We start from the raw sequence: 288,358 nt of genomic DNA, 5'->3' as shown, positions 1-288,358 counted from the left end.
CATCTGGTGGTGTTCGTGAGTCGCGGCGCAGCCGTGTGTTGCGGCTTGTCCGCTACTATTTATTATTGTGTTTATTTTGAGTTCTGGTGCTTTGCGGAGGATTCCGCTTCCACAAGATCCACTCTGGTGTCCAGCGGTGCCGGATAGGAGTGTCGGATCCGTGGATCCTTGGTTGTCCTTTTCCCTGGCGGCTAGTCCGCACATACCTTTTGATTTAGTTAAGTTAGCTTGTAACCCCTGGCTTGGTTGCTTAGTCAGAGGGCCCCTTGTTATCTCCCTGTCTCGGACTTCCCCTTGTCTCCCATTAAGACCTGCGGGGGCATCGGGGTTGGGCAGACATAATCCGCCCTTCGAACGCGGCTGCCATGGGCTCAAGCAACCATAGTCTCGCAGGGGATTTCTGATAACACGGGCGAGACAACGGAGTTAGGGCGCCAGGGGTTACTAGGCTCTCCAGCTCCCACAACCTGTATTTCATTCCTGTACTCAGATCTCTGCCATAAGATCTTCTCCAGTCTGGAGTACAGGAATCGTAACATTATCACCGGCCAGACAAAAGAAAAAATTTCAACAGGAGTTAATTTTTTCACTTATCCAGTAGGGAGAATTTTGTCGGCCTCATGAATCCCACCGGTGTTGGGCCAAATCCTGGCCAGTTTTTGGTTAGTCAGATTCAGGAACTTACCCAGATGGTTCAGGATCTGTCCCTCCGGGTGAGCTCACAGGAAGATCTGTTACGGACTTCCCCGAGGGTCATCCCTGAACCAAAAATGCATCTGCCTGACCGTTTTTCTGGGGATAGAAAACAGTTTTTTAATTTTAAAGAGTCTTGTAAACTGTATTTTCGTTTAAGACCAGTTTCCTCAGGTACGGAGGCTCAGCGGGTTGGAATTATAATTTCTCTGCTTCAGGGGGATCCTCAGACCTGGGCTTTTGGTTTAAAGACAGACGATCCGGCCTTATCGTCTGTAGACGCTTTTTTGAAATCTTTAGGGCTATTGTATGACGACCCTGATAGAGAGGCATCCGCAGAAAGTCAGTTGCGTGCTCTAAGACAGGGTAGGAATCCTGCAGAGAATTATTGTACGGAGTTTCGCCGTTGGTCGAACGACTGTGGCTGGAATGATCCTGCCCTGCGCAGTCAGTTTCGCCTCGGCTTATCTGAATCTATAAAAGACAGCCTCCTTCAGTATCCCGCTCCTGAGAACCTTGATAAACTCATGGAGCTCTCTATTAAAATAGATCGTCGGCTCAGAGAGCGGAGGACTGAGAAAGGGGCATCTGTAGTTTCTTTTCCCTGTGTTTCTTCCGTTCCGATAGACATGGAGGAGCCTATGCAGATTGGTCTCTCCAAATTGTCTCCGGAAGAAAGAACCAGGAGGCAAAATTCTGGTCTGTGTTTGTACTGCGGAGGTAAGGGACATTTTGCCCGTAGTTGCCCAAACAAGTCGGGAAACTTCCTGACCAAGTGAATAGTGAGGGGGTTCACTTTGGTCTACAGCTCATCTCCTCAAATAATTCACTATTGGTTCCTGCTAAAGTTTCTTATGACAGCCTCTGTTCCTCGGTCTCTGCTTTTGTGGACAGTGGAGCTGCAGGAAACTATATGGACTTAACATGGGCCAAGGCCTTAGGTATTCCTCAGTTAACCTTAAGTAGGTGTATCACCATGCATGGTTTAGATGGGAGTCCCTTATCCAATGGGGTTATTTCTCTATGTACACCTCCTGTTTTGCTCTCGGTGGGAGCTCTACATTCTGAAAAGATTGAGTTTTTTCTTACCCATTGTCCAGCAGTTCCTGTGGTTCTGGGTCACCCTTGGCTGGCCTTTCATAATCCCATCATAGATTGGCAGTCTGGGGAGATTCTACAATGGAGTACCATCTGTGATAAAGAATGTATTACACTTCCTATCCGAGTAGCTGCTGCCAGGCCCGCACATATTCCTGGAGAGTACCAAGATTTTTTGGATGTGTTTTCCAAGGGCAATGCGGATATTTTGCCTCCCCATAGGCCTTATGATTGTACCATAGAGTTAATTCCTGGTGCCACGTTGCCTAAAGGAAGGTTATATGCATTGTCTGGTCCTGAAACTGTGGCCATGAATGAGTATGTGAAAGAAAGTCTTGAGAAAGGGTTTATCAGGCCATCTAAATCCCCTTTAAGTGCAGGTTTTTTCTTCGTAGAGAAGAAGGATGGTTCCCTCAGACCCTGCATTGACTTTCGAGCCCTGAATAAAATCTCAGTAAAGAATACTTACCCTCTGCCTCTGATCTCTGTCCTCTTTGATCAGCTACGTTCGGCTGTTATTTTTTCCAAGATTGACCTGAGAGGAGCATATAATCTCATTAGAATCAGATCGGGGGATGAGTGGAAAACGGCATTCAGTACTCAATCAGGTCACTATGAGTATCTGGTCATGCCTTTCGGCCTATCTAACGCTCCGGCAGTCTTTCAGGATCTCATTAATGATGTGCTCCGTGAGTTTCTGGGAAGATTCGTTGTGGTCTATTTAGACGACATTTTGATTTATTCTGACTCTATAGAACAACATGTTACCCAGGTGCGTCAGGTACTTAAGAAATTACGTGAAAATCACTTGTATGCCAAACCGGAGAAGTGTGAATTTCACGTCACGGAGGTATCCTTTTTAGGGTACATTATTTCCCCTCGGGGATTCCGAATGGAACCTAAGAAGCTCCAAGCCATCCTGAGTTGGGCGCAACCCACCAACTTAAAAGCAATTCAGCGCTTTTTAGGGTTTGCGAACTACTACAGAAGGTTTATTCACTCTTTCTCTGACATAGTTGCTCCCATTGTGGCACTCACTAAGAAGGGAGCAGATCCTACCAATTGGTCATGTGAAGCTAAAGTATCTTTTCAGGCCTTGAAACAAGCCTTTGTCTCAGCCCCTGTCCTTAGACATCCCAACCCAGAATTGCCTTTCATCGTTGAGGTAGATGCCTCGGAGGTTGGTGTAGGGGCTATCCTTTCTCAGAAGGATCCAGATTCCCTTGAGTTACATCCTTGTGCCTTTATGTCCAGGAAATTCTCATCTGCTGAATCCAACTACGATGTTGGTAATCGGGAGTTGCTGGCTATTAAATGGGCTTTTGAGGAGTGGAGACATTGGCTTGAAGGAGCGACCCATACCATTTCTGTTTTGACAGATCACAAAAATCTTCAATACATTGAATCAGCTAAGCGACTGAATGCCCGACAGGCTCGTTGGGCTTTATTTTTCACTCGTTTCAAATTCATTATCACCTTCAGACCTGGTTCCAAGAATACCAAGGCAGATGCCCTCTCACGCAGTTTTCTTCCCGCTCAAGACAACAGTCCTGTTACTCTCATACTTCCGCCTTCAGTCATTCAGGCAGGTCTCACACAGGATGTTTTTTCTCAATTGAAGCTGCTTCAACATCAAGCTCCGGGAAATACTCCTGCTGGTCGTCTTTTTGTTCCTGAGTTTTTGAGAGCAACTGTTTTGGAGGAATTTCATGATAGCAAAGTTGCAGGGCATCTGGGAGTCGCTAAAACTTTTGAATTGGTATCCCGCGCAGTGTGGTGGCCTGGTCTTTCTAAAGACATTAAAGAGTTTGTTTTTTCGTGTCAGGTCTGTGCACAGCATAAAGTTCCCCGTTCTTTGCCTATTGGTCAACTTATGCCATTGAATGTTCCTCTTAGACCATGGTCGCATATCTCCATGGATTTTGTGGTGGATCTCCCTCTGTCAGCTGGATGCACAGTCATATGGGTGGTAGTGGACCGTTTTAGTAAGATGGCTCATTTTATTGGTCTTCCCCGATTGCCATCTGCCCAGGGATTGGCAGTCTTGTTCCTCCGTCATGTTTTCAGACTCCATGGGTTACCCACTGATATTGTTTCTGACAGGGGTCCACAATTCATTGCACAGTTTTGGAAGTCTTTTTGTGCTTCGTTAAAAATGAAATTATCATTAACCTCCGGTTATCATCCACAATCAAATGGACAGACTGAGCGAGTGAACCGATCCTTAAAACAATATTTGCGTTTGTACTCGGCCAAACTCCAAAATGACTGGTCTGAGTTTCTTCCATTGGCAGAGTTTGCTTATAATAATGCCTGTCATTCCTCTACCAATGTGTCTCCATTTTTTGCAGTTTTTGGTTTCCACCCCAGAGCTAATTCATTTTTCCAACATTCCTCTGTCTCCTCTCTGGCCCTGACCTCTCATCTTAAACTTATTTGGAAAAAAGTGCACATAGCTCTCAGAAAAGCAGCTTTCAAGGAAAAAGATTTTTCGGACAGGTTCCGGCGGCCGTGCACTTTTAGAGTAGGAGACAGGGTGTGGCTGTCGACTCGCAATATCAAACTTCGACAAACCTCAGCCAGATTGGGTCCTAGATTTATTGGACCATTTCTCATTATCAAAAAAGTCAATCCAGTTGCTTTCCGGTTACAGCTACCAAAAACGTTACGAATCGGAAATACCTTCCATTGCTCTTTGCTCAAACCATATGTTTCATCTAGCAGATTTCCTCGTAAAAAACCTCAGGGGAGATCACCAGTTAATGTACAGGGTCAGCAGGAGTTCGTGGTTGAGAAGGTTCTCGATTCCAAGCTGTCCCGGGGTCGGCTTTATTTTTTGGTGCATTGGACAGGTTATGGTCCTGAGGAAAGGTCGTGGGTCCTAGATGAGGACCTTCATGCCCCAAGGCTCAAAAGGGCATTTTTTCAAGAATTTCCTCAGAAACCCGGATTTAGGGGTTCCTTGACCCCTCCTCAAGGGGGGGGTACTGTTAGGCGCCGAGGGTCCGCTCGTCAGTGCGGCCGGCGCCTAGCAACGGGGACGCCACTGTCGGATCGTGTTCCCCGTTGCTGGGTCTAAGTTTATATCATCACTGGTTTCCTGGCTGTGTAGCATGCAGCTGCACGGCATGTTGTAATTATCACTCATCTGTTTCCCTGGCCATGCAGCTTGTCAGCTGCATGGCATTTAATCCAATCAGCCTCCAAACAGCTGATTGGAAGACTCTCTGTTAAAAGCACTCCCAGGACTCCTCACAGACGCCGGTGATAGCTTCCTGTTTGCCTGATTCTGCTGCAGAGAGAGTTCCCAGTCCCGGTCTGTTCGTTTGTTCCTGTTCTCAGTGATCCAGTACTCGGAAGTTACCATCTGTTCCTGGAGTCTGACCGAGCACCTTTAACATCTGGTGGTGTTCGTGAGTCGCGGCGCAGCCGTGTGTTGCGGCTTGTCCGCTACTATTTATTATTGTGTTTATTTTGAGTTCTGGTGCTTTGCGGAGGATTCCGCTTCCACAAGATCCACTCTGGTGTCCAGCGGTGCCGGATAGGAGTGTCGGATCCGTGGATCCTTGGTTGTCCTTTTCCCTGGCGGCTAGTCCGCACATACCTTTTGATTTAGTTAAGTTAGCTTGTAACCCCTGGCTTGGTTGCTTAGTCAGAGGGCCCCTTGTTATCTCCCTGTCTCGGACTTCCCCTTGTCTCCCATTAAGACCTGCGGGGGCATCGGGGTTGGGCAGACATAATCCGCCCTTCGAACGCGGCTGCCATGGGCTCAAGCAACCATAGTCTCGCAGGGGATTTCTGATAACACGGGCGAGACAACGGAGTTAGGGCGCCAGGGGTTACTAGGCTCTCCAGCTCCCACAACCTGTATTTCATTCCTGTACTCAGATCTCTGCCATAAGATCTTCTCCAGTCTGGAGTACAGGAATCGTAACACCATGTTGCCTACGAATACAGGTTACTAAACATGATACTTGTTTATCCTATCTCCACCGCCGTAAGAAATATGATTTACGGCAGCCGGAACTTTCCCAAAATGGCGGTGCGTTCCACCGCGGCCATTTACGACGGTGCGTTCCAAATGCGTTCCACCGCCGTTTTTTCACGCGGTGAAGCTCTTGTAGCTTGCCCTACACATTTTACACATTTTCACATGATATTTAAGTATATCTTTACCCTGGATCTCGGTATAAAGTTCACTACTGGATGAATTACTTATTCTAAGTTTATCTTCTATCAACTCAGGAGTACAGGAAGTGAGGTCATAACTAATGGACATTAGGAATCACCCCTCTCTGGTATAAATAGGACCTCCAGACTCACTGTTGTTATCCCCATGATGAAGTCCAACTATTGACGGACGAAACGCGTCGGGACGCTTTGCAGATATCCAATTTATGGACAGATAAGCGTTATATGTTTTTATTTCTTGTACGTGTGTCATTCAGCCATTCTTATATTATTGTATTAAATTTATGTTTTTAAATTTTACACTGATGTGGCTAAGAAATATTTACTAATGGGAATTTGCTAAATCCCTAATGATGCCGCTCTGATCCAGACAGTGTATATGCGATATGTTTTATGAATGGTACACACTATGTTTTGCTTTGTTTTTATTTCCATGTACTGAATCCAAATGAAGGATGACAGATCATTGCATATCTAAATCAGATAAGTGATCAAGTCAAACCTACCACCTCACCTATCCGTGTTCACCTTTTATATATTTTAAAAAACACATGTTGGCGCTTGTGTTCTCCTCTTCTTATATTCACCTTTATGTGTCTAACAAACACAAATTTCTGTTTCATAAGCTGCCACTCAAAGAAATATTGAGACGTGTTATATGCTAGAATTAGGTGTTTCTATGTAATTTTGTAAAGCTAGTACCACAAACATTACCTAAGCGCCGGCTTCTCCACTTCTCTACATACACGTATATATATATATATATATATATATATATATATATACATATACATACTAGGGTCTCAATTTCTGCTGATAAGGTACCTGTCCACGCCGCCCCAGCGCTATAAACCCATGCCGACACAATCGCTGGTCTGAGTAGTGTACCAGAATGTGCACGCTATCTGCAGGATCCCTGAGAATAGCTAGGTCTACCTTCTGGGCAAACGTGACACCCTAGGGGAAGATTCCCATCACATCCTGGCCCTAGTGGGGAAAGGATACTGCCTGAGAATTCTTTGTGGGAAGCTGCAGTCTCTTGTCTGGAGATTCCCGCTCTTTTTCTTCATGAGAGGAGGGAAATTTACCTCAGCTTTCTTCCCCTTAAACATGTGTACCCTTGTGTCAGGGACATGAGTCATCAGTGATATGCAAATCATCTTTTATTACAATAATCATATATTGATTACTTTTCTGCCATTTTGACTGTAACTTTGCATTATCGTAGTCGACACTGGAGTCAAACTCCGTGTCGATATCAGTGTTTGTTATTTTGGATAGTGAGCATTGTGAGACTCTGAAGGTCTCTGCGCCATAGGGACAGACATGGGTAGATTCCCTGTCTGTTCTCTAATCTTTTGTGCAATAAATTCACCTTAGCACTTACACATATCCAAACAGGTGTCGGCGTTGTCGACGGAGACACCCTCTCACACACATATTTGCTCTATCTCCTCCTTAGGGGAGCCTTTTACCTCAGACATGTCGACACACGTACCGACACACCACACACACAGGGGATGCTCTATTTGAAGACAGTTCCGCCACAAGGCCCTTTGGAGAGACAGAGAGAGAGTATGCCAGCACACACCCCAGCGCTATATGACCCAGGAATCACACAGTAACTTAGTGTTAACCCAGTAGCTGCTGTATATATTATTTTTACGCCAAATTTATGTCCCCGTCCCCCCCCCCCCTCTCTTTTTCACCCTCTTCTATCATGCTTCTGCAGGGGAGAGCCTGGGGAGCTTCCTCTCAGCTGTGGAGAGAAAATGGCGCTGGTGAGTGCTGAGGAAGAAGCCCTGCCCCCTCAGCAGCGGGCTTCTGTCCCGCGATTTTGTGTAAAAATAATGGCGGGGGCTCATGCATATTACAGTGCCCAGCTGTATATATGCTGCTTTTTGCCAGGAGGTACTCAATTGCTGCCCAGGGCGCCCCCCCCTGCGCCCTGCACCCAGGGCCGGTCCCGGGGCTTCTGGCGCCCCGGGCGGCATTGGGGGGCGTGGCTTCATACAGGGGGCGTGGTCATTTACGCCCCCTGTACAGACTGGAATGATGCGCAGTGCGCGATGACGTCATCGCGCACCGCACATCAAAGGTCCTCTCCACGAAGGGAAACTAGACACGTAGCGTCTAGTTCCCTTCGTGGAGAGGATCTTGGCTGTGCGGTGCGCGATGACGTCATCGCGCACCGCACAGTAAAGGACCTCTCCACGAAGGGAAACTAGACGCGCACGCGTCTAGTTTCCCTTCCCGGCAGCAAGGCGGCAGCAGGGCGACAGCGGGGGCAGGGGGGCACACACTGCAGCAGCGGATCTTGCCCTGGTGCGGCGCCCTCCGGAAGGCGGTGCCCTGGGCAAAAGTCCTGCTTGCCTGTGGCAAGATCCGCTACTGCCTGCACCCTACAGTGACCGGAGTGTGTGGGAGCAATGGCACACAGCTGCAGTGCTGTGCGCTACCTCATATGAAGACAGGAGTCTTCTGCCGCCGATTTTGACGTCTTCTTGCTTCAACCCGCCGGCTTCTGTCTTCTGGCTCTGCGAGGGGGACGGCGGCGCGGCTCCGGGAACGGACGACTAAGGTTAAGTTCCTGTGTTCGATCCCTCTGGAGCTAATGGTGTCCAGTAGCCTAAGAAGCGCAACCTAGCCGCAGTTAGTAGGTTTGCTTCTCTCCCCTCTTTCCCACGTAGCAGAGAGTCTGTTGCCAGCAGAAGCTCCCTGAAAATAAAAAACCTAACTAAAATACTTTCTTAATAGCAAGCCCAGGAGAGCTCACTAAAATGCACCCAGCTCTTTCCGGGCACAGATTCTAACTGAGGTCTGGAGGAGGGGCATAGAGGGAGGAGCCAGTGCACACCAGTAGTACTAAATCTTTCTTAGAGTGCCCAGTCTCCTGCGGAGCCCGTCTATTCCCCATGGTCCTTACGGAGTCCCCAGCATCCACTAGGACGTTAGAGAAAATAAGAATTTACTCACCAGTAATTCTATTTCTCGTAGTCCGTAGTGGATGCTGGGAACTCCGTAAGGACCATGGGGAATAGCGGGCTCTGAAGGAGACTGGGCACTCTAAGAAAGAATTAGGACTACTGGTGTGCACTGGCTCCTCCCTCTATGACCCTCCTTCAGACCACAGTTAGGGAAACTGCCCGGAAGAGCTGACACAATAAGGAAAGGATTTGGAATCCCGGGTAAGACTCATACCAGCCACACCAATCACACCGTACAACTCGTGATACTATACCCAGTTAACAGTATGAATAACAACTGAGCCTCTCGAACCGATGGCTCAAAACAATAACCCTTTAGTTAGGCAATAACTATATACAAGTATTGCAGACAATCGGCACTTGGGATGGGCGCCCAGCATCCACTATGGACTACGAGAAATAGAATTACCGGTGAGTAAATTCTTATTTTCTCTGACGTCCTAGTGGATGCTGGGAACTCCGTAAGGACCATGGGGATTATACCAAAGCTCCCAAACGGGCGGGAGAGTGCGGATGACTCTGCAGCACCGAATGAGCAAACTCAAGGTCCTCCTCAGCCAGGGTATCAAACTTGTAGAATTTTGTAAACGTGTTTGAACCCGACCAAGTAGCAGCTCGGCAAAGTTGTAAAGCCGAGACCCCTCGGGCAGCCGCCCAAGAAGAGCCCACCTTCCTCGTGGAATGGGCTTTTACAGATTTAGGATGCGGCAGTCCAGCCGCCGAATGTGCAAGTTGAATCGTGCTACAGATCCAGCGAGCAATAGTCTGCTTTGAAGCAGGAGCACCCAGCTTGTTGGGTTCATACAGGATAAATAGCGAGGCAGTTTTCCTGACTTTAGCCGTCCTGGAAACATATATTTTCAGGGCCCTGACTACGTCCAGCAACTTAGAATCCTCCAAGTCCCGAGTAGCCGCAGGCACCACAATAGGTTGGTTCAAATGAAAAGCTGATACCACCTTAGGAAGGAATTGGGAACGAGTCCTCAATTCCGCCCTATCCATATGAAAAATCAGATAAGGGCTTTTACATGACAAAGCCGCCAATTCTGAAACACGCCTGGCCGATGCCAAGGCCAACAGCATGACCACCTTCCACGTGAGGTACTTTAGCTCCACGGTTTTAAGTGGCTCAAACCAATGCGACTTTTGGAAATCCAACACCACGTTGAGATCCCAAGGTGCCACTGGGGGCACAAAAGGGGGCTGAATATGCAGCACTCCCTTCACAAAAGTCTGAACTTCAGGCAGTGAAGCCAGTTCTTTTTGGAAGAAAATTGACAGAGCCGAAATCTGGACCTTAATGGAACCCAATTTTAGGCCCATAGTCACCCCTGACTGTGGGAAGTGCAGAAATCGACCCAGCTAAAATTCCTCCGTTGGGGCCTTCCTGGCCTCACACCAAGCAACATATTTCCGCCATATGCGGTGATAATGTTTTGGGGTCACATCTTTCCTAGCTTTAATCAGTGTAGGAATTACTTCCTCCGGAATGCCCTTTTCTCTCTTCTTGGCCAATCCGGAACCACGAGTATAGTTCTTACTCCTCTCCTTCTTATTATTCTCAGTACATTGGGTATGAGAGGCAGAGGAGGGAACACATAAACCGACTGGTACACCCACGGTGTCACTAGAGCGTTCACAGCTATCGCCTGAGGGTCCCTTGACCTGGCGCAATATCTTTTTAGTTTTTTGTTGAGGCGGGACGCCATCATGTCCACCTGTGGCCTTTCCCAACGGAGTCCCCACTCTCCCGGGTGGAGGTCGTGTCTGCTGAGGAAGTCTGCTTCCCAGTTGTCCACTCCCGGAATGAACACTGCTGACAGTGCTAGCACGTGATTTTCCGCCCATCGCAGAATCCTTGTGGCTTCTGCCATCGCCATCCTGCTTCTTGTGCCGCCCTGTCGGTTTACATGGGCGACCGCCGTGATGTTGTCTGACTGGATCAGCACCGGCTGGTGTTGAAGCAGGGGTCTTGCCTGACTTAGGGCATTGTAAATGGCCCTTAGTTCCAGAATATTTATGTGTAGGGAAGTCTCCTGGCTTGACCATAGTCCTTGGAAGTTTCTTCCCTGTGTGACTGCCCCCCAGCCTCGAAGGCTGGCATCCGTGGTCACCAGGACCCAGTCCTGTATGCCAAATCTGCGGCCCTCTAGAAGATGAGCACTCTGCAGCCACCACAGCAGAGACACCCTGGTCCTTGGAGACAGGGTTATCAGCCGATGCATCTGAAGATGCGATCCGGACCACTTGTCCAACAGATCCCACTGAAAGATCCTTGCATGGAACCTGCCAAATGGAATTACTTCGTAAGAAGCTACCATCTTTCCCAGGACTCGCGTGCAGTGATGCACCGACACCTGTTTTGGTTTCAGGAGGTCTCTGACTAGAGATGACAACTCCTTGGCTTTCTCCTCCGGGAGAAACACTTTTTTTCTGGTCTGTGTCCAGAACCATCCCCAGGAACAGTAGACGCGTTGTAGGAACCAGCTGCGACTTTCGAATATTCCGAATCCAGCCGTGCTGTTTTAGCACTTCCCGAAATAGTGCTACGCCGACCAACAACTGCTCCCTGGACCTCGCCTTTATAAGGAGATCGTCCAAGTACGGGATAATTTAAACTCCCTTTTTCCGAAGGAGTATCATCATTTCGGCCATTACCTTGGTAAATACCCTCGGTGCCGTGGACAGCCAAACGGCAACGTCTGGAATTGGTAATGACAGTCCTGTACCACAAATCTGAGGTACTCCTGGTGAGGAGGGTAAATGGGGATATGCAGGTAAGCATCCTTGATGTCCAGTGATACCATGTAATCCCCTTCGTCCAGGCTTGCAATAACTGACCTGAGCTATTCCATTTTGAACTTGAACCTTCGTATATAAGTGTTCAAGGATTTCAAATTTAAAATGGGTCTCACCGAACCGTCCGGTTTCGGTACCACAAACATTGTGGAATAGTAACCCCGTCCTTGTTGAAAGAGGGGTACCTTGATTATCACTTGCTGAGAATACAGCTTGTGAATCGCCTCCAGCACTGCCTCCCTGTCTGGGGGAGTTGTTGGCAAGGCTGATTTGAGGAAACGGCGAGGGGGAGACGTCTCGAATTCCAGCTTGTACCCCTGAGATACCACTTGTAGAATCCAGGGATCCACCCGTGAGCGAGCCCACTGGTCGCTGAAGTTCCGGAGACGGGCCCCCACCGCACCTGGCTCCGCCTTGTGGAGCCCCAGCGTCATGCGGTGGACTTAGAGGAAGCGGGAGAGGACTTTTGTTCCTGGGAACTGGCTGTATGGTGCAGTTTTTTCCCTCTACCTCTGCCTCTGGGCAGAAAGGACGTGCCTTTAACCCGCTTCCCTTTCTGAGGCCGAAAGGACTGTACCTGATAATACGGTGCTTTCTGTGGCTGTGAGGGAACAAGGGGTAAAAATGTCGACTTCCCAGCTGTTGCTGTGGAAACGAGGTCCGAGAGACCGTCCCCAAACAATTCCTCACCTTTGTAAGGCAAAACCTCCATGTGCCTTTTAGAATCAGCATCACCTGTCCACTGCCGAGTCCACAATACTCTCCTGGCAGAATGGACATTGCATTAATTCTAGATGCCAGCCGGCAAATATCCCTCTGTGCATCTCTCATGTATAAGACTGCGTCTTTAATATGCTCTATGGTTAGCAATATAGTGTCCCTGTCGAGGGTATCAATGTTATCAGACAGGGAATCTGACCACGCAGCTGCAGCACTGCACATCCATGCTGAAGCAATAGCTGGTCTCAGTATAATACCTGAGTGTGTATATACAGACTTCAGGATAGCCTCCTGCTTTCTATCAGCAGGCTCCTTTAGGGCGGCTGTATCCGGAGACGGTAGTGCCACCTTCTTTGACAAGCGTGTGAGCGCTTTATCCACCCCAGGGGATGTCTCCCAACGTATCCTGTCCTCTGGCGGGAAAGGGTACGCCATTAGCAACTTTTTAGAAATCACTAATTTCTTATCAGGGGAAGCCCACGCTTCTTCACACACTTCATTCAACTCATCAGATGGGGGCAAAAATAAGAATTTACTTACAGATAATTCTATTTCTCATAGTCCGTAGTGGATGCTGGGGACTCCGTAAGGACCATGGGGAAATAGCGGCTCCGCAGGAGACTTGGCACAAAAGTAAAAGCTTTAGGACTACCTGGTGTGCACTGGCTCCTCCCCCCATGACCCTCCTCCAAGCCTCAGTTAGGATACTGTGCCCGGACGAGCGTACACAATAAGAAAGGATATTGAATCCCGGGTAAGACTCATACCAGCCACACCAATCACACCGTACAACCTGTGATCTGAACCCAGTTAACAGCATGATAACAGAGGAGCCTCTGAAAAGATGGCTCACAACAATAATAACCCGATTTTTGTAACAATAACTATGTACAAGTATTGCAGACAATCCGCACTTGGGATGGGCGCCCAGCATCCACTACGGACTATGAGAAATAGAATTATCGGTAAGTAAATTCTTATTTTCTCTAACGTCCTAAGTGGATGCTGGGGACTCCGTAAGGACCATGGGGATTATACCAAAGCTCCCAAACGGGCGGGAGAGTGCGGATGACTCTGCAGCACCGAATGAGAGAACTCCAGGTCCTCCTCAGCCAGGGTATCAAATTTGTAGAATTTAGCAAACGTGTTTGCCCCTGACCAAGTAGCTGCTCGGCAAAGTTGTAAAGCCGAGACCCCTCGGGCAGCCGCCCAAGATGAGCCACCTTCCTTGTGGAATGGGCATTTACAGATTTTGGCTGTGGCAGGCCTGCCACAGAATGTGCAAGCTGAATTGTACTACAAATCCAGCGAGCAATACTCTGCTTAGAAGCAGGCGCACCCAGCTTGTTGGGTGCATACAGGATAACAGCGAGTCAGATTTTCTGACTCCAGCCGTCCTGGAAACATATATTTTCAGGGCCCTGACAACGTCTAGCAACTTGGAGTCCTCCAAGTCCCTAGTAGCCGCAGGCACCACCATAGGTTGGTTCAGGTGAAACGCTGAAACCACCTTAGGGAGAAACTGAGGACGAGTCCTCAATTCCGCCCTGTCCGAATGGAAAATCAGATAAGGGCTTTTACAGGATAAAGCCGCCAATTCTGACGCGCGCCTGGCACAGGCCAGGGCCAACAGCATGACCACTTTCCATGTGAGATATTTTAACTCCACAGATTTAAGTGGTTCAAACCAATGTGACTTTTGGAACCCAAAAAACTACATTGAGATCCCAAGGTGCCACTGGAGGCACAAAAGGAGGCTGTATATGCAGTACCCCTTTTACAAACGTCTGAACTTCAGGGACTGAAGCTAGTTCTTTTTGGAAGACATTTGACAGGGCCGAAATTTGAACCTTAATGGACCCCAATTTCAGGCCCATAGACACTCCTGTTTGCAGGAAATGTAGTAATCGACCCATTTGAATTTCCTCCGTCGGGCCTTACTGGCCTCGCACCACGCAACATATTTTCGCCAAATGCGGTGATAATGTTTTTCAGTTACATCCTTCCTGGCTTTGATCAGGATAGGGATGACTTCATCCGGAATGCCTTTTTCCTTCAGGATCCGGCGCTCAACCGCCATGCCGTCAAACGCAGTCGCGGTAAGTCTTGGAACAGACAGGGTCCTTGCTGGAGCAGGTCCCTTCTTAGAGGTAGAGGCCACGGATCCTCCGTGAGCATCTCTTGAAGTTCCGGTTACCAAGTCCTTCTTGGCCAATCCGGAGCCACTAATACAGTGCTTACTCCTCTCCATCTTATAATTCTCAGTACCTTGGGTATGAGATGGCAGAGGAGGGAACACATACACTGACTGGTACACCCATGGTGTTACCAGAGCGTCTACAGCTATTGCCTGAGGGTCCCTTGACCTGGCGCAATACCTGTCGAGTTTTTCCCAACGGTTTATAATCATGTGGAAGACTTCTGAGTGAAGTCCCCACTCTCCCGGGTGGAGGTCGTATCTGCTGAGGAAGTCTGCTTCCCAGTTGTCCACTCCCGGAATGAATACTGCTGACAGTGCTATCACATGATTTTCCGCCCAGCGAAGAATCCTTGCAGCTTCTGCCATTGCCCTCCTGCTTCTTGTGCCACCCTGTCTGTTTACGTGGGTGACTGCCGTGATGTTGTCCGACTGGATCAACCCCGGCTGACCTTGAAGCAGAGGTCTTGCTAAGCTTAGAGCATTGTAAATGGCCCTTAGCTTCAGGATATTTATGTGAAGTGATGTCTCCAGGCTTGACCATAAGCCCTGGAAATTCCTTCCCTGTGTGACTGCCCCCCCAGCCTCGCAGGCTGGCATCTGTGGTCACCAGGACCCAGTCCTGAATGCCGAATCTGCGGCCCTCTAGAAGATGAGCACACTGCAACCACCACAGGAGAGACACCCTTGTCCTTGGTGACAGGGTTATCCGCTGATGCATCTGAAGATGCGACCCGGACCATTTGTCCAGCAGGTCCCACTGGAAAGTTCTTGCGTGGAATCTGCCGAATGGGATTGCTTCGTAGGAAGCCACCATTTTTCCCAGAACCCTTTCATTGATGTACTGAGACTTGGCTCGGTTATAGGAGGTTCCCGACTAGCTCGGATAACTCCCTGACTTTCTCCTCCGGGAGAAACACCTTTTTCTGGACTGTGTCCAGGATCATCCCCTAGGAACAGAAGACGAGTCGTCGGAATCAGCTGCGATTTTGGAATATTGAGAATCCAATCGTGCTGCCGCAACACTACCTGAGATAGTGCTACACCGACCTCCAACTGTTCCCTGGATCTTACCCTTATCAGGGAATCGTCCAAGTAAGGGATAACTAAAATTCCCTTCCTTCGAAGGAGTATCATCATTTCGGCCATTACCTTGGTAAAGACCCGGGGTGCCGTGGACCATCCATACGGCAGCGTCTGAACTGATAGTGACAGTTCTGTACCACAAACCTGAGGTACCCTTGGTGAGAAAGGTAAATTGGGACATGAAGGTAAGCATCCTTGATGTCCCGAGACATCATGTAGTTCCCTTCTTCCAGGTTCGCAATCACTGCTCTGAGTGACTGAATCTTGAATTTGAACCTCCGTATGTAAGTGTTCAAGATTTTAGATTTAGAATCGGTCTCACCGAGCCGTCCGGCTTCGGTACCACCAGTGTGGAATAATACCCCGTTCCCTGTTGCAGGAGGGGTACCTTGATTATCACCTGCTGGGAATACAGCTTGTGAATGGCTTCCAAAACTGCCTCCCTGTCAGAAGGAGACATCGGTAAAGCCGACTTTAGGAAACGGCGAGGGGGAGACGTCTCGAATTCCAATTTGTACCCCTGAGATATCCCTTGAAGGATCCAGGGGTCTACTTGCGAGTGAGCCCATTGCGCGCTGAAATTCATTGAGACGGGCCCCCACCGTGCCTGATTCTGCTTGTAAAGCCCCAGCGTCATACTGAGGGCTTGGCAGAGGCGGGAGAGGGCTTCTGTTCCTGGGAACTGGCTGATTTCTGCAGCCTTTTTCCTCTCCCTCTGTCACGGGGCAGAAATGAGGAACCTTTTGCCCGCTTGCCCACGAAAAGACTGCGCCTGATAATACGGCGTCTTCTTATGTTGAGAGGCGACCTGGGGTACAAACGTGGATTTCCCAGCTGTTGCCGTGGCCACCAGGTCTGAAAGACCGACCCCAAATAACTCCTCCCTTTAATAAGGCAATACTTCCAAATGCCGTTTGGAATCCGCATCACCTGACCACTGTCGTGTCCATAACCCTCTACTGGCAGAAATGGACAACGCACTTAGACTTGTTGCCAGTCGGCAAATATTCCGCTGTGCATCACGCATATATAGAAATGCATCTTTTAAATGTTCTATAGGCAATAATATACTGTCCCTGTCTAGGGTATCAATATTTTCAGTCAGGGAATCCGACCACGCCAACCCAGCACTGCACATCCAGGCTGAGGCGATTGCTGGTCGCAGTATAACACCAGTATGTGTGTAAATACATTTTAGGATACCCTCCTGCTTTCTATCAGCAGGATCCTTAAGGGCGGCCATCTCAGGAGAGGGTAGAGCCCTTGTTCTTACAAGCGTGTGAGCGCTTTATCCACCCTAGGGGATGTTTCCCAACACACCCTAACCTCTGGCGGGAAAGGATATAATGCCAATAACATTTTAGAAATTATCAGTTGTTATCGGGGAAAACCCACGCATCATCACACACCTCATTTAATTTCTCAGATTCAGGAAAACTACAGGTAGTTTTTCCTCACCGAAAATAATACCCCTTTTTGATGGTACTCGTATTTTCTCTAACGTCCTAAGTGGATGCTGGGGACTCCGTCAGGACCATGGGGAATAGCGGCTCCGCAGGAGACAGGGCACAAAAATAAAGCTTTAGGATTAGGTGGTGTGTACTGGCTCCTCCCCCTATGACCCTCCTCCAAGCCTCAGTTAGGTTTTTGTGCCCGTCCGAGCAGGGTGCAATCTAGGTGGCTCTCCTAAAGAGCTGCTTAGAAAAAGTTTTTAGGTTTTTTATTTTCAGTGAGTCCTGCTGGCAACAGGCTCACTGCATCGAGGGACTTAGGGGAGAGAATTTCAACTCACTTGCGTGCAGGATGGATTGGATTCTTAGGCTACTGGACACCATTAGCTCCAGAGGGAGTCGGAACACAGGTCTCACCCTGGGGTTCGTCCCGGAGCCGCGCCGCCGACCCCCCTTACAGATGCTGAAGATTGAAGGTCCGAAAACAGGCGGCAGAAGGCTCTTCAGTCTTCATGAAGGTAGCGCACAGCACTGCAGCTGTGCGCCATTGTTGTCACACACTTCACACCAAGCGGTCACGGAGGGTGCAGGGCGCTGCTGGGGGCGCCCTGGGCAGCAATATTTAATACCTTTATGGCAAAAGAATACATCACATATAGCCATTGAGGCTATATGTATGTATTTAACCCATGCCAGATATCTAAAACTCCGGGAGAAAAGCCCGCCGAAATAGGGGGCGGGGCTTATTCTCCTCAGCACACAGCGCCATTTTCCTGCTCAGCTCCGCTGTGAGGAAGGCTCCCAGGACTCTCCCCTGCACTGCACTACAGAAACAGGGTAAAACGGAGAGGGGGGGCATTTTTTGGCGATATTTTGATATATTTAAGCTGCTATAAGGAACAACACTTATATAAGGTTGTTCCCATATATATTATAGCGCTTGGGTGTGTGCTGGCAAACTCTCCCTCTGTCTCCCCAAAGGGCTAGTGGGGTCCTGTCTTCGATAAGAGCATTCCCTGTGTGTCTGCTGTGTGTCGGTACGTGTGTGTCGACATGTATGAGGACGATGTTGGTGTGGAGGCAGAGCAATTGCCGATAATGGTGATGTCACCCCCCAGGGAGTCGACACCGGAATGGATGGCTTTGTTTATGGAATTACGTGATAATGTCAGCACATTACAAAAATCAGTTGACGACATGAGACGGCCGGCAAACCAGTTAGTACCTGCCCAGGCGTCTCAGACACCGTCAGGGGCTGTAAAGCGCCCTTTACCTCAGTCGGTCGACACAGACCCAGACACAGACACTGAATCTAGTGTCGACGGTGATGAAACAAACGTATTTTCAAGTAGGGCCACACGTTATATGATCACGGCAATGAAGGAGGCTTTGCATATCTCTGATACTGCAAGTACCACAAAAAGGGGTATTATGTGGGGGGTGAAAAAACTACCTGTAGTTTTTCCTGAATCAGAGGAATTAAATGATGTATGTGATGAAGCGTGGGTTAACCCAGATAGAAAAGTGCTAATTTCAAAAAAGTTATTAGCATTATACCCTTTCCCGCCAGAGGTTAGGGCGCGCTGGGAAACACCCCCTAGGGTGGATAAGGCGCTCACACGCTTATCAAAACAAGTGGCGTTACCGTCTCCTGATACGGCCGCCCTCAGGGATCCAGCTGATAGGAGACTGGAAACTACCCTAAAAAGTATATACACACATACTGGTGTTATACTGCGACCAGCCATCGCCTCAGCCTGGATGTGCAGTGCTGGGGTCGTCTGGTTGGATTCCCTGACTGAAAATATTGATACGCTGGATAGGGACAGTATTTTATTGACTATAGAGCAATTAAAGGATGCTTTCCTTTATATGCGAGATACTCAGAGAGATATTTGCACTCTGGCATCGAGAGTAAATGCGATGTCCATATCTGCCAGAAGGAGTTTATGGACGCGACAGTGGTCAGGTGATGCGGATTCCAAACGACATATGGAAGTATTGCCGTATAAAGGGGAGGAATTATTTGGCGTCGGTCTATCGGATCTGGTGGCCACGGCAACTGCCGGAAAATCCACCTTTTTACCTCAGACCCCCTCCCAACAGAAAAAGACACCGTCTTTTCAGCCGCAGTCCTTTCGGTCCTATAAGAACAAGCGGACAAAAGGACAGTCATATCTGCCTCGGGGCAGAGGAAGGGGTAAGAGAGGGCAGCAAGCAGCCCCTGCCCAGGAACAGAAGCCCTCTCAGGGTTCTGCAAAGCCCTCAGCATGACGCTGGGGCCTTACAAGCGGACTCAGGAGCGGTGGGGGGTCGACTCAAGAATTTCAGCGCACAGTGGGCTTGCTCACAGGTGGACCCCTGGATCCTGCAGGTAGTATCTCAGGGTTACAGGTTGGAATTCGAGAAGTCTCCCCCTCGCAGGTTCCTAAAGTCTGCTTTGCCAACGTCTCCCTCAGACAGGGCGACGGTATTGGAAGCCATTCACAAGCTGTTTTCTCAGCAGGTGATAGTCAAGGTACCCCTCCTACAACAGGGAAAGGGGTATTACTCCACGCTATTTGTGGTACCGAAGCCGGACGGCTCGGCAAGACCTACAGTATTCTAAATCTGAAATCTTTGAACCTGTACATACAAAAATTCAAGTTCAAGATGGAGTCACTCAGAGCAGTGATAGCGAATCTGGAAGAAGGGGACTTTATGGTGTCCCTGGACATAAAGGATGCTTACCTGCATGTCCCAATTTGCCCTTCACATCAAGGGTACCTCAGGTTCGTGGTGCAAAACTGTCATTATCAGTTTCAGACGCTGCCGTTTGGATTGTCCACGGCACCTCGGGTCTTTACCAAGGTAATGGCCGAAATGATGACTCTTCTGCGAAGAAGAGGCGTATTAATTATCCCTTACTTGGACGATCTCCTGATAAGGGCAAGGTCCAGAGAACAGCTGGAGGACGGAGTAGCACTAACCCGACTAGTGCTGCAACAACACGGGTGGATTCTGAATTTTCCAAAATCTCAGTTGACCCCGACGACACGTCTGCTGTTCCTGGGAATGATTCTGGACACGGTTCAGAAAAAGGTGTTTCTTCCGGAGGAGAAAGCCAGGGAGTTATCCGAACTTGTCAGGAACCTCCTAAAACCAGGGAAAGTGTCTGTGCATCAATGCACAAGAGTCCTGGGAAAGATGGTGGCTTCTTACGAAGCGATTCCATTCGGCAAATTCCACGCACGAACTTTTCAGTGGGATCTGCTGGACAAATGGTCCGGATCACATCTGCAGATGCATCAGCGGATAACCTTATCGCCACGGACAAGGGTGTCTCTTCTGTGGTGGTTGCAGAGTGCTCATCTGTTAGAGTGCCGCAGATTCGGCATACAGGACTGGGTCCTGGTGACCACCGATGCCAGTCTGAGAGGCTGGGGAGCGGTCACACAGGGAAGAAACTTCCAGGGAGTATGGTCAAGCCTGGAGATGTCTCTTCACATAAATATACTGGAGCTAAGAGCGATTTACAATGCTCTAAGTCTGGCAAAACCCCTGCTTCAGGGTCAGCCGGTATTGATCCAGTCGGACAACATCACGGCAGTCGCCCACGTAAACAGACAGGGCGGCACAAGAAGCAGGACAGCAATGGCAGAAGCTGCAAGGATTCTTCGCTGGGCGGAAGATCATGTGATAGCACTGTCAGCAGTATTCATTCCGGGAGTGGACAACTGGGAAGCAGACTTCCTCAGCAGACACGATCTACACCCGGGAGAGTGGGGACTTCATCCAGAAGTCTTCCACATGATTGTGAACCGTTGGGAAAAACCAATGGTGGATATGATGGCGTCCCGCCTCAACAAAAAACTGGACAGGTATTGCGCCAGGTCATGAGACCCTCAGGCAATAGCTGTGGACGCTCTGGTAACACCGTGGGTGTTCCAGTCAGTGTATGTGTTCCCTCCTCTGCCTCTCATACCAAAAGTACTGAGAATTATACGGCAAAAGGGAGTAAGAACGATACTAGTGGCTCCGGATTGGCCAAGAAGAACTTGGTACCCGGAACTTCAAGAGATGCTCACGGAGGATCCGTGGCCTCTACCTCTAAGACGGGACCTGCTTCAGCAGGGACCGTGTCTATTCCAAGACTTACCGCGGCTGCGTTTGACGGCATGGCGGTTGAACGCCGAATTCTAAGGGAAAAAGGCATTCCGGAAGAGGTCATTCCTACACTGGTAAAAGCCAGGAAGGAGGTGACTGCACAACATTATCACCGCATTTGGAGAAAATATGTTGCGTGGTGTGAGGCCAGGAAGGCCCCCACGGAGGAATTTCAACTGGGTCGATTCCTACATTTCCTGCAAACAGGATTGTCTATGGGCCTCAAATTGGGGTCCATTAAGGTTCAAATTTCGGCCCTGTCGATTTTCTTCCAGAAAGAATTGGCTTCAGTTCCTGAAGTCCAGACTTTTGTAAAAGGAGTACTACATATACAGCCCCCGGTTGTGCCCCCAGTGGCACCGTGGGATCTTAATGTAGTCTTGGATTTTCTCAAATCCCATTGGTTTGAGCCGCTCAAATCGGTGGAGTTGAAGTATCTTACATGGAAAGTAACCATGCTACTGGCCCTGGCTTCAGCCAGGAGAGTATCAGAATTGGCGGCTTTATCATATAAGAGCCCATATCTGATTTTCCATACGGACAGGGGAGAACTGCGGACGCGTCCTCATTTTCTGCCTAAGGTGGTGTCAGCGTTTCACCTGAACCAGCCTATTGTGGTGCCTGCGGCTACTAACGATTTGGAGGATTCCAAGTTGTTGGACGTGGTCTGGGCATTGAAAATATATATTTCAAGAACGGCGGGAGTCAGAAAGTCTGACTCACTGTTTATATTGTATGCACCCAACAAGATGGGTGCTCCTGCTTCTAAGCAGACGATTGCTCGTTGGATTTGTAGCACAATTCAACTTGCACATTCTGTGGCAGGCTTGCCACAACCTAAATCTGTCAAGGCCCATTCCACAAGGAAAGTGGGCTCATCCTGGGCGGCTGCCCGGGGGGTCTCGGCATTACAACTCTGCCGAGCTGCTACTTGGTCAGGGGCAAACACGTTTGCAAAATTCTACAAATTTGATACCCTGGCTGAGGAGGACCTTGAGTTCTCTCATTCGGTGCTGCAGAGTCATCCGCACTCTCCCGCCCGTTTGGGAGCTTTGGTATAATCCCCATGGTCCTGACGGAGTCCCCAGCATCCACTTAGGACGTTAGAGAAAATAAGAATTTACTTACCGATAATTCTATTTCTCGTAGTCCGTAGTGGATGCTGGGCGCCCATCCCAAGTGCGGATTGTCTGCAATACTTGTACATAGTTATTGTTTCAAACAAATTCGGGTTGTTATTGTTGTGAGCCGTCTGTTCAGAGGCTCCTACGTTTGTCATACTGTTGACTGGGTTCAGATCACAAGTTATACGGTGTGATTGGTGTGGCTGGTATGAGTCTTACCCGGGATTCAATATCCTTCCTTATTGTGTACGCTCGTCCGGGCACAGTATCCTAACTGAGGCTTGGAGGAGGGTCATAGGGGGAGGAGCCAGTACACACCACCTAATCCTAAAGCTTTATTTTTGTGCCCTGTCTCCTGCGGAGCCGCTATTCCCCATGGTCCTGACGGAGTCCCCAGCATCCACTACGGACTACGAGAAATAGAATTATCGGTAAGTAAATTCTTATTATCAGAAATGTGTAAAACATTTTTCATTGCCTCAATCATGTAACGTGTGGCCCTACTGGAAGTCACATTTGTCTCTTCACCGTCGACACTGGAGTCAGTATCCGTGTCGGCGTCTATATCTGCCATCTGAGGTAACGGGCGCTTTAGAGCCCCTGACGGCCTATGAGACGTCTGGACAGGCACAAGCTGAGTAGCTGGCTGTTTCATGTCAACCACTGTCTTTTATACAGAGCTGACACTGTCACGTAATTCCTTCCAACAGTTCATCCACTCAGGTGTCGACCCCCTAGGGGGTGACATCACTATTACAGGCAATCTGCTCCGTCTCCACATCATTTTTCTCCTCATACATGTCGACACAAACGTACCGACACACAGCACACACACAGGGAATGCTCTGATAGAGGACAGGACCCCACTAGCCCTTTGGGGAGACAGAGGGAGAGTTTGCCAGCACACACCAGAGCGCTATATATATACAGGGATAACCTTATATAAGTGTTTTTCCCCTTATAGCTGCTGTATCTTTAATACTGCGCCTAATTAGTGCCCCCCTCTCTTTTTTAACCCTTTCTGTAGTGTAGTGACTGCAGGGGAGAGCCAGGGAGCTTCCCTCCAACGGAGCTGTGAGGGAAAATGGCGCCAGTGTGCTGAGGAGATAGGCTCCGCCCCCTTCTCGGCGGCCTTATCTCCCGTTTTTCTGTGAATTCTGGCAGGGGTTAAATGCATCCATATAGCCCAGGAGCTATATGTGATGTATTTTTAGCCATCTAAGGTGTTTTTTATATTGCGTCTCAGGGCGCCCCCCCCCCCCAGCGCCCTGCACCCTCAGTGACCGGAGTGTGAAGTGTGCTGAGAGCAATGGCGCACAGCTGCGGTGCTGTGCGCTACCTTATTGAAGACAGGACGTCTTCTGCCGCCGATTTTCCGGACCTCTTCAGTCTTCTGGCTCTGTAAGGGGGCCGGCGGCGCGGCTCTGGGACCCATCCATGGCTGGGCCTGTGATCGTCCCTCTGGAGCTAATGTCCAGTAGCCTAAGAAGCCCAATCCACTCTGCACGCAGGTGAGTTCGCTTCTTCTCCCCTTAGTCCCTCGGTGCAGTGAGCCTGTTGCCAGCAGGTCTCACTGAAAATAAAAAACCTAAAACTAAACTTTTCACTAAGCAGCTCAGGAGAGCCACCTAGTGTGCACCCTTCTCGTTCGGGCACAAAAATCTAACTGGGGCTTGGAGGAGGGTCATGGGGGGAGGAGCCAGTGCACACCAGGTAGTCCTAAAGCTTTTACTTTTGTGCCCAGTCTCCTGCGGAGCCGCTATTCCCCCATGGTCCTTACGGAGTCCCCAGCATCCACTTAGGACGTTAGAGAAACCACTGGTTGCTTTTTCTCCCCAAACATAATACCCTTTTTTGTGGTACCTGGGTTAATGTCAGAAATGTGCAACACATTTTTCATTGCCGTAATCATGTAACGGGTGGCCCTATTGGAATGTAAACTAGTCTCATCGTCGTCGACACTGGAGTCAGTATCCGTGTCGACATCTGTGTCTGCCATCTGAGGTAGTGGGCATTTTTGAGCCGCCTGGGCAGGCACGGGCTGAGAAGCCGGCTGTCCCACATCTGCTATGTCGTCAAACCTTTTATGTAAGGAGTTGACACTGTCACGTAATTCCTTCCACATATCCATCCACTCAGGTGTCGACCCGCAGGGGGTGACATCACCTTTAACGGCATCTGCTCCGCCTCCACATAAGCCTCCTCATCAAACATGTCGACACAGCCATACCGACACACCGCACACACACAGGTAATGCTCTGACTGAGGACAGGACCCCACAAAGTCCTTTGGGGAGACAGAGAGAGAGTATGCCAGCACACACCACAGCGCTATATAATGCAGGGAGTTACACTACACAAGTGATTTACCCTATAGCCGCTATATATATAGTATTTGCGCCTAAATTTAGTGCCCCCCCTCTCTTTTTTACCCTATTGAGCCTGGGAACTCCAGGGGAGAGCCTGGGGAGCGTCCTTCCAGCGGAGCTGTGAGAGGAAATGGCGCCAGTGTGCTGAGGGAGATAGCCCCACCCCTTTTTCTGCTGACTTCTCCCGCTTAATGTGGCAGGGGTATTTTACACATATATAGCTTCTTAGGCTATATTATGTGTGATTAGCCACTTTAAGGTACTCTAATTGCTGCCCAGGGAGCCCCAGCGCACTGCACCCATCAGTGCCCGGAGTATGTGGTGTGCACAGGGAGCAATGGCGCACAGCTGCAGTGCTGTGCGCTACCTTAATGAAGACCGGAGTCTTCAGCCGCCGATTTCCATGAAGATCTTCTTGCTTCTGGCTCTGCAAGGGGGACGGCGGCGCGGCTCCGGGACCGGACGACTGAGGCTGGGCCTGTGTTCGATCCCTCTGGAGCTAATGGTGTCCAGTAGCCTAGAAGCCCAAGCTAGCTGCAAGCAGGTAGGTTCGCTTCTCTCCCCTAAGTCCCTCGTTGCAGTGAGTCTGTTGCCAGCAGATCTCACTGAAAATAAAAAACCTAATAAATACTTTCTTTACTAGAAGCTCAGGAGAGCCCCTAGTGTGCAACCAGCTCGAGCCGGGCACAGATTCTAACTGAGGTCTGGAGGAGGGGCATAGAGGGAGGAGCCAGTGCACATCAGGTAGTCCTAATTCTTTCTTAAGAGTGCCCAGTCTCCTTCGGAGCCCGCTATTCCCCATGGTCCTTACGGAGTTCCCAGCATCCACTAGGACGTCAGAGAAATATAGATTACCCTAGAGCAGGGATGCCATGGGCAAGATTGCAGGAGATATCCTCCATTCAGGTGCACACTGCCGCCGGGGCGCAGACATTACTGCTACGTTATTCCATAATTTTGATGGGCTGGTAACTAGCTAGCAATATTGTATATACTAGAGTGCCATAAAAACAAGAAACCGGTGTCTTCGGACTTATCCGAGACGCCTGCTGCGGCAGGAACATATTTTTGCACAGCCACTGCCTTTTGCACCCACCTCTGAATCAGGACCTTTGGCTCAGCTGGTAAGCCATAGGTTGTCTACTCCTTTCCTACAGGATGTAGCCATGTCGACACCCCAATGTCAACAGTTATGTCAACATATTTTAAATATTGACATTGATCATGTAGCCATGTGCAGAATGACGACATCTTCACAATGCTGACGTGTGAAATATCAACATTCTACATGGACCAGCAGCAGAGGATTAGCCTACAAGATTGGAGGGTTAGGCACTAGGTGGAAAGTGAAGCTGCGGCAGGGGAGGGTTAAACACTAGGGGGAGTGTTAGGCACTAGAGGGAGGGTTAGGCTACTAGGGGGAGGGTTAGGCACTAGAGGGAGGGTTAGGTTACTAGGGGGAGGGTTAGGCTACTAGAGGGAGGGTTAGAGTACTAGGGGGAGGGTTAGGCTACTAGGGGGAGGCTACTGGAGGGGAGGGTTAGGCAGTAGGTGGAGGGTGAGGCTACTGGAGGGGAGGGTTAGGCAGTAGGTGGAGGGTGAGGCTACTGGAGGGGAGGGTTAGGCAGTAGGTGGAGGGTGAGGCTACTGGAGGGGAGGGTTAGGCACTAGTTGGAAAGTGAGGCTACTGGAGGGGAGGGTTAGGCACTAGTTGGAAAGTGAGGCTACTGGACATGGGTTAGGCACTAGGTGGAGGCTACTGGAGACATGGGTTAGGCATTAGATGGAAGGTGAGGCCACTGGAAAGGAAGATTAGGCACTAGGTGGAGGGTTACGCGCTAAGGGGTGGGTTAGGGACTAGGTGGTGAGTCTACTAGGCCTTCTGGGGCAGAGGAGGCTACTGGAGGGGAGGATTAGGCACTGGATGGGAGGGGTGAAGCAATGGGGGTAGGGTTAGGGACTAGGTGGAGGGTGAGGCTACTGGAGGGGAGGGATAGGCCATAGAGGGAAGGTGAGGATAATGGAGGGGAGGGATAGGCCATAGAGGGAAGGTGAGGATAATGGAGGGGAGGGATAGGCCATAGAGGGAAGGTGAGGATAATGGAGGGGAGGGATAGGCCATAGAGGGAAGGTGAGGATACTGGAGGGGAGGGATAGGCCATAGAGGGAAGGTGAGGATACTGGAGTGGAGGGATAGGCCATAGAGGGAAGGTGAGGATACTGGAGTGGAGGGATAGGCCATAGAGGGAAGGTGAGGATAATGGAGGGGAGGGATAGGCCATAGAGGGAAGGTGAGGATACTGGAGTGGAGGGATAGGCCATAGAGGGAAGGTGAGGATACTGGAGTGGAGGGATAGGCCATAGAGGGAAGGTGAGGATACTGGAGTGGAGGGATAGGCCATAGAGGGAAGGTGAGGATACTGGAGTGGAGGGATAGGCCATAGCGGGAAGGTGAGGATACTGGAGTGGAGGGTTAGGCTACAAGAGATGAAGGTAAGGATTAGACACTATAGGAAGTGTTAGGTTGATCTTACGCTTCTGGATGTGGTGGTGGTGGTGGTTAGGGGTTAGCCATACTTATCTCCGGAAGTCATCCTGGACATCACCGCCGGGCCCTACCACCCACTTAATTAAGGTTAATTGGACAGGATCTGGGAATGTGCTCTACTGTAAGTTCTCTAAATTCAGGAGTGTCCTGGACTTTCCTTTAATAAAACTGCTCTTCATATTTGTCTTCAAGTGAGCCAGACCCAGGCACACACAGGATAGGCAGATAGACCACCTCAGTTATCCCACCACCTCCTAGTGAACAGATTGGCTGGCATTCCCATAACTTGAAGTTTTGGCCAAATGGCCGCTCCCACTGTATACAGGCATAAGATGCATTTTAAAAACGCAAATTTAAAAATATGCAGCTATGGAGCACTACAGACAGGTAAAATGTCATATTATTCAAAGCTACACTTGGGAGAAAAAGTTGCAATAGACTTCATTAGAAAAACATGCAATATTTACAGGTTGGCCATACAATGAATAATAGAGGATAATTTTCCAGAACACGATAGGAGGAGATTACCCTCATTAGTTCACATTGTCGCACAGAGAGATAATCTGAATTTACTCACCAGTAATTCTATTTCTCGTAGTCCGTAGTGGATGCTGGGGACTCCGTAAGGACCATGGGGAATAGACGGGCTCCGCAGGAGACTGGGCACTCTAAAGAAAGATTAGGTACTATATCTGGTGTGCACTGGCTCCTCCCTCTATGCCCCTCCTCCAGACCTCAGTTAAGGAAACTGTTCCCGGAAGAGCTGACATTACAAGGAAAGGATTTTGGAATCCAGGGTAAGACTCATACCAGCCACACCAATCACACCGTACAACTTGTGATCAACTTATCCAGTTAACAGTATGAACAACAACTGAGCATCACTCAACCAATGCCACATAACCATAACCCTTTGTTAAGCAATAACTATATACATGTATTGCAAAGAGTCCGCACTTGGGACGGGCGCCCAGCATCCACTACGGACTACGAGAAATAGAATTACCGGTGAGTAAATTCTTATTTTCTCTAACGTCCTAGTGGATGCTGGGGACTCCGTAAGGATCATGGGGATTATACCAAAGCTCCCAAACGGGCGGGAGAGTGCGGATGACTCTGCAGCACCGAATGGGCAAACACAAGGTCCTCCTCAGCCAGGGTATCAAACTTATAGAATTTTGCAAATGTGTTTGAACCCGACCAAGTAGCAGCTCGGCAAAGCTGTAATGCCGAGACCCCTCGGGCAGCCGCCCAAGAAGAGCCCTCCTTCCTTGTGGAATGGGCTTCCACTGATTTTGGATGCGGCAATCCAGCCGCAGAATGAGCCTACTGAATCGTGTTACAGATCCAGCGAGCAATAGTTTGCTTTGAAGCAGGAGCACCCAGCTTGTTTGATGCATACAGGATAAACAGCGAGTCAGTCTTTCGGACTCCAGCCGTTCTGGTTACATAAATCTTCAAAGCCCGGACTACGTCCAGCAACTTGGAGTCCTCCAAGTCACGAGTAGCCACAGGCACCACAATAGGTTGGTTCAAATGAAAAGATGACACCACCTTTGGCAGAAACTGCGGCTGAGTCCGCAATTCTGCCCTGTCCATATGGAAAACCAGATAGGGGCTTTAACATGACAAAGCCGCCAAGTCTGACACTCGCCTAGCTGAAGCCAAGGCCACCAGCATGACCACTTTCCATGTGAGATACTTTAGCTCAACGGTCTTAAGTGGCTCAAACCAGTGGGATTTCAGGAAACCCAACACCCCATTAAGATCCCAAGGTGCCACTGGTGGCACCAAAGGGGGCTGACTATGCAGCACTCCCTTAACAAATGTCTGAACCTCAGGTAGTGAAGCCAGTTCCTTTTGAAAGAAAATGGATAGGGCCGAAATCTGGACCTTTATGGATCCTAACTTTAGGCCCATAGTCACTCCTGACTGCAAGAAGTGCAGGAATCGACCCAGCTGGAATTCCTCTGTAGGGGTCTTCCTGGCCTCACACCAAGCAACATATTTTCGCCATATACAGTGAAAATGTTTTGCTGTGACGTCTTTCCTAGCCTTTATCAGCATAGAAATAACTTCATTCGGAATGCCCTTTTCCGCTAGGATCCGACGTTCAACCGCCATGCCGTCAAACGCAGCCGCGGTAAGTCTTGGAACAGACAGGGCCCCTGTTGTAACAGATCCTGTCTGAGAGGCAGAGGCCATGGGTCCTCTGAGAGCATTTCTTGCAGTTCCGGGTACCAAGTCCTTCTTGGCCAATCCGGAGCAATGAATATTGGCCCTCATTCCGAGTTGATCGGTCGCAAGGCGAATTTAGCAGAGTTACACACGCTAAGCCTACGCCTACTGGGAGTGTGTCTTAGCTTCTTAAATTTGCGACCGATGTATTCGCAATATTGCGATTACAAACTACTTTGCAGTTTCTGAGTAACTTCAACCTTACTCTGCCTGTGCGATCAGTTCAGTGCTTGTCGTTCCTGGTTTGACGTCACAAACACACCCAGCGTTCGCTCAGACACTCCCCCGTTTCTCCAGCCACTCCTGCGTTTTTTCCGGAAACTGTAGTGTTTTCATCCACACGCCCATAAAACGCCGTGTTTCCGCCCAGTAACACCCATTTCCTGTCAATCACATTACGATCGCCGGAGCGATGAAAAAGCCGTGAGTAAAAATACTATCTCCATTGTAAAATTACTTGGCGCAGTCGCAGTGCGATTATTGCGCATGCGTACTAAGCGGAATTTCACTGCGATGCGATGAAAAATACCGAGCGAACGACTCGGAATGAGGGCCATTGTTCTCACTCCTCTTTTTCTTACAATTCTCAGCACCTTTGGTATGAGAGGAAGAGGAGGAAACACATAGACCGACTGGAACACCCACGGTTTTACTAGTGCGTCCACAGCTATCGCCTGAGGGTCCCTTGACCTGGCGTAATACCTTTTTAGCTTTTTGTTGAGGCGGGACGCCATCATGTCCACCTGTGGCAGTTTCCATCAATTTGCAATCTGCGTGAAGACTTCCTGATGAAGTCCCCACTCTCCCGGGTGGAGGTCGTGCCTGCTGAGGAAGTCTTCTTCCCAGTTGTCCACTCCCGGAATGAACTCTGCTGACAGTGCGCTTACGTGATTCTCCGCCCAGCGAAGAATTCTGGTGGCTTCTACCATCGCCACCCTGCTCCTTGTGCCGCCTTGGCGGTTTACATGAGCCACTGCGGTCTGACTGGATCAGAACCGGTTGGTCGCGAAGCAGGATCTCCGCTTGACTTAGGGCGTTGTATATGTCCCTTAGTCCCAGGATATTGATGTGAAGGCAAGTCTCCTGACTTGACCACAGCCCTTGGAAATTTCTTCCCTGTGTGACTGCCCCCCACCCTCGGAGGCTTGCATCCGTGGTCACCAGGACCCAGTCCTGAATGCCGAATCTGCGACCTTCGAGAAGGTGAGCACACTGCAGTCACCACAGGAGAGACACCCTGGCTCTGGAGGATATGGGTGATTAACCGATGCATCCGAAGATGTGATCCGGACCACTTGTCCAGTAAGTCCCATTGGAAGGTCCTCCTATGGAACCTGCCGAAGGGAATGGCCTCGAATGATGCCACCCTCCTTCCCAGGACTCGAGTGCAGTGATGCACTGACACCTGTTTTGGTTTTAATAGATTCCTGACCAGTGTCACAAGCTTCTGAGCTCTCTCTATCGGGAGATAAACCCTTTTCTGGTCTGTGTCTAGGATCATGCCTAGGAGAGGCAGATGAGCTGTAAGAACCAACTGCGACTTTGGAATACATAGAATCCAGACGTGTTGACGTTTCACTTCCAGAGAAATTGATACGCTGTTCAGCAACTGCTCTCGTGATCTCGCTTTTATGAGATTGTCCAAGTACGTGATAATAGTGACACCTTGCTTCCGCAGGAGCACCATCATTTCCGCCATTACCTTGGTGAATATTCTCAAGGTCGTGGAGAGACCAAACGGCAACGTCTGAAATTGGTAATGACCATCCCGTACCGCAATTTTGAGGTACGCCTGATGAGGTGGATACATGGGTGTCACAACTGAGGGTTTAGGCTGACGGGAGGAAGCCTCAGTTGTAGGGGCTGGAATGAAGTTAAACTTAGATGGTTTAATCAGACCCCTGGACATGTAAGTGTGGAAGGAAACCCGAAGGTGTGACCATGACAAGCAAGTTAAAAGTCAAATGAAAGTTTATTAAACAGACTCCGTATAATCACAACAGCGTTCACAGTCAGTATTAGCAGTGGCAGATAATACAGTTCCTGGATCACTAAACCATAAAAGGTATAACAGGGCACTGGTAGGTTGCAGAACGGATGTTATAGTCCTTGGGTAGAATAACCTTACCAGGCCAGGCTGTAGTAGTGGAGACAACCGAGGAACATGCCAGTAGGTGTATAAGATGATGCTGGTAACTGGAATGCACTGTAGGAGTCACTGGACGGAACCAGCCAGATGGTGGAGACACGGAGTTAAAACTAAAAGATGCTAGGGTGCGTGGAAACAGATGAAATGAAGAGTGGTTACCGGTGGTAGTGGATACTGCTGGTAAGTAGAAATCCGCTGGGAGAACACCGGCTCTTTAAGGAGGCTGAATTCTGTTGGAAGCAGGTTGCTGGAAACAGATGAGTTAATAGCTGAAAGCTTGGAAGCTGGAAGCAAACGAAGTAATAGCTGAAAGCTGGATCAGTCACAGAGGATTGCAGAGTCAGGCTGCACCGCAGGATGGAAAGCAGGTGCGGGTCTCTTTGTGGATGCTGGAGACAGGAGCTGGAACCTGGAGAAACAAACCACAGGAGAGAGAGACTGGAACAAGGTATGACATTCAAAGCACTGACATCTATCTGGCCCAGACACAGGATACTTATACCTGCTGCTATGCAGGCATTGGCTGGGCAATTATACAGATTCCAGAGATGGTGGATTGGAGGAATTGGAGCATGTGATCAAATCCAACATGGCTGCGCCCATGCTGGAACCTGGAGGGAAAACCTGGTTTGGAATGAAATGTGCAAACATAGTGATAATGGCGGCGCCGGCCGCGGAGGGCAGGAGACGCTATATGACAGTTATATGCTGAGACACTTGGAGGGCAGCAGAGGCCGCGGCAGGCATGATACATGATTCTGAGAACCTGCAGCAATAACACAGTAACGGCGGCGGAGGCCACGGAGGACGGGAGACGCCATGTTGGATTCAAACATGGCGCCGCTGTGGTAGTGTCTCAGAATGACAGGAGGGATGTGCAGAGTGTTGACACAGATGAGATCCGGATTTGGAACGCTGGGCCAGTCTCAGAAGACACCTAAACGGCAGGTAATGGCGTCCAGATACCCGGATCGTGACAATGGGGACATGAAGGTATGCATCCTTTATGTCCCGAGTAACCATAAAATCTCCCCCTTTCAGGCTTGCAATAACCGCTCTTAGCGAGTCCATCTTGAACCCTTTCAGGTATATGTTCAGGGATTTTAAATTCAATATGGGTCCGACCGAACCGTCTGGTTTCTGGACTACAACCTGGTCGAATAATAACCCCCTCCTTGTCGAAGGAGGGGAACCTTGACCACCACCTGTTGAAGATACAATTTATGAATTGCAGTTAACACTGTTTCCCTCTCATGGGGGGAAGCCGGCAGGGCCGTCGGTGAGGGGGCATCTTCCCAAAGTCCAGCTTGTATCCCTGAGACACAATATCTATTGCCCAGGGATCTAACAGGGATTGAACCCGCTTGTGGCTGAACTTACGAAGGCGTGCCCCAGCGTCATGCGGTGGATTTTTGTAGAGGCCGGGGAGTACTTCTGTTCCTGGGAACTAGCTATTGCTTTCCTAGGCTGTGCAGGAATATAAGGCAAAATACCAGAATTACCAGCTATAGCTGTGTAGACCAGGTCTGAGAACCCTTCCCCACACAATCCTCAGCCTTCCACATGCCTCTTAAGTCGGCATCATCTGTCCATTGCATATTCTACAGGACACGTCAAGCAGAAATCGACATAGCTTTGACTCTAGGACCCAGTATACTCATGTCTCTTTGGGCATGTTTTATAATTATATATCTATCACTTAAGAAAGCATCTTTAATATATATATATATATATATATATATATATATATATATCTATATATAAACAACCATACGACCGGCACTCAGCTTGCAAGTCCAACCGCCCCGGTGCCTTCCGTGGCTGTATGCCGAAATATGTATGCAAATCGGTGGCACTCCTAGGGACCTTCTATATTCGAAATAATGACAGAGACTACGCCCTGAATTGAAGGTAACGTTTCAGCTGTATTTCAGCTTTCGTCATATCTATATGCATACTAGGGTCTCAATCTCTGCTGATAAGGTACCTGTCCACGCTGCCACAGCGCTATAAACCCATGCCGACACAGTCGCCGGTCTGAGTAGTATACTAGAATGTGCACGCTATCTGCAGGATCCCTGAGAATAGCTAGTGCTACCGTCTGTGCAAACAGGACACCCTAGGGGAAGATTCTCAACACATCCTGGCCCTAGTGAGGAAAGGATACTGCCTGAGAATTTTTTGTGGGAAGCTGCAGTCTCTTGTCTGGAGATTCCCGCTCTTTTTCCTTATGAGAGGAGGGAAATTTACCTCAGCTATCTTCCCCTTAACATGTGTACCCTTGTGTCAGGGATAAATGAGTCATCAGTGATATGCAAATCATCTTTTATTACAATAATCATATATTGAATACCTTTCAGCCATCTTGGCTGTAACTTTGCATTATCGTAGTCTACACTGGAGTCAAACTCCGTGTCGATATCCGTGTTTATTATTTTGGATAGTGAGCATTGTGAGACTCTGAAGGTCTCTGTGCCATAGGGACAGACATGGGTAGATTTCCTGTCTGTTCTCTAATCCTTTGTGCAATAAATTCACCTTAGCACTTACACATATCCAAACAGGTGTCGGCGTTGTCGACGGAGACACCCTCTCACACACATATTTGCTCTATCTCCTCCTTAGGGGAGCCTTTTACCTCAGACATGTCGACACACGTACCGACACACCACACACACAGGGGATGCTCTATTTGAAGACAGTTCCCCCACAAGGCCCTTTGGAGAGACAGAGAGAGTATGCCAGCACACACCCCATCGCTATATAACCCAGGGATTACACAGTACCTTAGTGTTTACCCAGTAGCTGCTGTTTTTATATATATATATATATATATATATATATATATATATATATATATATATATATCTGCGCCTAAATTTATGTGCCCCCCCCCTCTCTTTTTTACCCTCTATTGCACCTGATATACTGCAGGGGAGAGCCTGGGGAGCGTCCTTCCAGCGGAGCTGTGAAGAGAAAATGGCGCTGGTGTGCTGAGGAAGAAGGCCCCGCCCCCTCAGCAGCGGGCTTCTGTCCCGCTTCTTATGTGTAAAAATGGCGGGGGCTCGTACATATATACAGTGCCTGACTGTATATATGTATACTTTTGCCATCAGGTATCTTAATTGCTGCCCAGGGCGCCACCCCCTGCGCCCTGCACTCTACAGTGACCGGAGTGTGTGGGTGTGCTTCGGGAGCAATGGCGCACAGCTGCAGTGCTGTGCGCTACCTTTAGTGAAGACAGGAGTCTTCTGCCGCCGATTTCGATGTCTTCTTGCTTCTGCTGCTGCTGTACTTCTGGCTCTGCGAGGGGGACGGCGGCGCGGCTCCGGGAACGGACAATCAAGGTTAGGTTCCTGTGTTCGATCCCTCTGGAGCTAATGGTGTCCAGAAGCGCAACCTAGCCACAGTTAGTAGGTTTGCTTCTCTCCCCTCATTCCCTTGTAGCAGAGAGTCTGTTGCCAGCAGAAGCTCTCTGAAAATAAAAAACCTGACAAAATACTTTCTTTTCTAGCAAGCTCAGGAGAGCCCACTAGGAGCACCCAGCTCTGGCCGGGCACAGATTCTAACTGAGGTCTGGAGGAGGGGCATAGAGGGAGGAGACAGTGCACACCAGATAGTACTGAATCTTTCTTTAGAGTGCCCAGTCTCCTGCGGAGCCCGTCTATTCCCCATGGTCCTTACGGAGTCCCCAGCATCCACTAGGACGTTAGAGAAATATATGTGTAACAAAATGGCTGACACGTAGCAAGAAAATCTAAAACAGCAGCAGTAATGAAGTGAATACCAAAACTCTGTGTCAATAATACACTAGGTATAAAAGTATTTATTTCATGAGGTACATGTGGTGCTTATCGGTCGTAGAATAATCACACTTTCCAGTTTTAGATCATTCATTTATAATACACAAATAATTGATAACAAATAATATTTGTATAACAAGTGAGTTCTGATGTCATTCCTTATAACTGATGAGGTCTGATGTCAACAAGTCTTATTAGAAGGAATAATGCAACACCTACCCAGTACTAACAAATATGAAGTAATCTTTGATTTGTATTACCTGTATAAAAGCACTTGGAATGCAGCCACAGTGACTTGTAATACCCATATGATATACAGTAGGGTGTGCATTATCCCATACAGTATATCAGTGTAGGATGTCTCATGAACAAGGCTGCAGTTTGGAAATGTAATGCAAACGGTCCTAGACTTGGATTTTAAGGCACAATTTTTGGTTGTCAACTTTGTAATCTTTGTTTTGTGAGAGATCTGCACGAGAGTTAGCAGCAACAACATCCAGCCTCATCCAGCAGGTCTACTCCTCAAAAGCCTTCAGTTCTCCAACAGTCTATGGCCGTCCAGTATGAAGGGGGACGAGATGTCCTGATTATTCAGATGCACACGTAGACCCTGCAAGTTGTGAGGTAAAAGAGTGAGCATTTTTTCAGTCTCATTTATATGGGTGAAAGCTTCAGCCGAGCTCGTGCTTCCTCATTCTAGACTGAACACTAATTCTATCACTGCTGCCAATGCCAATCTCTAATCACCCGTCAAAGTCCATTCTTCCCACTGAAACTGTGATAAGTATTTTAATGATTGCGATATTTCATAGCCACACTGTGTAACGGACAGTTATGGCGGATATGTTCTAAGCACAGGCTACTTTAAATGATTGCTTCTACCTATAACAGCCAGGTTTGCAGAATGTCACTGATACAATAGAGCAGACCGACGCTTCCCAAATGCTGACTCCGTCTATACATTCATGCCTCATGGGAGGGGTTTATAGAGCAAATATGGGAGACGTCTCCATTCAAGGTCCATTAAGGCAGAAATTCTTTATTTGTAGGAGGAAATGATAAACCTATTTAATAATAGACTTGAAAAAGTTCCCTAATGCTGAAACCCGTTTTATTTATTCAAATTCTCCCAGTAACATGGGCCTGTGTGGAAGGACCTGTAGACCAGAGGGTGTGCACCAGAGGTCCTGGCTGGGACCCTGCTCTATTCCACAGATGGTGGCATTTCAGGGGGTGGTCTTCAGGTTGCCGACTGTCGGGATCCCGGCGCACAGTATACCGGCGCCAGCATACCGACAGTTTATCTCCCTCGTGGGGGTCCACGACCCCCCCTGGAGGGAGAATAAATAGCGTAGCGCGCCACCTTGCCCGCAGCATGGCAAGCCCGCAAGGGGCTCATTTGCGCTCGCCACACTGTCGGTATGCCGGCGGTCAGGCTTCCGGCCGCCGGCATACCATACCACACCCATCTCAGCGGAGGGGAGACACGCAAAGGGTAAAATAAAGAGAAGGGAGGGGGATTTTTAATAATACACTCACACACACACTTTAAGGACCAAGGGCCGAATTTAGAGATGTACGCAAATCTATTTGCAACTAATATACAAATGTTGCTGCCATCTGGTTTTGTAGGGAGACGCCTAGTGGCAGCTTTGCAGATCCCAACGGCAATGTACAAAGACGCAACAGCCGTTGCAGATTAGGCATCTCTGAATCACTCGCCCCAAATTTAGTTAGTTGTCAATTGCTTAATACGGCTCAGGAAGCTGCATTAACTTAATGCCGCAGTCAATTAAAGTTTTAAGGTCATTTTCTGTAAAAAGATTTTTTAAAAAAAAGGGTTTAATTATGCAAGATGCGTTTTGGGGTGGGACGGGAAAAATAAGAATTTACTTACCGATAATTCTATTTCTCGTAGTCCGTAGTGGATGCTGGGGACTCCGTCAGGACCATGGGGTTTAGCGGCTCCGCAGGAGACAGGGCACAATAATAAAAGCTTTAGGATCAGGTGGTGTGCACTGGCTCCTCCCCCTATGACCCTCCTCCAAGCCTCAGTTAGGATACTGTGCCCGGACGAGCGTGCATAATAAGGAAGGATATTGAATCCCGGGTAAGACTCATACCAGCCACACCAATCACACCGTACAACCTGTGATCTGAACCCAGTTAACAGTATGATAACAACGAAGGAGCCTCTGAAAAGATGGCTCACAACAAGAATAACCCGATTTTTGTAACAATAACTATGTACAAGTATTGCAGACAATCCGCACTTGGGATGGGCGCCCAGCATCCACTACGGACTACGAGAAATAGAATTATCGGTAAGTAAATTCTTATTTTCTCTAACGTCCTAAGTGGATGCTGGGGACTCCATCAGGACCATGGGGATTATACCAAAGCTCCCAAACGGGCGGGAGAGTGCGGATGACTCTGCAGCACCGAATGAGAGAACTCCAGGTCCTCCTCAGTCAGGGTGTGCCCCTGACCAAGTAGCAGCTCGGCAAAGTTGTAAAGCCGAGACCCCTCGGGCAGCCGCCCAAGATGAGCCCACTTCCTTGTGGAATGGGCTTTTACTGATTTTGGCTGTGGCAAGCCTGCCACAGAATGTGCAAGCTGAATTGTACTACAAATCCAGCGAGCAATCGTCTGCTTAGAAGCAGGAACACCCATCTTGTTGGGTGCATACAGGCTAAACAGCGAGTCAGATTTTCTGACTCCAGTCGTCCTGGAAACATATATTTTCAGGGCCCTGACAACGTCAAGTAACTTGGAGTCCTCCAAGTCCCTAGTAGCCGCAGGTACCACAATAGGTTGGTTCATGTGAAAAACAGAAAACACCTTAAAGAGAAATTGAGGACGAGTCCTCAATTCTGCCCTGTCAGAATGAAAAATTAAGTAAGGGCTTTTATATGATAAAGCCGCCCATTCTGACACACGCCTGGCTGAAGCCAGGGCTAATAGAATCTTCACCTTCCATGTGAAATATTTTAATTCCACAGTGGTGAGTGGATCAAACCAATGTGACTTTAGGAAACTCAAAACAACATTGAGATCCCAAGGTGCCACTGGGGGCACAAAAGGAGGCTGTATATGCAGTACCCCTTTTACAAACGTCTGAACTTCAGGCACTGAAGCCAGTTCTTTCTGGAAGAAATTCGACAGGGTCGAAATTTGAACCTTAATGGACCCTAATTTTAGGCCCATAAACAGTCCTGTTTTCAGGAAATGTAGGAAAACGACCCAGTTGGAATTCCTCTGTAGGGACCTTCTTGGCCTCACACCACGCAACATATTTTCGCCAAATGCGGTGAAAATGTTTTGCGGTTACATCCTTCCTGGCTTCGACCAGGGTAGGGATGACTTCATCTGGAATGCCCTTTCAGGATCCGGCGTTCAACTGCCATGCCGTCAACGCAGCCGCGGTAAGTCTTGGAACAGACAAGGCCCCTGCTGGAGCAGGTCCTCTCTTAAAGGTAGAGGCCACGGTTCTTCCGTGAGCATCTCTTGAAGTTCCGGGTACCAAGTCCTTCTTGACCCATCCGGAACCACGAGTATCGTTCTTACTCATCTCCTTCTTATGATTCTCAGTACTTTTGGTATGAGATGCATAGGAGGGAACACATACCCTGACTGGTACACCCACAGTGTTATCAGAGCGTCCACCGCTATTGCCTGAGGGTCCCTTGACCTAGCGCAATATCTGTCTAGTCTTTTGTTCAGGCGGGACGCCATCATGTCCACCTTTGGTTTTTCCCAACGGTTTACAATCATGTGGAAGACTTCCCGCTGAAGTCCCCACTCTCCCGGGTGGAGGTTATGCCTGCTGAGGAAGTCTGCTTCCCAGTTTTCCACTCCCGGAATTAACACTGCTGAGAGTGTTATCACATGATTTTTCGCCCAGCGAAGAATCCTTGCAGTTTCTGCCATTTCCCTCCTGCTTCATGTGCCGCCCTGTCTGTTTACGTGGGCGACTGCCGTGATGTTGTCCCACTGGATCAATACCGGCTGACCTTGAAGCAGAGGTCTTGCTAAGCTTAGAGCCTTGTAAATTGCCCTTAGCTCCAGTATATTTATGTGGAGAGAAGTCTCCAGACTTGATCACACTCCCTGGAAATTTTTTCCTTGTGTGACTGCTCCCCAGCCACTCAGGCTGGCATCCGTGGTCACCAGGACCCAGTCCTGAATGTCGAATCTGCGGCCCTTTCATAGATGAGCACTCTGCAGCCACCGCAGAAGAAAACACCCTTGTCCTTGGAGACAGGGTTATCCGCTGATGCATCTGAAGATGCGATCCGGACCATTTTCCCAGCAGATTCCACTGAAAGGTTCTTGCGTGAAATCTACCGAATGGGATCGCTTTGTAAGAAACCACCATTTTTCACAGGACCCTTGTGCAATGATGCACTGATACTTTTCCTGGTTTTAGGAGGTTCCTGACTAGCTCGGATAACTCCCTGGCCTTCTTCTCCGGGAGAAAACATCCTTTTCTGGACTGTGTCCAGAATCATTCCTAGGAACATTAGACGTGTCGTCGGAAAAAGCTGCGATTTTGGAATATTTAGAATCCACTCGTGCTGTCGTAGAACTACTTGAGATAGTGCTACTCCGACCGCCAACTGTTCTCTGGACCTCGCCCTTATCAGGAAAGCATCCATATTTCTTTTAGGAAGAATCATCATTTCGGCCATTACCATGGTAAAGACCCGGGGTGCCGTGGACAATCCAAACGGCAGCGTCTGAACTGATAGTGACAGTTCTGTACCACGAACCTGAGATACCCTTGGTGAGAAGGGCAAAATTTGGACATGTAGGTAAGCGTCCCTGATATCCAGTGACACCATATCGTCCTGGTTCGCTATCACTGCTCTGAGTGACTCCATCTTGATTTGAACCCTTGTATGTAATTGTTCAAATCTTTTAGATCTCACCGAGCCGTTTGGCTTCAGTACCACAATATAGTGTGGAATAATACCCCTTCCCTTGTTGTAGGAGGGGTACTTTGATTATCACCTGCTGGGAATACAGCCTGTGAATTTTTTCCCAATACTGCCTCCCTGTCGGAGGGAGACGTTGGTAAAGCAGACTTCAGGAACTTGTGAGGGGAAGACGTCTCGAATTTCCAATGTACACCTGGGATACTACGTGTAGGATCCAGGAGTCCACTTGCGAGTGAGCCCACTGCGTGCTGAAACTCTTGAGATGACCCCCCACCGCACCTGAGTCCGCTTGTATGGCCCCAGCGTCATGCTGCGGACTTGGCAGAAGCTGTGGAGGACTTCTGTTCCTGGGAATGGGCTGCCTGCTGCAGTCTTCTTCCCTTTCCTCTAACCCTGGGCAGATATGACTGGCCTTTTGCCCGCCTGCCTTTATGGGTACGAAAGGACTGAGACTGAAAAGACTGTGTCCTTTTCTGCTGAGATGTGACTTGGGGTAACAAAAGTGGATTTTCCAGCTGTTGCCATGGCCACCAGGTCCGATGGACCGCCCCTTTATACGGCAATACTTCCATGTGCCGTCTGGAATCTGCATCACCTGACCACTGTCGTGTCTATAAACATCGTCTGGCAGATATGGACATCACATCTACTCTTGATGCCAGAATGCAAATATCCCTCTGCGCATCTCGCATATATAGAAATGCATCCTTAAAATGCTCTATAGTCAATAAAATATTGTTCCTGTCAAGGGTATCAATATTTTCAGTCAGGAAATCCGACCAAGCCCCCCCAGCGCTGCACATCCAGGCTGAGGCGATTGCTGGTCGTAGTATAACACCAGTATGTGTGTATATACTTTTTAGGATATTTTTCAGCTTCCAATCAGCTGGCTCCTTGAGGGCGGCCGTATCTGGAGACGGTAACGCCACTTGTTTTTATAAGCGTGTGAGCGCCTTATCCACCCTAAGGTGTGTTTCCCAACTCGCCCTCACTTCTGGCGGGAAAGGGTATACCTCCAATAATTTTCTATCGGAGGAAACCCACGTATCATCACACACTTTAATTTATCTGATTCAGGAAAAACTACAAGTAGATTATTCCCACCCTACATAATACCCTTATTTGTGGTACTTGTAGTATCAGAAATATGTAACACCTCCTTCATTGCCCTTAACATGTAACGTGTGGCCCTAAAGGAAAATACGTTTGTTTTTTCACCGTCGACACTGAAGGCAGTGTTCGTGTCTGTGTCTGTGTCGACCAACTGAGGTAAATGGGCGTTTTTACAAGCCCCTGACGGTGTCTGAGACGCCTGGACAGGTACTAATTTGTTTGCCGGCCGTCTCATGTCGTCAACCGACCTTGCATCGTGTTGACATTATCACGTAATTCCTAAATAAGCCATCCATTCCGGTGTCGACTCCCTAGAGAGTGACATCACCAATACAGGCAATTTGCTCCGCCTCCTCACCAACATCGTCCTCCTACATGTCGACACACACGTACCGACACACAGGGAATGCTCTGATAGAGGACAGGACCCCACTAGCCCTTTGGGGAGACAGAGGGAGAGTTTGCCAGCACACACCAAAAACGCTATAATTATACAGGGACAACCCCTTATACAAGTGTTTTCCCTTATAGCATTTTCACATATGTAATCATATCGCCAAATAAGTGCCCCCCCTGTCTGTTTTAACCCTGTTTCTGTAGTGCAGTGCAGGGGAGAGCCTGGGAGCCTTCCTCACAGCAGAGCTGAGCAGGAAAATGGCGCCGTGTGCTGAGGAGAATAGGCCCCGCCCCCTAAAACGGCGGGCTCTTCTCCCGGAGTTTGTGAGATCTGGCAGGGGTTAAATACATCCATATAGCCTCAAGGGCTATATGTGATGTATTTTAGCCATAAAAAAGGTATAATACATTGCTGCCCAGGGCGCCCCCCCCAGCGCCCTGCACCCTCAGTGACCGCTGGTATGAAGTGTGCTGACAACAATGGCGCACAGCTGCAGTGCTGTGCGCTACCTTATGAAGACTGAAAGTCTTCTGCCGCCTGTTTCTGGACCTCTGGACCTCTTCAACTTCGGCATCTGCAAGGGGGGTCGGCGGCACGGCTCCGGGACGAACCCCAGGGTGAGACCTGTGTTCCGACTCCCTCTGGAGCTAATGGTGTCCAGTAGCCTAAGAAGCAAATCCATCCTGCACGCAGGTGAGTTTACTTCTCTCCCCTAAGTGCCTCGTAGCAGTGAGCCTGTTGCCAGCAGGACTCACTGAAAATAAAAAACCTAACTTAAACTTTTATTCTAAGCAGCTCAGGAGAGCCACCTAGATTGTACCCTTCTCGGCCGGGCACAAAAATCTAACTGAGGCTTGGAGGAGGGTCATAGGGGGAGGAGCCAGTGCACACCACCTGATCCTAAAGCTTTTATTATTGTGCCCTGTCTCCTGCGGAGCCGCTAAACCCCATGGTCCTGACGGAGTCCCCAGCATCCACTTAGGACGTTAGAGAAATAAGTTTAAACTTGCAGATGGGAGTTCTTTTCTTCCCCAAAAATGTCTAAACTTCCTTAAAAACAATTTATAGTTGTTTATCTATACCCCAAAATAATCTAGAGGCTTTAATTTGATGAAATACACTTACTATTATTTTTCCAGTGTTTAAAAAAAAAAACTAAGGAAAAAAAAAATCGGATTGGCGCTTTTTAAGAACCTCAAATACTTTGCTTATGGCTACCTACAGCCTTCTATACTGTTACCCTGTGTTATTTTACACTTTTTGGGGGTTTAGGCTGATTTCTCCACTTTGTCATGCACTTCCAGCCAGGTCGCACCACACAGAATTGGCGTGAATAGGCTTTTATAATAGAATTGCGCAATTTACGGGAATGCGTTTGATGAAAATAACCCGCGAAATGCGTGGTAATGTAACTCAACTTGCACAGATGGAAGAGGATGCTAATTAAATGCGGTCCTAAAACCCTTTAATCCCTCCTTTTCATGTTAAAGCCCACATCACACCACTCCTATGGGAGCCAATAGTTTTAGTGATCAATGGGAGGAGGCGGAAAGGTGAGTGATGGTCTGCATCAGAATTTCCGTCACTGCCCTATATAACACAAGATCCCCAATTATGTGAACTAACCAACTCTACTCTTATAATTTACAAACATGATAAAACCATGGAGTGTGCAAAATTGGGAAAAAAGATACTGGGGGTCCCCTTGTCCAGCAGGATAAAAGTAGCCAGTGCTGATAACGCATCAGTGATGGAATGATTATCTGTCACATAAAGCAATATACAACAGGAGACAATACTCACCTCTCCAAAATATGAGATTAATGGGGAAATCTCACACACAGCCGGCGGGTCTGTCGTCTCTGGAGCACTACAAATAGCAAGTAACAGAGACACAATGATCAGACGGGCATCTAACATGTGACACGCACTGTGGCATCTGCAGACAGGCTCCATTACCCTACGCGTTTCATTGCATACTAACCTAGAGTTGTCGGCTATCTCACGGCCGCTAGCATCTGTGAACTTGGCACCGGCTCTCAGCGCCCATCGATAGTGCTGCCACAGGAGTGCACGTCTCGCTGTAGTCGGAGTGTCTTTCTCGGCTGTCTCCGCGTTTTTCAAGGGGGAGAACTCTTCCTCCCGCGCAACTTCGAATGCCACAAAGTTTCTGAGACACAAGAGAGAAAGGTCTCGTTTTATTCACAATAAGAGCGGGACCGCTCAGTAATGAGAGAGCAGTTTATATATAGGGAAGCAAAATACAAATATTAAAAACCGTGCAAGTACATCAAATATTATATGGATGATTCAAAGTAAAAAACAACAACAACAACAAAAACAGTAATTTATTGTATTAAGAACCATGCATATATACCTGCATAGATACTGAAATCATAACACTCTTAAATACACTATTGCAATATAACAGTCTCAATGGATAGCACAGCAAGCTTAAATCATTTGCCTATCTAAGGCTCCCTGTTGGACTATTTTGCACAAGCGAAGTCTAAGGGAGACTCCGGACGAACTTATAGGTTTTTTTTTTAAGGCACCATACGTTTACAAGGCAAAACCAACCTCCATTACATCAGTCCCTTAGTGGTTAACTGAAAAATCAGCAGCAGAGATTAATAGGTGTTAGTGGTTGGCCTGCTAAAAAGTCTCCTTTAGTTTCATCCCGTTGTTAATAAGCCGGCAATTATCAGTGTTTAGCAGTGTCCAAATCGTGCAAAGCCAAGACAGATAACACAATAGGTTAAATAATTTCTCCTGGGGCCACAATTAGGTCATAGTGACTGGGAACTTTATGCCCAAAGTAATTATGTGCCGGATGAGAAAATTCTTTGTCCGGACTTGTTGTCCCATGATATATGTCACTAGAACATACTCACTAATCGCTGTATCCTTTAGGCAGCTGAATGCACTTTCAGTGTTATAAGGACAGCATAGCTATTCAGACTTAGGGGGACATGTACTAAGCAGTGATAAAAGTCGAGAAGTACCAGTAACTGCAAAATATCTACTGTATTGTAACATATGCCGTCTTGAATGGGGTATAACTGCCTTTGCAAGCTGTCCCGCTTAGTAAATATGTATACATAATTAAAAATAAAAATCAGAATTAGTGGCTTTTTTTATTATTATTGTAATAAATTGGCTATCATCAAATGAGGGTTTATACCCAAACACTACAAATAATAAAATTAAAGGGGGGGGGGGGGGGGGGTAGTTACTGTTGTGCCTAGGGGCGCCTTCATCCCTAAATCTGTCCCTGCCTGGGTCCCGCTAAGATGAGCGCTCTGTTCAGGCTGCATGTAGCGCGGATCGGCTGAAACAAAGTCCCAGTTTTAAGTATAGATATGGGAGGCGTCCTTAACGCGTTTCATCACGATCACGTGACTTTTTCAAAAGGTATGGGGAAAAAAGGTACCTTTTAATAAAGTCACGTGATCGTGATGAAATGCGTTGGTTCTGTTTCAATATACTATCTATTGAGTTATATTGCAATATTGTATTTAAGAGTGTTATGATATCAGTATCTAGGTATATATGCATGGTTTTTAATAAAATTAAAACATTTTTTTTACTTTAAACCATCGGTATAATATCTGATCCACTTGCGCGGTTTTTAACACCGGTCATTTCTGCTGACTCCCCAGCATGGACAAAGACCAGACTGTTTGATGCTCAGACTGAAGGGCTGGTGCTGTCCACGTGTGTCCAGCCTTACAGTCACGTGAAAGAGAGCGTCACTCACTTGGTGAACTGAAAGACGTCAAAGACAAACTTTTCTAATTTTATCCCATTTGGTCGCTCCGGTTTCACCAAGTTTCCTTGTTCGTCCACATATGGAACTTTCTTTATGGCTACATGGTATCGAAGGCGTGGCTCGAAAATCCTGGTGGGGGAGAAAGAAACATTCTTATTGGAGCATACCAGCTGGTGGTGTCCTGTGAAATATTTTATCTACCATAGCACACAATGGCTTGATTCTGAGTTGGGCAGATCTTGAGCGCATTTTTGCTTTGTGTCAGTCTCATTTAGACAGAACTTAGCCAGGATCTGTCTTTCCGTGAAACTGGGTGTTTAGTAGCAGGAAACGGGCGGCCGCAATACGAGCGTAAGGAACCGACCCTAACTTGTGAGCGTGTATCTGATGCTTCGTGCGAGTTGCGTGTATAGTAAAGGGAAGTTATTACTGACGGACCTGTCTTGGCATGGGACTGATGCAAGTGCCTATATTATGACGGTTGTGGCGACCGGAGTAAAATCCGTTGGTGGCTCGGCTTTCCGCTTCCACACTCACGAGCCCCCACATAACTGTACGGATCCTCACATTAGCATAAGATAGCAAATCAGGTTTCCACGGTTGCCTGCAATTACACCCGGCATGCCTGCGACGCACAGTCAGCACCAGTGACAGCATCCAAAGCCCTTTAGTTGTGGTGTCAGGGTACATATTCCAGTAACAATGCCACGTGACACGTATACAGCTACAGGGGAGCTTTGGCTGGTAGTCCAGTGGATCACTGACCTGGCCACGTTCTTCAGGAAGTCTAGGGTGAAGAAGTGATTGCAGATACTGCCGGCATTGTACATCAGGCTGCCATCAGGGTTACGTTTCTCTGCTGTGTCCGGGCTAATCTCACTATATTCCACCACCTGGTAGATACCATCTACTTGGCACACCACCCCAACAGGCTCGGCCGGGTATGCCTTCTCCACCACCTGGATAACCAGAAGAAATACAGCGTAAGTGGTATGCCAGAGAGACGCTGCCAACTACCGTACGGGTTGGCTATTGCAATGTGTATTAAAAGGAATCTAAAAAATGTAAATGGCTAAAGAGAGATTGTGTGGCTCAGGAACGTTGTCTTACCAAGCAGCCGCAAGGTCAGAAGTACGGGGTTGCCGTAAACCTAAGCTTACCATACTGTCCCTTTAAACCAGGATAATGATGAATTACACAGGTTCTGTGGCTGGCTGACTTCAAGCTGCATTTCATCTGGTTTTAATCAGCCACAGAACCTGTGTAATTCTTGAGCGTCCCAGTTTAAAGGGATGGTATGGTCAGCTCACATAAACCCACAGTAAAAGTACACACAATGGTGGTCATTCAGAGTTGATCGCTCGCTAGCAATTTTTAGCAGCCGTGCAAACGCTATGCCGCCTCCCACTGGGAGTGTATTTTAGCTTAGCAGAAGTGCGAACTAAAGGATGGCAGAGCGGCTACAAAATAATTTTGTGCAGTTTCAGAGTAGCTCAAAACCTACTCAGCGCTTGCGATCACTTCAGACCATTCAGTTCCTGATTTGACGTCACAAACCCGCCCAGCGTCCGCCCAGCCACGCCTGCGTTTTTCCTGGCACACCTGCGTTTTTTCGAACACTCCCTGAAAACGGTCAGTTGACACCCAGAAATGCCCTCTTCCTGTCAATCACTCTGCGGCTGCCTGTGCGACTGAAAAGCTTCGCTAGACCCTGTGTAAAACGACATCGTTCGTTGTAATAGTACGCCGCATGCGCAGAAGTGCCGTTTTTTTTGCCTTATCGCTGCACAGCGAACGAATGCAGCTAGCGACCAACTCGGAATGACCACCAATATGTCTTGGATAATCACCAAAGGGCACAATATAATAAGCCATCCTAGACTTCTGTCACGGCTTGACAAAGAGCCCAGGATGGCTCAAAACACACCAGAACGACCACTGCGGATGCAGTAACTTTCTATTCGGATTATGTATCCCTTCTGGTTTTGCCTTGGATCATCCTTAAAATAGGATTTTAATACCTACCGGTAAATCCTTCTCTCTTAGTCCGTAGAGGATGCTGGGGTCACATCAAGAACCATGGGGTATAGACGGGATCCACAGGAGACATGGGCACTTTAAGACTTTCAAAGGGGTGTGAACTGGCTCCTCCCTCTATGCCCCTCCTCCAGACTCCAGTTATAGGAACTGTGCCCAGGGAGATGGACATTTCGAGGAAAAGGATTTATTGTTAAACTAAGGTGAGATTCATACCAGCTGTACAACATGGCATTTAACACAAGTCAACGGCATGAATAATATCAGCAACAGGCTGACTATAAACGTAACACAACATGTGTGTAATCACAACTAATAACTGCAGATACAGCCCGCACTGGGACGGGCGCCCAGCATCCTCTACGGACTAAGAGAAAAGGATTTACCGGTAGGTATTAAAATCTTATTTTCTCATACGTCCTAGAGGATGCTGGGGTCACATCAAGAACCATGGGGTTTATATCAAAGCTCTAGAACGGGCGGGAGAGTGCGGATGACTCTGCAGCACCGATTGACCAAACATGAGGTCCTCATTAGCCAGGGTATCAAACTTGTAGAACTTCGCAAAGGTGTTTGAACCCGACCAAGTAGCTGCTCGGCAAAGTTGTAATGCCGAGACCCCCAGGGCAGCCGCCCAGGACGAGCCCACCTTCCTGGTAGAATGGGCCTTCACCGATTTCGGTAACGGCAATCCAGTCGTAGAATGAGCCTGCTGAATCGTATGACAGATCCAGCGCGCAATAGTCTGCTTGGAAGCAGGAGCCCCAATTTTATTGTGAGCATACAGGACAAACAGAGCCTCTGTTTTACTAAACTGAGCCGTTCTGGCGACATAAATTTTCTAAGCTCTTACTACATCGAGAAGCTTCGATTCCAGCAAGGCGTCAGTAGCCACTGGCACCACAATAGGTTGGTTCAAGTGGAACGATGAAACCAATTTCGGCAGAAATTGCTGACGAGTCCTCAACTCTGCTCTATCTTCATGGAAGATCAAATAAGGGATCTTGTGAGACAAGGCCGCCAATTCAGACACCTGCCTTGCGGATGCCAAGGCCAACAGCATGACCACTTTCCAAGTAAGGAATTTCAACTCTACCTCCTGCAAAGGTTCAAACCAATGAGATTGAAGGAACTGCAACACCACGTTAAGATCCCATGGTGCCACAGGGGGCACAAAGGGAGGTTGGATGTGCAATACGCCTTTCACGAAGGTCTGAACTTCTGGAAGGGAGGCCAATTGTTTCAATCTGGAACAATGAGGATCGCTTGAACCTTTGGTCTTCTTATGATCTTTATCACTTTTGGAATGAGTGGAAGCGGAGGAAACATGTACACCGACTGAAACACCCACGGTATCACAAGGGCGTCCGCTGCTATTGCTTGAGGGTCTCTCGACCTGGAACAATATCTCTTAAGTTTCTTGTTCAGGCGAGACGACATCATGTCTATTTTAGGAATTCCCCAAAGACTTGTTACTTCTGCAAAGACCTCTTGATGAAGACCCCACTCTCCTGGATGGAGATCGTGCCTGCTGAGGAAGTCTGCTTCCCAGTTGTCCACTCCTGGAATGAAGATCGCTGATAGAGCGCTTGTATGCCTTTCCCGCCCAACGGAGCACCTTTGTGGCCTCTGCCATTGCTGCTCTGCTCTTTGTTCCACCCTAGCGGTTTATGTACGCTACTGCTGTTATGTTGTCCGACTGAATCAAGACGGGCCAATTGCAAAGAAGATGTTCCGCTTGCAGAAGGCCGTTGTGAATGGCCCTTAACTCCAGAACGTTTATGTGTAGACACATTTCCTGGCTTGACCATTTTCCATGGAAGCTTTCCCCCTGCGTGACTGCTTCCCAGCCTCGGAGACTCGCATCTGTGGTCACTACCAGTCCTCGACCCCGAACCTGCGTCCCTCTAGGAGGTGAGAGCTGTGCAGCCACCACAGGAGTGAGATTCTGGTCTTGGAGGACAGGGTTATCCTTCGGTGCATGGGCAGATGGGACCCGGACCACTTGTCCAATAGGTCCCACTGAAACACTCTGGAATGGAATCTGCCAAACTGAATGGCCTCGTAGGCCGTCACCATCTTCCCCAGCAACCGAGTGCATTGATGGATCGATACTCTTGCTGGTTGCAGAATTTGTTTGACCAGGTTCTGAATTTCCAGAGCCTTTTCCACCGGAATAAAAACTCTGTAATTCTGTGTCCAGAATAATTCCCAAAAACGACAGCCGTCTCGTCGGAACCAACTGCGATTTTGGCAAGTTTCGGAGCCAACCATGTTGCTGCAGAATTGTCAGGGAGAGCGTAATGTTTTGCAGTAATTGGTCCCTGGATCTCGCCTTTTTCAGGAGATCGTCCAAGTACGGGATAATTGTGACTCCTTGTTTGCACAGGAGAACCATCATTTCGGCCATTACTTTGGTGAAAGCCCTCAGAGCCGTGGACAGACCAAACGGCAACGTCTGAAATTGGTAATGACAATCCTGAACTGCAAACCACAGGTAAGCCTGATGTGGAGGATAAATGGGAACACGTAAGTAGGCATCCTTTATGTCTACCGACACCATAAAATCCCCCTCCTCCAGACTGGAGATCACAGCCCGGAGAGATTCCATCTTGAATTTGAATTTTCTCAGGTAGAAATTGAGGGATTTGAGGTTCAGGATTGGTCTGACTGAGCCGTCTGGCTTCGGGACCACGAACAGGCTCGAATAAAAGCCTTTCTCCCTGTTGCGACGGGGGAACCATGACAATGACTTGATTGTGACACAATTTTTGTATTGCGGCGCATACCACTTCCCTGTCTGGAAGAGAAGCTGGTAAGGCTAATTTGAAAAATCGGTGAGGGGGGGGACGTCTTGAAACTCCAGTTTGTACCCTTCGGACACTATTTCTAAAACCCATGGGTCCAGGCCCGAACGAGCCCAGAACTGACTGAAGAGCCTGAGACGTGCCCACACCGGTGCGGACTCCCGCAGAGGAGCCCCAGCGTCATGCGGTGGACTTGGCAGAAGCCGGGAAGGACTTCTGCTCCTGGGAACCGGCCACGGCCAGTGATCGTTTACCTTTTCCCTTTCCTCTAGTAGCAAGGAAGGAAGAACCTCGGCCCATTCTGTATTCATTGGGCCGAAAGGACTGCATCTGATAGTGGTGTGCTTTCTTTTGTGGTGCAGGCACATAAGGTAAAAATGATGACTTGCCCGCGGTAGCCGTAGATACCAAATCAGCGAGGCCATCACCAAACAACACACCACCTTTATATGGTAGAGACTCCATAGCTTTCTTAGAGTCAGCATCAGCATTCCATTGATGAATCCACAATGCTCTCCTAGCTGAGACTGCCATGGCATTGGCCCGTGATCCCAAGAGGCCAATATCTCTCGCAGCTTCCTTTAGGTAGACTGCAGCGTCCCTGATATGACCTAGTGTCAAAAGAATGCTATCCCTATCCAGGGTATCTATTTCAGATGACATGTTATCTGCCCATTTTTCGATCGCACTGCTCACCCACGCAGATGCAATGGCTGGTCTGAGTAGTGTACACGTGGTGACATAAATGGATTTCAATGTATTTTGCCATCTACGATCCGCAGGATTCTTTAGGGCTGCCGTGTCAGGGGCCGGAAGAGCCACCTTTTTGGACAGCCGTGACAGAGCTTTGTCCACAATGGGGGGTGACTCCCATTTTTCCCTATCCCCAGAGGGAAACGGATACGCCACTGGAATCCTTTTGGGAATCTGAAACTTTTTGTCAGGGCTTTCCTAAACCTTTTCACAAAGCGCGTTCAGTTCATGAGAGGGAGGAAACGTTACCTCAGGTTTCTTCCCTTTATACATACAGACCCTAGTATCAGGAACAGTAGGGTCCTCAGTGATATGTAATACATCTTTTATAGCCACAATCATGTACTGAATGCTCTTTGCCAGTTTTGGATCTAATCTGGCATCACTATAGTCGACACTTGAGTCAGTGTCCGTGTCGGTATCCGTGTCTGCCAGCTGGGCAAATGAACGTTTTTGTGACCCCGAGGGGGTCTGGACTTGAAACAACACATCCTCTACGGATTTCTCCAAGCCTGGTTCTGAGACTCAGATTTATCCAATCTTTTATTAATCAGAGCCACATTTGCATTTAAAGCACTCAAAACATTCACCCAATCAGGTGTCGGCAGTGCCGACAGGGTCACTCCCACAGCCGTTTGTGTCCCTAACATAGTCTCCTCCTGGGAAGAGCACTCTGCCTCAGACATGCCGACACACGTGCACCCACCACACGCAGATACACTGGGCCTATAGAGGACAGACCCACAGTAAAGCCTGTCAGAGAGACACAGAGGGAGATATTGCCAGCTCACACCACAGCGCCTAATCCCGGTCTGAAAACACTACAGACAATGTCCCAGACCTGCATCGCTTTTGTAAGTTAATATAATGCACCAAAATCGCTGTGCACCCCCGTTTTGCACCCTGTTACTTGTACAGCAGTACGAGGAAGGACCAGCGTCTCTGCAGCCTTGTGTAGAGAAAATGGCGCTAGGCTGTGTGCTGTGAGGGCTAAGCCCCGCCCCCGTACTGGCACGCTTCAGACCCACTCTTTTTTAAAACTTTTTTATACTGGCAGGGGTCCGGACATTGCCCTGGCACTTAGTCTGCTCTTGCCAGTTAGTTATTTGAGGTTAGAATGCTGCCCAGGGCGCGCGCGCTCCACAACCTTCCCCCCCCCCCGCGCCCTGTAGTGCCGCTGAATGTGGGAGCATGGCGCGCAGCGCGGCCGCTGTGCTGTACCTCAAAGCCGTCACTGTAGTCTTCTGATCTTCTTCTACTCACCTGTCTTCTGGCTCTGCAAGGGGGGTGACGGCGGGCTCTGGGAACGAGCATCTAGGCATACCTAGTGTTCAGACCCTCAGGAGCTAATGGTGTCCTGTAGCCAAAGAAGCAGAGGCTTGAAACTCACAGAAGTAGGTCTTACTTCTCTCCCCTAAGTCCCACAAAGCAGGGAGACTGTTGCCAGCAGTTCTCCCTGAAAATAAAAAACCTAACAAAGTATTTTCAGAGAAACTCAGTAGAGCTCCTCAGAGTGCATCCAGTCTGCCTGGGCACAGATTCTAAACTGGAGTCCGGAGGAGGGGCATAGAGGGAGGAGCCAGTTCACACCCCTTTGAAAGTCTTAAAGTGCCCATGTCTCCTGTGGATCCCGTCTATACCCCATGGTTCTTGATGTGACCCCAGCATCCTCTAGGACGTATGAGAAATACTCTGCATGTTTTACCAGCAGTGGATCCAACCTCGTCAGCCAGGTAAGATCCTTCTCAACTTGTGGAACTTTTGATACTGTTTGTTACGACCCATCTGTTTCCCATTCACATGCACTAATTACACGGATGTCCACTTTTTCCACTGTTCATTGTTATATATTGCTGGTTACAGTGTAGAGATCCGTCTTCCCATATTTGCACTTTACTCATGCCCAGCTTGCCATCATTGCTGGGGAGGGTTCCTCTGCCTGCTAATTCTGCTAAGTGTAACCTAAAGACTTCATTCTGGGGCTTGGTAAATTCTGGCAGCATCGCATCCCTATAGAAACCTACAGGGGCTGCGGCTGCAGTCTGGATTGGAGAAAGATCTGCTGGGGTCCCTCTGTCATACAGTTAGTTAAAACTAAATATTTGCGGTCACCCCCTGAAAACTGGTGATTTTGTGGAATAAACCGCAAGTATTTAATGATAAATGGACCCCTATATCTGAGATAACGTAACACCCCTGAAAACCCTTAGTTCTTACTTAGTGACAGGTATCATGACGTTTTTGCAGCGGACAACTACAGAGGTGAACCGGATGTTAACATCTACTGACACATACGTAGCGTTCACGCTAGGCTGTTTTAGCAGGGCGCCTGCCCGATATTTTTTAAGGGCAAAATCCGCCCTGCCCTTTCTGCGGCGCCATGCTAAAACAGCCTGCTGCTTCCTGCTCTCCCAGCGTGTAAAGATGCCGTGCGCATGCACACGGCATCCATTCACGCTACGGGAGAGAGCTTGGGGGAAGCCCAGCGCCTCCGTAGGTGCTAGGCACGCCCCCAACAGTGACGCCGCCTACGGCCCCTGTAGTAACGTCTGTGGGACGCACCACCCACTTAAATGACGTTCGATGGCCACAATTTGCATGGCCGCGCCACCTTTTCCGCCGCGCGCCACACACATATGCCCCCCACAGTCCTCCTCCCTGCCCTCTACAATTTCTAAAGGGAACACTACATACGTATGATCATTGCGTGCTAAGGAAATGTAATAAGAAGTAGGGATGAAGCAAATTTGCCCTTTGGATTAAGCGGGGCCATACACCAAACCATAATCGCTCAGATTAGCCAATGAAACGATGATTGATCAGTGTACGGACATCAACGATACTATTCGTTCCCTGCCTGATAACAGTCTGGATAGTTTGGTTTGATGATCAAACCCGTCCAATCCTCCTGACCATCGTTCAGTCGTGAATGGAGATTCGCTGTAAGATGAACGATTGTGGGGCTGTTATTCCTGTCTGGGGTCATCTGCACTAAACGTCTATGGCCGGCATTAATCTGAATAAGTAATCCTGTAACCTAAATATTCTGCCAGGGTGAATCCATACCCAGATTTCCATATTACACTTACACAGAAGAGGATTCAATTCTTGTATATAGTTACAAAGATGTGTCCTGTCGGCTTAATTGAAATCGACAATCAAGTTGTATAGAAGACATTGGTAAGTGCTGTATTTCTCCGTCATCCACTAGGGAACACTGGAGCATATAGACAATGGGGTATAGATGAGTGGATAATTGGAGCCTGGTACTTTAATTTTTTTTTTTTTTCAGGAAGTGTAACTGGCTCTTCCCTCTCTATGGGGTATATTCAATTAGGGGCAGATCCATTCAGACATGCATTTGTCGGAGTGGATCCGACAACCCCTATTCAAATCTCATCTCAAAAAAAAGTCGAATTGAGATGAGGGACCCAGAGGAGTAGATGGGGGGGGGAGGGGGGCCGCGGGGAGACCAGTGGGGACAGCCGTGGGCAGACGGAGGAGATCAGCATTACAGTAGCGCTGCAGGAGGATGTCACACAGCCGCCCGACCTCACGGAAGTGTCCACCCAGCTCCAGCAAGCGTGACCTCACTTGCTGGAGCCGGGTGGACGCTGCCGGCTTTGTGACATCCTGTGCAGTAGCGCTGATTTCCCCCGTCTCCCTGCGGCTCTTCCCCGTCTCCTGCTCTGGGTCCCACATCTCAGCCCCGTCTTCCCTATCTCCTGTTCTGGGTCCCACATCTCAGCCCGACATTTTTTTATGTCGGACTGAGATGGTCGAAAAGGGGGCCAAAACCTGGCTTTCTCCAGCACTTTTTACATTTTACTTTATTTCTTTTGCTTGATCTTCACTGAAGACTTCAACAGGCAGGCTGTATGCTGCTGCAGCGCTGTCTGAAACAAACCCCCACAACACTAGTGTCCAAATATTCTTATTAGCAATCTGGGCACTGTGCAAAGTCAAAGTCCAGTGTCAGCACAGTACAATTATATGTTGTTTGTTTTCCTTCCAACAGGCATATGTGGCAACTACAACTCTGTAACACTGTCTGCCGTTGTACACAGGGCCTGATTCATGTTTATAAGTAAAGCAAAAAAACCAAACAAGTAACTGTGCCTGGAACAAACCACATTGGCATGCAACGGGAGCCAATACATTTCTCTGTTTTCTGTGCAGGGTAAATACTGGCTGCTTTTGCGTGTAGTCCACAAATGTTAGACAGCTTTATTTTACACTGCAATTTAGATTCAATTTTAAACACACCCCACCCAAATCTAACTCTCTCTGCACATGTTACATCTGCCCCACCTGCAGTGTAACATGGTTTTACACAGTTACTTGCTTTTTTGCTTTACTTACAAACATGAATGTGGCACAGAGTATGTATATTAGTAACCAAGGGTATACAGGAGCAGTTCTCGTAACAGTAACGTGTCTGGGTATTTTTGTTTGATGATAACACAATTATTTCATTACTTTATGCAGTGCTGAGAGAAGACCTGTTTAGATACACACAATGGGGGGGGGGGGGGGTCATTCCGAGCTGATCACTCGCTAGTAGTTTTTAGTAGCCGTGCAAACGCTATGCCGCCGCCCACTGGGAGTGTATTTTAGCTTAGCAGAAGTGCGAACGTTTTTGTCGCAGAGCGCCTGCAAAACTTTTTTGTGTAGTTTCAGAGTAGCTCAAAACCTGCTCAGCGCTTGCGATCACTTCAGCCTATTCAGTTCCTGTTTTGACGTCATGAACACACCCTGCGTTCGCCCAGCCACGCCTGTGTTTTTCCTGGCACGCCTGCGTTTTTCCGAACACTCCCTGAAAACGGTCAGTTGACACCCAGAAACGCCCACTTCATGCCAATCACTCTGCGGCAACCAGTGCGACTGAAATGCATCGCTAGACCCTGTGTGAAACTACATTGGCCGTTGTAATAGTACGACGAGCGTGCGCATTGCGCCGCATACGCAGAAGTGCCGTTTTTTAGCCCCATCGCTGCGCAGCGTACGAAAGCAGCTAGCGAACAACTCGGAATGACCACCAATAGTCTGTGCTACTGATGGCCATTACCCTCCCAGAAGATAGACCTTCTCTGTGCGTCTGTTTAGTCACCGCCCAGCACTTTTCCAAGACATCTCAGATGCTGAGCGTCCCATTCATAACCGCGCCTCTTTAGGGATTTTTACGCACTACATGTGGCAATGAATTAGGCTATTAGTGTCTAATTATAATTAATATATATTAATCTATATATATCTATCTATCTACATCTATATCTATAAATATTACAATACTCCACCAACCTTAGCCCCGCAGTCAGCTCCTTTGGACACACAGAACCCCACAAAGACAGGGTCAGCCATCTTCACCAGTATATTGTCCACACAGTACACGTGTATATAGGAGATGCCTCGTGCCTCCATGTCCTCCAATATATGGTTGTCAGCGAGAGCTCTATACAGTCCTCCATTGCCATCTGTAAAGAATACAAATCTTCAGCGCCAGCACATGGCTCATGGAGCTACAGAGCAATGACCATAGTTATACAGTCTGACCAATAGTCAGTTATTACAGGAACCTAGAACCGGAGTTACGCTCTTATTTCCCTGCAGGTGAGATCGGTCTACGTCATGTGCGCACATACCTGGAGCCATCGCCACTTTATTCTTGCGCTCCAAAATCGCTTTCCCGTCAAAACCAACCGCCGGCAGCATCCTCTGCTCAAACATGACTACGTCCGACCGGTCGACGCCAAAGAAGTTGTGTTCCTCGAAAAACTTCTGAGTGGGGCTCAGCGTGAACTCGCTGGTCATTATGTACCTGGAGAGAAACATAGGCAAGACAGGGCTCAGGTATGGACCGGCTATGGCGGTCATTAAGGTTCTACAAATCAGAGACCACTAGGACAACTCACCTGTTACACTGCAGCTGTCTCCCTGCACCCACTGACCTGCCAGTATCAGAGACCACTAGGACACCTTGCACCCACTGACCTGCCTGTATCAGAGACCACTAGGACACCTTGCACCCACTGACCTGCCTGTATCAGAACTCATTAGGACACCCTGCACCCACTGACCTGCCTGTATCAGAGACCACTAGGACACCCTGCTCCCACTGACCTGCCTGTATCAGAACCCACTAGGACACCCTGCACCCACTGACCTGCCTGTATCAGAGACCACTAGGACACCTTGCACCCACTGACCTGCCTATATCAGAGACCACTAGGACACCTTGCACCCACTGACCTGCCTGTATCAGAACTCACTAGGACACCCTGCACCCACTGACCTGCCTGTATCAGAGACCACTAGGACACCCTGCACCCACTGACCTGCCTGTATCAGAGACCACTAGGACCCCATGCACCCACTGACCTTCCTGTATCAGAGACCACTAGGACACCCTGCACCCACTGACCTGTCTGTATCAGAGACCACTAGGACCCCATGCACCCACTGACCTTCCTGTATCAGAGACCACTAGGACACCGTGCACCCTCTGACCTACCAGTATCAGAGACCACTAGAACACCCTGCACCCACTGACCTGCCTGTATCAGAGACCACTAGAACACTGTGCACCCACTAACCTGCCTATATCAGAGACCACTAGGACACCCTGCACCCACTGACCTGCCTGCATCAGATACCACCAGTATACCTTGCACTCACTGACCTGCCTGTATCAGATACCACTAGGACACCCTGCACCCACTGACCTGCCTATATCAGATACCACTATGACACCCTGCACCCACTGACCTGCCTATATCAGATACCACTATGACACCCTGCACCCACTAACCTGCCTACATCAGAGACCACTAGGACACCCTGCACCCACTGACCTGCCTATATCAGAGAACACTAAGACACCCTGCACCCACTGACCTGCCTATATCAGAGAACACTAAGACACCCTGCACCCACTGACCTGCCTATATCAGAGACCACTAAGACACCCTGCACCCACTGACCTGCCTGTATCAGATACCACTAGGACACCCTGCACCCACTGACCTGCCTATATCAGAGACCACTATGACACCCTGCACCCACTAACCTGCCTATATCAGAGACCACTAGGACACCCTGCACCCACTGACCTGCCTGTATTAGAGACCACTAGGACCTGTCACCTGTTACACTGCCGCTCACCATGGCACAGTGCACTTTGTACAATGCTTCTCGCCCGCCAGCTGCTGCAGCCGGAGGATCCGCTCCGCCTGGATCTGGTACAATGTTTTACCGCTGGAAAGGCCGACGCTATACATTCCCTTGGGGTACGTCACACCCAGGCGAGTACCTTGACCCCCCGCCAGCAGCAAGACAGCCACCTTGTTCTGCGAAATGACGCGGAGTCCTGGAACAGAAAATTATTGAAATTGTTGTCATTTTACTGATATTGATCATCTGTTTGCTAGATTTCGATTTAGTAAAACCTGAATAATCTATTTTCTTATCAGTGCTCATCTTGCTTATACAACCTCGCTCGTTAAGAAGTAATGGTGATTGTTTTCTTTCTTATATATTCATTGTAATAAAGTCAACGTATATACATCTTGAATAAACAGCATAGCATTTAGCCACACAATTCAGTTTCCTCTATAAAAAGCGGGATCAATGTCCGCTTGCAAACTTTATGGGGTTGATTCAATTACCTCCGCCCGGATGCCAAGTTGCCGTTGCAACCGACGGCATTGGAACTGGTCCCCCTCGCAGCCCAATCTCGCCCCAGATTAATGGATTTTTGTATAGAGCTCTATAGAGGGCAGCAAACAAACACCTGCGTATCCGGTGGCACTGTAAGCGCAGCATATAGCAGCTCATACTCGCAGGGGCGAAAACAAAACATATAATTGAATCGACCCCTAAAAATGAAGTACATTGTTGTCATCCATATTTAGTAGTTGTTCCCTTGTACTTCTATATATCCTATTCTACACTAACATGTTATTCAATGTAAAATCACAGAACACAATGACAGGAAGGAAGCATGCTGGGAGATTATAGCCGAACATCACAGATCAGCAAAGAGAACTGAACCCACATGTTTCATAGCTGTAATACGGAGTGAGGTCAGGGAAGAATAGTAACAGGAGCGCAGTTATTACACTGGATTATTACATGGACGTAATGTCGACATTGCAAATGTCGACAGACACGGTCGACAGTCAATGTCAGTATCAGGTTTGGGGCTCAAGCGCTGCAAAAAAGCATGGGCGACCTGCCAACACGCACAGTGTTGACACTGTATGACATGTCGGCATTTTGCATGTCACTATTCTGAATATGAGCCTCTCGTACCACTCCATCATATATATACAAAGATCATTGGAGTCTGGTACAATGTGTGCTTACAATATAAAGCCTGTTACAGCGTCTGTTATCTGGGGCAGAGATGGACATATCGCCGGAAGTATGGGGGGCACGCTACACGCAGGGCCATCTTCACGCACAGGCACACTGGGCAGCTGCCCAAGGCCACACAATTCTAGGGGTCTCCGAGCAGGGGCGGGTGGTGGTCACACAATCAGAAGGTGAGGCAGCATTCTCTACCTGCCTCCCACAGTGACTGGCTGTCAGCATGCTGATGAGCTATCCACCAATCAGAGTGCTGACAGCCAGTCACTGTATGGAAGCAGGTGGAGAGAGCGCTGGAGGAGAAGGTTAGGATTTTTTTTTGTTTTTTGTTACCCTGTGTGTGAGTGTGGGGTGCGCTCTGTGGATCAGGGGGTACACAATGTGGAGTATTCTGGGAGTGCTGGGTTTATCCTGTGGATCAAGGGGTACACAGTATGTGGGTTGCCCTGTGAGTGTGGAGTGCACTCTGTGGGTCAGGGGGTACAGTGAGTGGGGTGCACTCTGTCCTGGGGATCAGGGGGTACAGTGAGTGGGGTGCACTCTGTCCTGGGGATCAGGGGGTACAGTGAGTGGGGTGCACTCTGTCCTGGGGATCAGGGGGTACAGTACAGTGAGTGGGGTGTACTGTGTGCTGGGGATCACGGGTACAGTGAGTGTGGGGTACCCTGTGTGTGAGTGAGGGGTGCACTCTGTGCTGGGGATCAGGGAGTACAGTGACTCTGGGGTACCCTGTGTGTGAGTGGGGTGCACTCTGTGCTGGGGATCAGGGAGTACAGTGACTCTGGGGTACCCTGTGTGTGAGTGGGGTGCACTCTGTGCTGGGGATCAGGGAGTAGTGACTCTGGGGTACCCTGTGTGTGAGTGGGGTGCACTCTCTGCTGGGGATCAGGGAGTACAGTGACTCTGGGGTACCCTGTGTGTGAGTGGGGTGCACTCTGTGCTGGGGATCAGGGAGTACAGTGACTCTGGGGTACCCTGTGTGTGAGTGGGGGTGCACTCTGTGCTGGGGATCAGGGAGTACAGTGACTCTGGGGTACCCTGTGTGTGAGTGGGGGTGCACTCTGTGCTGGGGATCAGGGAGTACAGTGACTCTGGGGTACCCTGTGTGTGAGTGGGGGTGCAGTCTGTGCTGGGGATCAGGGGGTACAGCGAGTGAGGGGTGCACTCTGTGCTGGGGATCAGGCAGTACAGTGACTCTGGGGTACCCCGTGTGTGAGTGGGGGTGCACTCTGTGCTGGGGATCAGGGAGTAGTGACTCTGGGGTACCCTGTGTGTGAGTGGGGTGCACTCTGTGCTGGGGATCAGGGAGTAGTGACTCTGGGGTACCCTGTGTGTGAGTGGGGTGCACTCTGTGCTGGGGATCAGGGGGTACAGTGAGTGTGGGGTACCCTGTGTGTGAGTGGGGGTGCACTCTGTGCTGGGGATCAGGGAGTACAGTGACTCTGGGGTACCCTGTGTGTGAGTGGGGGTGCACTCTGTGCTGGGGATCAGGGAGTACAGTGACTCTGGGGTACCCTGTGTGTGAGTGGGGGTGCACTCTGTGCTGGGGATCAGGGAGTACAGTGACTCTGGGGTACCCCGTGTGTGAGTGGGGGTGCAGTCTGTGCTGGGGATCAGGGGGTACAGCGAGTGAGGTGTGCACTCTGTGCTGGGGATCAGGGAGTAGTGACTCTGGGGTACCCTGTGTGTGAGTGGGGTGCACTCTGTGCTGGGGATCAGGGGGTACAGTGAGTGTGGGGTACTCTGTGTGAGTGGGGTGCACTCTGTGCTGGGGATCAGGGGGTACAGTGACTGGGTGACAGTATATTATACTATAGCACAGCCTCCGGCATGACCCGTCCCGTACACAGGCACTGCTCCGGGGCTGCCGGCATGAGGCGGTGCAGGCTGAGTGTGAGGTATGTTATACAGTAACACGCAGAGCTCTCACCTTCCTCCTCCCAGGAGATCAGCTGTTCGGGGTGACTCTTCCTGGTGCTGCCCAGGAACTCTGCGGGCACCGGGCGCATCTGATCATCCAGGCGCTGCGGGGAGCTGCTCTCCCGGGCATATGCCTCCTCCGCCCGGCGGCAGTGCTCCCGGAGCTCGGCGGGATCCAGCAGCTGCAGCTCCTGCAGCAGACCGTCCCTCTCCCCGGGGCTCAGCTCCCCCAGGAACCGCAGCAGATGTCCCTGGCCGGCTTCCTGCATCCGCAGCTCCCGGCCGGGCTCCATCACCGGGACGTCACTGGCTGATTGTATCACACGGCCGGCGCTGGGACCAGGCGGGCACCTGGGCGTTACTATGGAGACCGGGGGGGAGATCGGCGCTACAAGGTTACCACGGGACCCTCCGCTCCCCGGTAACTATGGAGACGAGAAGTCCGGGTACCATATATTATAGAACAGCGGGGGCTGGTGGGCGGGGACAGGCGCGTGACTGGCCGGGGGCGGGTCCGGGGAGACAGTCACATGTTGCGCCGCGCGGTTTCTCCGTCTGCATAAACACAGAGCTCTTCAACACAGATGGTCATCGATCATCGATGCCGTTAACCATCGATTGCTAGCTACCTGTAATCGATTGTTTTACCGTTGAGGGTGTGATCCATCGATGGCTGAGTGGAACCACATAGGCCGGTTCCCCCCCTCCCCCCCCCATACCTACGCAGTTTTGCCCCGACCCTGGCGGCCCACTAAGCCCCGCGCCCCATTTTTTATTGGCACAGAGCCCGGCCCGCACCTGCAGTGCCAGTGGTGGTCATGGAATGGTGCAAACCATCGATGGTTCACCATGGATTGTTTATGTGCCATCGATGGTTATACAGGTGTAATGGTTAGCATTACTGCCTCACAGCACTGAGGTCATGGGCTAGATTCCCACCATGGTTGTAACCAGGGCCGGTTCCTGCCCTTTTAGCGCCCCGGGCGGGAAATAGGGGTGTGGCTTCATACAGGGGGCGTGGTCAGTTACGCCCCCTGTACAGTAGAGTAGCGCCGCTGAAATGCTGTGCGGTGCGCGATGAGGTCATCGCGCACCGCACAGTAAAGGTCCTCTCCACGAAGGGAAACTAGACGCGTAGAGTCTAGTTCCCTTCACAGCGGGCAGTGGGCAGCACAGCAGTAGCGGATCTTGCCATGGTGCGGCGCCCTCCGGAAGGCGGCGCCCCGGGCAAAAGTCCTGCTTGCCTGTGGCAAGATCCGCTACTGGTTGTAACTGTGTGGAGTTTGTATATTCTCCCTGTGCTTGCGTGGGTTTCCTCCGGGTACTCCGGTTTCCTCCCACAATCCAAAAATATACTGGTAGATTAATTGGCTCCCAATAAAAAAATTAACCCTAGTGTGAATGTGTCTGTGTACATGTGATAGGCAATATAGATTGTAAGCTCCACTTGTACAGGGACTGATGTGAATGGGCAAAATATTCTTTGTAAAGCGCTGCGGAATATGTGTGCGCTATATAAATAACTGGTAATAAATATCTCATGATACCGTACATAGACAGCTCGCCGATGGCATCTCTATTTAAGAATCTGTCGGATGCCCATCGTGGGTTAATCAATGATACCTTTGATTATTAACCTCAATGGTGAGAAACAATCTACAATGGAATGGTCTTACTTGCCGATGGTCACCCCTTCTTTACCATTCAGTGGGGCGGAGCTTCATGGGTGCTTCAGGGTGAGGAGCTATCCTTGATAATGATTAAAAATTTCAGTTCTTTATCGTTGATGGCGGGGAACCATCTGGTTCTCTCCCATCGATGGTAAACAGTATTAGGGATGGCCATGTAAAACCATCTGTAAGGGAACCACTGATGGTTTTACCCGTCGATGGTCACCCCCTGCATTACTGTAAAATGAACTGCGGGCCAATTAGAGCCCAGGGGCGTGGCTTTATGGATGTCAGGGGGCGGGCTAAGCTATGTGCCCTGACATTTTGAGGGGGACAAAAAAAATTCTGTAGCACTGAACTATCGATGGTGGGAAACCATCTGGTTCTCCCCCATCGATGATAAAAGTATTTGACATCGGTCATAGACCACTGGTGATTTCGAATCATTGATGGTTGATGGCCATCCCTAAACAGTATTCCACATCGGGCAACCCACTGTCTGGGAGGAGTGTTTACCCAGCGCCCAATCACTGCCCAGCACTTTTCCAAGACATCTCTGATACTGTGCACCCGTGTGTGTACACAGTATGTAATGCTTGCGCCATAGGCGTTATTAGGGATTTTCGTGCATATGCAGTAGCAAAGAATCGATCCGCTCTGTGAACGTCGGCATTGCACAAGGCACCGCACTATGGGGGTCATTCCGAGTTGATCGTAGCCCTGCAAGATTTTGACAATAGACATGCGGGGGGACGCCCAGCACAGGGCTATCCCGCCCCTCATGTCAATGTCGCCCCCCCCCTGCAGAAGTGCAAAAGCATCGCACAGCGGCCATGCTTTTGCACTTTAGGAGTAGCTCCCGGTCAGCGCAGCTTTAGCGTGCTGGCCGAGAGCTACTCATCGCTCCCCGGCCCGCAGCGGCTGCGTGTGATGTCACGCAGCCGCTGCGGCCTGCCCCCTGCACGGTCCGGCCACGCCTGCATTAGCCAAACGCCGCCGCTCCGCCCCCCCCCCCCCCCCCCCCCCGCCCAGCGACCGCCTCTGCCTGTCAATCAGGCAGAGGCGATCGTAGCTCAGCGACGGCCTTTGGCCGTCTGGCATGCGCCGGCACACTGCGCAGTTCTGACCCGATCGCTGCGCTGCGATAAACTGCGATTTCTGACCACCTATGCCCCATGTGTGGTGAGGGTGCAGGGTCCTGATTCTCAGACCCGAAAAAGTATAACTATGGAATGGTTCACCATCGACGGGCGGCACAAGTGCAGACGTGTGACTGCAACAGGCCAATCAGAGGAGGGCGGGGCTAAGCGACGTCAAGCAAATCATCGACCAATGGGAGCAAATCATCAACGTTTGCTATAAATCGGTGGTCGATATCCATCCCCAGTCCGAAAGCGAGGACGTCTCGTGATCTTTAGCTTACTGCACAAGCATGATGTGCGCTTGCCGTACATTTCCGCGGTGTGACGGTTTTCTTTTTTCAGAATATTAATCATGTCTTTGTGTAGCTGGAAAATAGGTGAAACTTTTTATTTTTATTTTCTTGAGCTTGTTTAAATGCAGGTGTGGTAGTTGTGAGTTATGTTTTGCCTCTTGGTGTATACTGAGTACAGGGATCTCTGTGTATCCGGCCCTGGGGTACAGAATGGGCTGAGTGAGTCCGCGCCAAAATCAACAAAGTCTGCCGAAAGCGTTTATATTTGGACGTTGGCTGCTGAGAGGACCAGTGTTTCTAGGTGGAGTGGGGGGAGGGGGGGTATTGACGGCATGTGCTGTGGGGTCAGATATTTTGAGGATCTGATGTTTACTGTGCACAGAGTAGAATTCAGCAATTCGTGTAAGTGGGGAGGGTCAGATTCAGTGAGAACACTTTAGGATAAGTGTAATACGGAACTAGATGTGTTAGAAAAGTTGATGGCTTTAAATACATAGGGGCTGATTCAATTCTTGCGTTCTGGGCGTCTATAGGAATGGGCGTCTATTGGAGCTATTCAATTGTTGCTCCGATTAGACACCCGTTAGTAGTTAGGCGCCTGACAGCTCCGGGTTTAGTAGCTCAAAGCGGCTAAACCCGTCTAAAGCGCTTGATTGGGCGCCCAAACTACAGACTTTGAACACATTTTCTCTGGAACGAGAAAAAGAGAGGAAGAGGAGAGGAGACGCCGGAGGAGGGGGGATGAGAGAAAGCAGAGGAAGGATCTCGCACGTCTCTGCAGAAAGAGAAGCTTTTCAGAAGTGATATTTCAGTAAAGGAGGCATGATGAACGCCTCTGATATTTGCCTTGAACTCGATGTGAGTTCAAAACATAATTATCACCATACAATTATTGTTCATGATAAATAGGCCCCTTAGAAATAATTAACTTTGCCACCAGTCTAGTGAAAAGATAGGAGCTATCGTGTCACTATGGGCAGGGCCGGTTCTAAGATTTGTGGTGCCCCGGGCAAAATATGGGGGGCGTGGCTTCAATTGGGGGCGTGGTCAACGCGCTGAAAGAAAAAATAAAAATAAATATAAAGTATACTTACCATCCCCGTTCCTGATCCAGACCCCCTCCGCCGGCGGCGCCGCTCTTCTCCTCTCCTCTCTTCTCTTCGATCTATGGGAGAGACGTTATTACGTCTCTCCCATAGAACAGCATAGACACTAGAGGTCAATTATGACCCCTAGTGTCTGTGCCACTATGCTGTGCGGTGCGCGATGACGTCATCGCGCATCGCACAGCAAAGGTCCTCTAGACGAAGGGAAACTAGACCGTAGCGTCTAGTTTCCCTTCATGGAGAGGACCTTTGCTGTGCGGTGCGCGATGACGTCATCGCGCGCCGCACAACTAAGGGCCTCTCAATGAAGGGAAACTAGACGCTACGCGAGTACGCGTCTAGTTCCCTTCAAAGCGGGGGGGGGGCACTGCGGGGGGCACAGTGGCGGATCTTGCCCTGGTGCGGCGCCCTCCGGATGGCGCCGGCGCCCTCCGGAAGGCGGCGCCCCGGGCAAAAGTACCGCTTGCCCGTGGCAAGAACCGCCACTGACTATGGGCCCTGATTCAGAGGTGCACGGATGGTGTAGTGGTTAGCATCCTGCCTCACAGCACTGAGGTCATAGGTTAGATTTCCACCATGGCCCTGTGTGGAGTTTGTATATTCTCCCCATGCTTGTGTGGGTTTCCTCCGGGTGCTCCGGCAGACTAGATGGGCCAAGTGGTCAGGGCCGTCTTTTCGTATGGGCTCAGTGGGCTCTTGCCCAAGGGCCCCAAGAGTATAAGGGCCCTAGGCTGATAGCTGAGGGTATCCTCTTTCCAGGGGTACCAGATTTTTGAAAATCGGCCCTGGGGAACCGGTGATATCCGACTTGAAAGCAGTGGTCCCCATCCAAGCCTGTTAATTGCTCTTCCCAGCCATATATCTCAGGTCCTGTCTAACTTAGAGTTTTTCTGAGGGTATAATCCTAAAGTTGTGACTCTCCCCTTTCACTGGACACTGGCAGCTTGTCTCTACTATGCCCAGAACCAGAGATATCAGCCTTTAAGCAGCTGGTCCCTGCACCAGCTCCACACGCGTAATATGCAGTTTTAGATTTTCGTTGGTGAATTGCTCTGGCTCCTGAACTCTGATCACCAAGTCCCCAGTACCTCCTGAAAGGTGTCCCCAGTACCTCCTGAAAGGTGGGACTCTCTAGTCTTTTAGCCCATTTTCAGGAACTTGAGATATCTGCAGTCAAGCAAGCTGCCCTCCCACCAGAAAATTATGAATATTAAGCCCACTCCCCTATCCACCCCTCCCCTACATATTAAACACCCCATACCACCCTGGCAGTCATGTACCAGGGCTTCTTCATTTAGCCTAATGCCCCCTTCTACAGTTTAGCCCCATCTGTGTAGTTAAGGAGTAATTAGCAGAAATTACTTCTCCAGGTCCTACATGCTGAGCGGAAGATAGAACACCCCTACCGTCCGTGGGACATAAAAAGCTGCCACTGATAGCACCCCCCTCCCCTACTGCTGGAGGATGGGTAGGGGGCCCAGTGTATTGCTGTGCCCAGGGGCCTACACTGCTGTTAAGACGGCCCTGCAAGTGGTTCTTAACTGCCGTCAAATTCTATGTTTTGCGCAGTTGCATACTAAGCTGCTATTTCATTTGCAGAACACTTGCGAAAATAATTAGGGACGGACATTGGTGTGTTCACCAATGATGGTTGCCATCGATGGTGGAATTACAACTGATCATCGATGGTTGCAAACTCTGCAATGGATAACCAGTGATGGTTTTACCAACCGATAGTCATCCCTGTTCTTTCACTGACTGGCCCGTGCGTCAATCAGAACCTGGGGGTGGGGCTTTGCAGGTGTCGGGGATGGAGCTATGCTCCATGTCCCAACACCTTGTAGAAAACAAAAAAGAGCCATCAAGTGGTTCTGCACCATCGATGGTTCTTCTTCTTCGATGGTAAAAGTATCCACCATCAGCCATAAACCTTCGATGATTTGGAATCATCGTTGGCCATCCCTAATGATAATGGATCAGTTGCCGTTTTGTGAGCAGAGAAGCCCACTGCCGGTGTTGCACATCCACCACTCATGTACACGCCCACGTAGTGGAAACATCGAGAACATCGGGTGCACACCATTGGACCTCTGAGCTACCGTATGCTGTCTCCGACTCTTTCAGATTACAAGGCTAGGTTTACAAAGTGCATTTCGTAATGACGTGTTCCCCATGTCCCTTAATTCTCTTGTGAAACCACTGCCAATGTACTTCTGTGATTACCGCTGAGACAGATCTCTCTGGCTGTACCGTCCGTGAGAGCACAAGCCTTCATCAGGTGGAAGTGATGGTGGAGAGCAGGTGGTACAGGGCAGTATGGTTGGTGTAATGGTTAGCATTACTGCCTCACAGCACTGAGGTCATGTGTTTGATTCCCACTGTGGCCCTAACTGTGTGGAGTTTGTATATTCTCCCCGTACTTCTGTGGGTTTCCTCCCGGTACTCCGGTTTCCTCCCACAACCCCAAAAATATACTGGTAGGTTAATTGGATCCCAACAAAAATTAACCCTAGCGTAAATGTGTGTGCGTGTACATGTGGTAGGGAATATAGATTGTAAGCTCCACTGGGGCAGGGACTGATGTGAATGGCCAGATATTATCTGGAAAGCGCTGCGGATTATGTGTGCGCTATAAAAATAACTGGTAATAAATAAGAGATGGTTTTGCTATACTGTATGTCTCTGTTGCGCTATAAAGCAGGTTGTTATGAAAAGTTACACCAAGACATCGCACACACAGGCGTTCATTTCTGTGGTTTAATGTGCATTTCCAGAAAGTATTATACATGCTGTGATAGACCAAATATATACTGTCCCCAAAATCCAGATATCTCCAGGACCTTCTAGAAGAGAAGAGAAGATCATACTCCGGGAGGCTTCTGGCTTTCCCCTGGATTCTTGGTAGAGTAGCCCAGCCGCCTCGGAACTGCAGGTGCCTTAATTATACATATTGCATCCCTCTAGGACCTCTCAGAGGGGTGTAGTAATAGGTAGGTAAGTATGGTATAACAAAACACTGAATAGGATGACCTCTAATTACCGAGCCACTTGACTACCCGTAAAATGTAATTTGAATAATCCTGTACTGACAAGTTGGAACATTTATGTGCATCATTCATAGCCAGGGCCATCGAGAGCTCAGACTGGCCCAAGTACTGGGAGGGGGCGTGGCCAATCAGGGAGGCATGTCCACGCCCCCTAAAACTGTTTTAGCAAAATATTATGTGGGCTTGGCACAGGAGCGGCTCCAGTGTAGGGATGGTGGGTTATCCATCAAGGGTACCATTGGTAGATAACCTCGATGGTGTGAAACCATCTGCAAGGGAACCATCAATGGTTTCATCCACGGATGGTCACCCCTGCTTTAGTGTGAGCTGCGAGCCAATCAGAGCCTGGGGGTAGGGCTTTGCAGGTGTCGGGAGGGCGGAGCTAGGCTCCGTTCCTCGACACCTTGGCGGAAATCAAATAAATCGACAGCCATGTACCATCCATGGCGGAAAATCATCTGGTTCTCTCCCATCGATGGTAAAATGAATCACCATTGGGCATAGACCATCGATGATTTCAAATCATTGATGGTCGATGGATATCCCTACCCCAGTGGGGAAGAAGCGGCTCCAGAGGCCCATCTGTGACACTTCTCTCTGCCCACTACCTGTGCGGTTGTGTCTGTATAGCAGCACAATGTCCAGTGAGAGAGTGGAGACCGCTTCTGCTGAGCGGCAGCAGTCTCCTTTCTTTCACTGTCCAATGTGCCGCTGCGCCTACACTGCTATACAGACAGTAGCGGATCTTGCTACGGGCATGCAGGATTTTTGCCCGGGGTGCCACCTTCCGGAGAGCGCTGCCGCCGTGGCAAGATCCTACTGATGCACCCCGGTGCTCGGTAGATGCGGTGCTGAGCGGTGCGCGATGAAGTCATCATGCACTGCACTGCATTGTGGGAGCGGCACATAGACATTAGGGGTCATAATTGACCTCTAGTGTCTATGCGGTGCTATGGGAGAGACGTCATGACATCTCTCCCATAGATTAGAGGAGCGGCGCCGGCGGCCGGAGACGGAAGTCAGCAGTGGTCGGGAAGCAGGAGCGGGGATTGTAAGTATTAATTTATTTTTATTTATTTTTTAAGTGCCGCAACTAGGGGGCACAACTCTACAGGGGGCACAGTACTGGGGGCACGGCGCAACTAGGAGGCACAACTCTACGGGGGCACAGTACTGGGGGCACGGCGCAACTAGGAGGCACAACTCTATGGGGGCACAGTACTGGGGGCACGGCGCAACTAGGGGGCTCCACTCTACAGGGGGCACAGCGCAACTAGGAGGCACAACTCTACGGGGGCACAGTACTGGGGTCACGGCGCAACTAGGGGGCACAGTACTGGGGGCACGGCGCAACTAGGGGGCACAGCTCTACTGGGGGCACAACTCTACAGGGAGCATAACTGACCACGCCCCTTCTCCGTGAAGCCACACCCCTATGTTTTCGCCCGGGGTGCCACAAAGTCTAGATCCGGCCCTGTATACAGACACGGCTGATCGCTGCCCTGGGCCCTTTCAGCTCCCCCACTCTCCGCGCCCTGTTCATAGCCAGGAAGGATTGATTTGGTCTGAAGAAATTGCATTTTTTTAACGAGGGGTGTGATATAGGATGCCAGGCAAATGCCCTGAAACAGGTGTGGCTAGTATAACAAGGCATACAACATGGGATAGAGAATGAGGCCATTGTAATACCACGTGCAGTACTGGGGCAGACTCTATATGGAGAAAGCCCGGGACATAGTCTTTATTTTAGTGCTGTCTTACTGATAGGGTGGCTATGAACTCACTATTTCCTCCGCAGATAACATGCATGCTGCTGCATCTTGCCATTGGATAGACAGAGCACAGAGTAATGTAGGAGTAACACTATAGCACTCATTGCAGTAATATCTAAGCCTTGCCGGTCACGTCTAATAGGGCTCCAATGCCGCAGACCCCCCTTCTCCCGCCAGTCACAGTTTGGTTGTCTTCTGGAGGTAGATGGGGCTCTGATTCTGCATGTAAGGGTTTGAGTAGCTCTCCTTGTTCACTGGCCGGAAGCACCTCTGGATAAACAGCAGAAGGACGTCCAGGAACAGCTCGAAGAACTCAGCCAAGGTGCAAACGGAGAAGCCGACCCAGAGGCCGACCAGGCCTCCCATGTTAGATATCAGGTTAATTTCCTATAGGGAGAGGGATGAGAAACACACAGCCCATAAATCTAATGAATTGTTTCAGCAGTAGTGCAATACAAGCCTGACAAGCGGAGGACCAAACTGCAGAGATACTGTATGGCGAAGTTGATTTTTATTTCCTTTACACTGTGTAATGGTCGGTTCATCTTATAAGTAGACAAAAAAATAAATAAACACACTTTGCACACACATGTAAATTCAGTCCGACAGCGAATTTAAATACACAGGGGTAAAGTTCTATTTAAGATGGGATGTTGCCTATAGCAACCAATCAGTTTCCAGGTATTATCTTCTAAAAGGTGCTAGATAAATGAGAAGTAGAAGCTGATTGGTTGCTATGGGCAACATCCCATCTTAAATAGAACTCCCATCTTAGTAAATTTACCCCACAGTGTCTAATAACAGCTTCACATGGGCCAATCCAGCCCTGGGCCAGACCGGCATAATCAGTCGACCTAGAGACTGGATACCGTATTATGGGCCTAATTCAGACCTGATCGTAGATATGCTACATTTAGCACATCTACGATCAGTCACACAGACATGCGGGGGGGGAACCCTGCCCCGTCGCAAAAGTACAAAAGCATCGCACAGCAGCGATGCTTTTGTACTTATTGAGTAGCTCCCTACCTGCGCAGTTCCTGCGCGCTAGCAGGGAGCTACTCGTCGCTGTGAGGGTCACAGCGGCTGCGTGTGACATCACGCAGCTGCTGCCCGCCCTCCCACATGGTCCAGGCACGCCTGCATTGCCCAGATCGCACCCCTAAAACGGCAGCCAAACGCCGCCGGCCCGCACCCTCCCGCCCAGCGACCACCTCTGCCTGTCAGTCAGGCAGAGGAGATGGCAGGGCTGTGACGGCCGCCGGTTGTCTGGCATGCGCAGTTCAGACCTGATCGGCTGCTGTGCGAAAACGCACAGTAGCGATCGGGTCTCAATAAGGCCCTATGTTTGGACCAAGTACTTTTAATAGGTGTGGTAAATGCATCGCTTTAACTCCCATATTCCTTAGAGAGAATATTTTGAACCATACAAATGGCCGGATATGTCCTCGTTTAGCTGTTTCCAACAATTCACAGGTTTATTTATTTTATAATTGGAGATGAATTACGCCAGTGGCCAATCTCAGAGTTTTGTGCTATCGGGAAATCGCCAGCGCAGTCCTCACCGTCATCGATGGCTCCTCCTCTATCAGCTCGAAATTTAGCTGCTTAAAATACACCACAACCTTCACAAAGTTATCCCTGCGGAGATACGGATTCAAGTCAGATTCATTAATGCCCCCCCCCAGCCAGACAGATTAAGTTAGTAATGCTGTTTTGTTGTATAGAAATTTGAAGTTAAATTGGATTGGCCTAAACATGCATACAGTGCTCCTACCCACTTAGGCCATCTGCTCTGTAACTTACTATCATACGTGCAGATCCGTCCTCCACAGTTGCACACACCTTGGCCCTGATTTAGAGGGTGATTCAGACCTGAACGCTGGGCTGCACACTTTCTGCGTTCGGATAGTCGCCGCCTCCAGGGGGAGTGTAAATTCGCCGTGTAAGTGTGCGATCCCATGTGTACGCCGAGCTGCAAAAATCCACTGTGTGCAGTCTGTGCGCAGCCCAGGACTTACTCCTACAGTGCAATCAGAACGGGCTGATCGGGGCCGCAGCTGACGTCAGACATCTTCCCTGAAAACACTTGGACACGCCTGCATTTTTCCGGACACTCCCAGTAAATGGTCAGTTACCACCCACAAAGGCTTCCTCCTGTCAATCACCTTGCGAACGCCCGTGCGATCGGATTTTTCGCACCATCCCGTCGCTGACCGGTGATGCCCTTTGTTGTTGGCCGACGTGCGCGCGCATTGCGGTGCTTACGCATGCGCAGTTAGGACCTGATCGCGAAAATGCACAGCATCTATCAGGTCTGAATCACCCCCTTAGAGCTGTGTGAAAAATCCATTTGCATCACACACAAATTCACCATGCGCAAAATTTGCGATCCACCCCCTTCTCTTCAGGGCCTAGTAGACTCTGGCAGGGGTGTAGAGAGAAGGGCATATGCAGTCCATGGGGGACATGTACTAAGCAGTGATAAATGTGGAGAAAAGAGCCAGTGGAGAAGTTGCCCATGCCAACCAATCAGCTGCTCTGTATATGTTTAAAGTATGCAAATTATAAATGTTACGTCAATGCTGATTGGTTGCCATGGGCAACTTCTCCACTGGCTCACTTCTCCACTTTTATCACTGCGTAGTACAGGTTGAGTATCCCATATCCATATATTACAAAATACGGAATATTCCGAAATACAGACTTTTTTGAGTGAGAGTGAGATAGTGAAACCTTTGTATTTTGATGGCTCAATGTACACAAACTTTGTTTAATACACAAAGTTATTAAAAATATTGTATTAAATGACCTTCAGGCTGTGTGTATAATGTGTATATGAAACACAAATGAATTGTGTGAATGTAGGCACACTTTGTTTAATGCACAAAGTTCTAAAAAATATTGGCTAAAATTACCTTCAGGCTGTGTGTATATGATGTATATGTAACATAAATGCATTCTGTGCTTAGATTTAGGTCCCATCACCATGATATCTCACTATGGTATGCAATTATTCCAAAATACGGAAAAATCCCATATCCAAAGTACCTCTGGTCCCAAGCATTTTGGATAAGGGAGACTCAACCTGTACATGTCCCCTCCTGTCTATGCTGTGCAAGTGCCATGTTCCTGGTGATTTTTCTATTACACATGCACAGGTCTCTTGGAAAATGGCCACCAACCCATTTTCTCTGTGATTTGGTCAGCTCTGCCGCTATGGGACTTGAAGAGGTAAGTAATGAACATGGGTGCAGGGTATGTGGTGTGAGCCACCCTGTTCACTGCACAACCTGCACTCATTGTGAATACGCCACTGGGCTCTGGCACCGTGCTAGAGTCTGCTGTGCATGCACAGGTCTCCGGGAAAATGGCACCAGCATCATTTTTTCCGTTGCATTGGTGAAGAGATAAGTAGGGTCTATGAGTGCAGGGTGGGCCCCAGTGGCCCTTCTGCACTGCACGCCCTGCATCCATTATACTTCCACGGTAGGGGAATGGAGACACATGTCAACTACACCCCAAACAGATTTTGACTAACACGAATCTGTAAGATGACTGTAGCTCAAAATATGGTGGTAGTAGAAAGATAAGTGAGTGGAACCATTATTGCTCCAAATTAGGCCCCTGGCCCAAATGGAACAGGCTCCGATTTACTGGCTCTGGCTCGATTCCGGTGATATAACAGCTACATTTAAAGTGGGAATTAGTTTTCCGGCAAAACCAACCTGATTTTGATTTGCTGGTTATTGTACCAGCCAATCAGAGCCTATTCTTTTTGCTCCCCTGTCTCACACATGTCACTTAGATGAGCAACGAGGGAGTCGGTTCCGGAGAAGGAAATTACCTGATAAGCGCTGGATTATCCGCAATGTCTCTCATCTGGCCCCCCCACTCTTTCAGCTCTTTGGAGAAGTTCTCCTAAAGGCAAACACAAGTTTTAGTGAGCGATCTGGGTCCATGGTAAGATCTTCACCGCAGAGTCCCATGTTCCATACCAATATATTAGAGATGGTAAGTCAGGGGGGCGATTAGAGGACCACTGAGTCCTGAAATGTATGAAGTACAAACGGCAAATACACAAAGTGCATTCAATTGGCAGCGGGTTAAGATATATTGTCTATATCTTCAGGTAAAGTGGCCTGAGCTATTCAATTACGGGCCCCCAAGCAGCCCCGATGCTGCAGTTAGCACTTGTGCTCACACCCTTCAGAGTAATGAAGAGGAAGTCTGCCCAAAACCTTCTTCATGCAACACACTTAGGGGTCTATTCATGAAGCAGTGAAAAGAGTGAAGGAGTGAGCCAGTGGAGAGGTTGCCTATGGCAACCAATCAGCTGCTGCTTATAATTTTATAGAATGCACTTGAATGCTGATTGGTTGCCATGGGCAACTTCTCCACTTGCTCACTTCTCCACTGTTTTCACTGCTTCATGAATAGACCCCTTAAAGATGTTGAAACAATATTACTCTACAGCAAAGGAAAAGTATTGTGCGGATATAGGGGGTCATTCCGAGTTGATTGCTAGCTGCCATTGTTCGCAGCGCAGCGATTAGGCTGAAAATCGGCATTTCTGCACCGCAATGCGCACGCGCGACGCACGGGTACAAAGTCCTTTGTGGTTTTGCACAGTTTCTAGCGACGTTTTCATTCGCGCTGGCGGCTGCAAGAAAATTGACAGGAAGGGGGCGTTTCTGGGTGTCAACTGACCGTTTTCAGGGAGTGCTTAGAAAAATGCAGGCGTGCCAGGGAAAACGCAGGCGTGGCTGGGCGAACGCTGGGCGGGTGTGTGACGTCAAAAGCCAACCCTCCAACGTTAGAATCAACGCACACGAAGACTAAGTCCAGGGCTGGTCTTGTTTTGCGCAAAATGTTTTTACAGGCGCTCTGCTGCACAGGCGTTCGCACTCCTGCAAAGTGAAAAAACACTCCCCGGTGGGCGGTGTCAATGCGTTTGCACGGCTGCTAAAAACTGCTAGCGAGCGATCAACTCGGAATGACCCCCATAAACCAATGTGAGTACTACTACTGTCTGACTTACAATAAAAGCTGTGGACGGCCACTGAGATCCGGACACTGTCAGTTCATATATCTCTTCTCTGCGGGAAGAAAGAACAGGTATTTGATCATTATATTATTATACTGCATATTATACATATATTATACATTTGTTAATGTGCTCCTACTGTAGATTATAAGGGTATTACTAAGTACAGCGCTATTCCATCACATATAAAAAGCACCAGGTTTACCTTTTTTGTGTTTTGAATGGCCTTATTATTCAAAAGTTTCAACCGCATACAGGGAAAGAGGGGGAGTAGGAGGTGGGGTAAAACGGGGACAACATATCCAGGAAGTAAAATATTCAGGCTGACAATTCAGTAGTACAGCGTTAAATTATTATCGTTTTGAACTGAAAGAACAATAAACTTTCTATGGGCCGATGTCGGACCGCATGACATCATTACACAATAACCTTACAAATAAATATGAACTAGCTTAACTTATCTAGAAATAATGACACAAATAAATAACGACACAGAGAAATAACGACACGGACCACTGAAATGCCATTAAAATCGGTCAACCGTTATTTATTATGATATATTTAAACTAAGTATGGTGGCAATAAGAAAGAACGGCCAGATCAGCAGTGGCATTACGACTTATTGCCGCTACACATGTCCACGACATGTCTTTATTTATCTCATTGGCTACGCCAATAAGTGCTGAGTTTCCAACTCTCTCCCCAATACACCATAATAGAGCCAGCCAGACAGCCAAGCCCCAATGACCCCCGGTAAGGAGGGCCAGAGTATATAATGTATTGGGCAAAGAGCGCACCTCCAAACAGCGCCGCAATAGCCACTGTAACTGCCGTTCTTTCCCGCCACAGATATTGGTTGACAAACCCCAACCGCCAAAGAAAAAGAAAAACGGGTGGGGAAAAACGTGACTCGGGGAGGGAGGGTGGGAAACTCCTGAGAGAAAGAGACAGGATGCAGATCCTGTCTCACACAAAATGGCTGCTAGCTCCTCCCTACACTCCCACTATTCTAATTAGGACCAACCCCCCCCCAAGCCTATTAACTGTTAGGTAACCTACAAAATTGTGTAAAGCCCATGCAATCCTAACAGCCTAGAAGTTTGCGCCCGCTTGCGCTATTCGCACTCGCACTTCATTACGGGAGTAATTCAGATCTGTCCGCTGCTGTGCGTTTTCGTACAGCGGGCGACCAGATCCGAACTGCGCATGTGTATGCACCCCAATGCGCAGGTGCAACGGACGGCTGCAAAGGGGATCGCTGGACAGCGACAGGTTTGTGCGAAGGATCCATTCGCACGAGCGTTCGCAAGGAGATTGACAGGAAGAAGGCGTTACTTTGTGGGTGTCAACTGACCGTTTTCAGGGATTGCCCGGAAAAACGCAGGCGTGTCCAAGCGTTTGAAGGGAGGTTGTCTGACGTCAAATCCAGTCCCGGACAGGCTGATATGATCGCAGCGGCTTAGTAAGTCCTGGGCTGCGCAGAGACTGCCAAAATCAGTTTGTGCAGCTCTGCTACACATGGGTTCGCACATTTGCACAGCGAAAATACACTCCCCCTGTAGGCGCCAACTTTCTGATCGCAGCAGTGCAAAAATCGTTTGCTAGCGATCAGGTCTGAACTACTGCCTAAGTCAAAAGAGCTACAATCACGCAGAAGAGCACTAGCGAAAGAGAGAACAAGCTATAGGGGGGGCATTTATTGCAAACCAAGAGATATGAGGCCGGATGTACCGAACGAGACACGATTTCTGCCATCTCAGAACAGGTTATAATAGGTACGAGCCATACCTATATTTTTCATAGGATATATTTTGTAGCTGAAAAGCGTATTTAATGAAAGGGATGGCCCTAAAGTGGCAGGAGATTAGACGCTGATGGATTCTTGTCTATTGTTTGCACCTCCCCTCAAGAAGATCTCGGAGAAGAGGTCCAGGTGCCAAACTCATCCTTGTGCAGAAGGCAGGGTCTGATGATGCGCCACTCCCCAAGAAATGGAAGTGGGATTTGGAGGTATTGTTTACTCTCACACGAATCCGGGAGGACTCCCTAAAATTTGTGAGTCTTCCGGTTATAACGGGATACTACTATGCTTATACGCAGGGCGCCTCCTCACAGGTTTTCACCTCCCCGTAAATTTAGACGCACCTCTAGTGTCCACTGTGAGCAGAGGGTTGGAATGCGTCTTTCAATGCGCTAGTCGAACCTGCCAAGTGCAGTCGTGCAAGAACAGGGCATTTGCTGCTGTGAACATATACTGCATACATCTCAGTAAGACTGCTTGTCCAGTACACTAAGGGGGTCATTCCGAGTTGATCGCTCACTAGCTACTTTTTGCAGCCGTGCAAACGCATAGTCGCCACCCACGGGGGAGTGTATTTTCGCTTTGCAAGTGTGTGAACGCCTGTGCAGCCGTGCAGGACGAAAAAGTTTTTTGCAGTTTCTGAGTAGCTCTGGACTTACTCAGCCGCTGCAATCACTTCAGTCTTTTTGGTCCCGGAATTGACGTCAGACACCCGCCCTGCAAACGCCTGGACACGCCTGCGTTTTTCCAAACACACCCAGAAAACGGTCAGTTGCCACCCACAAACGCCCTCTTCCTGTCAATCTCCTTGCGATCGGCTGTGTGAACAGATTCTTTGTTAAATCAATCGCCCAGCTACAATCCGCTTTGTACCCGTACGCCTTGGAGAGACATAGGGGGTCATTCTGACCCATTCGCTCGCTGCACTTTAACGCAGCAGAGCGAACGGGTCCCTGCTGCGCATGCGCCAGCGCCGTAGTGCGCCTGCGCATGCGGGACGGCCAAAGGCCGTAGCAGGACAGCGATCGCCTCTGCCTGATTGACAGGCAGAGGCGATCGATGGGCGGGAGGGGGCGAAACGGCGGGGTTTGGCCACCGTTTCGTAGGCGCGGTCCGGCCAATGCAGGCGTGGCCGGACCAAACGGAGGGCGGGCCGCAGCGGCTGCGTGACATCATACGCAGCCGCTGCGGGCCAGTGTGCGAGGAGTAGCTCCTGGCCAGCACGCTAAAGCTGCGCTGGCTGGCAGTTACTCCTGAAGTGCAAAGGCATCGCCGCTGTGCGATACCTTTGCACTTCTGCGGGGCGTGGGGCCGGAGTGACATGCGGGGCGGACTAGCCCTGTGTTGGGCGTCCCCCGGCATGTCAGGAAAGATAATCCTAGCTGTGCTAAAATTAGCACAGCTACGATCAACTCGGAATGACCCCCATAAAGTGGACAGAGATAAAGTACCAGCCAACCAGCTCCTAACTGTCATTTTTCAAACACAGCCTGAAACATGGCAGTTAGAAGCTGATTGGCTGGTACTTTATCTCCGTCTACTTTATCTCTCTCCAAGGCTTAATACATAGACCCCTTAGAAACATGTGTCTGATGTAACCCGGGCAGTAGTGTGAGATTCCGTCTCCTCTCTCTGTTCTGTCATGTGACTTACAAAGCAACACTGGCTAAATAGTGGTGACTGCTGAGTCAGCTGAACACGGGCTGCAGGTTCGTTGTCATGTGCTCTGCGGCTACACCAGAGCTTCCTCATCTCACAGCAGCCAGCCGGCAGCGGGCAATGACCTCACCGCTCCCTCCGCAGCTACACAAGCCCTGATCAGTGCACATAGTGACACACAAATCTCTATAACTTCTGTGCCTTTATTTTAACATACCTGTCCTGCAGCTGAGACGTTCTTTGCCGTCATACAGCCTGTCAGATATATCTGTTCTTCATACACTTATAAAGCATTGATGGCTTCCTCCTACGCTCCACTCTGCTGGTACCCTATGAGGCATAGCCAAGCGCAGTGGAGCCCTGTACTTGTGCTGAAATACTGTCCACACAGCCGCTGCGCCTCCCAGAGGTAGTCACACAACTGGCGCGCAATAGGCCAAATTTTGGTGGCACTATACATCCCAGCATGCCCTGCTACAGTTTTTGCGGGCATGCTAAAAATGTGAACCACGCACATATATTCCCCCTGCCGATTGGCAGAGGCGGGGGTACAGACTTACTTGCATTGTAGGGGGCAGTGGCAGTTTAACTCATCATGAGCGAATTTAAATTCGTACAGCTTCACGCAGTCACCTGGAACCACAGAGAGAGGATGATCAGGGAAAAAGCACATAGCAAATCACAACACAAGTTATACTAATAGTTCCAGAGGAATCCTGTGCCTGCAGCACATGCGCAGCGCACCCAACTCTAAGGGGTATATTTACTAAAGTGCGGGCTTACAGAAGCGGAGATGTTGCCCATAGCAACCAATCAGATTGCATTCAGTAGAAGAGACTCACGGACTTGTGTGTTGCTGAGGTTACACTTGGGATACGCCGACTCCTTCGGACAAGCAAATTCCCAGTGACTGCAGCCACAGTTCTCCATGATGCTCAGCTGGGCACACGTCCGCTTACAGGCCTGAGGGAAATCACACAACACATAGGTATTGCCAGAGCAGGTGGCTACTCATATAGCGAGGGGAGGAGACGGCTGTCTCAGTACGGAGAGATACAGTACTGGGGGAGAGGTATCAAACCCTCTACTGCGTCAGGCCGAGAAGTATTCCATAGTAACCAATCAGATTCTACCTATCATTTTATAAAATGTACTAGCTACAATCTGATTGGTTGCAATAGGCAACTTCTTCACTTGTTCTCAGAAGAATGTTTCATACATCTCCCCGACAGATATATAGGCCGGGATGTAATGGGAGCCGAGTTTGTCGGCCAGGAAAGTTACAATGTCTGACTTTTTCCTGGAACTCGGCCAATGTAATGGTGTGCGTCTTTTACGTTCACAATGCAAATCGGATCCGACTTGTCGCGGTGTTTAGACCAGGAAACGTCCGGGGTTTTTCAGTCCAACTGGAAAGTGTCTGTTATTTTAACAGTTGGCCAGTAAAACATCGCCCATTGGCCACCAAAAGTACCATGATTAAAGCAACACACCCTAAATAAACCCCAGTCCTCCAGCTCCTGCTGATTTAAATGATATGCGGCATGGCCAGTCACAGTGACGTTTCTACCGGCGGACCAACCTGCCAGCGGCACTTTAGTCTGCCCCTACCCTTGCTCCACCTCATTCCTGTCATAGAGCTCTACTCGGGGCGGAGTCTCACGGAATGACGCATTTGCATTGTGACGCCACAACGCAACATGTCATTTTGTGAAACTCCGCCCCCCTAGTGGAGTACTATGGTGGGGAGGAGGGGGAGAGCGGGAGAGTCGGCGGTGGAGTGCGGGGCTGCCAAATAAAGAAATAAAGGGGGTACTAGTAGTAAAGAGACTCCGGTCTCGGGCCCGCTGCTGGAGCAAAGGCTATGAGAATGCTGATCACCCCCTTCACACCCCAATACAGCATGCACGCTACGCCACGCTGCACACACATCTTTCCCCTGAACTGCAGGATTTCCACGGCAGTGTGGGAACAGTGGTGCGCGGCCCCATCTCTCTCTTCCTTATCCTTTCTGTCAAAATGTGGCCACCGGCACACGGAGTCTGACCCTGGAAAACTGGTTTACTTCCTGCTTAGAAGGGACCAGCCACCTCAGCAGCACGGCTCAACTTCCATCCTGCTCACCTTCAACCAGCTACCTCCCCCCTCATGTGTGTAATGTGACCTGCTGCAGACATCCAAGTCTCCAATAACCCCCTCTCCCATAGTGTGCACCACTGTACCATCCTCCATCCAACCCCTCCTGTAGTCACACCCCTGTGCCCAGCTCCCAAATCCTCCTGTAGTAACATCCCCCCTATAGCAAGCCTCCACCCCCACCTTGTAGTGTTCCCCCACTGTAGCAAGCCTCCCCCCACCTTGTAGTGTGCCCCCTACAGCAAACCCCCCACTTGTAGTGTGCCCTCCTGTTGCAAGCCTCCACCCCACCCTGTAGTGTGCTCCCTTGTAGCAAGCCTCCGCCCCACCCTGTAGTGTGCCCCCTATAGCAACCCCCCACTTGTAGTGTGCCCCCCTGTAGCAAGCCTCTTCCCCACCTTGTAGTGTGCTCCCTATAGCAACCCCCCACTTGCAGTGTGCCCCCTGTAGCAAGCCTCCACCCCCCCCCCACCTTGTAGTGTGCACCCTATAGCAACCTCCCCACTTGTAGTGTGCCCACCTGTAGCAAGCCTCCGCCCCACCTTGTAGTTTGTCCCCTGTAGCAAGCCTCCCCCTTTGTAGTGTGCCCCCTGGTAGCAAGCCTCCCCCCCACCTTGTAGTTTCACCCCATAGCAACCCCTCCACTTATAGTGTGCCCCCCTGTAGCAAACCCCCCTCCCCCTTTCCCTTCAGTCTGACCTGCCTATTTTGTCAGTCCCGGGCTCCACAATTTCTGATGGCAGCCCTGGTGGAGCGGGCGGGCTGGCACCGGCTGTACACACTCCTGCCAATGAGCATTACCCCTGGTAACAAGCATTACACACCTTCTGGCAAGGAGCATTACCCCTGGCAACGAGCATTACTCACCTCCTGGCAACGAGCATGACACCTGTCCTAGAGCATAAAACCCCTGGCAACGAGCATGGATCCCAGAGTATGAAACCCCTGGCAACGAGCATGGATCCCAGAGCATGAAACCCCTGGCAATGAGCATGACACCCAGCGCATGAAACTCCTTACAACGAGCATGGCACCCAGCGCGTGAAACCCCTGGCAACGAGCATGGCACCCAGCGCGTGAAACCCCTGGCAACGAGCAGGTAATTTAAAAGTAATTAGAAGCCTTCATGTAGGGTGGAATTTATCACGTGCATTGCTGTGTGTGGCATAATATGGTGCAGGGGGCATAATATGGTGCAAGGGCCATTACTGTGAGGGGCATAATATGGTGGAATACATTTTTTCCCTGTGATGGCCGAGTTTAGTTGGTGCAGGGTCAAAAACTAGGGTGCAAGGTAGTATTTTCCGTTAAGGCCACGCCCATTTTAGTGAGACCGCACCCATTTTAGTGAGGCCACACCACCACATCTGGAGCACTAGCACGAATTTGTGTATGTTATGTCTGTAAGGGGGGGGCGCAGTTTGAATGTCAATGGGGGGGGGGGGCGCATTTTTAAATCTCACACTGGGAGCCAAATTGTCTAGAAACAGCCCTGGTCATGGCTATATGCTTTGTGTAATTGTGGCTATGTGGGCATACCAAATGATGAGATCCCGGCGTTCGAAATACCGACTCCAGAATCCCGACACACCTCAGAATGCCGGCGCCGGAATCCCGACATACATCACCACCCTGGCACCAGGATCCCCACCACTGGAATCCTAAACAATCCTGACATGTGCTTGTAGAGAGGTAAGTCTGCGGGGTGGGGGGCATTAGGGTTAGGCTATGGGGGGGGGGGGAGGAACTTAGGTTTAGACTGCGTGGAGGGAGGGTTGGGGTTAGGCACCCCCGGGGAAGGTTAGGGTTAGGATGCACGGGGGTTGGGGCGGTCAGTTGGGTTTAGGTTAAGGCTGCGGGAAAGGGGTGTGGTATGAAAGGTAGATAGTAACTAGGTTGACAGTGTTTCTAGGTCGACAGGGTCTTTAGGTCGACATGGTCTAGGTCGACAGGTCAAAAGGTCGATAAGTTTTTTATGTTTTTTTTGGTGTCGTTTTCTTCATAGAGTGACCGGGAACCCCAATTAGTGCACTGTGTCCCCTCGCATGGCTCGCGAGCTTCGGGTAAGGTGCCTCACTCTGCTACCGCTTCGCTCGGCACAGATTACCGTTCCAATCGTAGTCCACGTGGATCGTTAAGTATGAAAAGGTTCAAAAATAGAAAAAAATCGTGAAAAACTCATGTTGACCTTTTGACCTGTGTACCTAGAACATGTCGACCTAGAGACCCTGTCGACCTAGAAACACTGTCGAACTAGTTACTGTCGACCAATAGTGGTCGACCTAGATAGTGTCAACCTAGTTACTGATGACCTAGAGACCGGATTCCGCGGGAAAGGTGGGTTTTGGGTCAGGGGGTTACCTTCCTAAACGTCCCCTTGTCGGCATTGTGAACATCGGGATGCTGCTGTCAGTACTTTGACAGCTGGCATAACAAACGTCAGTCTGCTGATACCAACACCCAAATTATGTTACAGTGTTTGGCTGGAATACACTGTAGCATAACATTTCATATGCAGATACAGTCACTATTACACACAGAATATAGGTGCATGCTGCATATCATTTTAAACAGCGGGAGCTGCTTGTGCTTCCTATCAGCATCATTTTGTGTTCTGGTTAAAATGATATGCGGCATGCCTATATTCTGTGTGTAATAGCAACTGTATCTACATACAAAATGTTATGCTACAGTTTTTTCCAGTAAAACACTGTAAAATAATTAGGTATGCTGACACTTGTAATTGTTTTTTAACATTGTCAAATTCAACTCTCCCAGAAAAAAACAGATCTATTTATGTCTCACTTTGTAGCGCTGTTTTGTGCGAGATTTCCAAATTCGGACTCCATTACATCAGCCGAGTTGTATGTTCAACATGGTGAAAATATCTGGATTCGAGTTTCTTCCCAGCCGCTCTACTTTAGAGCAGAAAGCGGCTTAGTTTTCACGTACTCATCTGCTAATACATTGGCCGTCTTTTGCGGCCATGGGGGTCATTCCGAGTTGATCGCTAGCTGCCGTTGTTCACTGCGTAGCGATCGGTGAAAATATCGGCTACTCTGCGCATGCATATGCACCGCAATGTGCACGCGCGACGTACGGGTACAAAGAGCATCGTGGTTTTGCACAGGTTCTAGCGGACCTTTCAGTCGCGCGGCCGAACGCAGGAAGATTGACATGAAGTGGGCGTTTCTGGGTGGCAACCGACCGTTTTCAGGGAGTGCTTAGAAAAAAGCAGGCGTGTCGGGAAAAACGCAGGCGTGGCTGGGCGAACGCTGGGCGGGTGTGTGACGTCAAAAGCCGTCCCTCCATTGTTAGAATCAACGCACACGCAGAGTAACTACAGGGCTGGTCTTGTTTTGCACAAAAAGATTTTGCAGGCGCTCTGCTGCACAAGCGTTCGCACTTCTGCAAAGCGAAAATACACTCCCCAGTGGGCGGCGACAATGCGTTTGCACGGCTGCTAAAAACTGCTAGCGAGCGAACAACTCGGAATGACCCCCTATGTCCGTAAAAGTTGCTAATTTCTGCAAACTCGGCCGCCATTACATCCCGGCTTTAGCCTTAAAATTGTGATTTATATTCTAGGGGTACTGGAGGTGTCTCACATCCGACGCCTGTGTACAAAGACGCAATCATCAGTCTCACATCACTACTGAGTAACTTTACGGTTGCGCAGCATGGGCCTAATTCAGATCTGATCGCAGCAGCAAATTTGTTAGCAGATGAGCAAAACCATGTGCACTGCAGGGGGGGCAGATGTAACATGTGCAGAGAGAGTTAGATTTGGGTGGGGTGTGTTCAAACTGAAATCAAAATTGCAGTGTAGAAATAAAGCAGCCACTATTTACCCTGCACAGAAACAATATAACCCACCCAAACCTAACTCTCTCTGCACGTTACATCTGCCCCACCTGCAGTGCACATGGTTTTGCCCATTAGCTAACAAATTTGCTGCTGCGATCAGATCTGAATTACCCCCCATGTCCGTCGGTAGACACCGGAGCAATTGTAACTGCGCATGAGATCACAGTCATGAGCTGTGACACTCCCCAGAAATGTTCGCGACGCGTCTGCGTTTGAGACGCCACTCCCGTGTTTTATGTTGCTTACGTGGATAAAAGACCTGCTCCTCTGAATGAATCAGCCCCCATTGATAGAGGTGTTACTAGGGGTCTTACATGTTCTGTTTCAGGTTAATATCTAACTGCAGAGACTCACCTCCCGTGTGTACCCGGAACCATAGACATCCTTATAGAAATTCTTGATGTTTTCCCCTTCGGTGCATTGACTGACAAACGGTGACTTTAGCCTGTCAATGTGAACCTGCAAGAAAGCAACATGTCAGCGCATCACCTCGAAAATCGCAGGTTAGATTTGCGGAACGTGTCTTGTGCATTTTCACACTGCGCATGCTCTGTAGCCAAATGCACGCATCTACTGGCATTACCTAAGAGACAACACCCCCCCACCCCCACCGTTACAGCCCATTTGTGCCCATTCAGTCGCTTCCGCAGCACGCACAGCTCAAGAACACAAAGATATGCTCCGCAAGTAGTCGTTCATTCAGTTCTGCATCAGCTCCTAAGAGTATTTCAATCAAAACATACAGCAAGTGACTGGAACGGACTGGGGCTTTAATACAGCACCAGCGTATTACTCTGCGCACACCCTGCAGACGCACACATGACAAGGTGGCGCACGCACAAAGGATCTATCCTCAAAGTGAGTTACAACTAGTTTGGTGTAGGAAAGGCCAGTGATAGGGGCGTTTTAATAGAGGAGGAGCCTTCTGCATCAGGGGCCGCCTCCTCTCTGACTGATGCACAGGATTTAATACTTACCTCTCCTGGGTTCCCCGGAGGTGCCGTCCTTCTCCACAGCAGCAATAGAGTCTGAGAAAAGACTCTATTGCGCATGCGCAAACCTCCGCGAACACGGCGCGGCAGCCATTTTCTAATGCAATTTTGCTAATGCGCATGTGCGAAACTCCAGAAAAATGTCCGCCATGCCATCTTTCCGGAGTTTTCAGCAGGCGCAATCGAGTTTGTTCCCCCTAGTGTTCAAACTCTATTGCGCTGCCGAGAAGGGATGGCTCCGACGGGGGACTCCAGAGAGGTAAGTATTAAACAAATGGGTGCAGTGTGTGCGGTGTGGGGGACCCTGGGGGCCCGTGTGCCTCGCACACACTGCACCCATTATAGATACGCCAATAGCCAGTGACCATTGTTGTAGCAAAATCATCAATGGCCTATGGCAGATACTTTAACCATCGATGGTTACTGATGGTAGCCACAGTTCCGATATTTGGGGGGGGGGGGGGTTGTGTGTGTGTGTGTGTGGGGGGGGGGGGGGACCATGCTGCTATTGCAGCCATTAGAAAAGTCAGGACCTTAGTCATCAAACCCGTGACCTCAGTGTGGCGAGGCAGCACAGCTAACCACTGTGCCACCATACTGAACTCTATAGGGAGCGCTAATTATATTGAAAAACAAACATTATTTGCAATGTGACACAGTGACATCTAGCAAGTGACACCAGCCAGTACGGCTACCATCAGTGGTCGCTGTCTTACTGGCCCAGTTAAGTGTTTTCACACTCAGCATATGCCCCTGAGGAAGATGGATTTGAGATACCAGCGAAACGCGTTGAGCTTGTTCCACATTGACCTGCACATTGGGACCTACCACACACGCTGGCACATTTGGTCACTCTTCACTTTGGAATCGCTTCTTGGTGCCCTACCTACCGTGGATACAATTGGAACCGGATGAACTCTGTGTTTCCCCACAAGGAGGTTTACTGCACATCGACCACTGAGAACTACCCATTGCCAACTATCGGAACATGCTATTAACCGATTAATGAGGTACTTTCCAGTGAAGTCTACTCTTTAGAGTGAATCCTAGCCAGCACGGACGGAATATCCCTTTCCAATATTAATTCTTATGCAGGTTTATATGTGGTCATTCAATTCTTTTTTAATTGTTTTTAATATGTTTATCTTAATAAATGTGTAAAAACATTTTATTTATAAACCGTTCAGATATCTATTTTTATCATATAGCTCATGACAGCAAGCGCTGGTAAATTTCTGCTCTGCGATCACCTCTGCCTGATTGACAGGTAGAGGCGGTCGCTGGGCGGGAGGGGGCGGGCCAGCGGTGTTTGGCCGCCGTTTAGGGGGCGCGGTCCGAGCAAAGTAGGTGTGCCCGGACCATGCGGGGACGGGCCGCGGCGGCTGCGTGATGTCACATGCAGCCGCTGCGACCCGAACAGTGATGAGTAGCTCCCGGCCAGCACGCAGGAGCTGCGCTGGTAGGGAGCTAATCTTCCAGTAAAAAGCATCGCTGCTGTGCTGTGCTTTTGTACTTGTGCGGCGGGTAGGGCCTGACATGCGGGGCGGACTAGCCCTGTGCTGGGCGTCCCCCCACATGCCAGTGTGACTGATCGTAGATGTGCTAAATTTAGCACATCTACGATCAGGTCTGAAATCTGAATTAGGCCCTACAGCCCCACCTTTGCAAATACCACTGGTAAGGAAGTCCAGGAGGGTATGATGCATCCTTACATAAATCATACCTATACTGGAAGGTTCAGGAGACCCCCAGAACAATGGGTGTATCTCCAGCTTCCCACGCACTTCCTAGTGGGTGTAAAGCCAGGAATTGTGAATCACTGGGGAGGGGGCCGGGCCAATGTCACATGATTCACTGAAAATCGCACCATTTACATTCCAGAGTTTTGGACATATGACCCAGTGGGCGGGGCTTAAAGACACAAAGCGTCCAGCCCAGACCCCTCAGCTTTACCTCCAATCTCCCAGCCTCCCAACCAGGGAGTTCTTAACTACCCACCCTTTATCATGGTCATCCCATGTTATGTGTCCTAGTCCAAAGGTAAAGACCCCCTGATGTAGACCACATACCTCCCAACATTGGATGAAGAGCAATAGGGACACTTTGGCGCAGCGCAGTCATGCCCGTCTGAAATGGGGCGTGGTCTGTGGAAAAGGGGGTGTGGCTTTGTGGGAGTGCATGCGCACAGTGTCTATTCACCGCTGCTCTGTGCTCAGGAGCCTCCCAACTGCCCCCCACTCCCTTCACTGCGGGATACTGTGGCCCGCGGGTGGGACAACAGGACAGTCCTAAAAAACAGGACTGTCCCACAGAAATCAGGACAGTTGGGAGGTATGAGACCATATATAAAGGGTGATATATATGGTCTATTAGAGACAATCTGGGCAGGGAAATTATAAGTTGCTGTGTTAAAAAAATAACTTAATTAAAATAATATTATCACATGAATGTGCTGTTAGTTCACAGATACTATTTCATATATCTAACTTCTAAGTGTATTAATAAATACACCATTAAAATAATATTTTAATTAATACACTTAGATATATGAAATAGCATATGTGAACTAACAGCACATTCATGTGATAACATTATTTTAATTAACATTATTTTAATTATTTTATTTATTAAATAAATCATCTTATAATTTCCCTGCACAGATTGTCCCTAATAAGGCCCCAGCCACTTCCTTTATGACATCACAGCCGCATCACAATGCGGCTCAGGCCAGGGTGATATCACAGACTGTTACAGTGTGAGCCTTTTGATAGGTAGTTTTTGGTGGAAACAGACGTACAGAGATGTTCTGCTATTTGTGGACATTTTTTATTGGATTTGTATTTATTTCGGCTGGTCAAGGGGCACCTACTGTGACACCTGAAGGTGCCTCCACCGACCATGCCCTGAAGACAGAAGAGTCCAACGCTTCTACGGTCACAGGTACCTAACAGTGATACAAGTTAGAGCATATATGTGCAGTGTGTCAGTCATAGGGATTAGTGGGGACAGGGGCGGCTTCTGTGTGTGGGGGGTAAATTACATCTGCAGCTGGGTGAGATTGTGGCATCAGCTGCCTAGTATTATGCTTATGGCCATAAGTCAGCTTTGTGCTGCAGCATATACTATATCAGCAGGTGCAGAGTGCACAGTGTGGGGAATTCCCAGGTCAGGGCGCAGGTTATTCCACAATATATGTGTGACGGTTACACACCATTGGAACTGCTCTAGATCAGATGACAGCCTATCACACTCCTTGTACACTTACTAAGAGCACTGTATGTGGGGCAGCTGCCTGTTATGTGCATAGAGCCAGTGGTGCCAAGAGAGGGGGTGAGAGGGTACAAATTAGCCAGGCCCAGGTCTGATGGAGGGGCCCAGAGAGGGTCCAGTAGGGGCCCAGGTCCCCTCCCTCTTACCTGGCAGCAGCAGCTGCAGCTCTTCTCCTCAACCCAGCTGTGTGATGGGCTGCAGTGTGGCCGGGGAGGTGCTAAAAATCAAATTTTTTTCCCCTGTATTTTTTTCTAAGGGAACATGACCACACCTCCTGTGATTAGGCTATGCTCCTTTAAAAGTACCTGGGCCCAGCCTGGCTCTGGACTGCCCTGCATAGAGCACAATGTAATGCAGACCTGAGAGCCATGTAATACAGACAACCCCGATGTCCCCTCTCTCACGGCTCCCATGACACAGTGTCTGCACAGGACACTTCCCAAGCCGGAAACTCGGAGAGCACTTATAGCATGGGCGCGATGGCGGAAATGATACACGCTGAGCTTCAGCATATTCTGCACTTACTAGTGACAGCAAAGTAGTTTTCATAATTGTTTCATATAAGGAATTGATCTATGTGTAACACGGCTGTAACTAACATGACGCTTATTCACCTAACCTGTTTCTGTCCTGCAGGATTGCTGATTGTCACTACATGTTCCGGCTTGTTTTCGATAGCGGCTACACTGACCTTCTGCATTTACATCTGGTAAGTTACTAATATCCGTCACAGTTTATTTACCTACATAAAGAGTATTCATTTATTACTGTCTTATTATTACCAGTATAATGGAAAAAGACACTCTGCTGTTAGCATATGAGAATATTATATTACTGACACACTAACAGACAGTAATATGCTATATAGCGTGACAATGGTATCCGGAGGACTCCAGGTCGACAACAAAAAGGTCGACACACTTTAGGTCGACGCCAATTGGTCGACACACCTTATGTCGACGTGGACAAAAGGTCGACAGGAACAAGGTCGACATGAGTTTTGTTTTTGTATTTTTAACCTCTTCATACTTAACGATCCACGTGGACTACGATTGGAACGATAATCTGTGCCGAGCAGAGCGGAGCGAAGGCACCATGCCCGAAGCATGTCGAGCGTAGCGAGCCATGCGAGGGGACGCGGTGCACTAATTGGGTCCCGGTCACTCTACGAAGAAATCGACACCAAAAAAACATAAAAAACTAATGTCGACCTTTTTCCATGTCGACCTTGTTCCTGTCGACCTTTTGTCCATGTCGACCTAAGGTGTGTCGACCAATTGGTGTCGACCTAAGGTGTGTCGACCTTTTTGTTGTCGACCCTGAGTCCCAGACCCGTGACAATAACTTGCAGGCCTATCCCTTTTATCATAACTGCACTTAGCAGGAGATCTATAGTGGAAAGTACAACACAATTACTCCTGCATTGCTGTGTTATACTGTGATATCATAGGCTGCCCTGTGCCCCTGTGTGCAGTACTGTAATACATTATGCTACCATGTTATATAATGTGCCTCTATACACTGCACTGTGACATCATATAGAGACCCCGATGGTTTCTGTCTGTGGGGCCAATTCAGAGCCGATCGCTGCTGTGTGTTTTCAGCGGGCGATCAGGTCTGAACTGCGAATGCGTATGCACTGCAATGCGCAGGCACGATGGACTGCAGCGAAGGGGAGCGAAGGGGAGCGACGGGCAGCGACGGGAGGGTGCGAGAAAAGCGATCGCATGGGCGATTGCAAGGTGACTGACAGGTAGAGGCCGTTTGTGGGTGGCAACTGACTGTTTTAGAGGAGTGTCCGGAGAAACGCAGGAGGGACCAGGTGTTTGGAGGGAGGGTTACTGACGTCAGCTCCGGCCCCGATCATCGCACTGGGAGAGTAAGTCCTAGGCTTTGGAGAGACTGCACAAACTTCAGTTTGTGCAGCTCTCCTGCACATGCGATCGCACCCCTGCACAGCGATTTCCCCCTCCCCTGTAGGCGGCGACTACCTGATCGCAGGGATGCAAAAAATGCACCCTAGCGGTCAGGTCTGAATTAGGCCCTATGTTCTGCTACTGAGCACTTCTCATTACTTTTGTACTTTTAGGAAGAGACCAAACTCGGTAACAAAGTCGGACATTGATATAGAGGCCGGAGATAGTGGGAGTGAGAGCTTTTCAGAAGATGAAGAAGAAGCAGGAGTAGAAGAAGAGGAAAAGGAGGAGGAGGATAAGAAGAAGAAGAAGAAGATCACTAAGCATGGAGCAAAAGCAAAGCACGCTACATTACCAGTAATGAGATACATCATAGCGTTTGAAGGTGGAAACTTTGACGGCTTACTTGTGATGCGCAAAAGCCTGCCATAAGCCTGAGTACAACACCTTTACTGGAGATTCTTGTCATCGCGCACCGGACCCTGGCACTTACTATCTGGGTCTGGCAGCGCTGGTCTCCGGCTCCTAAAGCAGGGCAGTGGGCATGTTATCCCAAGCAGCCGCTGCCGTAGATCTCTTCTGCAGCTCTCCTCCTCTGACTGCAGCGTCACTTCTAGATATGCAGGCGACACTCATAGGGAAGCGTGAGCCACTCAGCACTGTGTTTAAAGGTCCAGGTGCCCAAATTTCTATCTCCAACTATGAAAGGAAGCCCCTGAGTACTGAGAGTGCCAGAGCAGGCTCCCCTAACTAACTCCAGCTTTATAGCCTCGGTCCTTGTGACCCTAAGTGCTCCGCTCCCAGTCCCTGCCTTCCCTGTGCTCCGCTCCCGGATCAACAACAACAACAATATCCTGACAATGCATCCTGTGGCCTTCCGGAGACTCTTCTGTTTTTTCCATCATTGGATGTCCTCCTGCTTCCCTGCAGGTGTTGATGTCAGGCCCTGGACCTTCATTGTGTAATGCTGTGCTGAGTAAATAGGCTAGGGTAGGTAGGGACTTGCAGAATATTGGGGTCCCTTAAATATTTTGCTTAATCAAATCAAAATATGACCAAATCCCCTCTGTTTTATTAGCTACATATAAATAAATATTCAAACAAGATACAATCAGTATACCGACAGCGGCGTCTCATCCATCAGAATCCCGACAGACCCCATTAATCCCCCTAACCCTCACCTTTTCCCTACACAAACCCTAACCCTCCCTTGTGGGTGCATAACCCTAGCTCCCCCCCCTGCTTGGTGCCTAACCCTAACCCTTCCTTCCCCACTGCCTAAACCTACCCCTCCCTGCTTTACGCTAAACCCTAACCTCCCCTTCTAAGTACGTAAACCTGACCCTCTTTCCCTGCACCCTAACCCTAACACCCACCACCCCCCCAGGCGGCAGGGGGTCTGGGACTGAGGGTCGACAGCACAAAGGTCGACACACCTTAGGTCGACGCCAATTGGTCGACACACCTTGTGTCGACATGGACAAAAGGTCGACAGGAACAATGTCGACATGGAAAAAGGTCGACATGAGTTTTTTATGTTGTTTTGGTGTCGTTTTCTTCGTAGAGTGACCGGGAACCCCAATTAGTGCACCGCGTCCCCTCGCATGGCTCGCTTCGCTCGCCGTGCTTCGGACATGGTGCCTTCGCTCCGCTACCGCTTCGCTCGGCACACTTTACCGTTCCAATCGTAGTCCACGTGGATCGTTAAGTATGAAAAGGTTCAAAAAAAGAAAAAAACCGTGAAAAACTAATGTCGACCTTTTTCCATGTCGACCTTGTTCCTGTCGACCTTTTGTCCATGTCGACCTTTTGTCCATGTCGACCTAAGGTGTGACAACCAATTGGCGTCGACCTAAGGTGTGTCAACCTTTGTGCTGTCGACCTGGAGTCCGGATACCGGCGGCAGGATGCCACCATGTCCCACTGTGAGGATGATCGGGATGCTGATTGTCAGTAATGTGATGCCGGCATCCTGACCGCTGTTGGTATGCAGATGCCGGCATTGTGTCCTCACTCAGGATCCCGGCCATCTGTATCTTGACCGTTGGTATCCCATCCGTTGGGATCCAGAGTGCCGCCTCCCTCCAAACAATGTGTATATATATATATATATATATATATATATATATATATATATACAGAGCCGGATTAAGGCCCCGGGAGGCCTGGGGTACTAAATTGCAGGGGGCCCCCATGGACTAAAAAACTAATAAATAAATAAAAAATATATATATATATATTATTATTTTTTATTATTATTATTATTATTATTTTTTTATTAGTTTTTTTGAAGGAGGAGGGATTTATATATATATATATATATATATATATATATATATATATAATTTATCTAAGAATCCCTCCTCCTTCAGTTCAGCGTGCGGCGCGCCAATGACTGAGCCGCAGGCTTGCTGAGCCGGACAGCAATTGGACAGCTGAGCCGTCGCTCAGCTGCCCTGACTACAGCTGTTAGAGCACTCTTCTTAGAGCTGTAGTCAGCGCAGCTGAGCGATGGCTCAGTTGTCCAATTGCTGTCCGGCTCAGCAAGCCTGCGGCTCCGTCATTAGTGCGCCGCACGCAGGGCCGTTTCTAGACAATTTGGCTCCCAGTGCGAGATTTCAAAATGCGCCCCCCCCCCTTGCTATTAAAAAAATTTGCGAGCGCCCCCCCCCCCCCATATAGCCAGAAAAAGAAAAAGCATGCGCGCGCGCTCCCGACAAGGGTGTGTGGCCTGATTAAAATGGGCGTGGCCTCGTCTGATATCATCACACCCACCACAGGGGGAAAAAATAAAAATAAAAAAGTCCCCTTTTTACACATTACACCAGGCAAGTGTCCCCATATTACACAGTACGGTAGGCAGATATCCCCATTTTACACAGTACGCAGGCAGATATCCCCATTTTACACAGTACGCAGGCAGATATCCCCATTTTACACAGTACGCAGACAGGTGTCCCCATTTTACACAGTACGCAGGCAGGTGCCCCCATTTTACACAGTACGCAGGCAGGTGTCCCCATTTTACACAGTACGCAGGCAGGTGTCCCCATTTTACACAGTACGCAGGCAGGTGTCCCCATTTTACACAGTACGCAGGCACAGGTCCCCATTTTACACAGTACGCAGGCAGGTGTCCCCATTTTACACAGTACGCAGGCAGGTGTCCCCATTTTACACAGTACGCAGGCAGGTGTCCCCATTTTACACAGTACGCAGGCAGGTGCCCCCATTTTACACAGTACGCAGGCAGATATCCCCATTTTACACAGTACGCAGGCAGGTGTCCCCATTTTACACAGTACGCAGGCAGGTGTCCCCATTTTACACAGTACGCAGGCAGGTGTCCCCATTTTACACAGTACGCAGGCAGGTGTCCCCATTTTACACAGTACGCAGGCAGGTGTCCCCATTTTACACAGTGCGGCAGGTATCCCCATTTTACACAGTGCGGTAGGTGTCCCCATTTTACACAGTGCGGCAGGTGTCCCCATTTTACACAGTACGCAGGCAGGTGTCCCCATTTTACACAGTACGCAGGCAGGTGTCCCCATTTTACACAGTGCGGCAGGTGCCCCCATTTTACACAGTGCGGCAGGTATCCCCATTTTACACAGTGCGGCAGGTGTCCCCATTTTACACAGTACGCAGGCAGGTGTCCCCATTTTACACAGTGCGGCAGGGATCCCCATTTTACACAGTGCGGCAGGTATTCCCATTTTACACAGTGCGGCAGGTGCCCCCATTTTACACAGTGCGGCAGGTGCCCCCATTTTACACAGTGCGACAGGTGCCCCCATTTTACACAGTGCGGAAGGTATCCTCATTTTACATAGTGCGGCAGGTGCCCCCATTTTACACAGTGCGGAAGGTATCCTCATTTTACATAGTGCGGCAGGTGCCCCCATTTTACACAGTGCGGAAGGTATCCTCATTTTACATAGTGCGGAAGGTATCCTCATTTTACATAGTGCGGCAGGCAGGTGTCAAGTGGGGGGGAGGAAGGGAGGAAGAGAGAGAGAGAAAGAGAGAAAAAAAAAATACTTACATCTTCCCGCTTTTCGGGTCCCGCCGACTCACGTCCCTCGCGCCGGCCGCCTCCTCCTTCGATGCTTATCTCCTCTCCTCCCTCTCTCTCCCCCGAGCGCTCTTGCTCGGGGGGCGGGGCTTCGCGGAATGACGCGTTTACGTCGTGACGTCACGACGCAAACGCGTCATTCCGCGAAGCCCCGCCCCCCGAGCAGGAGCGCTCGGGGGGAGAGAGAGGGAGGAGATAAGTAGTCACAAAGTGAGCCGCTCGCCGCTAAACGGCACTGGCCGCACGCTGTACTGAAGGAGGAGGAGGGACAGGGTAGCGGGGAGCCGGGGCTCGTGAGCGCTGCACCGCAGATCGGATTGAAGAAAGATCCGATCTGTGGTGTGGCAGGGGGCCCTTTTGGAAAGGGGGGCCCGGGGTACGTATCCCCGGGACCCCCCCCCCCTTAATCCGGCTCTGTATATATATATATATATATATATATAGATCTCCCCCATGCGTAGGTTTCCTCCAACAATACAAAAATATACTGGTATATTAATTGGCTACCCAAAATAAAATGAAATAGCTAAGTATTATCTGTAAATCACTACAGAATATGAATGCGCTACATAAATAACTGGTAGTAAATAAAGACATGTATCTATCCAATCTGTCTGGTGGGAACACAAATCCGGGGATATAAAGGAGGAAGTATAATGCTGTGCTGAGTACATGGGCTAGGTTAGGGACTTGCAGAATATTGGGGTCCCTTGACGATGGGCTGGACGCTTAAATGTTTTGCTCAAAATATGACTAAATCCCCTCTGTTTTATTACTAAATACAAACAGATTTGCAGTATATTATTGTTAGCGCCGTATGTTATTGTATATTATTGTTGGCACCAATAGCAAATGTCTTTGGGCTGTGGGCCTATTTTGATGGGGGGGGGGGGGGGGGGGGGGGGGGGGGGGGGGGGGGGGGGGGGGGGGGGGGGGGGGGGGGGGGGGGGGGGGCGCTGAAGCTGCAGCTCCATCCATCCCATTGTTAATCTGGCCCTCAGCCTGCGTCTGGCCATGCAGGGACACCTACTGTAAGTATTTCTGCATGCTGTAACTCTGCCAGTGATGCTTTAGTTGTCACAATCAGTGCAGTGTCTCCGTCGGACTATGGCCGTTGCGGCTGTGCGTTAAGGAACGCAGCCTGTGTCGCAGACACTCCCATAACACACCCTGCTAGCCGCACTGGATTGCAATCTATAGCTGGAAGGCAGGGACTATGAGAAAGCAACATCCATAAACAGATATATAGCCAAATCCCAATTCTCACAAGGCGGCGCTCATGCCATGTATACCCTCTAAGCACTTAACCCATTCAATGCAGCACGGCCAAGCTCACCAGCCTTGAATACCTTTCAGCGGAATTATTGACCCAAACAGCTGGCAATGGCAGGGAGACTTGCCCTCCCAGAGGAAATGGCTCTCATGGGCCCAGGGCACTAGCAGCCATGTGCCCGGCTAGCTAAGCATGTCTAGTAGAACACTGCAATTCATGCACGTACTGGCTCTGCTTGTGATCTAGCAGCAGAGTGAGTCAGGGCTGGTACTGCTGTGTGGTATTCTGCACCGCCACCACAAAAATATAAGTATAGGAAACATTTTGTGTACTTCCCAGTTATCTAATGTACAGTAGTGGTACTATTGTCGCATTATACCAGAGTCTACTGCTGCTGGAGAGGAGGGGACCTGCGACGGAGGCTGCATGCGGGTCCCGTCCTCTCTTAAAACTCCCCTGGTGCACATAGTTTATGATTAGCCGCCACCAGCACTGGTATTGACTATAAATAATTTGTATTGTCCCTAGGCCACCAATCCAGGGCATCCCTGCACGTATCCTGAGGCACCCCGGGGTACCACGGCACACAGTGTGAGAACCACTGGTCTAGTGTGTGCCCAGCGTAATGATTGCAGCTGGTCTGTGGGTTACAGCTCCCAGCTCAGCTCTGCAGAACAATGCAACAATGTAATGTGAGTGACAAGCTGCAGAGAGTAACCCTTTCTGTGACTGCTGCACAGGGATCACACAACCTCTATTCATAGGGCTGAATTCAATTAGGGGAGACATTCTCGCCCCGTGAGTAAGTGCAGGTATATACCGCACTTACCGTACCGTTGGATTCGCAGATATTTTCTTGCAATACATCATATACATAGAAACACTGCATTTAACTGCAGATAAGAACCACATGGCCCATCCAGTCTGCCCTTTAGGGTGAAGGCCATAGTTGCCTACCTTGCTGCACCATCCTCTGGGAGGCTGCAGCGTGGTAGGCTAATGGGGGCATGTCCGGCGGCGATGTGGGCGGTCTGGGGGCGTAGCACCATAGTCGCATAATCATAGCCCCGCCCCTGCTAGACAGTGCAGAGAAAACAGGCACTGTACAGTGCGGCGGGAGGGGGGGGGGTATTGGGTGTGTGTGGACCGCCCACTTGTTCTCTGCTGTGGGGGGCCGACGGGGAGTGCGGGGCTGCCAGGAAAAGTGGGACACTTGCCCACCTTTCCGGGGGGCCGGTAGGGCCACCCGATTTTCAGGAGCCTCCTGGCCTTTCCGGGAGGGTAGGCAAGTATGGTTAAGGCATTAGGGTTAATTTAGGGGTCTGGATTAGTGTCGGCAACAGAGATCTTGGGGCCCTGTACAGTGATATCTCTTGGGTCCCCGCAACCACCCTTTACCTGGCAGAGGGGGGCTTTAAAAAAAATAGTATATAAATATATATATGCACATACACACACATATACATATATATATATATATATAATATATATATGTATATATGTATATATATATATATATATATAAAATATGTTTATATACATATATACTGTATGAAAAGGGGCTCACCTCCCTCTTGTCTGTAGGGAGCGGCATTGGACAGCGGCAGGGCTGCGGGGGATTCTGTGTGGAGCCTTTGACTCTGGCTATCAGTGAGCCCGGCAGGTGGTTTCCCCGCTGGGCTACCCGGCTCTCCGGTGGCGGTGGCAGGGACATACAGAAAGCGTCAGCGCATCGACATGCATAATGATGGCAATACAGCGTGGACCACAGGGACAGGACAAAGTGATGGGGTAAAAGGAGGGGGGAGGGTTAGGGGGCCTGTTAATTATTTTCCTACTTCAGCGTCTATTTACCGCAGAGCAGCAGTGACGGGAGCCTCCCAACTGCCCCCCACCTGCGGGACATTTCTGCCCGCGGGTGGGACGGCGGGACAGTCCCATAAAACGGGACTGTCCCGCCAAAATCGTGACAGTTGGGAAGTAAGCTTAAATTGAGCAGTTGGGATGTAGTTATGTTTCTCTCAACCGCCGGTCACTCTACCAACGCCGGGATCCCGGCCGATTCAGAGCACGACAGTCGGCATGCCAACTGACAGGGACTATTTCCACTCGTGGGTGTCCATCACCTGTGGCGAGTGCAGCGAGACACCGAGCACACTGCGTGGCGACCACAGCGAGCGCGCAAGGGGCTCCATTACGCTTGCTTCCCCCGCCAGCAATCTAAAGATCAGTATCCAGACGTCGGTATGGTGACCGGCAGGATTCCGCTGGTCACCCGAACCCGACCCGAGTACTTTAAAAATCAATATTGGCACTGCGGCCCCGTTTTTTGTGTCCCTGATCCTTGGGGCTCCCACGAACCTCGGGGCCCTGTACAAGTGTCCCCTTTGCCCCCCCTGTCGCCGGGCCTGACCACACTCCATGGGGCATAGTTATCAGAATCACATTTTTAATGTGAACTGACCATGTGTCTCTTGCCGGAAGATGGGGTCTGATAACAGCACGTCCTGGTGAAAAGCTGGAAGTAGAGTGATGGCGTAATGCTATCTGCTTCCTGCCTTGGCTGACGGCTGGCGCATGCGTCATCAGGTACAGACGATACAATGTACACAAGGGTGTAGCTACCATAGGTGCAGGCAGTGCAGCTGCTATGGGGCCCAGAGCTGAGAGGGGCCACCTTCCCTGTCACAGTTACATGTGTCATATACAAGGGTGTAGCTACCATAGGTGCAGGCAGTGCAGCTGCTATGGGGCCCAGAGCTGAGAGGGGCCATCTTCCCTGTCACAGTTACATGTGTTATATGCAAGGGTGCAGCTTCCATAGGTGCAGGGAGTGCAGCTGCTATGGGGCCCAGAGCTGAGAGGGCCACCTCCCTGTCACAGTTACATGTGTTATATACAGGGTGTAGCTACCATAGGTGCAGGGAGTGCAGCTGCTATGGGGCCCAGAGCTGAGAGGGGCCACCTTCCCTGTCACAGTTACATGTGTTATATACAGGGTGTAGCTACCATAGGTGCAGGCAGTGCAGCTGCTATGGGGCCCAGAGCTGAGAGGGGCCACCTTCCCTGTCACAGTTACATGTGTCATATACAAGGGCGTAGCTACCATAGGTGCAGGGAGTGCAGCTGCTATGGGGCCCAGAGCTGAGAGGGGCCACCTTCCCTGTCACAGTTACATGTGTCATATACAAGGGTGTAGCTACCATAGGTGCAGGGAGTGCAGCTGCTATGGGGCCCAGAGCTGAGAGGGGCCACCTTCCCTGTCACAGTTACATGTGTTATATGCAAGGGCGTAGCTACCATAGGTGCAGGGAGTGCAGCTGCTATGGGACCCAGAGCTGAGAGGGGCCACCTTTCCGGTCAAAGTTACTTTTCTTTCACTCATGATTAGTGGTTGGGTGAAGCCATTTATTGTCAAACTGTGTTTACTCTTTTTAAATCATAATGACAACAGAAACTACCCAAATGACCCTGATCAAAAGTTTACATACCCCAGTTCTTAATACCGTGTATTGCCCCCTTTAACATCAATGACAGCTTGAAGTCTTTTGTGGTAGTTGTGGATGAGGCTCTTTATTTTCTCAGATGGTAAAACTGCCCATTCTTCTTGGCAAAAAGCCTCCAGTTCCTGTAAATTCTTGGGCTGTCTTGCATGAACTGCACGTTTGAGATCTCCCCAGAGTGGCTCAATGATATTGAGGTCAGGAGACTGAGATGGCCACTCCAGAACCTTCACTTTAAGTTTATTCTGCTGTAGCCAATGACAGGTCGACTTGGCCTTGTGTTTTGGATCATTGTCATGTTGGAACGTCCAAGTTTGTCCCATGCACAGCTTCCGGGCTGATGAGTGCAAATTTTCCTCCAGTATTTTCTGATAACATGCTGCATTCATCTTGCCATCAATTTTGACCAAGTTTCCAGTGCCTTTGTAGCTCACACATCCCCAAAACATCAGCGATCCACCTCCGTGTTTCACAGTAGGAATGGTGTACCTTTCATCATAGGTCTTGTTGACTCCTCTCCAAATGTAACGTTTATGGTTGTGGCCAAAAAGTTAAATTTTGGTCTCATCACTCCAAATGACTTTGTTCCAGAAGTTTTGAGGCTTGTCTCTGTGCTGTTTGGAGTATTGTAAGCGGGATGCTTTGTGTCATTTGCGCAGTAATGGCTTTCTTCTGGCGACTCGACTATGCAGCCCATTTTTCTTCAAATGCCTCCTTATTGTGCATCTTGAAACAACCACACCACTTTTTTTCAGAGAGTCCTGTATTTCAGCTGAAGTTATTTGTGGATTTTTCTTTGCATCCCGAACAATTTTCCTGGCAGTTGTGACTGAAATTCTTGTTGGTCTACCTGACCGTGATTTGGTTTCCACAGAATCCCTAATTTTCTACTTCTTAATTAGAGTTTGAATACTGCTGATTGGCATTCTCAATTGCTTGGATATCTTTTTATATCACTTTTCCCGCAGATCCTTTGACAATTCTTTTGCTTTCCCCATGACTCAGAATCCAGACACGTCAGTGCAGCACTGAATGAAAGATGCAAGGGTCTTTCAGGAGTCCAGAAACTCACTGACCTTTTATACACACACACACTGATTACAAGCAAACAGATCACAGGTGAGGATGGTTACCTTTAGTAGCCATTCAAACCCGATTGTGTCAACTTGTGTGCATGTTATCAGGCCAAAATCTCCAGAGTATGTAAACTTTTGATCAGGGTCATTTGGGTAGTTTCTGTTGTCATTATGATTTAAAAAGAGTAAACACAGTTGTTTGACAATAAATGGCTTCACCCAACCACTAACCAGTTGTGACTGAAATTCTTGTTGGTCTACCTGACCGTGATTTGGTTTCCACAGAATCCCTAATTTTCTACTTCTTAATTAGAGTTTGAATACTGCTGATTGGCATTCTCAATTGCTTGGATATCTTTTTATATCACTTTTCCCGCAGATCCTTTGACAATTCTTTTGCTTTCCCCATGACTCAGAATCCAGACACGTCAGTGCAGCACTGAATGAAAGATGCAAGGGTCTTTCAGGAGTCCAGAAACTCACTGACCTTTTATACACACACACACTGATTACAAGCAAACAGATCACAGGTGAGGATGGTTACCTTTAGTAGCCATTCAAACCCGATTGTGTCAACTTGTGTGCATGTTATCAGGCCAAAATCTCCAGAGTATGTAAACTTTTGATCAGGGTCATTTGGGTAGTTTCTGTTGTCATTATGATTTAAAAAGAGTAAACACAGTTGTTTGACAATAAATGGCTTCACCCAACCACTAACCATGAGTGAAAGAAAAGAATGGCCAGAAAATCACAAATTCTGCTAGGGTATGTAAACTTATAAGCACAACTGTACAATTAAGAACTGCGGCAGAGAAATGTCTCTCTAGAAGCATTGGGATGGGAGCCCCTTCAAAATGTTACTATGGGGCCCACAAAGTTCTGGCTACGCCCCTGAATGTACAATACAGTAGCCAGTGGTTACTATAGGCTGGCCTATCAGCAGATGTGTTAGCGGGCGGGGCCAAGGGATCGGCACCTGGTAAATCTGACTACAAAGCAGCCCTCTTTTCCAGTCAGAGATGGGAGGACCGTGGAAAACAGTTGCAAATGTTGATTCATAAATTTGCCCCCATATCTCTTATTGCCAATCTGCCAGGTAAGCACACGTGTGGTAAATCACACTTCGCCACAACCCTTAAAGTACAGGGCAAAACTATTTAAGGGTGGCCCTGCGGAGACTTTGGAAGGGGGATTAAAAATAATTGAGGACAGGTATATAAATAACTATAGATGTGGTCAGGGCTGTAACTAGGTGTGTGCCAGCGGTGCCTGGCACACAGCGCGTATGCACTGTGGGCGCAGTACCGCTGGCAACCCCTGTAGTTCCAAACCGCAATGTGTGTCTGCATAGTACCAGTGCATTCGTGGGCAATACTGCCCGCCTCCTGTCCCAACAACTGGAGCTTACAAGACAGCCGAACACCCTCTCATCCCCTGTCCCCCACAAGAGGTTACCGCGAGCCGCGGTCAGCAATGTCCTATCCCACCCCCCGCTGCTGGAGTTTACAGTGTCATCCAGACCGCCTCCCTCGTGGAGGTTACACCGAGCTGCAGCCAAGACACCCCCTGGCCCTTGCCCCAACAACAGGCGCTTACACTGCAGTGGCGCAGCCTGACCACCCCCTCCTCCAGAAGGGAGGTCACAGTCAGCCACAGACAATACTGCCCAATCCCCCCCGTCCCCACCTCTGCCGGAGTTTACAATCCTCCTGCCATTGGTCCCCCCACCTTTCTGCGGAGACAGATGGTGGCCATACTTCCTGACTCCGCCCCCCCCCCGGAGTTTATATTCCCGGAGTTACAGTACAGCCCAACAACATTATCAGGGTGCAGAGACAGATGGCGGGAACCATCCACTCTAATCTTAACCGGAACTGAGAATATCCTTTACAGCACAGAGGGGGTTATTCAGAGATGAACGCAGCCGCTGCATTTGCATACGGTTGCTGCGTCCATCGGGTCTGTGTACGCGCACTTGCCGTTGTGTGCATGTGCAACCCTTCACCATGCGGATGCATCCCAGAAAGATGCGTCGGCAAGGTGATTGGCAGCGGCAGTTGTCAGGGGGGGGGGGGGAGGTTGACGGCGATGCTGCGTTTGGTGGGCGTGATCTGGACAACGCAGGCATGTCCAGATCATTTTAAGGGCGGCTGCATGATGTCTCACACAGCTGCTCCGGGGAAAAAAATGGCTCCCGAACACCTACCAGCGCAGTCAGGCTGCGCAGGCAGGAGTCGTCCTCTAATCAGGGCCATAACAAGGTGTGGGTGGATGGTGCTTCGCACACAGCGCATTTGTGCTGTGGGCGCACTATTTGCATCCTCCCAGATTGGCCACCGCCAGCTGCAGCGCTGCCTGCTGTAACATATAAAAGTAGTGTTGCGCCCGGCCCCTCTGCCGGATGCACAGCTGCTGCCCGATTATATATATTATAGCCGGCAGCGCTGCATAGACTATGTCTCCCTGGCCCGTGTATTACAGCTCAACCCCGCTCCTCCTTGACTGGTGGAGCAGCGCAGTGTCCCTGGACCACATACTGTAGGCTGGGCCGGAGACGTGCCTCATCCAGGCAGGGAGCCGTGCAGGGAATGCAGGGAGGATGGAGTGGAGGCAGCTCCAGTAGTAGGAGCAGCTCTGATTCTATAGTGTACCGCAGCTACAGCTGTCACCAGCACAGGGACATCCCCGTGCCGCCGCCATGGCTGCCTGCACTCCAGCTATCATCACATAGGTACCGTTGTGTGTGTTTCTCCACCCTCTCCTCACTCCCCCTCCCACCCTTCTCTCTGTCTCCTTCCCACCACTCTCTCTCTCTACCTGCCACCTTTCGTTCTCTCTCCCTGCCAACCCTATCTCTCCCTCTCTCTCTCTCATGACTCTACCTGGTGTAATGTGTAAAAGGGAACTCTACCTGCCATAATGAGTAAAAGGGGGCTGTACCTGCTGTAATTTGTAAAAGAGGACTTTACCTGCCGTAATGTGTAAAAGAGGACTTTACCTGCTGTAATGTGTAAAAGGGGACTCTACCTGCCATAATGTGTATAAGGGGGCTCAACTTGGCATAATGTGTAAAAGGGGCTCTACCTGGCGTAATGTGTAAAAGGGGCTCTACCTGGTGTAATGTGTGTAAGTGGCGCTACTGCGCAGCGTAATATGAATTGGTATTATTTTGTGGCCACGCCCCTTCCTCATGAAGCCATGCCCCTATATTCTTGGTGCGCACTGGCCCTATTTTAAAAATGGGGGGGGGCGCCGATGCTGTTTCTTGCACACAGCGCTAAAATGTCTAGTTACGGCACTGGATGTGGTGTTCATTTATTGGGGATCAGTGTGAAATACCTACAATCAAAATCCCGACAGTCAAAATACCGACAACAATTGACCAATGGTCAAAATACCGACAAGGTCAAAATAATGACAAGGTCAAAATACCAACATTAAAAATGTTGACACGGCCAAAATACCGACATTTAAAATGTTGACAGATCAAAAAGTAGACGCAAGTTCTTCAATGTTTTTGTGTGTGTATGTTGACATAGGTCGACATGGACACCGTAAAAGTGTACTGCGTCCCTTCACATGGTTCGCGTTTCGGGCACACTATAAATTCCCCCTTCAGGTCCACTGGGATGGTAAAGTATGAACAAGTCGGTTTCAATGAAAAAATCATGAAAAACTCATGTCGACTTTTTGAACCTGACGACATATGAAATGTGGGTATTTTGACTATAGGTCAATGGTTGTCTTTATTTTGTCCGTCAGGATTTTGAATGAAGGTAAATTGACTGCATCCCATTTATTGTTAGGTTTCCATCTACTGGTGAAAAGTTAAAAGCACATCACCCATTTAGCATTCACACAGAAAACACAATCACCCTGCACTTCTGGCGGTCCCAGTGGGTTACCTGTCCATTGCATTAGACAGAGGTTCTCAGACGCGGTCCTCAAGGCACCCCAAAGGTCCAGGTTTTAGGTATAGCCATGGCTCAGTCTGCACAGATGGCTAAATCAAATTGACTGAGGTGCTAATTAAATGACCATGGATAAACCTAAAACTTGGACTTTTGGGGTGCCGACGCCGGAATCCCAACAGCCGGCAATGCTGCCAGCCGGAATTCCCGAAAAAACAGAACTATTCCCACTGGTGGGTGTGCATGACACTCATACAGTGGGAATAGATCCTGTGGCGAGTGCAGTGTGCCGCCGAGCCTGCAAGGGGGGTTCTTTGTACTTGCCTTGTTTCTGGCATTCTGGCGGGTGGGATGCCGCTGTTGGGATATGTACAGCCAACATCCCGCCCGCCGGCATAGCCAGATTAAGGAGGGGATGCAGGGCATACTGTACCCTGGGCTCCCCTCTGTCAGGGGCCCCCAGGGCCAGAGCACACTGACATCACTAGCTCTCTCTCTTGTGCAGCAGCAGAACCAGACAGCCAGAATGTGAGCAGAACAGAATGCAGTGCAGGCAGAGACACAGGAACATCAGATTTCATGAACTATCCATGGAGCTTCCCAACCAGAGGACAGATAGGAGGGTGGATAGAGCTGTAAGTGACACAGGGTGGGATCCCTGTGTCACTTACCGCTCCCTCCACACCTGGGGGTATATTTACAAAGATTCGTGTTTTTGCCGTTTTTAAGGGTGTTTGATCTCGAATGGTATCGGGTGCATTTTACTGCAACTTTTTGAATCCTGATACGGTCATTCATTAAGCTGCCGACTTTTCCAAATTCGTATTTTCCGATGTCGATGTGATTCGTAATGTCAGGCAGTGTTTTACTGGAGTGATAAGTAAAACACTGCCTGACAAAACACAAGGAATCCCGGCCGGATCTGTGAGATCCGTGCAGGGCTTCATTGTGTACCTTAAAAAGGTGTTTAAATTGTTTTAAAATCTGAATTTTTTTTGCGTGGGGTCCCCCCTCCTAAGCATAACCAGCCTCGGGCTCTTTGAGCCGGTCCTGGTTGAAAAAATATGGGGAAAAAAATGACAGGGGTTCCCCCATATTTGATCAACCAGCACCGGGCTCCACCTGGTCCTGGTGCCAAAAATACGGGGGACAAAAAGCGTAGGGGTCCCCCGTATTTTTGAAACCAGCACCGGGCTCCACTAGTCAGAGAGATAATGCCACAGCCACACTTGCCAACCTTGCCAAAGATAATGCCACACTTTTATCTTGGTCCCTGCGGCCCTGGCATTAAATCACTAACTAGTCACCCCTGGCCGGGGTACCCTGGAGGAGTGGGAACCCCTTAAATCAAGGGGTCCCCCCCCCTCCAGCCACCCAAGGGCCAGGGGTGAAGCCCGAGGCTGTCCCCCCCATCCAAGGGCGGCGGATGGGGGGCTGATAGCCTTGTGAAAAAAATAGAATATTGTTTTTTGTAGCAGTACTACAAGTCCCAGCAAGCCTCCCCCGCAAGCTGGTACTTGGAGAACCACAAGTACCAGCATGCGGGGGGGAAACGGGTTCGCTGGTACCTGCAGTACTAATACAAAAAAAATACCCAACAAAAAACAGGACACACACACCGTGACAGTAAAACTTTAAAACATACATGCAGGGAGCGCCACGTCGTGATTGAGGCTGCGCACTGAAGATACAATGTAACGCATAGGCGCTCCATTGTATCCAATGGTGGGAACTTTGCGGTCAGCGGTTGAGGTTACTCGCGGTCAACCGCTGACCGCAAAGTTCCCACCATTGGATACAATGGAGCGCCTATGCGCTACATTGTATCTTCAGTGCGCAGCCTCAATCACACTACAGGAGCGCACAGCCAATCAGGAGAGTGCCACAACGTGGCGCTCCCTGATTGGCTGAAGGGACCCTCTTTGACAGGAGTCAGGGGGGGTCCCAGCAATCGGGGGAAAGGGGTCCCATGTGTAAACATGGGACCCCTTTCAGTGCGTGGTTCGGCTTTTTCGGTTTGTTTTTTTGCCAAGTACGTGGATTACAAAGAGGACAGAAGCTACCCTGGATTATGTGAGTATAGGGGGTCATTCCGAGTTGTTCGCTCGTTATTTTTTTTTCGCAACGGAGCGATTAGTCGTGAATGCGCATGCGCAATGTCCGCAGTGCGACTGCGCCAAGTAAATTTGCTATGCAGTTAGGAATTTTACTCACGTTTTTTTCTTCGTTCTGGTGATCGTAATGTGATTGACAGGAAGTGGGTGTTTCTGGGCGGAAACAGGCCGTTTTATGGGTGTGTGCGAAAAAACGCTACCGTTTCTGGGGAAAACGCGGGAGTGGCTGAAGAAACGGAGGAGTGTCTGGGCGAACGCTGGGTGTGTTTGTGACGTCAAACCAGGAATGACAAGCACTGAACTGATCGCAGATGCCGAGTAAGTTTGAAGCTACTCAGAAACTGCTAAGAGGTGTGTAATCGCAATTTTGAGAATCTTTCGTTCGCAATTTTACTATGCTAAGATTCACTCCCAGTAGGCGGCGGCTTAGCGTGTGCAAAGCTGCTAAAAGCAGCTTGCGAGCGAACAACTCGGAACGAGGGCCATAATTTTTTTCTCAGCTACCCCGTGGAGTCTACATGGAGAAGTGGACCGAGCCTCGTGTGAACATAGGTAAGTATGTATGTATGTAGGTGTGCATGTATGTAATAAAGTTTTACTGTCACGGTGTGTGTGTCCTGTTTTTTTTTTTTTTTTTTGTATTAGTACTACAGGTACCAGCAAACCCATCCCCCCCCCCCGCATGCTGGTACTTGTGGTTCTCCAAGTACCAGCTTGCGGGGGAGGCTTGCTGGGACTTGTAGTACTGCTACAAAAAACAATATTCTATTTTTTTCACAAGGCTATCAGCCCCCCATCCGCCGCCCTTGGATGGGGGGGGACAGCCTCTGGCTTCAACCCTGGCCCTTGGGTGGCTGGAGGGGGGGGGACCCCTTGATTTAAGGGGTTCCCACTCCTCCAGGGTACCCCGGCCAGGGGTGACTAGTTAGTGATTTAATGCCAGGGCCGGAGGGACCAAGATAAAAGTGTCCCCCGGCTGTGGCATTATCTCTCTGACTAGTGGAGCCCGGTGCTGGTTCCAAAAATACGGGGGACCCCTACGCTTTTTGTCCCCCGTATTTTTGGCACCAGGACCAGGCGCAGAGCCCGGTGCTGGTTGATCAAATATGGGGGAACCCCTGTCATTTTTCCCCCCATATTTTTTCAACCAGGACCGGCTCAAAGAGCCCGAGGCTGGTTATGCTTAGGAGGGGGGACCCCACGCAAAAATTTTTCCCCAGTTTTTACAGTAAACAGACCCTTTCCCATAGATAACCATGCACAGATCTCACTGATCCGTGCATGGTTATCCAAACTCAACTAGAAAAAGCAGGTCTATTTTTTTGCTGATTTTTTTAACGATTCTCAAAAAAATAGACCCGCACTTGAGCACTCAGAGATTAACACCCAAATACGAATGAATAGTGAATACCCGTGTTGTATGAAATAACAGCCGCATTTGACCGATGGTCTTTTCATTCGTATTTCTGAACTTTGCCAATCAAACCATTACAAATAGCCCAAACACTGCCGAGATTTGTGCTTAGTGAATTCCCGTGTTGGGACTTAGAAAAAAAAACACAAATCGGACAAACTCTGATTTTTAGTAAATATTGGCCCTGGTGTCTTAATCCTGTGTAATTTATTATCTAATGAGGGTCTAGAGACACACCCACTTACACAAAGTTCTCCTGAGTCGTGTCCCAGTGTGTAAGTAATACAGAGGCTGCTGCTATCTTTGCATGTGACAAGATAAATTATAAATGTTATTTTTGTATGTGTATTTTAAGGTTGTTTAAGTTGTCTTTGTTCCACTGCAAGGACATTTTTATAAAATAGTTGTCTTTCAATTAGGTGTTTAGTTTAAATCCAATATACACCATTGTGCTAAATTTTATAAACACAATCCATACATCCCAACATGACCCATTCCAGGAGGGACAAAATGCTCTCTACCTGGACTTCCTCTTATGTTATGATTGCAATGACCTGTGTTGAAACACCTTTCTTATCAATTAAATAGTTCAACACAGGTGACTACAATCATATATTAAGAGGGAAGTCCAGGTAAAGAGCATTTTGTCCCTCCTGGAATGGGTTATGTTGGGAAGTAAGCACAATCTTATGATGCCCACACACTGAACGATTCACAAACGATGCAATATCATTTGCGATTTCCCTTGAACTCCCCTCGGGAGCTCCCTTGCAGCCCTCGACTCACGATTTTGGAAAATAGTGTTTTTTAACTAACAATTTATTGTACGATCTCTAAAAACATTGACAGACATTGGCAGATCTTAACTGCAGCCAGTAAGATCAGAGAATACATCATACAAGCTGCGGGGACGCGCATCGGATCGTTATCGTTAGAAGATAACATATGATTTGCACTTTTGTGAACGATAAATCGTTACAATTTATCGTTTTCATCCAAATTGGCAGTAAAATAGCTCAGTGTTTGGGCACCTTTATATACAGCCCCCCCTTCCACCGGGGCCCCCCTGTCTAAAGTGCCCCGGGCACCCCAAAGGCTTAAACCGCCCTGCCCACCGGTAAGCATTCTGCTACAGCAATCCTGCAGCCTTCTGGAGAGGCACCTCACTAGGACGCATGTCATAAGAGTTACAGCAGCATGTACCAGTTGAGAAGTTGCCCGCCATGGCAACCAATCAGCTGCTCTGTATAATTTTATAGTATGCAAATTCTAAATGTTACTTCAATGCTAATTGGTTGCCATGGGCAACTTCTACACTGGCTCACTTCTCCACTCTTTTCACTGCTCTTCACTCCCCCATAAAACCTATAAATGGGTCTATTCAATTAGTACCAGTAATTCCGACAGTCGGAAATACCGTCACTTTCCTACAGGAATAGGTTGAATTTGCATTGGACCTATTCAATGCAAGTGCCGTTTTTCCGACTGTCGGGAAAACTGGCACTTGTTGAAAACCACGTGGATCGGCAGATTAGCCGCTGATCCTCGGGTTCTGTCGAATTCGCAGCCAATTCCGACAGGATTTTGGCCCGTTTTCGACAATGCTGATCCGACTTCAAAAAAAGTCGGATCAGCATTGTCGGAAAACAGGCAAAACCTTTCGAAATTGCCCAAGAATTGAATACCCCCAAAAGACTAATTTCTCTGATGCCCCATAAACAGGTGGGTGGAGTCCTGGAGGCACTGCAGATGGAACAGTTACCTAATCACTACTGTTACCTTCATCATGCCGATATCGGTTTCTGCTCCTGGTGGGACATTCACACCCTCGTCCTCCGGGAACGGCATTTGTGACTGTTCATGGATGAGCAGGCGTATTCCAGCGGCGTGGGACATGTCTCGTACATACTCAATCTGCTGTATGAACAGCTCGAGGTGCAGACCTGCCAGACACACAGACTGATTAGCACAAGATTCCAGTATACAAAACATCACAGCTGTGCTGTACGTGGCAGAGAGGGGACTGGGGCACGCTCATCTGCTAAATTATGACCTGCCTCCAACATGCATGCGCAGTGGGAGGCGGGACTTGCGCCAACCCTCCAATGGTTCCCGCTGCAATTGAGCGATGGGGCAGACCTTAGCCAGAGGAGCACTTTCAGCTCAGAAGGGATACATAGGAGGGGGTCAGGGCAGAGTGGGGGCGGAGCAGTAGGCAGAGCCTGGGCAGGGCGGAGCAGGAGACGGATTGCATCTAGCAGTGCCCTGGTGCGGCTCGTTTGCGGGTGTACGCACCATGCAATTTTATGGGTCACGGCTGCGTATGCAGTGCACACGCATGTTCGTGGCCACGCTAGTCACGACAAATGACCCGCAAATGTGAATAATCAAGGGTAAGATGAGGGAGATTCCGTTATGCTGTTGCTTCGTTACCTGTTTTCGGGATCAGCCTGGAACGCTGTGATTAGGGAAGCATTCCGCCATTGCTGAATTATAACATGTCAGGCTATTGCACGAGTCAGTATTGTGCTAAAGTATTGTAAGTACAGCAAGAGCATTCAAGATTATTTTAAGTGAATTGGTATATTAGTCAGTGATTGGCTGTGGGCCGTGTTTTTTAGGTGCATTCGGTGGAAGCATAGGTGTCGGAACAGGGTGTGCAAGGGGGTGTCTGACAACCCCCCCAAAAAATAAAATTTAAAAAATAGACACAATCAACAGTGGAAAAGGTATTCCGATAAGAAATCATTTAAATGTGCACATAATGCTTAATGAGACATCAATAATGGTTTATTTAAGTTACTAAGTGCCCTCTTGGTGTTTGTTTGTTTGTTTGTTTGTTTGTTTGTTTGTATATTTGATTTATGGGTCTATGTACTAAGCCTTGTAGAGAGATAAGGTGGATGGAGATAAAGTACCAATCAATCAGCTCCTAACTGCCATGTTACAGGCTGTGTTTGAAAAATGACAGTTTGCAGCTGGATGGCTGGTACTTTATCTCCGTCCACTTTATCTCTCTCCAAGGCTTAGTACATAGATCCCTTAGTGTAGGTTCAAATTGGCAAAATGAGCATCTACCTTGCTGAATGTAACTTTTTATTTTAGCGCAAGGGAAGAAGCGGATGATGACGATGATGATGATGATGATGATGATGACGATGACCTCAGCACTTTTTAATTATGTACTCATTCACATCGATTTTACAATTAGAACATTTAACCGCCCCCTTCGAGCATATTATCCCAACATAACAAAACATGACAGAGGTGACCCGCTCCTTACTCACCATACATGAATCCCGCTTTGGTTATGTTGAGCAGCTGCGTGGGAATAGGATTCCCTCGGATGTCAGTGGGCTTCTGGGAGTTGAAGGTGTAACAGTTGCCGAACTTATAGTTAATGAAACCGTAGAAGAAACTGAGAACAGAGAGAGAGAGAGAGACTGAAGAACCGGAATGAACGAAGAAGAAATATCTGCAGAGCAATTATCCAAGGAGTGAAATATGGGGAGATGTATCAAATCTTTGAGAGGCACATGTTCTAATCCTTGAAGCGTTATAAAATGGAGAGAGATAAAGGGGTCTATTCATGAAGCAGTGAAAAGAGTGGAGAAGTTGCCCATGGCAACCAATCAGCATTGATGTAACATTTATAATTTGCATACTATACACTTGTACGGAGCAGCTGATTGGTTGCCATGGGCAACTTCACAAGCTCACTTCTCCACTCTTTCCACTGCTTCATGAATAGATCCCTTTAAAGTACCAACCAATCACCTACTAACTGTCATTTTTTAAATACAGCCTGTAACATGACAGTTGGGAGCTGATTAGCTGCTACTTTATCTTTGTCTGCTTTATCACTCTGCAAAGCTTAGTACATCTCCCCCTGAGAGAGATAAAATGGAGACGTTGCCCATAGCAACCATCAGTCATTTAATCGGCTGTACTAGATACATCTCCACCTGTCCTCTTTAGAAGGTTTGGTGACTCTCCCCCTTATCGTCTCAGGTTGTATGATGTATATGAGAAAGGAACGTGCTGGGAGAAGCTAGTTTCAGTCATTTTTGCTTAATCCCTTTATTGATGCTGTTACTGGGGTGTGCACAGCTAGCTTCTGAGACTACAAGTAGATACACAGCCTGGAATGTTCCCGTTATTAGAGCAGCATCATAAAACATCTGAGAGAAGCCGGACAAGTAGCGCTAATAACTTTTAATAGGTTGGGGCTTGCAAGGTGGAGCAGAGGAGAAGCCCCTCTTCTTGTAAGTTAAGTTACAGTAGCACAGAAGGCATTGCATCTTGCTATACAGTATATGGTTCCCCGTCCAATGAGGGTGGTTCAATAAGTACCTCTCCTGTGTGTAATTTCCCGACAGGCCAGAGCAGGTAGACCGCTGCCTCCCCTCACGGCCATTAGACTGCGCTTCATATCAGTCATACTGTCCCAGCATCAGGTGTAAGATGGCGGGGCTGGCGGAAACATGGTCACACATTGAGGTGCGTAGTGTGATCAGATTTCTGGGTCTGAAGGGCGCATCAGCAGCTGAGATTCATTGCCAGCTTGTACAGTGATAACGTCATGTCATGGAAACAGATTTGGTGCACTGCCTTTGAAAATGGCAGGACAGACGTTCAATATGAGCTGCAATCCGGCCGGCCAAGCTCGACCCACCACAGGCAGTGCACCAAACCAAAACCTGTTCCCGTGATATGATGCTATCACCGGCATACACCTCAACAAGTTGGCGATGAATGTCAGCTGCTGGTGTGCTCTTCAGATGCAGAAATCTGATCACACTGCGCACCTCCATGTGTGACCGTGTTTTCGCCAGCCCCGCCATCTTACACCAGATGCTGGGACAGTATGACTGATATAAAGCACAGTCTAATAGCCGTGAGGGGAAGCAGCGGTCTACCTGCTCTGGCCTGACAGGAAGTAAGAATGAAATACAGAACATTCAATGGTGCAAGTATGCGGGTACGCTCGGGTACGGAGTACCCTTAAGAATTTGGCAGCGGGTACGCAGTACCACCTGCCACACACTTTGCCATTGCCACAATTATAAGTACCACAAAGCAACAAGACCATGATGCTTGGCAGCATGACGGCTCCTCCCACTTTGTCAGGGTTACTGGGAGTGCGACAGTGGCTGTATTTTCCTATTATAATGGAGGCATTACTATATATTGTTATTAAATTGTGGACAATATAATTCTATTATTCTGGAGGTATCACTATATAATTCTATTATAGTGGAGGCATTACTATATATTTTTAGCCTTGGCTCCAGAATCCCCCAAAAAAGGGTCTGTGTCATGTGGCCACGCCGCTAGTGTCATGTAGCCACTCCCACTAGCAGCATGTGGCCACAACACATGACCATGCTCATTTTTCGTCACTCAGTACCCATAAGAAAATATTTCTACTTGCACCACTGAGAACATGACACACGTGAGAGACCATGTTACCTCACTTATTGACCCACACTCGTACACTGAGAAGAATGCCAGAGGCAGATACAAACGTAAAGCCGCTCACTTTTAAAATGAAAGGGTTTTATTGGAATATATGTATTGTAAACAGTTCTCCAGGCGTATCCACCCATAGGAAGACCATTGTGGTCCATGCTTCCTTTTCTGAAGCCTTATTGGCCGATAAGATACATTAAAAAGCCATACAAGGGCAATATACATTGGCTGTGCTGCTGGCTGGGGGCACTTAAGACAAGGGGGGCCCAGGGAAGGAGGGGGGAAGGTGTGTATTAGATTGTGTATACCTACCAACATGACCCATTACAGGGGGGACAAATAGCTCTGCTCATGGACTTCCCTCTTAATATATGATTGGCGTCACCTGTGCTAAACTATTTAATTAATAAGAGAGGTATTTCAATACAGAAGAGGAGGAGAAGCTGGGATCTCTGGGTCATTTACAGCTCTGTCCCCCCTCCAATCTCTCCTCTGGTCGGGAAGGTCATGAAACCTGATACTCCTGTGTCTCTGCCTGCATTGCTCTCATTCTGGCTGCCTGGTTTTGCTGCTGCACAAGAAGGAGAGCTAGTGATGTCAGTGTGCTCTGGCCAGGGGTCCCTGACAGAGGGGGGGCCCAGGGTACAGTATCCCCTGCACTCCCCCTTGATCTGGCTATGACTCTGCACCCATTACAGATATGTCCCTGATTCCAGAGTTGCAGCGAAAGAGATGATCGGAGAGATTACTTTGGTGGCCACCTTTATCTACCTCGAGTTACATTCCTGTCCATGGAAGTTACAAAAGATCAGCATGTCTTCCAGCTGGTGGCCCATATCGATTTTCTGCTCGTCCGGCAGCTGGTTAAACTCAGAGGCAAATTTGTTGAAAGCGCTGGCATACTGCACACTCTCATCTGGGTACTCAGACGATACATTAGTATGGGAGCGATTTCTACGGTGGATCAGTTCTAGACCGGAGTCCTGCAGAATCAGCAAAAAAAAATTAATAAACTACAGGTAACTTGTATATAATAATCTTATTAACAAAGGTTGTATTTGTGTCCAATCATTCGGTAGCTGCAGCTCCAACCTGAAAGAGGTAACAAGAGAATCATTCCGTGACAAGGGTAATATGTATCAAGTCTTCTGAAGACTGGAGAAGTGGACATGCAGAGAAGTTTCCCATAGCAACCAGCTTCTTACCTATCATTTTATAGAATGTACTTGATAATTGCTAGCTAGAAGCTAATTGGTTTACTATGGGCAACTTCTCCACTCTTTAGAAGGCCTGATACATTTCCCCCAAGGTGTGCCAAAAGAAAGACCACATAACTGAGGTAACAGGAGACGTGTCACATTTAAGGGGAGATTTGTCCAATCTTGGAGAGAGATAAAGTTGATAAATTGTTCATAGTAACCAATCAGCTCAAGACTGTCATTTATCTAGCACAGTCTTTAAAATAACAGTTAGGAGCTACTTGGTTGGTACTTTATCTATCTACACTTTATCACTCTCCAAGATTTGGTAAATCTTCTTAAAAATGTAACAAAGGATGGTCAACACCACCTGGAAGAGGAGGTACTGTGTCTAGGAAGAGGCGTGTTCACAGCTGTAACTATAGATAATTAGATTAGGCCACAAAAATATTTTAATAGGATCTTATTCAGGGGGGAAAAAACCATACCTAGAACCAGGGGTGTAACCAGAATTCAGTGTGCCCCATAGCAACACTTTGAAAGGGCCCTCGCCCCAATGCTTCTAGAGAGACATCTCTCTCCACAGCAGATGCTCATTTTATGGCCCATGGTAGTGCCCTAGTTCATTGTATGTCCCATGTAGCGTACTCACCAGTAGAACATCTACTACACACACCTCCATTACCATTACAACTCCCTAAAAATGGGATGTCACCCAGTTATGCAGCCTTATCATACATAGAAGTCTGGTAAGAGACCATGGGGTCTATGTACTAAGCCTTGGAGAGAAATGAAGTGGAGAGAGATAAAGTACCAGCCATTCAGGGCCCAACTTCAGGGCCCAACTGCAATGTTACAGGCTGTGTTTGAAACATGAAAGTTAAAAGCTGGCTGAAGGGTACTTTATCTCTCTCCACTTTTCTATTTGCTGATACTTCAAATGCTTCATCCCTAGTGGCAGTTTTTCAATCATAAATGTCAGCCCCACGACTGCAGGTCCTTCAGGGCTGAGAATATCACAGTTTACAATGAGTGCAAAGATAGTGGAGGAGGGGGCAGAGACCAACCAGCTCCAACCATAAGTGGACACTTCCTAATGCAGGAGATTCAAACTTAGAGTGGAGATCTTAATTTCAGCATACTACCCCTTACTGGGAAAGTACTAATCTCGGTGCTCGATTCCCACCCCCTGCACACTACATGAAGGTTGCAATGAAGGTGAAGCCTACTCTCTGACAGTTCCGAGCTTACCGATTAGCTCTGCCGTGCCTGTGTGGGTAAACAGGATTGCGGGAGATGGATCATATTAGTATGGAGCTTTACTGAGTTAGAGAGACAGAGACACTCAACTTTATAAGCACAGGTGAGGCCCCGTCTTCAAGACGAACCATGGTTTAGACCCTAGTGCTTCACAGGTAATTACGGGAACTTGGAAGACAACGTTAAGACCAAAATGGCGCCCCTTCTACGCCCATGCCTAGAATACTGTAAGAACTAAGTGCGACTGGAGTCTTATTAGACTTTTTGCAATAAGAGAATCTTTTAGAAGTCTTCTGGAAACAGCCTTCTTAGGTAAAGCAATCCTACAAAACCCCAATTTTTCCCAACTACCAAGAGCCATATAAATATTTTAACCAGAACCGATGGTAAAGAAAGACCATCAGTAACAACCATTGGCAAGAAACAATCTTGATGGTGGCAACACATGCATTTTCTCAAGAGGACAACAAGGCCAAGATCATTCACACATCACACAGGCACACAGATACTCTTACATAAGGCCGAGGACACGGGGAGTAGATATTCCAGGGGTTCACACCTGCAGTGAGGCAACCATAGCAAAGCTGTTCTTTATGGATGACAGTTTGACGCTGTTCAGGTTGCAGATGGTGACCGCTGGGAACTTGAGCTTGGCGCTGGAGATGAGCATGATCTTCTCATGTGACGGGTAACTGTAGTAAGTCATGACCATCTGCGTGCACTGCCAGAGAGCACAGCACAGGGCAAAGCTCACAAAGGACAGCCATACCAGGCGGCGGAACCAGTGGCGGGAGCGGAAGATGTTGGGGATGCCGTGGGCCGAGGTGTTCTCTAAGATGGTCTGGCCCAGGTTCCTCAGCGTGGTGGTAACAGAGGATCTGGAGGCCAGAGCTTTCATGTCTGGATAGCTCATTCTCAGCTTAGAGCTCAGAGAGAAGAACCAGAGAGCAGGGGAAGCAAGGCTTTTATACCTTCCATCACCCTCCTTAGGGGCTCTTAAAAAGTAAGGCGTTTTAAGACCCAAAGGTATAACGACCTCTAATCCAGTTTTTCATTTGTTGTGATGACCTGTTACCTTAGCGACAACTACAATAATGATCTAATTATACTTCCAAGTCGCAGACAGCATCTAAGATGCTGCCTCTGGTAACCAATTAAATGAAGACTGAATTTTCCCAAATAACTTTAATACTGATCATTTTAATTCTATTGGTTAAAGTATTGATGGAATATACATTTCTAATTTTAACTGTGCACATTACACCTTACACATATTATATAGGAATACCGCTATATACATACATGTACTATGATGTACTATGTACCGTGGTACATGCTCCATTAATCGCAAACAACATACATCCGCCATTGTCATACAAACACCATTGTCATAAAACAATATACATCTGCTACTGCCACATAAACATCGGCCACTGTCACACAAACAACAAACATCCGCCATTGTCACAAAAACAACACACATCCGCCATTGTCACACAAACAACACATATCCGCCATTTCCACACAAACAACAAACATCCGCCATTGTCCTGTTATGATCGCTGCTTGTCCTCAACCCGCCTGGATTGGCCATTTACATTTTTCTCCCCATCATCATTTTTACTAGGATTTATCACTGTCGTTTTGCTGCCTGCCCTGACCTTTGCTAAGCCTTGACCTCTTGAGTTTTTGTAGTGGTGCCTGCCCTAACCCTAGCATGAAAACACTAGACAGGATATTGTTCTGCAAGATCATGCTCCATTCCATAAGGCTAGGAATGCTCTGGAATGGGTCCAAAAGTTTCAGTTTAATGAAGTTCCTTTACCAGTCATGTAATATTGATCCGTAAGAACATTTGTGGTATGGTGTGTGTAGTCTACCACCTGCAACAACTATGCAGGAGTTAGTTTTCCTGCACTGCTCACCTCAACACCTTGGCCCATGCAGGGCCATCTTAACAGTAGTGTAGGCCCCTGGGCACAGCAATGCGCTGGGCCCCCTACCCATCCTTCAGAGGTAGGCGTGTGGATGCTATCAGCGGCAGCTTTGATGTACCGCGGGAGTTAGGAGGTGCTCTATCTTCTGCTCAGCATGTAGGACCTGGAGCAATAATTTCTGCTAATTTTGCCTTTACTGCACAGATGGGGCTAAACTATAGAAGGGGGCATTGGGCTGAATGAAGGGGCCCTGGTGCATGACTTCCAGGCTGGTATGGGGTGTTTAAAACGTAGGGAAGGGGTGGATAGTGGAGTGGGCTTAATATTTATAATTTTTTGGTGGGAGGGCAGCTTGCTTGACTGCAGATATCTCAAGTTCCTGAAAATATATTTCTTAGCTTTAAATGGGATACAAAACAAGAGTCTCACCTTTCAGATAGTTCTGGGGAATTGGGGTTCAGAGTTCAGGAGCCAGAGCAATTCACCAATGAAATTCTAAAACTGCATACTAGCCGTATGGAGCTGGAGCAGGGACCATCTGCTTGAAGGTTGATATATCTGGTTTTGGGCATAGTAGAGAAAATCTGTCAGTGTATACTGAAAGGGAAGAGTCACAGCTTTTGGATTATACCCTCAGACAAACTCTAAGTTAGACAGAACCGGAGATATCTGGCTGGGACGAGCAATTAATGGGCTTGGATGGGGAACACTGCTTTGAAGTCGGATATCTCCGGTTCCCCAGGGCCGATTTTCAAAAATTTTGTACCCCTGGAAAGAGGGGACCCTCAGCTATCAGCCTAGGGCCCTTATACTCCTGGGGCCCTTGGGCAAGAGCCCATTGAGCCCATACGAAAAGACGGCCCTGGGCCCATGAACTTCACATTGTTTGGAGGGCAAATGAAAGAGTGGCTAACTGCAAGGTTGACTTCCTAATAAAGCGCCTACTCAAGGAACACCAGGCAATCATACTTTACTCAGAACGCCATGTCAACCAAAGTAAGAGTGGTGCAGGGTGATGGATATGATTTCCAATGGCTGGAAGGCGAATCTCCAAAGTTCGGCATAGAATATGGAGAAAGTACCAATGAGGAGCGAAGTAAAATAGACTTTATCATACAATGGCCAACAACTCACAGATCATTCTAACCATATTAACATTACTCTCTGGGCTACATTCCATATTTGACACTGGAAGAGATGTATCAAACCTTGTTGAGATAAAGTACCAAACAATCAGCTCCTAACTGTAATTTTTTCAAACAATGGGGGAGCTGTACTAAGCCTTGGAGAAATAAATTGGAGAGCAGGGGCGCATAAAGAGAGGAGCTCCATGTGCAGTCTCTGCCTGAGCCTCCTCATCTCTAGTTGGCAGTGGAATAGACTCTGGGCACTAGGGTCACTAGTAGACCCTGGAGCTGTCCCAGAGATTAGTGCACATGTGCAGGTCTCCGGGAAAATGGTGCAGTGATTTTTCTACTGCACATGTGCAAAATGCCGGGGAAATGACCACCACGCCATATTCCCAGTGGTTTCTGTAGTGCTGCTGCAGCAAACACAGGACTCCGGGGGGTAAGTATTGTAAAAACAGGTGCAGGGTGTGCGGTGCGGACCCCCTTGACCCTGGGGGCCCATGTGCACTGCACACACTGCACCCACTGCCCCAATTATGAATACGCCAGTGGTGGAGAGAGATAAAGTACCAACCAATCAGCTCCTAACTGATATGTTACAGGCTGGATTTGAAAAAATAAGATTTTAAACCTACTGGTAAATCTTTTTCTCCTAGTCCGGAGGGGACTCCGTAAGGACCATGGGGTATAGACGGGCTCCGCAGGAGACATGGGCACTCTAAAGACTTTAGATGGGTGTGCACTGGCTCCTCCCTCTATGCCCCTCCTCCAGACCTCAGTTAAAGAACTGTGCCCAGAGGAGACGGACAGTACGAGGAAAGGATTTTTGTTAATCTAAGGACAAGATACATACCAGCCCACACCATCCACACCGTACAACATGGAACAAACGAACCAGTTAACAGTATGAAAACAAAACAGCATCAGCCAGAGACTGATCAAAACTGTAACATAACCCTTATGTAAGCAATAACTATATACAAGCCTTGCAGAAATAGTCCGCACTGGGACGGGCGCCCAGCATCCTCTATGGACTAGGAGAAAAAGATTTACCGGTAGGTTTAAAATCTTATTATCTCTTACGTCCTAGAGGATGCTGGGGACTCCGTAAGGACCGTGGGGATTATACCAAAGCTCCAGACCGGGCGGGAGCGTGCGGATGACTCTGCAGCACCAATTGAGTAAACATGAGGTCCTCCTCAGCCAGGGTATCAAACTTGTAGAATTTTGCAAAAGTGTTTGAACCCGACCAAGTAGCTGCTCGGCAAAGTTGTAATGCTGAGACACCTCGGGCAGCCGCCCAAGAAGAGCCCACCTTCCTAGTGGAATGGGCCTTTACCGAATTTGGTAACGGCAATCCAGCCGTAGAATGAGCCTGCTGAATCGTGTTACAGATCCAGCGAGCAATAGTCTGCTTAGTAGCAAGAGCGCCAACCTTGTTGGCTGCATACAGGACAAATAGTGCCTCTGTTTTCCTAACCCGAGCCGTCCTGGCTACATAAACTTTCAAGGCCCTGACTACATCAAGAGACTTGGAATCCTCCAAGTCACCCGTAGCCACAGGCACCACAATAGGTTGGTTCATATGAAACGATGAAACCACCTTAGGCAGTAATTGAGGACGAGTCCTCAACTCTGCTCGATCCACATGGAAAACCAGATAGGGGCTTTTGTGAGACAAAGCCGCCAATTCGGACACCCGCCTCGCAGACGCCAAGGCTAATAACATGACCACTTTCCAAGTGAGAAATTTTAACTCAAATGTTTGAAGAGGTTTAAAGCAGTGTGACTTAAGGATCTGTAACACCACGTTAAGGTCCCATGGCGCCACTGGGGGCACAAAAGGAGGCTGTATGTGCAGCACTCCCTTTACAAAAGTCTGTACTTCTGGAAGAGAAGCCAATTCCTTCTGAAAGAATATTGACATGGCCGAAATCTGCACCTTAATGGAGCCTAACTTTAGGCCCATATCCACTCCTGTCTGCAGAAAGTGGAGAAAACGGCCCAGGTGGAAATCTTCCGTAGGAGCATTCTTGGCTTCACACCAAGATACATATTTCCTCCAGATACGGTGATAATGTTTCGCCGTCACCTCCTTCCTAGCTTTTATCAGAGTAGGGATGACTTCCCCCGGAATACCTTTCCTAGCTAGGATCTGGCGTTCAACCGCCATGCCGTCAAACGTAACCGCGGTAAGTCTTGGAACACGCAGGGCCCCTGCTGCAGCAGGTCCTCCCTGGGAGGAAGAGGCCACGGATCTTCTGTGAGCATTTCCTGAACATCTGAATACCAGGCCCTTCGAGGCCAATCCAGAACAGTGAGTATTGTCTGGACTCTTTTTCGTCTTATGATTATCAGTATTTTTGAGATGAGTGGAAGAGGAGGGAAGACATAGACCAACGGAAACACCCATGGTGTCACCAGGGCGTCTACCGCTACAGCCTGAGGGTCCCTTGACCTGGAACAATATCTCCGAAGTTTCTTTTTGAGGCGTGACGCCATCATGTCTATTTGAGGAAGCCCCCAACGACTTGTTATCTCTGCAAAAACTTCTTGATGAAGACCCCACTCTCCTGGATGGAAATCGTGTCTGCTGAGGAAGTCTGCTTCTTAGTTGTCCACTCCCGGAATGAAGACTGCTGACAGCGCGCTTACGTGATTTTCCGCCCAGCGAAGAATCCTGGTGGCTTCCGCCATTGCCACTCTGCTCCTTGTTCCGCCTTGGCGGTTTACATGAGCCACGGCTGTGACGTTGTCTGATTGAATCAGAACAGGTAGGTCGCGAAGAAGAGTCTCCGCTTGTCGTAGGCCATTGTATATGGCCCTTAATTCCAGCACGTTGATGTGTAGACAAGCCTCCTGGCTTGACCACAGTCCCTGAAAATTTCTTCCTTGTGTGACTGCTCCTCATCCTCGGAGGCTCGCGTCCGTGGTTACTAGAACCCAGTCTTGAATGCCGAACCTGCGACCCTCTAGAAGGTGAGCACTCTGCAGCCACCACAGGAGAGACACCCTGGCCCTGGGGGACAGGCTTATTCTCTGATGTATTTGTAGATGGGACCCCGACCACTTGTCCAGAAGGTCCCACTGAAAAGTCCTCGTATGGAACCTGCTGAAGGGGATGGCCTCGTAGGCCACCACCATCTTTCCCAGTACTCGAGTGAATTGATGAACTGACACTCTTTTTGGCTTTAGCAGGTCTCTGACCATGCTCTGGAGTTCCTGGGCTTTTTCCGTTGGAAGAAAAACCCTCTTCTTTTCCGTGTCCAGAATCATGCCTAAAAATGATAGCCGAGTCGTTGGAATCAACTGCGACTTTGGCAGATTTAGGATCCAGCCGTGTTGCTGCAGCACTCTCAGGGAGAGTGACACGCTTTTCAGCAACTGATCTCTCGATCTCGCTTTTATCAGGAGATCGTCCAAGTATGGGATAATTGTGACTCCTTGCCTGCGTAGGAGCACCATCATTTCCGCCATTACCTTGGTGAAAATCCTCGGGGCTGTGGAAAGCCCAAACGGCAACGTCTGAAACTGGTAATGACAGTCCTGTACAGTGAATCTCAGGTACGCCTGATGAGGAGGATAAATGGGGACATGAAGGTATGCATCCTTTATGTCTAGGGAAACCATAAAATCCCCCCCTTCCAGGCTGGAGATCACTGCCCGGAGAGATTCCATCTTGAATTTGAACTTCTTTAGATACTGGTTTAGGGATTTTAGATTCAGAATGGGTCTGACCGAGCCATCCGGTTTCGGGACCACAAATAGGGTTGAATAGTACCCTTTTCCCTGTTGGACTAGGGGAACCTAGATAATCACTTGCTGTTGACACAGCTTTTGTATTGCAGCTAAAACTATTTCCCTCTCTGGGGGAGAAGCTGGCAAAGCCGACTTGAAAAATCGGCGAGGAGGCACTTCTTTGAATTCCAATTTGTAGCCTTGGGATACAATTTCTAGCGCCCAAGGATCCACATCTGACAGAACTCAGACCTGGCTGAAGAGTCGAAGACGTGCCCCCATTGGCGCGGACTCCCGCAGTGGAGCCCCAGCGTCATGCGGTGGATTTTGTAGAAGCCGGGGAGGACTTCTGTTTCTGGGAACTAGCCGTAGCAGGCATTCTTTTCCCTCTACCCTTACCTCTGGCGAGGAAGGATGAGCCCCGACCTCTTCTGGACTTATGCAACCGAAAGGACTGCATCTGATATTGAGGTGTTTTCTTTTGCTGTGGGGGAACATAAGGCAAAAAAGAAGATTTACCCGCGGTAGCTGTGGAAACCAGGTCCGCGAGGCCCTCCCCAAATAAAACCTCACCATTGTAAGGCAAAGTTTCTATATGTCTCTTTGAATCGGCATCACCCGTCCATTGGCGGGTCCACAGGGGATGCAGTCAGTTTACCTCCAATCAAAATCCCGACGTTCAAAATCCCGACACCAATTGACCGATGGTCAAAATCCCGACAAGGTCAAAATCCCGACATGGACAAAATACCGACATTTAAAATACCGACAAGGTCAAAATACCGACATGTAAAATACCGACAGGTCAAAATACCGACATGAGTTTTTCATAATTTTTTTCATTGAAACCGACTTGTTCATACTTTACCATCCCAGTGGACCTGGAGGGGGAATATAATAGTGTGCCGAGCGCAGCAAGGCACCGTGCCTGAAGCATGGCGAGCGCAGCGAGCCATGCGAGGGAACGTGGTACACTTTATATGGTGTCCATGTTGACTTATGTTGACATACACACAAAAAACCAACAAAAAACACATGTCTGTATTTTGACCTGTCAGCATTTTACATGTCAGTATTTTGACCTTGTCGGTATTTTAAATGTCGGTATTTTGTCCATGTCGAGATTTTGACCTTGTCGGGATTTTGACCATCGGTCAATTGGTGTCGGAATTTTGAATGTCGGGATTTTGATTGGAGGTATTTCATACCGATCCCGTCCACAGGGCTCGCCTAGCAGAAATTGCCATGGCATTGGCTCTTGAACCCAACAGCCCCACGTCTCTCGCAGCGTCTCTCATATATAAGGCTGCGTCTTTAATATGACCCAAGGTCAATAAAATGCTATCCTTATCTAGGGTGTCAATGTCAGATGACAAGTTATCTGCCCATGCTGCTATTGCGCTACATACCCATGCCGACGCCACTGCCGGTCTGAGCAAGGCACCCGTATGTGTATAAATGAATTTTAAGGTAGTTTCCTGTCTGTGATCAGCAGGATCCTTGAGGGCTGCCGTGTCTGGAGACGGTAGCGCCACCTTTTTGGACAAGCGCGTCAAAGCCTTGTCCACCGTGGGCGAGGATTCCCACCGTAACCTGTCCTGTGAGGGGAAAGGATACGCCATAAGACTTCTCTTGGGAATCTGCAGTTTTTTGTCTGGAGTTTCCCAAGCCTTTTCAAATAAAGCGTTCAGCTCATGAGATGGTAGAAAGGTTACCTCAGGTTTCTTCTCCTTAAACATGGATACTTTCGTGTCAGGCACCGAGGGGTCCTCTGTGATATGCAAAACATCTTTTATTGCAATAATCATATAATGAATACTTTTGGCCACCCTTGGGTGTAACCTCACATCATCGTAGTCGACACTGGAGTCAGAATCCGTGTCGGTATCAGTGTCTGCTACCTGGGACAGGGGACGTTTATGAGACCCTGAAGGGCCTTGTGACACAGTCAAAGCCATGGATTGACTCCCTGCCTTTTCTCTGGACTCTGCTTTGTCCAATCTTTTATGTAATAAAGACACATTTGCATTTAAAACATTCCACATATCCATCCAATCAGGTGTCGACTGTGCCGACGGAGACACCACAATCATCTGCTCTGCCTCCTCCTTAGATGAGCCTTCCGCTTCAGACATGCCGACACACACGTACCGACACCCCCACACACTCTGGGATATATATATATATATATATGGAGACAGTCCCCCAATAAGGCCCTTTAGAGAGACAGAGAGAGAGAGTTTGCCAGCACACACCCAGCGCCACTGGACAGTGGACACTGGAACAAAATCCCAGTCTGTACAGCGCTTTTATATATCAATAATAACACTCACTGCGCCAAATAAATGTGCCCCCCCCCCCCCCCCCCCCTCTTTTTTGCCCTCTGTACTTGTGTTCAGCAGGGGAGAGTCCGGGGAGCAGCTTCTCTGCAGCGTGCTGTGGAGAAAATGGTGCTGGTTAGTGCTGCAGGATCAAGCTCCGCCCACTCAACGTCGGGCTTCGGTCCCGCTCAAATTCTTTATACTGGCGGGGGTTTATTTAATATACTGCCTCCGCAGTATATATATGTCAGCCAGTGTCCCTTGAGGCTTATTATTGCTGCCCAGGGCGCCCCCCCTGCGCCCTGCACCCATACAGTGCCGTCAGCGTGTGTGAATGTGGGAGCAATGGCGCGCCGCTGCGCGGTACCTCAGTGAAGATCTGAAGTCTTCTGCCGCCTTTGAAGTCTTCTTTCTTCTTATACTCACCCGGCTTCTATCTTCCGGCTCTGTGAGGAGGACGGCGGCGCGGCTCCGGGACGAACAGCGAGGATGAGACCTGTGTTCCGACCCTCTGGAGCTAATGGTGTCCAGTAGCCTAAGAAGCAGAGCCTATCATTTAAGTAGGTCTGCTTCTCTCCCCTCAGTCCCACGATGCAGGGAGCCTGTTGACAGTAGTGCTCCCTGAAAATAAAAAACCTAACAAAAGTCTTTTTCAGAGAAACTCAGTAGAGCTCCCCTGCAGTGCATCCAGTCTCCACTGGGCAAAGGAACTAACTGAGGTCTGGAGGAGGGGCATAGAGGGAGGAGCCAGTGCACACCCATTCTAAAGTCTTTAGAGTGCCCATGTCTCCTGCGGAGCCCGTTTATACCCCATGGTCCTTACGGAGTCCCCAGCATCCTCTAGGACGTAAGAGAAATAACAGATGCTGATTGGCGGGTACTTAATCTCTCTCCACTTTATTTCTCTCCAATGCTTGATACATATCTCCCATATCTAGATATCACTTGCCTCACAACCAATACTCTGTTACAAATGTAAGAAGATAAGTCAAGTAAATATAGAGCAGACTAATACCCTTTTCACACCGCCAATGCCGGATCCCACCCGAGAATTGGAAACGGGTCCTTCCCGGGTGGGATCCGGCATTGGCAGCTGCTGCAGGCTTCCCCGACCCGGCAATATGCCGGGCGGGTTGACATAGCAGCGGGGGGCGGAGCCGGCAGTGGGGGCGGAGGTGGCGCTCGGATATGAGATCATCTCCGCGCCGCCTCTCCCTGGGAATGGGTTCCCGGAACGCATCGACCCGGGAGCCCGTTTACGCAGCCACTAACCCGGTATTCAACCCGGGTATAACACTGCTTTATTCCCGGGTTGAATTGCCGGGTCAGGCGACCCGTGATTTCGGCTATGCCCCTTTCACATCGCACGCCGACCCGTGTTATTTGTGCGGTGTGAATGGGGAATAAGGAAGACGATAATTCTGGTCAGCAATAAAACTCATATAACATCATTCTGGCGAACATAACTGAAAACTGTATTGCGTCGACTCAATTGCGGTAGCGCTGCCCATAACACAACGAATCACCGATAATGCTCCCTGATTTCGGGCCAAAATTGTGTATTTTGTGTTCACAGCCCCATATTAAAATGCACAATCTCTGGGTTACGGTAACTGCGTCATACGAGTGCTTTAGAGCGCGGACATCGCTGGCAATTGAATCGACCCCTAGGTGAGATGCTTCATCGCTTGGAGAGAGATAAAGTACCAGCCAGTCAGCTCCTGTAATTTTTTCAAACACAGCCTGTGATATGACAGTTTGGAGCTGATTAGCTGGTACTTTATCTCCATCCACTTTATCTCTCCCCAAGCGATGATGCATCTAGCTTCTTGATTCTGAGCGTAGCGTGCATTATAATACTACTCATAAGACCTACCACAGGTGCTGCCCAGTAGTGTTGTTCTGCTGTCTTCATTAGAAGATACTTCTGGGTTGTTGTTTTTTATTAAGTACATTTTAACGAACTGCTTCCTATGAATAAGTAAGGATAATCCTCATGAATCCTGACCTAGTTTTTTTGGCATAAACGCATTATGGGCCTAATTGAGATGTGAATGGAGTTATTGGAAGCAGCAGTGATAGCGCTGTGTGGTGATGCAGCAGGAGGCCTCTATAACAAGCAGATGCCTCCTGCTGCAGTAGTGATGCGAGATGTGTCATAGGACGCAGCATCGAATCTCTCATCCACCATTGGGCACTTGCGGCACCCACGGTGAGATGCAAGCCATCTGTCGCAGAGGCCAGTTGTCACAGAACTAGGTATGTTTGCACTCAGGGATTCTTCCGATGGTCAGGAAGAAGAACATGAGCTGTGAGGGAACTGAGGTGGCCGAATATAAGTCCTCCTCATGCAAGAGCACTATGGGCCGGACTGGTTACTGGTTAGTTTGAGAACCGGGCTGGTTACCAATGTGCCTGAAACGGGCTGGTTACCGGAGCACTACGGACCAAACTGGTTACCGGTGAGTCTGAGAACCGGGCTGGTTACCGGAGCACTAAGGACGGGACTGGTTACCGGTGAGTCTAAGAACTGAGTTGTTTCCCGGATAATACAGGTAGCGCACAGTGAACCGGGCTGGGTACCGGATATAGCTGGTAGCATAACGTGAACCAGGCTGGGTACCGGATATAACTGGTAGTGCAACTGTGAACCGGGCTGGGTACCGGATATAACTGGTAGCGCAACGGTGAACCGGGCTGGGTACCGGATATAACTGGTAGCGCAACGGTGAACCTGGCTGGGTACCAGAGATAACTGGTAGCTCAACGGTGAATCGGGCTGGGTACCGGATATAACTGGTAGCGCAACGGTGAACCTGGCTGGGTACCAGATATAACTGGTAGCTCAACTGTGAACCAGGCTGGGTACCGGATACAACTGGTATAAGTCTTTCCCTAGTTGAAAACTGGAACAGATGTGAGCCTGCAAACGTAGCTGGGGAGCGACGATACTCAGGCACCAAGGCTTTGCCCAGCGCTTCCTTTTAAACCTTCCGCTCTGTTCTCATTGGCGGGAGGGGTCATGTGATGCTCTAGATCCCGCAAATGGTCCATTCCTGTCATGTGACTGCCGGGAGTAATGGCGGTGCCCATGGAGACAGCGGGAGGCCCCGCCGACAACAAGCTGAGACCAGCGGCCTCTAAGATGAGCACTACTCCTGCCCCAGGGATTCAGCACACATCGCAGTGGTAAGCGCGGCGGCCGCCACTCCCTGGTTATGACACCAGGAAATCTCCATCTTACGACAGAGATCCCTGGCCTCTTCCCACCCCCTAAACGGCGGCAACATGCCTCCATTTTCACAAACGGAGGCCATCGCCGTCCCCTTCTCATCCCCCGAACAGCAGCAGACTGTCAGTCACAATATTTTCAGTCCTTAATTGAGATTTTATACTTGTTATTATCATTATTATTGTTAATAAAGTACAGAAAATATTGTGAAAAAGTGCAAGCGGACCTACCGTTGAAATATTAACCAGTATTAAATGTGGAATAAAGTGTTAAATGGACATCCCATAGGATAATAAACAAAAAAGTCACCCAGAGTAATATCTAGTGGGTCGGGGGGGGGGGTGACACCATCCAAGTGGGTGAAATAAAAATGATGGAAGCCGGGGACTGGGCGATGCATGATAACATCACAGTGCAGCGTCCGGCTCCTCATCACTGAGGCACTGCCCAGCTGCTCCGCTGCAGAGCCAGAGCACCTGCCTTAGCTCCTCACTTCCTGTTCTGGGTGGCCGCTATTTACTGTGGGTGGGAATAAGACGTTTCATCTCCTGCAGTCTGAGGGAGGTCAGAAGAGAGGACAGACTCAACGGCGCCTGGAGCTGCAAAGAGCTCTATTTGTGGTACTCCCTGCCTATTAAGTAAACATAACTGGGGGAGAGGGAGCACTGTACATTGAGGGGGAGGGGCGCTACATCTAGGATAAATGTAAATGGATGGTAGAGAGGGCACTGCATAGGCAAATGGGGGGGGGGGGGGGTTCAGTTGCCCAGAAACCCCCCTCTGCTTGGCCAGCAGCTCAGATTATGACCACAATAGTATATAATACAATTGCTAGAGCGGCTGCAACAACATGCAGTTTAAGGGACAGAGCAGAGCTGCTGCACATGCCCAGTCGTAGTAGCATCTTCTACCAAGTTTGCTGTGTGTGTGGATCTGAGTGCTGAATCAGTGCACTGGACCAGAGGGTAGCAGCCAGGAAGAAGAGACAGGCATCTTACCATGAGGTGGGAGAATGAGTACTTAGGCTAGGGTAGGTTTAGGTTAGGCTCTTACACCCGCCCACCTCACCTGCCCGGATGTGCTTCCAGCTAGGGTTAGATGTGCACAGTGGGCCTCATTCAGAAGCGATCTCTGCTACAACAGCGATCGCACTCTGAAGCCCTTTACGCAGTGCACTCGCGCAGTGGGTGCACTGCGAACGTGCACCACATCTCACTGGTGCGATCACCTCTACCTGATTGACAGGCAGAGGCGGTCGCAGGGCAGGAGGGGGCGTGCCAACGGCATTAGAACGCCATTGGGGGGGGCGCAGTCCGGACAATGCAGGTGTGTCTGGACCGTTGCAGAGGCGGGCTGCGGCAGCTGCGTGACGTTACAAGCAGGCGCTGCAACCAAAAACATGGCAGGTAGCTGCCTGCCAGCGCAGCTAGGCTGCGCAGGCAGGGAGCTACTCGCCAGGTGCGAGAGCATTGCTGCCGTGCGATGCTTTTGCACCTGTGCAGGGGTGGGGCAAGTCCTGGCATGGGGGCGGACTAGCCCTGTGTTGGGCATCCCCTAGCATGTCAGAGAATCTGGGCACATCTACGATCAGGTCTGAATCACCCCCAGTAGCTATTCACCGCAGAGCAGCAAGGACAGGGGGCCTCCCAACTGCCCCCCTTCCACCATGGGACACTGCGGCCCAACGATGGGACAGCGGGACAGTGCCCCAAAAAAAGGGACTGTCCCGTGAAAATGGGGACAGTTGGCAGGTATGCATTAATACAAAAAATCATTACTAAGGACTCTATATGGTCTGATATGAGTGGAAGCCCATGGGGAGGAGACACCATGAGTGACGCCAACCCTAGTGATGTCACTGGTAATACCCAGCGAGATGTTTGTGAATTACCAGATGAATAGAGGGGGTGATTCAGACCTGAATGCTCGCTAGCATTTTTTGCTGCGATCAGGTCAGAACTGCGCATGCGTATGCACCACAATGCGCAGGCGCGTAGCACGGGTACAAAGCGGATCACCGCTCAGCGATGGGTTTGTGCGAAGAATCCATTTGCACGAGCGATCGCAAGGAGATTGACAGGAAGAGGGCGTTTGTGGGTGTCAACTGACCGTTTTCTGGGAGTGGTTGGAAAAACACAGGCGTGTCCATGGGTTTGCAGGGAGGGTTCCTGACGTCAATTCCGGTCCAGGACAGGCTGAAGTGATCGCAGCAGCTGAGTAAGTCCTGGGCTGCGCAGAGACTGCACAAAATCAGTTTGTACAGCTCTGCTACACATGCGTTCTCACACTTGCACAGCTAAATTGGCACTCCCCCTGTAGGCGGCGACTATCTGATCGCAGCAGTGCTAAAAAAAACCCTAGCGAGCGATCAGGTCTGAATTAGGCCCAGAGTCTTTTAGCAAAATCCTTTGCAGAGATGATGCAATCCACAGGCTGATATACAGAGTCGGCCATAGGCATAAGCAAACTAGGCAATTGCCTAGGGCATTCGATATGCCTAGGGGCATCAGCAGCTTCTGCTGATTAAAATGATATGCGGCATGCCTATATTCTGTGTGTAGCATTTCATATGCAGATACAGCCACAGTCTCACACAGTATATAGGCATGCTGCATATCATTTTAATCAGCAGAAGCTGCTTGTGCATCCTAGCCACATAGCAATGCAAATATGATTCATTTTCATAAAAAAGGTGCCTGACGTTAGCATTGAGGCAAGATTTATGAGGACACATCTGTATCCAAGCAGAGGCAGAGGTCACAGTGTTAGTGGCAGTGTGAGTGCTGTGTGCATGTGAGTGGGTTGGTTGTGCAGTAGTGTTCAGAATATGTGTAAGGAGCATTATGTGTGTCATGTAAAAATGCATTAATAATGTGCGATATATGTGTAAGGGGCACTATGTGTGTCATTATGTGTATAAGGGCATTAATAATGTGCGGCATATGTGTAACAGGGTACTACTGTATGTGTGTCATTATGTGTATAGGGGCACTAATAATGTGCAGCAAATGTGTAGGGGCACTATGTGTGTCTTTATGTGTATAAGGGCATTAATAATGTGCAGTATATGTGTAAGGGACATTATGTGTAAAAGAGCATTAATAAAGGTTGTCATAATGTGTAAGGCGCATTATGTTTATAAGGACATTAATGTGTCTCATATGTGTAAGGGGCATTACTGTGTGGAATTAGGTGTATAAATGCATTACTAATGTGTGGCATTATGTGTATAAGGTGCTCTACTATGTGGCGTTGCGTATAGAAAGGGCACTACTGTGTCGTCTAATGTGAATAAAGAGCAATAGAGTGTGGTGTAATGTGAATAAAGAGCAATAGGGTGTGATGTAATGTGAATAAGGGGCTCTACTGTGAGGAGTAACGTTTAAGGTAAAGTGATACTACTGTGGGATGTAATATGAATTATGGACACTATCACATGATCAAATGTGAATAAAGTTGCAGTACTGAGTGGCGTAATTGGAATTGGGGTTACTATTGTGTGGCCATGCCCCTTGCCAGCAAAAACACACCCCATTTTGGGCTGTGCGCCAAATGTGCGAACTGTTCCTATTTAAAATTTAGGGGGTACAAACACCAAAATAAGGACTGCTATGGGTGAGGGGTGATGGTGCTGGGAAAGAGGTGCAAGGTCAGAGGCGGAACCAGCGGTGGTGCTAGGGGGCACCAGCCAAAATCTTGCCTAGGGCATCATATTGGTTAGGGCCGGCTCTGGTGATATAATCTGAAGAAGGTGTGGGGATACCACAGCAAAATGCGTGAGCTGTGTTTTAATCACTTTTGACTAAAAAGTTTTGGTGGCTATTTTGGCTGCCATTCATGTCAACATGTCCTTACTGTACTCTGGCCCATGTCTACACGTTCCCTCAATACGCTCACTACAACCCCAGTCTTGGCCCACCTATATGTGCAGTCGAGTTGCAAGTTCAATTTGTGCTGGGGGGGAGCGTGTAAGCATAGGTGTGCGCAGGGGGGTGCCTGGTGCGCACAGGCACCCCCTAATGTCTGGCACCCCGATCTCACATGCCTGATGCAGCGATCGCCGAGTAGGCCGATTACTGTCCCCTCTGCACTGCACCCTGTCAGGACTGCATTACTGTCCGGAGGTATGGGTTAATCAAGGGTGCCACTGCCACCGGCTTTCAAACTCCCGGATCCACCTCCATGTACAAAAACAGCGTGATGTGACATGATTACGTCATGCTGCTCGCACCCCCACCCGCCACATGCCCACCTCTCTCCTTCTATGCTATGCCAACGCCAGCCACTGATGAGGATCAGCATGCAGCCAGCGTTCCTCTTAGGAAGACAAATTCAATACTGGCAGGCAGTCGGCAGCAACATTGACACATCACTCATTTTTCCAGCAGCAGTACTAGTCTGCGACTGTCAGTGAGTGGCTGACTTGTAAGTAAGCTGCTGCAGCTTGCAGGGGAAAGAGAGGGGGAGCCAGACCAGGCTGAGGAGGAGCAGTGTAATTGCAGTGAGTGCCATCAGGGGTGTTTGGTGCACACCACAACATCTGACAATGTATCTGCTTTATTAGGATTGGTTCAAGGGTGAATATTTTATATTATGTTGACCGACAATAGATGGTGGTAGACACGCCCCCAAAAGGCGGTGCTAGACACACTTCTCCGATGGTGCACCCCCTAATAAAATGTGCTGCGCACGCCTATGCGTGTAAGTCTAAGGTTTGCTGCAATTCATGGAAGTGGGCGGGATCATAGAGACTGGTTACAACGGTTCTAAACAATGAAGTTTTTTTTCATCATCACTTATTTTAATTATTGACTATCTCAATGTTGTAAATCTGTTAGGTTCAAAATATTTTTACAAAATTTGTAAAATTGTTGGGGAACGGGACAAAATTGCAAACCGTCAGGAAAGGTGGAACAATGTAAAAAAAAAAAACAACAACAAATGGAAATGTCCTGGCAAAAACAGGTCTATAGTTACCTTGCCAAAATATTAATCTTTATGTAACAATTGTCATAGTGGTATTTATTACCATCTGCTACATTATTTCTATGAATAAAAGGGAAATGCATGAAATCTGCCCATAGCAACTTATCAGCTTGTATCTATCATGTTATAGAATATACTGGATAAATGATAGGTACAGGCTGATTTTGGAATGTAACCATTATATCCCTCTGAACCCGTAACCTAAGCTGCTTTCAGTTATCTGAGGGATAATCCTCTTTCTCATCATTATATACTGATTTGGTGGCCTTCCACTTGTTAGGCTCATTAATACATGTGCCACGTGGCTACCCTTCCTTCTGCTGTAGTGTGTAGTGTGTTAGTAATTACCAGTTAATTCCCTTTGATTCAAGCAGGAGTTTCCCGTGTCAACCCCTGGTAGATATCGCAGGGAGCTACAATCGTGTAGAGCAAGAGGTTTATTTACTAAAGGTCCATTTATATAGATTCTAAATTGTTCTCAATCGATGTTGGATTGCAGGGGCTGAAATTCATATTTACTAACAGATGATTTTTTTTATATTAATTTTTAAATGTTAGTAAATGTGTGTTTTAGTCCCGGGAGCACAACACGGATGTTGATTGATTTGAATTCGATGAATATCGATCTTTAGTAATTATACCCCTAAAAGTCTGAATTGTGTGGAGGCACTGGATCACAGCAGAGGTGAGGACAATCCAGAGTTGCAATAACTCAACCCCAGTACATGCAGGGACCAGGGCTACGTGTAAAACAGTTGATTACAAAATCATTGTAATCTTAAAATGGGCCACCAGCCGTAAATGAATTGCAACAATGATTCATTTTCTGGGAAGGTATGCCCCTGGCCACACGCACTAATCTTGAACAGAATCCCACTAATTTCTTAAAACATCCCTATACAACCTGAAAACCTCACACCTGTCTTGGTTTATGTGTGACAGTCTCAGTTTGAGAGGTGGCATGGTGCATGCAGCAATTAAAGAAATTGACCTCAGGTGAGGAGAAACGCGTTGGAGTTTGATGTTGTCAGGCACGAATGTGTATACTGAACAGCCATAAGAATATATGTTCCCCTCACTGTGCCATCCTCTATCTACATGCCTCCTCCTCACTTGTGTGTACCCAATATCCATCCCTCCTCACCAGTCTGGGCTCAATGTGCCCCATCCTCACCATATATGACCTCACAACCCCTTCTCACTTGCTTTTGCCTATTGGCCTATTGCCTTCTTCTCACCAGTCCGTGCCCTACATGTCCTCCCCCTCTCCTGCTTGTGCTTATATGTCCTTCACCTGACCATTATATCCCCACATGTCCCTTCCTCACCTGCTTATACAGTATGTCACATAACGCGTTTCGCTGTCTTTTGGCAGCTTTGACAAAGCTGCCCAAAGACAGTGAAACGCGTTAGTTAATCAGCCTCTGGACCAAGACACAGCCAGTCTACTATCTTGGGACACTGAAAGCCATTGGAAGTGAAAAATCCAGCTACATTTGTAGATACAAAAAAGGGGCATCCAGTACAGTTTGTGTTTGGACCTCAGTGTTGCGCTCTGGACCTCTGCTAAGTGGAATACCCAACCACAGATATCTACTGGTAACTATTTGCCCAAAGACTGGATCACACTCTTTTTGAAGGGCTTAGAATGTCCATCCCTTACTGGCATACTTGAGTGTCTAATTGACTCATATATTGCGGCACAGAGACTGACAATAAGGCCTTTGATATTAATGACATTTTTAAAACCTTAAGGTACATTTTAATATTTAAAGCTATTTGTATGCTATTTCTATTGATGTATACTTATGAATAAACACATCATTTGTTATGTAACCACCTGTCTGTTTTAGATTTAGCGCTGTTTTAGTTTATATATTTTTAGGTGATTTCCTATCACAGAGGCTGACTACCTCTGGTGTAACAGCAGCTTGAGAAAACAGCTCAGAATTTAGTGCCTGACTTTCATATTCATTATTTAATACGTATAATCTTTTCACAATTGACCACTTAACTGACAATTCCACCCCCCCGCCCCCCCCACGCGCACACACACACACACACACACACACACACACACACACACACACACACACACACACACACACACACACACACACAAAAAAAACCTCTCAAATTGTTAGGTTATTACCTAATAAAGTTTAGAAAGTATTTTTAATAAAATAAAGTGAGTGTGATGTGTCAGTGCTCAGTGAGTGTGATGTGTCAGTGCTCAGTGAGTGTGATGTGTCAGTGCTCAGTGAGTGTGATGTGTCAGTGCTCAGTGAGTGTGAGGAGTCAGTGCACAGTGAGTGTAAGGGGTCAGTGCTCAGCGAGTGTGGGGAGTCAATGCTCAGCGAGTGTGGGGAGTCAGTGTTCAGTGAGTGTGGGGAGTCAGTGCTCAGTGAGTGTGAGGACTCAGAGTGCTCAGTGAGGAGTCAGTGCTCAGTGAGTATAAGGATTCAGGGATCAGTGAGTGTGAGGACTCAGTGCATGTAAGGAGTCAGGGATCAGTGAGTGTGATGAGTCAGGGATGAGTGAGTGTGATGAGTCAGGGATCAGTGAGTGTGAGGAGCCAGTACTCAGTGAGTGTGAGGAGTCAGTACTCAGTGAGTGTGAGGAGTCAGTGCTCAGTGCGTGTGAGCAGAGTCAGTGCTTGGTGAGTGTGAGCAGAGTCAGTGATCAGTGAGTGTGAGGAGTCAGGGATCAGTGAGTGTGAGGAGTCAGGGATCAGTGAGTGTGAGCAGAGTCAGTGCTCAGTGCGTGTGAGGAGTCAGTGCTCAGTGCGTGTGAGGAGTCAGTGCTCTGTGAGTGTGAGGATTCAGTGCTCTGTGAGTGTGAGGAGTCAGTGCTCAGTGGGTGTGAGCAGAGTCAGTGAGGAATCAGTGCTCAGTGAGTGTGATGTGTCAGGTATCAGTGAGTGTGAGGAGTCAGTTCTCAGTGAGGAGTCAGTTCTCAGTGAGTGTGAGGAGTCAGTGCTCAATGAGTGTGGTGAGTTAATGCTCAGCGAGTGTGGGGAGTCAGTGCTGAGTGAGTGTGAGCGGAGTTAGTGATCAGTGAGTGTAAGAAGTCAGTGCTCAGTGAGTTTGAGGAGTCAGGGATCAGTGAGTGTAAGGAGTCAGTACTCAGTGAGTGTAAGGAGTCAGTACCCAGTGAGTGTGAGGAGTCAGTGCTCGGTGAGTGTGAGGAGTCAGTGATCAGTGAGTGGTCAGTGCTCAGTGAGTGTGAGGAGTCAGTGATTGGTGAGTGTGAGTGGTCAGTGCTCGGTGAGTGTGAGGAGTCAGTGATCAGTGAGTGTGAGGAGTCAGGGATCAGTGAGTGTGAGGAGTCAGGGATCAGTGAGTGTGAGGAGTCAGGGATCAGTGAGTGTCAGGAGTCAGGGATCAGTGAGTGTCAGGAGTCAGTACTCATGAGTGTGAGGAGTCAGTGCTCAGTAAGAGGAGTCAGTACTCAGTGAGTGTGAGGAGTCATTGCTCGTGAGTGTGAGGAGTCAGTGATCAGTGAGTGTGAGTGGTCAGTGCTCGGAGTTAGTGATCAGTGAGTGTGTGTGGTCAGTGCTCGGTGAGTGTGAGGAGTCAGTGATCAGTGAGTGGTCAGTGCTCGGTGAGTGTGAGGAGTCAGTGCTCAGTGAGTGTGAGGAGTCAGTGCTCAGTGAGTGTGAGGAGTCAGTGCTCAGTGAGTGTGGGGAGTCAGTACTCGGTGAGTGTGAGGAGTCAGTACTCGGTGAGTGTGAGGAGTCAGTACTCTGTGAGTGTGAGGCGTCAGTACTCTGTGAGTGTGAGGCGTCAGTACTCGGTGAGTGTGAGGAGTCAGTGCTCAGTGAGTGGTCAGTGCTCGGCAGGGGCGGATTGGGACCAAAAAACGGCCCTGGAAAAATTTGTAATAGTGGCCCCACATGGGCAGCACCAGAGGTGTAAGGTCTAGCCATGGGCCATGGCAGCAGCACCCTCCCCCCCAAGACTTTCCAGGTAGTGGGCATGTCCACAGTGGCGGATCCAGGGGGGGGGCACTCGGGCCCGTGTGCTCCCCTGTCATTTGTGGCCCCATCCGTGTCCCCCCCCTGCTTGTGTCACTGAGACACGCTACCGCTCAGTCCAGCGGCAGCGTGTCTCAGCTGTGAGGAGGAGAGCGCGGCTATCTGGCGGCGTGTTGCGGACTTCAAACCAGCCGCCGGTTCGTGAGCCAATCAGAGCTCGCGGAACGGCAGACAATCAGGAGCTCTGATTGGCTCACGAACTGGCGGCTAGTTTGAAGTCCTGCACGCTGCCAGACATAGCCGCGCTCTCCTCCTGACACCTCAGAGCCGGGCAGAGAAGCAGCAGCAGTAAGCAGCTGCAGAACTGCTGTGGGGGCATTTGTATACCTGCTGTGGGGGCATTTGTATACCTGGCACTGTGAGGGCAATTGTATACCTGGCACTGTGGGGGCAATTGCATACCTGGCACTGTGGGGGCAATTGTATACCTGGCACTGTGGGGGCATTTGTATACCTGACACTGTGGGGGCATTTGTGGATCTGGCACTGTGGGGGCATTTGTGGATCTGGCACTGTGGGGGCATTTGTGGATCTGGCACTGTGGGTGCAATTGTGGATTTGGCACTGCACTATTGGGGGCATATGTCTGTGTATCACGTCTCATTTTAATTGCCCACACTCACTAAATGACTGCGGGCATTACTACAGGCAACATTACTACTGGGGGCAATACGGGCATTGCATAAGGGGCACCACTACTATGGGGTCTATATAAGGGGCACTACCAGTACAGTGGACATTGCATAATGAGCGCTACAACTGTGGGCATTGTATAAGAAGCGTCACCTCACATGCACCGAAGCCGCACGCAAATGTACTTCCCCTTCCATGGTGCCCCCCCTATCATTTTCTTCTGTATCCGCCCCTGCATGTCCAGCATCAAGGGGGTAGTTAAACAGAAATAAAATTAAATATTATGAGCACATTATATGATACACCTTCAGAATTTAGGAAACTATCTCATTCTTTAGAAAGATATATTTTCTTGCTTATTACACCAACCGTATCCCAATCACTATTCACTCAATCTTATATGTGAGCCAAGCAGGCAGACAGAGCATACACTAGATCATCTGCAATCACAGGCTAAGTGGCAAAGTCATTTTCATATATGCAAATTATTTTGCATCTTATTCATTATTTCTATAAAAAGGACCACATGTCCTCAAACAAAACAGGCCCCACGGGTGCGTCGGCCCACCGGGGATCTTCCCTGTAAACCCTATGGCCAATCCGCCTCTGGTGCTCGGTGAGTGTGAGGAGTCAGTACTCGGTGAGTTGGGGAGTCAGTGCTCAGTGAGTGTGAGGAGTCAGTGAGTGGTCAGTGCTCGGTGAGTGCTCAGTGAGTGTGTGAGTGGTCAGGGATCAGTGACTGTGTGAGTGGTCAGGGATCAGTGAGTGTGAGTGGTCAGGGATCGGTGAGTGGTCAGGGATCAGTGAGAGGAGTCAGTACTCTGTGAGTGTGAGGAGTCAGTGAGTGTGAGTGGTCAGGGATCAGTGAGTGTGAGGAGTCAGTGCTCAGTGAGAGGAGTCAGTACTCGGTGAGTGTGAGTGGTCAGGGATCAGTAAGTGTGAGTGGTCAGGGATCAGTGAGTGTGAGTGGGCAGGGATCAGTAAGTGTGAGTGGTCAGAGATCAGTGAGTGGTCAGGGATCGGTGAGTGTGAGTGGTCAGGGATCAGTGAGTGTGAGGAGTCAGTGCCCAGTGAGAGGAGTCAGTACTTGGTGAGTGTGAGGAGTCAGTGCTCAGTGAGTGTGAGTGGTCAGGGATCAGTGAGTGTGAGTGGGCAGGGATCAGTGAGTGTGCGCTCGCTCTCATAACACATCTGAATCTGATTCTTTTTCTCTGCTCTAAAAATCAAACCGAACGTCTCCTACCTGCCGACCAATGAACGGCGAGCAGAGGTGCGTCTCGACCAATGGGCGGCGAGCAGGGGGCCAGAGGGTGACGCCGGGTCTCAGTACTCGGCAGCGGCGTGTCGGAGGAGTCGGGGCTGCCGCACACAGAGCGCCCGGTGCCCGGGTCCCCATGGAGCCGCCGGCGGGCAGCATGAGCCAGGGGCTGCCCCGCGCCTTCCTGCACAGCCTGCGGACGCTGTTTGATCTCCTGGATGACGGGCGGCGGGGCTACGTACACATCCAGGAGATAGAGCTGCGGTGGCGGGGGGCGGACACCCGGGAGCTGCCCCCCGGGGTGCTGCACTGCCTTCGGAAGGTGGCGCCCCCCGACGGCTACCTCACCTTTGACCGCTTCGTCCTGGGGCTCCGGACCTCCATGCTGAACGCCCAGAACCGGGAGAACCAGCAGCTGAGGGCGCCCCGAGCTCCTGCCAGAGCCCCCGGGAAAGCGGGGTACCCCTGCAAGCCCCAGCCGCTGGGGGTGCGCTCCATCAACGGCTCCCACCCCCCCGACAGCAGGACGGCCGGCTGCACGCTGGTGGGGAGACCCCGAACAGGTAATGGGGGGGTTCGGCCTGGGGGAGGAGTGGGGGGGACAGGTTATATGGGGGTGTGCGCTGGGAAAGTGATCTGAGGATGCAGGACAAGAGAGGGGACACTGGTGAAGTGACCGGGGGCAAGGGGGAGGCCCAAGTGGGGTGACTAATGGGGGAGACCCTTGTGGGGTGACTGGGGACTGATGTGGGAGGCCTTGGAGAGATGACTGGGGGCAAATGGTGGGGACTGTGGGGTGACCGGGGACTGACTGGGGAAGCACAGGTGGGGTAAATGGGGGAGGCCCTGGTGGGAGCGACTTGGGGCCAGTGGGGTAGGCCCTGGTGGGAGCGACTTGGGGCCAGTGGGGTAGGCCCTGGTGGGAGCGACTTGGGGCCAGTGGGGGAGGCCCTGGTGGGAGCGACTTGGGGCCAGTGGGGGAGGCCCTGGTGGGAGCGACTTGGGGCCAGTGGGGGAGGCCCTGGTGGGAGTGACTTGGGGCCAGTGGGGGAGGCCCTGGTGGGAGTGACTTGGGGCCAGTGGGGGAGGCCCTGGTGGGAGCGACTTGGGGCCAGTGGGGGAGGCCCTGGTGGGAGCGACTTGGGGCCAGTGGGGGAGGCCTTGGTGGGAGTGACTTGGGGCCAGTGGGGGAGGCCCTGGTGGGAGTGACTTGGGGCCAGTGGGGGAGGCCCTGGTGGGAGCGACTTGGGGCCAGTGGGGGAGGCCATGGTGGGAGCGACTTGGGGCCAGTGGGGGAGGCCCTAGTGGGAGCGACTTGGGGCCAGTGGGGAGGCCCTAGTGGGAGCGACTTGGGGCCAGTGGGGGAGGCCCTGGTGGGAGCGACTTGGGGCCAGTGGGGGAGACTGTTGTGTGTAGACCGGGGGCAAGGGGGGAACCCTGGTGTGGTGACCTGACAAGGGGCGGGGGACGCTGGTGGTCCGAGAGGTGTTCTAGTTTCCATTACCCTGGGCTGGTACCACCTCCTCTAACCTCTGCATATTATCAGATAAGTTACCTCTCTGGACCCCCAACTCCCAAGCTGTATACTGTACTCTTCCCCCTTACATGCCTTGTGTCCTGGTGCCCTTACTACACCTCTCGCCCCATGAGAATGCCCTCATGTTATGCAGTCAGGGTAATTTATATTGCATCCTCATGAAATGTGCGCTATAACTGAGCGTCCCTATAGCTGCATTGTATGTAATGTGTGCTAACAGCCTAGGAACGGAATGAACTGGATTTGTCATTGGCATTATGTTCAAACCTTATGCCCGTCATGCAGGGTAGGTGGCGCAGGGAAACAGTCCTGCCCCTGCCACCCTCTCTGAATGTGGTCAGGCAGCCACTAATATTAACTATTATGGTATGACCCACTAAAACCTTAAAAGCAGAGCACGTCTTTATGTACTTATTAGCCTTGTCTTGTTACTTGGTCTTCACATCATTGTGCAGGTCCAGAAGGTCTGGATCCAGGGTCTGCAGGTAAATTGCCCTCCCCTGGTTCCTTTACAACCCCTAGAAGATCTGTGTATCTCAGGCTAGCAGTGTGTGAATGAATTATAGTCCCTCCTGGCGTTGAAGCTTACAATCTAATTTGCCTACCATAGTCCACAAGCCACCGACATCTGGACCATTTTAGGCACTCTAACCAGTTAACCTGGCAGTGTGGCTTGGCAGGCAGCACAGCTCCATTCCTTCCCTCCCAGAGGGCCGTATTTCATGTGAGCTGCAGGCTTTGTTTTTGTTCTGTATGTTATTCTATGGATCTTGCGAGGGCGCTGATTTTTTCCATGCGGACATATGGTGACCATTAACTTTCTTCTGCCTGTGTCTGAAAAATGAGTTAGGCCCCTTCTAACACGGAAAGTGATCTCGGAAAACTTATCCGACTGTAAACTTATCTCTTGGGAGCTGTAGACTCAGGTGTCGGAGGCTTATTGTACTTGCATGCAGCCGCAGAACTGGGGTAAGCCGCAGTTATTGCAGTAGAAGCAAGTGGATCTCCTCTGTAAGGTTTTGTCAGGGTCTGCGCTTGGTCCCAAATGACAGATATTGTCTCTGCACCCAGGCCGCAGTCTTCTGAGGCGTGCGAGTTTAGCAAATGGGCCCCTTTCCAAAATAGCGGCTGGTCGGTGCCGCAGGAATTTAAGGTGGAGCAGTAGTAAGCTGAATTAATGCCACCAACAATTGTGTATGTCTCAGTGTGATCCATTCCATCCAATTGTGGAGTAGGACTGATGGACGCTTTTGGCCAGTCCTCCTAGCCACCTGTCTATTTATGCCGCTGCAGATATGGGCCACTTGGAGCACTTCCCAGGTAGCAACCGGCCTGAGTGGAAGAATTGATATCTTTATAAACTCGGGTTATGAGGTAAACATATGTATTTTGAAATATTGTGACATATTTATTTATTACCAGTTATTTATGCAGCGCACACATATTCCGCAGCGCTTTACGGAGAATATTTGGCCATTCACACCAGTCCCTGCCCCAGTGGAGCTTACTATCTATATTCCCTACCACATGTACACGCACACACATGAACGCTAGGGTCCATTTTTGTTTTTGAGCCAATTAACCTACCAGTATATTTTTGGATTGTGGAGGGGAAGCCGGAGTACCCAGAGGAAACCCACACAAGCACGGGGAAAATATACAAACCCCACACAGGTGACCGTTTTCATTCTATTGAATTACCCTACGCTGCCGTCCGGCCTGATACGTTGTTTTTGTTCCTGAATATTATAAAATAACTGAGAGGGAGATTGGTAGAAAAAGCTGTAAAGCAAATATCGGCCACATGGCAGTTTTCTCACGAAACCGTACGCTACATTAATGGCCGCTTGTGGGACAGCCATAATCATTAAATTAATTAAACATATGTACAGTGTGTGTATTTGCCATCTGTGTGAGGTCTGGTGGTAAGAAGAGGCCCAAGGCCCTGGTCTCACAAGGAGACAGAAATGTGTTTCTGTTCTGGAATATTTACAATGAGCAGGCCTGTATAAATCCCCACACCTATTCCTCCTGTCCTTTTGGCCTCAGCCTGGCTCAATGACAAGGCCTTATCTCATCAGGAAAAGCAAATATTGGCAGTCAGGTGGGAACTAGCCCAGTCCTGCTTGCCGCTTCCTTTACCAAGATCCGTATTACTTTCCTCCAGTGAGGCTGCTCGGTCAGTGCTGCTCTGACATACTCTATATGCGTGCAACAAGCGAAATAAGGCCTGTATCGTATATCACAGATTTTATTGCTGAGGTGTACGGACGTGTCGCCTGTAGACGGTAATGGATCGGCGCTATCTGGTGGCCGGGTTACCATGAATAAAACTTGTGGCTACGTGCAATATTGAGGCAATTTCATGCCAAACCTTTAACTTCCCTTTTGAAAACCCCATGGGGAATAACTTTCTCCTCATAACATATCCCGAAGTGTGGATACGAGACGGTCCTCCTATTATATCTTGCATGTTCTGTCATGAATAAAAAGCTCGTGTCTGTGAGCCTTAAAGCCCTTCAGTAAATAAAAATCGGGCGTACCCTTTGAAAAAATAAATGTTTTTTAGGCATATTTTTTACATTTCAAATACCTTGTCCTGCCCAAAAAATTTTCACACGTGCCTGTAACATTTGTTAAAAGATCATTATTTTATGCTTTTGTTTCTCTGCTTCATGTTACATTATTGCGTCTGAAAGTTGCTGCGTAGGTAAATGGGGAAAAAATTATTGCTAAAGTGCATTTTTTTAATTAGTTCAGATTATTATTATAGGTGTGAAAAATGAAAGCCAACATCCGTGAGCTCTAAGAGGAACTCTGGCTTAAGGAATCCATTTTGTTTGCTCAGTAAATACGCACATAGGGCCTACAGTAATTCCTGTTAGTACACACAAGTCGAGGCTGCTGCGATTTTTTTAGGCTACGGACTTCATGGCAAGTGAGGCTGCCACCCAGAAAAGGATATAGACACACATCGGAGCCATCGCTCGGTTTGCTCTACTAGTTAGAGCAGGCCTAGCCAACCTGTGACTCTCCAGCTGTAGTAAAACTACACATCCCAGCATGCCCTTTCACTGTTTTTTCATTCCCTAATAGCAAAACTTTGGCAGGGCGTGCTGGGACTTGTAGTTTCAGAACATCTGAAGAGCCACAGGTTGGCCAGGCCTGAGTTAGAGGAAAGGACCTGCACTAACCAGCAGTCAAGGCACTCTGCTATACTAGTTAGAGGAAAGGACGTGCACTAACCAGCAGCCGAGGCACTCTGCTATACTAGTTAGAGCAAGGGTGGGGAACCTTTTTTCTACCAAGGGCCATTTGGATATTTATAAAATCCTTCAGGGGCCATACAAAAATGATCAACTTAAAAATTACCCTGCCCCCCAGTAGTTCTGCCCCTTAGAGGTACTGAGTACGCACGACAAAAAATGGGTGTAGCCAATTAAAATGGGACGTGATACACATATGCCCCAATAGTGCAGTGCCAGATACACAAATGCCAGTGCAGTGCCAGACAGCTCACCGGTGCTGCAGCTCCGTCCGGTGGCGGTGGCGCGTCTCGGCTATCGGGTCAGGGCAGGGAGGAAAGCGCGACTATGTCAGGCTGCGGCGGCATGTAGGACCTCAAACCAGCCACTGGTTCATGAGCCAATCAGAGCTCATGGACCGGCAGTGGTGGCTCGTGATTGGCTGCTGGTCCGCGAGCTCTGATTGGTTTACGAACCGGCGGCTGGTTTGAGATCCTACCCGCCGCTGCCGGACATAGTAGCTGCGCTCTCCTCCCTGCCCTGACAGCTGAGAGACGCCACCGCCGGACTGAGCGGTGGCGTGTCTCGCTGACAAACAAGTGGTTGGGCCGGAACAAATGGCTTTGCGGGCCGTATACGGCCCGCGGGCCGGGGGTTCCCCGCCCCTGAGTTGGAGGAAAGGACGTGCACTAACCAGCAGTCAAGGCACTCTGGGGATAATTCAGACCTGATCTTAGCAGCAAATTTGTTAGCTAATGAACAAAACCATGTGCACTGTAGGGGGACAGATATAACGTGCGCAGAGAGTTAGATTTGGGTGGGGTATATTGTTTCTGTGCACTGCAATTTAGATTTCAGTTTGAACACACCCCAACCAAATCTTAACTCTCTCTGCACATGTTACATCTGCCCCCCCCCCCTGCAGTGCACACGGTTTTTCCCAACTGCTAACAAATTTGCTGCTACGATCAGGTCTGAATTACCCCCTCTGTTTGCGGATGTGCACTAACCAGCAGTCGAGGCATTCTATTTGCCTTTTTTGGAAATTTCCTCAATTTTATTTGCTCTGCATCTGTCATGCGAATTTAGCGGAGGTAACCATTTTGTATCTGACCCAATATTCATGAGAATGCAGGCTTATTGGTCCTAGCTTCAACTATAACCTTCAGGGCCCTAGTCAGGATATTGATTTGTGCCCAGTAACCACGTCCCCCATATGTTTATCCTAGCCCGCATAAAGATTGATTTGACTAATCCAGACTCTCAGTGCCCATAGGACACTAGGCATTGAATGGCTGGTCCAGCTTTGCTATTGATTCACTAGGAACCAGTGACCACAATGAGAGTTGAGCGACTTGTGGTCCTGTGTGAAAATGGATGCCGCACTGTGAGTGCACGTGTTACAGCTTTCTGCATGCTCGCCGACTCTTGCGGCAAGATTTTATTTCTGCTGCCTCTCTCAGGTCCCTGATAGTAAGTGAGACAACCCTTGTTTGGTGACCCCGCTGCTTGTGGGTGTCCGTGTTACTGACATGTTGTATGCGTTTTCCCTGTCGGCAATATATTGCGTAGACAGATATTATGTATTTGCTATAGCCATGTCATTTAACAGGTAATCCATTCTGTTGTTATTTATTAATAGTAATGACGTATATGATGGCAACATCTCCCGCAGCACCGTACAGAGTAATGATAAAAACTGAAAACCTCTTAGACAACTAAAACCAGCATTAAATATGTGGAATTACGCCCCCTGTGTCTAAGAGCTTACAATCATTCCAATCTTGCTACACACAGGGCGGCACAGAAACTCGTCTCTGAGCGATTGGTGAATATTGCATTTAGTAACTAATAAATCTAAGCATTTTTTTTTCTTCTTCGTATATAAATTGACTGCTTTCTTTATCCAGTGACCTTTATAGAACGAGTGAGTATATTGGACACGTGGATGTAGCTCGCCGTATGGGTGTGATGCTGTAACTGTGTCAATTAGATAAGGCATATTCAACGTTGAGCCATCCAGCTGCTGTGGAACTACACATACCAGCATGCCTTATCACAGTATTGCAGTTAGGTCATGTTTACATTGTGTCATGGCATGTTGAGATATGTAGTTCCGCAGTTCTAGAGGGCTACATTTTGAATACCGTGAATTAGATATTAGCTTTCTGCAGGCTGCATTGGGACAGAGGTGAAGCGTTATCAAAGAGAGATAAAGTAGTAGCTGATCAGCTCCTAACTGCCATGTTGCAGGCTGTGTTTGAAAAATAGGAGCTGATTGGTTGGTACTTTATCTCTCTCTCCAAGTTTTGATAAATCTCCCCCAGAATGCACATGGTGTAGCCTGGTGTAACTGCCCTAGCAGGGGCACGTGTTACTCTCATTGCAGCTGCAGTAGCTCTTCCAATAGTGAAATCTGGTTGTTCAGCTGTCTCTTCTCCAGATACCCAGAGGCTAACCAGCGGTCTCTTTCCCCAACAGGAGAGGAGGCCAAACCCATGTGTAGGTCACACAGTGAGTCCACGGGTCAAGGTATAGCCGAGCAGTGTCGCCACCAACATGGACGAGGGGAGCACAGGAGGCATACCATCACTAGCGGGGTGGATTACAGCTTGGTAAGTGTTTGCTACTGGCGTCTCTGTGCCCCTGCACCAGCCTGGGTACGGATACATCAGGGCGGATTGTGCCTCTTCAGTCCAGTTAATCAGTCTGCTTGTTACATGACTGTGTGTGGCCAAATGGGCCTCAAATCTGGTTGCCCAGATCACCGCGTGGGTCGCTCCCTTGGCTCTGGCATGCTGCGTCATTGTGACCATATAGGAAGGGTTAGTGCGCACTTTCTCAGTGCTAGACAAAGAAAAGTGGTGGAGAGGCTGCGCTTTCATTTGAACAATACAAACAATTCAAAAATTTGTAAAAAATAAATAAATATAAAAATGTACAATTTATTAATGTAATTAAAATTTAGAAAAACACATTACTGCATGCTTATTACTTCTGTTAAGATCAATCATATGACATTTCATAAAAATTACCCAACAGTCAGGAACTGAAACTGATGCATTTAAGGAAGTCCGTTCCAAATAATTACCCCTGTGGTAAGTGTCCTGCTGAATATAGGATTCTCCAGCAAACGGATACAATGTCCCTTAGGAGCTTTCGCCGTTAGAGGACTATTTATTCCTTGATTCCAACTGCGAGCGCCTCATGCATTACGGCAGTCCATCCGAAGATCATGGACAGGTAATCCAGGAGTAAATAGTCCTCTATCGGTGAAAGATCCCAAGGGACATTGGGGTCGATTCAATTCGGCAACAGTTGAATAGCGCCGGGAATTAGCTCCAGGCGCTATTCAATACAGGCACTAGTTACCCTCAATTGTCGGGAATTCTTCTCTCAGCCCCAGGGGGTGAGAGAAGAAAACCGACAAAAGAGCTGCCGTGCGTCCAGTGCGAGGCTGATTCTGTCGGGAACCAGCATCGCCGCGGGTAGTTAAGTCGGAGAATGCTCGTTCTCCCGACAAAACTACCTGTTAAGTCAGCGAGAACGGGCATTCTCCGACTTAACTTTAGCTGAATTGAATAGCGCCGGGAGCTAATTCCCAGCGCTATTCAACTGTTGCCGAATTGAATCGACCCCATTGTATCCATTTGCTGGAGAATCCTATATTCAGCAGGACACTTACCACAGGGGTAATTATTTGGAACGGACTTCCTTAAATGCATCAGTTTCAGTTCCTGACTGTTGGGTAATTTTTATGAAATGTCATATGATTGATCTTAACAGAAGTAATAAGCATGCAGTAATGTGTTTTTCTAAATTTTAATTACATTAATAAATTGCACATTTTTATATTTTTTTTACAGTTTTTTTTTTTAAATTGTTTGTATTGTTCAAATCAAAGCGCAGCCTCTCCACCACTTTTCTTTGTATTTCTCTATTGGGGGAGTGACTTCCCTGACTATCTGATGCAGCTGCTTAGCACAGCATCTCCCAGTTAAGCGCCCGAATATACGTTGGTATACTTTTTTTTTTCTCTGACGTCCTAGTGGATGCTGGGGACTCCGTAAGGACCATGGGGAATAGCGGCTCCGCAGGAGACTGGGCACAGCTAAGAAAGATTTAGGACTACCTGGTGTGCACTGGCTCCTCCCACTATGACCCTCCTCCAGACTTCAGTTAGAATCCTGTGCCCGGCTGAGCTGGATGCACACTAGGGGCTCTCCTGAGCTCCTAGAGAGAAAGTATATTTTAGGTTTTTTATTTTACAGTGAGATCTGCTGGCAACAGACTCACTGCAGCGAGGGACTAAGGGGAGAAGAAGCTAATCTACCTAACTGGTGGTAGCTTGGGCTTCTTAGGCTACTGGACACCATTAGCTCCAGAGGGATCGACCGCATGGAACCGGCCATTGGTGTTCGGTCCCGGAGCCGCGCCGCCGGCCCCCTTACAGAGCCAGAAGCAAGAAGAATCCGGAAAATCGGCGGCAGAAGACATCAGTCTTCACCAAGGTAGCGCACAGCACTGCAGCTGTGCGCCATTGCTCCTCATACACACTTCACACTCCGGTCACTGAGGGTGCAGGGCGCTGGGGGGGGGGGGCGCCCTGAGAAGCAATAAATACACCTTGGCTGGCAAATATATCACAATATATAGCCCCAGAGGCTATATATGTGATAAATACCCCTGCCAGAATCCATAAAGAAGCGGGAGAAAAGTCAGCCGAAAAAGGGGCGGAGCTATCTCCCTCAGCACACTGGCGCCATTTCTCCCTCACAGCTCCGCTGGAAGGAAGCTCCCTGGCTCTCCCCTGCAGTCTACACTACAGAAAGGGTAAAAAAGAGAGGGGGGGCACTAAATTTAGGCGCAATATACATATAGCAGCTATAAGGGGATATAATTTAGTTAATCCCTGTATTATATAGCGCTCTGGTGTGTGCTGGCATACTCTCTCTCTGTCTCCCCAAAGGGCTTTGTGGGGTCCTGTCTTCTGTCAGAGCATTCCCTGTGTGTGTGCGGTGTGTCGGTACGGCTGTGTCGACATGTTTGATGAGGAGACTTATGTGGAGGAGGAGCAGGTGCCTATAAATGTGTTGTCAAGGGGCTCTAAAACGCCCGCTACCTCAGATGGCAGACACAGATGTCGACACGGATACTGATACCAGTGTCGACGACGAAGAGACTAATGTAATGTCCAATAGGGCCACTCGTTATATGATTGAGGCAATGAAAAATGTTTTACACATTTCTGAGGTGACCCCAGGTACCACAAAAAAGGGTATTATGTTTGGGGAGAAAAAACTACCAGTAGTTTTTCCCCCTTCTGAAGAATTGAATGAAGTGTGTGAACTAGCGTGGGCTTCCCCCGATAAAAAATTGGTAATTTCAAAAAAATTACTAATGGCGTACCCTTTCCCGCCAGAGGATAGGTCACGTTGGGAAACACCCCCTAGGGTGGATAAAGCACTTACGCGCTTATCAAAAAAGGTGGCACTGCCGTCCCAGGATACGGCCGCCCTAAAGGAACCTGCTGACAGAAAGCAGGAGGCTCTCCAGAAAGCTATATATACACACACTGGTATTATACTGAGACCAGCTATTGCCTCAGCATGGATGTGCAGTGCTGCAGCTGCATGGTCAGACTCCCTGTCAGAAAACATTGACACCCTAGACAGGGACACTATATTGCTAAACGTAGAGCATATTAAAGACGCTGTCTTTTACATAAGAGATGCACAGAGGGATATTTGCCGGCTGGCATCAAAAATAAGTGCACTGTCCATTTGTGCCAGGAGAGGGTTATGGACCCGGCAGTGGACAGGTGATGCAGATTCTAAAAGGCACATGGAAGTTTTGCCTTATAAGGGTGAGGAGTTGTTCGGGGATGGTCTTTCAGACTTAGTGTCCACAGCAACAGCTGGGAAGTCAGCATTTTTGCCACATGTCCCCTCACAACCAAAGAGAGCACCGTATAATCAGGTGCAGTCCTTTCGCCCCCAAAAGAGCAGACGGGGTAGAGGCGCGTCCTTTCTGCCCAGAGGCAGAGGTAGGGGAAAAAAGCTGCAGCATACAGCCACTTCCCAGGAACAAAAGTCCTCCCCCGCTTCTTCTGCTAAGTCCGCCGCATGACGCTGGGGCTCAGCAGGCGGAGCCAGGTACGGTGGGGGCCGTCTCAAAAACTTCAGCAATCAGTGGGCTCGCTCACAGGTAGATCCCTGGATCCTTCAAGTGGTATCTCAGGGATACAGGCTGGAATTCGAGACATCCCCCCCCCCCCCCCCTGCCGTTTCCTCAAATCTGCCTTACCAACGACTCCTTCAGAAAGGGAGGCTGTGTTAGAGGCAATTCACAAGCTGTATTCCCAGCAGGTGATAGTCAAGGTGCCCCTACTTCAACAAGGACGGGGTTACTATTCCACAATGTTTGTGGTACCGAAACCGGACGGTTCGGTGAGACCCATTTTAAATTTGAAATCCTTGAACACATATTTAAGAAAATTCAAGTTCAAGATGGAATCGCTCAGGGCGGTTATTGCAAGCCTGGAAGAGGGAGATTGCATGGTATCTCTGGACATCAAGGATGCTTACCTGCATGTCCCCATTTACCATCCTCACCAGGAGTACCTCAGATTTGTGGTACAGGATTGTCATTACCAATTCCAGACGTTGCCGTTCGGCCTGTCCACGGCACCGAGGGTATTTACCAAGGTAATGGCCGAAATGATGATACTCCTTCGGAAAAAGGGAGTTTTAATTATCCCATACTTGGACGATCTCCTGATAAGGGCGAGGTCCAGAGAGCAGTTGTTGGTCGGCGTAGCATTATCTCAGGAGGTGCTACACCAGCACGGTTGGATTCTGAATATTCCAAAGTCTCAGCTGGTTCCGGCGACACGTCTACTGTTCCTGGGGATGATTCTGGACACAGTCCAGAAAAAAGTGTTTCTCCCAGAGGAGAAAGCCAAGGAGCTGTCATCTCTAGTGAGAGGCCTCCTGAAACCAAAACAGGTGTCTGTGCATCATTGCACGCGAGTCCTGGGAAAGATGGTAGCTTCCTACGAAGCGATTCCATTCGGCAGGTTCCATGCCAGAACCTTTCAGTGGGACTTGTTGGACCAATGGTCCGGATCGCATCTTCAAATGCATCGGTTGATAACCCTGTCTCCAAGGACCAGGGTGTCTCTGCTGTGGTGGCTGCAGAGTGCTCATCTCAGAGAGGGTCACAGATTCGGCATACAGGACTGGGTCCTGGTGACCACGGATGCCAGCCTTCGGGGCTGGGGTGCAGTCACACGGGGAAGAAACTTCCAAGGACTTTGGTCAAGTCAGGAGACTTCCCTACACATAAATGTTCTGGAACTGAGGGCCATTTACAATGCCCTAAGTCAAGCTAAGCACCTGCTTCAAAACCAGCCGGTTCTGATCCAGTCAGACAACATCACGGCAGTCGCCCATGTAAACCGACAGGGCGGCACAAGAAGCAGGACGGCGATGGCAGAAGCCACAAGGATTCTCCGATGGGCGGAAAATCACGTGTTAGCACTGTCAGCAGTGTTCATTCCGGGAGTGGACAACTGGGAAGCAGACTTCCTCAGCAGGCACGACCTCCACCCGGGAGAGTGGGGACTTCATCCAGAAGTCTTCCAACTGATTGTAAACCGTTGGGAAAAGCCACAGGTAGACATGATGACGTCCCGCTTAAACAAAAAGCTAGAAAAATATTGCGCCAGGTCAAGAGACCCTCAGGCGATAGCTGTGGACGCTCTAGTGACACTGTGGGTGTACCGGTCGGTTTATGTGTTCCCTCCTCTTCCTCTCATACCCAAGGTACTGAGGATAATAAAGAAAAGAGTAAGAACTATTCTCATTGTTCCAGATTGGCCAAGAAGGTCTTGGTACCCGGAACTTCAAGAATTAATCTCAGAGGACCCATGGCCTCTGCCGCTCAGACAGGACCTGCTGCTGCAGGGGCCCTGTCTGTTCCAAGACTTACCGCGGCTGCGTTTAACGGCATGGCGGTTGAACACCGGAACCTAAAAGAAAAGGGTATTCCGGAGGAAGTCATTCCTACGCTTATTAAAGCTAGAAAAGATGTAACCGTACAACATTATCACCGCATATGGCGAAAATATGTTGCGTGGTGTGAGGCCAGGAAGGCCCCAACGGAGGAATTCCAGCTAGGTCGATTTCTGCACTTCCTACAGTCAGGGGTGACTATGGGCCTAAAACTGGGTTCCATTAAGGTCCAGATTTCGGCTCTGTCGTTTTTCTTCCAAAAAGAACTGGCTTCACTGCCTGAAGTTCAGACATTTGTCAAGGGAGTGCTGCATATTCAGCCTCCTTTTGTGCCTCCAGTGGCACCGTGGGACCTCAACGTGGTGTTGGGTTTCCTAAAGTCACATTGGTTTGAGCCACTCAAAACCGTGGATTTAAAATATCTCGCGTGGAAAGTGGTCATGCTTTTGGCCTTGGCTTCGGCAAGGCGTGTGTCAGAATTGGCGGCTTTGTCATGTAAAAGCCCCTATTTGATTTTCCATATGGATAGGGCAGAATTGAGGACTCGTCCCCAGTTTCTTCCTAAGGTGGTATCAGCTTTTCACTTGAACCAACCTATCGTGGTGCCTGCGGCTACTAGGGACTTGGAGGACTCCAAGTTACTGGACGTAGTCAGGGCCTTGAAAATTTATGTTTCCAGGACGGCTGAAGTCAGGAAGACTGACTCGCTATTTATCCTGTATGCACCAAACAAGATGGGTGCTACTGCTTCAAAGCAGACTATTGCTCGCTGGATTTGTAGCACAATTCAGCTTGCGCATTCTGTGGCTGGCCTGCCGCAGCCTAAATCTGTAAAAGCCCATTCCACGAGGAAAGTGGGCTCTTCTTGGGCGGCTGCCCGAGGGGTCTCGGCTTTACAACTTTGCCGAGCTGCTACTTGGTCAGGGGCAAACACGTTTGCAAAATTCTACAAATTTGATACCCTGGCTGCGGAGGACCTTGAGTTCTCTCATTCGGTGCTGCAGAGTCATCTGCACTCTCCCGCCCGTTTGGGAGCTTTGGTATAATCCCCATGGTCCTTACGTAGTCCCCAGCATCCACTAGGACGTCAGAGAAAATAAGATTTTACTCACCGGTAAATCTATTTCTCGTAGTCCGTAGTGGATGCTGGGCGCCCGTCCCAAGTGCGGACTGTCTGCAATACTTGTATATAGTTATTGTTAACTACAAGGGTTATTGTTGAGCCATCTTTTGAGAGGCTCTGTTGTGTTCATACTGTTAACTGGGTATATTATCACGAGTTATACGGTGTGATTGGTGTGGCTGGTATGAGTCTTACCCGGGATTCAAAATCCTTCCTTATTGTGTCAGCTCTTCCGGGCACAGAATACTTACTGAAGTCTGGAGGAGGGTCATAGTGGGAGAAGCCAGTGCACACCAGGTAGTCCTAAATCTTTCTTAGCTGTGCCCAGTCTCCTGCGGAGCCGCTATTCCCCATGGTCCTTACGGAGTCCCCAGCATCCACTACGGACTACGAGAAATAGATTTACCGGTGAGTAAAATCTTATTTTCTCTGACGTCCTAGAGGATGCTGGGGACTCCGTAAGGACCATGGGGAATAGACGGCTCTGCAGGAGACTGGGCACATCTAAAGAAAGATTTAGGACTATCTGGTGTGCACTGGCTCCTCCCCCTATGACCCTCCTCCAAGCCCCAGTTAGATTTCTGTGCCCGGCTGAGCTGGATGCACACTAGGGGCTCTCCTGAGCTCCTAGAAGAAAGTATAGTTTAGGTTTTTTATTTTCAGTGAGACCTGCTGGCAACAGGCTCACTGCAACGAGGGACTAAGGGGAGAAGAAGCGTACCTACCTAAGTGGTGGTAGCTTGGGCTTCTTAGGCTACTGGACACCATTAGCTCCAGAGGGATCGAACACAGGACCCGACCTCGTCGTCCGTTCCCGGAGCCGCGCCGCCGTCCCCCTTACAGAGCCAGAAACAAGAAGGTGGTCCGGAAAATCGGCGGCTGAAGACTTCTGTCTTCTCCAAGGTAGCGCACAGCACTGCAGCTGTGCGCCATTGCTCCTCATGCACACCACACACTGCGGTCACTGATGGGTGCAGGGCGCTGGGGGGGGGGCGCCCTGAGCAGCAATAATAACACCTTGGCTGGCAAAACTAACACCATATATAGCCCCAGAGGCTATATAGGTGTATATTAACCCCTGCCAGAAACGATAAAATAGCGGGAGAAAGCCCGCCGAAAAAGGGGCGGAGCCAACTCCCTCAGCACACTGGCGCCATTATTCCCTCACAGCTTCGCTGGAAGGAGGCTCCCTGGCTCTCCCCTGCAGTCCTGCACTACAGAAAGGGTAAAAAAAGAGAGGGGGGGCACAATTTAGGTGCAGTATATATATATATATATATATATATATATATATATATATATATATATATATATATATATATATATATACATAATTTATTATAGGCAGCTATAGGGGAAAACACTCTGTATAGTGATATCCCTGTGTTATATAGCGCCCTGGTGTGTGCTGGCATACTCTCCCTCTGTCTCCCCAAAGGGCTTTGTGGGGTCCTGTCCTCTGTAAGAGCATTCCCTGTGTGTCGGTACTGCTGTGTCGACATGTATGATGAGGATAATGATGTGGAGGCGGAGCAAATGCCTGTGAATGTGATGTCACACCCTGCGGGGTCGACACCAGTGTGGATGGACTTATGGAAGGAATTACGTGACAGTGTCAGCTCCTTACATAAAAGGTTTGACGACATAGGACAGCCGGCTACTCAGCTTGTGCGTGTCCAAGCGTCTCAAATGTCATCAGGGGCTATAAAACGCCCGCTACCTCAGATGACAGATACAGATGTCGACACGGATACCGACTCCAGTGTCGACGATGATGAGACGAGTGTACCCTCCAATAGATCCACCCGTTATATGATTGAGGCTATGAAAAATGTATTACACATTTCTGATGATACCCCAGGTACCACAAAAAAGGGTATTATGTTTGGTGAGAAAAAACTACCAGTAGTTTTTCCTGCATCTGACGAATTAAATGAGGTGTGTGAGGAAGCGTGGACTTCCCCAGATAAGAAATTGATCATTTCTAAACGGTTAATGGCTGCGTACCCTTTCCCGCCAGAGGATAGGTCACGCTGGGAAACACCCCCTAGGGTAGATAAAGCACTGACACGCTTATCAAAGAAGGTGGCACTACCGTCTCCGGATACGGCCGCCCTAAAAGAACCTGCTGATAGAAAGCTGGAAAGTACCCTAAAAGCTATATACACACACACTGGCATTATATTGAGACCCGCTATTGCATCAGCTTGGATGTGCAGTGCTGCTGCTGCGTGGTCAGACTCCCTGTCGGAAAACATTGATACCATGGATAGGGACAATATTTTGCTAACGATTGACCATATAAAAGACGCGGTCTTATACATGCGTGATGCACAGAGGGATATTTGCCGGCTGGCATCAAAAATAAGCGCTATGTCCATTGCCGCCAGACGGGGGTTATGGACTAGGCAATGGTCAGGTGATGCCGACTCCAAGCGGCACATGGAAGTTTTACCCTATAAAGGGGTGGAACTTTTTGGGGAAGGTCTTTCAGACCTCGTTTCCACAGCTACTGCTGGGAAATCGACCTTTTTGCCACAGGCTACCCCACAGCAAAAGAAAGCACCGTATTATCAGGTACAGTCCTTTCGGCCCCAGAAAAATAAGCGGGCTAGAGGCTCATCCTTTCTGCCGAGGGGCAGAGGAAGGGGGAAAAAGCTGCAGCACACAGCTAGTTCCCAGGAGCAGAAGTCCTCCCCTGCGTCCGGTAAGTCCACAGCATGACGCTGGGGCTGCTCAGGCGGAATCGGGAACGGTGGGGGCACGTCTCAGGTTTTTCAGCACACAGTGGGCTCTCTCAAGTGGATCCCTGGGTCCTTCAAGTAGTATCTCAGGGGTACAGGCTGGAATTTGAGACGTCTCCCCCCCGCCGTTTCCTAAAATCTGCCTTGCCGGCAACTCCCTCTGCCAGGGAGGCAGTGTTGGTGGCTATTCAAAAACTGTATTCACAGAAAGTGATCGTCAAGGTACCCCTCCTTCAGCAAGGAAAGGGTTACTACTCCACAATGTTTGTGGTACCGAAACCGGACGGTTCGGTGAGACCCATCTTAAATTTAAAAGCCTTGAACACTTATATCAAAAGGTTCAAGTTCAAGATGGAATCGCTCAGGGCGGTTATTGCGAGCCTGGAGGAGGGGGATTACATGGTATCCCTGGACATCAAGGATGCGTACCTGCATGTCCCCATTTACCCTCCGCACCAGGAGTACCTCAGATTTGTGGTACAGGACTGTCACTATCAGTTCCAGACGCTGCCGTTTGGGTTATCCACGGCACCGAGGGTCTTTACCAAGGTAATGGCCGAAATGATGATACTCCTTCGCAAGAAGGGAGTTTTAATTATCCCGTACTTGGACGATCTCCTGATAAAGGCGAGGTCCAAAGAACAGTTGATAGTGGGGGTGGCACTTTCTCAGGAAGTGCTACAACAGCACGGCTGGATTCTAAACATTCCAAAGTCACAGCTGGTCCCGACGACACGTCTTCTGTTCCTGGGAATGATTCTGGACACAGACCAGAAAAGAGTATTTCTTCCACTGGAAAAAGCCGAGGAATTGTCATCTCTGGTCAGAGACATCCTAAAACCAGGAAAAGTGTCTGTACATCAATGCACACGAGTCCTGGGAAAAATGGTAGCTTCGTACGAAGCAATTCCATTCGGAAGGTTCCACGCAAGGACGTTCCAGTGGGACCTGTTGGACAAATGGTCCGGGTCCCATCTCCAGATGCAACAGCGGATAACCCTATCGGCCAGAACCAGGGTGTCGCTGCTGTGGTGGCTGCAGAGGGCTCATCTACTAGAGGGCCGCAGATTCGGAATACAGGACTGGGTCCTGGTGACCACGGATGCCAGCCTTCGGGGCTGGGGGGCAGTCACAAAGGGAAGAAATTTCCAAGGACTGTGGTCAAATCGGGAGATTTCTCTTCACATAAATATCCTGGAGCTAAGGGCCATTTACAATGCCCTAAGCCAGGCAAGACCCCTGCTTCAAAACCAGCCGGTACTGATCCAGTCAGAGAACATCACGGCGGTCGCCCATGTAAACAGACAGGGCGGCACGAGAAGCAGGATGGCGATGGCAGAAGCCACAAGGATTCTCAGATGGGCAGAGAATCATGTGTTAGCACTGACGGCAGTGTTCATTCCGGGAGTGGACAACTGGGAAGCAGACTTCCTCAGCAGGCACGACCTCCACCCGGGAGAATGGGGACTTCATCCAGAAGTCTTCCAAATGCTGGTCAACCGGTGGGAAAAACCACAGGTAGACATGATGGCGTCCCGCCTCAACAAGAAGTTGAAAAGATATTGCGCCCGGTCAAGAGACCCTCAGGCGATAGCGGTGGACGCTCTAGTTACACCATGGGTGTACCAGTCGGTTTATGTGTTTCCTCCTCTACCTCTCGTACCCAAGGTACTGAGAATAATAAGAAGGCGAGGAGTGAAAACCATACTCGTGGTTCCGGATTGGCCAAGAAGAGCTTGGTACCCGGAACTTCAAGAGATGCTTACAGAGGACCCTTGGCCTCTGCCGCTCAGACAAGACCTGCTGCAGCAGGGACCCTGTCTGTTCCAAGACTTACCGCGGCTGCGTTTGACGGCATGGCGGTTGAACACCGGATCCTGAAGGAAAAGGGTATTCCGGAGGAAGTCATCCCTACCCTGATCAAAGCCAGGAAGGATGTCACCGCAAGACATTATCACCGCATTTGGCGAAAATATGTTGCTTGGTGTGAGGCCATGAAGGCCCCGTCGGAGGAATTTCAACTGGGTGACGTTGGGCCTCAAATTGGGGTCCATAAAGGTCCAGATTTCGGCTCTGTCGATTTTCTTCCAAAAAGAACTGGCTTCACTGCCCGAAGTTCAGACTTTTGTCAAAGGAGTACTGCATATTCAGCCTCCTTTTGTGCCCCCAGTGGCACCTTGGGATCTCAATGTGGTTTTGGCATTCCTGAAATCACATTGGTTCGAACCACTTAAGACTGTGGATTTAAAATATCTCACGTGGAAAGTGGTCATGCTGTTGGCCTTGGCGTCGGCCAGGCGGGTTTCAGAATTGGCGGCTTTGTCTTGTAAAAGCCCTTATCTGATTTTCCATATGGATAGGGCAGAATTGAGGACTCGTCCTCAGTTTCTCCCAAAGGTGGTCTCAGATTTTCACTTGAACCAACCTATTGTGGTGCCTGCGGCTACTAGGGACTTGGAGGATTCCAAGTTGCTGGACGTAGTCAGGGCCCTAAAAATTTATATTTCCAGGACGGCTGGAGTCAGAAAGACTGACTCGCTGTTTATCCTGTATGCACCCACCAAGCTGGGTGCTCCTGCTTCTAAGCAGTCTATTGCGCGCTGGATTTGTAGCACTATTCAGCTGGCGCATTCTGCGGTAGGCTTACCGCAGCCTAAATCTGTAAAAGCCCATTCCACACGGAAGGTGGGCTCATCTTGGGCGGCTGCCCGAGGGGTCTCGGCTTTACAACTTTGCCGAGCAGCTACTTGGTCGGGGGCAAACACGTTTGCAAAATTCTACAAATTTGATACCCTGGCTGAGGAGGACCTGGAATTCTCTCATTCGGTGCTGCAGAGTCATCCGCACTCTCCCGCCCGTTTGGGAGCTTTGGTATAATCCCCATGGTCCTTATGGAGTCCCCAGCATCCACTAGGACGTCAGAGAAAATAAGAATTTACTCACCGGTAATTCTATTTCTCGTAGTCCGTAGTGGATGCTGGGCGCCCATCCCAAGTGCGGATTGTCTGCAATACCTGTACATAGTTATTGTTACAAAAATCGGGTTTTGTTGTGAGCCATCTCTTCAGAGGCTCCATTTGTTATCATACTGTTAAACGGGGTTCCTATCACGTGTTATATGGTGTGATTGGTGTGGCTGGTATGAGTCTTACCCGGGATTCAAAAATCCTTCCTTATTGTGTCGGCTCTTCCGGGCACAGTTCCTAACTGAGGCTTGGAGGAGGGTCATAGGGGGAGGAGCCAGTGCACACCAGATAGTCCTAAATCTTTCTTTAGATGTGCCCAGTCTCCTGCGGAGCCGTCTATTCCCCATGGTCCTTACGGAATCCCCAGCATCCACTACGGACTACGAGAAATAGAATTACCGGTGAGTAAATTCTTATTTTCTTGCACTTTTTCGGTGCTGTGGGCAGGGGTTTGGCTGGTTTATGTGATCGGATGGTTGAACGTGTTGGTTAGTGTCGTGAACAGTCTACCATTAAGGTAATAAGATACCGCTTTATGTGGGGTTTGTGCCTAGGGGATCCGATCTCTAGGTCGACTGTAACTAGGTCGACCACTGTTGGTCGACAGGGTCTCTAGGTCGTCATGTTCTAGGTCGACAGGTGAAAAGGTCGACATGAGTTTTTCACTTGTTTTTTGTTGTTGCCCTTTTTCATACTTAACGATCCACACGGACTATGATTGGCAATAGTAACCTGTGCCGAGCGCAGAGGTATCGGACCGAGGCACCTTTCGCTCGCCATGCGAGGGGACACTGTGCACTAAGTGGGGTTCCTGGTCACTGTACAGAGAAAACGACACCCATAAAAACCTCAAGTCGACCTTTTGACGTGTCGACCTACACCATGTCGACCAATAGTGATCGGCCTAGTTACCGTCGACCTTGCATACCACACCCATGCCTAGTCCCTTCTCATTAGTGATGTGCCCGACACACACCTATGAAGCACTTTTCTCGGTGAAGCAGAGTATTTATGAAGCCACTGAACTGCAGTACTTTCTCCTCTGCCTAGATAAGCCCCACAGAGATTGACCAGGGCCATTGTCCCTATTCAAGTTGCTGATTTGCCTTTCAATGTGGTACTTGCGTGTGATTAACACATCCATGCACATTGGAAAGTCCTAGAGGTCAAAGAGAGGAGGGGGCTACAATAAAGCAAAAGACTTAGGGGTCTATGTACTAAGGGGGTAATTCTGAGTTGATCGCAGCAGCAAATTTTTTAGCAGTTGTGCAAAACCATGTGCACTGCAGGGGAGGCAGATATAACATGTGCAGAGAGAGTTAGATTTGTATGGGGTGTGTTCAATCTGCAATCTAATTTGCAGTGTAAAAATAAAGCAGCCAGTATTTACCCTGCACAGAAATAAAATAACCCACCCAAATCTAACTCTCTCTGCACATGTTATATCTGCCTCCCCTGCAGTGCACATGGTTTTGCCCAATTGCTGTCAAAAATCCTGCTGCGATCAACTTGGAATTACCCCCTAAGCCTTGGGAAAAGATAAAGAAGAGCGAGAGAAAGTACCACCCAATCGGCTCCTAACTGATTTTTCCAACACAGCCTGTAACATGACCGGAGCTGGTTGGTTGGTACTTTACCTCCATCTATTTTATCCCTCTCCGAGGCTTAGTAAATAAGTCTTTAAGTTATTCATATCTATAATTTCTGCAGCAGGGTACATAGGTTTGCACAGGGAAACATTGGGGTGTACAGTGGATCTGGATCCAGAGGCACCAACAGGTAAAGCTTTAGCTGTCCCAGGATGCATAGGGGCCTCCTCTATAACCCCGCCTCCAGGCACTGAGAGCTCCGTTTTGAGTTGGTGCCTGCAGCAGCAGGTCACTGAACAGGAAGGCTGCGCTGAGCAGCCCTGAAAGCTTTTCTATTTGAAGAATTAGGCTTTGCTTTTGAGCTGGTAGCACTGTATGTCATTGTTACATTCAGCGCTGCAGCTCCATCACCTCCCGAGCGGCACCGCACACTACCGTTGGCCTGGTTGCCGGGTACCTGCGGCAGAGACGTCCCGTGTTAGGCACGGTCGCAGACTGCTCTCCAGGATCGCGTGGCTGCTACAGGGAAGAGGTAAGAGGGTCTCCTAGGCGGGACCCGCCATTAAACTGTGATCTGCTTGGGGAGACTGACCGCGGCACTGGCGTGGACACTGTCACTGGGCAGGGACCCCACTGGACCACCAGGGCAATGGAGTGCAGGTCAGGTGTATTAACACCAACTTAATAGGGATCCATAGTACCTGGTGTGAAAGACCAGCATAGGGGAGGCGACGCTTGACCTGCAGCCCCTCTCGCAGCCCAGGGCGCCATCTCCTTTCAGATTTCCCGCCCTGGAGCTGCCTCACACTCTCCCTCACTCCCTCACAGAGACTCTGGGTGCCATCTTAACAGCATAGCAGCAGGTCTCCGGGATTGCAGGGCAAGGTCTCCCATGTAAAGCCACTGTGTACAGCGTTGGGACTTTACATTCACTTGAGTATCCTACATGTCTTAGAGACAGCATTAGTTGAGAACAGGTGTACTTTGTAGGATATATTGTACGAGTATTCTGCTATATCCTCCAGTCTGAGACCGCCCCCTGTGATATATATCTATCCAGTGCAACATTATTATTATATAATTTCTGCAGTGCATGTGACTGTGTGCCTGTATCTGCTGTGTGGTTTCACTTTGTGTTTCCCAGATATTACGGTAACTATATTTTGAACCCTGGGCTAGGTGCGTTTGGGTCAAATAATAAAGTTGTGCACAGAGTTTATCTATATAACTATATTACTTCTGTATTAGTCACATTCCCTGTTTTCTTCCACAGGTTATTGTATTTGTCTGGCTATATTATCGTACTGTATACGCCCATCGTTTACATTGTGCAATTTCTAACAGAAAGGGCAGCAAATCAGCGGAAGCTCCTGCAAAATGCAGAGCGTGCACTGCAGATTTCTCAGAGAGGGAAGTATTGCATGAGGGTCTCTGTACTGCTTGCCAAGCACCTCCCAGTCAGTCTGCAGCTCCAGCACCAAGTCTGGATCCACCCTGGGCCGCTTTCAGTACCCTACTGGCTACTCTGGTCGAGCGCCTTGAGCCCCTTATGGGCCACCTGTGCTATTACCACAACAAATTGTCCCTATGGTAATCCCGCCTTGGGTGGAAAATTTGTCTAACCAACTTAGTAACTAAACCAGTCTCTGGTTAGACAGAAATCTAACCCGGGTCCCTCCCATGTCCCTGGTCCCTCTTAGCGGGCTGCTTCCTCCTCATACGGTCCTGTCAGACACTAAATCCTGTGTTAGTGATGAGGAATCTCCCCTATTGTTTCATGTCCCTGCCCTGGTGGTTGCTCTTAAGCATATCCTTCAAATCACGGATGAGGATTCCACTACTGTGGCAAAAAAAACTGATAAGTTTAAACAGCAGAAGGTGGTTAGAACTGTTTATCCTCATTCTGATCAATTAGTGGACATCAGATGGGAACCCTGGTCTAATCCAGGGAAGAAATTCCCTATTCCTAAATGGGCCTTGGCTCGCTACTCTCTCCCTGCAGAGTTGTGTAACAAATGGGAGACTCCACTGCCGGTGGATTCTCATGTCACCCACTCTGCCTGTCACCACTGACACCTCACTTAGGGAGCTGACCAATAAGCGTGTTGAAGGGTGCCTGAAACCTGTATATTCCCTTACAGGGGCTATTCACAGACCCACTATAGCTGCCTCTTGGTCTGCAAAAGGTATTGAGGCGTTGGTTCAGGCGTTAGAGGATGAGCTGCCCGGGAATATTTCTGACAATGTCGGACAATACCTGTCTCATATTACCACTGCTTCTTATTACATTCAAGAGGTGTCCTGTGAGGCAGGAGTAATGGCAGCCAAGGCGACGGCTACGTCTGTCCTGGTGCACCGCATACTGTGGTTGAGCTCGTGGAAAGTGGACTTGGACTCCAAGAAGACTTTGGAAGTCCTCCCCTTCACTGGGGACATTTTGTTTGGGGGAAGACCTAAATAAAATGGTGACTGAACTGGCAGCTGCTAAGACAGCTTTTCTCCCAATTACTAATCCTTCTACACAGAAGGCAAAACGTACCACTTTTCGTTCCTTTCGGCCTCAAGGGAAAACGAAAGGTCAGACATACAGATGGGTCCACGTTTACTTGGCCTTTAATAGGATTAACTGAGACTGGGCAGTCTGACTTAATCCCCTGCTGTATTGTTCTCTGTATTGTATTGCAGCTGAGAACAATAGATGAAGGGCTTATGCTAATAAACCATGGTGTGCCTAGGCGCAGCAAAGAAGCCAAGATAACCGTGGATCCCTCTGTACCCTAGACAATCTCATGCTCCCAAAACCTCCAAGCCCGTCTTGGGCAACCCATCAGCCTGCTGAAAAACATGACAAGCCTGCTGCATGACGGGGAGGGCCTCCCCCTGGGGGACCCCAGGGTGGGAGGCCGACTTCTACAGTTCGCCCAGGTCTGGTTAGACCACTTTAGACGCATGGGTACTGGAAGTTGTCTCTCACAGCTATGCTGTCTCCTTCAAGCAAACTGTTGTAAGTTCCCTCCTGAGTACGGGAGTGGTTGTGTCGGTCCCTCAGTCCAAAAGGGGCAAAGGTTATTACTTGACCCGGTTTCTAGTCCCGAACCCCAATGGGTCATGCCAGGCTATACTCAACCGCAAATCTCTGAACAAGTTTGTGAGAGTGTCCAAGTTTCTTATGGAAACGCTGCGCTCAATTGTGCTGGCTACGGAACCCGGAGACTATATGGTATACCTGGATATACAGGCTGTATATCTGCATATTCCTATTGTCATGTCGCATCAGCAGTTCCTGCGGTTTGCTATTGGCAACCTTCACTACCAATTCCAGGCCCTGCCATTTGGACTGGCTACGGCTCCTCGGATCTTCACCAAGGTCATGGCCGTAATGAAGGCCCATCTCCGTCGCCCGGGAATCAGAATCCTCCTGTACTTGGACGACCTACTGATTCTGTAAAGTTCACACACAGTCCTCCTCTGTCATCTACAACTGACTGACTTTCCTGCAAGCCCACAGGTGGCTTGGAAAAAGTCCTCGCTGGTCTCAGCTCAGAGCATGGTGCACCTAGGGACACTTTTAAATACACACAGTGAGAGACTCTTCCTGTCTCCAGACAAAGTCCTGAAACTTCAGGACAGTATAAGGCGCTTCCTTCATCGTCCCAGAGTGTCGATACACTCGGTGATTCAAGTACTTGACCTGATGGTGTCGTCCTTCGATATGGTAGAGTACGCTCAATTTCACTCTCGTCCTCTGCAACGGTTGATCCTATCCAAGTGGGACGACTTACCTCATCGGATCAGATACCAGGTGGACTCGTTGACTCCGGAGGTTCGTCTTTCGCTGTCCTGGTGGCTCCAGGAACAGCAATTGTGCAGGGGCCGCCCGTTCTGGATCCCCAACTGGGTTCTACTGACAACGGATGCCAGTTTGTGGGGATGGGGAGCTGTGTTGGAGCAACACTCGTTTCAGGGTCGTTGGACCAAGAAGGAATCTTTCCTCCCAATCAACGTTCTGGAGCTGAGGGCAGTGTTCAATGCACTGTCTCTGGTACAGGACAGGCCTGTTCAAGTACAGTCGGACAACGCCACCACGGTGGCCTACATAAACCATCAAGGCGGAATTCAAAGCCGCATGGCAATGTTGGAAGTGTCAAAAATCCTTTGTTGGGCGGAACGCCATCTGTCAGCCATATCGGTAGTGTTCATTCTGGGCGTCCTGAACTGGGAAGTGGACTTTCTCAGTCGCCAGGACGTTCACTACTGAGAGTGGATCCTTCATCCAGAAGTCTTTCAACTCCTCGTGGACAGGTGGGGTCTACCGGACGTAGAACTCATGGCGTCTCGACACAATCCCAAGGTTCCGATCTTCGGATCACGAACCAGGGATCCTCAGGCAGTGTTCGTGGACGCACTGGCAATTCCTTGGAACGTTCAGCTGCCATACATATTCCCTCCAGTGTCACTCCTGCCCAAGGTACTGCAGATGTTCAATCAAGAAGTGGGAATGCTGATTCTGGTCGCTCCTGTGTGGCCCAGACGGCAAGGGCCCTTGTCTCTACCTGTACCTGTTATATACAAAAAGAAAAGGTCGCACAAGTCGTCTGTTCCTTTAAACCAACCCTCTTAAATGTTTACCGTTTTGTTCATATGAATTATCTTCACTGAGGGGTGCTACCACAAGCAAGATAGGGTAATATATATGCACAAAAAGAGAAAACAAGATTGCCTTATAGTGGTGCACATTGCTAATATAAAATGTAACTTTTAATTTGTATTAATAAAAAACATTGCGAAATATAGGGTAAAATATAGAGGTGAAAAGATAGAAAGTGTTTTAAAATATGTGACTCCTCGCACACAGGGCGTCCGCAAACTGTAAGTTCTGTATGCCTTTATAATATGCAAATGTTCATATATTTTACTGTATTTTTTAATAAACGTTATATAATTCCCAGCAGTGATTCATGTCTTGTTCTTTATTCCTTATTTTCAATATAACCAATAAAGGTCATGTATGACCAGATATATACTAATATTCAATCTATATGTAAGAGAATCACTATAGGAGTCTCTAACAAATCAGTGTGCTCACAGAAATCCCTAAGAGATCAATCTCTTTGGTTGTGCCGCAAAAGAGTCCAATTAGACACAATAACAAAGAGATTGTTCTCTTAGGGATTTCTGTGAGCACACTGATTTGTTAGAGACTCCTATAGTGATTCTCTTACATATAGATTGAATATTAGTATATATCTGGTCATACATGACCTTTATTGGTTATATTGAAAATAAGGAATAAAGAACAAGACATGAATTGCTGGTAACTATATAATATTTAATAAATATAAAACAAGACATGAATCACTGCTGGGAATTATATAACGTTTATTAAAAAATACAGTAAAATATATGAACCTTTGCATATTATAAAGGCATACAGAACTTAGTTTGCGGACGCCCTGTGTGCGAGGAGTCACATATTTTAAAACACTTTTTCTATTTTTTCACCTCTATATTTTACCCTATATTTCGCAATGTTTTTTATTAATACAAATTAAAAGTTAAATTTTATATTAGCAATGTGCACCACTATAAGGCAATCTTGTTTTCTCTACCTGTACCTGGCCAGACGGGCTTTGACGGCGTAGCTCTTGAAGCATTACTCCAGAGGCCCAAAGGATTTTTTGAGGCATTTATTCAGACTTTGCTGAAGGCCCGCAAACCGGCCTCTGCCCGGATTTATTATAGGGCTTGGCATTCTTACTTCACCTGGTGTGCTGACAAGAATGATGACGCTTATAGATTAAAAACTTCCAGAATTCTGGCCTTTCTGCAAAGAGGCTTAGACTTAGGTCTTCGCCTGGCCTCCCTCAAGGTGCACATATCTGCCTTGTCTGTATGGTTTCAGCGCAAGATTGCCTCTATACTTGATGTTCATACGTTTGCTCATGGTGCTCTACGTATTCGGCCTCCCTATGTCCCCCCAGTGGCTCCATGGGACCAGTCTATTGTATTGAAAGCCCTTCAAGAGTCTCCATTCGAACCTCTTGAGTTGGTGGACCTCGGATGGCTCACTGCCAAGGTCCTGTTCTTGCTGGCTATTGCCTCTGCAAGACGGGTGTCGGACTTAGGCGCTTTGTCCTGTCGTCCACCCTTTCTGATATTTCACTGTGACAGGGCGGTTCTACGAACTCGACATGGTTATTTGCAGTGGTGTCGTCATTTCACCTTAACCAAGAGATTGTGGTTCCAGCCTTTATCTCTTCGGAATTGTCAGCCAAGTAACGTTCTTTGGACGTGGTAAGGGCTCTGTGTCTATGTGGACAGGACTGCTTCCATTAGGCGGTCGGATACCCTCCTTGTCCAGTTTGGTTTCCACATACGTGGCTGGCCTGCGAACATGCAAACCTTGGCCAGATGGATTAGAATGGTGATTGCACAAGCCTATGAGCAGGCTGGACGCCCAGCTCCTGCTGCAATTAAGGCCCATTCTACCTGATCTGTTGGACCTTCTTGGGCGGCCCGCCGTGGCTCTTCCGCAGAACAATTGTGCAAGGCGGCTACGTGGTCTTCAGTGAACACGTTTCTTAGGTTCTATGCCTTTGATACCTTCGCCTGCCGGGATGCTTCCTTTGGACACCGGATTCTCACATCTGCTAAGGCGCGTCCCCTCCCTTGAGGAACTGCTTTAGGACATCCCCGATGTTTCCCTGTGGAAACCTGTGTAACCTGCTGCAGAAAAGGAGTGTTATGGTAGACTTACCATGGTTAACGCTCTTTCTGCGAAGTACACAGGGTTCCACCGGGTGCCCACTCTCACGCGCCTTGCTTCTGTGGGTTTGTATGGAATTAGCCGCTGGTACCTTCTCCTTTCTTGAGATTGTGTTCTTATGTGATTAACATCTGACTTCTCTTTCACCTGCTTCTGCATTGGACTGGTTATCAAAACTGAGCTCTCAGTGCCTGGAGGCGGGGTTATAGAGGAGGCCCCTATGCATACTGGGACAGCTAAAGCTTTACATGTTGGTGCGCTGGATCCAGACCCACTCTACACCCTGATGTTTCCCTGTGGAACCCTGTGTACTTTGCAGAAAGTGTTAACGATGGTAAGTCTACCATAATGGGCCCTACACACAGGCTGACTGGCCGCCGAGGTGCCCGACGGTGATGAACGAACGCGGGACCGCGCATGGTTCATCGTTGGTGCCTAAGCACTGAACGATAGGAACGGTATCTCGTTCATTAATGAAAGAGATTGTTTATATCTTTCATTGTTATCGGTACATGTGTAGGGCCTATAACGCTCCTTTTCATTAGGGATCTCCTCAAGAGTGTGACACATGAGCTATGATGCTATCAATTAATTCATAATGCTTTTGTGATTCAATATATTATAATGGCTGATCATTCATTTTAGCAATAGTTTAACGGTTACTATTTTATTATAAAATAGTTAATTTATTATTGTTACTAGAGAAATATTTATCTTTTCACACGTACAGCCTGAGATATTAGATCTTGTTTCCTGGTGGGACTAGGCTCCGTTAAGGGGGGTACACACGGAGAGATCCGCGCTTAACCTTCTAAGCAGTCTCAGTAGATTGCTTAGAAATGAAGCACAGATCTCTCCATGTGTAAGCCCATAGCACTGCGTGGCCCGTAGCGTTAGCTATCGCCGGTTCTAGATTGTGCCTAGTCAGGTCGCTCACATCACCGCTGTGTGAAGTGAGTTACCGCCTCCCCGCACACACATTGCGCTGAGTGGGGGAGAGATGTGTGCTGAGCGGTCTGTGCTAGATCACTCAGCACACATCTCAGAATGTGTACCCCCCCCTTTACTCTCTGCAACGTCTAACATATGTAGTCCCCTTCAACGTTGCTGGTGTCATAAGAAATGGTGTTTGCACTTTTATGCCTTGTTTGAAACTAATACGAGGCTGTTGCTGGTTGATTTAATAGCTTTATACATGATTAAGTGACTCAATGTCTGTGTCCGCAGCTGAAGAAGATGAAGGACATGGAGCACGAGAAGGACCTTCTCCTCCAGGGACTGGAAATGGTGGAGAAAGCTCGAGACTGGTACCTCCAGCAGATCCACGCCGTGCAGGAGCAGCAGAGGAACCTGGGGAAGACGGTAGGCCTCACGGGGGTGGCAGGCCTCCCCGAGTCAGTAGTCATTAATATGTGGGGAGATCCACCGTTACGTCAGCGGTTCCTGGGTGCTACCTGTCAATTTGCTGGAAGCCAGTGACCTCTCTGAGGCGCTGCCTAATATACATGAGGCGTTGGTTCCTAATGAATATAGGCTACACTCTCATGAATTAGAACTCAGATAATGTTGAAATGTGGTATTTTGTTGTTCTGATTCTTTTGTAGACTGTCTGATGTTAAACATCCACAATTAGGGTGTAGAAGATAGCTTCTTCCTCCTATTGCCTTCCAGTAGAATGTGTATGTAATATATATATGACATGACGTTTCGGTGTACAACCTACAGCCCGGCTGTAGTTATATATATTACTATATGGAAAGTTTCTCCGTGCATGGAGATTTGTTAAACAGCAAAATGGCTGAACTGCCCTCAGATTATTCATTCGGGAGAACAACCACCGAGGTGATATTTTTAATAAACCTATAAATTAATTCGATGAGATAAAGTACCAGCCAATCAGCTCCTGTAATTTTTTACAGGCTGTGCTTGAAAAATGACAGGCGCTGACTGGTTGGTACTTTATCTCTTTCCACTTGGTCTCCAAGGCTTGATACATCTCCCACTTGGAGAGAAATAAATTGGACAGTCTGCTTTTAATGCCGCATACACACGGTGCAATGGCCGATATTGACTATATTGTGTCTGGAGGCGTTTATATACCTCCGATATAGTTAATATCAACCCTGCCTGCACACACTATTTTTTCCTTGCGATGCCGATCCCGCGGGACCACGCATCAGCATCGCAAGGTGTTTACACACGCTGCAATATGCACTGTGTTCTCTACCGATATGGACTGTGTAGTCCATATCGGTAGAAATATGGCAGCGTGTGTAGGCCCCTTAACTCATTTCAGATACGGTGCTAGATAAGTAAGAGAAGCTGTGTGAGGGAAAACGTTTCTCTCTGTCACACTGGAACGCGTCTGCGCTGCGAGATGGCTTTATGGTATGGTCACTGACTCTCTGATTTCATCCAGGACTACTTCTGTGACGGGCAGTACGGATCTCTGAGCCAGCTGCTCCCCAAACTACAGGAAGTGAATCGTTGTCTGAGCGACCTGCTATCGCCATGCAAGGTGAGACCCTCCCTCTCCTCATTCAGGTTCTGGAGCCCCCTCTGACATTGTCTAACTAGTCACATCATTACCATTGCCCTCTTCACTCAGTATTGCCCGTTTCCTTAGTCCATGTTGATCCCTATCATTCCCACAAGGGAACTGTACAAGTCCTTGCTTGTGCTGAGCGCCTGGAAGCCTAACCGAGGGGCACAGACAGGGTGGTATCTTCTTCTTAATCCTGGGTAGTACATGTCTTCTAGCCGTTATGTGTAACCTTACCTTGTATATATCATTCCTCCCATTTGTTTTACCCCAGGCCCAAACACCGCGTGGCTCTCCAGATGTTGTGACACTACCGGCGGGATGTAATGCCGGCCGAATGCAGACTTTTTTTTTTAAAGAGGCAATCCTTTGCAAGGCATGGTTTTGCCTTGTCAGTGAATGCCCCTTTAAAAAAAACGGCCGTCATCCCACACGGCTGCCGGACTCCGGCGGCAGCATATCCCGCCATACATGTCCCAGCATGCTTTGCCTGATAACTGATATCTGGCAGGGTGTCCTGGGAATTGTAGTTCCGCAGTAGATATATTGTCCAGGCCTGTCTTACAGTGGGAGTTGGGTCATGTTCCGGGTTCTAAATTTGAACACTGCAATAGAGCATGGTGGTGTGACACTGGTACAGCATGTACTTATAAATGGCAACTCGATTGTCGCAGTGTGCGCAGTTTGCCCTTCATCACACTAACATTGAATTAAAAAAGAAACGGGGGGGGTTTGATGACGGCAGAGTCTGGTGAGCCGACATTGCTTCAAGGGTTGCTGGGTCTCGCCATTAAATACGCGATTTGTGCATCAGCTTACACTTTTATCTTGTGTTCTAAATTGCTAAGGATTGGTTCTCCGTTTTATTGTTGACTGCTCTGTAGCAATTTATGCGTGCGTGGTGAGTAGTGATCTCACTCCCCAAATTACGTGTGTTTGGAGAGTAGGGATGTGGCTCCTCTATAATATAGCTTCTGTCTGGAGAGTAGTGATGTCATTTGTCACCTGACTCCGTGTGTCATTTTAGTCTTTGGCCTGTGTGTCTACCAGCATAGGTAAAACACCACCTGGATAATGGGGACCACCTGGTAATAGAAATTTCCTCTATTTTCAAATTGAAAACCTTTTTTTTTTTTTTTTTTTTAATTAGAATTTTTTTTTCTTTTTCATCCACTAGGGGTCACTGGAGTACTCTTGGGATATGGACGGGCTTCCGTAGGAACACAGCACTGAATATTTAAATTTAGTAACACTCCACCCCTCCATATCCCTGAGCACTTACCCAGTGTTTTTTCTGTGCTGAACGTGGCAACACATGCTTAGCTGAAGTCACGGTTTTGTTGAAGAAACTTTTATTTATTTTTATTTTTATTTTTTCTACTGTTTGACCACATCCCTGTCCCCCTTCCAAAAGGCAGGGTCAGGGATAGTGCAGCTGCTGATTGCAGCACGGGCGTGTCGGGCCTCTCTGAAAGAGCTCCCTCACAGCCCTCACATCCTCCTGCACTGGCTGGCCGGCGCTTACTGAAAAGCCCCGTCGGAGCCTCCGCACGTCTGCAGGAGTGAGGTATGTGAAACGGGGCGGTCAGCTCCCGCTGCCGCCCCGACGTGTGGAGACATAGTGCTGGGTGACGGCAAGGAGCGGCTCTCCCCTCTCAGCCTCCGGCATCTTCCCGCTCAGGCGCCCGCCCATTCCACCCCGCTCAGGCGGCCGCACGTTCGTCCACAGACCTCCGTGCAGGCACCGCGGCTCTCTCCACTCAGGCGCCCGCACGTTCGTCACAGACCTCCGTGCAGGCGCAGCGGCTCTCCCCTCTCAGGCGCCCGCACGTTCGGCCACAGACCTCCGTGCAGGCGCAGCGGCTCTATCCACTCAGGCGCCCACACGTTCGGCCACAGACCTCCGTGCAGGCGCCGCGGCTCTCCCCGCTCAGGTACCCGCCCGTTAGGCCACAGCCTCCGGCCAGGCACCTCGGAACAGCAGCGCTACCTTGGTAGCTGACACGCTATATATAGGAGCCCACCGCTGGGACACACGTAGCGCTCTACGATACCCGCTGGGGGCCCACACGCTGCGCTGCCGCTGTAATAAGATAAACAGCCATTACAGGGGGGACATATCAGTGAAATACTGCAGCAGCAGAGGGATTGTTACAGTATAATCAGTGAATGCACTGTGATTATGTGTATAAGTATAGCAGGGCAGCCATTTTTAACAGCTTCCTGTGTCTTCCTCTGTGATTCCAGAACGTTCCTGTCCTACATCTCTTCTCCACCGGAGGCGCAGGGGTGTTCGTGGGAATTTGGGATCAAATTTCATAGTACTGGCCACGTGTATTGCACTGGGCCAGATATATATACAGAGCCACCTTATTGCTATTTTACTGAGTCGTGCAGGTGTCTGTGTTTTGTGTATTGTATTGTCTGTCGCCATAATGAGTAAGGCACCAGCAAAAACTAAAAAGCATATTTGCAAAGTATGTGGCAGTGTGTTACCGGTTGGATCTACCACATGTAACGTATGTTTTGTGGATTCCGTTCAGAATACCATTTCTGCTCCGGTTTTGCAACCAATTTCATCACCGGACCCTCCGTGGGGTATGTTAGTAAATGTACTGGAGAAATTTCAGACTGAAATGACCGCTGCTCGTCTGGAGCGAGAAACGCTAAGATCTGAGTCTAGGGTGAGACCGCCAGAACTACCGGAGGCGTCTCAGCCTTGCGTAGGGTCCAAATCCATTTTGGGCAAACGGGATAATTTTCATATGTCTTATGATTTTCCAGTGTCTGCTATGTTGCAGTCTGACGATTCCATCCCAGACCTCACGGAACACGATGAGGGGGAGGAGGGCGAAGTGGAGTCAGACGGCGAGGATGTTAACAGTTCCGGCATTGATGATCTCATCAGAGCGGTACGGCAGTCGCTAAGGTTTCCTGAAGCTGAGCAGCCTCTCACCAATGATCAGGTCATATTTACTAAACGACGGAAGACGCCAGTAAGTTTTCCTGTGTCGGATTCTCTAAATCAGATGTTAGTAGAATCCAGACAGAATCCAGATAAACGGTTTTCTATACCTCGCAGATTTAAGTCTAGTTATCCGTTTCCAGAATCGGTAACGGGTACATGGGAGAATCCACCAATAGTTGATTCTTCAGTGTCAAAGCTTACCAAGAAATTAACCATACCAGTGCCATCAGCTACTACGCTTAAAGATCCGTCAGATCGTAAGATAGAAACTATGCTTAAATCCATGTATGTAGCAGCAGGTGTGATGCTAAGACCTGGATTGGTTGGCATTTGGGTCACTAAGGCGCTCATAATATGGCTTACAGAACTCAAATCGGCTTTACATGACGAAAACCTGATAATTCAGGTGAATCAAATGATTGAGGCTGTAGAGTATCTCTGTACAGCGTCTACTGACGTCTGTCAGCTCACTTCTCGTATTTCATCTTCGCTAGTTACGGCACGAAGAGCACTCTACCTGCGTACTTATCAAGCGGAGGCAGAGGTCAAACGAAGTATAGAGGCGTTGCCTTACGATGGCAAGAAGTTGTTTGGTCCAGAATTGGACGCATGGATTAAGGAGGCTACGGGAGGTAAGTCTGTGTTCTTACCATTGCCTCCACCTGCGCCAAGAAGAAGGTACGCTGGACCTTCGTTCAAATCCTTTAGACCTCAGCCCTTTCGAGGACGTGGCAGAGGATCAGCCACGCCTGCTAGACGTGGTCGAGGACGTGGTTTCCATCAAACCAACACAACTCGCCAAGACGCTAAGGTTACCGACAAGCCAGTGGCATGACGGGTTACCAGCCCATCTCGGTTCTCCAATTGTGGGAGCACGCCTTCAGACGTTCCATGGGGCGTGGTTCCACACATCCGCGGAGGGCTGGATTCGCAATTTAGTGTTAAAAGGTTACAAAATAGAGTTCGACTGTCTGCCGCCTCTGCGGTTTTTCAAGACAGGATTGCCTCTGTCGGACGACAAGAGGAGAGTTTTGCAAATTGCCATTCAGTCCTTACTGGATTCGGCAGTGTTGATTCCGGTCCCTGTACACCAACAGGGTCAGGGTTATTATTCAAGCCTGTTTGTGGTCCCGAAGCCGGATGGCTCAGTCAGACCAATATTGAACTTAAAGGGCCTCAATCAGTACGTAACTTACTACAGATTCAAAATGGAGTCTCTACGGTCGGTGATTGCGGGGTTAGAGACCAAGGAATTTATGATTGCGCTAGACCTCAAGGATGCGTACTTACACATTCCAATTTGGCAGCCTCATCAGAAATTCTTACGATTTGCAATACGCCAGAACCATTACCAGTTTCAGGCTCTGCCGTTTGGCCTGTCATCAGCGCCTCGGGTATTCACCAAAGTAATGTCTGTGATGATAGCTCACCTCAGATCCCTGGGAGTGACGATAGTTCCGTATTTAGACGATCTGCTCATCAAAGCTCCGTCTCAACAGATACTTACCCAACATGCGCTGCTAACTTACAATGTATTGGTTCACCACGGTTGGATTGTCAATTTCAAGAAATCACATCTGATTCCGTCTCAACGCCTTCAGTTCCTAGGTATGATTCTCGATACGGTCAATCAAAGGATTTACCTACCACAACAGAAAGTACAAATGCTACGCCATCTAGTACAATTAGTACTCAAACCACGCACAGTGTCGGTACACTTGTGCATTCGCCTGTTAGGCACAATGGTGGCAGCTTTCGAGGCGCTTCAGTTCGGGAGATTTCACTCTCGTCCATTTCAGCTGAACGTGCTTGCCCAGTGGTCGGGCTCGCATCTGCAGATTCACCACAGAGTGAGGTTGTCACCAATAGCAAGAGTTTCTCTGCTATGGTGGCTCAAGGAACACAATTTAACCGCAGGAAGACGGTTCGGAGTTTGCAATTGGATAATTCTAACTACGGACGCCAGTCTCAGAGGTTGGGGAGCGGTAATTCAAAATTGTCAGCTCCAGGGTCTCTGGGCGGATCACGAAAAATTGCTGTCAATAAATGTTCTAGAACTCCGCGCGATTTTCAATGCACTACGACAAGCGGTGCACATGGTTCGCTCTCAGCCTGTCCAAGTGCAGTCGGACAATGCGACAGCGGTCGCATACATCAACAAACAAGGAGGAACGAGAAGCCGCATGGCAATGCGGGAAGTAGCTCGAATCCTCAATTGGGCAGAATACCACCAGGTGATATTGTCGGCCGTGTTCATTCCGGGAGTGGACAACTGGGAAGCGGATTATCTCAGTCGTCGGGATCTTCACCCAGGCGAATGGTCATTAAATCCAGAAGTGTTTCACATGTTGGTTCAGCGATGGGGTTATCCTCAGGTGGACCTGATGGCATCTCGACACAATCATCAAACGCCCCAGTATGTGTCCAGAACAAGAGATCCAAAGGCAGTCGCGGTGGATGCTCTCACTGTCGCGTGGCCGTACAGTCTGGTGTATCTGTTTCCACCGTTTCCGCTGCTCCCTCTGGTGCTAAAACGGATCAAAGGAGAGTCGCTCACAGTCATACTAGTGGCGCCTCATTGGCCTCGGAGAGCTTGGTTCTCGGATCTTCGAGGATTACTCGCAGACGATCCGTGGCCGCTCCCGATACGTCCAGACCTGTTACAACAGGGTCCTTTTCTTTACCCCGATTTAGCGCGGCTGCGTTTGACGGGGTGGCTGTTGAGACCGCCCTCTTAAAAAGAGAGGGCATTCCAGATTCAGTTATACCAACCATGTTACGAGCTAGGAAGCCGGTTACGGCAGCTCATTATTACAGAATATGGCGTGCCTATATAGGTTGGTGTGAAGCTCGGAAATTTCCGACATCAGCTTTCAAGTTATGCCGCCTTTTGTTGTTTCTACAATCAGGCTTAGATGGAGGTTTGCGTTTATCTACACTAAAGGTGCAGGTATCTGCTTTGTCAATTTACTTTCAAAGACGATTGGCTCTATTGCCGTCTATACGCACCTTTCTCCAAGGTGTAATCAGGGTACAGCCTCCTTTCATTCCACCTACAGCGCCATGGGACTTGAATCTGGTTTTGGAGTTCTTACAGTCTTCATATTTTGAACCCTTACAACAAGTGGATATAAAGTTTCTCACTTGGAAAACAATTTTTCTCTTAGCCTTAGCTTCGGCAAGGCGTGTTTCGGATTTGGGTGCCTTGTCATGCAAGCCACCGTATTTGGTGTTTCATGATGACAGAGCGGAACTTCGGACGAATCCCGCCTTCTTACCAAAGGTAGTGTCATCTTTTCACATCAATCAACCAATAGTAGTTCCTGTGTTGACAGCACAGTCTGGAACTCTGGATGTGGTTCGTGCGTTACGCGTTTATGTAACCCGAACGTCTTCAGTTCGTAAGACGGATACGTTATTTGTTCTCTATGATGCTGCCAAGATGGGTTGGCCAGCATTTAAACAAACTTTATCCAGATGGATAAAACTGACCATACGCCAGGCTTACCTTCATGCTAGGTTACAACCGCCTACGTCAGTAACCGCTCATTCCACACGTTCTGTGGGAACTTCATGGGCAGCTGGTCGTGGGGCTTCTGCGACGCAGCTTTGCCGGGCGGCTACATGGTCTTCAGTGCACACGTTTGTGCGCTTTTACAAGTTTGATACTTTTGCGGCATCAGCATCTAGCTTTGGCCGCCTAGTGTTACAAGTGCCAAACTGCTCTCCCGCCCACGGGGGAAGCTTTGGTACGTCCCAAGAGTACTCCAGTGACCCCTAGTGGATGAAAAAGAAAATAGGATTTTGGTACTTACCAGGTAAATCCTTTTCTTTGAATCCATAGGGGTCACTGGACGCCCACCCAGAGCAGTTTACTTACTTGGGGTTAGTTCTGAGGATCTTATGGTAACACATTTTCACCGACTGGTTCAAGTTACAAGTGCTGGTTAGGGTGTCAACTGTTAGTTGTCAGTAACGTTATGGGTTAACTTCGTTATTGTCAGTTATGTTATATGTAATACTCCATTATTAACCTCTCTTAATTCCTGTTCGGCTCAGTAAAAAACACTGAGTAAGTGCTCAGGGATATGGAGGGGTGGAGTGTTACTAAATTTAAATATTCAGTGCTGTGTTCCTACGGAAGCCCGTCCATATCCCAAGAGTACTCCAGTGACCCCTATGGATTCAAAGAAAAGGATTTACCTGGTAAGTACCAAAATCCTATTTTCCCTGCTACAGTAAAAACAAAAAATACAAAAAAAGGATATTCAAAGCTGTTGAAGTGTTTTGTGGTCTTATAAATGCACAAGGCCAAAGGCTCGGAAAGAAAGGCTTCATAAATAAATAACATAATTTGTCATATCTTGCCTACACGTAATGAGGATCTCCCCATAGAGGAGTCTGATGATTTTCCATACGGAGAGCTTGCAATCCATACTGTTTAATAGCCAGTTGCACCATGACCAGTTCGTATACCAGTGATGGGCAGTAGGTGGCGCTGAGGCCTTATCCGACCCTTCACTCGCAGCCCCCAGCTCCTTCCTGCTTTATTGTCAGACGTCTTCGTTATAGATGGTAACACTTGTTTAAGATGGGTGTGGATCATTGGATCGGCTGTGTCTAGGTCGACAGTGTTTGGGTCGACCACTATAGGTCAGCAGTCACTAGGTCGACAGGGTTTGAAGGCCGACAGGGTTTCTAGGTCGACAGGTCAAAAGGTCGACATGAGTTTTTCATGGGTTTTTCTCTGACGTCCTAGTGGATGCTGGGAACTCCGTAAGGACCATGGGGAATAGACGGGCTCCGCAGGAGACTGGGCACTCTAAGAAAGAATTAGGACTACTGGTGTGCACTGGCTCCTCCCTCTATGCCCCTCCTCCAGACCTCAGTTAGAATCTGTGCCCGGCTCGAGCTGGTTGCACACTAGGGGCTCTCCTAAGCTTCTAGTAAAGAAAGTATTTATTAGGTTTTTTATTTTCAGTGAGATCTGCTGGCAACAGACTCACTGCTACGAGGGACTTAGGGGAGAGAAGCGAAGCTACCTGCTTGCAGCTAGCTTGGGCTTCTAGGCTACTGGACACCATTAGCTCCAGAGGGATCGAACACAGGCCCAGCCTCGGTCGTCCGGTCCCGGAGCCGCGCCGCCGTCCCCCTTGCAGAGCCAGAAGCAAGAAGAACGTCCTGGAAATCGGCGGCTGAAGACTCCGGTCTTCATTAAGGTAGCGCACAGCACTGCAGCTGTGCGCCATTGCTCCCTATGCACACCACATACTCCGGTCACTGATGGGTGCAGGGCGCTGGGGGGGGGCGCCCTGGGCTGCAATTAGAGTACCTTAAAATGGCAAAAAAAACACATAATATAGTCTAATAAACTATATATGTGTAAAAATCCCCTGCCATAATATTAATAAAAGAGCGTGAGAAATCTGCCGTGAAAGGGGCGGGGCTATCTCCCTCAGCACACTGGCGCCATTTTCTCTTCACAGTTCCGCTGGAAGACAGCTCCCCAGGCTCTCCCCTGCAGTTTCCAGGCTCAAAGGGTTAAAAAGAGAGGGGGGGCACTAAAATTAGGCGCAAACTATACATGTTAAGCAGCTATAGGGGAGAAATCACTTTCTGTAATAGTGTAAATCCCTAATTATATAGCGCTGTGGTGTGTGCTGGCATACTCTCTCTCTGTCTCCCCAAAGGACTTTGTGGGGTCCTGTCCTCAGTCAGAGCATTCCCTGTGTGTGTGCGGTGTGTCGGTACGGCTGTGTCGACATGTTTGATGAGGAGGCTTATGTGGAGGCGGAGCAGGTGCCGATAAATGTGATGTCACCCCCTGCGGGGTCGACACCAGAGTGGATGGATATGTGGAAGGTATTAACTGACAGTGTCAACTCCTTACATAAAAGGCTGGATGACGTAACAGCCGTGGGACAGCCGGCTTCTCAGCCCGTGCCTGCCCAGGCGTCTCAAAGATCATCAGGGGCTCACAAACGCCCGCTACCTCAGATGGCAGACACAGATGTCGACACGGAGTCTGACTCCAGTGTCGACGAGGATGAGACATATACACAATCCACAAGGGGCATCCGTTGCATGATTACGGCAATGAAAAATGTGTTACACATTTCTGACATTAACCCAGGTACCACTAAAAAGGGTATTATGTTTGGGGAGAAAAAGCAGCCAGTGTTTTTTCCCCCATCAGATGAGTTGAATGAAGTGTGTGAAGAAGCGTCGGGTTCCCCCGATAAGAAACTGGTAATTTCTAAAAAAATTACTGATGGCGTACCCTTTCCCGCCAGAGGATAGGTCACGTTGGGAGATATCTCCTAGGGTGGATAAGGCGCTCACACGCTTGTCAAAAAAGGTGGCACTGCCGTCTCAGGATACGGCCGCCTTGAAGGAGCCTGCTGATAGAAAGCAGGAGGCTATCCTGAAGTCTGTATATACACACTCAGGTACTATACTAAGACCTGCAATTGCTTCAGCATGGATGTGTAGTGCTGCTGCAGCGTGGTCTGATACCCTGTCAGATAATATTGATACCCTCGACAGGGATACTATTTTGCTAACCATAGAGCATATTAAAGACGTAGTCTTATATATGAGGGATGCACAGAGGGATATTTGCCGGCTGGCATCTAGAATTAATGCAATGTCCATTTCTACCAGGAGGGTATTATGGACCCGGCAGTGGACAGGTGATGCTGATTCTAAAAGGCACATGGAGGTTTTGCCTTATAAGGGTGAGGAATTGTTTGGGGATGGTCTCTCGGACCTCGTATCAACAGCAACAGCTGGGAAATCGATATTTTTACCTCGGGCTCCCTCACAACCTAAGAAAGCACCGTACTATCAGGTACAGTCCTTTCGGCCTCAGGAAGGCAAGCAGATCAAAGGTGCTTCCTTTCTGCCCAGAGGCAGGGGGAGAGGGAAAAGCTGCACCAGACAGCCAGTTCCCAGGAACAAAAATCCTCCCCTGCTTCTACTGAGTCCACCGCATGACGCTGGGGCTCCACAGACAGGTGCGGTGGGGGCGCGTCTCCGGAACTTCAGCGACCAGTGAGTTCGCTCACAGGTGGATTTCTGGGTTCTACAAGTGGTATCGCAGGGATACAAGCTGGAATTCGAGGCGTCTCCCCCTCGCCGTTACCTCAAATCAGCCTTGCCAACTACTCCCCAGGACAGGGAGGTAGTACTGGCGGCAATTCACAAGCTGTACCTCCAGCAGGTGATAATAAAAGTTCCCCTCCTTCAACAGGGACGGGGTTACTATTCCACAATGTTTGTGGTACCGAAACCAGACGGTTCGGTGAGACCCATTCTAAATTTGAAATCCTTGAACACTTATATAAGGAAGTTCGAGTTCAAAATGGAATCGCTCAGGGCGGTTATTGCAAGCCTGGAAGAGGGGGATTACATGGTATCACTGGACATCATGGATGCTTACCTACATGTCCCCATTTACCCACCTTACCAGGAGTACCTCAAGGTTGTGGTACAGAACTGCCATTACCAATTCCAGACGTTGCCGTTTGGTCTGTCCACGGCACCGAGGGTGTGTTCCAAGGTAATGGCTAAAATGATGATATTCCTTCGAAAGAAGGGAGTTATAATTATCCCGTACTTGGACGATCTCCTTATAAAGGCGAGGTCCAAGGAGCAGTTGTTGATCGGAGTAGCACTATCTCAGGAAGTGCTACAACAGCACGGCTGGATTCTGAATATCCCAAAGTCGCAGCTGGTTCCTACGACGCGTCTGCTGATATTGGGCATGTTTCTGGACACAGAACAGAAGAAGGTGTTTCTCCCGGAGGAGAAGGCCAAGGAGTTGTCGTCTCGGGTCAGAGACCTCCTAAAACCAAAACAGGTGTCGGTGCATCATTGCACGCGAGTCCTGGAAAAGGTGGTAGCTTCTTACGAAGCAATTCCCTTCGGCAGGTTCCATGCAAGGAACTTTCAGTGGGACCTGTTAGACAAGTGAGGATCGCATCTTCAGATGCATCAGCTGATCACCCTGTCCCCGGGGCCAGGGTGTCTTTGCTGTGGTGGCTGCAGAGTGCTCATCTTCTCGAGGGCCGCAGATTCGGCATTCAGGACTGGGTCCTAGTGACCGCGGATGCAAGCCTCCGAGGTTGGGGAGCAGTCACTCAGGGAAGAAATTTCCAAGGACAATGGTCGAGTCAGGAGACTTCCCTACATAAATAATTTGGACCTAAGGGCCAGTTACAATGCCCTAAGGCAAGCAGAACCCCTGCTTCAAAACCAGCCGGTGCTGATTCAGTCAGACAACACCACGGCTGTCGCCCATGTAAACCGACAAGGCGGCACAAGAAGCAGGATGGCGTTGGCAGAAGCCACAAGGATTCTCCGATGGGCGGAGTATCACGTGCTAACACTGTCAGCAGTGTTCATTCCGGGTGTGGAAAACTAGGAAGCAGACTTCCTCAGCAGGCACGACCTCCACCCGGGAGAGTGGGGACTTCATCTAGAAGTTTTCACGCAGATTGTGAACCGTTGGGAACGGCCACAGGTGGACATGATGGCGTCCCGCCTCAACAAAAAGCTACAAAAGTATTGCGCCAGGTCAAGAGACCCTCAGGCGATAGCTGTGGACGCACTAGTGACACCGTGGTTGTACCAGTAGGTTTATGTGTTCCCTCCTCTTCCTCTCATACCCAAGGTACTGAGGATAGTAAGTAAGAGAGGAGTAAGAACTATACTCGTAGTTCCGGATTGGCCAGGAAGAACTTGGTACCCAGAACTACAAGAAATGATCTCGGAGGACCCATGGCCTCTGTGTCTCAGACGGACCTGTTACTGCTGGGGCCCTGTCTGTTCCAAGACTTACCGTGGCTGCGTTTGAAAGCTTGGTGGTTGAACGCAGGATCCTAACGGAAAAGGGCGTTCCAGATGAAGTGATTCCTACGCTGTTAAAGGCTAGGAAAGACGCTGCCTGAAGTTCAGACGTTGTTAAGGGAGTGCTGCATATTCAGCCCCTTTTGTGCCTCCAGTGGCACCTTGGGATCTCAACGTAGTGTTGGTTTTCCTAAAATCACATTGTTTTGAGCCACTTCAGAACGTGGAGTTGAAGTATCTCACGTGGAACGTGGTCATAGATATATATATTTGGCCTTGGCTTCGGCTAGGCGTGTGTCAGAATTGGCGGCTTTGTCATGTGAAAGCCCTTATCTGATCTTCCATAGGGACTGGGCAGAATTGAGGACTCGTCCCCAATTTCTCCCTAAGGTGGTATCAGCGTTTCATTTGAACCAACCTATTGTGGTGCCTGCGGCTACTCGGGACTTGGTGGCCTCCAAGTTGCTGGATGTAGTCCGGGCCCTGAAAATTTATGTTTCCAGGACGGCTAGAGTCAAAAATACTGACTCGCTGTTATCCTGCATGCACCCAACAAGCTGGGTGCTCCTGCTTCTAAGCAGACTATTGCTCGCTGGATCTGTGGCGCGATTCAACTTGCACATTCTGCGGCTGGACTGCCGCATCCTAAATCAGTAAAAGCCCATTCCACGAAGAAGGGGGCTCTTCTTGGGCGCCTGCCGAAGGGGTCTCGGCATTACAACTTTGCCGAGCTGCTACCTGGACGGGGTCAAACACGTTTGCAAAATTATACAAGTTTGATACCCTGGCTGAGGAGGACCTTGAGTTCTCTCATTCGGTGCTGCAGAGTCGACCGCACTCTCCCGCCCGTTTGGGAGCTTTGGTATAATCCCCATGGTCCTTACGGAGTTCCCACATCCACTAGGACGTCAGAGAAAATAAGATTTTACTCACCGGTAATTCTATTTCTCGTAGTCCGTAGTGGATGCTGGGAGCCCGTCCCAAGTGCGGACTCTCTGCAATACGTGTTTATAGTTATTGCTTGACTAAAGGGTTTTGTTATGAGCCATCTGTTAAGGAGGCTCATTTGTTGTTCATACTGTTAACTGGGTATAGTTATCACAAGTTGTACGGTGTGATTGGTGTGGCTGGTATGAGTCTTACCCGGGATTCCAAATCCTTTCCTTGTAATGTCAGCTCTTCCGGGCACAGTATCCTAACTGAGGTCTGGAGGAGGGGCATAGAGGGAGGAGCCAGTGCACACCAGATAGTACCTAATCTTTCTTTTAGAGTGCCCAGTCTCCTGCGGAGCCCGTCTATTCCCCATGGTCCTTACGGAGTACCCAGCATCCACTACGGACTACGAGAAATAGAATTACCGGTGAGTAAATTCTTATTTTATGTAGCGCTGTGGTGTGTGCTGGCATACTCTCTCTCTGTCTCCCCAAAGGACTTTGTGGGGTCCTGTCCTCAGTCAGAGCATTCCCTCTGTGTGTGCGGTGTGTCGGTACGGCTGTGTCGACATGTTTGATGAGGAGGCTTATGTGGAGGCGGAGCAGGTGCCGATAAATGTGATGTCACCCCCTGCGGGGTCGACACCTGAGTGGATGGATATGTGGAAGGTTTTACACGACAGTGTCAACTCCTTACATAAAAGGTTCGATGACATAACAGCTGTGGGACAGCCGGCTTCTCAGCCAGTGCCTGCCCAGGCGTCTCAAAGGCCATCAGGGGCTCAAAAACGCCCACTACCTCAGATGGCAGACACAGATGTCGACACGGAGTCTGACTCCAGTGTCGACGAGACTAATGTACATTCCACTAAGGCCATCCGTTGCATGATTACGGCAATGAAAAATGTGTTGCACATTTCTGACATTAACCCTGGTACCACTAAAAAGGGTATTATGTTTGGGGAGAAAAAGGAACCAGTGGTTTTTCCCCCATCAGATGAGTTGAATGAAGTGTGTGAAGAAGCGTGGGCTTCCCCTGATAAGAAACTAGTGATTTCTAAAAAGTTACTGATGGCGTAACCTTTCCCGCCAGAGGACAGGTTACGTTGGGAGACATCCCCGAGGGTGGATAAAGCGCTCACACGCTTGTCAAAGAAGGTGGCACTGCCGTCTCAGGATACGGCCGCCTTAAAGGAGCCTGCGGATAGAAAGCAGGAGGCTATCCTGAAGTCTGTATATACACACTCAGGTACTATACTGAGACCTGCTATTGCTTCAGCATGGATGTGCAGTGCTGCAGCAGCGTGGTCTGATTCCCTGTCTGATAACATTGATTTCCTTGACAGGGACACTATATTGCTAACCATAGAGCATAATAAAGACGTAGTCTTATATATGAGAAACGCACAGAGGGATATTTGCCGGCTGGCATCTAGAATTAATGCAATGTCCATTTCTGCCAGGAGAGTATTATGGACTCGGCAGTGGACAGGTGATGCGGATTCTAAAAGGCACATGGAGGTTTTGCCTTACAAGGGTGAGGAATTGTTTGGGGATGGTCTCTCGGACCTCGTTTCCACAGCAACAGCTGGGAAGTCGACATTTTTACCTCAGGTTCCCTCACAGCCTAAGAAAGCACCGTATTATCAGGTACAGTCCTTTCGGCCCCAGAAAGGCAAGTGGGTTAAAGGCGCGTCCTTTCTGCCCAGAGGCAGGGGTAGAGGGAAAAAGCTGCACCATACAGCCAGTTCCCAAGAACAAAAATCCTCCCCTGCTTCCACTAAATCCACCGCATGACGCTGGGGCTCCACTGGTGGAGCCAGGTGCGGTGGGGGCCCGTCTCCGGAACTTCAGCGACCGGTGGGTTCGCTCACAGGTGGATCCCTGGGTTCTACAAGTGGTATCTCAGGGATACAAGCTGGAATTCGAGACGTCTCCCCCTCGCCGTTACCTCAAATCAGCCTTGCCAGCTACTCCCCAGGACAGGGAGGTAGTGCTGGCGGCAATTCACAAGCTGTACCTCCAGCAGGTGATAATAAAAGTTCCCCTCCTTCAACAGGGACGGGGTTACTATTCCACAATGTTTGTGGTACCGAAACCAGACGGTTCGGGGAGACCCATTCTAAATTTGAAATCCTTGAACACTTATATAAGGAAGTTCAAGTTCAAAATGGAATCGCTCAAGGCGGTTATTGCAAGCCTGGAAGAGGGGGATTACATGGTATCACTGGACATCAAGGATGCTTACCTACATGTCCCCATTTACCCACCTCACCAGGTGTACCTCCGTTTTGTGGTACAGGACTGCCATTACCAATTCCAGACGTTGCCGTTTGGTCTGTCCACGTCACCGAGGGTATTTACCAAAGTAATGGCCGAAATGATGATACTCCTTTGAAAGAAGGGAGTTATAATTAACACGTACTTGGACGATCTCCTTATAAAGGCGAGGTCCAGGGAGCAGTTGTTGGTCGGAGTAGCACTATCTCAGGAAGTGCTACAACAGCACGGCTGGATTCTGAATATTCCAAAGTCGCAGCTGGTTCCTACGACGCGTCTGCTGTTCCTGGGTATGATTCTGGACACAGAACAGAAGAAGGTGTTTCTCCCGGAGGAGAAGGCCAAGGAGTTGTCATCTCTGGTCAGAGACCTCCTGAAACCAAAACAGGTGTCGGTGCATCACTGCACGCGAGTCCTGGGAAAGATGGTAGCTTCTTACGAGGCAATACCATTCGGCAGGTTCCATGCAAGGATCTTTCAGTGGGATCTGTTAGACAAGTGGTCCGGATCGCATCTTCAGATGCATCGGCTGATCACCCTGTCCCCGAGGGCCAGGGTGTCTCTGCTGTGGTGGCTGCAGAGTGCTCATCTTCTCGAGGGCCGCAGATTCGGCATACAGGACTGGGTCCTGGTGACCACGGATGCAAGCCTCCGAGGTTGGGGGTAGTCACTCAGGGAAGAAACTTCCAAGGACAATGGTCGAGTCAGGAGGCTTCCCTACACATAAATATTCTGGAACTAAGGGCCATTTACAATGCCCTAAGTCAGGCAAGACCCCTGCTTCAAAACCAGCCGGTGCTGATTCAGTCAGACAACATCACGGCGGTCGCCCATGTAAACCGACAGGGCGGCACAAGAAGCAGGATGGCGATGGCAAAAGCCACAAGGATTCTCCGATGGGCGGAAATTCACGTGATGGCACTGTCAGCAGTGTTCATTCCGGGAGTGGACAACTGGGAAGCAGACTTCCTCAGCAGGCACGACCTCCACCCGGGAGAGTGGGGACTTCATCCAGAAGTCTTCCAGCTGATTGTAAATCGTTGGGAAAGGCCACAGGTGGACATGATGGCGTCCCGCCTCAACAATAAGCTTAAAAGATATTGCGCCAGGTCAAGGGACCCTCAGGTGATAGCTGTGGATGCTCTAGTGACACCGTGGGTGTACCAGTCGGTTTATGTGTTCCCTCCTCTTCCTCTCATACCAAAGGTGCTGAGGATAATAAGAAAGAGAGGAGTAAGAACTATGCTCATCGTTCCGGATTGGCCAAGAAGGTCTTGGTAACCGGAACTACAAGAAATGATCTCAGATGACCCTTGGCCTCTGCCTCTCAGACAGGACCTGCTACAGCAGGGGCCCTGTCTGTTCCAAGACTTACTGCGGCTGCTTTTGACGGCATGGCGGTTGAACGCCGGATCTTGATGGAAAAGGGCATTCCGGTTGAAGTCATTCCTACGCTGATAAAAGCTAGGAAGGATGTGACGGCAAAACATTATCACCGCATATGGCGAAAATATGTTGCTTGGTGTGAGGCTATGAAGGCCCCCACAGAAGAATTTCAGCTGCGGCGATTTCTGCACTTCCTACAGTCAGGAGTGACTATGGGCCTAAAATTGGGATCCATTAAAGTCCAGATTTTGGCCCTGTCTATTTTCTTTCAAAAAGAACTGGCTTCACTGCCTGAAGTTCAGACGTTTGTTAAGGGAGTGCTGCACATTCAGCCCCCTTTTGTGCCCCCAGTGGCACCTTGGGATCTCAACGTTGTGTTGGATTTCCTAAAATCACATTGGTTTGAGCCACTTCAGACCGTGGAATTAAAATATCTCACGTGGAAAGTGGTCATGCTTTTGGCCTTGGCTTCGGCTAGGCGGGTGTCAGAATTGGCGGCTTTGTCCTGTAAAAGCCCCTATCTGATCTTCCATATGGACAGAGCAGAATTGAGGACTCGTCCCCAATTTCTCCCTAAGGGGGTATCAGCGTTTCATTTGAACCAACCTATTGTGGTGCCTGCGGCTACTCGGGACTTGGAAGCTTCCAAGTTGCTGGACGTAGTCCGGGCCCTGAAAATCTATGTTTCCAGGACGGCTAGAGTCAGAAAGACTGACTCGCTGTTTATCCTGCATGCACCCAACAAGCTGGGTGCTCCTGCTTCTAAGCAGACTATTGCTCGCTGGATCTGCTCCACGATTCAACTTGCACATTCTGCGGCTGGACTGCCGCATCCTAAATCAGTAAAAGCCCATTCCACGAGGAAGGTGGGCTCTTCTTGGGCGGCTGCCCGAGGGGTCTCTGCTTTACAACTTTGCCGAGCTGCTACCTGGTCGGGATCAATGCAAAATTCTACAAGTTTGATACCCTGGCCGAGGAGGTCCTTGAGTTTGCTCATTCGGTGCTGCAGAGTCATCCGCACTCTCCCGCCCGTTTGGGAGCTTTGGTATAATCCCCATGGTCCTTACGGAGTTCCCAGCATCCACTAGGACGTCGGAGAAAATAAGATTTTACTCACCGGTAATTCTATTTCTTGTAGTCCGTAGTGGATGCTGGGCGCCCGTCCCAAGTGCGGATTGTCTGCAATACTTGTATATAGTTATTGCTTAACTAAAGGGTTATTGTTATGAGCCATCTGTTCAGTGAGGCTCAGTTGTTATTTATACTGTTAACTGGGTATAGTTATCACGAGTTGTACGGTGTGATTGGTGTGGCTGGTATGAGTCTTACCCGGGATTCCAAATCCTTTCCTTGTAGTGTCAGCTCTTCCGGGCACAGTTTCCCTAACTGAGGTCTGGAGGAGGGGCATAGAGGGAGGAGCCAGTGCACACCAGTAGTCCTAATTCTTTCTTAGAGTGCCCAGTCTCCTGCGGAGCCAGTCTATTCCCCATGGTCCTTACGGAGTTCCCAGCATCCACTACGGACTACGAGAAATAGAATTACCGGTGAGTAAATTCTTCTTATTATTTTTTTTTGTGTCATTTTCTCTGTACAATGACCAGGAAGCCCAATTAGTGCACTGTGTCCCCTCACATGGCTCGCCATGCTTTGGGCAAGGTGTCTCGCCACGCTACCGCTGCACTTGGCACAGGTTACTATTTCCAATCGTAGTCCACGTGGATCGTTAAGTATGAAAAAGTTCAAAAAAGAAAAAAAAAATGTGAAAAACTCATGTCGACCTAGAACATGTCAACCTAGAAACCCTGTTGACCTTGAAAACATGTCGACCTAGTGACTGTCGACCAATAGTGGTCAATCCAAACATTGTCGACCTAGACACTGTTGATTTTCGTACTGGGTCCCGTTTAAGATGCCTGCAGGTAAGTTATTACAGATAGCTGCCTCCTCCTGTGATTAAACGCATTGATTTATTTTCTACCTAAAGGAAACGTGTGGCCGTTTGAAGGGTAGGGGGTTTGTCAGCACAGTCCCTGAAGTGTATCAGATTGTTTATCACTCATCCCTTCTCTGGATAATCATGAAGTGCTTTTATTTTCTCACTCATTAGACTGGTATGCCCTCCCCTCCTGTGCCCGCCACCCAGCTCCTACCTGGGCAGCAGCAAACTGTAAATATGCTGAAGGAACAGAACCGATTACTGACAAAGGTAAGTTTCATGGACCAGATAGTGTTTCATTTATATCTCTATCTCTCACACACACCAGATGTACTCACTAATGTTCCCTTATTACCATGTCTAGGAAGTTTCGGATAAAAGCGACCGAATCACCCAGCTGGAACAGGAGAAGTCGGCTTTGATTAAACAGCTGTTTGAGGCGCGGGCTCGAAGTAATCCGGAAACCAGCGCAATGGACTCTACATTCATATAGACTGCCTTCTGCATATGTTGCACTGTGATCTCCGCGGAGACAGGACCGGTTGCCGCTGCAGCTGCTGTTTAAATGAATTCTTAGCAGAATCTGCTTTCCTCGGTACACGCACTATTGTGAGAGGACCCGTTCCTGGAATATGGATCATACACAAAAGAGCGCTGAATTTCTTATTTTTTTTTACTGTACTTTTCCTAAATAATCATGTTGGACTGTTTGCTTTCCCGGCCAGGTGGGATGAAATTAAACTCTGATTCCATTATCAACACTCCACGCCCACCGCTAGCATGACACTTCTAACAAAGTCAGACGAGGAATCGTTTCAACGGTTTGCGATGTTTACAGACTTCAGCATTTACATAGAAGTTATTTTAAGTGTTTTTTTTGTTTTTTTGTTTATAGGCCCTCAATCCGAGTTGATCGCTCGCTAGCCACTTTTAGCAGCCGTGCAAACGCATAGTCGCCGCCCACGGGGGAGTGTATTTTCACTTTGCAAGTGTGCGAACACCGAGAGTGCAAAAACATTTTGTTCAGTTTCTGATTAGGTCTGGACTTACTCAGCGCTTGCGATCATTTCAGTCTTTTTTGTGCCAGAATTGACGTCAACATACCCGCCCTGCAAACGCCTGGCCACGTCTGCGTTTTTCCAAACACTCCCAGAAAACGGTCAGTTGCCACCCACAAACGCCCTCTTCCTGTCAATCACCTTGCGAATGGATTCTTCGTTAAAGCCATTGCTCAGCAACGATCCGCTGTGTACCCGTACAACAGGTAGTGCATATGCATGTGCAGTAGCAACCTGATCGCTGCGCTGCAAAAAAAAGTCAGCGAGCGATCAACTCAGAATGATCCCCATAGTCTGAAGTTTGGCCTACTTTTTAGTCTCCATTGTGGATCTTTAAAGTTTTTTGTGCATCCTCCTAGAAAATGTATGTGCAGTAACGTGATTCTCCCACAAGATGGCAGTGGAGCAACGCAACGGCACAATATAGAACAATTTGCTCTGCTTCCACAGCCGTCAGTCTTATTTGATCAGTCCCTATTTTGTTCTCTGTTCATGGACGGAATACAAGGAACCCAGGACTTTTTTCTTTTTACCTTATTCATTGTCTGAAAGTCCCTATAGCATTGTGTGGGGACCCAATCACCTTATGTTAATCATTCTGCTGTGCTTTTCGTGTTTCCCTTTATAATGAGTGTTCTCACAATGCTGCAGAGGACGTATGATGGTATGCACAAGCCTTTTCCTTAAAGCTACAAGATTTTTATGTACATATCAGAATATTTAGGCCCCATGACTGTCTAAGCGACGTGATTGTATGACACTAATGGTACGTATAGGTTTAATGCTTGTATTTTATTTTTATTCTCTATTTCTGTCTCCCAAAAGATCACTCGCCAATTGTCCTGGTTTCTGCCACCTTCCGCCCGGTAGTGGTTAGCCTACATCAGGCATTCCCAACCGCGGTCCTCAAGGCACACCAACAGTGCAGGTTTTAGTGATATCCAGGCTTCAGCACAGATGGTTAAATCAAAATAACTGAGGTACTAATTAAGTCACCTGTGTTCAAGCATAGATATCACTAAAACCTGCACTGTTATAGGCCCTACACATTGGGCGATATCTAACGAGATACCGTTCATATCTTTGAGTGTGGAGGCATTAGCGATGAACGATGCACGGCCTCACGCTCGTTCATCGCTTGTGTCCCGTTGGCTGTGCATGCAGGCCAATATGGACGATGTCGTCCATATTTGCCTGCACTTCTATGGAGCCGTGTGACGGGGGGAGTGAAGAAACTTCACTCCCCCTGTCACTGCCCCCCTGCCGCTGGGTCGGCCCTATCCGCCGCCGGGCAGCTCGGCGGCGGATCGACATATGTATGGCCCTTTAGTGTGCCTTGAGGACCGAGTTTGGGAAACACTGGCCGACATGCTGTTAGTTTAACCCATTTAAGTGGCCTATGTCATAGTGCAGGGGTTCTCGGCTCTAACCCCCAGCAGGTCATGTTCTCTGGATTGCTTTAATCATGCACCATGTGAGTGAGTTTTTTACTTTTTTTGGGGGGGGGGGGGGGGGGGTCACTGATTAGTCTACATGCTTTCACAGGCAGAAATCCTGAAAACATGCCTTGCTGGGTGTACTTGAGGGTTGGAGTTGAGAACGACAGGGATAGAGTATCACAGCTCGGAGATACAGGGGCTGTTGGCTAGGTGGTGGTGTAATTTATAAGACAAGGGGCATGTACTGTACAACTGCTTTACTGATAGCTGTTGTGTTAGGAACATATTTTGCAGGTAGTATAAAAGAGCTGCTAAAAACTTTTCATCAATGATTTGGATATAGTCCTATTATCTTCCAGTGGGATAGGCTGTAGTGGCACTACTAGAGCTGTTTTAGGGGGCACAGCAGCTACGGGGGTGCAAAGGTGAAGGGGGCCAGGAGCTAGTGCGTTCCCTGCCTCCACATTAGTTCTGCTACTGCCTGTACCCCCTATCCTTTGCGCAAATGCAGCAGTACCATAGCCACAAAGTGGAGGAGGGGGCAGATTCCATAGCGTGACCCCTTCCACTACAATGATTTTGCAAAATGAACCGAATGTCCCCCAAAACTATATAGGATTCTTTTTTAAATTTATACACTGTTTTAGGAAAATAGTTTGTAGCTCCCCTCCACCCCTTTCCTCTAAATCAGGCCTGGCCAACCTGTGGCTTTCCAGCTGTTGTAAAACTACACATCCCAGCATGCCTTGCCACCGTTATGCCATTCGGGAATGCAAAAACTGTGGCAGGGCGTGCTGGTATGTGTAGTTTTACAACTTCTGGAGAGCCACGGGTTGGCCATGCCTGCCCTAAATAGTATGGGGAAGTTTTGCAGGTCCAGTCCATACTGTGTCCTTCTGACAAGCACAGGATTATGTGGAAAATGATTTTCCTTCCTGCCAGGCAGCTGCAAGGATTAACGCAGGTTCCCAATTCCTAGTGCGTTGGTCAAGATTCTTTAATTCTTGTGTTGCAGATAATCGGCAGTGGAACGCAGCACAGAGTATTTCAGTAGCGGTTATTCCGCTCTGGACCTGTTGCAGTGATAGATGAAAATGCTGTCACCCCTGGGGTTTTGTATGCAGCAGTTGTGCAAAAGTATGCAAGTTTCGTAGCAACCGGGATGTGTATTGAGACACCTACTGGTGCAATCCCAGATCCGCTGATTGTGGGTGGAGACGCAACCGGACCATACAACGGTCAATGATTGACTACCTGTGTAACATTATGGTGTTGCTGACTGAACTGGATTGTTGTCCAGTGACTAACAATCGCTCCACTGCATACAGAACGACATTGCGTCTAGTTCTGCACAGGCCCTTTGTTGTGTGCTGCAAGCTCTAAATTATAAGGGTATAAATAGGCCAGTCAAAGCATTATAACGTAGCAGAGGGTCTTTTACCTCATGATATTCCTCTTTGTTGTGGCAGACAGGAATGAAGTGTGTGGTTTGTTGGGGGGGGGGGGGGATAAATTTGCCAGTTGGAGCATTATACTGTAGCACAGAGTATTTCAGCTCGGGTGATGCCTCTGTTATAGACAGTCACGTTTGAAGTAGGGAGGGATGAATCGTCCAGTCGGAGCCTCTGGAGGTTAATCACAGAATAAAGATGAAAGGCTCCTGTGATGCTGACATAGGAAGAGTGGGGGTAATTCTGAGTTGATCGCAGCAGGAACTTTGTTAGCAGTTGGGCAAAACCATGTGCACTGCAGGGGAGGCAGATGTAACATGTGCAGAGAGAGTTAGATTTGGGTGTGGTGTGTTCAATCTGGAATCTAAATTGCAGTGTAAAAATAAAGCAGCCAGTATTTACCCTGCACAGAAACAAAATAACCCACCCAAATCTATCTCTCTCTGCACATGTTACATCTGCCCCCCCTGCAGTGCACATGGTTTTGCCCAACTGCTAACAAAGTGCCTGCTGCGATCACCTCAGAATTACCCCCATTGTGTTTTACATACACTCCTCTATACTAAACGAAGGTCATGCCCCTCAGCTTGTGCTCGAGCTGTGCGTGTGTGACCTGATGTGCCGTCATGTTTACATATCTGTATGGGAATAACATAAATGTGATACCGACTTACTGTTACCTCCGTTCCCAGGTCTGCTGTGGTTCCTCCCGCCGACGGCCCAGTAAGTGGGGGGCTCGTTTACAACGGTGAGGATTGTTCACACAGAATCCCAACCAATAAAAATATTTTGACAAACTTTTGTGTGTCTGAGGTTCAGGCAACCTGCGTTTCTTTTCTGTGTTTATTATCAGCTTTTGCCGCCTAGTTTGTGAATGTTTGCGGGTCAGTTTTAGAAGAAAGCCATCCACATCGGGGGGAGGGGGGGGGAGGAATGCAGCACAGAGCATTTCAGCACAAGGTACTCTCTCCTAAGTACAGCAAGGTTTGAAAGGAAAGGGGATGAATTGGCCACACAAAGCATTATAATGCAGCACAGAGGTTTCAGCTCGGGATCATCATCTTTGTTGTGGCAGTCAGGTTTGAAGTGTGGGTGGCAGGAGGCTGAACTGGCCAATCAGAGCATTATGTTGCAGCACAGAGTATTTCTATTTCATCCACTAGGGGTCACTGGAGTACTCTTGGGATATGGACGGTGTTAGCAAGGACAGGCACTGAATATTTAAATTCAGTAACTCCTCCCCTCCATACTCCCATAATACCTCAGTGTTTTTTCGGTGCTCACATGGATAGAAGCACAAAGCGTGGAGCTCCTCCACATATTTTACTTTTAGATTATTATATTTTTTATACTTTTTTCTAATTACAATCCCTTCCCAGCTTACACAAAACCTCTGGGTCCGGGATTACAGAAGCTGCTGCGTGCAGCTCTTGGCATATCGGTCCTCACAATAGGAGCACCCTCACAGCCACAAGCAGCTCAGCTAACTTCAGCTGAGGCTGCAGAAAGGACTGGACGGAGCTTGCTGGAGATGCCCAGGAACACAGGTATTTATGAACGGCCATGTGGGGGGACTGCTATGCGCGTCGCCCGAGGTAATACCGCTGCTCCCCGCCACCGCTGATAACAGCTCCCCGCCGCCGCTCAGAGGGACGCGCTGGACGGCCGCTACAAGCACCGTTGTCAGCGCTCCCTACCTGTAGTGCACAATCAGACCGCGGACAGCGTTCACTGCTGCCGCGGTCTGTCCCTGTACGGCCGGCAGCTCAGCGTAATAGACGCTGCCAGCGCTCCCTGCACACGCTGAGGGGGAAGCAGGGGGGGGGAGCTGCCGGCGCCTCTGATCACACAGACCGCGCTCACTGCTGCCACGGTCTGTCCCTATAAAACAGCCCTCTCGTAGCTAGTGGGCTCCTGCTGGGCAGACAGGAGTTTTCACTGCCCTATTACATGCAGCGCAGCTGCAGGGGAGGGGTGAGAGATTATGCCACAGCAGCAGCACTAGACAGCCTATGCTAAAGAAAGGGCTGCATTGTGTTATATATGCATACGTATTTGTATATAAGGGCACGTATTATACAAGCACGTATTATACCATAGAAAATGGATATAAAATGCTATAGGTATATATGGTCACGTAAGGAAATATGCTATATATACTTTGACTATAAGCACATGGCTGGTGGCCATTTTAATCATGCTTTCTGTTTCTTTTCCAGAACGTTTTGTCCTACAACACTACTCCACTGGATGGTGCAGGGGTGTTAGTAGGAATTTTGGATCAGGTTTCTTATAGTCTGGCCACGTGCACTGCACTTTGGTCATATGCACACTTTAGTAATTTCTCTAACGTCCTAGTGGATGCTGGGGACTCCATAAGGACCATGGGGATAGACGGGCTCCGCAGGAGACATGGGCACTTTAAGAAAGAATTTAGGTTCTGGTGTACACTGGCTCCTCCCTCTATGCCCCTACTCCAGACCTCAGTTTGATACTGTGCCCAGACGAGCTGGGTGCTTTCCAGTGAGCTCTCCTGAGTTCGCTGAGAGAAAGTATTTTGTTAGGTTTTTTATTTTCAGGGAGCTCTGCTGGCAACAGACTCCCTGCATCGTGGGACTGAGGGGAGAGAAGCAGCCCTACTCTCTGAAGCTAGGTACTGCTTCTTAGGCTACTGGACACCATTAGCTCCAGAGGGATCGTACGCAGGATCTCACCCTCGCCGTCCGATCCCAGAGCCGCGCCGCCGTCCCCCTCGCAGAGCCGGAAGACAGAAGCCGGGTGAGTATGAGAAGCAAGAAGACTTCAAATCGGCGGCAGAAAACTCCGTTCTTCACTGAGGTAACGCACAGCACTGCAGCTGTGCGCCATTGCTCCCACACACCTCACATACTCCGGTCACTGTAAGGGTGCAGGAAGGGGGGGGGCGCCCTGGGCAGCATTTGGAACCTCTTTTTGGCAAAAGTAAGCATATATACAGTTGGGCACTGTATATATGTATGAGCCCCCGCCAAGAAAATGCATATTTAAGCGGGACAGAAGCCTGCCGTCGAGGGGGCGGGGCTTCTTCCTCAGCACTCACCAGCGCCATTTTTTCTCCACAGCTCTGCTGAAAGGAAGCTCCCCAGGCTGTCCCCTGCAGATTCACGGTAGAAGAGGGTAAAAAGAGAGGGGGGCACATAAATTAGGCGCAAAAACACAATATAAACAGCAGCTACTGGGTTAACATTAAGTTACTATGTTATTCCTGGGTTTTAGCGCTGGGGTGTGTGCTGGCATACTCTCTCTGTCTTTCCAAAGGGCCTTGTGGGGGAACGGTCTTCAAAAAGGGCATTTCCTGTGTGTGTGGTGTGTCTGTACGCTTGTGTCGACATGTCTGATGAGGAAGGCTATGTGGAATCAGAGCGGGAGCAAATTAATGTGGTGTCTCCGCCGATGGCGCCGACCCCTGATTGGATGGATATGTGGAAGGTTTTAAATGATAATGTTAATTCCTTACATAAAAGGTTAGAAAAAGCTGAAGCCTCAAGACAGTCAGGGTCCCAACCCATGCCTGATCCTATGTCGCAGAGGCCGACAGGGTCTCAGAAGCGCCCACTATCCCAAATTGTTGACACGGATACCGACATGGATTCTGACTCCAGTGTCGATTACGATGATGCAAAATTACAGCCAAAATTGGCTAAATCCATCCGTTATATGATTATAGCAATTAAGGATGTGTTGCACATCACAGAGGAAACCCCAGTCCCTGACAAGAGGGTGCATATGTATGGGGAAAAGAAGCCGGAGGTAACCTTTCCCCCTTCACACGAGCTAAATGAGTTATGTGAAAAGGCTTGGGAATCTCCAGATAAAAAACTGCAGATTTCCAAAAGGATTCTTATGGCATATTCTTTCCCGCCAACGGACAGGTTACGCTGGGAATCCTCCCCTAGGGTAGACAAAGCTTTAACATGCTTATCCAAGAAGGTAGCCCTGCCGTCACAGGATACGGCTACCCTCAAAGATGCTGCGGATCGCAAACAGGAGGTTACCCTGAAGTCCATTTATACACATTCAGGTACCTTACTGAGGCCGGCGATCGCGTCGGCCTGGGTGTGTAGTGCTGTAGCAGCGTGGACGGACACCCTGTCTGATGAACTTGATACCTTTAGACAAGGATACTATATTATTGACCCTGGGGCATATTAAAGACGCTGTCCTATATATGAGAGATGCTCAAAGAGACATTAGTCTACTAGGTTCTAGAATAAATGCTATGTCGATTTCTGCCAGAAGGGTCCTGTGGACTCGGCAATGGACAGGTGATGCCGACTCAAAAAGGCATATGGAGGTTTTACCTTACAAGGGTGAGGAATTGTTTGGGGAGGGTCTCTCGGACCTGGTCTCCACAGCTACTGCTGGAAAGTCAAATTTTTTGCCATATATTTCCTCACCGCCTAAGAAAGCACCGTATTATCAAATGCAGTCCTTTAGATCTCAGAAAAACAAGAAAGTCCGAGGTGCGTCCTTTCTTGCCAGAGGCAGGGGCAGAGGAAAGAAGCTGCACAACACAGCTAGTTCCCAAGAACAGAAGTCCTCCCCGGCCTCTACAAAATCCACCGCATTACGCTGGGGCTCCACAGGCGGAGCTAGGCCCGATGGGGGCGCGTCTTCGAAATTTCAGCTACAAGTGGGTTCACTCCCAGTGGGATCCCTGGGCAATAGATATTGTGTCTCAGGGATTCAAGCTGGAATTCGAAGAGATGCCCCCTCACCGATACCTCAAATCGGCCCTGCCAGCTTCCCCCCACGAGAGGGAAATAGTGTTAACTGCAATTCACAAATTGTATCTTCCAACAGGTGGTGGTGAAGGTTCCCATCCTTCAACAAGGAAGGGGTTATTATTCGACCATGTTTGTAGTCCCGAAACCAGACGGTTCGGTCAGACCCATATTGAATTTAAAATCCCTGAACATGTACCTGAAAAGGTTCCAGTTCAAGATGGAATCGCTGAGAGCGGTCATCGCAAGCCTGGAAGGGGGGGATTTTATGGTGTCTCTGGACATAAAGGATGCATACCTGCATGTCCCCATTTATCCACCTCATCAGGCGTACCTCAGATTTGTGGTCCAGGATTGTCATTACCAATTTCAGACGTTGCCGTTTGGTCTCTCCACGGCACTGAGAATATTTACCAAGGTAATGGCGGAAATGATGGTACTCCTGCGGAAGCAAGGGGTCACAATTATCCCATACTTGGACGATCTCATAAAAGCGAGATCAAGAGAGCAGTTGCTGATCAGCGTAGCACTTTCTCTGAATGTGTTACGGCAACACGGCTGGATTCTAAATATTCCAAGGTCGCAGTTGGTTCCTACGACTCGTCTGCCTTTCCTGGGCATGATTCTAGACACAGACCAGAAAAGGGTTTATCTCCCGATAGAGAAAGCTCAGGAACTCATGACACTGGTCAGGAACCTATTAAAACCAAAACAGGTGTCTGTGCATCACTGCACTTGAGTCCTGGGAAAGATGGTGGCATCATACGAGGCCATTCCCTTCGGCAGGTTCCATGCGAGGACCTTTCAATGGGACTTACTGGACAAGTGGTCCGGATCACATCTTCAGATGCATCGGTTAATCACCCTATCCCCCAGGGCCAGGGTGTCGCTCCTGTGGTGGCTGCAGAGTGCTCACCTTCTCGAGGGCCGCAGATTCGGCATTCAGGATTGGGTCCTGGTGACCACGGATGCAAGCCTCCGAGGTTGGGATGCAGTCACACAGGGAAGAATTTTCCAAGGTCTGTGGTCAAGTCAGGAGACTTGCCTTCACATCAACATCTTGGAACTAAGGGCCATATACAATGCCCTAAGTCAAGCGGAGACCCTGCTTCGCGACCAACCGGTTCTGATTCAGTCAGACAACATCACCGCAGTGGCTCATGTAAACCGACAAGGCGGCACAAGGAGCAGGGTGGCGATGGCGGAAGCCACCAGAATTCTTCGCTGGGCGGAAATTCACGTAAGCGCACTGTCAGCAGTGTTCATCCCGGGAGTGGACAACTGGGAAGCAGACTTCCTCAGCAGACACGACCTCCACCCGGGAGAGTGGGGACTTCATCAGGAAGTCTTCGCACATATTACAAGTCGGTGGGAACTGCCACAGGTGGACATGATGGCATCCCGCCTCAACAAAAAGCTACAGGGGTATTGCGCCAGGTCAAGAGACCCTCAGGCGGTAGCTGTGGACGCCCGGGTGACACCGTGGGTGTTCCAGTCGGTCTATGTGTTTCCTCCTCTTCCTCTCATACCCAAGGTGCTGAGGATAATAAGAAAAAGAGGAGTGAGAACAATCCTCATTGTTCCAGATTGGCCACGAAGGACTGGGTATCCAGATCTGCAAGAAATGCTCACAGAGGACCCGTGGCCTCTTCCTCTAAGACAGGACCTGTTGCAACAGGGGCCCTGTCTGTTCCAAGACTTACCGCGGCTGCGTTTGACGGCATGGCGGTTGAACGCCGGATCCTAGCAGAGAAAGGCATTCCGGATGAGGTCATTCCTACGCTGATAAAGGCTAGGAAGGACGTGACAGCTCAACATTATCACCGTATATGGCGAAAATATGTTTCTTGGTGTGAGGCCAGAAATGCTCCTACGGAGGAATTCCAGCTGGGCCGTTTCCTTCACTTCCTACAGTTCAGAGTGAATTTGGGCCTAAAATTGGGTTCCATTAAGGCCCAGATTTCGGCCCTATCCATTTTCTTTCAAAAAGAGCTGGCTTCTCTACCTGAAGTTCAGACGTTTGTAAAGGGAGTGCTGCATATTCAGCCTCCGTTTGTGCCTCCAGTGGCACCTTGGGATCTTAACGTGGTGTTAATTTTCCTGAAATCCCACTGGTTTGAACCACTTAAAACGGTGGAGTTGAAATATCTCACCTGGAAGGTGGTCATGCTATTAGCCTTGGCTTCGGCTAGGCGTGTGTCAGAGTTGGCAGCTTTGTCACATAAAAGCCCTTATCTGGTTTTCCATGTGGATAGAGCAGAATTGCGAACCCGTCCACAATTTCTGCCGAAAGTGGTTTCATCTTTTCATATAAACCAACCTGTTGTGGTGCCTGTGGCTACTCGTGACTTGGAGGATTCCGAGTTGCTTGATGTGGTCAGGGCTTTGAAGGTTTATGTAGCCAGAACGGCTAGGGTCAGGAAAACAGAGTCGTTGTTTATCCTGTATGCATCCAACAAGCTGGGTGCTCCTGCTTCAAAGCAAACTATTGCTCGCTGGATCTGTAACACGATTCAGCAGGCTCATTTTGCGGCGGTATTGCCGCTGCCAAAATCAGTTAAGGCCCATTCCACTAGGAAGGTGGGCTCTTCTTGGGCGGCTGCCCGAGGGGTCTCGGCATTACAACTTTGCCAAGCGGCTACTTGGTCAGGTTCAAACACTTTTGCAAAGTTCTACACGTTTGATACCCTGGCTGAGGAGGACCTTGTATTTGCTCAATCGGTGCTGCAGAGTCATCCGCACTCTCCCGCCCGTTTGGGAGCTTTGGTATAATCCCCATGTTCCTTACGGAGTCCCCAGCATCCACTAGGACGTTAGAGAAAATAAGATTTTACTTACCGGTAAATCTATTTCTCGTAGTGGATGCTGGGCGCCCGTCCCAAGTGCGGACTTCTTCTGCCATGCTTGTATATAGTTATTGCTTCAATAAGGGTTATGTTATGGTTGCATCAGGGGTTGACCTGATGTTCTGTTATTTGTCATACTGTTGACTGGTTGTTATAAACTCATGTTATACGGTGTGACTGGTATGAGTCTTGCCCTGGATTACCAAAATCCTTTCCTTGTACTGTCAGCTCTTCTGGGCACAGTTTCTCTAACTGAGGTCTGGAGGAGGGGCATAGAGGGAGGAGCCAGTGTACACCAGAACCTAAATTCTTTCTTAAAGTGCCCATGTCTCCTGCGGAGCCAGTCTATCCCCATGGTCCTTACGGAGTCCCCAGCATCCACTACGGACTACGAGAAATAGATTTACCGGTAAGTAAAATCTTATTTTTACTGTGTCGTGGAATTTGCCTGTCTTTGTCTATTTATTTGTCTGGTTACATAATGAGTAAGGCACCAGCAAAAACGAAAAGTAGTTTCACTGCAATGTCTGTAAGGGTGGGTTACCAGAGGGTTCTACCACATGCACAGTATATTTAATACTCTCATTTCATCTCCGATTTTGCAAAGATAGTTATCATTTGCCTTATAAATTCCCAGTTTCTGCTATGTTGCAATCCTGACGATTCTATGCCAGACCTAACTGCGCAAGATGAATATGAGAAGGGTGAATTAGACCACAAGTCAGATAGTTTGTGGGTGCGTCAGTCTCTGAAGTTTACAGAGACTGAAGAACCTCTGACAAATTATGAGGTGGTATTTACTAGACAACAGATCTCCAGTGTGTTTTCTTATTTTTTTTCGGAATCTCTAAATAAGAGGTTAATAGACAATCCTGATACACAGGTTTCTAAACCTTGCCGATTTAAGTCTAGTTACCCTTTTCCAGAATCTGTGACATCTACATGGGAGCTATGCTAAAGTCGATGTATACAGCAGCAGGGGCGTTGCTTCGACCCCGTTTGGTTGACATTTGGGTAACTACGGCGCTAATTGTATGGATAACAGGACTCAGGTCCGCCCTACAAGACGACCACCTTATACTTCTCGCTGATCAAATCTGCGAAGCTGCTGATTATCTATGTACAGCTTCTACGGACGTCTGACTGATCAGTTCTCGCCTTTCAGCATCACTAGTTGCGGCACGACGAGCGCTCTGGCTGCGTTCTTGGCAGGCGGAGGCAGAGGTCGAGAAAAGAATAGAAGCGTTACCTTACGCGAAAAGTTGGTTGGTACTGAATTGGACAAATGGATTTTTCAGACCACCGGGGTTCAAATCCTTTAGCCTCAGCCCTTTCGAGGCCATGGTAAAGGAACAACCACACCTGGTGGACGAGGCAGAAGACGTGGTTTTCAACAACCACCACCCGTCGTCAAAACGCTAAGGTCACCGACAAGCCAGTGGCATGATGGGCTTCCAGCCCATCTCGGATCTCTAGTTGTCGGTGCACGCCTTCAGACATTCCATTTGCGTGGTTCCAGACATCCACAGTTGGGTGGATCAGCAATTTAGTGTTAAAAAGTTACAAAATAGAGTTAGACTGTCTCCCACCAGTGCGGTTTTTCAAAACAGGACTGCCTGTGTCGGAAGACAAAACGGCGGTTCTGCAAATTGCTTTTCAGTCTGCTAAATTCAGTAGTTTTGATTCCTGTCCCTGTTCACCAACAAGGTCAGGGTTATTATTACAGTTTTTCTTGTAGTCCCAGAGCCGGATAGTTCGGTCAGACTAATATTGAACCTAAAGGGCTCAATCAGTCCGTCATTTCCTACAGATTCAAGATGGAATCCCTGCAGTCAGTAATTGCAGGTTTAAAACCACAGGAATTGATGATTGCGCTGGATCTCAAAGATGCGTACTTACACATTCCGAGTTGGCCACCTCATCAGAGGTTCTTGCGTTTTGCGGTACAGCAAAACCATTACCAGTTTCAGGCTCTACCGTTTGGCCTCTCGTCAGCGCCTCGGGTATTCACCAAAGTGATGTCTGTGATGATAGCTCATCTCAGATCCCAGGGAGTGATAATAGTTCCGTATTTGGACGATCTACTCATCAAAGCTCTGTCTCAACAAATGCTCCTCCAACATGCGTTGCTAACATACCATGTGCTAGTTCAGCACGGTTGGATTGTCAACTTCAAGAAAATCACATCTGATTCCGTCTCAACGACTTCAATTCCTAGGAATGATTCTCGATACGGTGGATCAAAGAATTTACCTACCAGAACAGAAAGTACAGAGTATTCGTCATCTGGTACAATTAGTGCTCAAGCCACGCACAGTCTCGGTACATTTGTGCGTTCGACTGTTAGGAAAAATGGTGGCGGCTTTCGAAGCGCTTCAGTTCGGAAGATTTCACTCACGTCCTTTTCAGATGGTGCAGTTGTCTCCACGGGCCACAGTATCTCTACTCTGGTGGCTCAAAGTACACAATCTAACCGCAGGGAAACGGTCCGGCATCTGCAATTGGACAATTCTAACAACGGACGCGAGTCTCAGAGGTTGGGGAGCTGTGGTCTAAAATTGTCAGCTCCAGGGTCTCTGGGCGGATCACGAAAGATTGTTGTCGATAAATGTTCTGGAACTCAGGGCAATTTACAACGCGCTGCGACAAGCAGTGCACATGCTCCGGTCTCAGACTGTCCAAGTGCAGTCGGACAACGCGACGGCAGTCGCGTACATCGAGGAACGAGAAGCCGCATGGCCATGCGGGAAGTACATCGAATCCTCAATAAGGCCGAGCGTCACCAAGTGATATTGACGGCAGTGTTCACTCTGGGAGTGGACAACTGGGAGGCGGATTATCTCAGTCGTCGGGATTTTCATCCACGAGAATGGGCATTAAATACATAAGTGTTTCACATGTTGGTCCAGAGGTGGGGTTAGCCACAAGTGGACCTGAGGTATCTCGCCACAATCACCAAACACCAGGAAGTGTCCACAACGCAAGATCCTAAGGCAAGTGGCAGTGGATGCTCTCACAATCGCGTGCCCGTACAGCCTTGTGTATCTGTTTCCACCATTTCCGCTGCTCCCTCTGTTGCTAAAACGGATCAAACGAGAGTCCGCCACAGTCATACTAGTGGCGCCTCATTGAACTCTGAAAGCATGGTTCTCGGATCTCCGCGGACTACTCGCAGACGATCCTTGGCCTTGGTCCGTTCCTTTACCCCGATTTAACGCGGCTGTGTTTGACGGGGTGGCTGTTGAAACCACCCTCTTAAGAAGAGAGGGCATTCCAGAATTGGTTATACCAACCATGTTACGTGCTAGGAAGCCCGTTACGGCAGCTCATTATTACAGAATTTGGCGTGCCTATATAGGTTGGTGTGAAGCTCGGAAGTTTCCGATATCATCTTTCCAGTTATTCCGTCTTTTGCTATTTTTACAGACGGGGTTAGATGGAGGACTACGTTTTATCTACACTAAAGGTGCAGGTCTCTGCTTTGTCAATTTACTGTCAAAGGCGTTTGGCTCTTTTGCCGACCGTACACACCGTCCTGCAAGGTGTCCTCAGAGTACAACCTCCATTTATACCACCTACAGCGCCACGGGATTTGAATCTGGTTTTAGTTTTTTTTTTTTACAGTCTTCATATTTTGAACCCTTACAACAAGTGCATGTTAAGATTTCCACTTGGAAAACAGTTTTTCTCCTAGCCTTAGCTTCAGCAAGGCGTGTTTCAGAATTGGGTGCGTTATACAAGCCACCGTATCGGGTGTTTCATGATGATAGAGCGGAACTTCGAACGAATCCCGCTTTCCTACCAAAGGTAGTATCATTTTTTCACATCAATCAATCAATCAATCAATCAATCGATCGTAGTTCTTTGGTTAGCAGTAGGTTCAGGAACTTCAGCTACTTTTGCATGTGGTACGCGCATGAAGGTAAGCCTGACGTATGGTCAGTTTAATCCATCTGGGTAAGGTCTGCTTGGAAGCTGGCCACCCTATCCTGACTGCATCATAGAGAACAAACAATGTATCTGTGTTACGTACAGTAGACGTTCGGGCCTTATAAACGCATAGTGCCAGATGGATTAAGCTGACCATACGTCAGGCTTCCCTTCATGCTATGCTACAACCGCCTACATCCGTTTCAGCACATTCCACGCGTTCTGTGGGAACGTCAGGTGCAGCAGGTCGTGGAGCATCTACATGATCTTCGGTGCACACGTTTGTGCGCTTTTACAAGTTTAATATATTTGCGGCATCCGCATCTAGCTTTGGCCGTCTTGTGTTACAGATGCCAAACAGCTCTCCCGCCCAGGGGGAAACTTTGGTACGTCTCAAGAGTACTCCAGTGACCCCTAGTGGATGAAAAAGAAAATAGGATTTTGGTACTTACCAGATAATTCTTTTTCTTTGAATCCATAGGGGGCACTGGACGCCCACCCAGAGCAGTTTTACCTGTCTTGTGGTAAGTTCAGTAGATCTTATGGTAACACACTCTCACGACTTGTTCAAATGTTCAAGTTATATTATGGTGTCAACTGTTTAGTTGTCAGTTACATTATGTGCACAAAATGGCAAGCTACTCAATCAGATAGTGATGTCACTCAGGTGCTAAAAGGGAGGGGTAAGTCTGTGTAAGAAAAAACAATTTGTGTTCCCTAATGCACACTGAGTGAGAAATAATATTACATAATAATCGGATAATACGGAGATCTTAGTTGCGTATATCTGCAGATATAGGGTTAAGCCCCCAGGCCTGGGGGCTTAACCCTATGGGGGTGATTCCGAGTTGTTCGCTCGCTAGCTGCTTTTAGCAGCATTGCACACACTAGGCCGCCGCCCTCTGGGAGTGAATCTTAGCTTAGCAGAAGTGCGAACGAAAGATTAGCAGAATTGCGAAAAGAAATTTCTTAGCAGTTTCTGAGTAGCTCCAGACTTACTCGGCTATTGCGACCAGCTCAGTCCTTTTCGTTCCTGGTTTGATGTCACAAACACACCCAGCGTTTGCCCAACCACTCCCCCGTTTCTCCAGCCACTCCTGCGTTTTGCAACTCGAACGCCTACGTTTTTCCGCACACTCCCATAAAACGGCAAGTTTCCGCCCAGAAACACCCACTTCCTGTCAATCACACTATGATCACCACAGCGATGAAAAAGCTTCATTATGCCGTGTGTAAAATAACTAACTTTTGTGTAAAATAACTAAGCGCATGCGCTCTGTGAACCTTGCGTATGCGCAGTAAGCGACTAATCGCAGTATAGCGAAAATCGGCAACGAGCGAACAACTCGGAATGACCCCCTATATCTGCAGATATACGCAACTAAGATCTCCATATTATCTGATTATTATGTAGTATTATTTCTCACTCAGTGTGCATTAGGGAACACAAATTGTTTTTTCTTACACAGTTACGTTATGTGTCATCTTTATTGTTGTCTGTTATGTTATAATGTTATAGGTAATTCTCCATTGCCATCCTCTCTATCGCTCCTGTTCGGCTCAGGAAAAAACACTAAGGTATTCTGGGAGTATGGAAGGGAGGAGAGTTACTGAATGTAAATATTCAGTGCCTGTCCTTGCTAACACCGTCCATATCCCAAGAGTACTCCAGTGCCCCAATATGGATTCAAAGAAAAGGATTTATCTGGTAAGTACCAAAATCCTATTTTCAGTTCGCATTACACCTCTGTTATATGGGTAGATGCTGCAGTTAACATCCAGATTTGTTCGTATGGCAGAGTCTGACACATATCGACCCCCTATTCTCAGTCTGCGGGGATTACGGGGCGTACTCGGGTAAGAGAACTGTCTGGTGGACGTGTAGCCAGAGTTACGCCATATTCTGAGTCATGCTATTGCCAAGAGGGCGCTTATTCCAGACAAATCTCTTGCACCTAGCTTGGGGTAGACTTAAGTGTCAATAATGATGGCGGTTGTTCTGGCGTACGTAAAAAAATGGGGTGTGCAAACGTTTGCGAGCCGCTCACATTCAGATTTCCATGTAACTCGGGCTCAAAATGTGATATCTCAGTGATTCCCAAATGTGATCCTAAAGGCACCCCAACAGTCCAGGTTTTAGGGATATCCCTGCTTGTGCACAAATGGTATAAACAAACTGACGGAGGTACTAATTAAGTAATCTGTGTTTAAACATTGATATCCTTAAAACCTGGACTGCTTGGGATACACTGTGGTATCTAATGAACGGGGATCACTTTAGAGCAGTGGTTGCTAAACTCTGCCTCCGCATAGACAGTCCAGATTTTAAGGATATCCATGGTTGAGCAATCAAAATAATTGGGGTAAATTCAGTCACCTCTGCTTAAACATGAATATCCTTAAAGCCTGGATTATTACGGTGCCTTGAGGACGGAGTATGGGAACCATTGCTGTAAGACAGGCTTTCCCAACCACGGTCCTCAAGGCACACTAACAGTGCATGTTTTAGTGATATCCAGGCTTCAGCACAGGTGACTTAATTAGTAGCTCACTTATTTTGATTTAACAGTCTGTGCTGCAGCCTGGATATCACTAAAACCTGCACTGTTGGAGTGCCTTGAGGACCGTGGTTGGGAAAGCCTGCTGTAAGATGATAATGTCCCTTTTACATCTACAACGGAACGAAACGAACACTTTGCATAACCCGTCAGCTACATGCCGGCTCTCAGGCTGCAGGAACCACATTTCTCCCTAATAAAAATAAAGTACATATAAAGGACTAATCACAAGGGCGCTATGGAGAATTTTACTGCAATATGCTTAAGACCTGGATCATGAACTGGTACTAAATAATGCTTGCTGAAGTCCGAGAGCAGGGATTTAATTCCATTATAGAGTTTTGTTAATGTAACACTGGTCTGGATCCTCTTTCAGGCTGCTCTTTCTGCCCAGTGGTATTAAAAGTCCATTATTACAAAAGAAACACTAGATGTCATTCATCCTTTGCCCAGTAGAGGCCGCTGTTTCCTGTGTGATTAGTATATATACAGTAGTGTTTTGCTGGGCCGCTGTTATTCCTAGGTGAAGGGTGGGGATGCATATTATTCCGCTGTGAGTTCTCTTCTTGCACTTGGCTGTGACATTGAATATTAAACAAATACTTAAGACAAAAACCCTGAACCCCGTGGGAACAAGAGCACACCCAGTTATCCATATTAACCTCCACCCATCACCTTGACAATCAAAAGACAGCAATGGGGACATAACACCCCTTCCCCGCTACCTAAGGAACAGTACATTCCACTGCAGCAGTCTCTCTCTACTTGTCCCTAATCCAGTAACTAATTTTAATTTAAACAAAACTTCCCAGACTTACAGGTGGTGAAATATGTACCAAGCTGCACTAAGTTCAGCTGCACAGGTGAATAGAGCCTGCAACCTGTAGCCGCTCACTGTGCTGAGTCCTGTTGGAGAAAGAGTGCTATATAAATAAAATATCTCTGACGTCCTAGTGGATGCTGGGTACTCCGTAAGGACCATGAGGAATAGACGGGCTCCGCAGGAGACTGGGCACTCTTTAAAGAAAGATTAGGTACTACATCTGGTGTGCACTGGCTCCTCCCTCTATGCCCCTCCTCCAGACCTCAGTTATAATCTGTGCCCGGCCTGAGCTGGATGCACTTAGTGGGCTCTCCTGAGTTCACTATAAAGAAAGTATTTGTTAGGTTATTTATTTTCAGTGAGATCTGCTGGCAACAGACTCACTGCTACGAGGGACTTAGGGGAGAGAAGCAAACCTACCTGCTTGCAGCTAGCTTGTGCTTCTAAGGCTACTGGACACCATTAGCTCCAGAGGGATCGAACACAGGGCCCGACCTCGATCGTCCGTTCCCGGAGCCGCGCCGCCGTCCCCCTTGCAGAGCCAGAAGACGGAAGATTCCGGGAGAAAATCGGCGGCTGGAGACTCAGGTCTTCAATAAGGTAGCGCACAGCACTGCAGCACACCACACGCTCCGGTCACTGGTGGGTGCAGGGCGCTGGGGGGGGGGGGGGGGGGGGCGGCGGCGCTCTGGGCTGCAATATGTATACCTTTTGGCATAAAAAGCACATAATACAGTGTATAACACTGTATATGTGCAAAAAACCCCGCCATTAACATTATAAAAAGCGGGAGAAGCCCGCCGCTGAAGGGGCGGGGCTATCTTCCTCAGCACAGCCAGCGCCATTTTCTCTTCACAGCTCAGCTGGAAGGACGCTCCCCAGGCTCTCCCCTGCAGTATACACTACAGAAAGGGTAAAAAAGAGAGGGGGGGCACATAAATTTAGGCGCAAATTGTGATATAAGCAGCTATAGGGGGAAAATTCACTTTGTGTATAGTGTATATCCCTCTGTTATATAGCGCTCTGGTGTGTGCTGGCATACTCTCTCTCTGTCTCCCCAAAGGACTTTGTGGGGTCCTGTCCTCAGTCAGAGCATTCCCTGTGTGTGTGTGTGCAGTGTGTCGGTATGGCTGTGTCGACATGTTTCATGGGGACGCTTACGTGGAGGCGGAGCAGGTGCCAATAAGTGTGATGTCGCCCCCTGCGGGGCCGACACCTGAGTGGATGGATATGTGGAAGGTATTAACCGACAATGTCAACTCCTTGCATAAAAGGTTCGATGACGCAGCTTTGGGACAGCCGGCATCTCAGCCCGCGCCTGCCCAGGCATCTCAGAGGCCATCAGGGGCTCAAAAACGCCCGCTACCTCAGATGGCAGACACAGATGTCGACACGGAGTCTGACTCCAGTGTCGACGAGGATGAGACAAATGTACAATCCACAAGGGCCATCCGATGTATGATTACGGCAATGAAAAATGTGTTGCACATTTCTGACATTAACCCGGTTACCACAAAAAAGGGTATTATGTTTGGGGAGAAAAAGCAGCCAGTGACTTTTCCCCCATCTGATGAGTTAAATGAATTGTGTAAAGAAGCGTGGTGTTCCCCAGATAAGAAACTAGTGATTTCTAAGCGGTTACTAATGGCGTACCCTTTCCCGCCAACGCATAGGTAACGCTGGGAGACATCCCCTAGGGTGGACAAGGCGCTCACACGCTTATCAAAAAAGGTGGCACTGCCGTCTCGGGATACGGCCGCCTTAAAGGAGCCTGCAGATAGAAAGCAGGAGGCTATCCTGAAGTCTGTGTATACACACTCAGGTACTATACTGAGACCTGCTATTGCTTCAGCATGGATGTGTAGTGCTGCAGCAGTATGGTCTGATTCCCTGTCAGATAACATTGATTCCCTTGACAGAGATACTATTTTGCTAACTATAGAGCATATTAAAGACGTAGTCTTATATATGAGAGATGCACAGAGGTACATTTGCCGGCTGGCATCTAGAATTAATGCAATGTCCATTTCTGCCAGGAGAGTATTATGGACTCGGCAGTGGACAGGTGATGCTGATTCTAAAAGGCACATGGAAGTTGTGCCTTATAAGGGTGAGGAATTGTTTGGGGACGGTCTCTCGGACCTCGTGTCCACAGCAACAGCTGGGAAGTCGACTTTTTTACCTCAGGTCCCCTCACAGCCCAAGAAAGCACCGTATTATCAAGTACAGTCCTTTCCGCCTCAGAAAGGCAAGCGGGTCAGAGGCGCGTCCTTTCTGCCCAGAGGCAGGGGTAGAGGGAAAAAGCTGCACCAGACAGCCAGTTCCCAGGAACAAATATCCTCCCCTGCTTCCACTAAGTCCACCGCATGACGCTGGGGCTCCACAGGTGGAGCCAGGTGCGGTGGGGGCCCGTATCCGGAACTTCAGCGACCAGTGGGTTCGCTCACAGGTGGATCTCTGGGCTCTACAGGTATCTCAGGGATACAAGCTGGAGTTCGAGACGTCTCCCCCTCGCCGTTACCTCAAATCAGCCTTGCCTGCTACTCCCAAGGAAAGGGAGGTAGTACTGGCGGCAATTCACAAGCTGTACCTCCAGCAGGTGATAATAAAAGTTCCCCTCCTTCAACAGGGACGGGGTTGCTATTCCACAATGTTTGTGATACCGAAACCAGATGGTTCGGTGAGACCCATTCTAAAATTGAAATCCTTGAACACTTATATAAGGAAGTTCAAGTTCAAAATAGAATCGCTCAGGGCGGTTATTGCAAGCCTGGAAGAGGGGGATATTATGGTGTCACTGGACATCATGGATGCTTACCTACATGTCCCAATTTACCCACCTCACCAGGAGTACCTCAGGGTTGTGGTACAGAACTGCCATTACCAATTCCAGACGTTGCCGTTTGGTCTGTCCACGGCACCGAGGGTGTGTTCCAAGGTAATGGCCAAAATGATGATACTCCTTCGAAAGAAGGGAGTTATAATTATCCCGTACTTGGACGATCTCCTTATAAAGGCGAGGTCCAAGGAGCAGTCGTTGATCGGAGTAGCACTATCTCAGGAAGTGCTACAACAGCACGGCTGGATTCTGAATTTCCCAAAGTCGCAGCGAGTTCCTGCGACGCGTCTGCTGATATTGGGCATGTTTCTGGACACAGAACAGAAGAAGGTGTTTCTCCCGGAGGAGAAGGCCAAGGAGTTGTCATCTCTGGTCAGAGACCTCCTGAAACCAAAACAGGTGTCGGTGCATCATTGCACGCGAGTCCTGGAAAAGATGGTAGCTTACGAAGCAATTCCCTTCGGCAGGTTCCATGCAAGGAACTTTCAGTGGGACCTGTTAGACAAGTGAGGATCGCATCTTCAGATGCATCGGTTGATCACCCTGTCCCCGAGGGCCAGGGTGTCTCTGCTGTGGTGGCTGCAGAGTGCTCATCTTCTCGAGGGCCGCAGATTCGGCATTCAGGACTGGGTCCTGGTGACCACGGATGCAAGCCTCCGAGGTTGGGGAGCAGTCACTCAGGGAAGAAACTTCCAAGGACAATGGTCGAGTCAGGAGACTTCCCTACACATAAATATTCTGGACCTAAGGGCCATTTACAATGCCCTAAGGCAAGCAGAACCCCTGCTTCAAAACCAGCCGGTGCTGATTCAGTCAGACAACATCACGGCTGTCGCCCATGTAAACCGACAAGGCGGCACAAGAAGCAGGATGGCGTTGGCAGTAGCCTCAAGGATTCTCCGATGGGCGGAGTATCACGTGCTAACACTGTCAGCAGTGTTCATTCCGAGTGTGGAAAAATAAGATTTTACTTACCGATAAATCTATTTCTCGTAGTCCGTAGTGGATGCTGGGGACTCCGTCAGGACCATGGGGATTAGCGGCTCCGCAGGAGACAGGGCACAAAACTAAAGCTTTAGGATCAGGTGGTGTGTACTGGCTCCTCCCCCTATGACCCTCCTCCAAGCCTCAGTTAGGATACTGTGCCCGGACGAGCGTACACAATAAGGAAGGATATTGAATCCCGGGTAAGACTCATACCAGCTACACCAATCACACCGTATAACTTGTGATCTAAACCCAGTTAACAGTATGACAAACGTAGGAGCCTCTGAACAGACGGCTCACAACAATAACAACCCGATTTTTTTTTTTTGTAACAATAACTATGTACAAGTATTGCAGACAATCCGCACTTGGGATGGACGCCCAGCATCCACTACGGACTACGAGAAATAGATTTATCGGTAAGTAAAATCTTATTTTCTCTGACGTCCTAAGTGGATGCTGGGGACTCCGTCAGGACCATGGGGATTATACCAAAGCTCCCAAACGGGCGGGAAAGTGCGGATGACTCTGCAGCACCGAGTGAGAGAACTCCAGGTCCTCCTCAGCCAGGGTGTGCCCCTGACCAAGTAGCAGCTCGGCAAAGTTGTAAAGCCGAGACCCCTCGGGCAGTCGCCCAAGATGAGCCCCCTTCCTTGTGGAATGGGCATTTATATATTTTGGCTGTGGCAGTCCTGCCACAGAATGTGCAAGCTGAATTGTACTACACATTCAACTAGCAATCGTCTGCTTAGAAGCAAGAGCACCCAGTTTTTTGGGTGCATACAGGATAACAGCAAGTCAGTTTTCCTGACTCCAGCCGTCCTGGAAATCTATATTTTCAGGGCCCTGACAACATCTAGCAACTTGGAGTCCTCCAAGTCTCTAGTAGCCGCAGGTACCACAATAAGCTGGTTCAGATGAAACGCTGACACCACCTTAGGGAGAAACTGGGGACGAGTCCGCAGCTCTGCCCTGTCCGAATGGACAATCAGATATGGGCTTTTGTGAGACAAAGCCGCCAATTCTGACACTCGCCTGGCCGAGGCCAGGGCCAACATCATGGTCACTTTCCATGTGAGATATTTCAAATCCACAGATTTGAGCGGTTTAAACCAACGTGATTTGAGGAATCCCAGGACTACGTTGAGATCCCACAGTGCCACTGGAGGCACAAAAGGGGGTTGTATATGCAGTACTCCCTTGTCAAATTTCTGGACTTCAGGAACTGAAGCCAATTCTTTCTGGAAGAAAATCGACAGGGCCGAAATTTGAACCTTAATGGACCCCAATTTGAGGCCCATAGACACTCCTGTTTGCAGGAAATGCAGGAATCGACCGAGTTGAAATTTCTTCGTGGGGCCTTCCTGGCCTCACACCACGCAACATATTTTCGCCACATGTGGTGATAATGTTGTGCGGTCACCTCCTTCCTGGCTTTGACCAGGGTAGGAATGACCTCTTCCGGAATGCCTTTTTTCCCTTAGGATCCGGCGTTCAACCGCCATGCCGTCAAACGCACCCGCGGTAAGTCTTGGAACAGACATGGTACTTGCTGAAGCAAGTCCCTTCTTATCGGCAGAGGCCCTGAGTCCTCTGTGAGCATCTCATGAAGTTCCTGGTACCAAGTCCTTCTTGGCCCATCCGGAGCCACGAGTATAGTTCTTACTCCTCTACGTCTTATAATTCTCAGTACCTTTGGTATGAGAAGCAGAGGAGGGAACACATACACCGACTGGTACACCCATGGTGTTACCAGAACGTCCACAGCTATTTCCTGAGGGTCTCTTGACCTGGCGCAATACCTGTCCAGTTTTTTGTTCAGGCGGGACGCCATCATGTCCACCTTTGGTCTTTCCCAACGGTGCACAATCATGTGGAAACAACTTCTCGATTAAGTCCCCACTCTCCCGGGTGGAGGTCGTGCTGAGGAAGTCTACTTCCCAGTTGTCCACTCCCGGAATGAAAACTGCTGACAGTGCTATCACATGATTTTCCGCCCAGCGAAGAATCCTTGCAGTTTCTGCCATTGTCCTCCTGCTTCTTGTGCCGCCCTGTCTGTTTACGTGGGCGACTGCCGTGATGTTGTCCCACTGGATCAATACCGGCTGACCTTGAAGCAGAGGTCTTGCTAAGCTTAGAGCATTGTAAATTGCTCTTAGCTCCAGTATATTTATGCGGAGAGAAGTCCCCAGACTTGATCACACTCCCTGGAAATTTTTTCCCTGTGTGACTGCTCCCCAGCCTTTCAAGCTGGAATCCGTGGTCACCAGGACCCAGTCCTGAATGCATAACTGTGGCACTTTAGTAGATGAGCACTCTGCAGCCACCACAGAAGAGACACCCTTGTCCTTGGAGACAGGGTTATCCGCTGATGCATCTGAAGATGCGATCCGGACCATTTGTCCAGCAGATCCCACTGAAAAGTTCTTGCGTGAAATCTGCCGAATGGAATCGCTTCGTAAGAAGCCACCATTTTTCCCAGGACCCTTGTGCAATGATGCACTGACACTTTTCCTGGTTTTTGGAGGTTCCTGACTAGCTCGGATAACTCCCTGGCTTTCTCCTCCGGGAGAAACACCTTTTTCTGGACTGTGTCCAGAATCATCCCTAGGGACAGCAGACGTGTCGTCGGAGACAGCTGCGATTTTGGAATATTTAGAATCCACCCGTGCTGTCGTAGAACTACTTGAGATAGTGCTACTCAGACCTCCAACTGTTCTCTGGACCTTGCCCTTATCAGGAGATCGTCCAAGTAAGGGATAATTAAGACGCCTTTTCTTTGAAGAAGAATCATCATTTCGGCCATTACCTTGGTAAAGACCCGGGGTGCCGTGGACAATCCAAACGGCAGCGTCTGAAACTGATAGTGACAGTTTTGTACCACGAACCTGAGGTACCCTTTGTGAGAAGGGCAAATTTGGACATGGAGGTAAGCATCCTTGATGTCCAGGGACACCATATAGTCCCCTTCTTCCTGGTTCGCTATCACTGCTCTGAGTGACTCCATTTAGAATAGGTCTCACCGAGCCGTCTGGCTTCAGTACCACAATATAGTGTGGAATAATACCCCTTTACTTGTTGTAGGAGGGGTACTTTGATTATCACCTGCTAGGAATACAGCTTGTGAATTGTTTCCAATACTGCCTCCCTGTCGGAGGTAGACGTTGGTAAAGCAAACTTCAGGAACCTGCGAGGAGGAGACGTCTCGAATTTCCAATCTGTACCCCTGGGATACTACTTGTAGGATCCAGGGGTCCACTTGCGAGTGAGCCCACTGCGTGCTGAAACTCTTGAGACGACCCCCCCACCGCACCTGTTTGTACGGCCCCAGCGTCATGCTGAGGACTTGGCAGAAGCGGTGGAAGGCTTCTGTTCCTGGGAATGGGCTGCCTGCTGCAGTCTTCTTCCCTTACCTCTATCCCTGGGCAGATATTATGGGGACGAAAGGACTGAGGCTGAAAAGACTATGTCTTTTTCTGCTGAGATGTGACTTGGGGTAAAAAAGGTGGATTTTCTAGCTGTTGCCGTGGCCACCAGGTCCGATGGACCGACCCCAAATAACTCCTCCCCTTTATACGGCAATACTTCCATGTGCCGTTTGGAATCTGCATCACCTGACCACTGTCGTGTCCATAAACATCGTCTGGCAGATATGGACATCGCACTTACTCTTGATGCCAGAGTTTCGCATATATAGAAATGCATCTTTTAAATGCTCTATAGTCAATAAAATACTGTCCCTGTCAAGGGTATCAATATTTCCAGTCAGGGAATCCGACCAAGCCACCCCAGCGCTGCCCATCCAGGCTGAGGCGATCGCTGGTCGCAGTATAACACCAGTATGTGTGTATATACTTTTTAGGATATTTTCCAACCTCCTATCAGTTGGCTCCTTGAGGGCGTCCGTATCTGGAGACGGTAACGCCACTTGTTTTTATAAGCGTGTGAGCGCCTTATCCACCCTAAGGTGTGTTTCCCAACGCGCCATAACTTCTGGCGGGAAAGGGTATACCGCCAATAATTTTCTATCGGGGGAAACCCACGCATCATCACACACTTCATTTAATTTATCTGATTCAGGAAAAACCACATGTAGTTTTTTCACACTCCACATAATACCCTTTTTTGTGGTACTTGTAGTATCAGAAATATGTAACATCTCCTTCATTGCCCTTAACAAGTAACGTGTGGCCCTAAAGGAAAATACGTTTGTTTCTTCACCGTCGACACTGGAGTCAGTGTCCGTGTCTGTGTCTGTGTCGACCGACTGAGGTAAAAGGACGTTTTAACGCCCCTGACGGTGTTTTAGACGCCTGGACAGGTACTAATTGGTTTGCCGGCCGTCTCATGTCGTCAACCGACCTTGCAGCGTGTTGACATTATCACGTAATTCCTTAAATAAGCCATCCATTCCGGTGTCGACTCCCTAGAGAGTGACATCACCATTACCGGCAATTGCTCCGCCTCCTCACCAACATCATCCTCATACATGTCGACACACAAGTACCGACACACAGCACACACACAGGGAATGCTCTGATAGAGGACAGGACCCCACTAGCCCTTTGGGGAGACAGAGGGAGAGTTTGCCAGCACACACCAAAAACGCTATATTATACAGGGACAACCTTTATATAAGTGTTTTTCCCTTATAGCATTTTAATATATATATACATATCGCCAAATAAGTGCCCCCCCTCTCTGTTTTAACCCTGTTTCTGTAGTGCAGTGCAGGGGAGAGCCTCGGAGCCTTCCCACCAGCCTTTCTGTGAGGGAAAATGGCGCTGTGTGCTGAGGAGAATAGGCCCCGCCCCCTTTTCGGCGGGCTTCTTCTCCCGTTTTTCTGAGACCTGGCAGGGGTTAAATACATCCATATAGCCTCCAGGGGCTATATGTGATGTATTTTTAGCCAGAATAAGGTATTATACATTGCTGCCCAGGGCGCCCCCAGCAACGCCCTGCACCCTCCGTGACCGTTGGTGTGAAGTGTGTGACAACAATGGCGCACAGCTGCAGTGCTGTGCGCTACCTTCATGAAGACTGAAAAGCCTTCTGCCGCCGGTTTCTGGACCTTCAATCTTCAGCATCTGCAAGGGGGGTCGGCGGCGCGGCTCCGGGACGAACCCCAGGGTGAGACCTGTGTTCCGACTCCCTCTAGAGCTAATGGTGTCCAGTAGCCTAAGAAGTCAATCCATCCTGCACGCAGGTGAGTTGAACTTCTCTCCCCTAAGTCCCTCGATGCAGTGAGCCTGTTGCCAGCAGGACTCACTGAAAATAAGAAACCTAAAAACTTTTTCTAAGCAGCTCCTTAAGAGAGCCACCTAGATTGCACCCTGCTCGGACGGGCACAAAAACCTAACTGAGGCTTGGAGGAGGGTCATAGGGGGAGGAGCCAGTACACACCACCTGATCCTAAAGCTTTAGTTTTGTGCCCTGTCTCCTGCGGAGCCGCTAATCCCCATGGTCCTGACGGAGTCCCCAGCATCCACTTAGGACGTCAGAGAAACTAGGAAGCAGACTTCCTCAGCAGGCACGACCTCCACCCGGGAGAGTGGGGACTTCATCCAGAAGTCTTCACGCAGATTGTGTACCGTTGGAAACGGCCACAGGTGGACATGATGGCGTTCCGCCTCAACAAAAAGCTAAAAAAGTATTGCGCCAGGTCAAGAGACCCTCAGGCGATAGCTGTGGACGCACTAGTGACACCGTGGGTGTACCAGTCGGTTTATGTGTTCCCTCCTCTTCCTCTCATACCCAAGGTACTGAGGATAGTAAGTAAGAGAGGAGTAAGAACTATACTCGTAGTTCCGGATTGGCCAAGAAGATCTTGGTACCCAGAACTACAAGAAATGATCTCGGAGGACCCATGGCCTCTGTCTCTCAGACAGGACCTGTTACTGCAGGGGCCCTGTCTGTTCCAAGACTTACCGCGGCTGCGTTTGAAGGCTTGGCGGTTGAACGCCAGATCCTAACGGAAAAGGGCGTTCCAGATGAAGTGATTCCTATGCTGTTAAAGGCTAGGAAAGACGCTGCCTGAAGTTCAGACGTTGTTAAGGGAGTGCTGTATATTCAGCCCCCTTTTGTGCCTCCAGTGGCACCTTGGGATCTCAACGTAGTGTTGGACTTCCTAAAATCACATTGTTTTGAGCCACTTCAGACCGTGGAGTTGAAGTATCTCACGTGGAAATTGGTCATGTTTTTTGGCCTTGGCTTCGGCTAGGCGTGTGTCAGAATTGGCGGCTTTGTCATGTAAAAGCCCTTATCTGATCTTCCATATGGACAGGGCAGAATTGAGGATTCGTCCCCAATTTCTCACTAAGGTGGTATCAGCGTTTCATTTGAACCAACCTATTGTGGTGCCTGCGGCTACTCGGGACTTGGAGGATTCCAAGTTGCTGGACGTAGTTGGGGCCCTGAAAATCAATGTTTCCAGGACGGCTAGAGTCAGAAATACTGACTCGCTGTTTATCCTGCATGCACCCAACAAGCTGGGTGCTCCTGCTTCTAAGCAGACTATTGCTCGCTGGATCTGTAGCACGATTCAACTTGCACATTCTGCGGCTGGACTGCCGCATCCTAAATCAGTAAAAGCCCATTCCACGAGGAAGGGAGCTCTTCTTGGGCGGCTGCCCAAGGGGTCTCGGCATTACAACTTTGCCGAGCTGCTACCTGGTCGGGGTCAAACACGTTTGCAAAATTCTACAAGTTTGATACCCTGGCTGAGGAGGACCTTGAGTTTGCTCATTCGGTGCTGCAGAGTCATCCGCACTCTCCCGCCCGTTTGGGAGCTTTGGTATAATCCCCATGGTCCTTACGGAGTACCCAGCATCCACTAGGACGTCAGAAAAAATAAGAATTTACTCACCGGTAATTCTATTTCTCGTAGTCCGTAGTGGATGCTGGGAGCCCGTCCCAAGTGCGGACTTCTGCAATACTTGTATATAGTTATTGCTTAACTATAGGGTTATTGTTCTGAGCCATCTGTTAACTGGGTATAGTTATCACAAGTTGTACGGTGTGATTGGTGTGGCTGGTATGAGTCTTACCCTGGATTCCAAATCCTTTCCTAGTAATGTCAGCTCTTCCGGGCACAGTTTCCCTAACTGAGGTCTGGAGGAGGGGCATAGAGGGAGGAGCCAGTGCACACCAGATGTAGTACCTAATCTTTCTTTAAAGAGTGCCCAGTCTCCTGCGGAGCCCGTCTATTCCCCATGGTCCTTACGGAGTACCCAGCATCCACTACGGACTACCAGAGCCGGCCCTAGGCATAGGCAAACTAGGCAAATGCCTAGGGCATTTGGTGTGCTTAGGGGCACCAGCAGCTTCTGCTGATTAAAATGATATGCGGCATGCCTATATTCTGTGTGTAACTGAGGCTGTATCTGCATAGGAAATGCTACATTGCAGTGTATTCCTGGAAATCAGCCGCAGTTGCACACAGAATATAGGCATGCTGCATATCATTTTAACCAGCAAAAGCTGCTTGTGCATCCTAGCCACATACTAATGCAAATAAGACGCATTTTCATAAACAAAAGGCGCCCCAACGTTAGCAGAGCTGCCAGCTGACTCGTGCCAGGCATGTCCTGCAGAACTAGCGGCGGTGCTAGGGGGCACCAGCCAAAATCTTGCCTAGGGCATCATATTGGTTAGGGCCGGCTCTGCGGACTACGAGAAATAGAATTACAGGTGAGTAAATTCTTATTTATTATCTACTGCAGGCATTCCCAACCACGGTCCTCAAGGCACACCAACAGTGCAGGTTTTAGTGATATCCAGGCTTCAGCACAGATGGTTACATCAAAATAACGGAGGTACTAATTAAGTCACCTGTGTTCAAGCCTGGATATCACTAAAACCAGGACTGTTAGTGTGCCTTGAGGACCGTGGTTGGGAAACACTGATCTACTGAACGGATTTGGAAGAGCTGCGGACAGAGGGGATAATTCTGAGTTGATTGTAGCAGCAAGTTTGTTAGCAATTGGGCAAAACCATGGCCCTCATTCCGAGTTGATCGGTCGCAAGGCGAATTTAGCAGAGTTACACACGCTAAGCCGCCGCCTACTGGGAGTGAATCTTAGCTTCTTAAAATTGCGAACGATGTATTCGCAATATTGCGATTACTAACTACTTAGCAGTTTCAGAGTAGCTTCAGACTTACTCTGCCTGTGCGATCATTTCAGTGCTTGTCGTTCCTGGTTGACGTCACAAACACACCCAGCGTTCGCCCAGGCACTCCCACCGTTTCTCCGGCCACTCCTGCGTTTTTTCAGGAAACGGTAGCGTTTTCAGCCACACGCCCCTGAAATGCTGTGTTTCCGCCCAGTAACACCCATTTCCTGTCAATCACATTACGATCGCCGGAGCGAAGAAAAAGCCGTGAGTAAAAATACTTTCATCATAGTAAAGTTACTTGGCGCAGTCGCAGTGCGAACATTGCGCATGCGTACTAAGCGGATTTTCACTGCGATGCGATGAAAAATACCGAGCGAACAACTCGGAATGAGGGCCCATGTGCACTGCAGGGGGGGCAGATATAACGTGCAGAGAGAGTTAGATTTGGGTGTGGTGTGTTCAATCTGCAATCTAAATTGCAGTGTAAAAATAAAGCAACCAGTATTTACCCTGCACAGAAACAAAATAACCCACCCAAATCTAACTCTCTCTACACATGTTATATCTGCCTCCCCTGCAGTGCACATGGTTTTGTCCAACTGCTAAAAAATTTCCTGCTGCGATCAACTTGGAATTACCCCCCATGTGCACTCAGGATGGGGGGGCAGATGTAACATGTGCAGAGAGAGTTAGATTTGGGTGGGTTATTTTGTTTCTGTGCAGGGTAAATATTGGCTGCTTTATTTTTACACTGCAATTTAGATTTCAGTTTGAACACCCCCCACCCAAATCTAACTCTCTCTGCACATGTTACATCTGCCTCCCCTGCAGTGCGCATGGTTTTGCTCAACTGCTAACAAATGTGCTGCTGCGATCAACTCAGAATTAGGCCTAGAGTTTCCTTGCTTTGGATGGCATCGCCTCTTCATTATTATCTCCCAGAATTTATACATGCTGAAACTAAGAACTTGGCCGAATCTACCCAAGGGTTAAGATAATGAATCTGCAAAGCCTAACATGTGGGAAAGGCAGCGCCAGTGTAAGGTAATACCGTGCGTTACTCTGTTCTCTGCCTGGTGTAACGTGCGGAACGGTGATTTATCTATGGTTTCCATATGCTGTGTATGACAGTAAATACAAGGTACTACGCCCTTTCCAAACAGTGACATACGCTGTGCAGATAGTTCATATGTATGTGTGCATTTGCAGGCTCGTATATTGGCGTCATATAAGGTTTATGGGTACACTGGGGGAGATGAATCAAGCCTTGGAGAGAAATCAACTGGAGAAGCTGGCCCGTTAGCTTCGGTCATTTGTCTAACAAAGTTGGGATGTTGATAGGGGATTAAACACCAATTAATCCCCAGCAACAGGGTATATTTCCATCTACCCTGAGGGTATGAGGCAGTTCCGTGTCAATCCCCGACAGAGTAGGCAGACTGACCTCTCCCACTAGCTCCCGCTGCTGCATAAACACTGAGAGGGGCCAATGGCTGCTTATAAAATAAACACAACCAGTAAGGCGATTCCAATTATTACTGGAACGAAAGCAAATGGAACTGAACTGTATGAAAACAGCAAAGATTCTTAAGGGTATATTTACTAACAGGCGGTCTGACAGAATCTCAACGTGAATCCATGCATCAGGATTTTATTTGCGTTGATTCCAATTGCCGATCTACAACTCTGTGAAAGCCACCGATTGACAAATTTGTCAGAAAATATACCCTTAGGGGGGTATTCAATGCTTGTCGGATCCTTTCTGACAGAAATGATCCGAGAATGCAGTATTCAATGAGCGGCCAAAGTCGGATTGACATTGTCGGAAACGGGGCCAAAACCTGTCTGATTTGGCAGCGGAATCCGACAAAACACGTGGATCCGCAGCTAATCCGCCGATCCATGTGTTTTCAGGGGGATTGAATAGGTCGGAACAGTTTCCGACTTATAAAATTCGGAAATTGCCGTCTTTCCGACAAGACAGCAGTTTCCGACAGCAATTTAATACACCCTTTAGTTCGTTTCAATATGGCTTCCGTCCAAACCATTCAACGATAACAGCCCCGTTATAAACGCTGGTGAAAATCAGGGCCTGATCTTGAGGTGGATGCTAAGCTGTGACGCAGGGCTGGAGCTAGGCCTTGTGGCGCCCAGGGTTAAAAATAGGGGCGTGGCTTCAGAGAAGGGGCGTGGTCAGTTATGCCTCCTGTAGCTGCGCCCTCAGCAGTTGTGCCCCCAGTAGCGCCGATCACCAAAAAAAAAAAAATACCATCCCAGCTCCTGTTTCCTGACCGCTGCTGTCCTCTGTCTCCGGCCGCCGGCGCCGCTCCTCGGATCTAATGGAGAGACGTCATGACGTCTCTCCCATAGCACAGCATCGACACTAGAGGTCAATTATGACCTCTAGCGTCTATGTGCCGGTGCCACAATGCCATCATTGCGCACAGCACCGGGGGGCACCACCAGTAGCGGATCTTGCTACGGCGGCGGCGCCACCCTCCGGAAGGTGGCACCCCGGGCAAAAATCCTGCGTGCCCGTAGCAAGATCCGCTACTGCTGTGACGTTATGGTGATGCTGCAGCCAATGGGCTGTCTGCTGAGGCTCTAATCCGCAGTTGTGTGCAAATAGTCGCACCATCGTTCGGGCATCGGACATTAGAACAATTCTATGGTTGCTGAATATATCCGATGGTACGTGTCTGCCGGTATCAGTGGAACTGCGTCATCTGGCGGTAAACGTCGGGACTCGTGCAGGATTATAACATCGGGCACTTGTGTATTGGAAATGGACAACTGACTGCTGCAGTGTTTTCCTCACACTGTGGATAACACACATGCACTATAAAGTTTCCTGTCCTATTTATCAGTATTAATCTCAGCCTCCAGCTCTACCTTCCTAGATTGTACATGTGGCCTACTTTCCAGTTTTGGATTTTTTCCCCCCTTCTGGTGTTTTTTTTTTTTTTTTTTTCACATCGATGGCTGTTTTGCAATGTTCAGTCATCATCGATGGTTTTGTACCGATGCTGACTAACATCGTCGATGAATCACAACAGCATCGATCAGCAGCTTTTCACTTGCATTTCTGAATGAGCGGATTGAAGAACTTGCCCAGGTTGTGCACAGTCAGCTGCTTCTCTGATTCATGTCTCTCTAGGGTGGACACCCTATCTACAATGCATCGGGCCATTGTATGGCTCAACTCCCACAGTGTTACCTCCGTAGCGCACCCAACATGGCTGCCTTATCTGGCGCGCCTGTGGATGAGATGACAAATACATAGACACAATGGTTTTGTTGGGACCTTACTCTGAGCATTAGGAGGCTGCAATCACCCCATTTTGTGTCATCTCTTCTAGGGGCAGACTATTCTATCGAGGGTAATCCCATGCAGCGCACCCAAGATGGCTGCCGCACTTGGTACCCTGTGAGGGTGGCATAAATAACTGCATGTGCTACAGTATTTCTATTTATACATATTTGATTCAAATCAGTTTTATTGGTTTAAAATCAGATTTTAGCATTAACTGTATGTTTTTGTTGCTGAGAACGTTGGACTCTACGCCTCAAATGTAACATCAGACATCGCTCTGGTGACATTTTATTGAGAGATTATACCCGATGGACGTTCTCTATATAGCTCACGGATTAGTGACTCAGAAACTTGCTATTTCTCATAGCCACATGAGAGCTTGAATTAGAACATTATTGCGGGGTCAAATGATCATAGTTTGTAAATACTCTCTTACACTTGTGAGTGGGGCTATTTATTGTGGATATAATTTCAGCACCAGGGAAAATCTCTCTCTTCTTAGAACATTTTGTGCATACTCCATGCTGGGAGTGTCTCTGGCACGGGGTTCCGGTGTACAAGTTGCACAAGTGCAAGTTTCAGGTTCTTTCCCTCTGTACGGGGCTACAGAGTGTGTGGGTGCTATAAATACAAGGAAACTTTATATAACACCTAGTGGGTAGCATCATGGATCAGTGGCACTTACCTCGGAGGAACACTTAGCTCTACCATTTGGTTCTAGTACAGTCCCTCTCACCTCGTGTGGGCATTCAGCAGGTGAGCCCCCTTTTCCCCTCCCTGCTGTACACAGCTGTGATTGGTGACATTGTAGAGCAAGGATGGCACGGCCACGCAAATTATGGCATCAAGCCCCCTAGCGCATGAGGCTGGATAGGTCATTCAGGAGTCCTGGGCGGGGCTAAGATTCAGGCCTTGTTTAATGACAGGTGCCCCCCCCCCCTCTTTTTCTTCAGTCAGTGCCAGATTAATACCATGGAAACTGGGTGCCACCACACATATATACATCCAGTACCATATCTCCAGGTCCGGGTGCACCCGCAAAGTGAAGGACTGGACCAACTAAAAATCTACTCAGCTGCGTTGCAACACCATGCCATCATGTTGCGGCACAACATCAGGGAGGCTCAATGCTCACAGATACAGGAGGTCCGAGTAAAAGACTAGCCTGGGTTAGTGTAATTAGAGCCTCCTCCAGTGGTGGGAGCCATGATGCGGCCCGGCGTTACATTTATAGGCATACTTGGACTGGCCCGCAGGGGTACCAGGGAAACCACCGGTAGGCCCCATTACCTGAGTGCCCAGTCCTTCCTCTAGGGATCAGGTTCCAGACTGTGCACTTGTATTATACATGGTAGATATGTTGCATTACACTGCATTAGACTATTGTGTATTTCAAGCCTCTGTGGAGGCTGGCCACACCCCCTTTGTAGGCTGACCACACCCTTAAGTATGGGCCCCTATCCCTGCATTCCCACAGTGGGCCCTTCATGCCCCAGTCCGACACTGTTTATAGGAGACTAAGCTGAGCGGTGACCCCCTCATCCAGTGCCCCAGGCGATTGCCAACCTGTATTTACAGCACTGTAGGATTGGGGCCACTGTGGTATGTATGAACTGGGGTTATTACTGATTGGCTTATTGTGAACCGGGGGCACTACAGAGATTTTACACACTTGTGGTACTGGGAGTATTTACACATCATACTTATTAATAACATCACAAGTATATCACACTGATAATTTTATTGGTAGGGCCTCGCCCACCCCCTAATCCGGCCTTTATGCCAGTGATACTAATACATACCAATAATGCATGCCTGGGCAGCTGGGGGATACTTGGCTGCCTCGGCAATACTGGTCTGGAGCAAGACATAACATTCCGTTTTGCCGGGCCAGTCTCTGCGGGTATGCTCATGTGCGGCCCAGAGACACGGCGAGAGCAGTGCAGCCGTTGTCCTTGCCCAGTGCGTGATGCCCTAGGGATGGCACAGCCGCTGCCCCAACCCATGATGTTCCAGATACAGCATATGCCTCCATTTTGGCAGCAGAAGAGCTTTAACTTTTTATTAATTTTTTTTTACCATCCCTCTGTCCCCACATGTAATGACACCCAAGTTCGGCGGCCAGACGGTCCGAGTCATTCTTGGAAATGTCCATACATCGCCTCTGGCTGATTCCCATAACATAACAGGTGCCAGCAGGACCCAAACTCGTATTCAGGTGTTACTCCATCCTGGTCAGATTGGTCGACCACAAAGACGTGTCATCAGCGACGGTTATCTGCATCATCTGCAGCAGCTAACGACACCCAAGACAACCGTACACTGACCCTGTCTGCCTGTGCTACATGCTGAGCGAAGATTCACATCTAATTATTCCTTACGGTGCCCATACACTTGTGAGATATTGGGGGTCATTCCGAGATGATCGTAGCTGTGCTAAATTTTGCACAGCTACGATCATTCACACTGACAGGCGGGGGGACGCCCAGCACAGGGCTAGTCCGCCCCGCATGTCAGTGCCGCCCCCCCCCACCCCCCCCCCTGCAGAAGTGCAAAGGCATCGCACAGCGGCGATGCCTTTGCACTTCAAGAGTAGCTCCCAACCAGCGCAGCTTTAGCGTGCTGGCCGGGAGCTACTCATCGCTCCCCGGCCCGCAGCGGCTGCGTGTGACGTCACGCAACCGCTGCGGCCCGCCCCCTGTTCGGTCCAGCCCATGAATTGAAAACGGTGGCAAAATGCCGCCGTAACGCCCCTCCCCCCGCCCAGTGACCGCTTGCCAGGCAGAGGCGATCGTAGCGGCCGTCTGGCATACACTGGTGCACTGTGGCGCTGGCGCGAGCGCAGTTCTGATCCGATCGCACCGCTGCGATAAACTGCCGCATGCGATCGGGTCAGAATGACCCCCATTAGGTGCTATCCTTCGATTTCAACCTCATCTGTGAGAGAAACCGAAGGATTGTATGCACATTTTACGTACCTTGAGACACGATGCGCGGGCACGCCGCTCAAATGTCGCGTCTCAAGATAGTATGTGCTGCACTTAATACTTCTCGCATTGCAGTGCGATCGCATGTGGTTTTAAAACCACATGCGATATATCGCACTGCGATGTGCAATGGGCACCCGCCAGGAGCGTCCGACGTGCCGATCATGTGATGATTACCATGCGATCTATCGCATGATCGCATGGTAATCACTTTGGCAGTTCAGGTGCGATGAAATCGCACCTGAACTGCCGGTGTGGTGCCCCGCGATGTCGCCTTGCGAGGCATCGCACAAGTGTATGGGCACCATAACTCCGACAGCTCACAGAGGATGTGTAACCTAACCACAGAATAATACCTGTCTTCATTACTAGCATGAAATAGAAACGTGTGTCCTGCAAAACTATGGGCCTAGAGGGTCATTCTGAGTTGATCGCTAGCTGCTTTCGGTCGCTGCGCAGCGATGAAGCAAAAAAAAGGCACTTCTGCGCATGCGTATGCGTATGCGGCACAATGCGCACGCGCGTCGTACAATTACAACGGCCGATGTAGTTTCGCACAAAGTCTAGCGAAGCTTTTTAGTCGCACTGCTGGCCGCAGAATGAAGAGGGAGGGCGTTTCCGGGTGTCAACTGATCGTTTTCAGGGAGTGATCGGAAAAACGCAGGCGAGCCAGGAAAAATGCAGGCGAGGCTGGGCGAACGCAGGGCGTGTTCGTGACGTCAAAACAGGAACTGAACAGTCTGAAGTGATCGCAAGCGCTGAGTAGGTCTGGAGCTACTCTGACACTGCACAAAAATATTTTGTAGCCGCTGTGCGATCCCTTCGTTCGCGCTTCTGCTAAGCTGAAATACACTCCCAGAGGGCGGCGGCATAGCGTTTGCACGGTTGCTAAAAACTGCTAGCGAGCGATCAACTCGGAATGACCACCTTAATTCAGACATGATCGTGATCGCAGCAGCAAAATCTATCTCTAATGGGCAAAACCATGGGCACTGCAGGGGGGGGCAGATATAACATGTGCAGAGAGTTAGATTTGGGTGGGTTATGGTGTTTCTGTGCAGTGTAAATACTGGCTGCTTTATTTTTACACTGCAATTTAGATTGTAGTTTGAACACACCCCATCCAAATCTAACTCCCCCTTAATAATATACACACTTGAACACTAGGGTTAATTTTAATTGCCAGCTAATTATCCTACCAGTATATATTTGGATTGAGGGAGGAAATCGGAGGAAACCCACGCAAGCACAGGGAGAATATACAAACTCCACACAGGGCCATCGTGGGAATCAAACCCATGACCTCAGTGCTGTGAGGCAGTAATGCTAACCATTACATCATCCGTACTGCCCATTATATACACCATCCGTACTGCCCGTTATATACACCAACCGTACTGCCCGTTATATACACCATCCGTACTGCCTGTTATATACACCATCCGTACTGCCCAATAGTCAACTTTTCTAGTTTGGCAGCATTGGGGGCATGGGCATGTTGTCTCGCCCAGAGCATCAAAACGTCTACTTAAAGCTCTGCTGTTACCCGGATAGATGCTTCACCAATTATATATATTAAAAAAATAATAATAATAATTAAAAAATACCCAAATATTATAATTATAATTGTTTCTTGTTTTTGACATTCTTAAAAGGTGATAACAGAATAGGGATAGCAGATGTACTAGTATTGCTGCAACCCCTGTACTGTACTAGTATCACTGCAACCACTGTACTGTACTGAACTAGTATCACTGCAACCCCTGTACTGTACTAGTATCACTGCAACCCCTGTACTGTACTGAACTAGTATCACTGCAACCCCTGTACTGTACTGTAATGTACTAGTATCACTGCAACCCCTGTACTGTACTAGTATCACTGCAACCACTGTACTGTACTAGTATCACTGCAACCCCTGTACTGTACTGTACTAGTATCACTGCAATCACTGTACTGTACTAGTATCACTGCAACCCTTGTACTGTACTAGTATCACTGCAACCCCTGTACTATACTAGTAATGCTGCAACCCCTGTACTGTACTAGTATCGCAGCAACACCTGTACTGTACTAGTATCGCAGCAACACCTGTACTGTACTGTAATGTACTAGTATCACTGCAACCCCTGTACTGTACTAGTATCACTGCAACCCCTGTACTGTACTGTACTGTACTGTACTGTACTAGTATCACTGCAATCACTGTACTGTACTAGTATCACTGCAACCCCTGTACTGTACTAGTATCACTGCAACCCCTGTACTATACTAGTAATGCTGCAATCCCTGTACTGTACTAGTATCGCAGCAACACCTGTACTGTACTAGTATCGCAGCAACACCTGTACTGTACTAGTATCGCAGCAACACCTGTACTGTACTAGTATTGCCGCAACCCCTGTACTGTACTGAACTAGTATCACTACAACCCCTGTACTGTACTGTACTAGTATCGCTGCAACCCCTGTACTGTACTGAACTAGTATCGCTGCAACCCCTGTACTGTACTGAACTAGTATCGCTGCAACCCCTGTACTGTACTAATATTGCTGCAACCCCTGTACTGTACTGTACTAGTATCGCAGCAACACCTGTACTGTACTAGTATCGCAGCAACACCTGTACTGTACTAGTATCGCAGCAACACCTGTACTGTACTAGTATCGCAGCAACACCTGTACTGTACTAGTATCGCAGCAACACCTGTACTGTACTAGTATTGCTGCAACCCCTGTACTGCACTGTACTAGTATCGCTGCAAACCCTGTACTGTACTGAACTAGTATCGCCGCAACCCCTGTACTGTACTGAACTAGTATCACTACAACCCCTGTACTGTACTGAACTAGTATCGCTGCAACCCCTGTACTGTACTGTACTAGTATCGCTGCAACCCCTGTACTGTACTGTACTAGTATCGCTGCAACCCCTGTACTGTACTAGTATCACTGCAACCCCTGTACTGTACTGTACTAGTATCGCTGCAACCCCTGTACTGTACTGAACTAGTATCGCTGCAACCCCTGTACTGTACTGAACTAGTATCACTACAACCCCTGTACTGTACTGTACTAGTATCGCTGCAACCCCTGTACTGTACTGAACTAGTATCACTACAACCCCTGTACTGTACTGTACTAGTATCGCTGCAACCCCTGTACTGTACTGAACTAGTATCACTACAACCCCTGAACTGTACTGTACTAGTATTGCTGCAACCCCTGTACTGTACTGAACTAGTATCGCTGCAACCCCTGTACTGTACTGAACTAGTATCGCTGCAACCCCTGTACTGTACTGTACTAGTATCGCTGCAACCCCTGTACTGTACTGAACTAGTATCGCTGCAACCCCTGTACTGTACTGTACTAGTATCGCTGCAACCCCTGTACTGTATTAGTATCACTGCAACCACTGTACTGTACTATAATTGCTGCAACCCCTGTACTGTAATGTACTGGTATCACAGCAACCCCTGTAATGTACTGTACTGTACTAGTAGACACTAAAATGTGTCCTAGGTGCTTATCAGGTGACTAAACCATAAATGATATATACAATACGTTCCTTTAAAAGAAGGATGATCTCGGAGTTGATTCACACAACAGGGAAGAATCGTAATTTCATCCAATTACAACATTTCGTAGTTATCCGTACATGTAAAGAAATAATAATAACATGCAATGTGTGATATTGTTTATAGTTCGATGTTCACAAAAAATATAGACAAGTGGTATATTTTGTGAATAATAGGGATCTTGTGATGTCTTGCGTACCCCACTCACACTGAAATAAGTATTGGTGTGTCCATAAAGGTATCTTTTATGCAATGGTATTCACAGCTTCCAGATAACCAGACATCAATTTAAAATATGCTAGTCAAACACAGGCGTACCCAAGACTCACACAGAAGATGTGGTGGGCACTTCTTAAAAGGTATCTTTATACTTGGTATAGATGAGGCGTACCCCAACTCACACTGGAACTGGATATTCTGCTCCTATCAAGGTATCTTTATTCAATAGTGGAGCTTCTGTCCAACTTTGATGGTTTGATTCGGTAGCTCATAGATATGCAGAGAGAAAGGAAACAATGGCGGACAATGTGTAGTATTGTTTGTGTAATTCAAAGTGCACAAATTGAAAGGCACTAATACTTTGGTGAATACTAGTGGATAACTTATATCTCGCGTACCCCACTCACACCAAAGAAATTGGGTGGTGATGTGCCCGTGAAGGTATTATTTAACCGGTGACTCTCACAGCTTATATACTGCAGTGTATCCAAAATATATTGCTAAGGTTAGCAATATGGTGGAACTCTTAGTTTTTAACTTATATTTAATGTATTTTGGACATTTTGATTCAATTAACATAACCAAGGAATCGGAAGTTGGCTAATTAATTGCCTCACTTCCTGCTACTCACAGATAGGCAGGGGGCCTCATAAATACTTAGTCTCCTCACAGTCCAGATATGTCTTGACAAAGGTCCACTGACCGAAACGCGTCGACATTATCTGGACTGTGAGTAGCCTTATTCCACATTCTTTCTTGGAAGAATTTTTCTCGACAGAGAGAGATTTTTTTTTCATGTTGTTTTGATTTTTTACGCATTTTTATATGTACTTTTTAAACTTTCTTTCTGGAATGGATTAAAAAACCTTTTTTATATTACCGTATATATTTGAATCTTTTTGGATATAAATACGTATTGGCATCAGTGAATATTATCAGATTCCTCTTACTACTACGCACTGATTGGTGAAATCTCTAAAGATCGGATAGAATAACCATTCAAGTGCTAAAGATACCCTGATAGGATTCATCCGTGCCATTCCAACATGAGTTTGGGTACGCCCACTTCTAAGAAGCATGGTGTAAAGATACCTTGATAGGTGTCTGATATATATCTTCTGTGAGTTCGGGTACGCCTGGGGGAATTAATATATTTTGGATACACTGCAGTATATGAGCTGTGAGAGTCACCGGTTAAAGAATACCTTCACGGGCACATCACCACCCAATTTCTTTGGTGTGAGTGGGGTACGCGAGATATAAGTTATCCACTAGTATTCACCAAAGTATTAGTGCCTTTCAATTTGTGCACTTTGAATTACACAAACAATACTACACATTGTCCGCCATTGTTTCCTTTCTCTCTGCATATCTATGAGCTACCGAATCAAACCATCAAAGTTGGACAGAAGCTCCACTATTGAATAAAGATACCTTGATAGGAGCAGAATATCCAGTTCCAGTGTGAGTTGGGGTACGCCTCATCTACACCAAGTATAAAGATACCTTTTAAGAAGTGCCCACCACATCTTCTGTGTGAGTCTTGGGTACGCCTGAGTTTGACTAGCATATTTTAAATTGATGTCTGGTTATCTGGAAGCTGTGAATACCATTGCATAAAAGATACCTTTATGGACACACCAATACTTATTTCAGTGTGAGTGGGGTACGCAAGACATCACAAGATCCCTATTATTCACAAAATATACCACTTGTCTATATTTTTTGTGAACATCGAACTATAAACAATATCACACATTGCATGTTATTATTATTTCTTTACATGTACGGATAACTACGAAATGTTGTAATTGGATGAAATTACGATTCTTCCCTGTTGTGTGAATCAACTCCGAGATCATCCTTCTTTTAAAGGAACGTATTGTATATATCATTTATGGTTTAGTCACCTGATAAGCGCCTAGGACACATTTTAGTGTCTACTTTTTGTATATATCTGTGTTTCATAAATGTGGTGACATTTATTCTTGACATTAGAAGTGTACAGGCAGCTTTTGCGCCAAAAGAACTTGCTTGACTATTTTTCTATATGTACTGTACTAGTATCACTGCAATCCCTGTACTGTACTAATATTGCTGCAACCCCTGTACTGTACTGTACTAGTATCACTGCAACCCCTGTACTGTACTAATATTGCTGCAACCCCTGTTCTGTACTGAACTAGTATCGCTGCAACCCCTGTACTGTACTGTACTGTACTGTACTGTACTGTACTACTATTGCTGCAACCCCTGTACTGTACTGTACTAGTATCACTGCAACCACTGTACTGTACTAGTATCACTGCAACCCCTGTACTGTACTGTACTGTACTGTACTGTACTAGTATCACTACAACCACTGTACTGTACTAATATTGCTGCAACCCCTGTACTGTACTAGTATCACTGCAACCCCTGTACTGTACTAGTAATGCTGCAACAGCTGTACTGAACTAGTATTGCTGCAACCCCTGTACTGTACTAGTATCGCTGCAACCCCTGTTCTGTACTGAACTAGTATCACTGCAACCCCTGTACTGTACTATACTACTATTGCTGCAACCCCTGTACTGTACTGTACTAGTATCACTGCACCCCCTGTACTGTACTGTACTAGTATCACTGCAACCACTGTACTGTACTAGTATCACTGCAACCCCTGTACTGTACTGTACTACTACTGCTGCAACCCCTGTACTGTACTGTTCTGTAATGTACTAGTATCACTGCAACCACTGTACTGTACTAATATTGCTGCAACCCCTGTACTGTACTGTACTGTACTGTACTAGTATCACTGCAACCCCTGTACTGTACTAGTATCACTGCAACCCCTGTACTGTACTGTACTGTACTAGTATCACTGCAACCACTGTACTGTACTAATATTGCTGCAACCCCTGTACTGTACTGTACTAGTATCACTGCAACCCCTGTACTGTACTAGTATCACTGCAACCCCTGTACTATACTAGTAATGCTGCAACCCCTGTACTGTACTAGTATCGCAGCAACACCTGTACTGTACTAGTATCGCAGCAACACCTGTACTGTACTGTACTAGTATCGCAGCAACACCTGTACTGTACTAGTATTGCTGCAACCCCTGTACTGCACTGTACTAGTATCGCTGCAAACCCTGTACTGTACTGAACTAGTATTGCCGCAACCCCTGTACTGAACTAGTATTGCTGCAACCACTGTACTGTACTGTACTAGTATTGCTGCAACCCCTGTACTGTACTGAACTAGTATCACTGCAACCCCTGTACTGTACTGAACTAATATCCCTGCAACCCCTGTACTGTACTAGTATTGCTGCAACCCCTGTACTGTACTGAACTAGTATTGCTGCAACCCCTGTACTGTACTGAACTAGTATTGCTGCAACCCCTGTACTGTACTGTACTAGTATCACTGCAATCCCTGTACTGTAGTGAACTAGTATCGCTGCAACCCCTGTACTGTACTGAACTAGTATCGCTGCAACCCCTGTACTGTACTGTACTGTACTGAGCTAGTATTGCTGCAACCCCTGTACTGTATTAGTATCACTGCAACCACTGTACTGTACTATAATTGCTGCAACCCCTGTACTGTAATGTACTGGTATCACAGCAACCCCTGTAATGTACTGTACTGTACTAGTATAACTGCAACCCCTGTACTGTACTGTACTGTACTAGTATCACTGCAACCCCTGTACTGTACTAATATTGCTGCAACCCCTGTACTGTACTGTACTGTACTAGTATCACTGCAACTCCTGTACTGTACTAATATTGCTGCAACCCCTGTTCTGTACTGAACTAGTATCGCTGCAACCCCTGTACTATACTGTACTGTACTACTATTGCTGCAACCCCTGTACTGTACTGTACTGTACTAGTGTCACTGCAACCACTGTACTGTAATGGTATCACTGCAACCCCTGTACTGTACTGTACTGTACTAGTATCACTACAACCACTGTACTGTACTAATATTGCTGCAACCCCTGTACTGTACTAGTATCACTGCAACCCCTGTACTGTACTAGTATCACTGCAACCCCTGTACTGTACTAGTATCACTGCAACCCCTGTACTGTACTAATATTGCTGCAACCCCTGTTCTGTACTGAACTAGTATCGCTGCAACCCCTGTACTATACTGTACTGTACTACTCTTGCTGCAACCCCTGTACTGTACTGTACTAGTATCACTGCAACCACTGTACTGTACTGGTATCACTGCAACCCCTGTACTGTACTGTACTAGTATCACTACAACCACTGTACTGTACTACTTTTGCTGCAACCCCTGTACTGTACTGTACTGTACTAGTATCACTGCACCCCCTGTACTGTACTGTACTGTACTAGTATCACTGCAACCACTGTACTGTACTAGTGTCACTGCAACCCCTGTACTGTACTGTACTAGTACTGCTGCAACCCCTGTACTGTACTGTACTGTACTGTACTAGTATCACTGCAACTCCTGTACTGTACTAATATTGCTGCAACCCCTGTTCTGTACTGAACTAGTATCGCTGCAACCCCTGTACTATACTGTACTGTACTACTATTGCTGCAACCCCTGTACTGTACTGTACTGTACTAGTGTCACTGCAACCACTGTACTGTACTGGTATCACTGCAACCCCTGTACTGTACTGTACTAGTATCACTACAACCACTGTACTGTACTAATATTGCTGCAACCCCTGTACTGTACTAGTATCACTGCAACCCCTGTACTGTACTAATATTGCTGCAACCCCTGTTCTGTACTGAACTAGTATCGCTGCAACCCCTGTACTATACTGTACTGTACTACTCTTGCTGCAACCCCTGTACTGTACTGTACTAGTATCACTGCAACCACTGTACTGTACTGGTATCACTGCAACCCCTGTACTGTACTGTACTAGTATCACTACAACCACTGTACTGTACTACTTTTGCTGCAACCCCTGTACTGTACTAGTATCACTGCACCCCCTGTACTGTACTGTACTGTACTAGTATCACTGCAACCACTGTACTGTACTAGTGTCACTGCAACCCCTGTACTGTACTAGTACTAGTACTGCTGCAACCCCTGTACTGTACTGTAATGTACTAGTATCACTGCAACCACTGTACTGTACTAATATTGCTGCAACCCCTGTACTGTACTGTAATGTACTAGTATCACTGCAACCCCTGTACTGTACTAGTATCACTGCAACCCCTGTACTGTACTGTACTGTACTGTACTGTACTAGTATCACTGCAACCACTGTACTGTACTAATATTGCTGCAACCCCTGTACTGTACTTTACTAGTATCACTGCAACCCCTGTACTGTACTAGTATCACTGCAACCCCTGTACTATACTAGTAATGCTGCAATCCCTGTACTGTACTAGTATCGCAGCAACACCTGTACTGTACTAGTATTGCTGCAACCCCTGTACTGTCCTGCACTGTACTAGTATCGCTGCAAACCCTGTACTGTACTGAACTAGTATCGCTGCAACCCCTGTACTGTACTGAACTAGTATCGCTGCAACCCCTGTACTGTACTAGTATCGCTGCAACCCCTGTACTGTACTGAGCTAGTATTGCTGCAACCCCTGTACTGTATTAGTATCACTGCAACCACTGTACTGTACTATAATTGCTGCAACCCCTGTACTGTAATGTACTGGTATCACAGCAACCCCTGTAATGTACTGTACTGTACTAGTATAACTGCAACCCCTGTACTGTACTAGTATCATTGCAACCCCTGTACTGTACTAATATTGCTGCAACCCCTGTACTGTACTGTACTAGTATCACTGCAACCCCTGTACTCTACTAATATTGCTGCAACCCCTGTTCTGTACTGAACTAGTATCGCTGCACCCCCTGTACTGTACTGTACTGTACTAGTATCACTGCAACCACTGTACTGTACTAGTGTCACTGCAACCCCTGTACTGTACTGTACTAGTACTGCTGCAACCCCTGTACTGTACTGTAATGTACTAGTGTCACTGCAACCACTGTACTGTACTAATATTGCTGCAACCCCTGTACTGTACTGTAATGTACTAGTATCACTGCAACCCCTGTACTGTACTAGTATCACTGCAACCCCTGTACTGTACTGTACTGTACTAGTATCACTGCAACCACTGTACTGTACTAATATTGCTGCAACCCCTGTACTGTACTTTACTAGTATCACTGCAACCCCTGTACTGTACTAGTATCACTGCAACCCCTGTACTATACTAGTAATGCTGCAATCCCTGTACTGTACTAGTATCGCAGCAACACCTGTACTGTACTAGTATTGCTGCAACCCCTGTACTGTACTGCACTGTACTAGTATCGCTGCAAACCCTGTACTGTACTGAACTAGTATCGCTGCAACCCCTGTACTGTACTGAACTAGTATCGCTGCAACCCCTGTACTGTACTGTACTAGTATCGCTGCAACCCCTGTACTGTACTGAGCTAGTATTGCTGCAACCCCTGTACTGTATTAGTATCACTGCAACCACTGTACTGTACTATAATTGCTGCAACCCCTGTACTGTAATGTACTGGTATCACAGCAACCCCTGTAATGTACTGTACTGTACTAGTATAACTGCAACCCCTGTACTGTACTAGTATCATTGCAACCCCTGTACTGTACTAATATTGCTGCAACCCCTGTACTGTACTGTACTAGTATCACTGCAACCCCTGTACTCTACTAATATTGCTGCAACCCCTGTTCTGTACTGAACTAGTATCGCTGCAACCCCTGTACTGTACTGTACTGTACTGTACTGTACTGTACTGTACTACTATTGCTGCAACCCCTGTACTGTACTAGTATCACTGCAACCACTGTACTGTACTAGTATCACTGCAACCCCTGTACTGTACTGTACTAGTATCACTACAACCACTGTACTGTACTAATATTGCTGCAACCCCCTGTACTGTACTAGTATCACTGCAACCCCTGTACTGTACTAGTAATGCTGCAACAGCTGTACTGAACTAGTATTGCTGCAACCCCTGTACTGTACTAGTATCGCTGCAACCCCTGTTCTGTACTGAACTAGTATCACTGCAACCCCTGTACTGTACTGTACTACTATTGCTGCAACCCCTGTACTGTACTGTACTGTACTAGTATCACTGCAACCACTGTACTGTACTAGTATCACTGCAACCCCTGTACTGTACTGTACTAGTACTGCTGCAACCCCTGTACTATAGTGTAATGTACTAGTATCACTGCAACCACTGTACTGTACTAATATTGCTGCAACCCCTGTACTGTACTGTAATGTACTAGTATCACTGCAACCCCTGTACTGTACTAGTATCACTGCAATCCCTGTACTGTACTAGTATCACTGCAACCACTGTACTGTACTAATATTGCTGCAACCCCTGTACTGTACTAGTATCACTGCAACCCCTGTACTGTACTAGTATCACTGCAACCCCTGTACTATACTAGTAATGCTGCAACCCCTGTACTGTACTAGTATCGCAGCAACACCTGTACTGTACTAGTATTGCTGCAACCCCTGTACTGTACTGTACTAGTATCGCTGCAAACCCCTGTACTGTACTGTACCAGTATTGCTGCAACGCCTGTACTGTACTAGTATCGCAGCAACACCTGTACTGTACTGTACTAGTATCGCAGCAACACCTGTACTGTACTGTACTAGTATCACTGCAACCACTGTACTGTACTGGTATCACTGCAACCCCTGTACTGTACTGTACTAGTATCACTACAACCACTGTACTGTACTAATATTGCTGCAACCCCTGTACTGTACTAGTATCACTGCAACCCCTGTACTGTACTAATATTGCTGCAACCCCTGTTCTGTACTGAACTAGTATCGCTGCAACCCCTGTACTATACTGTACTGTACTACAATTGCTGCAACCCCTGTACTGTACTGTACTAGTATCACTGCAACCACTGTACTGTACTAGTATCACTGCAACCCCTGTACTGTACTGTACTAGTATCACTACAACCACTGTACTGTACTACTTTTGCTGCAACCCCTGTACTGTACTGTACTGTACTAGTATCACTGCACCCCCTGTACTGTACTGTACAGTACTGTACTAGTATCACTGCAACCACTGTACTGTACTAGTGTCACTGCAACCCCTGTACTGTACTGTACTAGTACTGCTGCAATTCCTGTACTGTACTGTAATGTACTAGTATCACTGCAACCACTGTACTGTACTAATATTGCTGCAACCCCTGTACTGTACTGTAATGTACTAGTATCACTGCAACCCCTGTACTGTACTGTACTAGTATCACTGCAACCCCTGTACTGTACTGTACTGTACTAGTATCACTGCAACCACTGTACTGTACTAATATTGCTGCAACCCCTGTACTGTACTTTACTAGTATCACTGCAACCCCTGTACTGTACTAGTATCACTGCAACCCCTGTACTATACTAGTAATGCTGCAATCCCTGTACTGTACTAGTATCGCAGCAACACCTGTACTGTACTAGTATTGCTGCAACCCCTGTACTGCACTGTACTAGTATCGCTGCAAACCCTGTACTGTACTGAACTAGTATCGCTGCAACCCCTGTACTGTACTGAACTAGTATCGCTGCAACCCCTGTACTGTACTGTACTAGTATCGCTGCAACCCCTGTACTGTACTGAGCTAGTATTGCTGCAACCCCTGTACTGTATTAGTATCACTGCAACCACTGTACTGTACTATAATTGCTGCAACCCCTGTACTGTAATGTACTGGTATCACAGCAACCCCTGTAATGTACTGTACTGTACTAGTATAACTGCAACCCCTGTACTGTACTGTACTGTACTAGTATCATTGCAACCCCTGTACTGTACTAATATTGCTGCAACCCCTGTACTGTACTGTACTGTACTGTACTAGTATCACTGCAACCCCTGTACTCTACTAATATTGCTGCAACCCCTGTTCTGTACTGAACTAGTATCGCTGCAACCCCTGTACTGTACTGTACTGTACTGTACTGTACTACTATTGCTGCAACCCCTGTACTGTACTGTACTAGTATCACTGCAACCACTGTACTGTACTAGTATCACTGCAACCCCTGTACTGTACTGTACTGTACTAGTATCACTACAACCACTGTACTGTACTAATATTGCTGCAACCCCCTGTACTGTACTAGTATCACTGCAACCCCTGTACTGTACTAGTAATGCTGCAACAGCTGTACTGAACTAGTATTGCTGCAACTCCTGTACTGTACTAGTATCGCTGCAACCCCTGTTCTGTACTGAACTAGTATCACTGCAACCCCTGTACTGTACTGTACTACTATTGCTGCAACCCCTGTACTGTACTGTACTGTACTAGTATCACTGCAACCACTGTGCTGTACTAGTATCACTGCAACCCCTGTACTGTACTGTACTAGTACTGCTGCAACCCCTGTACTATACTGTAATGTACTAGTATCACTGCAACCACTGTACTGTACTAATATTGCTGCAACCCCTGTACTGTACTGTAATGTACTAGTATCACTGCAACCCCTGTACTGTACTAGTATCACTGCAACCACTGTACTGTACTAATATTGCTGCAACCCCTGTACTGCACTAGTATCACTGCAACCCCTGTACTGTACTAGTATCACTGCAACCCCTGTACTATACTAGTAATGCTGCAACCCCTGTACTGTACTAGTATCGCAGCAACACCTGTACTGTACTGTACTAGTATCGCAGCAACACCTGTACTGTACTAGTATTGCTACAACACCTGTACTGTACTGTACTAGTATCGCTGCAACCCCTGTACTGTACTGTACTAGTATCGCTGCAAACCCCTGTACTGTACTGTACCAGTATTGCTGCAACGCCTGTACTGTACTAGTATCGCAGCAACACCTGTACTGTACTAGTATTGCTGCAACCCCTGTACTGTACTGTACTAGTATCACTGCAACCCCTGTACTGTACTGTACTAGTATCACTGCAACCCCTGTACTGTACTGTACTGTACTAGTAATCCTGTTTTATATAGTTGATTGCTCAGAAAACTTTTGTTAGTTAGTCTTATATGTTTGGCATTTTTCTTTTGTAAACATGTTTAAAATCAGTATAATGTCCCTTTATATTAGCCGCTATGCTGGACCCATGTCTTTATATTTAACATGGAGGTCAAAACCTTGACCTATGGTCTGATTCTGGCCACTTGGCTCTCATATGTGAATTTTCCATCTGCTATTTGACCAGCTACAAATACTTTCCTCATCCCAAGCTCCACACTGGACATTGAATATTTGATATATAAATATGCTCTTTTATCCCGTGAATGGGACATAATGGGGTCTATATTGGTGGGTTCTGTTCTCAATGCCACATTGTGATCGGGCGACTTGTAAAGTTTTGGCAGTCTGAGGATGTGGCCTTTGCATGGTGAGAAAGTGATTGAAGACCCAGCTTAGTCGACGCGTTTCACAGAGCCAAGAAACGAGTGTCTGTTAGCTGGCTGCTCCATTTCATTTCTGCCAGGAAGGCTTTTATTCTCTGCAACAGACGCTGGCAATTAAAATGTTTGCTGGGTGTGAGCAGGGGGATGGAAATAATTGACACTCTTGTGTACCCATCACTGACTCAACGACCAGAGGCAAGTTGGCAGCAATCTGGTGGAGATGTTCCCAAGTAACAATGCAGCATTATTATCCTGTATGTACAGTGTCAACACTGTCACCAAATATCGCAGCAGAATTCCAGTTATTTATTCTTATGCTGATCAGTCTTATATAACTCGATGTGCCCATGCCAGCACTCTGCTAGCTTGTCTATACCCCTTCATTGTCCAATATATAAGGCGCCCCAGTATCATTGTACCCTGAGGCTGTAATATATTCTGGGCAATGGTACAGGAACACCCTCTCCAGACTTGGACTGAGATCTCATTGGGTTCTAACCAAGATACTGGCTGTGGAATACCCTCCTTTCTCTGACAGTGCGTCCAGGTATACGGATAGAAGCAGTCATTGGGAATATTTACTTGTTGGGCGTACGGGATAGAAAGAGCGATGAACGGAGAAGAGGGAACCCATGTGCAGTCTCTGTGCAGGACCCCCCATCTCCTGTGGGTGCTGTTGCGGAGTAGTTATCGCCATTCTTATACGGTGCCCAGCATTCCACAGCACCAAAAGCCTTGGGTCCAGCAAGATACCTGACACATTAGCTGTCACAGGTTGTCAGGTGGTTGCGTAAGGGGATCCAGCTCTGTGCCCCTGTTCCACTGCAGCCTGGACACAATTACACCCACTGAGGCTCCAGCTGCTGCGGACACTTGTAGGATTGATTTTGAGTTGCATAGTGCTGATTACACATGTCCAGATCTGGTTACTGTTACATATGTAGCCTCAAAAATAATCCAACCCCAATTTGGCCAACACAAATCAAACAGAGCGGGTAAGCCGACGGTCCCCATCAGCTGTTTTGTACTCTAGAACTAAAAAATGTATACACCTCTAATTGTTTTATAAACACATAGATACCAAGGATTGTTCTTCTGTCTCTGTGAGACATCCTGGAGCTGAGACAGAGGTGGCCACTGTGGGAGGCTGGTAAGTAACCTCTTTTGTGCTTGCAATGCTCAGGATCCCGCCATTGCGCACAGGTGGGGTGGCCACGATGGGGGTCACTGCTCTCATCCCGCCCATTTCACTAGGGATCAGGAGGCAGGTGGGCTTCTGGTTCCTCCAGAAGAACATGGGGTTCCCAAAAAATGTGGTTGTCTCCTAGATGTTCCTTGAGAGTCTGCATGTAGGAATAAAGAGCTAAAAGGGTTGTAGATAGAGATGAGCGCCTGAAATTTTTCGGGTTTTGTGTTTTGGTTTTGGGTTCGGTTCCGCGGCCGTGTTTTGGGTTCGAACGCGTTTTGGCAAAACCTCACCGAATTTTTTTTGTCGGATTCGGGTGTGTTTTGGATTCGGGTGTTTTTTTCAAAAAACCCTAAAAAACAGCTTAAATCATAGAATTTGGGGGTCATTTTGATCCCAAAGTATTATTAACCTCAAAAACCATAATTTACACTCATTTTCAGTCTATTCTGAATACCTCACACCTCACAATATTATTTTTAGTCCTAAAATTTGCACCGAGGTCGCTGTGTGAGTAAGATAAGCGACCCTAGTGGCCGACACAAACACCGGGCCCATCTAGGAGTGGCACTGCAGTGTCACGCAGGATGTCCCTTCCAAAAAACCCTCCCCAAACAGCACATGACGCAAAGAAAAAAAGAGGCGCAATGAGGTAGCTGACTGTGTGAGTAAGATTAGCGACCCTAGTGGCCGACACAAACACCGGGCCCATCTAGGAGTGGCACTGCAGTGTCACGCAGGATGGCCCTTCCAAAAAACCCTCCCCAAACAGCACATGACGCAAAGAAAAAAAGAGGCGCAATGAGGTAGCTGTGTGAGTAAGATTAGCGACCCTAGTGGCCGACACAAACACCGGGCCCATCTAGGAGTGGCACTGCAGTGTCACGCAGGATGTCCCTTCCAAAAAACCCTCCCCAAACAGCACATGACGCAAAGAAAAAAAGAGGCGCAATGAGGTAGCTGTGTGAGTAAGATTAGCGACCCTAGTGGCCGACACAAACACCGGGCCCATCTAGGAGTGGCACTGCAGTGTCACGCAGGATGTCCCTTCCAAAAAGCCCTCCCCAAACAGCACATGACGCAAAGAAAAAAAGAGGCGCAATGAGGTAGCTGACTGTGTGAGTAAGATTAGCGACCCTAGTGGCCGACACAAACACCGGGCCCATCTAGGAGTGGCACTGCAGTGTCACGCAGGATGGCCCTTCCAAAAAACCCTCCCCAAACAGCACATGACGCAAAGAAAAAAAGAGGCGCAATGAGGTAGCTGTGTGAGTAAGATTAGCGACCCTAGTGGCCGACACAAACACCGGGCCCATCTAGGAGTGGCACTGCAGTGTCACGCAGGATGCCCCTTCCAAAAAACCCTCCCCAAACAGCACATGACGCAAAGAAAAAAAGAGGCTTTTTACTGATATTTGGTGTTTTGGATTTGACATGCTCTGTACTATGACATTGGGCATCGGCCTTGGCAGACGACGTTGCTGGCATTTCATCGTCTCGGCCATGACTAGTGGCAGCAGCTTCAGCACGAGGTGGAAGTGGATCTTGATCTTTCCCTAATTTTGGAACCTCAACATTTTTGTTCTCCATATTTTAATAGGCACAACTAAAAGGCACCTCAGGTAAACAATGGAGATGGATGGATTGGATACTAGTATACAATTATGGACGGGCTGCCGAGTGCCGACACAGAGGTAGCCACAGCCGTGAACTACCGCACTGTACTGTGTCTGCTGCTAATATATAGACTGGTTGATAAAGAGATAGTATACTCGTAACTAGTATGTATGTATAAAGAAAGAAAAAAAAAACACGGTTAGGTGGTATATACAATTATGGACGGGCTGCCGAGTGCCGACACAGAGGTAGCCACAGCCGTGAACTACCGCACTGTACTGTGTCTGCTGCTAATATATAGACTGGTTGATAAAGAGATAGTATACTCGTAACTAGTATGTATGTATAAAGAAAGAAAAAAAAACCACGGTTAGGTGGTATATACAATTATGGACGGGCTGCCGAGTGCCGACACAGAGGTAGCCACAGCCGTGAACTACCGCACTGTACTGTGTCTGCTGCTAATATATAGACTGGTTGATAAAGAGATAGTATACTCGTAACTAGTATGTATGTATAAAGAAAGAAAAAAAAACCACGGTTAGGTGGTATATACAATTATGGACGGGCTGCCGAGTGCCGACACAGAGGTAGCCACAGCCGTGAACTACCGCACTGTACTGTGTCTGCTGCTAATATATAGACTGGTTGATAAAGAGATAGTATACTCGTAACTAGTATGTATGTATAAAGAAAGAAAAAAAAACCACGGTTAGGTGGTATATACAATTATGGACGGGCTGCCGAGTGCCGACACAGAGGTAGCCACAGCCGTGAACTACCGCACTGTACTGTGTCTGCTGCTAATATATAGACTGGTTGATGATAAAGAGATAGTATACTCGTAACTAGTATGTATGTATAAAGAAAAAAAAAAAAACCACGGTTAGGTGGTATATACAATTATGGACGGGCTGCCAAGTGCCGACACAGAGGTAGCCACAGCCGTGAACTACCGCACTGTACTGTGTCTGCTGCTAATATATAGACTGGTTGATAAAGAGATAGTATACTCGTAACTAGTATGTATGTATAAAGAAAGAAAAAAAAACCACGGTTAGGTGGTATATACAATTATGGACGGGCTGCCGAGTGCCGACACAGAGGTAGCCACAGCCGTGAACTACCGCACTGTACTGTGTCTGCTGCTAATATATAGACTGGTTGATAAAGAGATAGTATACTCGTAACTAGTATGTATGTATAAAGAAAGAAAAAAAAACCACGGTTAGGTGGTATATACAATTATGGACGGGCTGCCGAGTGCCGACACAGAGGTAGCCACAGCCGTGAACTACCGCACTGTACTGTGTCTGCTGCTAATATAGACTGGTTGATAAAGAGATAGTATACTACTAATATTATATATACTGGTGGTCAGGTCACTGGTCACTAGTCACACTGGCAGTGGCACTCCTGCAGCAAAAGTGTGCACTGTTTAATTTTAATATAATATTATGTACTCCTGGCTCCTGCTATAACCTATAACTGGCACTGCAGTAGTGCTCCCCAGTCTCCCCCACAATTATAAGCTGTGTGAGCTGAGCAGTCAGACAGATATATAATATATATAGATGATGCAGCACACTGGCCTGAGCCTGAGCAGTGCACACAGATATGGTATGTGACTGACTGAGTCACTGTGTGTATCGCTTTTTTCAGGCAGAGAACGGATATATTAAATAAACTGCACTGTGTGTCTGGTGGTCACTCACTATATAATATATTATGTACTCCTGGCTCCTGCTATAACCTATAACTGGCACTGCAGTAGTGCTCCCCAGTCTCCCCCACAATTATAAGCTGTGTGAGCTGAGCAGTCAGACAGATATATATAATATTATTTATATATAGATAATAGATGATGCAGCACACTGGCCTGAGCCTGAGCAGTGCACACAGATATGGTATGTGACTGAGTCACTGTGTGCTGTGTATCGCTTTTTTCAGGCAGAGAACGGATTATAAATAAAACTGGTGGTCACTGGTCACTATCAGCAAAACTCTGCACTGTACTGAGTACTCCTAATGCTCCCCAAAATTAGTAAATCAAGTGTCTCTCTAATCTATTCTAAACGGAGAGGACGCCAGCCACGTCCTCTCCCTATCAATCTCAATGCACGTGTGAAAATGGCGGCGACGCGCGGCTCCTTATATAGAATCCGAGTCTCGCGATAGAATCCGAGCCTCGCGAGAATCCGACAGCGTCATGATGACGTTCGGGCGCGCTCGGGTTAACCGAGCAAGGCGGGAAGATCCGAGTCGCTCGGACCCGTGAAAAAAAACATGAAGTTCTGGCGGGTTCGGATTCAGAGAAACCGAACCCGCTCATCTCTAGTTGTAGACAGAAATAAAATAAAATGTATGTAATCAGCAAACATTAATATGAATCATAAAAGTCATAGGGGTTTCCAGAAATGTTTGCAAGTGCGCTGTAGCAAATAATCACTCAATATCAGCATTGAGGGTCTTATTCTGGTTTGTTAGCAAACCAAAAAGGCACACTATGGGCAAAACCATGCTACAGTGCAGGTGGGGCCGATGTAACATGTGCAGAGAGAGTTAGATTTGGGTGTGGTGTGTTCAAACTACAATCTAAATTGCAGTGTAAAAATAAAGCAGCCAGTATTTACCCTGCACAGAAACAACATAACCCACCCAAATCTAACTCTCTCTGCACATGTTATATCTACCTCACCTGCACTTCACATGGGGGGGTCATTCCGAGTTGATCGCTCTCTGGCGTTTTGTCACTGCGCAGTGATCAGCTCAAAACTCGGCAAAACTGCGCATGCGTATGCACCACAATGCGCAGGTGCGTCGTACGGGTACAAAGTGGATCGTTGCTGAGCGATGGATTTCACGAAGAATCCATTTGCACAGCTGATCGCAAGGAGATTGACAGGAAGAACGTGTTTGTGGGTGGCAACTGACCGTTTTCTGGGGGTGTTTGGAAAAACGCAGGCGTGTCCAAGCGTTTGCAGGGCGGGTGTCTGACGTCAATTCCGGGACCAAAAAGACTGAAGTGATCGTAAGGGCTGAGTAAGTTCAGACCTACTCAGAAACTGCACAAACTGTTTTTGCAGAGCTCGGCTGCAAAGTCATTTGCACACTTGCAAAGCGGAAATACACGCCCCTGTGGGCGGCGACTATGCGTTTGCACGGCTGCTAAAAGTAGCTAGCGAGCGATCAACTCGGAACGAGGGCCATGGTTTTACCCATTTGCTAACTTTTTTGGTTTGCTAATAACTCTGAATAACCCCCTGAGTTCGGTTTCCGTCCCTCACTGAATGAGGCCCAGAGTACCATGCAGGGAAAGGCAGGTGGACATAATATCCAGGCCAGGGAGAGTTTACAACCCAACAGGGAGCACAGACAATGACATGAATGTGAAGGCCGTGTACACCAGTTTTGGATGCAGATAAAACTATTCAGCTATTGTATTACAGCTTTCTATCCTGGCTGATTAAATACCCTCAGGAGATGATGTGTACATTGGCAGGCGTCCTGGACCTGTTGCATTGTTAGAGATGACACTACCTCTTATGAGGTTACATTATTTAAAAGTGCACCTGTTGTCTACAAAGGGGGGAGTTGTCCTTCCTGCTATCTGAACCAATATTTAGGAGGAGATATATGTACTGTGTATATGGACGATATCTAATATTCATGAGAATCCAGTCTATCACTCCACGAAGGTATTAAAGACATCGCTGAGGAACACAGAACAATGGGGGTCATTCCGAGTTGTTTGCTCGCTAGCTGCTTTTAGCAGCATTGCACACGCTAGGCCGCCGCCCTCTGGGAGTGTATTTTAGCTTAGCAGAATAGCCATACTTGCCTACTTTTGAAAACTAGTTTCAGGGAGATTCCAAGTGGTAGCAAAATGACACACCATTGCAGGGGCGTGTCATGCTCCGCCCAAAGGATGTATATAACTCCACCTATGGGCGTGTTTATTGTCACCCAGGGGTGTGTCCTGCAGTGGAAGGTGAAAGCTATAGTACTAAAAGCAGCAAGAAAGAAAAAAAAAGTGTAGTAACATAGGTGCACTATAAATTAATGTACCATGGCCCTCATTCCGAGTTGTTCGCTCGTTCTTTTTCATCGCATCGCAGTGAAAATCCGCTTAGTACGCATGCGCAAAGTTCGCACTGCGACTGCGCCAAGTAACTTTACTATGAAGAAAGTATTTTTACTCACGGCTTTTTCTTCGCTCCGGCGATCGTAATGTGATTGACAGGAAATGGGTGTTACTGGGCGGAAACACGGCGTTTCAGGGGCGTGTGGCTGAAAACGCTACCGTTTCCGGAAAAAACGCAGGAGTGGCCGGAGAAACGGTGGGAGTGCCTGGGCGAACGCTGGGTGTGTTTGTGACGTCAACCAGGAACGACAAGCACTGAACTGATCGCACAGGCAGAGTAAGTCTGGAGCTACTCTGAAACTGCTAAGTAGTTAGTAATCGCAATATTGCGAATACATCGGTCGCAATTTTAAGAAGCTAAGATTCACTCCCAGTAGGCGGCGGCTTAGCGTGTGTAACTCTGCTAAATTCGCCTTGCGACCGATCAACTCGGAATGAGGGCCCATGTACATTTTTTAAAAGGGACGGACAAATAGAAAATCTAAGGGCACTGGTGCGGGATTGTGTGTTTATATTGTGGTGAGAGGGCTTGTGTCTCACCACAATTGCCCACATTCTGGTGGGATCAGCTCCCTCCAAGGGAGAAGAAAACAAGACCTGCACATTCTGCAGCTGCAGTAGAGATTTGGAACACTGGATTTTGTGGATTACCCAGATCAAGCAGGAACTCATCACTGGGAACAGGAAAAGTTTAAAACTCCCGTTCTGTGCACTGATGCCCGTTAGGGGCCAGCGAGTGGGATGCAGTTTGATAGCGCCGGGGACTGATGACATTAGCTGTGCCAGGGGAACATGGTGGACAGATGATTGAGCACAGGGAGTGCTAGGACTTTTTGTGTTTATTTGCTTATTTTCAGTTATGCACCTGTGTGACCAGGCATAAGCCTGTGTATGCAATGCACAGTGTCTGATGCCAGTAAAGAAACTGTGTTTTAACCGGAAGACCTGCATCACGAGTCCTTATTTCCAGTACTCGTTTTGAATAAATTATATATATATATATATATATATATATATATATATGTATACACCCCATAGCAAAGAATGGGACAGCAGCAGCAGGCAGACACGCTGCCTTCCACAGCCAAGATGTACAGGGACACATCTGTAGTAGTGTCCCTCATTCATGTTATGACACACAGTAGTCACACATAATGCCCACTGTAGTTGTGCACCTTACACACATAATGCCCCACAGTAGTAGTGCTGCTTATACACATAATGCCTGCAGTAGTAGTGCCGCATATACACATAATGCCAACAGTAGTAGTCCCCCTTATACACATAATGCTCACAGTAGTAGTCCCCCTTATACACATAATGCTCACAGTAGTAGTGCCACTTATACTCTCATAATGCCTACAGTAGTAGTACCCCTTATTCACATAATTCCCACAGTAGTAGTGCTGTTTGCGTTTATACACATTATGTCCACAATAGTAGTGCCGCTTATACACATAATGCCCACAGTAGTAGTGCCGTTTGCGTTTATACACATTATGTCCACAATAGTAGTGCCGCTTATACACATAATGCCCACAGTAGTAGTGCCCCTTATACACATAATGCCCACAGTAGTAATGCCACTTACACTCATAATGCCAACAGTAGGAGAATCAGGGATACAGGCGCAGAAAGGTGCAACTGGGAGTGGAGAGTGTGATGGAACAGGGGATGAAGCAGTTAAGGAAAGAACTTAAAGAGGACAAAAAGGTGTAGAGATAGGAGAAAGGGGAGGTAAAAGAAGAAGCTTTTAAAAAGGAATTTTTTCCTATCCATAGAGATGCCAGGGGGAGCCGTGGGGCCTTTGATGGGGCATTGGATGCTAGAAGGCTAGCAGGAAAAAAAAAATCTTATCTACAGCAGCAGCAGCACTTGGGGATTGGAGCTGAATCGCCTTGATGCTGCTGCTTTTCTGCTGCCTATCATATAGATTGACAGGCACAGCAGCAGTGAATAGCAGCAGTGTGGGGGATGTTATAGGCTTTACTGGTGTTTGGGATGTCGGCGGTCAGAATTCCGACCGAGGCATCCCGCTGAGGCGAATCCAAACAGGGGCTAAGTAACTATACTTATCCTCCCCCAATACCACTCTAAAGGCCCCCATCCACTACTCAGACTTGTCTGAACTGCAGATAGCATCAGATTTCTCTTGAACTCCACCGGGAGCGTCCCGGGAATCGGATCAGACCCTGGCTTTAATTTTCATTACATTCACTTCAGATATATCTGATGCAATATATCATGTGTCAGATAACATCAGGTATATCTGATGCACACATGCTACATGCGATTGATCTGATGCTGCTGCTGCCGCTGTTCCTCCTCTTGGTGGGTGGGAGTGGTCAGGGAGATGCCAGTCAAGTGACGCTTCAGATGAATCTGATCAGATACATCTGAAGTAAAAAAAACAATCCGATGTGCACCTGTTTTCTTCGGATTCAGATACATAGTTGGGGCAGCCTCAGAGATCTGTAGTTCAGACATATCTGACACGGGAGTGAGCATTGGATCTGAAGAGCCATCCGATGTGACACTTTTCTTCAGATTTGACGGTCAGATGCGTCGAAATCTGAAGAAAACTGCCCAAATCTGACAAGTGGATGGGGGCCTTAACCCTCTCTTTATGCCTCTTAACCCTGCACCCCCTCCCCTGCAGTCTTACCCTAACCCTCCTTGGTGGTGCATAAACCTAACCCCCCTTCCCGCAGCCTAAACCTCCCTCCCCCCGCAGCCTAACCCTCCCCAGGTGTGCCTAAACCTAACCCTCCCTGGTGGTGCCTAAATCTACCCCCCACCCCACGGTATAACACTAACAGTGTATGCACACTTACGTTTGTTCGGGATGCGGGTGTCAGGATTCCAGTGTCGGCATTTTGCCACCGATCTTCTGCCTGTGTGTCGGGGTTCCGACGCAGAGATTCTGACTGCCCGCATCGGGAAAACGCATCTTGAGAGGGAATAGTGCATCTCCAGCAAGACGCCTCCCTGCATTGCTGCCCTTGCAGGGGAGCTGGGTAGATTTAATACTCAACATATAATGTAATTTTAATGGAAAAATACTGCACCCATACACTGACAATGGGGGTAATTCTGAGTTGATAGCAGCAGGAACTTTGTTAGCAGTTGGCCAAAACCATGGCCCTCATTCCGAGTTGTTCGCTCGTTGACGATTTTCTCTATTTTGCGATTAGTCGCTTACTGCGCATGCGCAATGTTCGCAGAGCGCATGCGCTTAGTTATTTTACTCAAAAGTTAGGTATTTTACTCACGGCATTACGAGGAATTTTCTTCGTTCTGGTGATCGGGGTGTGGGTGTTTCTGGGCGGAAACTGGCCGTTTTATGGGTCTGTGTGAAAAAACGCTGCAGTTTCTGGGAAAAACGCGGGAGTGGCTGGAGAAACGGGGGAGTGTCTGGGCGAACGCTGGGTGTGTTTGTGACGTCAAACCAGGAACGAAACTGACTGAACTGATCGCAGTGGCAGAGTAAGTGTCGAGCTACTCAGAAACTGCTAAGAAATTTCTATTCGCAGTTTTGAGAATCTTTCGTTCGCAATTCTGCTAAGCTAAGATTCACTCCCAGTAGGCGGCGGCTTAGCGTGTGCAATGCTGCTAAAAGCAGCTTGCGAGCGAACAACTCGGAATGAGGGCCCATGTGCACTGCAGGGGAGGCAAATATAACATGTGCAGAGAGAGTTAGGGTGTGTACACACGGTGAGATTTTTTCTTCCGATCTGACTATATAGTCAAAATCGGAAGAAAAGTTAGTGCAGATCGTAAGGTGACAGTCACCTTGCGATCCCGATTCGATGCCGATGTGTGGTCCCGCGCGGTCGGCATCGAAAGAAAAGATAGACTGTGCAGGCAAGTCAATTTTGGCTATCTCTATAGAAGAGATAGTCAAAATTGACACTTAGCCAAAATCGCACATAGCCAGTATCGCAAGCGCACTCATTATGTGCTTGCGATACTGATTATGTGCCGACCCGGCCCCTGTTGCATAGTGAGAATTGGGCATAGCCCGAATCTCACCATGGGAGTAATTCCAAGCTGATCGCAGCAGGAAATTTTTTAGCAGTTGGGCAAAACCATGGGGGTAATTCCAAGTTGATCGCAGCAGGAAATTTTTTAGCAGTTGGGCAAAACCATGTGCACTGCAGGGGGGGGCAGATATAACATGTGCAGAGACAGTTAGATTTGGGTGGGGTGTGTTCAATCTGCAAACTAATTTGCAGTGTAAAAATAAAGCAGCCAGTATTTACCCTGCACAGAAATAAAATAACCCACCCAAATCTAACTCTCTCTGCACATGTTATATCTGCCTCCCCTGCAGTGCACATGGATTTGCCCAACTGCTAAAAAAAATTCCTGCTGCGATCAACTTGGAATTACCCCCTATGTGCACTGCAGGGGAGGCAGATATAGCATGTGCAGAGACAGTTAGATTTGGGTGGGTTATTTTGTTTCTGTGCAGGGTAAATACTGGCTGCTTTATTTTTACACTGCAATTTAGATTGCAGATTGAACACACCACACCCAAATCTAACTCTCTCTGCACATGTTATATCTGCCTCCCCTGCAGTGCACATGGTTTTGCCCAACTGCTAACCAAATTCCTGCTGCGATAAACTTGGAATTACCCCCCATGTGTACACACACTTAGATTTGGGTGGGGTGAGTTCAATCTGTAATCTAAATTGCAGTATAAAAATAAAGAAGCCAGTATTTACCCTGCACAGAAACAAAATAACCCACCCAAATCTAACTTTCTCTGCAAATGTTATATCTGCCCCCCCCCTGCAGTGCACATGGGCCCTGATTCCGAGTTGTTCGCTCGCTAGCTGCTTTTAGCAGCATTGCACACGCTAAGCCGCCGCCTACTGGGAGTGTATCTTAGTTTAGCAGAATTGCGAACGAAAGATTAGCAGAATTGCGAATAGAAATTTATTTGCAGTTTCTGAGTAGCTCGAGACTTACTCCTACACTGCGATCAGTTCAGTTAGTTTCATTCCTGGTCTGACGTCACAAACACACCCAGCGTTCGCCCAGACACTCCCCCGTTTCTTCAGACACTCCCGCGTTTTTCCCAGAAACGCCAGTGTTTTTTCGCACACTCCCATAAAACGGCCAGTTTCCGCCCAGAAACACCCACTTCCTGTCAATCACACTCCGATCACCAGAACGATGAAAACTTCGTTAGGCTGTGAGTAAAATAACAAACTTTTGTGCTAATTTACTTGGCGCAGGCGCACTGCGAACATTGCGCAAGCGCAGTTTGTGACTAATGGCTCCGTTGCGAAAAAAGCTAACGAACGAACAACTCGGAATGACCCCCAAGGTTTTGCCCAACTGCTAAAAAATTTCCTGCTGCGATCAACTTGGAATTACCCCCCATATCATGTTTACTACACTTGTCATATTGGTGGATGAGCTTTGAAAATGGTAACGGGACCGTCGAGGCGACACGGCTCCCGTTCACAGTGTATGGGAGGGCGGCGCTGGGAGATCATGTGATCTCTCAGCGCTGGCTCTGCCGCGTCACTAGCGGCATATTGCCGGGTTGGTGAGCGTTGTCTGATAGGGGGTTGTAGCACGGGTCGCAGCCGTGTCAGGCGACACGGCTGCGACCCGTGCTACTCAGTGGAAAAGGGGTTTAAATAACAGCTGATGACAAACTATATTAGCGCCTGTATAATAATTAATAACATATTAAAATTATTGTGTTTTCAGCATAAAAAGTAAGATAATAAAGGACAGGGCTGCATGTGACAGGGGCAGTGACGTAATATGAGGAGGGGAATGGAGGCAGCAGGAAGTCACAGACTGAGTGTTATATAGTGGGAGGAACAGGGTCCCCAGCAGCACAGAGTATATCAGGAGATGAGTGATGTGTCAGTGAGGACAGGGCTGCATGTGAAAGGGGCAGTGCCATGATGTGAGGAGGGGAATGGAGGCAGCAGGAACCCGCAGATGGAGAGTTATACAGTGGAAGGATCCTCCAGCAGCACAGAGTATATCAGGAGATGGGTGATGTGTCAGTGAGGACAGGGCTGCATGTGACAGGGGCAGTGACGTAATGTGATGAGGGGAATGGAGGCAGCAGGAAGTCACAGACTGAGTGTTATATAGTGGGAGGAGCAGGGTCCCCAGCAGCACAGAGTATATCAGGAGATGAGTGATGTCCGTGAGGACAGGGCTGCATGTGACAGGGGCAGTAACATGATGTGTGGAGGGGAATGGAAGCCACAGACTGAGAGTTATATAGTGGGAGGAGCAGGGTCCCCAGCAGCACAGAGTATATCTGGAGATGAGTGATGTGTCAGTGAGGACAGGGCTGCATGTGACAGGGGCAGTGACATGATGTGAGGAGGATAATGGAGGCAGCAGGAAGTCACAGACTGAGTGTGATATAGTGGGAGGAGCAGGGTCCCCAGCAGCACAGAGTATATTAGGAGATGAGTGATATGTCAGTGAGGACAGGGCTGCATATGACAGGGGCAGTAACATGATGTGAGGAGGGGAATGGAAGCCACAGACTGAGAGTTATATAGTGGGAGGAGCAGGGTCCCCAGCAGCACAGAGTATATCAGTAGATGAGTGATGTGTCAGTGAGAACAGGGCTGCATGTGACAGAGGCAGTGATATGATGTGAGGAGGGCAATGGAGGCAGCAGGAAGCCACAGACTGAGAGTTATATAGTGGGAGGAGCAGGGTCCCCAGCAGCACAGAGTATATCAGGAGATGAGTGACGTGTCAGTGAGGACAGGGCTGCATGTGACAGGGGCAGTGACATGATGTGAGGAGGATAATGGAGGCAGCAGGAAGCCACAGATTCAAATTTATATAGTGTGAGGAGTAGGATCCCTAACAGCACAGAGTATATCAGGAGATGAGTGATCTTTTAGTGTGAACAGGACTGTATGTGACAGGGGCAGTGACATGATGTGAGGAGGGGAATGGAGGCAGCAGGAAGCCACAGAGTTATATATTGAAAGGTGCAGGGTCTCCCAGAAATCTTGAGTATATTGGAAGATGAGTGATGTGTAAGTGGGAACAGGGTTACATGTGACAGGAGCAGTGTCATGGTGTCAATTATGGTATTGAGATTCCAAGCACAGTGGTGCAGATAAACTGCATGAATTAATATTCATACATCCAAGATAGTTTTAAAAAGTAAAAATCGTTGGCGTATAGCAACAGGTACACGCTAATCATTGCTTGTGTAAGCTATACTGGAGGGACAGCAGGTGGCGCTGTATCATAAGTCATCACTGTGTAGTCACTCTTTGTTAGGAAAGTGCAATCTTTTTCCCAGTGTCTCTCATGTTAATTATTCAAGTTAATTTATGAAGTTTTACATATACTGGTCACAATATTTCCCAACATGTTTAATGATAGAATGGGAGAAACATAATCTGCAATAAAAATACTGCCACTTTTCTGAATTCCTCTCTTTAGACATCGGCAATATCACTTGTTCCTGGCGAACTGATAAACTGCATTTTGGTGAATATATTACTTCACAAAATGGCTGCCTCCTCTGCTTATAGGCGGTAGCTTTACTTAGAACAGAGGTTCACAAACTCGGTCCTCGGGGGCACACACAGTGCATGTTTTGCAGGTAACCCAGCAGGTGCACAGGTGTATTAATTACTCACTGACACATTTTAAAAGGTCCACAGGTGTGTAGCTAATTATTTCACTTGCGATTCTGTGAGGAGACCTGCAAAACATGCACTGTGTGTGCCCCCGAGGACCGAGTTTGAGAACCTCTGACTTAGAAGGCATGTTGATTGCCTGCACTTGTGTAGAATGGGGTTTATAGTCTGTCCTTGTACAGTGCATGATTGTCAGAGGAAATTCTCTCTTCGTCTGCCAACAGACAAATAGACAGTAGTTGTTCCATTGTCATTTTATTAAAAGAGCAAAGATCGCGGTTCCTTTGCTGTTCTGTTTAATTAATAACTTTGCCGTAAATTGCCTCTTCTGCCACATCAGAAGGACGGAGGGTCAGATGCCAGCCAGAATTGGACTATACAACCGCCTCCATCTGACAGTGCAGCTTGGGGAGTAGTAGGGTCATTTGAGGACAAGTGTGTGCTTAAGGGGCAGAGAATGTTATGTCCTTAAACATGGCATAATAGATGTTCTACTTTTCTCTGCATTATTACGGTGTTTCCCCTTACCCACTGGCATCCTTGTACTAGTGTGTTCTACTTCTAATCATTGTAAAAATGTGTATATGGGGTTGGTTACAGAAGTTCTTCGCTCTACTGAGCCCATAACTTGCACCGCCACTTGCACCCATGGCCAAGTCTATAAATATGTGAGCTTGGGCAATGTCTAGGGCGCAATGGTCTATTTATCAAGCCCCTTTTATCTAAAAATAAAGTAGAAATAGCAGTTTCCACGTGATTTAGATATGGGGGCTATTTAACAAGCTATATCTCGTGCAGTAGGCTAGCGGGGCAGATCTCCAGGGCATTGTAGAACATGGGCAAAGCAATGCCTAAGGCCCCTACCCACCCATAAATGTAAACAAAATCATCTGTGTCTAGTGTTGCAGGAGTTAGGGTGAGGTTATGGTGGCGGTGCGAAGACTCTGGGGAAGAGTCTTTCGCTGTTGGCGGAAAAGAACTGCAGTTTGTAGTTGTATGGTAAGCTGTAGTGATTTACAGTTTGGTATGGTTTAGGTGCACTCACCTCCATCGACTTTTTGGCCGCTCGACCACCCGTCCGGGGGCAGCGGCAGGGCACCCATCAGGGTGGGTAGTCACTGTGGGGGTTGAGTTGGGCACCTATTACCGATTTGATAGTTTGTAGTTAAATTAGGATGGTTTTGAATTTTAACATTTTACGGTTAGCGTCAGTTTAATAGAGCCGTTCTTTTTTCTGCCACCATATGCCGGCTGAATCGGCATCTTAACAAAGTTTTCATTTACAGGTTTGCTATGGTTAGGGTCAAATAAATAGCTAGCAATTTTTCTGCCAAATTCAAGTCTCCGTGTCTTTATTTCTTGGTATTAGAGGTAATGAATGCTTTACTTAGAATGAAGGGGTCCACCAAGAATCACTAGGATGTTTAGCCTCCCTGAAGGTGAACCAACAATGGAGTCTGCGCATTAGCACTCTCCACTTTCAATACTTCTATAGTAACCTCATCTCTCAACAGGATGTAGGGTACAAAGACAGCATGTAGGGTATAGGGACAGCATGTAGGGTATAGGGACAGCATGTAAGGTCCCGGTATGTCTCATGTGCAGGGCCAGCACTTCCACTAAGCCAACCTGGGCACCTAACACAGTGTTTATACAGTTGATACAGTATTTACCCTCCACACTGACTAGTGACATGGAACCAGCAGTGTTTTTTTTTTTTTGCTCTTTAATTTTGGGTTTACTTTTCTTTTTTTGCCATGCACACAGCATCTAAACAGTGTGGTGCGCCTGGTGGTAGCCCTGCAGCTCGAGGAGTGATAGAAACGGGGGTGTCACATAAGACCATGCCCCCTTCCGGCGAGGTCACGCCATCCCATCCATTCATGTCAAAAAGTAGAAGAGCAGGAGAGGAAGAATAACATGGTAAGTGAAGGGGGGTGAGGGCGGGTTTGGTGGCTGAGGCGTAACAAGGATATGCCTCCCGTGCAGCCATGGGTACGTACCGTCGCTTCCCCAGTGACACCTGTCTCTGATTTCTGGGGTACCTGGAAGGGCCTCCTGTTTTCTGGAGAGGAACACAGCCAGTCAGAGGAACCAATATGGCTCCCGGTTTCCTGCTCCCGGCCTCCTCTTCTGTGATAGCATGACAGCACATGTGGGGGGGTGGCAGGGGTGTCCTAGGGTGTGGAAGTGCCCTTGTTTCTGCACTGGTCAGATGAGGCCTCATGGGCATGTAAAGGGCATTATGGAGGAGTTGTGGTCTCTAGTAGCCAAGGGCAGAAATTAAAGAGGTGGGCTTGACCTTGTGACACCATTTGCGTCATCAAGTGCACAGGAAATGTCATTATGCCCTGGGCACTGAAGTGTTCAGACTGATGCACCCCATCCTGCATTTGCCACTGGCTGAGGGGCTCACTGCCCTTTTTCTAAGGGGGTGTGGCCATGCATACAGCTATTAGGCCATGTCCCCAGAAAGCACCTGGGCCCGCCCGGGCTCTCCACAGCCCTGCTCACCACTGCCTCACAACTCTGCACTTCACTGTTCATTGAGCTAATGGTCACAGAGCCGATTTATTAAAGCTTGGACCGAGATAAAATGGAGAGAAACAAAGTACCAGCCAACCAGCTCCTAACTGTCATTTTTCAAACACAGCCTTTAACATGGCAATTAGGAGCTGATTGGCTGGTACTCTATCTCTCGTCACTTTATCGCTCTCCAAGACGTAGTACATCTACCCCTGAGTACGATATTGCCCACATTCTTAATCCCATCATAGAACCGTGGGGGTAATTCTGAGTTGATCGCAGCAAGTTTGTTAGCAGTTGGGCAAAACCATGGCCCTCATTCCGAGTTGTTCGCTCGCAAGCGGATTTTAGCAGATTTGCTCATGCTAAGCCGCCGCCTACTGGGAGTGAATCTTAGCATCTTAAAATTGCGAACGATGTATTCGCAATATTGCGATTACACACCTCGTAGCAGTTTCTGAGTAGCTCGAGACTTACTCGGCATCTGCGATCAGTTCAATGCTTGTCGTTCCTGGTTTGACGTCACAAACACACCCAGCGTTCGCCCAGACACTCCTCCGTTTCTCCGGCCACTCCTGCGTTTTTTCCGGAAACGGTAGCGTTTTTTCCCACACGCCCATAAAACGGCCAGTTTCCGCCCAGTAACACCCATTTCCTGTCAATCACATTACGATCGCCAGAACGATGAAAAAGCCGTGAGTAAAATTCCTAACTACATAGCAAATTTACTTGGCGCAGTCGCAGTGCGGACATTGCGCATGCGCATTAAGCGGAAAATCGCTGCGATGCGAAGATTTTTACTGAGCGAACAACTCGGAATGAGGGCCCATGTGCACTGCAGGTGGGGCAGATGTAACATGTGCAGAGAGAGTTAGATTTGGGTGGGTTATTCTGTTTCTGTGCAGGGTAAATACTGGATGCTTTATTTTGACACTGCACTTTAGATTTCCGTTTGAATATACCACACCCAAATCTAACTCTCTCTGCACATGTTATATCTGCCCCACCTGCAGTGCACATGGTTTTGCCCAACTGCTAACAAATTTGCTGCTGCGATCAACTCAGAATTAGGCCCCATAGGTGTATCTATAGTGGGCGCAGTGTGTGTGGCACCTGGGTCACCTGCAGCAGAAATCACTTGGAAAATCATGCGGCGGCCATTTTCCCTGTGATTCGCGCATGTGCAGTAGAGATTTGTCTCCGGGAACTTGGTGGGTGCCATGTTTCCAGAGACCTGCGCATACGCAGTGCCCACTACGCCGCAGAGAAAATTAGGCCTGTGCGGACTGTGCTACAGATAGGACCACTGTCCATTTTGACCCCATATGATGTGATCTAATTGGACAATATCTGGATCACTTCTAGAACACATGCACCCAATACACTATTACACAATTATGATTTGGATCATGATGAAGCTCACTAGATCTATATACATGGGCTGTATGCACATGTATGATAAATCCTGCCACAAGTCCATTGTTGGGTATTGCAGTGGCTTTAGGATTACCCAGTAGCTTTGGGATACCAGGCCAATTGCCTTAAGTATATATGCCAAATTACAGCTGCCTGTGGGGCTGGCGTAAGTCATTACATATACCCACTCAGGCTTGGACTGGCCCACAGGGGTACAGGGGAAACCACCGTTGTCCCCACTGCCTGGGGGGCCCCACCTCCTGCTCTAAGGATCAGGTTCCAGACTGTGCACTTGACTTATACATCATACATATGTTACCTTATACTGGACTATGGTGTATTTTCTACAGTGCATTGCTGTTATTAATCTGGTACATTATCATGCATGCAGCAGCTGAATTTACTGTATATATTTATGAAGGGGCCCAGACGTTGCACTCTCTAATGGTTAGTCAAACCAATAAGGTGGCAGGCCACACCCCCTCTGCAGACTGGCCACACCCCTAAACATGGGCCCCTACCACTGCATTCCCCCGGTGGGCCCTACATGCCCCAGTCTGACACTATACCCATTCCTTCTGTGAGTAACTGCCCATTTAATTTAGATTGTAAGCTCTTCAAGGCAGGGCCCTCAATGCCTATCGTTTCATATCATTAACGACCAATATGGTTCAGGATGGCATGTTCCAAACACACCTTTTATAGTGGTGCGATATATGCTGTTGCAATACATATGTAATATTAGCCTATTTCCATCCCTCACTTGACTGTGCCATCCTTGGACTCAGTTATACTCATCCCTGGCGCGCATATGGTCCCAGTACCCATACCAGTCATCTACGGGTTCCCCCAGGGCCGGATTAAGAGCCACATGGGCATGGGTCAGAAACTGATGAAGGGCCTTTTATGAGAAGCAGAGGAGGTGTGACTAGTGGTGTGTGGGTGTGGCTGTTATAGTGTGGGTGTGGCCAGTGTTATGTGGGTGTGGTCAGTACCATGCGGGCGTGTACACCACCTACACGCTATCAGCCCCAATTGTCCCTAACTACATAAAAATAGAAAAATTTAATAATTTTGTGAAAAATCTAGAAATACAAATCTAATAATTCTGATTTAGTCGTCATCATGCTGTCATGACGATGGGCCTATATTTATGTGGAGGCCTGGAGCTACAGCTCCATTTGCCCCATGTTGCTGGTGCTGGGCTGCAAGGTTCAGTAAAAGGTCTTTGTCAAATTTGCTTTTTTGACAGATTGCTGTTGTCTTGCTGGCAGTCACTGCTGCTGTTTGTGTCTATTGGTTACCATGACAACAAAGGTTCCAATGTCTTATTGCAAGACTCTGTGCCCAACAACTAACGTACGTGCCAGCAAACCGACATCTGCGGACCTTGTCTCCTGGTTCCTCTTTTCCTTACACTTCCTCTTTGGTGCCCTTTGTGATTTGGGGGTTAGCCTGCTAATTTCTGCTACTGAACATTGCCTATAAATGCTGCACTATCATCTTTCGCAACATGACCTTTCACTGACACACAGATACAAGGCAAGTGTCTCTATAGTGAATAGACATGGGGCTGATTCTGTGTGTGTATAGGGGGGGGGGATATGTGGATGTAAAATGTGCGGGGACAGATTTGGGAGGGGTGCTTCCACATTGAAATCTAATTTGCAGTGTCAAAACAAATTCTGTCCAGCATTTGTGGGCTACAAGCAAAAACAGACAGTATTTACCCTGCATGCAAAAACAAGTAAATGTATCTGCAAAACTTCAGTTGGACTCCGATGATATCCTGACTGGATGATTTTACCCTAACTGGCTGATGGGGGGCTGGGGCAGGGCAATTGGACAACCAAATTATCAGTTTGGAGTGATAACATCATAGAGAATCAGAATTTTAGCGTGCAGGTTGAACATTTGGTATATGGGGGAGACGGAAAATGCAATACTTTGTTGACTCAATTTGAAAACAATCAAGTTGGCCAATAAGATCTGCACATGTTTTACAATATTTAGTGGCTCTGCAATCTATTGTTACAATTGCTGTCTGGCAATACACATAAACATAAATAAACATATATTAACTGACATTATTATTATTATTTTTGTTTTATGTGACTATACTGTACATATTAATATTTATTTACCTGTGTAGATGATTTTACATTTATGTACACCATATTTCTAGTATGGACATTGCAGGGTCTGAAGGGCATTTACGAGGCATCTAGGGAAGTGTGATGGCATATTGTAAGGTTTGAGGGGCACCTGGGGAACTGTGACGGCACATGGGAAGCTTTGCGTGGCACAAGGGGATGTATGATGGCATATAGGAAGGTTTGAGGGGCCCCTGAGGAAGTATGATGGCACATGGGAAGGTTTGAGGGGCATATGGGGAAGTATGATGGCATATAGGAAGGTTTGAGGGGCACCTGAGGAAGTATGATGGCACATGGGCAGGTTTGAGCGGCATCTGGGGAAGTGTGATGGCTTATGGGAAGGTTTGAGGGGCCCCTGAGGAAGTATGATGGCACATGGGAAGGCTTGAGTGGCATCTTGGGAAGTGTGATGGGAAGGTCTGAGGGTCACCTGGGGAAGTGCGGTTGCATATGGGAAGGTTTGAGGGGCACCTGGGAAAGTATGATGGCATGTAGGAAGGTTTGAGGGGCACCTGAGGAAGTATGATGGCACATGGGAAGGTTTGAGGGGCATCTGGGGAAGTGTGATGGCATATAGGAAGGTTTGAGGGGCACCTGAGGAAGTATGATGGCACATGGAAAGGTCTGAGTGGCATCTGGGGAAGTATGATGGCATATAGGAAGGTTTGAGGGGCACCTAAGGAAGTATGATGGCACATGGGAAGGTTTGAGTGGCATCTGAGGAAGTGTGATAACATATGGGAAGGTCTGAGGGTCACCTGGAGAAGTGCGGTTGCATAAGGGAAGGTTTGAGGGGCACCTGGGAAAGTATGATAACATATGGGAAGGTCTGAGGGTCACCTGGAGAAGTGTGGTTGCATATGGGAAGGTTTGAGGAGCACCTGGGGAAGTATGATGACATATGGGAAAGTCTAACAGGTAATTTAAGGGACATGAGGAGAGGTAGCAGCATTCAAGGTAGATCTGATGTTGTGTTGAGCTCTGTTGGGCCTTTAAGGGACATATCGAGAGAGAGGTCTGATGGCATGTGGGGGGGGGGGTCTGATGGCCTATTTTGCTATTTTGGAGCGGTGACAAGTAGGACCTGATCTTTGTTCTATCGTGTTTTCTTTCTACTATTTTTTATTTTTATTTTAATCAGCATATTCCTATGTTTTTTTATTTATTTTTTGTATTTATTTCAAATAAATCATGTTTTCTGGATATCCATTTTTATCATTTATTTTTTCATAGACAATAAAATGTTCTCTGCTAATACTCCTTCTTAAGAGTCTTTCCAACCTAAGCTGTGATCCAATATTATCTACTGTATGATCAACTGCCCTTGGGCTTATTTTTAATTTATTTATGAATGAAGAGGCGTTCTCTCTCTCTCCCATATTGGCAGGCAGTAACTGCCATGATACATACCATCCATAAGATGGTCTAGATTGATACTTACCATCACCACCCTCCGCCGATAGACATCGGAAGTATAGATGAATGACCAATGTGCTCTTCATAAATACAGTAGGTGAGTGTTTTAATTTTACCTTTATATTTGGAATACAGAGGTCAAACCAACTAGAACATCAAGGACCTCCTCTACGTTGCAGGTTCAACCACTGGTGGACAACACCGTAAGATTTTCCAGTGCGTGTTGTAGGTGAGTTTGACCATATAGGGAGCTCCAGTTATATGTCCAGTAAAAACTATGCATCCCTCTTTTTAATTTTTGGTTCACCCTGGAGAATAAAAACTTCCAGTAGAGGAAATATTCCCATAATTCATAATTCAGAGGTTTCAGAAGGTGTCTAATCACCACAGATTTGTCCTTTGTGTACATCTGGCAGCTGCTGTGTAGCAATACCGTTAGCTCCAATTTAGGGGACCAGATAACTTAAAGGTTGAGTATCATCAAGTTGATGATCAGTCAGGGCACTCGCTCCTCAGGTTGGTTGGTAGCGCACGTGCTCCTTTTCTTTGGCTCTTGTGCAAGTAAGGTGTTCACGGAGGAACTCTTCTTCCCTAATGACACTCTTAGGCCCCCCCCCGCCTCAAGCCAGAACAAATCAGCATAAGTACGTTGATGTATGGCTAAGCTACTACATTCCTGATACTTGCGCCATAGACTCCCATGCTGGGACTGTCAGCAGGTCCTCATGCCTCTGTTTTATTATACAGATTTGTGATTCCCACTCACCGTTGGTAGAAGCTGGAGGGTTGGTGGGTTCTCACAGATCACCTTGCCCGATTCAGGTAGGCCTATCGTCAACGACAGCATGCTCCAGGATGTGGAAACTCCTCAGATCTTTTGCAAGATCTTAAAGATCTATCTTATGTCTATGTACTGTGGCAGGAGAGGTACTTTGCCACCTGTAAGCTACACACAGGGTCCTGGGGGTAGGTAGGAAGTGTAGATGGACCGGGTTCCCATCCATTGGGCCCAGATCAGGTCTTATAGGCTTCTTAGCCCAAGAAGCTGCTTCATCAGCCAGCACCTGGCTGCTGGGTTTTAAGCAGAGTCTCTCCCATTAGTCAGGGTTCCTGACGGCAGTTAGTGCCCAGGTGATAGGTCTGCTAGGGACAGTGGGATCCGGAAGACTGGGGCTCTAGTGTCAGGAAGCCGGGGCCTGAAGAGTTCCTTATTAAGTAAAAGGGAGTGAGGCAGGGCCTAACCTCCCTGGTTGTTTATACTAGAGACAGTGATCTTTGTTTTATGTGTATCTTTGTTTTTGAGCAACCTGAATAAAAGGTATTTGATGTAAGCCTGGTGTCGGTCGCTGGTGGAATTTTTGTAGCAGAGCACATTCTAGCAAGACTCCTGCTACAGTGCTATATTGTGAATCCTGGACTGCCGCGGGGGAGGTTCAAGGGAAACCGTAGCGACATTGCTCGTTTGGGAGCCGTTTTAATGTGTGGGGGCCTTTAGGGACCGCTGTCCATTATACTGGGGCCACTAGATCCCCCAGGACAAGAGTTGCTAGCACCCCTTGGCACTGTTTGAGGATTTGGAAGCGTGGGGATGGTTAGCTTCAGTATACAGGTTACATTATGCAGACAAAGGAGTCTATGTGCGGCTATAGATTTTTAATGCACTGAACAGCTGTGCTGGGGTGTTGTCCTGAAGTGTAAATTCTGGATGCCTCGGTTTCCTGTGTATAACACAATGATCCAGAAATAGGGTCACACTGTAACAAAAAGGTTTTTATTACAGTTTGAGGTTTACATTACCACCGTCTGAACAGCGTGCGAGGAAAGATGCGAGGATCTGCGCTGTGAAGATTAGGGTGAATGTGTTGTCGGATGTACAGCTGTGCGATGATCTGCGCAGGTATACTGCAGTAGTGTGCAAGTGACTGTGGGTGAGAAGTGTCAATGTTAAAAATACGGTAAAACTTTAATGGAACGTATGTAGTGTATATGAGCTGCAATGTAAAGGCTGTTCTGTGTTATAAGAATGCAGGGGAAAGGTTGCAGGATACTGAATGAGCTGCAGTGTAAAGGGCCGACGACTTGAGGGGCCGACGACTTGATGGGCCGGTCCGGCCACTCAGAGAATCCTGGGCTGGCCGAGCGGTGCAGCATCACGGCGCTCTGCTAGGTTACCCGTATACAGGTCCCCTGACTCACAGCACGCCCTCTTAACCTGTGATGTGCCCCCTTTTTCGTGCTCAAGAAGGGGACGCAGTTGATTTCCCAGCTGCCGGAATCCCAGCGGTAGAAATACTGACGCTGGAATCCAGACTCCCATTGAAATACCAGCGGTCGGAGTCCCGGCCGCCACCCGGAATCCCGGTTGGGTGGCTATCCACGCCACCGCCCGATGCGGAATAGATTAGTGCGGCGACCTAAGGTCGCCACCTGGACCGAAGCGTGGTGAGGGGACACTTTGCGCTAGAGGTCGGGATTGCAGCATCGGTATTTCGACTGCCAGGAAACCGACAGTTGGATTTCTTACTGAATCCTCACGAAGTACACAGCCTGGGCTGATCCCTGAGCTGCAGTGTACAGGTTTCTGTGGTCTGTTCTGTGAAAATATGCTAATGGCACAGCCACGGGGATTTGTACAGAGCCGTCCACTGGTGGCGCCTCAGTCGCACATTCGATCATCTTGGCTACCTGATAATTGCTCAAAATGTCTGTAGAAGTAAGGTGCTGGAGCCACTCTAACTGCGTACACTGGCGCAGTAAACCCCCCCACTCCTTCAACCGTAAGATCCCACAAACGCTCACTGACTGTCAATCACCCTGCGTCCAACTCCTCACTGCAGTCTCCATCTAGGGAGGCCATTTCCGGACCGTTTTTTCAATCCCAGGGACCTGGATTGAAAAATGATCAATCCCAGGATTTCCGGGATACCCAGGAATCGGATTGGGTTGCCAATGTGCCACCTGCCCAGCCTGCAACCCACCATAAGTTACCATCCTCTGTACAGGTGGGTGGGTCCACTTACGGAGGACTGCAGTGAAGTATGGGCAGTCCGGGCGGTGCATGTGGCTAATGTCTGGCTGCACAGCATGACCTTTGACATCATGTCACGCTGCGCAATGCGCACAGCAAAGGGCAAGGGACCCGGGCAGCCTCTGAGGCCTTCCAGAAGATGCATAACGCTGCCTTGCAATGAAAAGATAAAAACAGTTGGTGACTACTTCCGAATCCCGGGATTCTATCAGTCCCAATCCCAGGATGGGCCACCATACCTCCATTGTTAACCAAAGGTGGCGCATAGGCAGTGCGACTGTGACGCGTGTTCAGTACAAAGAAATTTATGAAATCCGCAAACATCTCGGAGTCATGCCTTCTGTGTTGTAAGATGCAGTAAGAAGGTTGCAGTGTATGAGCTGCAGGCTGGATCTGCTCTACAGTACGTGATGCACACTCTGCACTGCAAAGAGCAGGTAGACATGGGAGATGAGCTGGATTGTGTAGGTTGCGATGTGACATGAATTGCAGGTACAGAATGTACTGGACAAAACAACAGCAACGGCCTGTAGGATGTGATATGCGATGGCCTTCAGCGAGAGGTGGTCACTTCAGCTGCTTCCCCTCTGGAATGTGGTTATGACCAGGATGTGACAGCTTCTGAAACCCGTGGGGGGAAGTAAGAAGTCACTCTCGGAACATGTCATGCGTTGCATTCACAGATTTAATATTATTACTTCTAATTTTACATTACTGACCTTTTATCACAGACACATATCTTCTGAATGAAGCAAGATTCCTTTTCATATGGTATTAATTTGTTCATAATTCTTCAACCGTCCTGGTTTTTTGCTCCCACAAATAGCGGGTGTGACTTTAGAAGAATTTCAAAGTGGCCTAGTATATGAGGAGTGTGGCTGTGAAGATAGTGGACATCTTTAGACAACTTTATCTTCCAGGAACATTATGGTGCACTTAGAGGGAGGTTCTAGTTGCCTTGAACACCACGTACCCCTTCCCTTTATCTGCCACATTCCTTTGTCTGGAGTCATACTAAGCATATCCCTCTTAATATGAACCTGGTTGAAGTAATAGGACCCACCCCAGATTGCTATGTTACACTATCGCTCACAAGGGAAGTTGTATCAAACCTTTGAAATAAATAAAGTGGAGATGTTGTCCATAGCAAATCAGCTTCTGTCATTTTATAGGCTTGCTAGATAAATAATAGCAGAAAGCTCATTGGTGGTATGGGCAACTTCTCCACTTTATTTCTAGCAAAGGTTTATTACATCAACCCTTTAGTCTTTTTTCAAAAGTAAAATATCACTATAGAGACTTTGATTGATACAGGTTCCAGGGGTAACTTTATTGATCAGAGTCATGTTCAAAAACTTTCAAGACCCATAGATAACGAGAAACCTGGTGTTCCTCAGGAGACCATTGATGGGTCTACCTTCATCTCTGGACCTGTAAAACAAGAAACAGAACCACTATTGATTGAGACTGGTCAAGGCTAAGCCCAGGAATGCCTAGGTTGAAAAAGATGAACCCAAAGATAAATTGGTGAACTCTAACTAACTTGCTAACCAACCAGAATGTAGTGGGTTCCATCTATGGAGAATGATGCTATCAGGAATTTCTAGAGGTGTTGGGTATGCGGCAAGCTGAGAATCTCCCTCTAGATTCCATATATGATTGTCCAATTAATATTATTCCTGGAACGAACTTACCTTTTGGGCGTCTTTTTTCCTTTGCTGAACCCAAACTAAAGACTTTGAAGGAACATATTTATAACATTTTGGCACAGGATTTCTTTTTCCCTTCAACCACGCTCCTAGATTTTTGCAGGAAAAACAGAAGAAGGATTAAGACCTTGTATAGATTATAAAGCCCTGAGTGGCGGCAACTCTCAGTGGTCCTGCCTTGTCTCTCACATTATTAGTGGTATAAATGCTCCAAGAGAGTGAACCACATCAGACGTCATGGCCTTGATTACCAGGCAATGAGGAGGATACCCAAGTTTACCTTTGCTGTGCACCAACAACTAAGTACAAAACAATACCTGTTCTCCATTCCCTTCAACGGCTGCCGCTAAGATACTCCTACTTGCTCACTTTGATCTGCAGGTTGAAGGACTTTGTAGCTCTGCCGATCCTACTCTTTGGAAAGCAAACACTTGGAGAGGCCTCCTCCCTTTATTACAATAGCCCCTGATCCAGCCTGTTTGCGTAAGCATTTGATTCATGTACCGCTACTTATAATACCCAATGTTTAACTCTCTGTTCTTTATTGTGTTAATCTTTTACATGTTTACTTTTGTATCTTGTGTTTATTCTGTCAATATAAAGAGCTTGAATTCCTAATGGATGAGCTGGAAAATAATTGTTGTTGTTGCAAATATTAAAGGACCAAAAATCAGCATTTACCTCTATACGTCTCCCTCTTTATGTGGAATTCATTTACTGCATTCCAGGGTTGGGTGGGTTAAACCACTTTTTTTTTTTTTTTAAACACTGGGTTTTTTTATGTTTAACTACAGGCACAAAAGCACGTTCCATTTTGTATTACTATTCAGATTTCTGTCATTATGGGAGTATCCTATTACCAACGGTAATTTACAGCGCAGCAAATACAAGTATTTACCGCTACGGGCTATCCAATTATAGTCGTTTTTTACCGTGCAGTAAATGACAATGTATCGCAGGGAAACATATATGTTCCACAAAGATTTTGCATGTGATCTGTGGAAGATTTTGCATGCGGGCCGCTTGCAGTTCTTATTAGGAGATATCTGTAACCTTAGCGTGACTTTTTATTTTTTATTATTTACAGGCATTGGCAAACTCTCTAGCCTCCCCCCAAACATAGGCTTAAACGCTCATCATAAGTCATATCCGTCCACAGTATTGGATATCACATCTATGAATACCTTTAATAGTCTCCGTGGATACATTAGGAAGTAATCGTTTTGAGAAAGAACAGTTTACTATCGGATTCAATGTTGCGAGTCTCGCAAGCAATGCCTATGGTGGTCATTCCGAGTTGATCGCTCGCTAGCAGTTTTTAGCAGCCGTGCAAACGCTATGCCTCCGCCCACTGGGAGTGTATCTTAGCTTAGCAGAAGTGTGAACGAAAGGATCGCAGAGCGGCTACAAATTTTTTGTGCAGTTTCAGATTAGCTTCAGACCTACTCAGCGCTTGCGATCACTTCAGACCATTCAGTTCCTGATATGATGCCACACACCTGCCCAGCCACGCCTGCGTTTTTCCTGGCACGCCTGCGTTTTTCCGAACACTCCCTGAAAACGGTCAGTTGACACCCAGTAACGCCCTCTTCCTGTCAATCACTCTGCGGCTGCCTGTGCGAGTGAAAAGCTTCGCTAGACCCTGTGTAAAACGACATAATTCTTTGTAATAGTACGACGTGCGTGCGCATTGCGCCACATACGCATGCGCAGAAGTGCCTTTTTTTGCCTGACCGCTGCGCAGCGAACGAATGCAGCTAGCGAACAACTCGGAATGACCCCCTATGTTCATGCAGTTGAGCAACTTTTTGCTTCTGTGCGTGCTTGAACATCCCTAAAAACTGCTATGGCGCCTGCGTTACACAGTGTGCGTGCACACAGAGGCGCAGATTATTATTATTATTATTATTATTACATTTTATTTATAAGGCACCACAAGTGTTTTGCAGCACCGTACAACGGACAGTACAGGGGACAAAACATTGCATTACAGTAAATAAATAACAGAAATAGAGTACAGGTAACAGAGCACCACACATTCTCAAGACATAATACAGCTAAGATGTAAGTATCGTCGTACTACTAGAGGCTGGTGGCCATAGATGGAGATGAGCCTTTACTAGCAGGATAAAGATGGTCGTTGAGTAGGGGAGAGCTGTGAGTGAAATGTGTTGAGACGAGGGCTTAGATAACAAGAGGAAAGAGGGCCCTGCTCTGAAGAGCTAACAATCTAATGGGGAGGGGCGACAGACAGATGACAAGAGGTGCAGGCAAGTGGAAGGTAGCCTGATGGCAGTATGCAAGCAAAGCTGAGATGTTCACGGCATGAGGCAGGGTGGTGGAGGCGCGGCTTATATGGGGACATGAAGGTACGCATCCTTTATGTCCAGAGACACCATAAACTCCCCCTCCTCCAAGTTGGCTATTATTGCTCTGAGAGATTCCATTTTGAATTTGAATCTTTTTATGTACAGGTTTAGGGATTTCAGATTCAAAATCGGTCTGACCGTACCGTCCGGTTTCGGGACCACAAATAGGGTTGAATAGTAACCTCTTCCCTGCTGGTGCAGGGGAACCTTGATTATCACTTGCTGTATACACAGCGTTTGAATTGCAGCTAACACTACATCCCTTTCCGATGTGGAAGCTGGTAGGGCCGATTTGAAAAATCGGCGCGGGGGCACCTCCTCGAATTCCAATTTGTAACCCTGGGAAACTATTCCAACACCCAGGGATTCAGGTCCGAACTGACCCAGGCCTGACTGAAAAGTCGAAGACGTGCCCCCACCGGTGCGGACTCCCTCATGGGAGTCCCAGCGTCATGCTGTGGGTTTTGGAGCAGCCGGGGAGGACTTTTGTTCCTGGGCACCTGACGAAGCAGGTGCTCTCTTGCCTCTGCCCTTACCTCTGGCGAGGAAAGAGGATCCCCGACCTCTTTTGGACTTGTGCGACCGAAAGGACTGCATCTGATAGGGTGTTGCTTTCTTTTGCTGTTGGGGAATATATGGTAAAAAATTTGATTTACCTGCTGTAGCTGTGGAAACCAGGTCCATCAGCCCATCCCCAAACAATACATCACCCTTATAGGGTAGTACTTCCATATGCTTCTTGGAATCCGCATCACCCGTCCATTGGCGAGTCCATAAGGATCTTCTCGCTGAGATAGACATGGCATTGGCCCTAGACGCTAGCAAACCAATGTCCCTTTGAGCATCCCTCATAAATAAGACTGCGTCTTTTATATGGGCTACAGTTAGGAATATAGTATCCTTATCCATATTATCAAAGTGATCTGTCAGCTCATCTGTCCAAGCTGCAATTGCGCTACACACCCATGCCGACGCAATCGTCGGTCTTAAAACAGCACCCGTATGAGAATAAATACCCTTTAATGTAGTTTCTTGCCTGCGATCTGCAGGGTCCTAAAGGGCCGCTGTGTCAGGAGACGGTAGCGCCACTTTCTTGGACAAGCGCGTCAGGGCCTTATCCACAGTGGGGGGTGATTCCCAAATCTCCCTGTCCTGCTTAGGGAAGGGGTATGCCATAAAAATTATTTTGGGGATCTGCGGTCTCTTATCCGGAGTCTCCCAAGCTTTTCTAAAGAAATCATTTAATTCATGAGATGTGGGAAAGTTAATAATCTGTTTCTTTTCCTTAAACATGTGTACCCTTGTGTCGGGGACCGAGGGTTCATCCACAATATGCAACACATCCCTTATTGCCACAATCATACACTGAATAGTTTTAGTCACCCTAGGGTGCAATTTTACTTCGTCATAGTCGACACTGGAATCAGAATCCGTGTTGGTAGTAGTGTATTGTGTTAAGGGATGCTTTTGAGACCCTGACGGGCCCTGTGAGTCGGTCCAATCTGAGGATTGACCGCCTGATGTCCCCCCTAAACCAGCCTTATCAAGCCTTTTATGTAAAGATGCCACACTTGCATTCAACATATGCCACATGTCCATCCAATCCGGAGTCGGCACAACCGACGGGGACACACCACTCATTTGCTCCACCTCCTCCTTGGAGAAGCCTTCCGCCTCAGACATGTCGACACACACGTACCGACACCCCACACAGATGCGATTGTGATGCACGGTATCAGAAATGTATTGGAGATGTGCTGGGCATTCCTTGGCGGTGACTAGGAGGTGGCTATTCAGGTCTCATGGGCACGCTATGGGAATGTCGCGGGCACAGGGTCATCTTTACTGCAGTATAGACACCTGGGCAAAGCAATTCACAGGGGCCCCTACAGATCCGCCAGCTGTGGAGGGGTGGGGTGCTGTCAGTGGTGGTGGCTGTGATGTCCGGATTGGGGGGGGGGGGGGGAAGGTCAGCTACTGGTAGCTGTCCAGTGGGGAAGCGGGGGGGAGCGTACCGGCCACGAGCTCTTAGACTCCTGTGGTTCTCGGGGCAACTGCCCATGAAGAACCATGGAAGAGACGGTCATGTGTGGGCATGTCACTGAAGTGGTAACATGCACACAGGCACTAAATTGCTCACATTGGAGGATGTAATATTGTGGGGCAGATTTAACAACGAGTGATAGTCTTGTTATCACTTATTACAAATGATAGATGATGCTCCAGCCAATCAGTTCTTGTAATTTTTCAAACCCATGACAGTTGATTGGCTGGCGCTTGTTGTTAAATCTGCCCCTAAGTCTCATAGATATATATATATATATATATATATATATATATATATATACTAGCTGGAGTACCCGGTGTTGCCCGGGATTTTAAGAATGTCTGTTTACAAAAATAAATGTAAATATTAAACACACAGTATAAATAACATTGTAGATAGCTGAATAGCCGTGCTTCGCTACGGGATGAGGATGGTAAATTAGAATGATAGTTGTTTGTTAATTTACGTTGGTTGGAGATCTAGTATATAGGCATATCTTACTTCCCTGTGTCACGATCCGGGTATCTGGACGCCATTACTTACCCTTCAGAGGCCTCCTAAGGCTGGCTCAGCGTTCCAGGACCGGATCCCGCTGTTCCTGAGTTTCCACATGCAGAATGTCAGAGTGGTGATTTCATCAGCCGCGGCCTCCGCTGTGCCCGCGTGGTTAAATGTGCGCTTGTCAGTCTGGCGTCTCCTGTCTCCTGTGGCCGGCGTCGCCATTACTGTTTCAATTCTCACATGGATTACAAACCAAACTTCCCTCCAAGTGTCTGCATGGGCGCAGCCATCTTGGATTTTGTCATCTGAGCATTTCCACCAATCTGCTGTCTGTATTGTTGATTTGCATAATTGCCTAGCCAACCCCTTCCTTGCTGCAGGTATAAGTAAGCTGTGCCTGAGCAAGGAAGGCGTCAGTGCTTTGGTTGTCTAACCTAGTTCCAGTTTGTCTCTCTCCTGTGGTTGTCTTCCAGGTTCCAGCTCCTGTCTCCAGACTTCTGCTATAGAGACCCGCACCAGCATCCCATCTGCGGTGTAGCCTGACTCTCCGATCCATTCTGGACTCACCTGTTTCCAGTTACATCAATCACCTGCTTCCAGCCCAGCTTCCAGCAGTGTACAGCTTCTCTTAAAGGGCCGGCGTCCTTTCTGCAGTTTACCACTCTCCACCGGTATTATTATTTCACCGCTCTCAAACTCCAAACTTCATCAATCACCTGCTTCCAGCCCAGCTTCCAGCAGTGTACAGCTTCTCTTAAAGGGCCGGTGTCCTTTCTGCAGTTTACCACTCTCCACCGGTATTATTATTTCACCGCTCTCAAACTCCAAACTTCATTATTATTTCATCGCTCTCAAGTTCGTTTATTATTTAACTGGTTCCAGCCAGTATCCACTCCATACCAACAACAGTCTGGTTCCAGCCAGTATCCACAGCAGCCGTTTTATCTTCAGCAACCCAGCCTTTCCTGGAACACCAGCTGGTACGATCCTGGGTTCTCTCCATTGCTACAGTCAGGCCTGGTAAGGACTTTCCAACTAGAAGATTATAAGAACTGTCTCACTCTACCAGTGCCTGTGGCCCTTGCCACCCTGTAGTACCCAGGAATTGTATTTATCCTCTGTTGACTTTTATGTTTCCTTTACTGCTGCTGTGTTACGGAGTTTGTCATAATAAACATCATTGACTTTTATCCTGGTTGTCGTGGTCACGCCTTCGGGCAGTTATTCTACATGTTACTTACATGTCTAGGGGTCTGATACAACCTCCCAGGTTCCGTTACATCTCAGCCCCTACAACTGAGGCTGCCTCCCGTCAGCTCAGGCCCTCAGTTGTGACAGTAAGCACTGACCTAATGAATCCAGCCGGAGACCAGGATCAAGCGGCCAGGCCAATGCAAGAACTGGCAGCCCGACTTGAACATCAGGAGGCTGCACAGGGCCACATCATCCGCTGTCTCCAGGATCTCTCTACACGGCTGGATGGGATTCAAACGACCCTCCGTGGACCTGGCACGTCCGGTGCGTCCACTACAGTGACACCAGCTGTAACCCCATCCACCTTACCCATTTCCAGTCCACATCTTCATCTTCCAACGCCAGCAAAATTTGATGGATCTCCAAGGTTCTGCAGGGGATTTCTCAATCAATGTGAAATCCACTTTGAGCTTCTACCTGGCAATTTCTTCAGTGACCGTACCAGAATTGCCTATATCATCTCCCTTCTCAGTGGCTCAGCCCTTGACTGGGCATCACCTTTATGGGAGAAGTCTGATCCCCTGCTATCCTCCTATACTGACTTTGTAGCTACATTCAGGCGCATCTTCGACGAGCCAGGCCGGATAACATCTGCTTCATCTGAGATTCTCCGTTTACGCCAGGGAACACGTACTGTGGCATCCGAACTGGCATGGAACGACGAGGCCCTGGCATCCGAACAATCCTGGCATCCGAACTGGCATGGAACGACGAGGCCCTGTATGCTGCATTCTGGCATGGCTTATCAGAACGCATCAAGGATGAGTTAGCTACCAGAGACTTGCCCTCTAAGTTGGATGAGCTAATTTCTCTTTGCACGAAGGTTGATCTACGTTTCAGAGAGAGAGCAACTGAGCGAGGAAGATCATCTACTCCTAAATCTTCTGCTCCTCCTCCTCGTCAACCATCTCCATCCAAGGATGAGCCTATGCAAATTAGTCATTCCCGTCTATCTCCCGCTGAGCGCCGAAGACGTCTCTCTGAGTCTCTCTGTCTCTACTGTGCAGCTCCGTCGCACACTATCAATGCCTGTCCCAAACGTCCGGGAAACTCCAGATCCTAGCTCGCCAAGGAGAGGGCCGGCTAGGAGTAATGATCTCCTCTCCATCTCCTCATGACTGTAACCTCCCAGTGTCGCTCCAAATTGCTCAACGTTACAGGAACGTCATTGCCCTCCTTGATTCCGGAGCAGCTGGGAATTTCATAACCGAAGCTTATGTTAAACGGTGGTCCCTACCCACCGAGAGACTGTCCTCGTCCATCTCTTTGACTGCCGTGGATGGCAGCAAGATTTTTGACGCAGTCATTTCCTTAAGGACTCTTCCAGTTCGTCTGAGAGTGGGAGTTCTTCATTCGGAGTATATTTCTTTTTTTAGTGATTCCTAGAGCCACACATCCAGTGGTTTTAGGCCTTCCATGGCTCCGTCTCCACAACCCATCAATTGACTGGACGACTACGCAAATACTGGCATGGGGTCCCTCCTGTGCTGAGACTTGTTTAGCCAAAGTTCTTCCTGTTTGTTCTTCCTTCCCCAGGTCATCTGATGTTCCGCCTCCTCCATATCAAGACTTCACGGACGTGTTCAGTAAAGCCTCTGCTGATATCCTTCCTCCTCATAGAGAATGGGACTGCCCAATCGACCTCATTCCAGGGAAGGTTCCACCGCGAGGCCGAACTTATCCGTTGTCTCTGCCTGAGACACACTCCATGGAAGAGTACATCAAAGAGAACCTGGCGAAGGGTTTCATCCGACCATCTTCTTCTCCAGCCGGCGCAGGCTTCTTCTTCGTTAAGAAGAAAGACGGTGGTCTGCGTCCATGCATCGACTACAGAGGTCTGAACGACATTACCGTCAAGAACCGATACCCTTTACCCCTGATTACCGAGCTCTTTGATAGAGTTAGTGGTGCAACTATTTTCACAAAGCTGGACTTGAGGGGTGCCTACAATCTCATCCGAATCCGTGAGGGTGACGAGTGGAAGACCGCCTTTAACACCCGTGACGGACATTATGAGTACCTCGTCATGCCCTTCGGATTGAGCAACGCTCCAGCAGTCTTCCAGCACTTCGTGAATGAGATTTTCAGGGACATCTTGTACCGCCATGTCGTGGTTTATCTAGACGACATCCTCATCTTTGCTAATAATCTCGAAGATCATCGTTTCTTGGGTAAAAGAGGTTCTTTCCCGTCTCCGTGTCAATCACCTCTATTGTAAATTGGAGAAGTGTGTGTTTGAAATTAAAACCATTCCGTTTCTAGGTTACATTGTGTCCGGTTCCGGACTAGAGATGGATCCTGAGAAACTCCAAGCAATCCAGAATTGGCCTATACCCTTAAGCCTCAAAGGGGTCCAGAGGTTCTTAGGGTTCGCCAATTATTATAGAAAATTTATACGAGACTTTTCCACCATTGTGGCGCCTATCACTGCATTAACCAAGAAAGGTGCTAATCCGTCCAAGTGGTCCGAGGAAGCTACACAGGCCTTTCACCTTCTGAAGCAACGGTTCATCTCTGCACCAGTTCTGAAACAGCCCGACACCGACTCTCCTTTTATCTTAGAGGTAGATGCCTCCTCCGTTGGAGTAGGAGCAGTGTTATCCCAGAGGGCCAAAGATGGACATCTACATCCTTGCAGTTTCTTCTCCCGGAAGTTCTCCCCAGCTGAGTGCAACTATGCCATTGGCGATCAGGAGTTGCTAGCCATCAAGCTCGCTCTGGAGGAGTGGAGATACCTGTTGGAGGGAGCTTCCCACTCAATCACCATACTTACCGACCACAAAAATCTTTTATATCTCAAAGGCGCACAATGTCTGAATCCTCGTCAGGCCAGATGGGCACTTTTCTTCTCTAGGTTTGACTTTAAACTCCAGTTCTGTCCGGGTTCTCAGAATCGTAAGGCCGATGCCCTTTCCCGCTCATGGGAGCAAGAAAATGAGTCCGAGTCTGCAGACAAGCATCCTATTATTAATCCGTTGGCATTCTCCACGGTAGGGATGGACTCTACGCCTCCACCAGGGAAAAGTTTTGTTAAGCCAGTTCTAAGGAAGAAGCTCATGCATTGGGCCCATGCTTCCCGTTTTGCTGGACATACAGGCATTCAGAAAACCCTTGAATTTATTTCTAGGTCCTACTGGTGGCCAACTCTAAAGAAGGACGTTATGGAATTTATTGCCTCCTGCCCAAAGTGTGCCCAACACAAAGTCTCCCGCCAGTCGCCTGCGGGGCAACTGGTTCCATTATCTGTTCCCCGTCGACCTTGGACCCATTTGTCGATGGACTTTGTTTCCGATCTACCTATCTGCAACAAGTTTAATACCATCTGGGTGGTAGTTGACCGGTTCACCAAGATGGCACATTTCATCCCTCTCACCGGTCTTCCGTCAGCTTCCAAGTTGGCTCAAGTGTTTATACAAGAGATCTTCCGACTTCACGGTCTTCCTGAAGAGATCATCTCGGATCGTGGAGTACAATTTGTAGCCAAATTTTGGCGAAGTTTGTGTCAAGCCCTCCAAGTCAAGTTAAAGTTTTCCACGGCTTACCATCCTCAGACCAATGGTCAAACCGAGAGGGTGAATCAGGACTTGGAGGCCTTCCTCCGTATATATGTGTCTTCCTCTCAAGATGACTGGGTTCAACTCCTTCCTTGGGCCGAGTTCAGCCACAACAATCAATACCATTCCTCATCTTCTTCTACACCATTCTTCATTAATTATGGATTCCACCCTAAAGTCCCAGACTTCCAACCGCTTCCCGCAACTTCTGTTCCAGCAGTGGATGTCACCTTGCGTCAGTTTTCAAATAACTGGAGGAACGTCCGCGCAGCCCTGCTTAAAGCCTCATTCAGGTATAAGAAGTTTGCCGATAGGAAGCGTAGAGCGGTTCCTGCTCTCAAGGTGGGTGATCGTGTGTGGCTGTCCACGAAGAATTTGAGGTTGAGAGTTCCCAGCATGAAATTTGCACCTCGCTACATCGGACCCTTCAAGATTGAACAAGTCATCAATCCTGTTGCCTACAGGTTACAGTTACCATCCTTTTTGAAAATACCCAGGACATTTCATGTTTCTTTGTTGAAACCGCTGATCCTGAATCGGTTTCATTCCGCACTTCCTCCAGCTCCCAAAGTTCAGACTCAACGGGGAGTCGAGTACGAGGTGGCCAAGATTTTGGACTCACGTTTCCGTTACGGTCAGTTACAATACCTCATTGACTGGAAGGGCTATGGTCCTGAAGAACGCTCTTGGACCAATGCCTCAGACGTCCATGCTCCTGCCTTGGTCCGAAATTTCCACGCAAAGTTTCCTTTAAAGCCTAAGAAGTGTCCTGGGGCCACTCCTAAAGGGGGGGGTGCTGTCACGATCCGGGTATCTGGACGCCATTACTTACCCTTCAGAGGCCTCCTAAGGCTGGCTCAGCGTTCCAGGACCGGATCCCGCTGTTCCTGAGTTTCCACATGCAGAATGTCAGAGTGGTGATTTCATCAGCCGCGGCCTCCGCTGTGCCCGCGTGGTTAAATGTGCGCTTGTCAGTCTGGCGTCTCCTGTCTCCTGTGGCCGGCGTCGCCATTACTGTTTCAATTCTCACATGGATTACAAACCAAACTTCCCTCCAAGTGTCTGCATGGGCGCAGCCATCTTGGATTTTGTCATCTGAGCATTTCCACCAATCTGCTGTCTGTATTGTTGATTTGCATAATTGCCTAGCCAACCCCTTCCTTGCTGCAGGTATAAGTAAGCTGTGCCTGAGCAAGGAAGGCGTCAGTGCTTTGGTTGTCTAACCTAGTTCCAGTTTGTCTCTCTCCTGTGGTTGTCTTCCAGGTTCCAGCTCCTGTCTCCAGACTTCTGCTATAGAGACCCGCACCAGCATCCCATCTGCGGTGTAGCCTGACTCTCCGATCCATTCTGGACTCACCTGTTTCCAGTTACATCAATCACCTGCTTCCAGCCCAGCTTCCAGCAGTGTACAGCTTCTCTTAAAGGGCCGGTGTCCTTTCTGCAGTTTACCACTCTCCACCGGTATTATTATTTCACCGCTCTCAAACTCCAAACTTCATTATTATTTCATCGCTCTCAAGTTCGTTTATTATTTAACTGGTTCCAGCCAGTATCCACTCCGTACCAACAACAGTCTGGTTCCAGCCAGTATCCACAGCAGCCGTTTTATCTTCAGCAACCCAGCCTTTCCTGGAACACCAGCTGGTACGATCCTGGGTTCTCTCCATTGCTACAGTCAGGCCTGGTAAGGACTTTCCAACTAGAAGATTATAAGAACTGTCTCACTCTACCAGTGCCTGTGGCCCTTGCCACCCTGTAGCACCCAGGAATTGTATTTATCCTCTGTTGACTTTTATGTTTCCTTTACTGCTGCTGTGTTACGGAGTTTGTCATAATAAACATCATTGACTTTTATCCTGGTTGTCGTGGTCACGCCTTCGGGCAGTTATTCTACATGTTACTTACATGTCTAGGGGTCTGATACAACCTCCCAGGTTCCGTTACATCTCAGCCCCTACAACTGAGGCTGCCTCCCGTCAGCTCAGGCCCTCAGTTGTGACACCCTGATGCACTTTGTGTAGTGGCTGGACCAGGGGCGGATTGGGAACAAAAAGCGGCCCAGGAAAAATTTGTACTAGTGGCCCCACATGGGCAGCACCAGAGGTGTAAGGTCTAGACATGGGCCATAGCAGCAGCACCCTCCCCCCAAAACTATTCAGATAGTGGGCATGTCCAGCATCAAGGGGGATGTTACAAAGAAATAAAATTACATATTATGAGCACATTATGTGATACACCTTCAGAATTTAGGAAACTATATCATTCTTTAGAAAGATATATTTTCTTGCTTATTACACCAACCGTATCCCAATCACTATTTACTCAATCTTATATGTCAGCCAAGCAGGTAGACAGAGCATACACTAGATCATCTGCAATCACAGGCTAAGTGGCAAAGTCATTTTCATATATGCAAATTATTTTGCATCTTATTCATTATGTCTATAAAAAGGACCACATGTCCTCAAACAAAACAGGCCCCACGGGTGCGTCGGCCCACCGGGAATCATCCCTGTAAACCCTATGGCTAATCCGCCTCTGGGCCGGACCCCTTTTTGGTCCTCCAAGGGACCCTGCTCCTCCCACTATATAACTCTCAGTCTGTGGCTTCCTGCTGCCTCCATTCCCCTCCTCACATCATGTCACTGCCCCTGTGAAATTATCTATTTTTTTTACAGTTTCTGATATAGCGCAGCACATTATATATCTCCCGATATACTCTGTGCTGCTGGGGGACCGTGCTACTTCCACTATATAACTGTCAGTCTGTGGGTTTGTGCTGCCTGCATTCCCCTCCTCATATCATGTCACTGGCCCTGTCATCACTGACATATCAGCATGTCCTGATATAGTCTGTGCTGCTGGCCCACCCCTAGGGGTGCTAGTGGTGTGTTACTCCCACAGTGTTTGTTCCCAAAGTGTAAGTCATATGTGTAGCAAGATTGGTGTAACTTGCTCCAGGCATTCCAGAGTTATGCTGTCTGCTGAAAAAACTCTGTGCTGCTGCCTCACCCCTAGGGGTGCTAGGGGTGACTTACACCCACAGTGTTTGTTTCCAGCTTGTAAGTCATATGTGTACCACCAAGTTTGTTGTAAATTGGTCCAGGCATTCGGGAGTTATGCTGTCTCCTGGAATACTCTGTGCTGCTGTCCCACCCTTAGGGGTGTCTAATCCACACATAGTTTGTTCCCAGATTGTAAGTCAGATGTGTACCAAGTTTGGTGTAAATTGCTCCAGGCCTTCCACAGTTATGCTGTCTGCTGACATACTCTGTGCTGCTGTCCCACCCCCAGGTGTTTGTTTCCAGATTGTAAGGCAGATGTGTACCAATTTTTGAGTACATTGCTCCAGCAATTCCGGAGTTATGTTGTCTCCTGATACACTCTGTGCTGCTGTCTCCCCCCTAGGGGTGCCAGGGACGATCTTCGCATGTAAACTGTGGATTTGTATAGAAAGACAGAAGAACCGATTTTCGGTTTTATATAGTAGATATATATATATATATATATATATATATATATATATATATATATATAACTAGGTGATTCATCACGCCCTACGTTTTTTGTGGTGTGCAATATTTTTATTATATGGAGTATTACCTCTAATCATAATTGTGTGAGTGGTTAAATTTTGTACGGACAAAGGGCGTGCGATGGTTAAGGTGTCAAAGTCCCTTGCAACGGCGTGAACAGCGCACGCAGGGCCTGATGAATCACCTAGTAGGTGCTTTTTGGGAGTGGCGGGTGCAGAGGAGACACGGATGGGGTCCGGGGGTGCCGCGGGTGGGGGAGGGGCGGTTGCGGGGGTGACGAGTGTGGGGGAGATGGGTGGTGTGGTGGTGCCGCGGGTGGGCGAGGGTGCGTGGGTGCCGGGGGTGGGGGTCCGGAGCGACCGCGGGTGGGGGAGGAGCGGTTGTGGGGGTGCCGCGGGTGGGGGAGGTGCGGTGGTGCAGCAGGTGGGGGAGGGGCGGGTAATGCTTCTGCTTCTCCTACTGGAAGCAGCTAAGCTGCTGTCCTCCCATTGGCAGTGGCTCTCCCGGAGACTCGCACAGCAGCCAGTCACTATTGTTAGCGGCGGTGTTCCAACGCGCCGCATTACAGGGAAGAAGATGCACTCAAACTACAGCTCCCAGCAGCCCTAGGGGCCGGAATGCTTCGGCGCTAAGGGCTGCTGGGAGGTGTAGTACATTTAGTGCGTCTACTTCCCTGTAATGCGGCGCGTTGGGACACCGGCGCTAACAATAGTGACTGGCTGGCAGAACTGACTGAGTCGCTGAATCAATGTAAAAGGTGAGAGAGCTGTGCATTGTCAGTGACACTGCACACCCACTGCACTGCACAGCACAGTCACCTTTTACATTGATTCAGCGTCCAGACATTACCCTCCGCGATATCATCCCCTCTATCCGTTACATTAGCCATCTCGGGGCTTCCAGGCCGGCAGGTCAGGTGCTGTGTTGCAGAGTCAGGGCCTATGGGGATCTGGGTGCGGCTGTGGGGGGGAGGCACTTCTGTGACATCATGCACAGAGGAGGCTGCGGGGCTCAGAGAGTATGCGGGGCAGGGAGGCCTATGAAAGCCTTCCGCTGTGCCACTTTCATACACATCTATGCCGGTGGCCGCAGCAGCTTTTGTTCCACCTGCGCCGCGGCTAGGGAGTGGGAATTGTTGATGGCGGTGGGGGCAGGCGGACTGGCAGCAGGACATAGGACGCTGCAGTAAAAGGATTTTCCCCCTATCTGCAGCGCAGAGACTTGCTGCAGATGCAGTGTCATACCCTCCAGCTGCACCTTTTTGGCAGGTACAGTCCCTTTTTTTATGGTCTGTACCGATTTTTGGCTCTCCAAACTTCCATTGAAAGTATAGGAAAAGGGGCGTGGCCACACCACAGTACCCCTGGCCACGTTTCCTTTTCGAATTTGTAGCGATTTTTGTGTGTAAATTGTTGGAGGGTATGTTGCTGCAGATGCAGTGGGACTATTTTGAGGTGTGGGCCTGGAGCTGGAGCTCCATCAGCCCCATTGTTAATCCTTATTTGGGGACACACAGCAACCAAAGGGTAGAGCCTCCCATTGGATGTAACCTGTGTGGGAGGGCGTTTCTCGCCCAATCAGCTGTGGACTGGGTGTGATAGACCTGCCACTAACCCAATGAGAGCTCCTAGCCACGCCCAGCGTTAGACACACAGGCACAGAGTCACAGATCTGGGCTATTATATAGGAGATACTGTACATGTGAAAAGAAGGAGAAACCGCGCCCTATGGTGCTGAGACCAAAATGTTTAAAATCCAGCTAAGGATGTTTGGGAAGCAAACCGTTTTGTGTATAGAGGGAGGTAAGCCAGCCTCTAATGAGGTCAAGTGGAAGTGTTTCCCATCGCAACGGGTGGTATTCATGTGACCGACGGTCGGGAGACCGACGGTCACATGACCTCCTGCAGCTTCCCGACACCCACTTTCCCGATGGTCGGCATGCCGACCAACAGGGACTATTTCCACTCGTGGGTGTCCACGACACCCATAGAGTGGGAATAGAACCCGTCGCCACCGAGCCCGCAGCGTGGCGAGCGCAGCGAGCCCGCAAGGGGCTTGCTGCACTCGCCTCTCCCCGCAGGGATCCCGGCGTCGGTATGCTGCCGGGATCCCGGCGTCGGTAAGCTGACCGGCGGTCAGGAGACCGCCGGTCAGCCATACTACACCCAACGCAACCAACCAGCATTTAGATATCATTTATAGAACATGGGTGGCCAGCCAGTCACAGGCAAAGAGCCAGAAAAGATCTGTAGTCAAGGGCAAGAGCCACTATCTTCGGAACGTGTGCAAAAGTGGGGGCGTGGCCTAGTTGTCACAAAGCCACACTCCATTTTTGTGCATACAACTTTCGGTATGACATTTGTAGGAGTATGACCTTGTGTTATAACCCCATTTTTAGTCATGTTGTACAGTGCCACATACATATAATGCCCAAGTACAGTGCCACATACATATAAAAACGCCAACAAATGGGTGCCTCCACAGTGCCAGATACATATATGCCCCCACAGTGCCAGATACACATATGTCCCCACAGTGGCAGATACATATATGCCCCCAGTGCCAAACACACATGCCCCCACAGGAGACCGCCGGTCAGCCATACTACACCCATCGCAACCAACCAGCATTTAGATATCATTTATAGAACATGGGTGGCCAGCCAGTGCCAGATACATATATGCCCCACAGTGCCAGATACATATATGCCCCATAGTGCCAGATACACATATGCCCCACAGTGCCAGATACATATGCCCCCACAGGGCCAGATACATATATGCCCCCACAGGGCCAGATACATATATGCCCCCACAGTGCCAGATACATATATGCCCCACATTGCCAAATACATATATGCCCCACAGTGCCACATACATATATGCCCCACAGTGCCATATACACATGTCCCCACAGTGCCAGGTACATTTATGCCTCACAGTGCCAGGTACATATATGCCCCACAGTGCCAGGTACACATATGCCCCACAGTGCCAGTTACACATGCCCCCACATTGCCAGATATGCCCCCAGTGCCAGATACACATGACCCCACTGTACTAGATACACATGTCCCTACAGTGCCAGGAACATACATGCCCCACAGTGCCAGGTACACATATGCCCCATAGTGCCAGATACACATGTCCCCACAGTGCCAGATATGCCCCCAGTGCCAGACACACATGCCCCCACAGTGCCAGATACACATGTCCCCACAGTGTCAGGTACATATATGCCCCATAGTGCCAGATACACATGCCCTCACAGTGCCAGATACATATATGCCCCAAAGTGCCAAATACACATGTCCCCACAGTGCCAGATACATATATACCCCACAGTGCCAGGTACATATATGCCCCACAGTGCCAGATGCACATATGCCCCACAGTGCCAGATACATATATACCCCACAGTGCCAGGTACATATATGCCCCACAGTGTCAGATGCACATATGCCCCACAGTGCCAGATACATATATACCCCACAGTGCCAGATACATATATGCCCCCCACAGTGCCAGATACATATATGCCCCCCACAGTGCCAGATACACATATGTCCCCACAGTGCCAGATACATATATGCCCCCCAGTGCCAGATACACATGCCCCCAGTGCCAGATACATATATGCCCCACTTGCCAAATACATATATGCCCCACAGTGCCAGATACATATATGCCCCTCAGTGCCAGATACACATGTCCCCACAGTGCCAAATACATATATGCCCCACAGTGCCAAATACATGTATGCCCCACAGTGCCAAATACATGTATGCCCCATAGTGCCAGATACACATGTCCCCACAGTGCCAGGTACATATATGCCCCCCAGTGCCAGGTACACATATGCCCCACAGTGACAGGTACACATGCCCCCACAATGCCAGGTACACATAAACCCACAGTGCTAGATATGCCCCCAGTTACAGGTACACATGTCCCTGCAGTGCCAGCTATACCCCTAGTGCCAGATACACATGTCCCCACAGTGCCAGCTATGCCTCCAGTGCCAGATACACCTGCCCCCACAGTGCCAGCTATGCCCCCAGTGCCAGATACTCATGTCCCCACAGTGCCAGCTATGTCGCCAGTGCCAGATACACACTTCCCCACAGTGCCAGCTATGCCCCCAGTGCCAGATACTCATGTCCCCACAGTGCCAGCTATGTCGCCAGTGCCAGATACACACTTCTCCACAGTGCCAGCTATGCCCCCAGTGCCAGATACTCATGTCCCCACAGTGCCAGCTATGCCCCCAGTGCCAGATACACATGTCCCCACGGTGCTCGCCCCCACCCCAAGTGCTGCTCACCACGCTGCTGCTGTGTATGAGGAGAGAAGAGTGCAGCGTGCGCCTCTCCTGCCCCTCACTCTCCGGTGGCGGTATCTCTCTTCAATTAGGCGCCGGTCCGTGAGCCAATCAGGAGCCTTAGCTGCCGGTCCGCGTGCTCTGATTGGCTCATGGGGCGGCACCAAATTGAAGAGAGACACCGCCGCCGGAGAGGCGTGTGTCTGGGGCTGTGTCAGACAGCGGTGGCCAGGAGCCGACCGAGCCACATGCGGCGGATGAAAGAGTTTGCCACCGCTGTTATAGAATGTACTCGATAAGTGATAGTCAGAATCTGATTGGTTGCTACTTGTCCTGATAAGAAAGTTTGACAAATCCCCCCAAAGTTCCTTTCAAGGGCGAGGATCAGTCCATAACGTAAAAACAAAACAAAAATGAAAGTCCCCAAGGACCACTAATGAACTTTTCATGCAGAAGGAGTTCTCTGCTTAAAAGGAATTACAGCTAGTGTGTGGGATATACATACATATATATTAACAAATAATGACCTGTGATGTCAGCAATACCTTTACCAGTAGCTCTCAGACATTGCTGCCACTCATTATGTTTAGTGGGGCCATTAGCCATGAAAGCTTATGGGAAGTGCGGTAAAACGTGTCTTCCGTACTCTGACTATCTCTCCTGAGTGCAACGTGTCTTCCGTACTCTGACTATCTCTCCTGAGTGCCTGGAAAGACTTAAGAGCTTAATTTTCTTTATGCTGGAAGTTGTCCCTCTACATTTAGCAGTACGTCCCACCATGATGCTGGCAAGTTCACTTCTTGCTGTTAACACTGTTTTGCATTAATCCCATCATGGTGCCTGGACTTGGGAAGGGAAATACAGAACAGGAGGTAGAAGAATGGTTTCCATGGCACCAGCGAAATCCATGAGAAAACAGCCTACAGCTTTTGGGAGAAGGTTGACTCCCTTACTGCTTTGTTGTTTGTTTCTTGCACCTTATAAATTAATATTGACAATAAAAATACCACCCAATGAACAATGGGGTAGATGTATTAAGCCTGAAGGAAAGGATAAAGCAGTGATAAGGGCAAGGAGATATCGCACCAGCCAATCAGCTCCTGTCATTTTTCAAATCTGTAATGATTGGCTGGTGCGTTTATCACCTTGCACTTATCACTGCTTTATCACTTCTTTATCCCTTCTCTAAGTTAATACATCTGCCCCATTGTTTGTGATTACATAGAATATACATATTGCAAATAGGAGAGGCGCTAAAGGGGGGTACACACGGAGCGATAATCTAAGCAATCTGACTAGATTGCTTAGATTTTCAGCAAGATCGCTCCGTGTGTAGCCCTAACAGCGATAGCGATGCGCAGCCCCGCGCATCGCTATCGCTGCTGCTAGATTGGCCTGCATGCAGGCCAATCTAGCGGGTCGCTCACTTCACCCGCTGGGTGAAGTGAGCGGCCCCCCCGTCTCCCCCCGCACGCTCAGCACAGATCGCGCTGTGCTGAGCGCCGGGAGAGATGTGTGCTGAGCGGTTCGCTCAGCACACATCTCTCTGACATCGGCCAGTGAGTACTGGCCTTAAGGCTATGCTGATATCTTTGCGAGGTAGGTGTCTCCAGGAGCCTTTTCAGAGCTATCTTCTAAAACTCTCATGGTGGATCCCAAATCCCGTTGTGGTCTTCTCCTTGTTTTCAGGACCAGCAGAACTATATCTTATGTGTCCGTAGTAGTAATTGAAAGGATTTGCCCTTATACCTTAACCCTCGATGTGATGGCCTCTTAGACGTCTGGAGTGTAAACCTTTACGCTATCAGTTACATGCACAACACAAGCAGTAAAAATTCACACTGTTTTATTATGAGGTTAACAAAAGTATAAAAGACAATGCATATGGGTGTATACAATATGTGCAAGCATATGATTGGATAAATAGAAGTAGCATACGACATTACATGCAGGATAATTAGTAACACACAGAAGTAACAGTTTTGATCTGGTATGTAATTGTCCTTGAAGATAAGACACACACAAGCCTTATATTATATGAACAGACAAAGGCATCTTGTAGAGAGTGCGTACGTGTCTATTCAAACACATAACAATTCATATAGCATGTTTAACCCTTCATTAGGGAGGTAGAAATATTCACTTTTACACTATACTTATTATAAGGAAATTGATCATATAAAAAGTAATATTTACAAAGACAGAAGAGCTAACCCTTCAGTAATCTCACCAAATATGGCGGACTACCTTTGCTGTTTGTAGATCGGATGTCCCTGGAAGATGGAGTATAACTGTAACTCTGGTGGGTCATGCTGGAACCTTGTCAACCTGTTGGGAAATAATGTCCCAACTCTACAGAATTCTTAAGGTGCATACATACTTGCCGAGAAAGTAAACAACGTAGCTCATTTTCACCCTTCCTGAGCGACGTCATTTACTTTCTCGGCAACTGCGTATGCCGACGACAACGAGCAATGTGCAGCCCCGCGGGTCGTTAACGACCCTCACTGTCAGCCGTGCATGCAGCTCAATTTGGACTGTCGTCCAAGAGCTGCTTGCCCTGCACGGCCCAGCCGCGGCGTGATGTCACTGGTCATCAAATGGCTCAGTGTGTATGCCCTGCCGCCGACTGCCTCGGTTTGGGAGGGGAAACACTAGGCGGCGTCGCTTATAGAGCACGTCACCTAGTTTGTACCCACCATTATTCCTTGTTCCTGCAAAAGAACGATGATCAAGTGGCTGACCATGACACCCAATGTATAACAGGAATTCTCCATCGGTCCATGGTGCCTGCGCTGGCATACCGACAGCCGGGATCCCGGTGGAGTGACTACTAGGCCGCCCCGCCGCAGAGTTAAGCTGTGGGGGGGGGGGGGGGGGTTAAGATTAGGCTGCAGTAAGGGATGGATAGGGAGTTAGTGGGTTAGTAGCATGCTTTCCCGACTCCTGACGGGATTCTAAACAGTGGGATGCCGCGGTCGGTATTCTGACCGCGGACATCATGTTCGTCGGCATTTCGGCCACAACACTCCCCCAGCGATTGCTGCTTGCAAAGCAATCTGGAAATTGGGGTAATGCTTTCAGTGGTCCCTCCCGGCCCCCAGTTATCTCAGCGCTTCTCATGCAGTTATCTTTAATTGGATTCTTTTTTATTTATGTTTTTAAATCTCTGTATTTATAACGGTAGATAGCAGGCAAGTAAAAAGTGCATACAAAAGGGAGTGTATCAAAATCAGACAGTACGGAGTCACAAATTGGTAAAAGTACATAACGTTACATGTAACAGAAAAGCTACGGTACGTGGTATGGTTCCAAAGGGTCTCTGAAACTATAATATGTGGAACACAAAGAAAGATAATAAATGACGTCAAACTCCCTTGTTTTCATATTTTTGTCAAATCAAGATGTGTTCACCAGCAACATGGAGTAAATACAACAATGAATAAGAAAGAATCTGGTTTGTTAGGGAAACAAATGGGAGACGGACACCAGGCAGCGGAGTCATAAAGATATTACATATAGAGCCAGGTTAAACAGAGCGTGTAAAAGTCAGTTCTTATATTCTAGAATAAGGGTCAACCCAGATCTGGAAGGGTTCTATGATAATGAGAGTGCCAAGGGGTCCATACTTCATGGAATTCTGAAATTGTGTCATGGAGGAGAGCAGTAATATAT

General features: G+C 48.5%; 3 protein-coding genes across 4 annotated transcripts; 1 reads left to right on the top strand and 2 right to left on the bottom strand.

The window, feature by feature from the left end:
- Positions 1 to 35,589: 35,589 nt before the first annotated feature.
- On the bottom strand, positions 35,590 to 62,244 carry UAP1L1 (UDP-N-acetylglucosamine pyrophosphorylase 1 like 1). The gene is made up of 9 exons (XM_063936257.1): positions 61,716 to 62,244; positions 58,580 to 58,784; positions 57,061 to 57,236; positions 56,720 to 56,892; positions 46,587 to 46,780; positions 45,810 to 45,950; positions 44,034 to 44,219; positions 43,853 to 43,919; positions 35,590 to 36,209 (listed from the first exon to the last, which is right to left on the bottom strand). The coding sequence occupies exons 1-9, from the start codon at positions 61,996 to 61,998 to the stop codon at positions 36,132 to 36,134; spliced, it is 1,503 nt and encodes a 500-aa protein (XP_063792327.1). The 5' UTR covers positions 61,999 to 62,244; the 3' UTR covers positions 35,590 to 36,131.
- Positions 62,245 to 68,671: 6,427 nt separating this feature from the next.
- On the bottom strand, positions 68,672 to 141,032 carry LOC134948333 (degenerin unc-8-like). 2 transcript variants are annotated; one of them, XM_063936256.1, is made up of 12 exons: positions 139,980 to 141,030; positions 119,090 to 119,218; positions 115,036 to 115,247; positions 112,080 to 112,210; positions 110,572 to 110,735; positions 85,600 to 85,704; positions 80,085 to 80,205; positions 79,803 to 79,875; positions 75,777 to 75,834; positions 74,583 to 74,656; positions 72,301 to 72,376; positions 68,672 to 71,122 (listed from the first exon to the last, which is right to left on the bottom strand). In XM_063936256.1, exons 3-12 carry the CDS (start codon positions 115,098 to 115,100, stop codon positions 70,913 to 70,915), a joined length of 1,077 nt encoding a protein of 358 aa, XP_063792326.1. In that variant the 5' UTR covers positions 115,101 to 115,247; positions 119,090 to 119,218; positions 139,980 to 141,030; the 3' UTR covers positions 68,672 to 70,912. The 2 variants fall into 2 exon arrangements, with proteins under 2 accessions (XP_063792326.1, XP_063792325.1); XM_063936255.1 differs by lacking the exon at positions 119,090 to 119,218 and having other exon boundaries at positions 139,980 to 141,032.
- Positions 140,152 to 189,366, top strand: SAPCD2 (suppressor APC domain containing 2). The gene is made up of 6 exons (XM_063938484.1): positions 140,152 to 140,557; positions 147,258 to 147,391; positions 169,207 to 169,341; positions 170,399 to 170,497; positions 189,045 to 189,143; positions 189,238 to 189,366. The coding sequence occupies exons 1-6, from the start codon at positions 140,152 to 140,154 to the stop codon at positions 189,364 to 189,366; spliced, it is 1,002 nt and encodes a 333-aa protein (XP_063794554.1).
- Positions 189,367 to 288,358: the final 98,992 nt, after the last annotated feature.

Source organism: Pseudophryne corroboree, chromosome 8 (genome assembly GCF_028390025.1).
Source record: "Pseudophryne corroboree isolate aPseCor3 chromosome 8, aPseCor3.hap2, whole genome shotgun sequence".
NCBI classification, from domain to species: Eukaryota; Metazoa; Chordata; class Amphibia; order Anura; family Myobatrachidae; genus Pseudophryne; species Pseudophryne corroboree.
The sequence above is the reverse complement of the archived record's forward strand: the minus strand, read 5'-3'. Positions and strand labels throughout refer to the sequence as shown.

Coding starts and splice junctions, on each gene's coding strand:
- UAP1L1 (XM_063936257.1), bottom strand. CDS start 61,998: ATGGAGCCCGGCCGGGAGCTGCGGATGCAGGAAGCCGGCCAGGGACAT. Junction 56,893..57,060: donor TAAAGTGGCGATGGCTCCAG/GTATGTGCGCAC, acceptor TATTCTTTACAG/ATGGCAATGGAGGACTGTAT. Junction 45,951..46,586: donor TTCCTGAAGAACGTGGCCAG/GTCAGTGATCCA, acceptor CTCCCCCACCAG/GATTTTCGAGCCACGCCTTC.
- LOC134948333 (XM_063936255.1), bottom strand. CDS start 140,153: ATGCTGCCCGCCGGCGGCTCCATGGGGACCCGGGCACCGGGCGCTCTG. Junction 75,835..79,802: donor CACTGCCCCCTACAATGCAA/GTAAGTCTGTAC, acceptor TTCTTCCCGCAG/AGAAGAGATATATGAACTGA. Junction 71,123..72,300: donor AGGAGGAGCCATCGATGACG/GTGAGGACTGCG, acceptor CTCTCCCTATAG/GAAATTAACCTGATATCTAA.
- SAPCD2 (XM_063938484.1), top strand. CDS start 140,152: ATGAGCCAGGGGCTGCCCCGCGCCTTCCTGCACAGCCTGCGGACGCTG. Junction 147,392..169,206: donor GCGGGGTGGATTACAGCTTG/GTAAGTGTTTGC, acceptor CTGTGTCCGCAG/CTGAAGAAGATGAAGGACAT. Junction 189,144..189,237: donor AGAACCGATTACTGACAAAG/GTAAGTTTCATG, acceptor TACCATGTCTAG/GAAGTTTCGGATAAAAGCGA.